This window comes from Polyodon spathula, chromosome 5 (genome assembly GCF_017654505.1).
Source record: "Polyodon spathula isolate WHYD16114869_AA chromosome 5, ASM1765450v1, whole genome shotgun sequence".
Taxonomy (NCBI): domain Eukaryota; kingdom Metazoa; phylum Chordata; class Actinopteri; order Acipenseriformes; family Polyodontidae; genus Polyodon; species Polyodon spathula.
This window is the reverse complement of record NC_054538.1, coordinates 73750205-74038562: the sequence shown is the minus strand read 5'-3', so window position 1 is coordinate 74038562 and position 288358 is coordinate 73750205. Positions and strand designations below refer to the sequence as shown.

Here is a 288358-nt window from a genome sequence, read left to right as displayed (position 1 = left end):
TGAAACTACCCCACACTATATCGTTCATGCATTCTTAAAGGAGTTATACAGTAGCTCCATAAATATGCATATTTGTCAAAACTGCACTGACCTTCATAGCAATGGGAATTACACAAGATGTATGTAATAATTGTATTATTGTAATGTTAACAACGGAACAATGATATGAGTATTTAAATAGTTTCCTGAATACTACTTGCATACAAACCTTGTAGTGCATGGCTGTTTAAACATACTATTCAGCAGTTTTGCATTATCAGTGGTGGCCCTCCGTTTTCCTCCACTTAGTTAGAAAGAATGGATTTTTCAGCATTTCACTCATCTCTTTTAACGAACAGCCCTAAGATTTAATAAACGCCGCCCTGTGAGCACTGTTGACAAAAAGACTAACAGAAAAAACTGTTTCCTTCTGATCAGCTACTGCCAAACACCGTTCATGGGTCACATGACCTAGTGGCTCAAATCAACCTGTGAAGCGTTGCTTCTTAACATTGTTTGCTTCAGTTGGTTCATGTGTGGGGTTGAATCAGCTGAGGCTTCAGTTCCATCATTACTTATAGTGGTACAGTTAGAACAGCTAGTTTAGTTAGAGCTCCTAGAACGAGTTAGGTTTGGTTTTGCTTGTTTCAGTTTGTGTATATAGAAATAAACACACAGGCACTGTCCTGTAAAAGGGTCAACTTCATCATGTTTATGGGTCAACTTCATCACCTCCTTTCCACTTAAAAGTTTCAGCTACAGCATACATGTATATCAGCCGGTATTTTAAAACGCATCTGTGGGCTTTTAGCTAAATAATACAGTACATATCAGGTAATGCACTCCTTTCAAACTGCCCATTCAGCATTCTGTTTGTATCTTGAATACAAGAGAGAGCTAGTAAAAGAAAACACTTTGATCTTTGAGCCAGCTCCTCCTTGAGCTATACAAGCTGACTGGATTGCAGTTCATCTTTCAGGCTTTATTAAGAGCCATGTAAAATAAGTAATTTCTAGTGCAGCTCTTTTGTCTCGTTTTGTCTTCACAGTTGAACTGAACACTTAAACCCAACAGGTCATCTCTAGCAGCATTCGATTGTCCCAGCAGATATCCGGCGTTCTGTTATAAAGAAATCCCTTCAATCCTCTATATGTTCAAGAGCAGAAATGGTAAATCAAACCGTGTACCAGTATGAATGATTAAATCATTATGATTATTTTTACTTTGCGAAATACTGAACAGTTCTTTGCTGTTCCTTTTTGCTTTCTTAGTTTTTTCTTATTATGCTTTGTACAAGAGGACTGAAAGAGAAAAGGTTCTGGATCATGACCTCCACATGAATATAACATTATTTATAAATCAATGCTCGTCCTAAGCATGTACTGCTTAAAATGTCTTGCAGAGACAACTGCATTGTCCTCCTGAAATGATGTCATGTTTTGGCAGTCAGATCTGGGAGAATGAAGTGTGTGTGTGTGTGTGTGTATATATATATATATATATATATATATATATATATATATATATATATATATATATATATATATAGTTGAAAATGTTGTAGTGTGTACAAATTTGTACAGGGATCCCTTTATATATTTATCTGACACTGAACTCCACATATCAGATTAGTAAAGAAGGATTTATACAGTTATGGCCAAAAGTTTTGCATCATCTAGAATTTTAGGATTGAGATATATGTGGCAGGGACAGGGTTAATGTGTCTGCCAGCAAGCACAGGTGTGGCCACTCTCCAGTTAGTGCAGACTGGTGCTAATTGGGGAGTGGCCACCTGCATAAACACAGCTAGAAATCCTGTGGTTTGGAGAGAGGAGTTTGGTGAGTGTCTGTGTCTGTGTCTGTGTCTGTGTCTGTGTCTGTGTCTGTGTCTGAATAGTAGATGTCTGTTGAGTGACGGTGAAGGCACAGTGTTTTGTTAATCCTTTATTTTGGCCTGTGTGCCTTTTTGTTTGTATTTTTGTGTTATTTGGTGTATTAAAAGTGCACTTTAGTTCTTAAACTGCAGCCTTCCTTGTCTCTGAGTCTCTGTCTTAATGATACCCTTGAACACATAAAAAAACCCCAAAAACTGTATGAATGTAATTTTTATCTTTTATTTAACATCATGTAATGAAAGAAACTACAACATGATATCGCAAAAGTGTACCGGAAACCATAACAGAAGGAGGCCTACAGTATTTCAGTACATTACAATAAATTTTTATTTTTCTCAGTTTTTCGTGAAGTTCAGTCATCACTCACATATCCGACCCTGTAAACTTAGATTCCAGTGACAGTTCAACGCGTCTGACCCATATCTGATTATTTCATTTTGGCCCGTTCCAACCCTTGTCTGTTTTTCAGGGAACACAAAAAAGATACAATGTCAAAAATACATATCTGAAAAGACTGTGTTTTAAAATAAGTAGGCTTTCATTTAGATGTACTGTATTGGTTTTGTTGGTACACTACTATATTTTCAACAGAAGAAATATTTTAATTCAGAAAGATATGATAATGAAAATATCACTTGCCAAAAGAGACAACACATGGATTGTTACACAGTACATACTTTTAAATTAGACACGTATTGTAGCAGTATGTAAAATTCCCCATTAACGACCCAACAACAAATTTAAATCAAAATGTTACCCATGCACAGAACTGATTACAATGTAAAAGGTAATGCAATTTAGCAAAAGATTTTTTTTTTTTTAAAAACAACAGTTTCCAGAATTACAAATATCAAAATTGCAGAATATAGTGCTCGATAAGGCCCTACTGCCACAGTTCACTTGCAAATGAAAATGCAAAAAAAAAAGATTTAAAATAAATATATCACAATATCTAATAATTAATAATTAACTGTTACATTACTGTAGCTTGTCTCTTCACTTTGTTTTGGTTGTATTTTCGTCAGGTGAAACTGGAGTAACTACATAGGGGTCTTACTATTTACCACAAAAAAACCCACACACAAAAAAACTCAAACAGTAAAATATAAAGCAAAATACAACAAAGAAATTGCCATTGTGATCCATATTCATGAGCAGTCAAGACTGGGCGTGGTTTGGTAGCGGATAGATTTATTTTATCTATTAATTAATAGCTGCTACTTCAGATTGATTTGGCATGCAGAGAGAAAAAAAAATGTGGGCTGCCACGGATATTTTAACATTGAAGAGATGTGCTTTGTATCACAAAACTGGTGACGGGCAAGTGCATTAATTCATTCATTTTATATATATATATATATATATATATATATATATATATATATATATATATATTCTTAATACAAGGGTGGTAAAGCACGACTGACATGTATCTGATTAACGGATATCCGAATGCTGACTGTATAAGGAAAACTACAAAGCTGTATGCAATTTAGCATATTAACGTAAAATTATTCATCATGTTTCATTTGACTTTATGAAGCACAATATGTTAATTCTATAGGGTGTTGCATAACTTTTGGCTAGGTTAGCCCCCATTATCGGTCAAACTTGTTCCGATCAGTGAAACCAATTATCGGGATCATCTGTTTGGTGTGCTGCAATCGAGATGGAATTAGTACAGATTTGCAGGCTTTTCTAAGTCTGCATTTTAGTCCTCTTGATGTCGTTGGAATCCCTGGTATGCTGCAATTGATTCTCATACTTTTCCTTACTTATATAAAAGATCAACGTGGTGCAAATTGCATTTTGGTGCAACCAAGCAAGACGTGATAAAATGCAAAAGGGAGATTCTGGCATTTCTGTTCATGTACCATTTCCTTGTATTACACCTGGAGTGTTTCCTACCAATAAAGTGGTCAAGCAGTTTAACAAACAGGAGAACTAGAAGTTATAGTAGTTTGGGGACTATTGTGCTGATGATAACCTCCTTTAATGTTATAATATTATATGAATATAATGGGTTATTGGATTTGAATCACCCAGATGATATAGACAGACACTACCACCACTGATATGGCCACTTTTAGTCATACACAATTACATAATTGCTTTAGAGGTAGATGTATAGCTTTTAAATAGCTGCCTTTGCATGTATTACCATATAGTTATTCAAATAAACCTGAGTAACATCTCATGGACTGAAGCAAAATGAATGCAGTGCTCTAATGCATTCCCCCAGATAACTTCATCCACTCAGCAAATGAATATTAAAGCTTTTCTGTTACAGTCCTCTTGATTGTTATATTGAAATAAGTATTATGTCGCCTCATTTTTTTTTTTTTTAAATTCTCACATTTTAGTCACAGCCTACCATTGGGTTCCTAATGATGCGTGTTTCAGAAGCAAGGCAGTGAGATGTAAATTGTAACCGTTGCTCATTTATTTCACACAGGCAGTGGAAAGACACATTTTGATCCACTGTGTGTCTCATTCCACTGGGAGCCATTTAGCATCTGAGTCATGGTGACACAACTTACTCACACCAAATAGCGCACCCTGTAAATATTTCCTCTCTGAAGCCCAGAAACCAGTATAAGTGGAGACAGTGTATTCCATTGACCAAGACTAAAGTAGAAATGCATTGTTGATATCTAGTGTTCCGCATTTCCGGTTTATTCCAAATTATACAGAAAAACTACAGGATTTGTTTTTTTAACAGAATATTGTTTTGTTTTTTTTTGTTTTTTTTTTAATTTACAGATTTTTTTTTTACCAATTTTTTGTCTACTATTCAATATTTTCTTTGTACTATTTGCTAAGAATTACAGACTGTTTTGATTAAAATGCTGTTTTATTTTGACTGATATTGTAAAAAGCAGCCCTACATGCATCCTAATATACAGCAGGCACGTTTAGACGTCAGAGGATCCAATAACGTTAAAGCACTTTCTGATGGTGGTTCACTATGAAAGGAGCTATATAAAAATAAAGATATTGAAGATTGCTCTCAGGTAAGGCTACGCAACATACATTGATGCGTGTCTGACATTGGAAATGTGTCACAAGCTGTGTCTAAGAGCTAAACTGAAGCAAATCTGGAGTTTTACTTTTTTACAGCAGTGAGGTGTCGCAGTCCTGAACTTGATGTCATGCATTTCAAGAAGGAGTACACTATGACTAAATTTATGTTCCTACTTTTGTGAATTTTGTGCATTAAGTTCGGAAACGTGGAACGTTCGGTAACAGAGAGACTGGAATGGAGGATTTCCTGCGAATGAAATTGCATAGCGTTTGTAAGATTGAAGTAATTTTGGGCGATTCCTGTCAGGATGTTTTACTGTCAAATTCTGGAACTGGGTCTACGACTGGATCTGGGTCTACGAAGGTAAGGGACAGCATTGACACCACCGGCGGAGATACATAAACAAACAAACGACGAAGGCACGTAAGAACTGTGTTAGGTCGATGAGAACTTGCCGGTAATTGGCTTGTAGAGATTAGAGATCCAAAGTGGAAAACAGCAGGGTCTGATTTGTCTCCTTTCTCTGCGAGCCATGACATTGAACAATTACATCTGTCCATCTATTGATCCTTCGACACCCAGGGTTAGGAAACACTGTATTTGTGTATATACAGTAACTGGGTGGGATTCATTTTGAAACAGTTCCAAAGACCTGTTTAGAAAATACATAAGAACATAAGAAAGTTTACAAACGAGAGGAGGCCATTCGGCCCATCTTGCTCGTTTGGTTGTTAGTAGCTTATTGATCCCAGAATCTCATCAAGCAGCTTCTTGAAGGATCCCAGGGTGTCGCTTCAGCAACATTACTGGGGAGTTGATTCCAGACCCTCATGCACTTTGTTTTCCATGTTTGAAAATGAACTAACTGTGACAGGAAAAGCAGTTGGAATTATTTTCAGACGATGTATATGAGTGATGTCAAACTCATCGCCCGCGGGCCGAATACGACCCTTGTAGGTACTTTATCCGCAAAGTTCATTCATTACAGTGTAATTTGGCCCGGCGCAGTTTGAGTCTATTAGGTTATTACTCGTAAGAACTCCAAATCCCATCAGCCATCAGAAAAGTAGTGGGAAGCTCAGAGCGGAAGAAACAGAAGACAGAGACAGCCAATCACATCTCTTGCTTGGTGCTTAAGGCGTGTTTTCAGTTAGGCATTGTAGCCTACTGGCCGTCAAAAACGATAATATAACTCTCAAAATGTCCAGGAAAAGAGAGATCGATAAGGAGTGCAGATTGTTTCAGGAAAGGTAGGTTTGAATATTTATTTGTAGAGCAGCAAGAAAACCCCATTTGCTTGGTATGTAAGGGAAGTATTGCGGTGATGAAATAATTCAGTTTAAGGCGCCACTGTGAAACGAAACAAAATAAAAATATGGAGATTTACAGCAGAACATGTTTAAAAAGGCAAAAAGTGAAAGTGACGCGGCAGTAAAGGCAAGTTACCTTGTGTCAGAGCTAATCGCAAAGTTGTCAAATCACTTTTTCCGAGGGTGCTTTTGTAAAAGACTGCATACTTAAAAAGTCACGGAAATAGTCTGTCCTGATCAAAAACGTGTGTTTTCCAATGCCAGTCTTTCAAGAAATACCGTGGCTGAAAGAATGGATGGCCCTGCTACTGATCTCCAAGAGAGCTCACTGAAAGCAAGAGATTTCGTAGCCTTTTCTCATGCTATTGACGAGGGCAGTTATTAGTGATCCCGCTGTGTCATCAATCACTATTACTGAAGAGCTTTTGGATGTTGCAGCTATACAAAACAAATACATTTTATAGGAGCAGGGCTCTGCCCTTCTCCCATCTCCTGCACAGGGCTCCCAGCCCTGTTACTCATGTGTTACATATATAACATACGTGTGTGTGTGTATTAAAAACTGTGAATATAAACATGCGTTTTCTATGTCACCTATTAAAATGCATGTGTGTATATGTAAAAGGTGTGCATTTTATGGCCCGCTAATCAAACGTTAAATTAATATGTGGCCCTTGGTAAAATTGACTTTGTCACCCCTCCTGTATATGAAACTGCATCACACACTCACACACACTACAGTCTTGTTGCACCACCTGCATTTCTCCTGTGCTTTATGAGTCCATTGGGTGCATGAAATACAGTAGTCATGAGGGTAATATGCCCCCTCTGCATCTGAAAATCAGGTTAATATGAGATTTATCACCTTTAAAATGCGTACATAAATCATGGATCTAATCTGTAATTGTCAGCATGCATTACGGCTGCACTGTGCTCAGTTTCTTGTCGACTCAGCAGAAAGGTTTTGTGAAGCATATCCAAGGCCGTAAAAGATTTAAAAAAAAATAAAAAATGATGGCTTACTTTTCTTACTACTATACCTTGAGCTATAACTTCTTATTTATCAATTTATTCAGCTGACCTTTCATGCCACTTGCAATCTCAGAACAGCAGAATTACATTAAAACAATCCTGTCTCAAATAAACAATTACTCATTTACATTGCCACACCAACTCTTTATATATTTTACTATATTTTCCGCTTTGAAGCGTCTCCAGTAAATCAATAAGCAGCCAGTTGTGTAAATGGTTAGTTCTCTGGGCATTACTAATCTGGAAAGTGTCTGCTGTGTACATATGGTAAATTATATAGATTGTAATACCTTCACCTTTTTTTTAAACTTTACAGAAAAGGGAAATTGAGGGTTGGAGAAAGGACAGTATTTGTGAATGCGAATGTTTGCCTTTAATGGAACTAACATAGGGTATCTTTGCAGAAATAAACTTGTTGATTCCTATATAGGACCACTTGTGCAATGCTGCTTATTTTAAGGGAATTTTTCTTACTTTACATACAGTTTTTAACATTTATCACATCTCGTAATGCTAAGCAACATATTGAAGAGTCCTGCACACTTAAAGCAGGTATCTGCCACAGTGCTACCCTGTTAGCAGCCTGTTCTGCATACTACTGTACTTTAATGACACAGGTTGTACAGTTACCATCCTGTGATTCGCTTGCCCCAGCAGGTTGGAGGGGTTATATCACTTACACATTAAAAAAAGAGTAAAGCATGTGCACCTCACGAGAAGGAAAGCTTTATCCATGTTATTTTATATCAGATTTCTGTTCTGGTTAGTGTTTATTGATTGCAGGATTTTAGATTGGGGATGACATTCACTCTGACAGCCACTTGCAAACGTATCAGAATTCTTTCTATAAATAGGAGTGCGCAGTGAAGGAAATTTTGACCAGGCAGCATCACTAGCAAGGCTCGTTGCCGGCAGGAGGAAGGCTGGTTTTTTGTGTGTGTGTGTGTGTGTGTATGTTTTTTTTTTTTAAAGTGGTTTCCCCATAATCACTGTACATGCACTCTTCAAAGCTCCACCCCCCCAAAAAAGGATTTATCTTCCCTTGTATAGCATGTGACTGGGCTTAACTGATCCTCAATTAATCAATTCAGCTCCAGTCACATTCTGCACAAGGATTTGGCAGAGATGAGATTTTAACCCCATCCCTGCCAAACTTAAGTAAAAACACACCCTCACACTATTCACCCCAGCACAGGAATGGAAATATTTTCATTTGCTTTCAAACACTACGTTTGCACAGCAGTTGCTGAATGTAGCTGCGAGGGGCAAAGGGACAGGAGTTCTCCTAACCTCTGTTGACCTCTTGATTTGGGTGCTCTTTCCAGCTAACCTTGAAGCCACTGGTAGGCCCACATGACTGAGAAAAACAAAACAAAACATAGGGATCATGTGATGAGTCAAAGGGATTTCGGTCTGTGATTCAGCCTCCCGACAGTAGATGGCATCAAACCAACTCAGGACTTCCCTTACCAAGATCTCGTGACCATGGCAAAAGTCATCTTTTTGAGGGGCGGCACCTTGGTGAGGGGCGGAAGTATGAGTATATAAATTCCAGCCACTGGAGTCAAGTGAAGTATAAGGACACTTGTCTGTTGGGGATTGGGGTTCCACTGACTACAGAGGCGGGACATTACATACAAAAGGGAACGTACTACTGTGTTCGGGGTTGGTCCGAAAGTAAAATAGGAGGAGTAACAGGTGGAGGGAGAGACTAGTTTGGTGCAGCGGGATTTTTTAAAAAAACACTAACATTTCTTTTGTCTTTTTTTGTTTATGTACGGTTCGCCACAAAGACGATTAAAGACGAGTTCTCACGATCTGTTTTGGATTTCACCCTTGCATTCCTTCCCTCACACCATTTTGTTTTCTTTTGTTATTTAATTATTTTGTTGTGTATAGATAATAAAAATAAATTATTTGATTTCTGTACACATAAATTACTGTCTGGACATTCCATTTAATACACTCTTGCCTCACAGATCATTTCATTGTACTACTATTGTATATATATATATATATATAGTGCCTGTAATATTTATGAGAGCATTTACAAAAAGGAAGAATTGACTTGACAGAATAATCAACAGCCACGTTCCATATATCACCCCTCTGTGGTGGAGTGAGTGTAGGACAGCTCTCATTAGAAATTAGATTTTCTTCCCCTGTCTATTCATTCCCACTCCTAGAAAAATGGTTGTCCTTGGAGTAGATTTTATTTTAAAATGATTACTGAAACCCTGGGTAATTTATCAGAAATTTAATAGGAACTGGGTTGTGGCAAGCAGGAATAGGAACATTTCAGAACAGACACTGTGCAAGGAGATGTTTAATTGTTGTTATTTTTACAGGAAGTAACAGGAACATACAGGCAGAAGTGAACATAAAATTGGATGGTCAACATTTTCCTCTGGGTTGACAAGTCCGTTGTTCGATAAATAGCTAAATTGATAGTGCCGTTTAATTCAAAACAGGTTCAGCTTTTTGGAGGTCACTGGTGCCTTGTTCTGTCTCATGTTGACTTACAGTTTTATTGCCTAGGCTGTCGAGCAACATGAGTTGTATAATAAACTACTAGCACGTGGAAACACACATACAATTATTTTTGTCCTTGGAAAAACAAGGATGAATTTGCCTTTGGAAACCTGTCTGAAGAGCAGGATAAATAAGTCGGGCAGTTGTCGTTAATGGGTCTGGGAAGACTGCACCAAACTATATTTCTGATTTTATTTGAATGAAAACTAATTATTGTGTTTGGAATCGTTAAAGAAAATTGTGACAGATAAAGGTGAAGGAATAGGCCAGAAAAATTGAATCAACCAACGTTGGTATATCTGTAGAAAATCAACATTAGTTGTCAAATATTCTCATAATGCTGTAAAAAAAAACACTTTACGTTGTGTCTCTAATTACTGTGTATTTACTTGTATTTACAATGTTATTATACTCCAATTAACCCTAATCCTAACCCTAACTCTAAACCTAACCCTTTTCTGATACAATTGCGTACTTGCATATATCGTGCAAAATTATTTACATGTTAAGTACATTGTCACAATGCATATTAACACTGTAATTAGATGTAAGCACACATGTATTTGCAATGTAACTACTGTGTAATTACATGGTAATTAGAAACATAGTATGAAGTGTTAACCACACTTTTTAAATACCCAGCAATGAAAATGATGCAATGGATAAAAACATCTGATCAGCTTTATTGAGTCAGTCTTTGCATGTTTCCCAAGACAGTATTGTAACATTCATTATGTTGGTTGAATGGAGATTTATAATGTGTGTATTGAAAAGCAGGTTAAAAGCAATTCAAAAGTTGTGATCGTTGTGCACGATGGATCTCATTTCAGTTGGAATAGAGAAGAGATTTGGGTGAAGTTTGGGTCTGAGTATCCCCATCTCCATTTCATGTTTCTGACAGACAGCAGAGTTTAAATGTGCTGTAGAAGCTACATTAAATGCCCATGGCTTCACTGACATATGAATATCAATTAGCATGTCCTCTACAAGTACAGCTTTGAGAGAGTTAAGGTCAGACCTTATGGCTCCTTAGAGGGCATGCAAATGAATTGCTCACCTGAAACAATTGAAAATAATTTGACCTGACAGTTGTGGATTTCAAATTCGGAGACCTCCAAGTAGGCAATACTTAGAGTGTGTGAGGTATTGTTATAAAAGTAGTGTTTTAATGAGAAGCTTTTCACCATTGAAACTACTTGAACCCAAATAAATTACAAGTACCTGATGTACTAATTGAACTCTTTGGGACTATTATACAAAGGCAATCAGGTGCATACATTTAGTCCAACAACAGCATGGCTGCAACAGAACAGATTTTAACATGCAGGGATCAGAGGTGAAAAACACACACAAATACTTTAAAACACACTTTTAATGCAGCAATACAATGCATGCAGCTTAACAGTGACCCTCACCAGTCAGTCTCTGTCTTAATCATGAAAATTGCCATTCACTGTACAAACTTAAATGTTCTAGTGAGCAGCTGTGGATGAGTTCATTAGAAGATACTTAGCAAGCTTCATTTGTAGCTGTAATTATCATACAATTCTACATTCAAGATCTGAAACAAACCTGTTGTCGCTATGCCTTTCATCAGTTCTAACACAGATAACGTCATTAACCTTCTGCCAGTTCTGTTGTCAGTTCAACACTTGTCTTCTTTCTGTTCCTGAAGGATATTATGTTCAAGTATTGCTCATCCTTGTTAGACAGCTTTTTGGGTCTTCCAGTCCTGGGTTTATCAATTACAGATGATGTTTCTCTGTACTTGTTGATTATGCTTCGGATACCACACCTTGAAAATGAAGTGATGCGAACTATTTCACTCAATGTTTTTCCTTCTCGTGCAAGTCAAGGTTTTTATGATGGTAGAAAACACTAATGGAGGCTTTGAGTAAATCGGTGATGCTCATAATGCATCACAGTATAAAAAATGCAACCTGTCTAAGACTTTTGCACAGCAGTATATATATATATATATATATATATATATATATATATATATATATATATATATATATATATATATATATATATATATATATATACAGTGCCTTGCAAAAGTATTCAGACCCCTGACCAATTCTCTCATATTACTGAATTACAAATGGTACATTGAAATTTCGCTCTGTTCGATATTTTATTTTAAAACACTTAAACTCAAAATCAATTATTGTAAGGTGACATTGGTTTTATGTTAGGAAATATTTTTAAGAATAATAAAAAACTGAAATATCTTTGTGTGTGTGTGTGTGTGTGTGTGTGTGTGTGTGTGTGTGACTTTACTACCAGCAGGGATATCCTAGAAAAGGAACAATTAGTTATAGGTAAATACATGATGCCAGCTCTATTGTGAACAGTGTAAAGACTTCAGCTCCCCGCTGAGATAGAATCAAGACATCAGACAGCGACAAAAATATCAGTTTTGCCAACTGTTTATGTGCTTCAGTGACATTTTCGCCGTTCCCATTATCACGGGGCAAAGATACTTTTAACGCGTTCGCTTCATACATTTGTGATACAGTTTGTAAATGCTCTCAAAGGTACACTAGATCCCTCAATCCTGGTCTACAGTATTACAGTTCCCTTATACTTTCTGTGCTGAACCCTTCACTAGTACAAACTGATCAGCCCATCAGGTGGCGTGCTTTACGAATATTCAGCTCTATTATAATACTTTAAACAATGGAGGGTCTACATAATTTGTATGTGGGAATGAGCTTATTGTGTATCTTTTTCGAGTTGATTTGTGTGATTAAATTATTGTTTACAGAGGGGCGCTCGATTGAGACTTGCTGCCTGCTATGTTTGGTTGAGGGGAAGGGCAGCAAGTGATTGGCTGTGCTGGTCCTCAATCAGCAGATGGGCGGGTCTTGACCGAGTGTTCATCAGTTTAAAATCATCTGGTGGAGATCGCTCAGGGCGACTGCAACACCATGCTTCAGAGGGGAGCTGCATATACTCAGGAGAGAGTCCGCTCTGCAGGAACAACAGCTACACAACCCTGAAACTGCAGGCGGTGCTTCTGAAGGCAATGCTCAGCCAAGGCCGTATGAAGCAGCAGGAGTTGTCGTATGAACACCGGCTCATCAGTAGGTTAGTTTAGGGGACAGTGATCCCATGTGATGTATAGTGAGGGTTCTGTAGTGTAGCCGGCTCCTGGAGCGGGACGCCTCGTTTATAAGGCTAGCGCTCGCTCTGTGTGGCAACTTTTATTTATAGTTTGCACTTGTTTTATTTTGCTTTTTCTACAGCTTGCTGGTAACATCACATGACCAGTTTTGTTTACTTTCTGTGTTTGTGAATAAATCCTGCGCGCCTGTGCCGGCGTTTCAACTCCACCTCCATGTCTCTCTGTATTGCTTAAGCAGTGGTTACCCACAGATGTGACACGAGCACCCTGTCACGGGGCCTATGGGGTGGTTTGTTGGAAATAGGTGGGGGTGCTTGGCGAGTCATGCAGGCCTGCCATCGGGTGGGGGGCTGGTGAATGTTTCAGTTAAGAACACAAAAAGGTCTATTTTGGTAAGGGTGTTTTCTTTTTTGTCTCCTCCAGAGATTTCCAGAGACCTGTTGTGACAGTACATAGCAATGGAACAGCTGCATTTAATCCAGTGGTGTGTTAAAGCAGTTCTGGTTCTCCCCTTGTCAGAGGGCAACTACTCTCTGTATTTAAGTGACACTGGTTGATTTTTATGAACAATGCTTTCATTGTATTCTATCACACAAAACCTTTCCCGTAAACCCCCCCCCAAAAAAAACTACTAATATGTGAGTGTGAGGAAGGGTGGGGAGTTTCCTTACGTTGGCTACACAGATTCAGGGTACGTTGCACATGTAACTAATTGGACGATTGGTACACAGTGCTGGAAGGGAGGCTGAATGCATGGCTACACAAGTCACAATTTTCAAGGTTTCCAAGGTTTTACACAATTTTCAAGGTTTCCAAACAAGACAAGTGTAAAAACCCATAGAGTCCAGGTGATCAATATGCAGTGAACATGGCCCACGGCATCCCTGTGAGTGACCCCTATCCATATTTATTTCAATTCCACTGAATGTATGTAGTTACAGACTTGCTTGCAAACACATACTGATTAAAATAAGGCGTAGATTTGATTAATTAAAACTGAAATGTATCTATCCATGTATCAATATTGTTAGGCACAATTAGGGCTTCTCATTTTTTGGTGCTTTTCTACAAAGAATTCAATTGATAGCTGTTAAGCCATTCGTGTATCTCAGTCACAACTGAGAAACGTGTTAATCGTAAAATTGATTTAATTTAGAGGTTTTTTCTGTCAAACAACTAAATTGGCTCATCAATAATTGAGGTCAAGCCTCAATTGTTGATGATCAAGCACAATGTATGAGATTGCGACATGTTAATAAGTGACTAGTCTTTATTAAAGCTACAATGAAAAATAGAGGATTTTATGCTGGACACGCTTACATACATTAATAAAGAGGAGTCGCTTCTGCTTTGAAATGAAAAAGTAAGACTTACGATTTAAAAGCCCATTTAGAAAAACCCAGTAAATTAAATACAGATTCCCATTAACACGTTTCTCAGTTGTGACTGAGATACATGGAAGGCTTAACAGGCATCAGTTGAATTTTTAAAGGAGAGTAGAAGTTGGTGGAAAACACTGAAAACCAGAAGCAGAAACTGTTCACTGTTTAAATCAACTGCTTCACCAGCCTACTGCTATTCCCCTTTGAGTTATCATAATTGAATGTCTTATTGATTCAGTTTGTGAGTCTTTCTTATGTAATTCAATTTATCACCCAACCCCATATGTTAATGAGAATTTGAATAAGTTTAATAATAAATGCTCAAAATATGACAGAAATGTGCAATTTCATAGTTAGGTGGCACTTTGCAATTGACAGTATGGAAGTTGCCAGAACAATGTGAACAAAGTGTTGTTAAGATTAGAAAATGCAGTTGCTGATTTTTATCTTTTACTGTTAATTTAAACACATCCATTACATAGTTCATAAACAAAGGACATTATATATATATATATATATATATATATATATATATATATATATATATATATATATATATATATATAGATGGGATAAATTAAGTGCTGTGATTGGCTGAACAATATCACATGACCGTGTGGTAATAATTGTCTTACCGCATGCCTATGACATCATAGACTAACTTACTTACCTGATCTATTAATATTACTATGCCTTAAAAGTAACAGTTATCTAAACAGTGTTTCTGTAGGTAAAAATGTCAACATACAACTGAAACAGCATTTAAATCACTCAACAGTCTGTTTTTTTTCACAAAAAAATTGGCAAATATACTGTGGTATTTATTTAGTCATAGAACAGAACAAAGAAAACTGAGGCAAGCAGTAGCAGTAACACTATTCAAAAGCTATCTGAGAAATCACAACGCAAGTCTCACTCAGCATGTATTAAAATGTATGTTCAGCAGCTGCATCTACTTATTAAACTAAATAGCTCCTTATAAAACTGACTAGCGAGTATGCAATATTTAAACTCGACACAACAGATACATCTCACCACTACCCTACGATTTCAGAAACATATTTAAAACAAAATTAAAATCTCTTCTGCTCTCTGCTGACACAACCGTTGGGCTTTAAACAAGATCGGGTTCAGTATAGAATTGTATTGTGCTCGCTGCGGACGGGAAGGACTGCAGCACTGTGCAAACTGACACGGGAGCTGTTTAGTCCACATATCATCTGCTGGTTTACAATCTAGGGAAATTATGCCGGTTACCGGCATCGGTGTGAAAACAGCCTCTTAAATTATTTGTCAGCTTCTCTTGGAGACTGCAAAGCCTAAATAGGATAATTTCTTCCAAAAAAATCCCCCAAAACTCGAAGCCCCTCCCTCGAGTGCCAGTGCAGTGTTTGGCTGTTTCTTGAATCTTCCCTCAGAAGTAGGAAATCAGTCTGCTTTTAATTCACAAATGACATTTCGTCTCGAAAAATGTTACTGTAAATGGCAATGTTCAATGTAATGTTTATGGCAAATAAAAAAAAGTACAAAATACATGTTACAATCAAACAGTCTTCAAGGACTATTTTTTCTCAGTAGAAGGATACATAATATATTTATATTTTTTTTCCTTAAAAAAGCCAGTTTGTGTAATTATTTTTAATTTTTTTGCCATTTTATATGCAAAGTAACCCACTCTAGGGTGTTTGGCAAGACAATTCTTACAGCACTTCAGAATTGTCTTACTGCACACCCTGTCGTGGGTTATTTCTTACATTATATATATATATTCTACAAATTCTACACATTTCTTCATGATCCCTTAACTGGGCTCAGGGCTGCTGCTTTGGTGTGCTTTGGGTATCTTTCTGAATTTGTCATTTTTACAACTACAAAGAAAGAAAGAAAGTAGCATGACAATAACCTCCATAAAGGCCATGCTGCTCCGTTAACCCAATATAACTTTATCTAGCCATTTGACTGCTGAGCAGATGAATGACTTTTATGAACACCCCTCAATTTTGTTCACTTACATCGTTTTTATGACTGTGATAAAGTGAGAAGTTTGTCCTCTGAGGAACTGCAGACCAAAGTGGAATCCTGTTTTTCCTTCCCAGGAACACAGCTTTACTTATAACCCGCTGAATTTCCAGATGCGTTCAAAATACATATTGTTTTAAATGCTTCAAGTACAGTATCTTGAAAACCATTCATTATGTTAAATCTCACTGAAAAAAATGGTTCATTATAGACAAGGCAATGCGATTCATCAAGGGGGTCACTATAGACACATAGTCCATCTTTACAGACTGTTTTTAAATTGTAAGTAGTTTTAAATGTCATTTTATATTTTATATTATGTTGACAATCTGACTTGGTAGTTCTTGTTCAGTTGCCTTGTTGCATGCTAATATCTGTCTTTACTGGCTTGTCTGGATAATCCTACCAGCACAGTATGGTAAGCCACTGTATAGTGACCCCTTCATTTTGCAAAACCTAGGATTGTTTTACCAAAACTGCACAACAGTTTGTTTCTCATAAAATAGAAATATAAGAAAACTGTTCCCTGAAAGGAAAAATACGTTGAATTACTTAGTTTAATGAATTAATTAAATCGCATTAATCAACCAATCAAATCTGCCTGTTTTGAGTTGAATTACATTTTAAAAAGTCAGCAGTATAATTAAAAAGTTTATATCAATTTGAAAATGTCAAATGCTTTTACTGGAATAGATTGTCTTGGTATTTTATTTTATTGCATGATTTGTAGGCAGAGTATTACTAGAACAATTTAATACCATATGCAACTAATAAGTCATGTCACATGTAAGACATTAATCAGTCACATGTTCTGGTTAATCAATTAACAGAGAAGTATTTTAAAAAACCACCAGACTGATCTATTAAACACTTAAATAAAGTAATATCTTGAAGGCAGTATGTTCTAGCACTCCAAGCTCTATCATTGTTATTGTCTGTCCATTGACTGAGTCCTCCAAATCCACCACATACCATGTGACTTTCAATTAAAAAATACATAACAAGAAATGAGTTAAAATAGCAAGGCAATACACAAGCACTGCATTTCGAAAAAGCTGTTATTATTAGAATTCATATTTCTACAATTGACATGTAAGAACATACCTGCCACTCACTATGACAAGGCCATAGCTTTTCTGCAGACTGACCCAGCTGAAACATTTTTTATTACCTGCTGATGTTTGGAAATTCAGTTTCTTCAGTTAAATTAAAGTAGCTCCCGGGTTTTAAATTAAATTGTATTCTCTGCCTTTGAAGTTGTTCAGTGCTAATTCTGCAAACTTTATACAAAAGTACTGTTGTGTGATTGTGTGCTAAAAATATAGATATAGAGATTAGATTTGATCTTTCCTCTAAATTATCTTCAACTTCAAGAACACAGGTTTTGCGATATGCCTTTACTATACCTCGTGAAGTGTTAACAATGTTATAAGAACTATTTGGATGTTTATTTTCTTCTTGTAAATTCCTTAATAACTGAATATCTTGTATGGGGTCATCTTTTAAAACTGTCCAGTTACCACTGTTTTTTTCCCCAATTTAGGATGTCAAATTATCCCCCCTCACCGCAGCAGCTCCTCTCAATAGCTCAGGATAGTTGAATGTTTGTGGTTGTCACCGATCCCACTGTCAAGCCAATCCTTTTACAACAAGACTCAAACTACTGCCCCAGGAGGACAAAGGCCCTGCAGGGCTGACATTAACCTTCCAGGAGCCGGGAGTGACTTCCACTCTCAAGGTTCTGGGTGTAAAGAGGCAATTGACAGTGGGATCAGGAGACACCACTGACCTTTAATGATCGTGAACTGTTGCGGGGAGGAAAGTGGCAGTGACGGTTGCTGTAGCGCAGTAAGTAAATGCCCCCCACTACCCCTTTCGATGTTTACTGACTTAAATAAATAGACAAACACTATTAGAAATGGCATTAACTCATCACATGTTCTATTTAAAAAGAAATAGCCAAAAGGAGTGCAGAAACCACAAAAGGCAAAAGAGTTCTTGTTCCCAGGAGGTGCGCAAGAGGTTTCCTCATTAGGTGTAACTGTGCTTCTATAGTCGGCTCTGATTCAGTGATGCAAGAGCTCAGGCCCTTATGTTCTCCGGTGCCTATCTCTTTTATATATTTATGTATGTATGTATTTATTATTATTATTGTTATTATTATTATTATTATTATTATTATTATTATTATTATTATTATAGTTGTGTGTATTTATTTGCATTATGTATTATTATTATTTAGAATTATGTATTGTGGCAAAGATGGGGTTAATTCCCCATCCACAAAAACCTTGGGAAGAATGTGACTGGAGCCTTAATGAGGTACTTGCCTGATTGACGGGTAGTTAAGGCTCCAGCCACAGTATAAAAGGACCCACTCTGGGCTCATTAAGGGAGTGGTTGGAGAAGAAGAGAAACTCACTGAGACAAAGCTCCAAACAGACTTGCTACTATTTGTGTGAAATTATTACAAAGGTAGTCGTTTGATCTTTTTGGATTTAGTTTTATGTGAAACTTTTGTTTTGGCTGCTTGCCCTTTTCTTTTTGTGTTTTTGTAAAGTTTTTTATTTATGAATAAATAGATATACGGCTGTAGCCGTTTTAACCCCATATCCCTGGTTGTTTGCGTGCTGTTTCCTGGATGTTGACGTCACCACCCACGCCACTCAAACAATCTTGATCACAGCCTTACACTATATTATTAGCCCATCAGTGAAGAAAGGCTGAGTGGAGTATCCTTCGTGGAGTTTGTTTAGAGAAAATGAGACTTGAAGTCTGTCAACTTGTTGCTATGTAGGAATATAAATTGCTTACCTGGTGTATTGGTTTGTGTTTGGGTTGGCTATTTCGTAGTTCAGAACATTCCCAAAACCATGCTCTGACAGATACCTTTGTTCATTTGAGGGTTTTTAATCAGGGTAGGTGGGAGGACGGTGGGGGTTATTTCTTGGCCTATCATAAAATAGACAGGAATAGTCCAAATCAAGCCTTACAAGAACATTTTCAAAAGCGAGGAATACGCTACTTTGATTTGAGTTATTTTCAAATTAGAGGTGATAAGAAAACTGCAATACAGCCAGATGAAGTCATTTCAATAGTCTGTGTGTGTCTAAAACTTCATGAAATATTATCAATAAGCTGAAGGGGGTCTGCACTCCCATGCGGTTGACATGGCAACATAAAGTAATGGGTTGTATCAGTCCTGTGGGGATCCATGGGAGACTCGTTGCGAAACTGCCAATATCACTTATTAGACTCAAGCATCGTGCTTGTCATAATGAATCTGAAGTCTGTTAAAATAAGCTCATGCTGTGCTATCATATTAATGTAATGATGCCATTATGATGGCTCCTACAACGATCATTATTTACTCATTGGAATAAAGGTTAAAAACAGTATTAAATTACATTCATGTTCTGTATATATATTGATTGACTGTAGTATGTTTACTTTTTATATACAGCTGTGCCCAAAAGTTTTGCATCACCTAGAATTTTAAGATTGAGGCATAGTTAAAAAAAACAAAAAACAAAAAACTATAAACATAATATCTGTATTTTATTTAACATCGTGTAATCAAAGAAACTACAAAGTGATTTCACAAAAGTCTACTGGAAGCCATACTAGTATTTCATGATAGATTTCGAAATGCCACATTTTTTTAAATTTTTGTCAGTTTTTCGTTAAGTATATTACATTATTCAGCCAGTTTCATTCGATTTTATGAAGCAAAATGTGTTAATTCTATGTAGAGAGTGATGCAAAACTTATGGCCATAGCTGTAGGGTCAGTGGAAGTGACTTTAGCATCCAAATGTCACAGTGACTGTGCAGTCAGAAAGCCCTGCATTCAGCCAATTTGAAACCAGAATGAAAAGCAGGTCACAGTCACTGTATAATCAGCAGGCCTTGTATACAGACAATCTGAAACCAGAATGAAAAGCAGGTGAAAAGGCCACTGCTCCTTCCAGAGACATTTCCACTGCAACACCCAGGCAGCCTCTTTCTAAACACATAGGGAGTCTGAAATTCAGGGAATTGGTATGCTGCTGCATTGCATATACAGGAGTCTAGTTACCAAAGTGCCATCCTATTAGTCAGAAGGCAAATATTTGTTGACAGCATATGGATAAGCTGGAGGGTCGCAGGGAATGGATCCGACTGGTTGATATGGGTGGTGGGCGGGGCCCCCTGAGGCTATATATAGGCCTCCGCATGGAGACACCACGTGAAGACTTGAACTTGAAGGGTTCCTGAGAGACTGTGAGGGACAGAGAGAGAGAGAGGCTGAAAGAAAGGGGCCTGAGCTGTGAGGCAGTGAAAGAATCCAGAAGCGAGTCTGAAGAGTGGGAAAGAGACAGAGTGTGTGTGTAAAGAAAGTGAGGCAGAGTGAGACGACAACAGTGAGTGAGGGAATAGGCTATTTTATTATTTAGGTTGAACCCCAGCCCAAACAGAGTTTTCATCGGTTTTCTAAAAAAATAAACCGGTCATATTTGGAATTCCAGCTAGTCTTGATTCGCTCATTAACGACAGAACGTTACAATATTTATTTTTGAGCTGTCACAATTCTTTATTTGAACATTGTGAAACCTGCTCATTGTCACAAACAGGTTGCACGGGCTTTACTCCTTTATGTGATCAATCAAACTATTCTTTGCTTCTGACCAGCAGCTGACCAAATGTGGGAGAGGCAGAGATTTCCAAGCTAAGTCATATCACAGCAAATTATTCTTTAAATGGTGGGTCCTTTGTTTAGCGATTTAGAAACAACACATTAGACTGAAAGTGGAGAAAACTGTTGTATAATAAGGCTTCAGTAACACTTTACTTTAACTAGGCAATTTTGAGTGTAAGTACTGAGTAATCTGAGTGATTACTGATGTACTTAAAGTGTAGTTACAGTGTAGTTACACATAGGTAAAATGTAGGTAATGTGTAAGGTGTGTAATAATTTAACGGCATAAATAGTTACACATTACCTACATTGTAACTATGTGTACCTACACTGTAAATACACTATATTTACCCAGGCTTCTCGGTGTTCTAGTGAAGAACCCCAGTGAAATACTTACCAGAAATAGGGATACATTTTTTAAGGCATTTTGTGAGCCCATAAAAAATAAATATTGAAGGACCAAGTCTAGCTATGATCAAGTGAAAGCACATATGAGAGTCAACAGATGTGCTGTAAAATGCTAAGGGATCACAAAATAAGTTGTCCCTTGAAGTACTTTACAGGGTTGTTGGGGGTTATTTTATTGGCTTATCAGTAAAAAAAAATGTATTTAAAATACCCTAGTTATACCCTATTTGACTATTTAGTTAATACTTTATCACTGCTTGCTATTTTTTCTCAACTGCATGCTGCATGTTCATCTTGCCAAGACCATGTTGGAAAAGAGATGTGCATCCCAGCGGTACACAAATAAAGAGTACGTGTAAAATGTCTGTTAAAACACTGCTGTTCCTGATTTGTAATTTACTTTCACATGTTACAGAAAAGCCTAACTCTGAACTGACATACTGTATATTTTATATTAATTCAGACGTAACTGCTTGTTCTGAAACGGTGTTACTGAGTGATTTGTTTATGTTGGGATATTTTTTGCATTTTGCCTCTGAAAGTAACTTCTCTCTTATCTCATGGATGGTGGCTGCTGCTGTTGCCACTGTTCCGATAAGCTTTGTACTTACACTATAGATAGTGGGAGAAGTCGGTAAAAGCTGTCAGAACTTAAGGTGCCACAGATTTGTCTTTGCTGTTTCCTATTACTTCCGAGGTCTGAGCTTGGCATAATCTTGCTTTCAACTACACTGGTGACGGTCTGCAGAAGGCCTGCTTGGAAGGTGAGCATTAGACTGGAAACTGGTTAACCATTCCCATTACCCACGATAGTTCCTGAAGGGTTATTGACTGTTGTTTTTCTTTATAGTTAAGCTCTGGGAATTGATTGAAAGCTCTGGTGTTGACCTTTTCTGCCTTAAACTGAATCTAATACTTTGATCACATGAGCGTGTGAGAGACGAATGGATAAAAATGTTTTTTTTTTTTTAATTTGTCAATTACTTTCTAGAATGAGTGAAAATGTAGTTATAGCTTAACGTTACCACTAATACTAATCTAATTAGTTTCGAAGTGCAGTGTTTAACAAAAGATGACAATTTTGAAAGGGGTTGTAGACTTTCTATAAGCACTGTGTGTATATATATATATATATATATATATATATATATATATATATATATATATATATATATATATATATATATATATATGCAACCTTTTGTTGCATTATGCCTGGAATTAAAATGCATTCAAATATTTTTTTTTTTTTTTTTCATTTATCTACACATCCTACTCCCCAACTTCCAAGTGAAAAAAATATTCTAGAAAGTTGTAGAAAATTAATTAAAAATAAAAACTGAAATAGCTTGGTTGGATAAGTATCCACCCCCCTTGTAATAGCAATCCTAAATTAGCTCAGGTGTAACCAATCGCCTTCAAAATCACACACGAAGTTAAGTGGTCTCCACCTCTGTTAAATTGTAGTGATTCACATGATTTCAGGATCAATTCAGAAGTTCCTGTAGGTTCCCTCTGCTGGATAGTGAATTTCAAAGCAAAGACTCAACCATGAGCACCAAGGTGCTTTCAAAAGAACTGGGACAAAGTTGTTGAAAGGCACAGATCAGGGGATGGGTAAAAAAAAATATCAAGGGCCTTGAATATCCCTTGGAGCATGGTCAAGACAATTATTCAGAAGTGAAAGGTGTATGGGACCATCAAGACCCTGCCTAAATCAGGCCGTCCCTCCAAACTGGATGACCGAGCAAGAAGGAAACTGATCAGAGAGGGTACCAAAAGGCCAATGGCAACTTTGCAAGAGCCACAGGCTTTTATGCCAAGACTGGTCAAAGTGTGCATGTGACAACAACATCCCAAGCACTCCACAAATCTGGCCTGTATGGTAGGGTGGCAAGAAGGAAGTCATTACTCAAGAAAGCCCACCTTGAAATATGAAAAGAAATATCCATAAAATATGCATGTGGCAAAAGGTTTTGTGATCTGACGAAACTAAAATTGAACTTTTTGGCCTACATGCAAAGTGTTATGTTTGGCGCAAACCCAACACAGCGCATCACCCAAAGAACACCATCCCTACTGTGAAGCATGGTGGTGAGCAATCTATCCATTAAAAAAAACAAAACAATAGGAATTGTATTTCAATCCCATTGCACTGAAGCAGGGATCCAATATACACTAAGCAAGCAGAGTCATTCATTGAAATTCATTCAAAATCAAAACAGCATTTGCTCTAGAGCAAAGTTTGCACCACTTGAATTAAAACAAAGAATTAGCATACTAATATAAGATGCAAGCAAACAAGCCATATTTTCCCCAAAAGGAATAAACAGCTAATGCTGAACAACGGTTTCATTCGACTCCCATTCCAGCCGACAGTTGCAAAATATGCACATCAATATTGCTATGATGACTGGCAAATTAATCATTTAGCTCGCTTTATTCATGCATATTATTACATTAGTGAAAAGAATGGTCACACCACCTTTTTTGCACACAGTATGGGTTTCTCTTACCACGCAGTGTTTCAGGTAATTTACCACTGTTTAGTGCATGAGGCCCTAAGTGTGTGTAATGTATGTGTGAAGCGTCCCAGACTTTTAAAATGTATTACGGGACTCACAATATAAGGCTTAATTTTAGTGTTCACATACGTTCATAGTAACATCTGTTTGAAGAGTAGAGTAGACATTACAATTTTCCCTTTCCAGTCCGATGTCGAACCCTGTCCGATTTCATCAAAAAGACTTCAAGCACAGGTCTCTAGTTGTTTTTTCACTGGAAAAAGCTGAGAAAACCTTTCAATGGCCACGTGAGACTGATAGGAGCCAAGAGAAGCCATAAAAAAAGTGGCAGATCTGAACAATACAAACAGTCCCTGCACCACAGCCCTAGCATGGACAGAAACAAACAAGAGAGCTGCTTCCGCATCCAGCGCTCAATGAATATCATTGACATTTGTCAAGCTTTTTGAGATGTTATAGTCATAAAATAATGACTTGGATCGCATTATTGAGGAGTTTGGTGATACAACGAGTGATCAGGAGATGATTTATCAGTATGCACGACTATGAAAAGATAAATGTATATATGTGATAAATACAGTGAACAAGGAATGGGGCGGGGCAGGAGATGCAGAATCGAGTGTTCTGTTGATATGCAGTGCCTTTTAAACCTGTTTTACTGCGAATAAAATTACTTTTAAACAGTGCATGTAAAATAAACAGCACGTGTGAAAATAAATTGGACCTGAGGCGCCTGACAGGTGCTGAATAAATAGACCGCTAAGGGTTAATTCCTCACCAGCACATCATGCACATTAGTTCAGCTTCATAAGGGCATGGCAAACGGCAATAAACTTGATTGATTGAGCATTGCATCAGCTCCACTTGTAGGTCATCCATTATATCAGGTATTGGGTTCAGTATGTCCTTAAGGTTCTGCGGGTTAAACCCTTTTCTGTATTGTCCAAGCAACTCACTCTCTACAAGGGTTCATTTCTTCATAACATGCCACTGTGAAACTGCCATAGTGGTGCACAACAGTGATCACCCCATCTTAAAAGATTCAAATCTTTCAGCTGGGCAGTGCAGACCTCATTTGATACCATTTGTAAAATTCAGCTTTTCATGTTCTTTAGTTATGCAGAGCAGAAATTATTCTGCAAACCTATCACCTTGTATTGAAGCATAATGGAAATCCAATATACTTCTTCAGCCAGAATGTTAACTGTGACGACATAAACTTGAACCTATATATATATATATCTATATATATAATATATATATATATATATATATATATATATATATATAGACACACCAGTCATTTCTCTCCAACAGTTCTCATTCAATTAGTACACATTACACATTGATATAATATCAGGCATAATATCAGACACAGCAGGCATCATATTAAATCAGAGGTTGCCTATTCTGGCTGTTGACAGATTAAGTGCTTCATGACCTGACTTTAATTTGTTCAGTTTAATAATTAAGGAATGTGGATGGTTGGAGTATTAAGGTAGCATACCTGTGCTCGATAGCTGACAACAGTGATCGTTCAGTTTCCCATGATGGCAGACAATGGGGTCCAATTTAATGACCTAAAGGTTTACTGTCACCATATTCCTTTTTGGGGAGATAGTGGGTTTCTTCTGAAGGTATTGTGAACCTTCCTTACAACCCACATGTGTTCTGTTTCAAAAACATTCTTCTGTTTGAGTGTAGCCTGTGGAATATCCCCTTTGGACAATGCCTGTCAATTATTTCAACTGTTCCCCAGTGTCTAGTTCATTAACGCTTGACCAAGGAAGAAAGGGGCTTGGGAAAGTGGACGAGATAGCGTGGAACTGAGGCTGCTACCAGGACGGTAGAGCAATGGAGCACAAGAACCGTCGGGTAAAGCAATTGTTCAAAGGATGTTGGACCTGCCCTTCTTTGTTAATGCAGATAGTGTAGCCAGCTGAGCGTGGCTAAGCCCTGGTGTAGTGGACCCTGGTGCACCTTCTCTCCCACTGTAATTTGTACTGACTATTTGTGGGCTGTTTTATGCTTTTAGGATTTTAATGACATTTTTAGCATACTGTTTAAGTCTCTGTTTTTAACCCTTTATCTACCACGATTTAGTTTAGCTGGGGTAAGCGTTTGACTAAGGGTATCGAAAGTGGTTACAGTCAACTGTTTAGTGCTGCTGCTGTTCTTGTATTTCCTTTAGGAGTGGACATATCTGAGGGGGGTTCCTGTGGTTGGAGCAAAGAGGGGACATCTGGGAACCAGTGTGTGGCACAGTTCTCCTGCTCCCAGGGACCCAAGTGGAGATAGGATGGACAGCCATCTTGCAGCCTTGCATCCTAGCTATGGCAGTGGGGGGTTTTATGTATATTTTGTAACTTTGCACCCCAGCCATTGTAGTGGGTGTTTCTTTTTGTTTTTGTTTGATACTTTACACCCTAGCTATTTTAGTGGGTGTCATTTTTTTTTTTTATTTAATGTATCAATTTTTTGCCCATATGTTTAATAAATTGCTGTTTTAAAAAGTGTCCTTCTGTGTTTGTCTTCCATTGTATGGTTAGTGACTATTGTGGTTCCCAACTAGTCACATCTGGTGAACCTGTGTAAGTCTGTTAGAATCTGGCTCCTGGTGCCCAACCTCCACCAGGTTTGATTATAAGTTCAGTGAAGTCAAATTTAGTGCCTTTATGACGTCACGTATATAAGGCAGACGCCCTTCAAACTCTCATCAATGCTAATGTCTTTATCTAGTACGTATACATCAGAAAACTTGCGTTGCAAATTTTCAATCAAGTCATGCACGATGATTGTTGTGGTAAACTTGCTTCCTATCTTCCACTATTTCAGGTACTGGTTTGTATCACTGTTATATGCATCCATTTTTTTTTCCCCAGCCATGCTATCTATGGATGGACCGGTCTTTCAAGCACATTTCTTAGGGACTGCGGCCATCTGTCAGAGAAAAGCAAAACTGCAGACTCTTATACCATATAGTCTGCTTATTTATTAACTGGAGCATGTTGAAAAGATGTGTTAAACATAGCAGATGCACATACAACCCCCTGCACACTATTCTTACGGGAGTGACACATTTGGACTCGCTTACGCTCCACCTGGAAATCGTCGGATAAGTAGCTGGGTGGTTAATGCAAAACAATGTCCAGGAGGTTTTGACATAAAGACCCTGATTTACAAATAAATTCTCTGTACACATCAAAGAGACTGCTGGATTCTCCTTTTGATATCACCTTTACCTTGGTGTTGCTGCACCAAGAGCGATCACTCTTGTATATTTCTATACCTAGATATGGACATTCTTAAGTACAGTAGTAATTTAATTTATAATACATAGCAGAGAATTTCCTCTTCTCCATTGCCCCTGTATTACTACTTGCACGATCACTGTTTTTGGATTGACCACCCTGTTTGTTTAAATCAGACAGCACAGGGTGTTCTGAAGGGAGAGGACAAGGAGAGAAACTGATGCTGATGTTTTCTCTACAGATGGATTTGCTTTTCACAGTGGTTGCTGGAACAACTTCCCTGTTTTGTTTAAATGAAGGGGAAGCTAATGGACTACATTCGAAGAAGAAAAAAAAAAAAACATAATACCATATCTATTGTATTGTTCCTTGATTTAGTAAATATGGTTTCTAACTGGCAAAGAATTGCCAAGATTAAATTGCTTCAACAATTCATAACAGCACGTATTGTGATTTGAAACATCCTCTGAAATATAACAGATCCAGTGGGAGCAGTTTGCTAGTTCATCAATCTTTGAGGTGTCTAATATTAAAGTGAGCATAAAAAAGTTTCAGACAGTACTACAATACAATCCACGAGGTGCTGTGAAGCAAATAATGTTGTCTCTGCAGCAATTCTCCATCTGGTTTTGTGCCAGATGTTATAAAGTAATAGAAGACACAAATGACATCTAGTATTATTTTCCACGTTTTGAATTGTGCCGTAGCACATTTTCCTGCAAAGAAGACATAAATGGATGTCATCACTTCCTGAGTGAATCAAAGGTTTCCAGTACTGCACACTGTGAAATTTTGCCACATGATCAGGGAGTCTTTGCTATGCTTGTAAATACATCCCGATTGTCCCAGCAGTTTTGTTGAATTAGTGTGATCATTTCAATGGAGTTAACCCCCAAGGGTTAGACAGAGAATTTAGTTCTGCTGTGTTACATCTCACTCAGAAATGATGGGCATGAAGTATTTGAATGCTTTCTTTATCTTTCAGCACTGCAGGCTAGTGTGGACCAGAAAACTCTCAGATCTTTCATTTGGTGAAAACATATGATTTTAAATACTTTACTGCTATGCGTAGCCATGTGAGATCACAATACAACTTGCAGACAGGTAACAGACTGCATGTCTAGAAAACTGTTTAGAATTTCAACCACTTTCCAAAAGAGGGTTGTTTGGGATCATGGGGTATTTTTAGAACTTAGCTCAAATGCCTTGTATAGTATTATTTTTAGACATTTCACAAGACATTTTTAATGATATGTTATGTACGCTGGTATTTTCACAGCCAAAGCAGTTGTGGCAGATGCATCCTATTTAAAACATCCTTCAGACATGTTCTTTGTAAGTGAATGAATTTTCAGTTCGTAGTTTTTTCTAGCCAATTTTTCAACCTTTCCAACAATTTCTGGGTAACACTTTACATTGGGTCTCTAACTACATAGTTGTTGCACAGTAAACACATACAGTACTTACACATAATCACAATGTTATTATGCATAGTTACAATGTACTTAATGTGTACATCTTTTTGCATGATATAAGTACACAGTTGAATCAGAAAAGGGTTAGGGTTAGGTTTAGGGTTAGTGGGGTTAGGGGTAGTTTTAGAGTTAGATTTAGAGTTAGGGTTAGGGTTAGGGCTAAGGTTTCACTGTACATTGTAACTGTGCATAATAACATTGTAATTAACACTGTAATTATGTGTAACTACACATACATAGCAAATATTGATTACAGGAGTTACAATTGAAATAAAAACAAAACAACAAAACCATCTATAAGAACTTCACAAGGACTGCTGTTCTGTACGTAGTTTATTTTGCATTTTCTTTCAGAACTGTACTACCATAAAATACAATGTGCTTACTGTGTGTGTGCATTAGTTTGTAATTTACTTACTAGATTGAGGTCTCTTCGGGGGCGTAATTTACATGTGCATCGTCAGTACATTTGTTTGTTTACTCTGTGTGTTTTTTTAGTAGGCGGAGAAAAAATACCTTAATGTTTCTTTATTGATAGCGCTGTTTATTCGAGGGCGGCCTCTGTTATAAAGCTGTCCAAATCCTGAGTGTCGAGTCAACACGGTCCGAGTCCGAGTCACTATGATTCGAATCCAAGTCCGAGTCATGAGTCCTTAACTTCGAGTCTTGAGTCTGAGTCTGAGTCCTTGAAACAAACTCAAATCAATATTCATTAAACTAGTGGTAGTAAAGGGGGAACAGTTTGCCTAATGGATGTTATCTGACATCCCTCAGGAAAAAAGCACAAATAATCAAAAGTAAAAGTACCAAAAAAATGATTTTTATTTATTTATTCTAGCTAAATTATTCTATTTGCATGCCTTTTTTCAACAGGTCTGTTACTATCTTCTTTTCTTTTGGAATTAGAAAACTGTTTCAATGTACATGAAGTTTATAGATAAGCTTTAAGTTCAAGTTTCCGGACGTTGTTTTTCACTTTGGTAGAAGCCATGATCTGGACTATAGAGCAGGTGTAGTGTTAGAAAGTGGTACATTGTCAAAATGTGGTACCTGTACCTAAATTTAACCCATGTATGGTCAGAAAGTGGTATGCTGTCAGTTTGCAACTGGTACACTGTCAGATTTGGGTACAGGTGCAATCAATTGTGATCTAGTGGATGTTTTTCTATTGTCAAAAAGAGGTACTTTTTCCATTAATTATACATAATTTTTTGTGCAAACTTAAACTAGAAATAGACAATCAATTTCTCTAAAAAGAAAAAAACAATTCACGAGAAGTCCATCGCAAAGTTTCACAGGTAAAATAAATGTACAAAACTCAATGTATTGCTTATGATAAATATAAGCATACTATTTTCTTAATGGTGGAAAAATATTATAAATTAAATAAAAAATGACATAATAGACTAGACTGGAAAACATGATACATTCCATTTAAAAAGATGTAAAAGACCGAAAGCAGCATAACGCCTCAGGTTTGAATGGGCGCTTCCCTGCTTTCTTAGTGGAAGTTGTTTAGGTAGTGTGAGCAAGCGTAGTGTGCTGAGTAGCACTTTGAAATGCATACCTGCTCAGACAGCATCTGCAAACCTCAACTCTCAACAACAATGGACTATATGGCACCCAATTGTACCAGCTATTGCATCAGTTTGTACTTGCACTGCACCGCTCCATACCTTTCCACATTCAGCTACTGCTGGTTCATAAAGGAATAAAAAAATGCAGTTTACACAGACAGATTTCTAGGTTGACGCTTCAAAGCGTATTGTTAATGTGTTTTTCCTGCATCCAAAATAAATTATTCTGTTGTTCAGTGTGATATATCTGCCTTGACTCTAGGCAATTTTCAATTTGAGACTTTAGTGCCTAGTTTTGTACTGTATTTGCCAGGTGAATTCATTGACATTGCTTGCAAACAGTGATGGCGTGTGCTGGGAATAAGTGGAGATTAGAAGCAAAGCACAGAATATTTAATCACACAATGACTTTCTGATCTGAATTAAAAGCTCTAAAAGTATAATTATAACTTATATAAACTCAAAATTATTAAGGTGACTAGTGTTCTATTGTTTTCAGTTCAAACAAATAAAATATATTCCACAGAGTCAGGGAGCTAGGCACAATCAAATTATGTATTTTTCAAGAATGCAGTTTTACAAATGTATTTCTACAGCGCTTAAAAAACTTAAACCATGGTTTATAGTAGTAAAGAGAGAGGCTTGTTAAAAGCCAAATAATTACTTACTTGTTTACCATGCTGACATTATTTATTCCTTATAAAACTTAATGCAAAAGCGAAAAAAAAAAACCTTGGTCTGCGATGATTGCAGTTTGATTTGTGGTTGCAGTTCCAATTTCTTATTCTTACTGTGATTGGCTGCAAAGACAACAAGGCTAGCCAGTGATTGGATAATGTTTTGTTGGGTGGGTTTTTATTGTGCAGTTTCCTAGTAAGTGTAATATTACATGTGTAATACAAAATAAAAAAGGACTCGTCGTTTGTATCTCTGAGTCATGGAGCCCGAATGTTCGAGTCCGAGTCCCAGTCACAAAAGGTCAAGTCCAAGTTCAAGTCACACAAGGTCGAGTCCCAATCACACAAGGTCGAGTCCCAGTCACAAAAGCTTGAGTCCGAGTCCCAGTCACACAAGGTCGAGTCCCAGTCACACAAGCTCGAGTCCCAGTCACAAAAGTTCGAGTCTGAGTCCCAGTCACACAAGGTCGAGTCCCAATCACACAAGCTCGAGTCCCAGTCACACAAGGTCGAGTTCCAGTCCCAGTCACACAAGGTTGAGTTCTAGTTCCAGTCACACAAGGTCGAGTTCGAGTCCCAGTCTCACAAGCTCGAGTCCCAGTCACACAAGCTCAAGTCCCAGTCACACAAGGTTGAGTCCCAGTCACACAAGGCTGAGTCCGAGTCCCAGTCACACAAGGTTGAGTCCGAATCAAGTCCGAAGAGACGGGAGCCTCAGTCTAGTACATAAATTGCAAACTAATGTACACACACATAGTAAGCACATTTTATTTCATGGTAGTACAGTTCAGAAAGAAAATGCTAAATACTACATACAGCAGTCCTTCTGAAGTTCTTATAGGTGGTTTTGTTGTTTTATTTTTAGTTAAATTGTAATTCCCATACAAATAAAGCAAGTTACAGTGAGAAATAACCGAGTAGGATACACTGTAGTTTTTACAGAAATCAAGCTGATAATCTGAGGTCATTTTTAGTGTAGAAAAACATCTACATCTCACTCTTGGACTTAACTACCACACCAGCATTGTCCCGCCCCTTATCAACAAGTACACACTCCCGATTCGGTGGTACAGTACTCCCCTACCTTCCAACCCCCACCTAATAGGCTCTAGGTAACTGTCACCGATAAATGTGCTGTAGTCAAAGTAGGTTAGCCACACACGCTGCTACATACAGGTAGGCTACAGTATTACACAAAATAAACAATCGTGATACTTCTGAAATGTCAAAAATCATGTAATAAAATACTGCAGCATTTGAAAATCGTAGTATTATTAATAAAGGCCGCCCTCATATAATTGATGCCCTCGTTTAAGAGCCGCAGTCATTTTGATCAATTTAAAATAAACGCCGTTGCGCCAAATTGAAGTAATACGGTATATATACAGTGGCTCTCAAAAGTATTCACCCCCCTTGGACTTTTCCACATTTTATTGTGTTACAACATGGAATCAAAATGGATTTAATTAGTTTTTGCCAATGATCAACACAAAAAAAAAGTCCATAATGTCAAAGTGAAAAATAAAATCTACAAATTGTCCTAAATTAATTACAAATACAAAACAGAAAATAATTGATTGCATAAGTATTCACCCCCTTGAGTCAATATTTACAATATTTGGTAGAGGCACCTGGCAGCAATTACAGCCATGAGTCTATTTAGATACATCTCTACCACCTTTGCACATCTGGACACTGCAGTTTTTGCCCATTCTTCTTTGCAAAATTGCTCAAGCTCCGTCAAGTTGGATGGGGACCTTTGGTGAACAGCAATTTACAACTCTTTCTACATATTCTCAATTGGATTGAGGTCCAGGCTTTGACTGGACCACTCCAGGGCATTGACCTTTTTGTTTTTAAGCCAAGTCAACATCCCGGTTTGAACAATCCTACAAATGTGGTTTTTCATGGTGAATTGCACACGGTAGCTTTAAAGTTTAATGTTTGTCTTTAAAATATATAAAAATATTTAATGACAAAACAGTTGATATACTGTAGCAACACTGAATTGTATTTCGCCAGTCAGTAAATATGTTAGCTGCACTTCTTGATTCTTTATCGTGACTGTGTGCTGTGCTCTGCCTTCGAATTTTAAGCTTGCCTAATTGTAAACATAATCTACCTACCTAATGTTAATAATACTCCCTGTTCAAAAATGGCTGTAATTTCACCCTTGCCTGAGTCTCACACACGTTTGCCTTAACGACAACTTTACATCCCCTGGGTGTTGACTTGGCAGAATCCTGTAGTATATTTAATCAATATCCATAGTGTGTGGGAACTTCATGAGCTGAAGAATTGTCTGCTGTGAATTGTCTAGTCTAATGAAACGAAAGCTGTCTAGCTCTGCTAACTTTGTAACAAAATGAATCTATTCTAAAATAAATCTATTGAAAACATATGTATAACATTTACTGAAATATATGATTGTTATTATAAAATGTTTTTGTCCTGTTTCAATGTTTTGTCTACTTTTGCCATCAATTTTGTAATGCTATTTATTGCCGGTTCCTCCTGCCAGGAACCCCTTCAAATGAGATATATCTCAAGAGTTATATCCTGGTTAAATAAATACATTTGAAGCTGAATATAATAAGGACAGCTGCATGATTCAAAATTATATTCCATGACTTATAAGAATATTGATCCTCTTGAGAAATGAGATTTAGTGCCTCAATTGGTTTTAATACTGGAAGAATGGTAACAATGCATTTCTGATACTGTTATTTCTGCATAATCTGATATAACATATATATTATATATATATATATATTATATATATATATATATATATGACTTACTAGTAAGCATGATCCATTCGTGGTATAAGGTTTTTATTCCCCACAGGAGGATGTCCCAGTAAATCGCAAGCGATTTATGTAATGATATACTCCTGTGGGGAATATAAACTATATACCACAAACAATCATTCAGTATTCTGTTTATACCACAAGCATATATTTCTTTCCAACATGATTCTTCATAACTTCACACTTTCAAATTGCTAAAGCAATGTTTTTGTTTTTGTTTTGTTTTTTTTTCCATTTTAACTTAAAGGGGAAAGGAAGCAGATGTGAACATGAACAATTGGCTGAGCCCTACTTGTTGAGTATTGAATTGACTGTTGCCTCACAGCATTTGCAAATTTACAAGAGTATAATACAAATATGACATTTACCAGTAAGCTTTGGTAAATCATAAAATTAACCGTTAAATGTCCGAAAAGCAATATATTTCTTCATAATTCCCGGCATTTACCACGTCTCATCATGACAGTTACCGGTAAAATTTAAGATATCCCAGATTCTGACTTTTACCGTAACATGTATTAAACAGTAAATTTATCAGTACAGCTATAGAGTCCCACCTGCAAGGCTTATAGTAATTTAAAGACTTTTTCTTGAAGCCCATTTTGATGATCTAAATAGTGACTGATAGTCATTTAACTGGTTTTGTTTTCTTTAACAACAAGGGATACTGTTAAGGCTAGAGTTAGGGACCATATCATTTTACTGTAATTAAATTATAATTGTAACCCTAAACTATACTCTAATAATAACTTGTACCCCTAACTAGGTCTAGTTAGCTTGGAGCACATATTAAACAGAGTATATTGATAGCAAGAGACATTACGGTAAAAGTTAGTTCCATTAAAGACTAGTTGTACGCCAGCTGCAGCACCAGGTTCAGTAGAGCCAAGCCTGTTTAAATGCATTCATGGACATCACCCTTTCACACATATCCAGTATCCCACAGAGCCACAGGCTCTTCACAGGCACATTTACAGGTTGTTGTTCACGTTGAACAAGTGGCACTTAGCATTCCCACGGCTCTTCAGCATGAACTATCAGGGCCTCTTGTATTTTTGCTAGAGGATTAAATCCTGGCCATGGATCCATCTGTAATACACAATCACTTAAAGACAAAGTAGCTCAAAATGTCATTTTGATTGGTTTTTTTCAAGATCATTACATTTTTTAACTAAAAGCTTTTTTTTTTTTTTTTTTTTTTTTAGACTACATATTTTGGTTTTGTTTGTCATTATTTCCAAGTGCTTCCAGAAAAGCACTGGGAATCTTAAGTGAAAACATTTAGTGTAACAAAGGAAACAGCTCTTTCCTGTCCATTCTTGTAAAGCTGGTGAACAAAACTGGTTTCAGATGAAACATGAAAAAAGAAACCAAGCAGAAGACGTGGGACGATGGATGCTTTAATTTGCAAACCTCGGTCAAAGAACAGAATCAGAGAACAATAACTGGTAGTAAAACTTTAGATATAAGCTTTCAAGAGCACATCCCTTCACCAGGTACAGTTGGATTTAAAGCTTCAACTATGAAGGATCATATGGGCGTAGCATTTTAGTTAGTCAATAAACTACTTTCTTGGATCCTTGTGATCATTGTATGTTAAGAATGTAACAAACCCCTTTTATAATCTGCATGACTTGTTATATTCGTTCGAAACGTCGTTGTTTTTCTGAAAGGAGAATCTGTCCCCTAATCAAATATGTAATCAATTCATATATATATATATATATTAGTATATTATAAATATATATATATATATATATATATATATATATATATATATATATATATAATATATATCTAGCTTAATTCACAAAGTAGTGTCCAGTCAGGACATAGTTTTGGCAGCTTAGGGCGGCCAAATTCAAATAACATAATTTCTGGGCATGATTACCTTTCAATTCATTGCATTCCATTGTTGGGTGTCTCCTTTCTGAATTGTATAACAAAAGTATAATTTGGCAGTTAAAGGAAAGTCATATTTCAGTGTTGAAGATAGTTGTGAAATGCATTTAAAATGTGTGAATTGTAAAATAAAAAGCTTATAAAAATGTGTTTTCACTGCTTCCATCAGTGTGCTACTGCTTCATTGTGCAGTACAGTGTAGCACAGTTGAGTTCACGCCACACTTCATGAATCCTGCGAAATACATTCTACAAAATAAATCTAGGGTTGTAAATAAAAATGCAGATTGTATTGATCATCTTTCATAATATGCATGTATGAAAATACCAGGGGATATCTGGAAAGCAATTGCAGGAACAGGTTTAACCTTTTTACAAGCCCATGATGATTTTTCTTGTGTTTCCCTCTCTCACAATGATGAAGAACCTAAATATTATAAACAGTATTAGTAAAATGAAAGAAGCCTTGTGTAAAGAACTATCAGGCACATACAATCCTATTTTTTCTGGTCTCATTAAGTCCCGTGTTGATCTTGTTGATCAAAGAAATATTGTGAAATGTCAGAAGCAAATTCAGATTAAAATTTCAATAGCAGTATAGATTGCGGGAAATACATATTGTTAAAAAAAAAAAAAAAAAAAGCTTGTTCATATGAAATTACATTAAAATTTCAAAAACAAAAAACATATTATAAAGTGTTCAATCAAGAGGTCACATTTAATTTCCTTGCTGGAGGTTTGCATACCATTAATTTGTAACCAGGATTTAACAACATGGAAAGGAAGAAGAAATTAGGGAAAAGACTCCAGAAGTTACTCTTTCTGATATACTATCAAAAATATAATTATTTTATTATTATTGTACAGAGGAGTATGACAGTGTATGGAAATGCTTCAACGGTTATTTAAATAGAACACTTCAGTATTGTTTGATTCCAAACTGGTACTGTGTGGTCCGGCAAAATGTTTATATTTATATATATATATATATATATATATATATATATATATATATATATATATATATATATATATATATATATATAGTGGCAGATTAGGGGGAGGAGCCAGAGAGGAATACTTGGTTCCAATGGAGTGTGAGTCCCAAAGAAAGGTACTGTGTGGTCCTGTGTTAATCCTGTGTGCACAGTCTAACTTCACTATAACCCTTCTTATAAGAAACTCCCTTTTTTAACAATCCAAACAGCAAGAACCTTTTTTTTTCAATGGAAATTAGCCATATTAGAACTATCACTTTTACAAAATCTACCCAGATAAAACGATCGCGGTAGAGACCGACACTGAACTTTCTCCAGTGTGAATGTCTTATTCTCTCAGTGAAAACAAAGACCTTGGCAGGCTAATCCGAAGATCAGGCTGATTCATAGATAACCTATTGTAGTTCCATCTTCACACAAACTGTAACCATGGCAACAGGCGTGAGGAGGTAACAAGAATGAAACAGAATGCATTAAGAAAAGCACAAAAAATATGAAGCAATCTACGCAGGATAGAACATGTAATTACTGTATTCAGAATGTAAGTGTAGTTTCTATTTTTTTCATTTGCCAGTTCTGTTTTCTTTTAAATACACAGTTTAAATGTTGATCAATGTGAAGTTGTCTTGAAAGAACTGTTGTATACTGTATAAAGATGTTCAATTGAATTTGGGTGTTTCTTCATTATTCTGATACAGCAAATTGCCAAACCCTATTATAGTGAACAACCTGCTATAACAAACATTTCCCAGGTCCCGGGGGGGGGGGGGGGGGGGGGGGGATTTGTTATAATGAAGTTAGTAATGAAACTATAGCTCTAGCTAGTCTCATCCAAGACAAGGAGCTTTTCTTTGGTGCAATACATAATGAAAAAATAAACATCTGTTACCTGCATACTGTCACTTGGCAAGGGGAGTATAGAACTGCATAAAACCACCAGCTAAGTGCACAACAACTGACCAAATATCCAACGCTACAAATTCACAAATGATAGATTCAAGATCAGGCACCTCCTGATGCATTATTAAAAGTGGCCTCCATTCTCTATTTGTAAAGGTCTACCTACTTTTAGAAAACATGATGCATGTCTACAAATAGACACAGCGGTCACACAACACTTCACCCGTGATCGTCCTACAGTTATTTACTAAATAATTATTCTCATAACCTTCGAGTTGACAGAGACCTTGTGTGAATTTATTGAGAGAAATAAATAGTGTGCTATTGTAGACCCTACCAGGAGATGTGCTGAGTATCCGAAAGACCCTGAAACACTTAGTTTATAGTATCAATTGTCTTTTAACCAGGGGATTACATCTACAGCATGCTGCAACTTTATTTTTGTGCATCTAATATATATATAGTGTGTATGTGGAATCAAGTATAATTAATTAATATCATTTTCCTCAACATACTTAAGGTTCCTATATATTGTACATTCCATTGGTTAATGTATAGGGAGACTGAAGACGGTATTTCTAAGTCCAAAGGTTTTATAACTGTGCATTTAATATTCTATATAAACAGTACAGTATATACGAGGAAACTATTATAAGCTGCAGTTTTTCCTGGCTTTGATCTTTATGTAGTCTTTTTTCCTATTAATTGTTTAATGCAGTAGTTTACAAAGCTGTGCCCATGAGATATCCACCTACCCTTACAGGACAGGACTGATTTCTTTATTGTACTAGATCTGAAATGTTTGCCAATATTGGGAGTATGTATCTTACTTCTCCTTTCCTGTGCTGTGCTCTCTTCATTGATATCTTTGGGTCAGACCCCTCACCAAATTCTCAGCTTCTAATTGCTTTGAGGTGCTTGTACAAAAAGGTAGGGCTACGAAAACCAATACTGTTCAGGGAAAACCAGCATCGATCATTTTCCAGAACATTTCGTGGTGGTTTATTTTCAACTTAAGGCAAAGTGAGCGAGGTGGCCGTCTAGGGCCCCCACTGCTTAGGGGCCCCGCACTCAACCAGACTGCCGTGACATTTAATGTGTTTTTTTTACATTTTTTTGGTTTACCACAGATAGCACCAGCAACATTAAAATCAGTGATAGCAAACATGTAGCAGCACACTTTTACACAGTCATCAATTATATCTTCAGCAAGTCAAAAATATATGTGGGAAAAGTACAATTAGCAGGTAACAATGCATTGTAAAATAATGCTTCGTGTTTAAAAATCTCTGATTAGCCGCAAAAGTTAAGCTTTGCTAGTTAAATACATGTTGTTGATTTAAAAAATCCTCCTGCTTTGGTTAGATGCATATAATCACGGATTTAAGTTAAAACCAAATCAGTTGTTGCAGCTAATGTAAATCGAATCCATTAATACAATTAAATGAATTTATGAGCTATTGTTTTCGTTACTATGTTGAAAGTTTGTGCTACTCAGATCTGCCGTATTAGGTTTCTTAATCCTATAACAATCTGGTGATAAGTAATTATATAAATATATGGCACAATTTCTACTACTGTTCATCATTTATTGAATTAAATTTTTTATTTTTTGTCCAGTAAAATACCCTATTTCTGAATGTAATAATAATAATAATAATAATAATAATAATAATAATACATAGCCTATTTTACATGTTTGATTACAAATAATTTTTCTTGTAAAAAAAATTGTAATAATATTACAGGCTGCTATGAATCTTGCCATGGATGAGAGATTTCCTTTTTACGAAAAATTACAAATATTAGTGTGATAAGATATTGTAAAAAATACTTACTGTATCATAAAACACTAAAAACTAATTGAGGGAGGGGGGTGACAATTTAGCACCAGTAGCCTCTCTGGAGCTAAACTTTCAAAACAGTTTAGCACCAATTTTGTAAATGATTTGCACCCCTGACGCTGTAGCTGCAGCTCATCATATCGGCACCTCGCAAGTAAGAGTCCTATGAAAATGCTGCAATACAGGCATGGAAATTGAGGAGCTGACAGATCATTCCAGTGAGGGTTGGTTCTGGTGAGCGCAGCGATTCTGGGATTAAATTGATCAAGACGTGTTTGTGCTCAACGATGACTCAAAAGTTTGTCAAATGTGGCCATATACTGTCAAATGAGAGAGAAGTTGCCAGGAATTTATAATACTCAGATTTGATGACTTTGCTGCTGAGCTAGGAAAATGTATTTGAAATCTATGTTCTTACGTAATTTAGAACATAAAATGTAAACAAAGCATTTGATAATGCCCTGATTTAATTTGTTAAAAAAAGGAAAAATGTGAAAGTAGCACTGCACATAGAGTGTCAAGTGCCAACAAGCAATTCTTTATTATTATTATTATTATTATTATTATTATTATTATTATTATTATTATTATTATTATTTATTTCTGCCTGGTTATTTTCTTATTCACTTATAGTCGGGCATTACAGTATTTTCAATAGGCCTATTGGGGCAAGGTCATTTTATTAAAAGCTAATACATGATATGTTTGAAGCAAACTAGAATTCTGAGTGTTTTAAAGTTGTGCATTATATAAAATGATAAAGTCTAAGAACCAAATGGAAACAAATATTCATTAACATTTTAACATCATTAATGTTATCCACTGTATCTTAACGTGCTGCTGTAGCATTCATTTGATGTTCTGGACCCCACACTTAATCATTACTGCCTCCGGCCTTGCACATTTGTAAAAGATTACAGGTGGAAATAGTGTCTAGTTTATCACCATTAAGCGCAGCGCTAATGAGAGGCGCTCTAGTGTAAAATATTCATTATGATAATACCATTTCTTTTTAGTTAAGTTACCTGTTGTGCCTCTTCTTTTGGTATGGCAACCTTCCATTCCAATTTCTTAGCTGTGCAGTGTTTCTATAATAATTTGTTATAGCTACTGATTAATTATTGAATAGTTTTTGTTTCAGATTATAATTGTTTCATAGATACTTATAAGCAACTACTTAAAAGTGAAAACCATGCACTAACCTCCTTGAATAATTCATATCCCTAGTCTCTAATGTTGCAGTGTAAGTACAGATGCATCTGTGGTATTATTTTCATTAACGACAGAACCAAATGCTTCCACTCTGGTTGTTTGTATGATCTGCATTAATTGTATTTGACGCTTACAGAATATGACTGCATTTTTTTTTGTAAGCATCCCTCACATCTCTTGTAGCATTATTGTTTGCCATGTGCAGAGTAATTGCAACAGAACTACAGAAATGTTTTGTTCTTCTATTTTACTGGTAAAAAAAAGGGTACATTTTGTCCCACTGTGTGACATTTATCCAGTTGCCTCTGCCTCTCACAGTTTGCATTCTTACTAATTTTGTAACTGAACCCCTATATTAGTGAATTGTCACAAAGACGGCTGGAGTGGGGGACGTCAGACCAGAAACAGGAACCAGGTGGAGCTGAGCGAATGGTCTCGCTCAGCATTTAATAGGGCATAGACAGACAGAAAATAAAAGGTTTTAAGATAAGGCAACTGGTAAACCAAAACAAAGAGATGAAACAAAGCGGACTAACACTAAACAAACACAGTGAGCTTCTATTTGAACTATTACTATTATTATTATTACAATTATTATTACCTCCGTCTCCAATCCCGTTCTCCACTCACAGAACACACAACCCCGAGTGAGTGAAAACATGCTGCTTTTATGCAGCTGTACCGAGACTCGATTGCTACTTAATCATTTAATTGGAGTCGTGGTACAACTGCATGTGAATTAATAAAGTGCAATTCCCCATGCTCACATATTATTAGATTTTACTTGCACGTGAAGTGCTGTGCAATCCTCGTGCCTAAATACACATATATATTTTAAACTCGTGTTACACAGACCCGTTTATATCCTGTGTACCAATAACTATACACCAACATTAACACACAACATACAACACAAAATACACACAGGTGTAGGCACTTTGCCACATGAATATATTATTATTATTATTATTATTATTATTATTATTATTATTATGTCTGTATAGTATTAATTGGTTAAATGGTATTACATTGGTTATTGGTAAAAATGTTCAGGACTTATCGACGTTATTGCAAGGATAAACACTTCAGAATAATATTTAAATGACTGTCTGATGTATCAGACTGTCATATACAATAGGCTTCAAAGTGACTCAGGAAGCCTTGGCCCCCTGGATTTTGTAAATCCTCGGATGGTATAAACTGTGCTGGACACAGACAAAGAATTTCATGAGGCTGTATCCATTACCTATAGGCTGATGGAATATTTCATGCACGTGCATTCTAGCAGTAAACAAAACATGCTACTAACGAACACTTTCTGTTTATGTTGTTATGGTTTATTATTCCTACAAACTGTTCTGCAGGAGATGTTGCTGTCATAAAATGTATTACAGTACTAGCACCTGGGCTCTGACTGCTAAACCTTGTTTCAATTAGACCTTAAAGATGAAGACGTAAACAGTTATTGTCACACCTGGGCCAGCTTCATTCAAGGATGCATTTCGACAAAGTGAAATCCAGCATATATTTCATGGTGAATAGCTTATGATTCAAGCTGCAGCTTTTGTCTTATAACTTGTAAAAGTTACGTTCAGCCTCATTACACCCGCTGTCTTTTGGTGGTTAGATGGCAGAGAACAGTAACTGGATACCAATGCTAGTTATTGAGCTATAATGGTAGTAGTGTATTTACAAGGTGATTCAGTTAGTACTGCAAACCCTGGATCACAGGCATATTAAATAACATGGCATTTGCTTTGTGGTCTCTTATCTATTCAGTCAAACTAACTTACCTAAATAACTTTAGCATAACTGAGGCAGAAGTGTTAAAGGGACTAGGAGCTCTTAAAATAAACAAATCCCCTGGGCCAGGTGAGATCCTCCCAGTAGTACTCAAAGAAATGAAAGAAGTAATTTACAAACTGCTAACCAAGATCCTGCAGCAGTCTCTTGACACAGGGGTGGTACTGACAGACTGGAAAATTGCAAACGTAATACCGATCCACAAAAAGGGAAACAAAACTGAACCAGGTAACTACAGACCAGTAAGCCTGACTTCTATTATATGCAAACTTATGGAAACTATAATAAGATCCAAAATGGAAAATTACCTATATGGTAACAGGGTCCTGGGAGACAGTCAACATGGTTTTAGGAAAGGGAGATCGTGTCTAACTAACTTGCTTGATTTTTTTGAGGATGCAACATCGATAATGGATAATTGCAAAGCATATGACATGGTTTATTTAGATTTCCAGAAAGCTTTTGACAAAGTCCCGCACAAAAGATTAATTCTCAAATTGAACGCAGTTGGGATTCAAGGAAACACATGTACATGGATTAGGTATCAGGGATCAGTAGGGATCAGTATTAGGTCCTCTGCTATTCCTAATCTACATTAATGATTTAGATTCTGGTATAGTAAGCAAACTTGTTAAATTTGCAGACGACACAAAAGTAGGAGGAGTGGCAAACACTGTTGCAGCAGCAAAGGTCATTCAAAATGATGTAGACAAGATTCAGAACTGGGCAGACACATGGCAAATGACATTTAATAGAGAAAAGTGTAAGGTACTGCACGCAGGAAATAAAAATGTACATTATAAATATCATATGGGAGATATTGAAATTGGAGAAGGAATCTATGAAAAAGACCTAGGAGTTTTTGTTGACTCAGAAATGTCTTCATCTAGACAATGTGGGGAAGCTATAATAATTGAATCTGTTCAGTCTTGAACAAAGAAGACTACGTGGCGACCTAATTCAAGCATTCAAAATTCTAAAGTATTGAAAGTGTCCACCCAAGGGACTTTTTCAGCCTGAAAAAAGAAACAAGGACCAGGGGTCACAAATGGAGATTAGACAAAGGGGCATTCAGAACAGAAAATAGGAGACACTTTTTTACACAGAGAATTGTGAGGGTCTGGAATCAACTCCCCGGTAATGTTGTTGAAGCTGACACCTTGGGATCCTTCAAGAAGCTGCTTGATGAGATTTTGGGATCAATAAGCTACTAACAACCAAACGAGCAAGATGGGCCGAATGGCCTCCTCTCGTTTGTAAACTTTCTTATGTTCTTATGTTCTAAACTAACCACTACTACCTCTGGCAAAGTGTTACCATTTAATAAATCCTACCTTGAATGCAGTGCTATTCTCTATACTTGTTTTAAATTCATCATGACAAGGGTTTATTTCACAGGTGGGCAAAGCTGGCCCATTATTCATTGAGTGAGCTGAAGACAACAGGCACCATACAAAGACGTTTGCTAAAAAATAAGACACCTCATGCCATGAAGCGTGTATGTGTGTGTGTGTGTGTGTGTGTGTGTGTGTGTGTGTGTGTGTGTGTGTGTGTGTGTGTGTGTGTGTGTGTGTGTGATTTAAAAAAAAAAAAACTGGAGACAAAATGAATAGCACTGCATTCAATGTAAAATGTACAAGGCACGTGTATTAGCTTTCAGCTGGTTTCAAAGACTGGGTAGTTTATCAGTATTCATGACACTATGAAATATTTAATAGAAAATATTACAGTAATGCTTTCCAGATACATTATTCAACAGACAGATTCAAATGATGGTAATTTATTTCATGTTTCCAATAAGCATCACACATTTTTTTGGAGTTAACTGCTATGACTTCCTCCAGCCTGTGTCTGTGTACTGCTCGGTTCAACGACACGTGCAAAGGCTGCTCTGAATGACAAGCAGCATACTGTAGCAGGGCTCAAACAGCCACTTCATAAAGACGTGTTATTAGAGATGTTTTGCGCATCGTTAAACAGCAGCTGATTAACCCCTTAGAGATACATCTCTATGTTAAATGACCCACCATAAACACCACGCTGAGATGGCTCCTTGGGTGGTTTTGATAAGCTGATAGGACTTTAGTATATTTCAAGCTTTCCTGAATTAAGTACTGGTATATGAAAAGTCTGTTTTTTTCCATAATAAAATAAATGTAATTTTGAATTTGTTTTACATGGCAAAGTCTGGATAATTTGTTTTATTGTGGATTATACGCATTGTGTCAGATGTATCAAGGTCCTGCAAATGCAAGTTGATATTTTTTTTAAAAAAAATTTTTTTAAGTAAAATAAAACTTTTACTTTTACAATACAGATAACAAAAAACTTGTCAGGTTCATTTAAAAACTCAAAGCAGCCAGCTAAATTTTGGTGAAAAAATTGTGGCCAGATCTCTTTTCATTATAAAAGCCTCATGTTGCACAAACAGAGCCTTATCAGTTTAAATTATTTGTGCTAGGTGCTGTACACCTGATGTAAGTAAATGTATTTTTGGTATGGAAAGTAATTTGCTGGAAATGTGTAAATATAGTGTATCGTAGGATTTTTCCAGCTTCGCTTTCAGTATGGAAGCAAGATGGCAGTTGACATTGAGCCTGACTACTATAATAGACAAGCCCCAAATAACAGACAACTGCACTGTACTTTTCAGGACCATAATCTTCCCACGATAAACCAGCAGCTGGCACTTTATGAATGTAGTATGGAGGTACATATATTATTATTATTAATGTATTATTTGACTAGAAACAGGAAGTAACTGTCCAGCTTTGCTACAGTATTACTATATTAGAGCAGAACTATATTGGACCCTGTCACACGGTGGCTTGTGTGGATGACGTCAGACCCGGAATAAATAACCAGCAAATGGCAATACTGCGGTGCGGGACACGAATGCACTCATATCTTCAAAAATAAAAGGCTTACACAAAACAGGAACAAACACTGAACTTCAAAACAAAACGGCACAGTGGCCAAAACAGACAAACAAAAGAAACGGACACAGCACAAGCAAGTATCGTGCTGGTGTTAAACCAGCACACACAGTAACTGTTATGATTTTTCAAACTTTCCCTCACTTTACCTTCCGACCCTCGTTCAGCCTCCGAACACACTAACCCCTTTCTCTCCCATGATCCCCCTATTTATACACCTGGAGTCTTAATTAATCATTTAATCATTTCTTCAATTCACAGCTCCAGCCTCATTTCCACGTGTTTTTACAGGGAGGATTTTAGCTGCCTCCCTGTCACCACTATTCCACACACACACACACACACACACACACACACACACACACACACACACACACACACACACACACACACACAACCCCACATCCCCGTGCTCACATATCAATATACATTAACTCCCCTCTGATACATAACCCAAACTATACAAAATAAACCAAAAATACCCCCAGGGGGGTACCCCGTCACAGACCCTCATCCCAGATAATACAACTGCTCGGTAGCTGTTTTGGTGTTGAAGTGCAACCAAGTTCATAATTGGAATTTAGTACTTCATAGAGTTTAAAAATTAACAAAAATAAGACATGAAGTAAATTATAGAGAAGTTGTACTGTACCGTCAATAGAACTATACTGCTACTGTGCTTCTAGCCTGTCTTCCTGATTAATAAGCAATAGTACAGTGCAAAGTTCATGGGTAAGGTGACCAGATTTTTAAGTCCGTAAACTGGAACAGTATGGACATATTGTGAATAACTTCCAACATCCAAGCTACAGAGAAGCTCTAGGGTTTTTATTTTCACTCTAGCCATGTTTGATCTAATATCATATTGAAAGTGAATGCAGACACTCATGATGTTATTCAGAGTGGAATCTTTTACTTTCAAAAAGTTTTTTGTGAATAAATTATCTTATTGCCTTTGTAATGTCATTTCTACACAACAATTATAGTTATTACATTACATAGTAGCAATTCTATAATATCAAATTTCGAGATTATATTTTATTGCTGATTACTGCTGCAAATCAAGTCCCTTTTTTCTGCCTAAGAAACTTCATCTAATCTCTTTGATTTTCACTTTCCATATTGCTCTGTCTCTGTCTCTATGCTATCCTCCAGAGTCTAATCTGTAAACTAGGCCCTTCCTGTATGAAAACATTACATGCCTCAATATTTCTATTTATTAAATGGTTACTTCATAGAATCAGTTTTAGTAATACTCAAAAAGATCTGCGGTATAAATAGAATATGTGATGGGAAAATGCTGAATGCAAAGCATGTTGTGTTTGCGGTGTTACGCTTGAATGCACTTTGTTTAGTACTGTTATTTGACCCTTTGCCTGAATGTATCTACCGCCTAACTATATGAACAGGCTGTAAAAAGAGCATATACCTTGATTACATATACTGTAGCATGATAATGCATGACTGTGAAAGCTGCTTCCAGGACTGGTGGCATTGTGTTGTCAGTCTATAGAAGTGATCCAGGGAGCAGTCATTCTGCTTGACTGCCCAAACGGAAGTCCCACACAAGCAGATGAATGGAAATGAGGCATAATAGGCTGTCAGTATTCCTAAATGAAAACAAAGCTTGCTGTCCTATATATGCTGTGATAGAAATGGCTGATGATAAATTAGGGGAGATGTTTTATTTTTCTGTAGAAAACCTCAGCTTTGGGCTCTGTTGGACACTATATTCTAGAATTAACCTTAAAGAGTGAGTAACAGGTTCCAAAAAAATATAGTGCTATACACGCCCACGTGCTGCTACAACTGTTGAAATAAAGTTACTGTCATTTTTCTTTTCATTGTTAACACCCTGACAACTATTTACACTTATAACTTTAAAGTCTGTTTCAAAGCTGCATTTAAAATGCCCACGATAATGCATTGGGGTTTGTGGTTTGTCCTCTAAATCACTGTAGAAAAAGCGATATTTCTGTCCGTACCACATCATGGATCGTTATTGTTGTGTTACCTGTTTGACAATGTGAGCAATAATCAGTTCACTAGAGTGGATATTTTGAAAAGAACTTTGAAACAGACTTTAAATTTATAAGTGTAAAATGTTAACAATGAAAAGAAAAAATACACATACGTTATTCAAACAGTTGTAGCAACACGTGGGGATGTATAGCGCTATATTTTTCGGAACCCGCTACTTACTCTTTAAGGTCTGCAGTGTGCCAAAATAAATTACTTTGTGCTATGCTATCTAATACTTTTATTAACATAAAATCCTTCAAGCCAAACCTACAGCAAGGATGACTAAACGCCTCGGTACAGGTCACATTCCCTTATTGTGAACAATAATGCAATGCCTCATTTATACAGCCATGTCTTGTTGAGGATTTTTTTACTTTTGGTGCAGCTGCAAAAATCGTGTGTTCTAATCTTTACTTTTGTAAGTAGCAATTGTGAAACAACTCTAACCAATGCATTATTTGTTATTCTCCCCCTACCCGAGTCCTGTGGATTACAATGGCACACTGTGTTTATTTGTTTCGCTCAACAATTCCTTCTTTATGCCAGTGCTGACTGGAGTGAGAGTCAGTGTCAAGACTCTGTTTGTGTGGACAGTAATAGCAGAATTTTAACATACAGTTCAGTAATTGCTACTCAGGGCTCACTATCCTTGTGGGTGATGTCATATGTTGCAACTGGGAGAACTTGAGAATTTACAAGTAATTGCACAAGCAAAATATATTGTTTGCTGTAGCCAGGGGACCTTATATATTAGATCGTCTCTACATGTTGGTCCTGTCAGTTGGTATAAAATCTTTTGGGGTATTATCCACACATTTTGTGGCTCTTCTAGCCAATGTACAGTGCTGAATTTGAGCTCTGGCACAAAGCCAGGGTAATACAGTGATTTAATAAAACAAATTCACAATAAAATGTAAGCAAAAAAGACAAACACCTGATATGTCCACCTTTCATTTTAGGAACAGTTTGTGATTTGTATTATTTGTATTGCATCATTGTTTTCCCCATGGATTGTTCTGTGCCAGTACCAAAGTCCAGCTCTCTGCTTGTCTACATAAAACATGACATGAATGATCACACCACAGATCATTTCTTGCTTGCCCTGTTTCTCATTTGAAGTTCATGTTCTACTTGCATCCACCGGAAAGTTTTAAACAAGATCATTTTATCCTGCAAGTTATGTTTGACCTTCACCTCTGTATGACAGCAGTTTTGAGAAGTGCGCTAATCCCACTGCCAGTTCCATAATGTTGCCAACATCTTCAAAGTCTGCAATGAGATGCAAAGAGCTTTCTGCCCTAGCACACCTGAATGATAGATTTCATCAACTGCAAGAATAGAAATTCTAAAACACCTGTGATGAAACTTAATATGGGTATTCTTTAGCATTCTTCATATAAGTTCCAATTACATCTGAATTGCACAGCTGTTCCAGCCTATACTGTATGTTGGAACCACTTCTCCTACTTGGATGAAACTATGCAAAGGCATTCATTATAACATGATATTCTATACATGATGTGTACAGTATTCTGTTGCTTGGTTATGACACTCCATGGATGTTTATGTCCTTGATTCCAAATTGGAAAATGCGAATGTTTCAAAACTAGAACTATACAACCCATTAGGATAATTTGACACTTATTCTTCTGTGTTAATTTAATCAGCTCAGGGGTCCGCAGTAAGGGGTTTATATCAGCTCATGAAAGCACTGAACTTAATTGTTCCTTGACAGTTATTAAACTTTTTACTTGTTTTTATGTGCTGTGGCAAAAGTTTTGGAAAGTGGTTCCTCTGCTGTGCTGGCCTCAGAATGGTCAAACCAGAAACGGCACATCACTTTGTTACAATGAATTATTACTATATGACAATAATGCTGCAGTTGTCGGCCAGATTCAGTCAGACTGTATGTAAAAACATTTCATCAGAAGCCCTAGGCAAAGGCCTGTCACAAAGCAGCATTTGTAAATTCAAGTTACTGATAATTCTTGCACAGTTGAGAGAGTCTTGAAGGTATTGTAAATTGGGCCAATGGATTTTTCTCTTGCAATTCCAAACATTTCAGGTTGTGCCAGATGCACAATAAACTTATTATACTATTGTGTGAGAGAAATCGTGAACTCTTCAAACAATACTGCAAGTAAATTAGTCCTGTGTTGCTTTCAGGGTGATTTTGTCTATTCTTTTTTCAGTAAATCTTTATTTTTAGGTTAGACTAAACACAGGGAGATTTGCTTTTTGAATATTTGGGACGTAAAGCAAAGTTGTAGACTATTAGATTGTTGTACTAATATTGTGAGTATATTTTTAATTAAAGTGAATAAACAGCAATTCTAAAACAGTAGTATTTTGTATTTTACTTTCATTTCATATCAGTGGAAAATAAAGTATTTTTCATTTACATATGGGTCGGTATCATATTTTGCATAAAAGCCAACACTGTTAGTTCAGTAGCTATGCTGATTAGATATAAAAGCGCTTTTAACTTTTTTTTTTTTTACAGTGTCTCGGGGCAAAGATCACAATGTCACTTATTTCACAGCTGGCGTCTAAATAAGATTCTACTTTTCTTGTCAAACAAGATCCTCGCCGGATAGATCTCTTTCCCAGCAGCCTTGAACAACAGATACGCTGTAAATATTGTTATTTAAGCACAGGTTCCATGAGCCCCTTGTTGTGGCTTGTTGGGCATTAGCCAGTAGTTACCAAATGCAGTGAATTCATCAGATAATGTCCTGATGAACTGCTTTCATCATTTAACAATGAGCATGTTTTCATCTTGTTTGTGGGTAATCAGCCTTGTCTCTCTTTTAAATAACAAACTGAGTGCACCTGATTACGAATTTAAAGAAACGACTGAGAAATATAATATTGGAACATATAGTTTGCACTAGGACTAGGTTGCTACCATATTTGCAGTTGGGGGGTCACTGGCTCCCTGCTAGGTGACAGAAACCAACGGAGCCACTATCTTTTAGTTCCTCTATGAATATGTAGAGGTTCAGTGAGACTTGTGGGTACTAATCTCTGCCAGCCAAATCAGTGCATGGCTACAAGGAACTGGGCTGGGTGAGGAAGAAAGCAACGACTGAAAGGTGATAGAGAATGGCAGATTATTTTCAGTAAGATCGCCTTTAATAAACAGCACCCTGACAAAGCATTCCCAACACTGTTTTTTATGTAACTATACTGGCATTTTGACTTTGCTTGAATTGGACAGACCACCATCTGTTTGTTTTACAAGACTATAACCAAAAGAAAAAAATAAATAACAGATTTCAGTTTTAAACATGAACATTTGAAAGGCCGTCCTTAGTGTCTCTTTATTACACTTTATTACACTGTAACAACCCAGTGATAGCACAGGTGGTTGTGTAATTACAATGCAACCAAGTGCCGGAACAAATCAAAGTTAGCACTTAGCGAATGAGGACGCGAAAACATTCGTGGTAACAAAACACAAGAAAAATTCCAAGTGAAATCAGGCCGAACCAAAACAAGCCCTTTTTCGCCCTTCAAAAAGCAGCTATTGCTTGTTGACTGCAAGTGGGTTGAGAAGGGGGAGTGGTTTCCTATCGCCCGACCAAATCTACTCAATCCCAGCTATAAACCACATCGCAAGACTTTTGCAGGACCGGATTTTATAGTCAACTTCGAAGTTGTCAAAAGCTATTGCGTATTAAGCAAATAGTAAAAAAAAAAAAAAATAACACTAAACATCCTGATATTTGCAACAAAAAAGAACAGTACATGCTTCACTGACCTCATATATTGAACACTTGCACACAACACTGAAAACTGAAAATTAATCATTTACAGTATCAAATATTATTATCTGTATTATTATGGAGGGGGGTGATGCTGGGACTCCAGAGTTACTGTTGAGCCCTCTTGAGGTGTCGTGGGCTAGTCAACGAAACACAGAGGATGGAAGGTGCCCACTTGAAGATCCCAGAGATGTACCCTACGCAGCTCAGTCCAGACGGTCGTCATGCTGATGCGCTGGGGAGACTGCACTGTGGTTGATCACTGGAGCCAGCATCGCAGCCGTCGTGTGTGCTGATGTGCTGGGGAGTCAAAATGAGCTGATCCCTGGAGCCAGCATTACACTTCAGCAATCAACACCAGACAGAAGGATATCTACATCATCAGATGGAAAACAACGCAAATGGATGGAAATGCAGATGGATCACATTAGTTTTCTGTAAAGCTACGTCTTAGTTGGTGCTTATCTTGGCGAGAGCCAAGTTCAAATCAGCATGAAGTTCAACATCTACTCTCATGTAATGGAAATCATAACATATGCTGTGTTTGTTGCAGTCTTAAACGAAAAACGCACAAGTCCGTTTTCTTCTTGACTTTAGCCTACTATTTTTTTTTTTTGCCAGTTCGATTTAAATGTTTAATAAAGAAATATGTTTTATTTCTTTAATGCATACAAACAATAAACTATTTTCTACTCACTGAGATCTTTGTGTGGAGTACTGTTTCTTTCAGTGATGGTAAAGCTTTTTAGATAACCCTCTTGGTATCCTGTCAATTTGTCATGCACTTTTCATCACCAACAATTCATCACGGACAATAACTCATTGATTAAGGCCACAATATATCATAAAAGCTATGCTAAATACAAATAGAGCTATAATAAATCATAAATAACAGATACAGTACGTAGTCACTTAAAAAATTACATAAATAAAACCCTTAATGTACAAGCTTGTACTATTTCATGACCACCCAACTAACAAACAAACAAGCAAAAAAACCAAAACAAAAATAACAAGTTTGCTTTTCAAACCTTTATTTTAACACTAGAAGCGCCAAAATTTCAAACTACCTACAAGTGCTGCACCGGTCATTTTCACCTGTAGCGTTTCAAATATCTGTGATATGATAATGTATAGTACATGATGAATTGTCACTGGTGATGAACTGCTGGTGATGAACTGCTGGTGATAATTTGTTTATGATGAAATGTTGGTGATAACTTGTCATAGACCCTATTTCCTTTTATTTCTTATCTTGAGAACTCAAGGCCAGCAAATGTAAACAAACTAGAACACTAATAAATAACGTATGAATGTTTTAACCAAGATATTCACATTTAGTTTTAAACTTTTGGTTACTCTCGTAAAGTACTTCAACATGTTGGCCTACACAAAAACATTACATAAAGGCCAAATTCTTGGCATGTAAAAACAAGCCCACTGCTCCAATTCAAGGGGGCACACAGGTAATATTGGCTATACCGAGTGAACATGCCAAGCGCTCCCCTCGAAACGTATAAATCTGTGTAGACAACACAATTATAATTGAAATGAAGTTTCTAAATTTGCTTTTTATTATGACTACTACGACTACTAGTGGTATGTAATAGCATTCATTCACTGATATTCAGATGAAACAGTAGTACAACACAGATTTTATTTATTTATTTTTGCCCTGGCTGTCTTTGCCTGCCTTTACGCATGTTACCGCCTTGTTTCCGCCCCCTTCAAAAAGTCACAAATACCGACTGGGGATTGGTCAACAAATTTTTCATGTTGCTTTCAGCTGCCCCTCCTACTTCTGCAAAACTTCTCTCCGCCCCTTTCGCAGATTGGAGATGCCTAGTTTTGGTTTCGGGATAAAGAAAATGCAATATGGGAAACTAGCGATATTATCGTATAACACTCTTTCGCAAGAGCGATCGGGGTTTGACTTGGTCCGGCCCTAAGCTTAATTACAAATGGAAGATGTAGGTACTTGGTACTTGCTGGCGTTCCTTGTAATTAACACATGTAGTTATACAATATAGTTAACACTTAACCACGTGTATTATTGCGATTAGAGACACAAATAAAAGTATTACAGCACAACCAGGCCTCTTTAGTGACGTATATACCTTTAAAGTCAAAGGGGAAGACCTGGACTGCATCATAGTCAAGAAATTTAAAGTGAAACGAATGGGCTTTTCTGTAGTTTTATATCCAGCTGACCTTACTAAGGGTCTTTTAGTAAAGTGGTACAAATGATTTTAACTGAACCTTTGGAGAGCGGTGGAAGAGGATTGTCAAATTCCGATGGCCTGGGAGTCCCCATCAGAAACATAGCTGCAGTTCTTTATATGTCATTGTGGCAGTGTCTCCCGCCCATGTGTGGATTTTGTGTTATGTGTTGCGTGTGGTGGATCTGTGTAGCACAAGTGATTTAAAATGTATAGTTGTATTTAGGCACTGGGATTGCACAAACACTTGATGTGAATTTAAAGTATGTAATAGTATGTGAGCACTGGGATTGCACAAATTAGTTCACATGCTGGGATTCAAGTGAATAATTAATTAGTAACTTAATCCCAGCACAACAATATATGTAGATGCACGTTTCACTCACTCAGGGTTCGGTGAGTGGAGAATGAAAATAACAATTGCTAAAATGTGCTGGCTTATAAAAATAGCACGATACTTGTTATTGTTTATTGTCTGTTTGTTTTGCGTTCATCTCCTGTTTGTTGGTGTCTGTTTCGTTTAGTGTTAGTATGTTTTGTTTGTCTATTTATTTTGGCCAAAAGTGCCGTGTGCTGTTTTTGTTTAAACCTTTTATTTTGTTCATTTATTAAATTCACATTTCACATGGCAGTTCTGTGTGTTTATTCAGGGTCTGACGCCACCACTACAGCCTGCTTGCCCACAATGATCACCAAAAGCAATGCATTTTAAACTGAGAACATAAGGAGGGAATCACAAATAGCAACGTTATTTCTCCAAAAGCATGTGACCCCTATGTGCAACACAGTTATTTTATTACTACTGCATTAATGAACAGTGCCTTAATTGTCTGATAATTCTTACAAATCTCATTATGCAATTATGGATGTAGTTCAGCTAGGCACAAACAGATCAAAGTCTTCTGAGACCAAATTCAGAACAATGTATACATCATGTGATCTTGAGATGCACATGTGATCTTGTGATGTGAGCATGTCAGATGCTGAACATGCCCAATAAAGCCTTGCTCTCCAGCACTGTCACTTCTAATAAAAATAAAATACTGCCACATCGGAACAGAAGAGATTAATGTTTTCAAGGCTTAAAAGCTAATATCAAAATGCCAAGAAAAAGGGCATGTCACCCGCTGGTTTATAAATACAAATACAATTTGTAGGGAAAAAAAGAATCAGCAATCATTGCATATATGTGGGATTTATTGCTTGATTATATGAATATGAATTGGGTATAAAATAAAGTGAATGAGAAAGAACAGCGGCACAATATCCGCTGTGGTTGAATATATAATACAATATGAAAGATTAATCAAAGATAGGGCGATGCAAAATTACTTTTTTTTTTTTTACTCTCTTGTTCTTTCACAGAGCTCTAATAAAACGATGTCATCTCGGCTGCTGTAGCCTCTGCTGTTAATTAGTTTTCTATTTATTTAGCAGATCTAGAAGTGGAGAGAAATCCGCAGCTCATGAATTGTTTGACTCCCATGTTAAATAGCCCGCATTCCAATCCTCTGATTCTGAAACTAACATGAGTCCCGCTTTCATCTCAATGCCGTGTCAAATTAGCACCCAGCAGATTCCTGATATACAAAGAACGTAGTTACCGAAACTCAGAGGCAGCCATGATTAAGATGACCACGGGTCATTTTCCTTGTTTCTTTAGCCGAAATGTTCATACACAGAAGTGTATGTTCTTTCCACTTGTGTAGTCTGTATAGTTTAAATACAAATAAATTCCAAGCTTTCATTCCAGGAAAACAAGTATTTCTTTATATTCTGTTCCTGGTAGTAGATGTAATGACAACAGTTTGCTTATTTATTAGTGTTCATAGTTCAGACTTGTAAATTGTGGGGTGTATTCAATCATAACATATATTATTGACCTGTTCCATGATGCTATTCAACCACACTTCCCTACAGAGAATACAACTCAAAAATAGCAAATTCCACTTTTTGACTATGGTTTATTTTTTAGAATGTTTACGTGAACTCTTTGAGGTGCTAGAAGGTAACTTGTCAAGACTTAAAAGAAAAACATGTATGCTTTCTTAAAAAACTAAAAAGTAATGCAGATATTTTAAATTAACTGCTTATCAAGTTTTAAAAACCAGGACCACAGAAATAAACCATACTGTAAGCAAATTAGTTTAACATTTAGCCAGCTTTTACTTAAATACATACTGTATGTCTACAAAGTGTATGCATGTGGTTAGATGTTAATTAAATTGGAAATACAACCACAGGTGTTAATTAAATGCAAGCAAGTACATACTACTGCCATTTTTCCATTGTAATTAAACTTGTAGTAGAATTGTAACTACACAACCATATGTGCTATGACTCTGTTGTTAGAGTCTAATTAAGTCTCTTAATATAAAGATAAGTAATTTTGCATAGTTTGAGCAGCTTTGCTTTACAAAACTCTGTAGGCATTGCAAAGCCCAGAGAAGTATTAGAAAGCAGATAGGTGAAGTAAGGAAATCCATAGTGTAACTATGGGATAAGAAATGGAAAAAGAAGTATCTCCTTTTTTTTGGACAATTCAAAACAAACTGGGCTGCTTGATTCCTTTAATGGCAAAGCTTCAGCAAGCAAGGAGAATCAAATACCTGCACGGTAATATATTTAAAAGAAAAATCTATTGTACTGTATTAGAAAGGGAAAAGCATGCTGTTGTAAATTGCAAAATGGCCATGCAGGGTTACCGCAGTAAACTTTCATAAGGGCTGATACATCTCAGATAATAAAGCTCTGCTGAAATACAAAAGCAAAGCAGATTAATACTTAAAATTCATAAGTGAGGAAATTCTCACTTATCAATTTGAAATCTTATGGAATATCAATTACTATATATAAAGCAATAACTCAATGTGAACAGGCACAATAGTCATAATCAGTAAATCTGTGTTTTTTTTCTTGAATATATAGGCATTGGCACCAAAAAAAATCATATAAGTTAAAATAATGTATACCTTTTATAAGTTAAAATAATGTATACCTTTTTTTGATTTTGTTAGAGGGAGAGAGACTGTGCTTTATTAAATAAAGGGCATGAATACAGAATAAATTTTGCATTTGATTGTCTGAACAATCAAACACCTTCCATCTAACAAAAACAGTCACTGACTATTGCCAAAATAAGGAGACTGTGCATGTCCAGAACTGCACTGAACCTGTTTTAATCCAGATTACATTTAAAAGCGTAATCAGACGGGAGCTACCTCAACTAGTAAATTAGCACTAGAGCACACAACACTGTTCTCCTCTATACTGTGTCACATAGGTGCTTAGCTATATCAGCCCAGAATAATTTATTCTTATAGTAAAAGTCCTACTTGTGAATGTGCCACCATCCATGAGTGCAAAACTATTGAGCAGCTAGAATCCCCCTCTACCTGCAGCTTGCCCTCCAGCAGCAGGGGGCGCTGCACTTGTGTTAACATTGTATCCAACGGGACAAGGCTGTCTTAAAACAGGGTTAAACACAAGCCTTTCCATCCCAGGTTGTGTGCTGTGCACATTTCTGGAAAAGTGTATTTAATTCTGTCTACTCCAGGCTTGTACTGTACTGTTTGAAATAATTGTTTTTCCGTTTGGAGAATTTGAAAACAGAATGCTACCCTTCTCATTTGAGTCTCTAAATTGGGTTATTCCTCAAAAGCTATACAGTTACTGTTTCTTTATTCCTCCCAAAAGATACAGTGCAATTAAACACAACAATCTATCACAGTTTAAAAAAAAAAAAAAAACTTTTAATAGCTTGTAATATAGTCATTGCCTGACTATACCTTGTGTTACTTATTATTATATTGATCAACCTGGCAAGACACCTCAGCTAAACTTCCTATGAATAATACGTCTTAGAGCAAAAAAATAAAAAATATCACAAATTTGAAAAACTCCACTTAAACAGGAAATAAGAAAATACCGGTGTTTATTTTACTTTGACCATTTAGTTCACACTTTTTAATGCCAAAATATTATTCCTTCACAGATAAACTACAGATAAACTACATTTAATTGGTGTGTTTATGGGGGTAATTCACGCTTGGTTTTCTAAGCGCTTTACACTCGTAATAGTCTGCTGGATGTTGTAAAAATACCTAGTAAACCATCAGAAACTGACAGGACTAAACTAGTGAGGTACTGTAGTACAGTTTCCTCAAAAACTCTACCATTCTCTCCTTGTTTGTGCTCAGCATGCTTAAATTGTGTGTCTAATAACTTTACTGTGCTTTTCTGTAAGAGACTGAGGGTCGAACTGCAAAAATAAACTACTATTAATAAAAACAGCCAGCTAATATAAATTGCTTCATTTCTCTTTGGGCATTGTTGGGAGATGCATCTGTACTGGAAATGTTGCAACATTTTGTTTTGTCCTTCCATATAATTTATTTTCTGCCTGGCAACCAATCCTGGGTTCCTTGCTTGCCATGTTTTCCATGGGAAATGCTTGGTGATAGCCGGCAGCTCTCTCTCCATATGTATGTGGGTTTTCTTTGCCTAGTTTCTGAGTCTGTGTGTGCAAGCATGCATTCATTAATGTAATTCCTCTACTTTAAATAAGAACAACATCACGAAGTAGGAAAAAAAGAGTTCTCATAAATATTTAGATCCTCCCTCCCTTCTACCTTCTGATTTGAAGTGAAAAGAGTGTTTAGCGGGGATTGTGTCCAAGTAAATCTGCATGTGAATGTCTAGGAGTTACAAAGGGATGAAAAGGTGCTGGAAAACAAACCCCCTAGTCTCCTGGGGGTCATTTATCTTGCTCTTGTCAATACAATATCAGTCTTGTTGCTTGGCTGGGCTTTTGCGCATGTTCCAACAGTTCGGTTTCACAACAGTTTGATTTGTTTGTTTGTTTGTCTTCTGCACATGCGTACTTCTCTTGATTTCGGATCATTACGTGTTTACCATTCAGGTCATCACTTTAAAGATCTGAAAGCAATGGTTAAACCCATGGCCGGGCAGGTATGTAAGAGAAAGCACAGGCGGGAGATACACAGGTGGAAGTGATTGTTGCAGTGATGTCATCAGAGGGGCCAAGGGAATCAACAAAGCTTTTAAAACATTCCTTATCTCTCCTTTAGCTCTAACATTCTAATAAGTGCCCCGTTGCTTTATTATTTTGATTTCCAGGCTTTATTTTTACTTTATTTTAGCGTTTTTAATTTCCTGCTGCAGCACTATCAGTTCATTCCAGAGCTTTGCAACCACTTTCAATGTCGCACGTATGAAACTGAAGTTTCTCTGGCCTGTTACATAAGAAGTGAATGGGGAGAGTTCTTTCATGGCAGCTTTACTGTAAACGGGCTTCAGTAAAGGTGAAAATCAAGCCTAAAAAAAACAAATAACATGTGACTTTTGAAAGCCTGCTATACAACATGTAATGCTGCCTATATAGAACAACTTTTCTCCACATGCATTACTATTGAAGGCTTGCAGTACTATAGGTTATACCAATATTAAAAAAAAAAAAAAAATGAAGATCAACGACTTGCTAACTGCATGCCAACTTCCTAATCAGCTGTGTCATTATAAAAGGTCTGGCATCAGACACTATCACTAAATCTATCACTTCCATTCCCTTTCAGTCCATATACCGGTATGTATACTTTGTTGTTTAAAGAAAACAGATAAAATACTGCTTTGTTTAGTACAATCAACACTAAAAAGTATTTCTGTACCTCTAGCTACAATACCTTCTAGACTTTCTCTGGGCGTTAATGGTGTTAACATCCTTATAGAAGCTTTTAAATTACCAAACAAACTGTGGCATTTTACGCAGCTCTAGCTATAAATACATAATTGCACTAGGGTATGATAGTTTTATTGCAGTGCCATAGCAGTGCCATAATTAAAAGGTAACCCTAGGGGTAGTTTCACATATGCTTTACCTTCCAACCTTACTGGCTATTATGAGTAAAATCTCCAGTCAAAACTTGTCTCCTACTCACAGGCCCATATGCATAAAACTTACCGTCTCCTTTATCGTGCCAGTAATAGTGTTTAACATGACTGTATTTGAGTGTGATGCATAAATATAATTTACCGTCAAAAAACATCATTCATTGCAACGTTAGAATAACGTGCCCTTAGAGCAGGGGTGGGCAATTCCAGTCCTGGGGGACCACTGTCCCTCCTGGTTTTTGTTCCAACTGTACCCTAAGTTAATTAATTGGACCAATTAAGCTTCTAATAAGCACTTAATTGGTCCAATTAAGTAATTTACGGTACAGTTAGAACAAAAACCAAGTGGGACACCAGGACCGGAATTGCCCACCACTAATTTTCTCATTAACATTTTATTCATCTGATTCATAAATCTGTATTGTGCCGTTAATTGACCCTTACCAGCATCAGAACTGGTGGAGACTGAAGTGCATCTTAACGGTTTCATTTCCTAGCATAATTTCTGTGTTTATGAATGTGTATTTAAGCCAATAACAATAATTAAAAAAATAAATGCATGTATAGTTATCCAATAATTAGATAATTTAAGTATTTTGTTGTTTGTAATGCATACATTAAATTGCATTGGTTTGTAGCCTATTCATTGCTATAAGTACGCGGTGAAGCAGCTGGTGAGAAGAGTGTTAACAAGGAGTTCCAGGTCTTTATCAGTAATGGGCAGTTTGGAGGATGGAGGACTGGGAACCGTGGCAGTATTTGAAACTGTGGGAAGGTTAGGGGGGGAGAAGAAGTAAGCGAAAGTAATATTGTAATCCTGATAAATAGCAAAGTATGGTAATGAGGGACAAGTTTCGTTTGGTGGAACAGAAAGTGATACATTCAGTAATGGAATGTTCACAGGGCGAGCTAAAACACAAATGGGATAGAGAACAGAATCTGATGATTAATTGCCAGGCTGAGTTATAGGTTGCTCGGGTACTTTAAGAAACAGAGTTTGCCATTAAATTGAGGATGCTGGTTTAACAGAGGATAAGATCCTTGAAGATTGGGTATGGCACTGGTAGAGGATCTCCTTCCAAGAACAGTGCATGGATCTTCTGAAAATTAAAACAACATAAAGCATCAGCTATTAGATTCTCTGAGCCTGGAATGTGAATGGCTTTAATTTTGAAATTACACAGCACAGAAACCAAGATGAGTTTCCACATGAATTTCATAATAGCAGGGGAACAGGATCTTTGTTAATGATTGCCACAGTATTCTAGCATAGTGTACAGAAGGACATGCAAACAACAGGGATGCCAGAACTAAAGTTTAGAGGAGTCAAATCCATAATAACAGGTAAAAAAAACCAAACAAAGAAACGACAAGGAGGTGTAGACGAGAGGTAAAGGAACAGCTTGATTACATATATGATTAGTGGGTGGATTCTCATTGCAAAAACACAGCATAGTTTCCAATGAAAGTTTCAAACTCACTGCATGATTTGAATTCTGAGGTTAGCGAGTTTTTGCAGGTAAAAACAAAACTCAAACGCTATTTTTCGTTCCTTTAATGATCACTGTCTAGTAACTAGAAACTTTACATATATTTCATATGATTCCATCTACCAATAGAGGCAGCTCAAGTCATTTAAAGGAAATTATATTTTGTTACGCCTCACCCCTCACACACGTACATGTTTACTATTTACAGCGATGGCCACAAGTTTTGCATCACCCTATAGAATGAACTAATTTTGTTAATAAAGTCGAATGAAATCTGCTGAATAATGTAAACATTGAATTACATATCACTTTGAAGTTTTCCAATGATGCTTAATGAAAATTTTGACATTTCGAAATCTAACATGAAACGCTGTATTATGGCTTCCCGAGACTTTTGCGATATCATTTTGTAGTTTCTTTGATTACTTGATGTTAAATAAAAGATCTAAACTATGTTCATGTTTTTTTTTTTTTTTTTTTTTATTATAATTATGTTTCAATCCTAAAATTCTAGGTGATGCAAAACCTTTAGCCATATCTGCTGAAAAATACATATTCGTGTCAAGCAGGATTGTTGGTTAGTTCAAGAAGTTATATTTTAGTAACTAAAAATAAATTGCAAGAAACATGTAAAGTTTTCTAATACAATTTCGCTATGAAACCGCTATTTAAATCAGATTGCCCCTAACCTGTCATTCACATCCAGCACTAGTGTGTGCAATTTATTATTATGTTTTTAAAACCTGACACATCGATGTTGCCTCCAGACATGCCCCCTAGCTATAACGTAAGGCGTATGCCACTGACGTCTTAAGTAGGGGACACAGTTCATTTGCATACCTCTGACAGTTGGTTTGATACAATCTATCAGTAACAATCCCATACCAGTAAAATAACCAAGCAAAACCAAGTTTTGGGCCATATGCATAAGAATTTTTTATGCATATGGCCCACGGTGCCTAATTTGAAGTGATTTGCCTTGTCGTACAGAGGGCATCGTCAATCGTTCATAAGGATCCCTTCAGCCTTGAAGTAAAATATAAAGTAGAGACAATTAGACAGTTTGTTCTGCAGTGATAGATACATCTTTTCTACAGTATCTGGGGGGAAGTAACAGTGATTAAAAACACAGACTAGTTTCATTATTGAATATAATACTGTAGAAAGCCTTGGGGGTTACTGTTTGGGTTTATCCAGGGTTATTGTTATCACAACCACTAACAACAAAGTAATGATGAGTTAGACTACTTTCTTAGGTTTATTGCACAATACTTTTTCAGATAGGGAATAAAAAAAAGTGAAGAACACCTTCGTTGAGTTAAATCTGCAACCTAAAACTGAAACAATAGATTGTCTGAATGCACTCACTTGATGCATTGCTTTAATGTTTATCATTAACATAATCCCATTGCACAGAACAGTATATTATTAACACACTGATTCCAGTGGCAGGGTACAGCGTGGCACAGTGGTATTTAACAAAGAGCACACTGACAGGGTCCGGGATAATAGGGGCTCCTTTCTGCACAATATTTCATTCATAAGAAAGGCCAATTGTAGGGTGCGAACCTGGTATGATGTGTAAATTGGTTTGGCTGCAGTAGGGCATGCTTCAAATATAGGATTTCAATGAGCAAGACGTCCTACAAATGTAAAGGGTACCCCAATGTAATCCCACCCAGTAGTAAATAGTAGTAAACTAGTGCTGTAAAGTCAGGGTCCAACTGCAGTTAAAACAGGAAACCAATGCCCCACTTCCCACCAGCTTCAAACCAGCATTTTTTTTGTTTTAAATATATATTACATATTTTTGTTAGGGTATTGTATATTTTAAAAAAAGCCTGTTATATTATACCAGAAGCTCAATAATTATTTTTCAGACTAGAGAATTAATACCAAGATAGTACAGGACAGAAGTTAGGAACATTTTGGTGTTTTAATGGTGCTGCTTTGCGTTGTTTTGCACCATTTCATCAAAGCCACCAGATGTCATCTGACAATGGTAGTTAGAAATGGGAAAATATTATTCCCTCAGAGGCACTTCCCTGATTTTAGAGATACTGATAGTATGAAACTAAGCAAGTCGAAGGTCACAACAATGCAAATGTTAATAGTCAATTTTTCAATTTGAGCAGTTCATTATTTTTCATTCTTAGATACAGCTTTCAATGTGAAGGGTGCATTACAAACAAGACTCAAACTACTGCAGACCAAAAGATCCATAACATTAGCACATCTACACAGTGCTGCAATTAAATAAGTGTTAACTGATAATCCATTTAAAACTCCCAGGGTTAAACAGTGAGTAGTTGGGTTCCGAAACATATAGCGTTATACGTCCCCACAATGTTGCTACAACTGTTTAAATAATGTACCTGTAATTTTAATTGTAATTGTTAACATCCTGACAACTTTTTACAAGTATAACTTTAAAGTCTGTTTTTCAAAATGGCCGCTCTAGTGCACTGGGGTTTGAAATCTGGCCCCTAAATTACTGCAGGAAGAGCAATAACATTTATTTTCAGTATTTCTGATTCGTACCACATCATAGATCATTATTGCTGTGTTACCTGTTGGACAATGTGGCCAATAATCCTCCTTACAATATCAGTGCCCTAGAGTGGTCATTTTGAAAAGAGCTTTAAAACAGATTTTAAAGTTATAAGTGTAAAAAGTTATCAGGATGTTACCAATGAAAATAAAAATGACAGGTCTGTTATTTAAACAGTTGTAGCAACACGTGGGGATGTGCAATGCTATATTTTTCGGAACCCTGCTCTTACTCTTTATCAGTACTTTGATGAACTATGCATCACTTGCATCAATCCTGTATTTTTTAATGAAAGATTAACTATGGAAATACTGCAGAGTTATTGCATATACGTAACATTATCCTTTGTCCTAAAAGTAATCTGCATAGACAATTAAATGCAGACACAAATATATGAAGAGTCTAAAAATCAATTATTAAAAACACATATTGCTACTATCTGTATAGTTGATGTAGCAAGGAAGTACTACCCCAGATATGTACAGCAACTATGCATTATTAGCTATACATCACCAGTAAAACAACTATAGTCATTGTCCTTTGATACACAAGTCATCCTGTTTTCAAATTGTACTGAGAAACTCTAACAAATTAAAACAGGCATTTCACTAACATACATTCACTAAGCATGAGCATGAAATGTGATAACTTTGCACATTTTTATAACGTTACAGAACCGGCATGTAACATGGAAGCTCTTTAATTACCACAACCGGTTTCTTTATTTAAAGTTAGATTTTTGTAATGGTTTATTCCGAATTCTAAATTGAGTTTTTAAAATAAATGCATCTGTGAAATATGAATGGGAGAATATCTTGTAAAATACTTGTGCCCTTTGATTTTAGGTACCATAATCCTAACAGTTTCTTGGCACACTGGTTTTCTGTCAACTGGAAAACACTTCCTAAATCTACCAGGCTACATGCTGCTGAAAAGAATGGGCAAGAACTAGGAGGACCTGGTGAGAACACAGGACCTGTAGATAAAAGGTACTGGTCAGTGCATTTAAAAGATGCTGGACAACAACAACAAAAAAAAATGTCATTGTTACTAATTAAGTGATGAGACAATATGCACCGTACCTAAGTAATGTCACTGAAGACCTAATTTGAGGGTTTGGAGAATGATAAGTACTGGTTGAAGGGCTCCCATTTGGAAAGAATATTTGGGCTGAAGTTGAACTAACCCCATTAGTGGACTGATCAGTTTAACAAAACACATTCTTCGAGGCCAGGAACTACAGAAAAGCAATTTTTAATTGGTACAGCCGCAAGTGGGGCATCCTGTTCCAGGCTCCCCTCTATTGAATCCCACGTTTTTAAAGCTGAAAATGTGGGGATTAACAGTGAATAATACTTCACATGCATTTAAAGTATCTTCTTAAACACACCGCCTGCTGTGGGATAATGTTATTGTTCTAAGTTTGTACTGTATCTAAATCTGCATATATATATATATATATATATATATATATATATATATATATATATATATATATATATATATATATAAAACTAGCGAGCCTGAAACAACTTAAAGCATAACCATTTATCAATAAAAGATTGAAAAATATGTTTTACACATTTAAAAAGGCAGCTGACCTTATAACCACATGTTGATCACCTGATACCTATACTTTGCACATAGTGACACGCAGGCTTCAAGGGGAAAGGACGCTTGTGTCCCTACAGATAAAAAGTAATATAAACAAACTGTCATCAAGATCTGCATTTTGGTAGTACACATAAAACTATACTTACAGTTGGGGATAACTAAAGTACAATGAAGGTGAATGATTGGGAGATTTCATTAGACATACACTACTGTAATATGAAATAGCTACTGTAGCTTGAAAAACTTAATCGTGTGCTGACTACTGTGTTACAAAGCTAGTGTTTATTCGATGTTTACTTTTTTTTTTTTTTTGATCAGCTTTAAACTGTCAAAATAAGCCTCTACGTTTAATAAGTTGTGTGGAGTCTGTAGCTTTGAAGAGTTCACTTCTAATAGTACTGTAGATCCTACCAATCAAACGATTTTAAAACACCTGCTGCAAACCGTGCTTATTTTGATTCAGGAAATAAGCGCATCGTTTTTGACGCTGAAGAACGACGTACTCGGATCCAACAACTGCTCCTGTGCTCTGACACCCTTTAAAGTTTAACAAAAAAAAATCGGCTTTCAGCATGTGCTGATGGACGTGCTAGTCTCTCCACGCTCACACAACTGTCAACCAAAAACAGCCCCTCTCCCTCGCCCTCCTCCCTCTTTCTCCCCTCTGTCTCAGACGGGAACGCGCATGCACTTGGTTGGTAGGGTCTGTGCTGTGCAGGGTTGTCATGTGACGGCTCTGCAAGCCCCAGGCAAAGCAAAGCAAGCCAGTTCTGGGAGAGAGCGACCTGCCAGCTTCCTAGGAAAAGAGAGCAGAGTTGAGAGCAAGCGAGAAGAGGGACAGTCGCTTTAGGAGAGATTAGAGAGTACTGTGCACAGAAACACCCTACACACAGCACGCTCTGGGACCGCTAAAGAGGACTTACATATTGTGACGTGTTTTATTTTAAAACTATCTGACATTGAAAAAAAACGGGAGCTTATTCTGAGTTAGTGGAAAGAGCAGCGTGCTAACAATTAAAAGAAACTACCTCCTTCCAATTTTCGGTTTTTTATTTTTATTTTGTATTTCACTGATATAAGTAGCGGCTGAAGAAGAACCGAATCACAGTAGCACTTGACAGAAAAAGAAACTGACGAGAAACGCAGGAGAGGCTGTTGGCTGGAGGGAGGTGTGATATATACCTCTTCGTTTTTGGACTTTTAAAGAAATCCGTTTCTTTTTGCTTGGGCTAAAGTGATTTTTATTTTTTTTTAATTTTTTTTTTTTTATTTTTTTTTTTGGAATATGGTTGGGGAAATGGAAACGAAGGAGAAGCCGAAGCCGACCCCAGACTATCTGATGCAGCTCATGAATGATAGGAAGCTGATGAGCAGTCTGCCTAACTTCTGTGGGATTTTCAATCACCTCGAAAGGCTTTTGGATGAAGGTAAAGCAAGCAAACAAACAAGCAAACATACAAACAAACAGTGATAAATACGCAGTACACTGACTTGAAAATAGGCAGGAAGGAAATGCTAGTTTAGGGACAAGCGGGGCATTACCCACAGCTCAGCAATTTGGAGAAGAGGGAGGGCTGCTGCTGCTAGTACATGTAGACATTTGCAAGCTTTTTGGTTATTTCTTTTTTATGTTTTCTCTCATTTTCTGTTTGAATTTTGAAGTTAAACGCAGTAGCCGATAGTTGGCAGAATCGGTGTTTGGTTTTCTACGATCTTAACTGACAGGTCAAATTTACATTAAGGCTGCTATTGAATTGTCCGCTGCTTACAGCGGATCGGCGCTGCGCTTCTTTTGATTAGGATGACAGCTATGTATAAGGAAATGCAATAAACAGCTGGATATAGAATATAATTAATTTGCTTTTAAATATAATATCCTGCATTTCGGTAAACTATTTGCATCCTGTGATTTATGCATTCTTGCATTTCGACGGTTCTGTTGTTCCAAAACGCATGCTCCGTGTAGAATGTTAATTTCCCTTTCCATCTCATAGCATTCCGATTGGGTATTTGCTTAGGGTATGTTTCGACAAAAATGCGATATAACGTTGTCTCATTTTGCAAAGTTCGCCTCCTTAAAAACGTGTTGTTTCATTACTAGGCAGAGGGAAAGTGAGGACACACTTAACTACAGACAACTCAGATAATGACAACTGTGCCAGGAAATGTGAGGTTACAACCAAGTAAAGTAGTCTACAGTTAACAAGTGAAACTCCTACAGTTAACAAGTGAAACTCCGCATTCCACTTGCCATCTGACTGTAGGCTGCTGTGTGTATACCAACAAATAAACCAGGGAAAGTAAAAGCTTACGCTGCAGGATTGGCGTTTTCAATTGAGATTTGTGCATTTACAAACTACTACTAACTTTTAGATATTCACCCGCATGTTTTCTTGATTTCTGGGCTACAGTGAGACAACATGGGTGGGTCTTCCCGTTAAATCATGTTGAAACACATCTTAAACAGATGTAAACATGCATGAATAACACACAGAAAAACAATCTGTGAGATTTCCAAGTGTTTACTGAAGATAAGGGCAACGTTTGTAAACTTTTTTTTTAAATAATCTGTTCAGTTATTTTTTACTTTTGTGTTTTACTATTGAAATATGTGCTATAGCACAACGCATCAATAAACACAATAACAATATGTTCGTCATGCTTTGTGTACTAAATAGTACTGTATGTATTTATTGCTGTGCGGTATTTTTAAATCAACACTATTGTGTTGGTTTCATTAATTGGCAGTCTTCTTACTTTCTAGACTATAAGTATTTAACTACTTGAAACATAGAGCTGACAGTAATAATTTATATAATAATACGATTAAGAATATCAATTTAAACTGGAATTATGTATACAAATGAACAGTACATGTGTGATTTTGGCATAATCGGCACTTTCCTTAAAACCTTGATCGGCCTCTCCTGAGTATGTAATGTGGGTGGGGAAAGATCACAACATTTCTGGAATTTATATCAGGCGCTATATATTGCCTAAACTTTCAAAGACAAAACAGTTTCGAGCACTAGGGGGCTCCCGATCTTTCGTTAAGAAAAAAAAAAAATATATATATAATAAACCCCCCCCCCCCGGGGGGGGGTAGGAATGCATCCTTACCACTGACTGTGATCAGTTTAGGTGTTCCGGTAACGGCCATTAGGGGTCTTCCCCAAAGCACCAAAGCATTAACTGCGACTAAAAGAAGGACGTGTTTGATTACACTATGTAACACAATTTTTGTTCCTGGGTAGTAAGTGTTATTTCCTAATTGCTTATGCCTCAAAAGTATAGAAAATGGCTATTATTCCCCACAAACTTTGCTTTTGTGACCAGGACAGTGATATTTCAAAATGTCACTATTTCCAATGGGAAAACGGGCAAATGTGTGTCTTTTCGTTCACATAAAGTCAGACAAAAACAACATATGAATCCAAATTAACATGTATTAAATACTAAAGTAATACAAAAATGACTAAAAAAAGATTTAGAAGTGAGTAGTTTTTCGAGATTTACGATTATACTGTAAATAGAAAGCCTAAAAGTAAATTAACCAAATTAGTGAACAATCAAAGAGTAAAAAACAAAGGAAGCATTGTGTGCTCCAGGGGTGAGCTGAAATGTAGGTCTAAGGTAATTTCTCTTTAGCACAAGTCTCAAGTAGCATCTTTAGCCACAATCCTTGACTAATGTACTGTAAAGTTGAAGGAATAATAATAATAAAAAAAAAAAAAACTGTGCTGTGAAAAACAAAATAACATTGTAAGCAGCACAATGGAAACACCAAGCAGGCTTGCAGAACACTGGATCTCAGTGCTAATTTGTCTTGTTTGCTGTTAACGAAATCCCGCTATAGTGATACTCTAAAATCATGCTGGTAAAAGGGCAACGAAAAGATCTGGAACCATGCTCAGCCACAGCCCCCAATAAAGCGAGTCGATGAAGAGGATCAATGCCTTGGCAAGACTTCAGGAAATCATTCCAGCACAAGAATGTTTGCACTGAATCGGTTCCTGTTGACCTTTAAGTAATCTAAGCTGTTTCCTTAACAAATTTGATGACAAAGCCATTTATAAATTAGGTTATTAAGGACAAATCAGCGTAGGGAGCTGAGATTATTCAAGCACATTATAAATGTAATTATTAATGTTTTATAAGGTTTACAAATAAACATTTTGTTAACCCTCATTTATAAATGGCTTTATAGATATTTATAGCTTGTTCTTTCACATTTATGTAGCATCTATTACTCGCTAATAAATAGTTAATAAAGTGTTTATAAGCAGACCTTATAAAGCATTAACAATGACACTAATAAGTGCTTTCTAAATATTTACACCCCGTTTGTTCATAGTGTATATATTATGTATTCATCATCTATAAAGGGCTAACAAAGTGTTTACTATTGGACCTTATTTTAACGTGCTACTGTTTTAGGTTGCTGACTGATTTGAGTTACACTTACGTATTTTACATTTACATCGAAAAACTACTCACTTCTAAATCTTTTGTAGTCATTTTGTATTACTTTAGTATAAATACATGTTAATTTGGATTCATATGTTGTTTTTTTCTGACTTTATGTGAACGAAAAGACACACATTTGCCCGTTTTCCCATTGGAAATAGTGATATTTTTAAATATCACTGTCCTGGTCACAAAAGCAAAGTTTGTGGGGAATAATAGCCATTTTCTATACTTTTGAGGCATAAGCAATTAGGAAATAACACTTACTACCCAGGAACCAAAAAAAAAAAAAATGCACGGTGTTATTCTATAGGGATTCAAGTTTACATTGAATGTATTTGTTCTTTAACACTTACATCAACTACTATACCCTGTTGACTTTGTGTCTATGGTCAGAACTGTAGTAACATTTTAAATACAGCCTGGCTGTGCAGTTTATTTTGTTATTTGCTCGTAGCCTTGTCAAACCCGTATTACAGTTGTTAACCTACACAATCAGACCAGGAAACATAATATTGCATTGCTAAGGACCACAGTTCTTCCCAAGGGTAACACGGTTCATTGTTTAAATAGAAAGGATGTTCAGCACGACTCGGAAGTATGCTTTTTTTTTGTTTTAGTCAGAGTAAATCAAACAAATAGGAAAGTGGTCTTTCCTGGCTGAGAATAAGTATTTTCCTGCTATTGTTTACGGGCAGGATTGTGCAGTAAATTTAAAATCCCAACACAGCACTAAACGGGCATACCGCGCTAACTTTGCAGTTTTTTTTAAAACTATAAATATACTATTTAGGGAACAGAACTATGAAAACACACACACACACACACACACACACACACACACAAAACCATTTAAGTGGTATGTAGGAAGTCTTAAATAAATTAACTTCCTTTTAAAATGTCATTTAAGGGTATTAAAATCCACAAGTAATTTTTTTATTTTTTGACATCACAAATTAAAAAATAATATATATATATCACATCAGATATATTTTGTGACATATTTTCAGTGTAGTTTTCAACCATGTGCACCAGTTTTTGCCTTCTGTTAATCTTTCTTTACACATAATCAGTCATCCAAGTTCTGAAGAACCTCTTTTTATAAATGCATTGCATTGTTACTGCGTAAAACTTTGGTGTGATGATATTGTAGCTGAGGCATGTCTGGTCCGCAGCGGAATAAAAGAAGACAACACAGGGTGCAGCTCAAAGCAGTTCAAACTGCTATTTTTATTGAAAATGGAATGGCTGGCAAAAGTAGCTCAGTAGGCAGTTCCAACGACACAAAACACAGCTCATAAATAGAGACCCCCCCCCCCCCCCCCCCCCCCCCCCAGCCCTATTGGCTCACACACACAAGGGTACATTTACATACACACTGACCAATCATTCAGACCCTCGATCCAGCGCAAGCAGCTGACACAGACCACTCTCTCATACAGCTGCACTGTGCACATGACACTGTAGGCAGCACGCCAGCACTGCCTAGACATGAAACACGCTTCCACTCACATACTCATGCAGGGTGACACACACACAAACGACGTGAAGACAAGACAGCTGGGGCAGCCTCTCTCAGGCGACATGAGGCACTCTCTCTGGTGGCGCAGGATACTCTTTCCCTGGCAGCGGTTGTGGAGCTGTGCTCTGTGGTAGCGACTTTGGGCTCTCCGGTAGCGGCTGTGGGCTCTCGGTCAATGGCTGTGGCAGCAGTACCGATGCTAGTGGTAGGTACTCAGGTGGCAGCTCTGGGCACTCTAGTGGCGATACTTGGCACTTTGGCGCTGGGCACACCAGCCATGGCCACCCTGGCAACGGTGCGGGGCACTCCAGTAGTGACCATGCTAGCAGTGGTGCTGGTACCAGCAGTATTAATGCTGGCAGTGGCAATGGGCACTCAGGCCGTGGCTATGGTGTTAGCTGCTCCTGGCGGTTGAGGTGGCGGCGGCAGTTCTCCCCATCTTGTGATTTTTTTTCCACCCAGTGCTTGAGCTTCAGCCGCCATTCCTCCAGCATGCTGGGGCAGTACACTACGTAGTGCCTATACTCTTTGTAGACACAGCACACAGTTTCCAAAATTTTCCCAGGTAGTTTTCCCAGCCTTCCTCCTCCTGTGTAGCGTGCAGGAGTGCAGTGGATTCCAGCGGCGGCAGCACCTCTCTCTCCGGCACTATAACAGGCAGGTCCTCTCTCTCTGGCACTCGTGCAGGCAGTATCTCTCTCTACGATACTGGAGCCGGCACCGGCTCCTTTGCCTGCCTCCGGGAACGGCCGCCCCTCCTCCGCTTTCTTTTTCAGGCACACGGCTTATCTTTCTCTTGGCTCAGGAGGGGACAGGGCACCTCTTTGTGTCTGAACTCCCCACAGACGACGCACCAATCTCGGTCCACTAGGTTCTCAAAGAGGTCCTTCCCACCGGATTTAGGGTGAGTCGGGGCTCCAATAGTTCCAGTGATACATCATCCGGACATCCCTTTTAGACTTCATATCCCGCTTAGTTCTGACACCAGTGTAGCGGAGGCATATCTGGTCCGCAGTGGAATAAAAGAAGACAACACAGGATGCAGCTCAAAGCAGTTCAAACTGCTATTTTTATTGACAATGGAAATGCATAAATAGGAAGGATAAGTAGCTCAGGAGCAGCGCCAACAACACAAAATAGAACACAACCCCTAGCTGCGTTCAGGTAGCTCATACCCCCCCCCAGACCCCCCCCCCCCCCCCCCCCCCAACCCTTCGAGCCCTATTGGCTCACACACACAAGGGCACATTTACATACACACTTACCAATCGCTCAGACTCCAGGTTCTGCGCAAGCAGCTGACTGGCGGAACCAAACACAAATCACAGTGCAGCCAACACAGACTCCTCTCTCATACAGCTGCACTGTGCACATGACCCCCTAGGCAGCACACTAGCACTGCCTAGACACGAAACACGCTTCCACTCATAGACTCACACAGGGTACACACACAAACAGCGGGGAAGACAGGACAGCATACACACACACACACACACACACACCAATACCTAACACTAACACTCCTGCTGTCCTCCCAGCATCCAGTCCGAAGCTGTCCAAACTGACCCATCGTGACAATATGTTAGGCTGTTTTGTTATTGTTCATACATTTTTATTCAACAGTGCTTTAAACAGGCAATTTTAGTTAAGATGTTCTAGTTTTCAAATTTTAATGACCGAAACAGCTTTAAATCCAGACTCTGACGTTCTTTAAATAGGTATGTCTGTATTAATCCTTAACATAGGTCACAGAAAACTCAGCAGGTAATTTAGCAATCCATAGGCAATTCAACAACAAAATAAGAATAAATAACTTCTGTTTCACTTCTGCATTTTGTGGTTTTTAACCTCCTGTGCATTTTCTTGGTCATGCAGCACATTAGAAATAGTGTCTCTTCAAAATAAAAGAAAGTCAAAAATAATGTTTTTGATAACAAGGGCTTGACTGAATGGAAACAGCTCATTTTACGAATATCATCATAACATGTTCACCTGCAAGGCCTATGAAGGACTTAGAATTCTTTTTTTTTTTATTGTCCAGTGTTTATTATTAATAGGGTTCTTTAAGTGCTCTAATGACATATTTGTTGAGCATGTTTTATTGTGGAATTCCATCGTAATTAGGCCTATCATTACCGCTGATTGGTGCATGCTTGACGGGTGACAGGAGAACTCTCCGTTATGATAACTAGCAGCCCAGCCTGCCTGCTCTGGCTGATTGAACTTCAGCAGGAGTGCTCCACTTTCACACAAAGCACTGGGCTCCATGCAGCATCACTGATTGGGAGTGTGGTAGCGGTAGGAACTCTAGTTCCAAGCGGAAGGTGTCATTGACTGACCTTTGTCATTGTTGAAACATACATACTTAAGAACATAAGAACATAAGAAAGTTTACAAACGAGAGGAGGCCATTCGGCCCATCTTGCTCGTTTGGTTGTTAGTAGCTTATTGATCCCAAAATCTCATCAAGCAGCTTCTTGAAGGATCCCAGGGTGTCAGCTTCAACAACATTACTGGGGAGTTGATTCCAGACCCTCACAATTCTCTGTGTAAAAAAGTGTCTCCTATTTTCTGTTCTGAATGCCCCTTTTTCTAAACTCCATTTGTGACCCCTGGTCCTTGTTTCTTTTTTCAGGCAGAAAAAGTCCCTTGGGTCGACACTGTCAATACCTTTTAGAATTTTGAATGCTTGAATTAGGTCGCCACGTAGTCTTCTTTGTTCAAGACTGAACAGATTCAATTCTTTTAGCCTGTCTGCATATGACATGCCTTTTAAGCCCGGAATAATTCTGGTCGCTCTTCTTTGCACTCTTTCTAGAGCAGCAATATCTTTTTTATAGCGAGGTGACCAGAACTGCACACAATATTCAAGATGAGGTCTTACAAGTGCATTGTACAGTTTTAACAATGTGCATAATTATTATGTATGTTTTGTTATCAGTAACTTCAGTAACTACTTTGCATGTTGGTGGATGGTATACAACAATGACGTGTGTGGGGTGAAGATACATACATGAGCCCCTCTCGTCTGGTTGTTCGTAAAGTACATTATTTTTATAATTTCAAGTTCACCTCTAAACAGTTTTAGTTCACATTTAAATATTGAATGGTATACCATGGATTCTTACTTAGGCAGTGAAAATGTTAAGCAGTTAAAAAATATATGCATATATTGGTCTGCTTGACTCGCAATCAGACACTTCAGCGTGAATTCTCTACTAGGACCGGATGATACAGTCGTGATCCATGCATGGCAGTGACCCTTTGCCTGGTCTTGCTTGAAGTGAATTAGATGTAGGAGCATTGAAGGTTTAATCATTTCAAATGTCCTGTACTTGACCCTTTTTCTTGACATTTACCAACAAAGACCCGCATCAGTGGAACAATTTATTTATTTTCCTTCCAGCAGGAAACAATGCAAAGCTATAGGCTTCTGTTAACCCTGGTATTATCCGGGCCTTCATTGAATCTTAATCGAGATAACATTCAGTCATACAATCATCCATTGTCGCATAGGCATTGCTGTAGTTTAGCAAATTATAATAGGACAAGAATGCTTTTCCAGTTATAATAAACATGTGAAAACATTGAATTAGTTCGCCATGGGCATATGCACATTTATAATGGTCTCTTACTATATTAGTTTAGACAGATTCCCTTAAAGTAACTTCTTAAGGGAATACTGAATGCCCTCTGAAATGTCTTAAGATTATTTTATTTATTAGTTCGCTGGAACTAAGGGTGTGGGGGTGCGGTGCTGTGCAGCTGCTTCCATCATATACAGGGGTAACAGTTTTGTTCAGTGGCTTTCAGCACCCTCACAGCGCCACTGTATTATAATCTAATTTAATATTTTCTTAGTCATAATTGTCTGTTTATGGCTATTATGAGAATCCCCAACAGGGGTGCAAATATTAGGTATTTACCATTGCAAAACATCTTTAACAAAGTCACTTTCAGGGGGAAAGAAATGAGTGGTGCACACCCCTTGTAGTCATTTTTATACTGGCATCACTACAGAATTTTAGGCTCGTTTAGTAAAGAATGCCCCTAAGGTCAAATATGATGGTGAATTTATTAAACATGCTGTTAAATGTCAATGAGTCATGAAAGTGTAATAAATGATGATTAAAACACACACCATGGACTAATAAAAGATACATCTTATGGAATATTATGCAGATTTAGAGGAAACGAAGTACGGTTTAAAGAGACTAACTTTAAGAAATGTGTTAATTTTAGTGAATTCTGTTTGTATTTGCTGATATAATCTCTTCTGCCATTTTGTATGTAATGAAAATGTGAAGAAACAACATGTTCTAGCTTTAGTTAGTCAAGTTTAATAATGCATGTGATTAAACAGCTACTGTACATAACATGAATTCACTTCTAGTACTGGGTTCTGAATCTGTATCACCCTGTCTTTGTTGAATGCTCTGTTTCTGCATCACTGGCTCCATTTACATATTCATCAGTATGTATATACTTTTAAGAAAAAAACTTTACAGTCCTTGCTTGGAATTTGTAAGGATTATCCATGTATTTTTGTTCTTCTGTAACATGCAGAATGGATACACCCACTATGCAAAATGAGGTGGCTATTTAGAATATACAGGTGCACATTTATTTAAAAGCAAATGATATAATTAAGGGGTCCTTACAGAGGGTTCATATCAATTATTATTATTATTATTATTATTATTATTATTATTATTATTATTATTATTATTATTATTATTATTATTATTATTTTTACAATTTTGATAATGAAAGCACTTGAGTTGTAAATTCCATTACTTTAATTCGATTGGAATGTGTTACTGATTTTAAGTGCATTGTATATTGTTCGGCAAGTGTTTGTTAGCACCAGAAACAGAGCATTTTTATGTAATTAAAAAAATAAATAAATACTAAAATAATTTCAAAAATTAGGTACTGCATGCACTAATGGTGCTGCTTTTCTGTGTCACAAATGATACAAGTATAGAGTAACTGAATACCATTGGGTTAAGGTTTGGGAAACATTTTCTTATACTGTACCAAGTTAATAAGAAGTTAGCAAACAAAAATGTCTAAATGTTGCAAAAACAATAAGAACAGTGGTTGAACCCCCATCTAGATTTCACCTCAATGTGCTTGAATGCACATATGAATACTACTGCTGTGCTTTAAGCATATCACATTGTAGTTAATTTTATTTTATTCTTCAAGTGTAGTCCCCAGTAAAGCAAAGGGCATAAGCTTAAGATATTTAGGTAATTGGATGCACAAACCTACTGTAGCTGGTATTGATTTACTAACTGTGTTTTCTTCATAACTATGCATGAGAAAGAAAAAAAAGAGACACGCTAGCCATTTACAATGTATAACTACGTGGTGGTGCAGACTTTTAATATTGCTAAGTGTCTGTAGTCTGTTAGATGGTATACTTGCGTCAGCCTCAGATTAACATTGGGTGAATACCAGAGCAATTCATCACCTAGGCATTCCTGAAGAGTGTCAGCAAGCAGGCTGACGATGATGAATTGGGCAGGAGCTGGTGCTGCAGTAGGTGGCTGCTGGAGCCCACTGCCAGGAACGCGGGGGTGTGTGAGTGCATGTGCGTGTGCAGGGGTGTGTGTGTGTGTGTGTGTGTGTGTGTGTGTGTGTGTGTGTGTGTGTGTGTGTGTGTGTGTGTGTGTGCTCTCTAGGGGAGCCAAACTGATACCCAGTACACTGCTGCTCAATTAGGCAAGCAGGAACTGCAGCCTCATGCTCGGCTAGCTGGAAGAAAAGCATATCCAGACCTTTTTATAGTGTGTCTGCAGCAGGCCCGCATAACAGATACATGAACCGTTTGTTTCAGCTCACATTTATTTATATAGCAAAGTCAGCAGTTACCATGGTATATATATATATATAATATATCATAGTATATATATCATATATATATATATATATATATATATATATATATATATATATATATATCACAAAAAATAAAAAATGTGATAATGTGATAAATATTAGGTATTCATAGTGTCTACATTGTAATATATTCTGTGTATTTTATTTTTTTAATTCCCTTTTGTCAGTTGTTTTATTATCTACAGTAATAAGTTGCTGTGTCAGTAATGTTTTAGAAGCAAGAGTTTTTTCATCAAAGGATCACAGTCAGTAATTGTTTAAAAACGAATGTATCAGTAAACTTGAATGCTTGGGGTTTTAATTATGATAATAAATTCTATGTAACACGTTTTATTATATAAAACAAAATTGCTTGAGGGTTGTGTTTATTTTTTAGACAATTTTAGCGAAGCTAAGGTATGTCTGTACTGAAAGACAAATTTGATTTTGGAGCAAATTAAAGGGTCAAAATATTATTCAATTAAAATACACTTACTGCTTACAGCATTTCTGTATCTGGATATTATCGTCCGCCTTTCAAATTAATACATAAAGATTTTTAATAATAATAATAATAATAATAATAATAATAATAATAATAATAATAATAGTGTTTTGTTACCATAGTTGGGTACTGAAGTAAAAACAATTGCACATTGCACCAAAATGTAGTTGCAAGAAGATTGCTGAATGCTGAATGCATTGAGCTGCAGAGGATCATGGTATAACAAATATGCAGTGTCAATCACAGGCTTTTATAAAGACACCAGGGTCAGCTGATGATTGTAAAAGAGTTCTGTGTGTTTTTTTTCTCTCATTACATTAAAAAGTGGAGGGTCTTTTTGAGTCACACAAGCATTTCTAGTTAAAAAATGGATACATGATCCAAAGCAGTTACAGGAAAGTATGCTAGATTATTGTCTAAACTATGTTTTTATAAATTACACAGATCAAAAGATATAACCTAGAAACACTTCCTTTTTAAATCACACAGTAAAGGTGTTTGCCAGCCTTTTATGGCAGGCTGTAGACTTGAAGCTACAGTATATTCAAGGCAGTTTAATTACTTAATGAAACGTAATGTTAGATTCAGAGAGAAGAATGAATACAACGAGTAATGACACTTGGAACCCTTCCAAAGCCCCTAAAGGCAACCAACTACTGTACTTCAAAACTGCTGTTCTCCGTACAGATAATATGACATTTTGTCCCCATGCACTAAAATGGTTTTTAAATTTACCAAAACAGTAAGCTGAGGTAATTGCAGGTCCTATAGTATCAGTCATGCAATGCTACAATCAGACAGTAACAAGTAAAATCAGCAATCAGCAATCAGACCCCCCCAAAAAATGTTTCTGTTTAACTGTTTGGCTAGGCTAGGTAAGAGTATGAGTTGTACAAGTTTTTTTTTTTTTCTTGTAGATATATAGCAGTCTGTTACAGTGGATTTAAGTGGAGAGTGGAGTTTTATAATGATTTTCCGCTTTATCTTTGTCAGGACATAATGAGTTAAAATATCCATCCATTCATCTTCGCTTGTTTATGTCAGCATACAGGTCTACTCTGAACTAAGGGAAGAAGTTAGTACAGCAGGATTCAATTGTTAAAGTTAGAGGTTTTCTATGGGCCTAAATCGCAGTTCCTAATACAGGCTTAAAGGCAAATTGATCTGTTAACATGCCTCAAGTGCTCAATCATAAATCCCGAGGTACATCTCTTAAATGGAAGCAGGTGCCATACATCAGCCTCAGCATTAATATTAAAAGGCTTCCATTAAGATCCCCTCCCACAAGGAAGCAGACTTACCTTTAATTTATTACGCTGTATAGACAGTGGATATTATAAACAGCAAACCAAAAACTTCAGCGAAAAGTCTTACTGACTGTTATAGTCACAATGCTACCGGATAATACAGTAACTAGAATGGTACAAAAAACCCATAAAACTAGACATCAGAACAGAATAATCACAACTAAATGGAAAACTAAACTAGAGTCTTACATTTAAAAACTGTCTTCATCTAGTCTGTTTAAAGAGTATAGTATATTACTATTGACAGCTGCAGAAGTACTGCAACATATCTCACCATGCTGCTGTCCTTGTCTCTTGGTTTTGGCTTGAGAAGTAATAATGCTCCTCACCTCTGTAATCCCTTCCTTTGAGTATTAGAGGCAGAGTATAAGCATATGACTTATTTTTGTACCTGGCCTTTGGTCACAAGATTGCATTTGGATAAAAGTCAACCGAAAAAAAAAACGGAATGATCAAGAAAAAAAAAATTGCAGGACAAGTGGCAAACCTAATGGGAATGTTTTCAAGACAAAATGCAACAGTGGAAATTACATTACATTAAAGAGCAATAAGAGCCTGGTTTTGTTAGCTGATTTTCATACTCCACAGAAGTCATTATTGGTTATGGGTTGAAATGTCGTGCTGCTGTGCTGTGCTGTGCAGTGGGTGTTTATGCTGACTCCGTGGCTGCAGCTCAATGCTCTGCAAATACAGCAATGAAACAAAACAAACAATAGCGCTTCGGCTCAGTTAATTCATCAGCAGTAAGGGGCCATACTCACGTAGCTGCGTCCCCTTTGCACTGCCAGAACACCTCCCCTCAATCAGCCCGTCGCCATGGTTGCTCCAATCGGTGTCTGTCTCGCAGCTGATTGCAGTGGAGTCGCTCAGGGCACTTGTAGCTACGCAGTTTAAATTCCTTTTCTCTCATAGTTCCCCATGATGTTAAATCAGTGGTAGGCTTGTCTGCTGTCGATTGGCAGGGTTGGAGGTTATACAGTTGAAATGTATGAGTAAAGGTGTGTGTCAATGTAATTCACGTTTTCACCAACAGTGTGTGAGAGCATTGAGTATTTTGAGTAATTTGAGAATTTGAGGTTTAAAATTACAGTATTTTATGCAAAGTGCAGAAAGCGCTGTAAATTAAATATAAAAGTTATAACTTATTTTAATGCAAAGCTAGTTTTTGTAATATAATATTAACTATTTTTTTTTTTTATCTTCAGTGTTTATTTGGCTGTATCCAATAAATACATTTTTCTAAGTATTATAATTTTTTACTGTTCTGGTCCTTGAAAGTATGATGATTGCTTTCTTATATGACTCCACCCATAAGATTACAATTACATCTTGCATTTATTTTCGTCAGCAATTGAGAAACAAACAAATGTATCTGCCACATAGTACTGAACTGTGTTTAGATAACACAGTTGAAACTTCCTAATCTTAATTGCAAAAGTAAGGGTATCCATTAATCTAGAGGGACTTTTTATGAGTAAGTCTACTAGTGCCAGACAATTGTTATAAGCAGGTGTTAGTTCTGTATTCATAAGTAAGACTCTAAAGGTTTTGCACAATAGCTTTACCCTTCAGTAATGCCCCACTGTAAATCATTTGATTTTGCAAACCTCAGCACTGTTACCCCAACGGGTAGGATAACATATTGTCAACAGCTTGTGGTGGAGCGTGACATTGATCATACTGTATGCGAAGCTGGAAGCTGGCATTTTCTGTTTACAATCTGTTATTTTTCCAACACATTCACAAAAAAATCACAATCAGTAATGCAAAACAAGATACATTCAGAAAGTAAAAGCTTTACAGTTGTATAAATGGCAGCCACTTATAATTTCACTGTTTAAAAAAATATATACCGGTACTTTGGGCTCAGGTTAATGACACATTTAAATGTAAGCTGCCGTATAGCATCAGGAAAAGAACAGGCTTCTGCAAAGTTAAAGCCTTGTTAATTTCATCCAAGATAGTACAGTTACATTTTTAAACTTGTGTAAACTACAGGAGGTATGTATGAGAGTCCAGACTCACCACTGTAGTGCCATGAATCAGTTACAGTATAGGGTGATATGGTCATGTGCCACATAATGCCACTTTAGTACCAGTTGCATCCTCATTTCAGTAAAAGGCAGAACACAAACAGCGCCATCTCTTTACTGTTGCTCCTCAATACAGACTGGCTGTCCATTTTATGTTATTATCTGTGTACTTGTTCAGTTTATCAATACATACATCTACTGAGATTAGGAGGAGGATGCTGGGGCGAGAAAGTGTTTACCAGTAAATGTTAATGAAGTGTTTTATTGCAGAGAGCTGAGTTTATGAATCTGAAATCTGCCTCACATGTGGGTGTTGTTGAAGTGGTTTATGCAGATGCAAAGAATGGGCTTTTTTTTGCTGAAACAAACATTAATTTGTCTGCATAATCTACACTGTAAAATTAATAAGAAAAAGAAAAAGACCTGATGGGAAATTATATTGGATTGTATCTTGTAGACGAAGGTCAAATATGATAGCAGTTGTTTGTTAGCTTTTAACAATCAAAAATATATCTAATGTTTTTAAGTTGATGAAAGGTATTGCTTAGCAGTGTACAAAGTAACCTTGCAATTGCAATCTAGAATTCACAGTGATTTGAAACATACATTTTCTTATGGAAATATACCTCTTGTACACAACTGGCGGAGGACAAATATTCTGCTTTCTGTTCCTGGTATTAGGTTTCAATGAAGGCGGTATTAGGCTTCAGTGAATTATAACAGTGTGAAATGAATAAGCTGTTATTACAGTGTCACCAGTTTAGGAGAACTAAAACGTAAAGGCTGAGGAGTTGAGTTTCTTTAACACAGAAGATTGGCAGCTGTGTCTATCAGTGTCTGTAACAGGGGGAGATCTGTGCTGACTCTGATGGCGTGTTCACGGGCTGCAGGAAGAGGGCGGCAGTCGTCCAACAACAGCCTGTGAGTCATGGCAGTGACACGGGGAGGTGGGAAAGTGGGTGTGTGGACTTTCTCCTTCTCTGAATGACTGAGAGGCACGTCTTGGGAGATTGTTAGCCCTATAAATTAACGCTCTGTTGTTTTCTCAGATCTGCCCTTTTAAACACGTAGAGTGCGCGGAAACGCTGGTCCACGACCAAACGGAACGAAACAGTGGTTCAGAGCGAGACAGTGAGGGAGGGGAACCCTTGGGCAGATCCCTGAATAAGGACAGCTGAGCAGGCTAGGTAGCCGGCAGCGTAGGGCGGTGATCCGGGTCGCACGGGCAGCGGCGACCGGGATATTGTTGCAGAGTGCAGCACCTTTTCTTTGTAGTTTTGTTACTGTTTTATTTTTCCGGTTTCTTTGTGCCTTCGATTTTTGTAGTATTGTTTTGAAGCACCTGCGAGTGCGCCTGAACTGTTTACCCTTGCTTGGTATTCCCGTGGTTTTGTTTACCATAGTTGGTAAGCAGACCACGGACCAACAGCGCCCTCTGCGGGCTAAAGAAACCCAACGCGCCCCTGAAATAAAACTGGGCACCTGTGTGGTGTTTTCAATTACACCTGTCTGTCTCCTGGTCAGTGAATTACCCACACCCCTTCCAGAGTGTCAATTAAGATTATTTTCATCTTGTCTCTTGCCCAAAAGATTCTTAGGAGCAGCTGTTCTGTTGCCAATAGTAAAACCCCCAAGTTCAAGTGAATATAAAGAAATGAATATGAGAGACGTGTGGGTGTAGTGGATTAATCATTTAAATAGATTGAGAGCATGGTCCAGTAATAGCCTGACAGGTAAAAGAAAAAAAAAAAAAACTTTGATCTGTAAAAATACACTTAAACTCACTCACTCACAAGGAGAAGAAATGTGTACATTTTAAATTGTTGCATATTCTAGGGGTATATAATACACAGTGCACAAAGTGCTGGAACAGTGTTGGCTCTGTGTCTGGAAAGTAAGATTTAAAACCAAATTTAATCAAGACTGGTGGTCTCAGAGAAATGCTACTGCAGAGAGTGATCACTTCTGCCGCAGCTTTCTTCCCACGCTCAGATCTAACACCCAGAGTTATGGACATATACTGCTTGAAAAAAAAAAAGGAGCCTAAAACTTATTCATGGTTAGCGTGTTGCAGTGGGGAGTATGACAGCTCCCCCTTTGTAGCTCATTAGAAGATTTAAAGCAAGGAGGCAGGCTAAAGAGTGAATCGTATGCAAGCACATGCTCTGTCTTAATGTGCCCTTTCCCCCCTAGACGTTTGTCTGGCAACCCTAACCCTAACCCTAACCCTAACCCTTTCCCCCCTAGACGTTTGTCTGGCAACCCTAACCCTAACCCTAACCCTAACCCTAACCCTAACCCTAACCCTAACCCTTTCCCCCCTAGACGTTTGTCTGGCATTACTAACCCTAACCCTAACCCTTTCCCCCCTAGACGTTTGTCTGGCAACCCTAACCCTAACCCTAACCCTTTCCCCCCTAGACGTTTGTCTGGCAACCCTAACCCTAACCCTAACCCTTTCCCCCCTAGACGTTTGTCTGGCATGTTAAACGGTAAAACTAACACAGAGTGTTGATATCTGAATCTATGGAGGAAGATCAGTCATAAGGTTGCTTGGGGAGGGTTAATTCACCCACTTGTGAGTGGCATTTCTGGGATGCATTAAGCTGAATTGGTTTGGCAGAAGCATACAGCTTATTCTCTGGGTAGCTGTAGCCTTTTTTATTTTAATTAATTTACAATGTCCATGGACAACTTTGGCATGGAAAATCTTTTAATACATAATGTAAGCCGGGCGGTTCTCCAAGACACTGGGCTGCCAGATTCGGCTCTAAGCAGAGTTTTGCCGTGTCTGTGGTATAAGATTGTTAAGGTTTTGTCTCCTATGAGTGATAGGTCTCTGCATTGGGCTGGAGAAGCTAATATGTGAATGGATGTGGTAGCTGGATGGTAATGGTACTGCCGTTAGCAGTGAAAAATGTTTTCCCAGAGTCACTTGTGCACTGGGCCGTGGAATGCAGCACCTTTTCATAATAAAGGTGATACATTTAATCGTGAACCGGCAGCCAAATAGAAATTGCAGACCTTGATATGGTTTGGGGATGGGAGGGGGGAGGCAGAGAGTGCAATATTGCTTATGAAGCTACTCTTGAGAGAACAGGCTTTTCATTTACCCACCCATTTCAGCATTGAGAGGGAAATTGAAATTGCTGGGTGTTTTGCTCTGACCTGTTTAATTCTGATAAATAGCACTTCCACGATTCCATTTCTTACACGCTGCAGAAACTGTGTTTTTTTTTTTGTTTGTTTTGTTTAAATGGTAAGATAATAACCCCAACACATTTAACAGGTGCAAAAAAAAACAAAAAACATTGAAAGTATTCAATTAGTACTGTCTAGTGAAGCGGCTAATGATACATTACATTCTGAATCTGATCCAATGTGCAAGATACAAAAAATGGTAAATGACCAGCTGTCAATGGTAAAATTCTGGACTGTCTGGTACAGTACATCTTAAAAGTCAATAAATAGTTGGCCGGAACAGCAGTTCTGGATTCACAAGGCTTGTTGTACTGTTGTATTTTTTAGTATTCATTTTAATTCGCTCTATTTATATAGTGACTGGAAGCTGGGCCTCAGTACTTTTTGCCAGTACAGATTCTGGTTGAAGGACTGGCTGTTTGTTGGATTGTTGCAGACCTTTAATAGATCAGTTATCATGTTAGAAAGTGAATGATACAGACACACCATAATGTATGTTGTTTATATACATATGCATCCCTACTGATGGCTTGTTGGTCAAGGAACTCATTTCACCCTCGGCTTCCATCATTGAAAGCTAAAATATATATTTAGTTTTGCTGAAGACTATGTACATCAGTGAAGATGACTACTACCATACTCAGCTTGTGTGGTAAACACTGACAACATATGACACGCACTGAAATGGCAGACAGGTAGCGATGCATCAGGTACAGAGCTCAGATCAGCAGACTGATTACCCTCCTCTGAGACAAGCACTGTGCAATTTGCACACACTGATCTCTTCTCAAGTGACTTATGTGCATGAGAGAACTTGCCTGGAAATCTCACATGGGCCATTGTGGATGTCTGTACTCATCAATTATTAGCCCTGTTATTTTGGATTCATATAATGAATTGTGTCATCACAACACTAATAATTCAGTCTGCAACGTATGCACTACTTAATCCAAGATTTCTGTTTGTTACACAAAAATAAATTTATTTGCAAAATTATTGCCTTTAATAAGTTAGAAAACACACACACACCACACACACACACACACACACACAAAAACAAATCTTTTTTTTTTTTTTTATAAGGCTTAATTACAGCATAATATTTCATATTTTAATTGTTTATGTTATTTTAATAATAGCGTTCTGATAAAAAAAAAAAAAAAAGCGTTGTTTGACTATTCATTACATAAAGCTTTGTGTTAGATTTAAAAAGGGCATAACAGTTTTGATTAGCAACCTGATCTCAGCAGTTTCATTAGTAGTTATGAATTATAGCAGCACATATTTGATGAGATCCTTTTTGTACAGTAAGTTGTACAGGTGGAGGAAACAAAGCAGGCTGTTAAGTAGATATGTCTCTAGTAAGGCTTTGATTACAGTATATTAACATTAATTCGTTTTGCCTCTTCAAGGTTGTCCTATTTTTACATTATCTCAGACTGATGTTTGATGGTTACTGAAAAGCTTTATTTCGAACGGCAATGAAGGGACAGTCATTACAAACAACAACATTTGCTCTGACAACCTTAATGCTGCTAACAATCAATTTTATGGTTTCAAAAACCGTATAATACGATTGGTAATTAGATGTTTTTGTTTTTAAGAATCTAACAGCAATATGGAAGTCTCTTTTATTTGTTTCTTATGCATACAGTCTTTAGGTTGTATGAAGAGGACATACAGGACCGTAGTACCCCAGAAGGCCTTGATAGAGGTGGAAACTTCAAAACACAAAGTAAAGGAACAGCTGAGGCTCACCTCCCCTTGTTTGTGTTCCTAGTAACCCTGTCTAATTACCCACTGAATCGTTAGCCTTCCCCCTCAGCCACTGACAAGCGTAGTTAGCAGTGCACACTGTGGAGGAAACAGTACTTTTTTCTTTTGTTCTTGAATTGTTTCCAACCTCGCTTTAATCCTCTAATTGATTTGTTTTACTGTATTTTATAAATCAGTTTGTTTATGAATATATATATATATATATATATATATATATATATATATATATATATAAGAAAATATTGTTGGTTTAATTTATTCTGAACAACATGCGGTATATTATGTACTAATTCGATTATTGGCTAGTGCAGTGTTAGCAGAATTATTAAGATAATAAATTACTCTTGTCTGTAAGGCAGACTCAGACTGCACGTTGATTCCCAATACAAACACTCAGGCTTCATGCAAAAGGATTGTGGGTCATCACCATTCATGTACCATTTATTTAGCTTCTTCTGATCTACACATAGTCCCTAAACCTCACAAGGCTTGCTACAGTCATCTCAGTTTACCCTTCCTCTCTGTCCTCACAGGAGCGGTATCATAGTGGATGTTAATCTTAGCGCTCGGTCTCTCCAAATGAGCCCCATTGTAGCAACCGGTTCAGAACAATAAGGGGCAGAGGGGTTTCCTATGTGAAATTTATTAAAGGCAAGTGCCCTGGACAGCTCTGAAAGGGAACATTAGACTCTCTTGTAGAAGAATTTGTCCTGGATTGTCCTCTCCTGTAAAAAAAAAAAAGTTAGATGGAATGCAAAAATCTTTGTTTCCCAATCATAAAACACTATTGAAGGAAGACCTTTATTTACTCTATATGAATGAACCAACGAACAGTTACTCACTGTATTTCAGCTCTCGCAAATCATCAAACGCTGCAAGCTCAATAACTAAACTCTCCAGGAACTATGTTCAGTCTAGTTGTATAAGTTGTAAAATACATTTTTGCACTCATGCACTGCTCACAAAAAGTATACAGTAAGTTTTAAATACGCAGATGGGATGTCATGCATTACAAGAAGATATTTTATCGAGGGATTCTGTGACATCATAAACCGCGACTGCGAGAGAGAAGCTTGAGTGGTTTGTAAAACCAGAGATTAAATATTTTCTCTTAATGCACTGCAGACCATATGCTATTTTTTGTATTACATGGACTTTAAAAATATGATAAAATATGTTGTTGTTCAAGATATATATCAATCCTACTCAGAACAGAAGGTACTTTCTGAGTTCATAGGGTACTCAGTCACTGATGTCTTTTCGTAATGCAGAAACACAAATCCAGTTTTGAACTCACTGCCTTTTTTTTTCAGTTACCGATAAGATTTAGAGAAGAGTTTACCAGAGCCAAGTCAAATTTGGCTTTCTTGGACGTGTTAGGATTTCCTTGTTGACAAATAAAAGTTTTTGGAGCATGAAACAGGGCAGTGTGTTGAGTTTGTGACCAAGGTTTTTTTGCTTGAGCTAATTAGGATTGACAGGGTTACACAGGCAGTATTACTTTTTGATGTCACAATGGTGCAATACAAGTTTTTTTTTTTTTTTTTTTAAGTGGGCCAAAGCGTATATGTAGCTATTGTCCATGTAATATAAATATATACATATGTTAGTGAATGTTTTTTTCTAGCTGTGTTCCATGCTAGCCAGAAAATGTTACTTGTTTACATTAGACCAGGCAACAGGAATTGTCTACAAATTGGGGCCAACCTATTGTAAGCTCTGAGAGACACAGCAGGCAGACACAGCATGGACAGCATATACTTTAGCAACAAGCCTCTTATTGCAGAAAGTTGAAATTGGAAGCTGTTTCCTTGCACTGAGATTTGAGAAAAGTGTTTTCCTAACCCAGCCAGTTGCTCTTAGAAAACACCCCTACCTCTTATTAAACACAGTCCATCCTGAGGAACAGAGTCCAGGCTGCAGGAACAGGAACAGTCTGAAGCCAGAAGATGGGAGGTCCGCTTACATCCTGAATGACATACTGCTATACTGTTCTCTATGAAAGACAAACAGGAAAACAATGTCAAAAATGTCCATCTCTGAAAGTAAAGATTTGTAGAGCTCTGGAGAGAACAGTTCACATTTGGAAACATTTAAGAAGTGCAGCGTTACTGTCAGTTAGATGTATGAAAAAAAGCTGCATTTTAAAGTTGAGTTTTGAAAAAAGAGTGCTGTGGTACAAATAGAATGGAATATTTTCCTGAGACCTCTCTCTCTGTCTGCACTCTCTCTCATCTCCACTGTGATCCATTGTAAACGATTCCCTCATTTGCAAGCTTTCTGAAATCACAGAAGCCTGCAAGATGAGTCAGATCTCTATACATACTTTGTGCAGCTCATCAAAAGACGACATTCATGGAAACCGACAACCAGGCCAGCGCGTTGTAACCAAGAGAGTAGGCTTTTAACCAGTTATCATGTTATTACCATTTCCTGAAAAACACAGTACTTTGGCAGACATATAGTTTTATTGAAAAGTTTCTATTTTATTGAATGCACTTTGTTTTAAAATTGCGCTTGATAAGTTTAGGGAATGCAATTGAATTGAAACCCTCTGCATGATAGTATTTTGGTTGTTTTGAATTTGAAGACATCCCTCTTTCTGAGCTTAATAGTGAAGCGGACCTAATTGAAGAAGAGCTATTTATTATCTCCAGATTGAAAGGGACAAGTGGCTTCATTGATGAACTGGTCTTTATATTGAACTGGCCACTAGGAGGAAGTGTAGTGTAAAAAAAATCCCCCAAAAAACATATATATATATATATATATATATATATATATATATATATATATATATATATATATATATATAATATATATATATGAATAAGACATTACACTTCCACATTTTAGTTCTACTTCTGTACATCAATCCCAGGCCCAATAAGCAGATCTGCAATCCAATGTTGTAATGTTAAGGTCTCTGAATTGCATTGAACCCAGAATGCTAATATAGTAAAATCAGATCAAGTTTAAGGTCTTGAATTGTTTCTGAGAATAAAAGGGTTAGGTTTGAAGGTGATATGTCGAGAGCGGTGCAGTGAAACAGTAACACTATATGTACATTATAAAGTATGGAAGTAAAATGTCACAAGTGGTAATGCGCTCCGGGAAAGGTATTTTTGCTTAAGTAATGAATTAAGTCCCACCCAGTGTTGTCATTATTTTTAAGATGGATTGCATTGTTGCTTTGAGCTTGCATGTTTGCAACTACATAAGGCAGAGAAGTGAAACCCTAGGTAGGATTGTTTTGTTGGCACCAGTACAGGAGCTTTCTTTGACTTCTGTAAATATTTTTAGGCGTTTTAGGGCCTTTACTTCAGTTTGCATCAATGTATTGTGCAATTTGCAGCTGGAGCAATACGTGCAATTCAAACCAAAAGAAAAAAAAAAAGAAAGAACCAAGGATGTTGTCAGTTCCTTTTTGTTAAAGTATCATTTTCAGTTTAAAGTACTTTAAAACATTCTAGAGTATTCTAATGATATTATTAGCAGCACAATCTTTAAGGCTTTGTGTAGAAAAAAACAACTGATATTACATTTTTTGTTCTATATTGTCTCTCATTAGGTCTAAGCCTATGTTATATCTAACTGCTTCTCACTGGTAGACCAAGTAGAAGTGAAGTCCCCTGACCCTGTGTGGATAAACAGGATTAAATGTTCATGTACAGTATAGCTTAAACATACCAATGTACTGGGGGGGGGGGGCGCTGATCAACTAGAAAAAAACAAACAAAAAAAAAACCATTAAAACATCAAAAGTCCCGGTACGTGAAAACTAGTTATTTGATTTTATTATTACTCTCAATTGTTTAATCCTCATTTCGCGCATAATTAATTGTACATGCCCCCACCTTCCTCTGAAGAAAGTCCTAGCTAATTGAATTGGTTCTTTTCTTTCTTCCTGTCCTTGGTGAGAAATGTTATGTACAGTAAATCACTGTGTTTATTTCAATCTATATAACTTTCCTTTGGGTGATGCCTGCGTTTCCAGCAATGTAGTGTGCCTTGAAAATACTCCAGGAGGTTTAAAGTTGGTCATGAAAAATTATAATTTAATTAGTGTCAATGGCACTTGAGAAAACCCTGATTCATAGCCACCAGCATTATTAAACCAAAGCACTCAAAGCAGTGCAGCTCAAAATAATGTGAACTTGTGTGTGTTGAGCTGTCATATACGTTCCTGTCATTGAAAAGGTATAAGTTGCTTCTTCAAATTACCCAAAGATGGACGTTCTTGTGATTGCCCGACTTAAAAATGTCAGTGATATTGAAAATAACTCAAGATCCATCTGATCAAATACTCTTTTGAATGCTTAAATTCCCAAATTGTCTGTTTTGTTGGTGTATCATCTTGTACATACTACCATGGGTTTCAAGCAAAATTCCTTCATTAAAAAACTCCATTATTAGTTCCATAATTTTGCTGCAAAGGGATCAACTAATGTTAATGTCCTGTAAGTAATGGACTAAAGAAAACCAAATGGTGGAGCGCCGCACTTCTGTTCTTTATACTTATTGAGAATTACCACTTCACAATTTTTATTTGCAACCATTGGCAACCAGCTGCCACCCTTAACTTACGTGGCATGCTGTAACTTTCAGATACTCTACAGTATAAGAAATCTCTTTAATGAAAATCTGCCCATTTTTCAGGAGGTTTAGATTATTTTGCCCAGGTTTCAACGCGGTGCTTCAGGTTACAATTTAAACCTGTTAGTCCTGAGGATTCTTTACCTCATGCATATCCCCAGTGTTAAAACATTCACGTTCAGCTCCAGCATAGTACTGTACAGAGGAGGCAGGGCGGGGCTAGCCTGGGGCTCCACCGTGATCATTGCGTTTCAGTGCCAGCTCCTGATTAGCAGCCAGCCATGAGCTTGGAAGTAAAGGATCCCTGGGGACCATGAAGATGTGTCCTGATTCACTCCCCCCTGAAGGTAAGCTGGCCCTCCTGCCTCCCTCGATTGAGATCTGGAAACTCTTTACAAGACCTTTATCTGATTCCGTGCTATCAATGGACTGAAGTCTTCGTATAAAATATAATAATAATAATAATAATAATAATAATAATAATAATAATTTAATCAAATTGTATCACTACTGCATTTATTTCTGTTTACATTCTGTTTACAGCAAATCACTGTAATCATGAGGGAAATATAAAAACTGCAGTTGACCACTCTCGGTTATAAAGCCTGGAGCAGTATTGCAATTGGTCAGCCCGGTTCCCAAAGGGGAAACAGCTTTTCACTTTAACCTGAAGAATCACCATTCACATCTGTATTGTTATATACCCCATTTACTGTATATCCTACCTGCTGTTTTAATTTAAAACCAGTTGAGTACTTGGAGTACTTTTTAGCATTTGCAGAAGGAACAGCACCCATCCACAGTTAAAGTGGGACAGTGTATTGTAAAGTAACTGGAACAATCTTACAAAACCCTAACAGGTGCTTTCCCTTTCCCTGGACTGAAGGAAAATAACTTGCTGTTTTGCTGATTTGCTATCGATTCGACTCTGTAGGTGTTTTTTTTTTTTTTTTTTTTTTTTTTTTCCCGGTAATTCCCTTTTTCCTTTTTTCCTTTGTTTATCTTTTTTATTTTGTTTCCCTGAGCTCCTGCAGAGTTTTCAAATAAGGTGATTTAACCTCCTACAGCTGCAGATACTGTGGAAAATTACAGTGCAACCTGCATTACACTAAGGCTTTTGAGAGTGTAGGAAACCTCTATACCTACATCCGAAACTATTGTCATGTACGATCAGATCAGTCCTAGGGGTTATCCTGAAAACATGATGCATCCTCTCAGTGAGGCAACACTCTCAAAACACATACCACAGACACAACAGTGAGGCAACTTTTTATTAAGATTATTATCATTTTTTAAAATGTAAATTAAAAAAAAAAAATAGCATTTTACTAAATCTAATTGTTACAGTTGGCTAGTTTAAAGACTCTTCTTGGCTAGCATTTCAGCATTAAAGATTTAGTACAAGCAAAACCATGTTGAAACATGGCAATTAGAGTTAAATCTGATTCTATTAATGGTAATTGCATATTCATTAAGGAGCTATTAATGCAATCTTAAAAATGTCTATTGGGAAAAAATGTCAAAGATAATGAAGAAAAGAAAAAGAAAGACAAATATTAACAAAGCTCTCTTGTGTCTGAAGACAGTAAATAAACAGTAGGCACCAAGGATGAAATCATCACAAACTAGGTGTTTGACTCGGCACATCAGTTCCAGTTTTGGCAGATGTCAGGCACAGGGACAGAAGTGCTGATTGGGACACATTTTCTGTGCTTAATAGTTCAGTTACAGCAGTTTTTATTTATTTGTTTATTTATTTATTTTAACCGTTTTTTTTTTTTAGATACATGTTAAAAAGGGGAAGTGGGAATGTGCCATTGTCAGTCAGTAAATTGTCTGAGTTTATTATAAACTGAATTGGGGATGTGAGAGGAGTCAGCAGATCTTGTCCAAACAGATTAGGCAGCAGATGAAATGATGAGAGCTGTCAGCTCTGGGTCCCTTATAAAATCCCACAACATACACAGCAAGCAGCATGCATGTTACGATAAATATTTGTTCACCAACTGCTCGGTGTAGCAAATAGCAGTTTCTTTCTTTCTTTCTTTCTTTCTTTCTTTCTTTCTTTCTTTCTTTCTTTCTTTCTTTCTTTCTTTCTTTCTTTCTTTCTTTCAAGGGTTCCTTGTTCATGGTTTGGTGACTGATTTAAAGCACACATTTTGGTATTTAGTGATGCACAGTACAAAGGAGATATCCCAATTCTTTTGTCCCACATACAATAGATTTAAAGTATTAGTAAAGCCAATTAACTGATCATGATGTCACTTCTAAATCTGCTTTATAAAACTTCTGAATGCCTTTTTTTTTTAATGTAGTTGTCGCCAATGTTTTTTTTACGCTAGTTTTCTCCTGGAATGCCTAATTTTCATTTGGAATGCCTAATTATTGTTTTTTATCCTGGTTCACTGCTGCAACCGCCCTGGTGACTTGGGAAACAGAGGCTGAAACACGCGTCCTCCAAAATGTGTTCCTGCCAATCTGTCATTTTTCACACTGCGGCTCCACAGCGAAGCAACCAGGCCTATAGTGCCGGAGGAAAATGCAGATCTGAATGGCTGCAGACCCACAGACACAGCAGTTGGTGGTGCGTGGTGATCCGTGGGTTTCTCTGCTGACCTAGTCCCTCCCTACCCGGGCAGTGCTCGGCCAATTGTGCGCCACCCCCTAGGAACCCCTGGTCACGGTCAGCAATGGCATAGCTTGGATTTGAACCTGCGATCTCCAGGCTTTAGGACACATCCTGCACTCTACGAGAAGCACTTTTATTAGATGCACCACTTGGGAGCCCCTAAATCAGCTTTTTAAAAAGATTGCATTAAACAAATGTCATTGGAGAATTTAACACACTGGCCTCAAATGGTAGCAAAGTGGCCAAGGGTTGATTTCAAAGTACTGTTGACAGAATGAAGGCTAAGGGTATGTAACTTTTAACCCCACAATCTCTAAAAGGTTGAACTAATCAGAGCGTAGCCATCAAACTGTACATTGCCTGATTAAACCGAGCAGATGCATAATGACTATTATGTTCAAAGTAGGCTTTTTATTGTGTTTTCCTTCAGCTGCTTGGCATGTAATTTTTAAAAAACTGGTTGAAATACATTCCCTGCATCCAAATAACTGAGCTTGTGGGTATTATTCAAAACTGGCATCTCCTTTTTTCTTCCTCAGTCCTCATTGCTAACTGCTCGAGCTCATACAGTAGCCTTCAGGTGCTTACTGAAATTACAAAATTCTTATATGCAACCAAATTAAACTTTCCCCTTATTATATTTCATAAGAACAGTCCAACCATACCATCCACCAGGCCATTTAAAAGGCATTAATTGTGCCTGTGTACTTACTTGCTTACTGTGTGATTGTCCAACTCAAAAAATGTGATTATTATCACACTGTACTTGGAGGGTTAATGTTAATGTACACTATATAGGTAATACCTCAGCCCATATCCAGGTTTCTGAGCAATACCAATTATTTAAAAAAACAGCTGTGTTTGTATCCTAACTCGACTATACATCTTGGGATACAGGGTTGTTCCGAGACAGTACAGTATTTTTAACATGGTTGATGGCCTAGTTCTGTTATAAAGAGTATCAACAGGGATCTCAACCAGACACCGCAATATTTACTTAAGTGTTATAAACTCATTGTGCAGATTTTGTTGCACTTGCTAATTATTTTTTCTTATGTCTAGCATTTGTATGTGTCGGGAAATATTTAGACAATATTTTCAGTTCAGCAGGTAATCTCCAATAGCTTTTAATTTTGGATTAAAAAAGAAGGTATAAAGGATTACTTATGTGTTCACTAACAGCTGCGGCTGTAGCGTTCAGGTGACTGTTGCCTTGCAATTAATTAAGTAGATGTTAATAAAGCAAACAAAAGAGCCTTGTATCCATATTACTGTTATGTTTCAATAAATATAAATTAATTCCACTCCTCACCCAAAATAGATTTAACTCTTTCAGCAGTGCAGATCTGTAAACATCATCTTTATTTTTGTTTACCTTTTTTTTTCATTTGCTGTAATAAACATCAAATGAAATACAATATGTACCTGTTTTGTCATTCAGGTCTTGAACACTAAAGGTATAAAATGCTTCCTTGCATTTATCACATTCATTAGAAGCCATAGCAAACCTATTATTCTATAGGTTGACACACATTACTCAGTATATCTTCCAGGAAAATAATCAAAACAAAGCAAACAAACAAAAAATAGGTAACTAATTGTGCTCATGTAGAGCATTGAATGATTTTCTTTAGTAACGAATCGAAGCGTTTACAGCATTTGACATGCATCTGCAGGGTGGAAGTTGCTTGTTCTCAGCTAGAACTGCTTTTGTCTTTTGAAAACCTTGCTATGCAAATATTTTTATTGTCTGACCTCTTTCAGACAGGGGGAGGTTTCAGTTTATTGTAAAACAGTCCAATAAGTATTAGAAATAGTCAAGCTTAAAGGAATACTTTATACCTCCTGAGGTTGCATAATATGTCTTTTATTGGTTAATTTTCCTGTTACAGTATATTTGTTCTTAATCATTATTTATTCAAGTTTTTTTTTTTTTTTTTTTTTCTGGGTATTTGGCATTTTTATTTGTCAACAGCAGCCTATATTTTACTTATATTTTTTTCTCTGAGCAAGTGTGGGGAATACATTTTTAGCGCACACTTTTTATTACGGAAATTCCACCTTGCTCTAGCTTGCTTAGTGACAGCTACAGCAATAATAAATGATTAAGGACACATCTAATATGAAACTAAATAGATAAAATAGATTTTATGCAAATTAACTGGGTCGGGGGGGGGGGGGGTTAATAAATAATTATTTTAAGGTAAATGTGCACCAGCTAAGTGTATTCCTACTCCCTTTAGGAATCAATTAACTGCAGAGGAAATGTGCAGAAAGGTACAGTAATTGTAAAACATGCTCTTATTTAATTATTTCAAATCTTTACTGGTGTGACTAAAACGATCAATGTATGTATTGGGACATTCATGCAGAGGTGAGAAACTGACCCTAGGCTACTTTCTTTAAGTATGCAATTGTCACATCACCAGGGACATCAACTATCCAGTTGTAAGAATGCCAGATAAAGGGCTGCTAGTCAATGAGGTCACACCTCAGTTAGCTGGCTGGAGCACAGTACAGTACACAGTACCTGGAAACTGAACTCGAGTGCTATCAACAGTGGCACAGATCATGAATTATAAATGTCAAGTTAATGTGGTTTTGTAGTTTAAAAAAGAAAAAGAATGAAAGGTTTTTTTTTCTCATCTGCAAAGCTACCTAGCTAGCCTGTTACCTGTTATTGTCATTGTCTTCTTTCATTTCGATCACGCTTGTGTACATTAAGAAAACAAAAGCAGAGTTGTTTGTTTTCGGGGGGGGGGGGGGGGGCGGACAAGTCAATACATGTACCCTTTACAACAGGAATGGTGTAATTTTATTATTTCAAAAGACATGTACACTTTACCAAAGGGATGGTGTAATTTTATTATTTTGAAGCGATTAAGTTTTACTTATCAGGTCTGAATAAACTAAGGTAAAATTTAACCAGGCCCCAAGACATTGCAGCCCTCTGCAGCCCTCTTCTCTCAGGACTATAGACCCTTTGACTTCAGGCCAGCCGATCGAAGAACCAGGCGCAGCCTTTTAATTAAGTCAGTCTGATTCCTGCAGTGCGTTCTAACGATTGCATCCTGCAAAGAATCCTCCATAAAGAGACACAGAGTGGAGGAGAGGTACAGGGGAGGGGAGGAGGAACATAAATATTCTCTGTTTGTGCAGACACCAGCACCCCAGCCGAATCTCTCTCTCTCTCTCTCTCTCTCTCTCTCTCTCTCTCTCTCAGCTGCAAGTAAATGCTGAGCTGCATCACTGTCACCTTGTGTTTGTGGTAATCTGGGTGAGGATCCTATTAAAATTCTTCTCACTTTTACCCTTTCTGTTATAGAATTCATTTTATTTACGGTCATATACTTGCTCACTTTTTAGATTGCTTTCAACCTGTGGAGGCTTTGAAATGATTGTGGCACATTTCTATGCCTGATATCATGCATAACAGAATATAGCCTAGATATTTACATTTGATTTGTTAACATGCAAGAAAAAAGGATAAGCATAAATTTGAAGAAGGTAACAACAAAAGCTAAATGTCTTATCCACATTTTTTGGGTCAAATGGGATTTCAGCGTAATTTCAGCGATTCGGAGGTTAAAAATCAGGCTTTATCAGAACTGTTACATATAGGACAGGACTGTAAGGCTCAGTGACAATAGGAGTACCCTGCAGTGTTGGAAAATACATATTTTCTGAAAACAAAAAAACAATATGGGTCTTTGAGTTGTAATGTTGTTTTTACTAATGTCAGACAATGTGTTAAAAGTCTTGGCTACAAGACCCTTTAGGTTATTAAAAAAAAAAAAAAAAAGCAAAACAGCAAGTGATGTTCAAAAATAGAAGTTTAGACAAATTTTGTGCTGAAATTATTATTAGTTATTTTTTTTAAAGGTGATTTATGTTTTATTCTTGCTTATCCATGCTTGTACGTTGGAGGATCCCATTTATCAGCATATCTGTCAGACAACCAATGTTATTTATGAACATAAAGCGAAACAGTGAAATTAAGTGTTTCAAGAATACTGCGTTTACACGAAAACTATTTGAATTTGATAACTTATCAGTATGCTGCTTTTGAAGACCATAATTAACAGAATTGTTTCAGCCTAGGGACTTGCTGTCAATTGGAAATTAGAATGCTACAAATAACTCAGGTTAAGAAATAGACAACCTCCCATTGGTTAGTGTATGAACTTAGCAGCTAGCATTACAATTCAAATCACCATCATAGTATTGGTGTCCCGTGCTCTGAAATGAGTTTGAATACTAATAACAGTGAGGATCAGGACTTTTAAAATTAATATTGCATGTTAATCTGATGCAAAAAACGTGTTTCACAAAATAAGCTTTTTTCTATTGTAATTACTTTTGCAAGCAAAGCAGAAGAATGTGGATAATATTAACAGTCAGTGCTTGTTTGTACTGGGTAAAAAACACTACTCTATGCTATGCTACGTTTTTTCCTGTTATGTGTGGTTCCTATGAAGCAGGGTTTGAGACTTGTAACAGTCCTGCACCAAGTCCTGAGTTCCAGAGGTTCCCTGGTTTAGGTATATTATTTCACTAGTAGTTTGAACAGGCAGGCCCCTGGTCTCACTTATCACAGCATGAATAAGTTACAACTGAGTCTGTAAGTTTACTAATTTAAGTAAATACGTAAACATTAGTAACCACTGCATACAGTGGCTGCTCTTACTTATGAATGCACCCTGTGGTTATAAAAAGGGCCTTAAACTCCAGACAGATTTCTGAGCTGTGCGTTTGACATGTCATGACCTAAAACGCAAAGAAGACCATCTTCTTATTTTGACTGCAGATGCAGCTGATCTCACTGTACTTTAAGTGCAATATATACAGTTCCTATAGAAAGTCTACACCCCTTTCAAAATTTTCACCTTTCGTTGCATTATAGCCTGGAATTAAAATGCAGTAAAATATTTTTTTCATTTATTTACACATCCTACCCCACAACTTCCAAGTGAAAAAAAATATTCTAGAAATATGTAGAAAATTAATTAAAAAGAAAAACTGAAATAGCTTGGTTGGATAAATGTCCACTCCCCTTGTAACAGCAATCCTGAATTAGTTCACGTGTAACCAATCACCTTCAAAATCACACACAAGTTAAGTGGCCTCCACCTGTGTTAAATTGTAGTGATTCACATGATTTCAGGATAAATTCTGCAGTTCCTGTAGGTTCCCTCTGCTGTGTAGTGCATTTCAAAGCAAAGACTCAACCATGAGCACCAAGGTGCTTTGAAAGACACTGCGGTACAAAGTTGTTTAAAGGCACAGATCAGGGGATGGGTATAAAGAAAATTTTAAAGGCCTTGAATATCCCTTGGAGTGTGGTCAAGACGATTATTCAGAAGTGGAAGGTGTATGACACCACCAAGGCGCTGGCTAGATCAGGCCGTCCCTCCAAACTGGATGACTGTGCAAGGAGGAGACTGACCAGAGAGGCTACCAAGAGGCCAATGGCAACTTTGCAAGAGCTACAGGCTTTTATGGCCAAGACTGGTCAAAGTGTGCATGTGACAACAATATCCCAAGCACTCCACAAATCTGGCCTGTATGGTAGGGTGGCAAGAAGGAAGCCATTACTCAAGAAAGCCTACCTTGAATCCCATTTGAAGTATGTAAAAAAACACTCAGGAGATTCTGTAGCCATGTGGCAAAAAGTTTTGTGGTCTGACAAAACTAAAATGGAACTTTTTGGCCTAAATGCAAAGCGTTATGTTTGGCGCAAACCCATTACAGCACATCACCCAAAGAACACCATCCCTATTGTGAAGCATGGTGGTGGCAGCATCATGTTGTGGGGATGTTTCTCATTGGCAGAGACTGGGGCACTTGTCAGGATAGAAGGGAAAATGAATGGAGCAAAGTACAGAGAAGTCCTTGAGGAAAACCTGCTACCCTCTGCAAGAAAATAGAAAACTGGGACAGAAGTTCACCTTTCAGCATGACAACGACCCAAAGCACACAGCCAAAGCTACACTGGAGTGGCTAAGGAACAAAAAGGTAAATGTCCTTGGGTGGCCCCGTCAGAGCCCTGGCCTAAATCCAATCGAAAATTTGTGGCGTGACTTGAAGAATGCTGTCCATCAACACTCCCTAAGGAACTTGACAAAGCTTGAACAGTTTTGTAAAGAACAATGGTCAAATATTGTCAAATCTAGGTGTGCAAAATTGGTAGCGACCTCACGGCTGTAATTGCTGCCAAAGGTGCTTCCTCAGGGGGGTGGAGACTTAACCAATTATGATCTTTCAGCTTTGTATTTTTAATATATATTTTTTTTCTCAATAAAAACTTTTTTCCCCTTAACAGTGTGGAATATGGTGTGTAGATAAGTGGAAAAAAAATCCTCATTTAAATGCATAAAACTCTGAGGCACTGACACAACAAAATGTGTTACTGATTGTGCTGAAGGGGGATTGGTTTGGGTCGCAACACCAAATGATTGGCCTGATAATTTTGAATGATACCCCTGACGGTCGTATAGTTTATGTTCTGTCAGTTTCAGAGCGTGCTCCGATAATAGAAGTTTCAGATCTTGTTAAGAAAACTGGACCCCAGTGTCATTTAAATGATTTTATGTAGATGTTTAGTAGAAGGGCGAAAAGAGTGAGGAGGGAAATAAGCCTTAAGTCTGAAATGCAGCATTAACAAGCTTCTCACTTTGAAGGAGAAAGAAAACCTACCTTGAAATTAGCCTAGGGAGTATTCTCCATTTATCGTTCTGTAAAGCTTGGGAGTTCATAGAACAGAATTAATTTTTACTGAAACACTGTTCATATTTTACACTTCCTGAAGAGCCCATGAGAGAAAATCTTAGAGATTCAAAAGAAGAGAAACATTGGTTTTACCATGTTCTGTGGGATTTTTTTTGTAAATTAAATAACAGTCTAAATTGAATTCTGCATACGGTGGATAGAAAATTAGATGGATTAATGTATTAATAAGATTGCATTCATTTTTGTTTTGTGAACTGCAGGGTTGCATTCAAATTTTGAAATTTAGCTTTTGCAAACTTGTGTAAGCGTGTTAGCATTTTAACTGCCCTTTCGTTCTTTTTTTTTATTAATTGAGGGAATGTGTTTGTGTGTTTGAACTGATAAAACTTGGTTAATGTCATGTTATTGTGGTTATCATAAAAAATGACTGTATCTGTGGTATCACAATAAGTAACTGATCTTAGTGCAATTATCCCATGCCCTGTTTTAACCATATGGTATTTCAAATGACCTTTTCAATATTATCTGCAAGTGCATGCTACTGTATGTTGGTACGAAAGTGCGTTTTGGGTGCAAGCAACACCATTCTAGCCTCGAAAGTTTAATATAGTACCAACAGGCTTGGAAAACCTTACATCCTAGTATATAATTAGCAGACTGGTGCTCAATGTAACTTGTAAGTTCATTGCTAAGATCTCCAGATTGACACTTTATATATAGCCTCAAAAAGACAGGGCTTGCATCATTACCACACTGCCCTAATCTATCATACTGTAGGTTTGCCTGTCTGTTTCGTTGATAGAGAACAACTATTCATGTTTATGATCATATACAGTATTGCTAATAGTAGATTGCTTCCTGAGAGACCTACCGGCAGTTTTGAGTTACAAAACTCATGTTTAGTTTAAAGTGCAGAACATTGTTTTGTTACTGTCATTTTCCTCTCCTGTAAATATGTGTTGGTCGATTATATTAATGTTGCTATTCAGTGTGTTTATCTAACAACATCCATCAAATGGGACATCAAAAATAGTTAAGGTTGAAATCCATCTTCATTTTGAGTAGCAAATGTTACATATATTTATACAAATTTAACATTTTTAATCTAGGGATAGTGTTTAGTGTTTAGTCATACACCGTAAACTTACTTTCTTCTTCTTCTTCTTCTTCTTCTTCTTCTTCTTCTTCTTCTTCTTCTTCTTCTTCTTCTTCTTCTTAATTGGCTGTTGGCTTTTTCTTCTTCTGCTAAGTATATATATATATATATATATATATATATATATATATATATATATATATATATATATATATATATATATATATATATATATATATAGACGATCATGAAATCTTTTCCTAAAATAGGTTTGGATGTGATGGTGTGACTAAAAGGTCTCTGATGATCTAACGAGGGGTGCGATGTAGACAAAATACAGGCTGTATCTCCATCTTTCCCTCCCTTGAAAAGCTGGGAGTCAGCTGTTTAAAAATCAGCTCATGCTTATCAAATAAATCTGTTGCATGCGCCATTAGTATGGGGATAATGCCAAGGGCGATTTATGTGATGGAGGAGAAGAAAGAAAATGCTCTGGGAGCCACACATCCAGTGCTTTTACTGGAATTTACCATGCTGCAATAAGTTGACCCTGTTAATGAGATCACCTGTAAATGACCCAGCTTACACACAACAACTGGAACACTTAAGAGTCAGCTGCTTTTCCCAGTGAACACGCTTGACAAGGAAACTGGTGGCAAATCTGGAAATCCTTCAGGCTACTAATAAATTGGCATTTAATTCATATGACATTTAACTATTATCAATGACACGTTCCCTGCAGTTTATATCAGTTGCCTGGCAATTTAACAAAGAAGACAGGCTTGTTTTTGTTTATAAGTTAATACATTGTGTATTTTGAAAGAAAACTCTGTCATAATGGATTTCAACCAATTGACACTGATGTTTTGACTGGCATCAAAAAGACAGTGATACTTTTTAATACTTATTTTAAACCAAATATAGTTAAACTAAGAGGATGTATCTTTGCTTTCTTGATTCTGATGATCCATATAGCAGCTGTAAGTCAATTTCCATTAACTAGTCCTACTTGGATATCAGTACAGAAGTCTTCATCTAACAGAACACCCCTCGGGAAGCAAGTAAAGTGTTCTCTTAGGAGGTGTTCCTATATGCGGAGACTACTGTATTTGAAATAACATAAAAGTGTCTGCAAAAAAAGACACTTTGAAGGATGAAATAAACTCACTTTGAAGGATGAAATACAGTAACACTGTGCAGCCAAAGCTTGATATAATCCTCTGAAGGTGTTGGATTAAAGGTAAAGGTGTGAATTATTGTGCTTTGCCAATAACATTGAATGCTTCAAAATGTCAACTGAAGGATCTTAGGAGAACAGCTCTTGGGTGTTTCAGTCCAGCTGCAGCGTGACTAGCTGATACAAGCCATGCTGTTGTGCTCTGCTGTATAACATGTGGAACAGAAAATGATTGAATTCTGAATGTCCATAAAGCTGACAAATCACTAAAAGTGCTGTCCATTAATCACAGCTCTGACAGTTTAATCATCCTAAGTACTGGTTTTGAATTGGATTTGGAAAAAGCCATATTAAGAAAAAAAACAACAAAAAAAAACAGCTAAAGTTAGAAGTAATAAAGGTTATGAAATAATATTTCATAAGTGCTTAAGACGAATCTATGTTTCCCATAGTAAAAGCACAGTGTAATAAAGCAAAGTGAAAGCATAGCACATTTAAAAAAAAAGAAAACATTGGTTAACTGGTACATAAGGCCCGGAGGTACACAATTACACTTTACACTTCACAGTAACGACAAATAAAAAAAATGAACACTATTACCACGTGATACTATGAAACACCCACACAGTACCTCTAAGGCGCTCACACAGATCTGCATCATCTAAAATTTTAAGATTGAGGCATGATTTAAAATTAAACATAATTTAGATCTTTTATTTAACATTGTGTAATCAAAGAAACTACAAAATAATATCGCAAAAGTCTACTGGAAGCCGTAATAGTAGTACAGTATTTCATGTTATATTTCGAAATGTCAATTTTTTGTTTTCATTACTACAAAGAGGTATGTAATTCAATATGTTAACATAACATTATTCACCAAGTTTCATTCGACTTTATGAAGCAAAATTAGTTCATTCTATAGGGGGATGCAAAACTTTTGGCCCTAGAGGTATACTGAAGGCTATGTTTGTTTCTGGAATTGTTTTTTCTTTTCTTATTATTATAGTATGAGCAACTTTTACTTGTGAGTTGAAATTAATACAGTGCACAGGCACAAATATCAACACATACCAAACTAATGTAATGAATGTACACATAATGCTTACTTTCAACTGACTGGACAGTCTTGCACATAGAATAATATAGGCTCTCATAAATATGTCTGATTCCCTAGACACCATGTTTTGGGTTTTTTTTTTTTATCATATGACTTTAGTTTAGGTATCCGTTACAAGTGAGTATAACCCATCTATAGACACGTCTGTTTGTGTGTCTCACCAACTGCATGGGCTGCTTTGCTTTTGCAATACAGTTAGTATACTTTGGCAATTGTTTTTGTTTTGCCATTGCTTATAATCCCTTAGGGGCATATTCTCAAAGGATTTACGCGCCTCGTAAGCGTATTTACGCATGTGAAGAGGGTTGTATGCGGGGTCGGCGCTGCGATTCGCATTCTGGAGCGAGAGTGGAAAAAGCGCGCTCATATCTGGAACACAGATCACGCTAGAGGGTGTGTAGGATTAAAAGTAGGCTTGATTTAGCTAAAAAAAAAAAAAAAAAAAAAAAAGCTTTCCCACAGATACGCGGAAGATATGTGCATTCTGAAACGGCATAAGACGAGGAGACATCACTGGTGAACTACTCGAGTGTCAGCCTAGCGGCCATGAGCTGTAAACACAGACACAAACTCAAACGCTCAAACCCACAGCCAGCTACGCGGCAGAGATTTCTGTATGACAATGCGCGTATTGTAGGGGTATGTGTATCACGCGCAGCTCCAGGCTACGCGGGGTTTTACGCGCTTTTTTTGAGAATGGACCTGTTAGTTATAACTGATACTTAAGCAAAAGTGTTATTAATATTTGTCATCAGGTGATTTTCTGCAGTATGTGCAGTGGACTGTGGTCGTGGTGACCTATGTATTCCTGGTAGTGACAGTTAAACGGTGTTATTTATATTAAATTATAAATTAGACCCTGATGTTGATGTGGAATAGCTATCTACAATCATCTAAAAGGGTTATGCATGTTACAAAGTAGTTATACTTTGTAGGCTTAGTGTTTTATTTGTCTAACTCTCTGTCCTGTTCTGCGGCTTGAGATTTAGCTCCCACACAAACACACACATTGCTCACTAAATTATGCTGGCAAGGAGTGAAAAAACGTGAGCTCCAGCAGTGCTAAGCAAAGTCTTAATCGATAAGCAACGTGCATTCTCCCTTTCTTTAAATCTAGTACATGAAACAAAGAAAATAGTGCACAAGATGAAGACATCTTTCTGAATGTAGTGTTGTAGGCAGTGTAGAATGCCGAAATTGCCCCAGGACCCAAGAAAAATAATGTAGCATTCATAAATAAACAATGTACCACCCTCCTCTTTCACTGTGCGATACCAGATATAATATTAAACTGCGAGTCTACTGTAATAGTTTTAACAAAACGTACAGGTAGAGTGCATGGCACAGACAAGCAATAGTGTACACTGAACTATTAGCTCAGCTAATTTTAATAACAGAAGAATAGAGCCACAGTTATTCAAGGTAATTCCTCACCTCGTAACAGCTCCTGTCTATTGCTTTTCAGAACGAGAGGGTCTTAACAAGAACTGCCACTCCACTAGGGAACCTGTGCATATATTATGAATACAGGCTACAGGACAACATGTTTTGGTAAAAAAATCATGGCAAACCAGCACAATTGTCCCTGCAAAAATACTATAATAGACTTTTGTAAGGATGGGTCCATACAATATTAATGTACATATTTACAAACTCATACACATATGCGTTTATATGCTGATACAGTGTAAAAGCAACACCATTTATTCCATGCAGTGTGTGGTCTGAAGTAATTAGTCTATCTTGTTATACTGAGTGTCAGTCAGAATGACTACACTCTTAATTCTGCTCGGCTGTAATTAAATGTTTCACACCTCCAATGTTTGCCCCTGTGAATTGCTTGAGAGGATTGTTTTTTTAAACCATAGCATTGTACAGTGCACCATAGCTGTGGACTTAGATATTTAATGTCTTTTATGAAATATTAACCAAGTTGATGGTTTTAATTATCATTCCTGCCTTACTAAAGCCTCCTCACTCTTCCTCAGGGAATGGACGCTGTTGATTTAAGAAATGGAAGTTATTACTCTTCCCGTAAATCAAAGAAAGAAATAGATTATCTGAATAAAAGCAAATTAAAAAATGTGGACCTTGTACCCCATACCTATAAAATGGACAGTGTAGATTTAGATTAAAGTATCCTATGTCCTTCAGGCCTTCAAAGGTAAGTGCTAGTGAATATTGCATGAGAGTTATATTTCACTTTTTATTATGTAGGGATACTGGAGCACTTTATTTTATATAACTCTTTTGGCAATTTATATTTTAAACATGCTTTTCTATATATCAAAATGTAATTTGCAGATAGCGAGCCCTAATCAGAGAGCTTTACTGGAGCTCATGATTCATTAAAAAGATTACATAAAGCCTGTAATGTGTTGTTTTTATTTTATTTCAATTTTGTATACGGATGTAACTGTTCTAGACTATAAGAAGCCAACAGACGTCAGTTTCACGAATATCAAACTTTATTTAGTATATTAATAAAGTTATATCGGAAACACTAGGACCTCCATTTCTGGCATGGAAGTGCATATTATTTTACTGGAATTACCTGTTAACAGATTTCTTCCGAACTCTGTGTTTTCTGTTAAGTGCAGTTTGTGATAGTTTGAGATTAATAACAGTGGTTCTCTGTATACATTATTCAATTATTATTCTGAATTATTCACAATACTGTATAACACAACAACAAATAGATTGGAGAAAAAAATGCTGCAGTATTGAACATCTGAATGTGTGGTTTATGAGCCCAGGGTAACCATTTCTGAGATCATGCTACCCAGATCTACTCCATAGCTAAATGAACATTGACTTGTCGTGTATGCTGTGAAATTCTATAATGCATTCAAAGTAGTGCTGCATCACCTTGATACACAGTATTCTACTATCACTTAAGTTGTGAACCAGAACATTTTCTTTTTACCTTTTAGTAATGTGAGCAATCATTCATGTTCATTTTGGTTCCTATATTCCTGGAATACTGTGTTTAAGGTGCTTTGACCTGGGTTCAAACCTGAAGTTCAGAAATTGGTAATTAGTTCTAGTTGCCAGCCGTAGACATGTGTAGCCATAGGCTAGATCAGCCTAAATGTCATTATGTCAGTAAGTGCCAAAGCCAGCTAGTGAACTCCTGCTCTGTATTCCCAGCAATACAAAAGGAAGCTCTTTCCACAGTTGGTGTTCAATAGAAGGTGCTGGCTCTTAGTGACATTAAGAAACTGTTTTTGGTAAAACAAACATACAGGTATGCACACTTAGGCGTACAATATGTGTGCTCCGGATGGTGCTGCTGTGTACTCTAACACAGGCTGCTCACGACAACCCCTGACCACTCATGAAATGAAGCAGAAGCTAAAAAGCTAATTACAGTAGGCCAAAATACCTTGGATTTTGGGAAAGAGTCCCCTGGATCTTGCAGGAAGGTGGAACGGTAGTGGCTCAATGGGCCATGTACTGTATTTTTATTTTATTTTTTACAATACAGCATGAACATCATTGTCTATCTCTTGATCGTCTATCACATGTGGTTGTCTTGTTTCTGAATATCCAGCCCCTGTGCAGCTGTGGGACAGTCAGAGAGACAGGGTGTCCTAAACTGTTACTGTAATGTTTTTGTGTGGTGCTGGTCACTGCATGGGGCATCCTTTTCCTTCCCATCATTCTGCCTCACTTATTTGGGACGCTTCCAGCTCCAGGCAGCAGCAAGATGCATGAAAGAACTAGAGAGTAAGGGGAATGTGTGCATTCTGCAATGCATTTCGCTGATCAACTGAGTTGTCTGCTTTTGGTTGTGTAGTTAGTGCACAAGCAAAGTTGTCTTTGGCATCTTCTTGGCTTAAATCAGAGAGCAGTTTTGAGTTATATATGTCTTTGGAGCTTTTATATCTCTGGTAAAGCAAAATAGAAAAGCAAGGACCGATTTACTATTCGCTGACTTAATAAAAGGGTTTTCTGAAATGGAAATGTTATAGTTTGAGTATACCTCTGAAAATTCTATTGCACCCTGCATTGCTTCTACATATTTCTGTAAAATGTTGTTGAATTTATTGTGTTCGAAATACAGATGGTAGATTAAACAATATTGATTCAGAGGGGCACTGAGGCATAACCAGATTAATCTCCATTGTCATTAGTGCAGGTAACACATTGACATCTTTGTTCTGTACACATCTCCATGGGCAATCACCCTTGGTTTGACCTCCTTGGCTTTAAACAATGTGGTAGTGTGAAGTCACAGCATGCAACTTCCTTAACTGGATATCTGAAGTTGTTTATCTAATAAGAACAGTGTATATTTAAACAGAAGCAATATGTAAACAAAATATGATGAGACTACAGAAAACTGCATTATTTGTTAGAGCAGTCTTCACACAGATGATGTAATATTTTATAAGTGGTCATATTGGTCCTTTCTGTATAGTTCTCCACAGCTGCAATACTTAATTGTATCAGTGTTGTCCAGTGGTTAAAGTCCAGTTTTTGGTTTTAGGCAACTGCTCAGACAACATATGTAAAGTACATACAACACATTGCTTTGAGAAGTTACGTTTTTAAGATTTAATTTTCAAAAAAATGTGACACTGCTAAGTCTTTAGATTGACTTTAGAAGCACAGTAGCAGTATATTAGTTGTAATTTTAGCTACTGTATTTAATCAGATATTATATAATAGTACAAGACTTGCTCATGATGTATTTTTTTCTGTTCTCTTTCAGAAATAAGCAGAGTGCGGAAGGACATGTACAACGACACATTAAATGGCAGCACAGAGAAGAGAAGCTCAGAATTACCTGACGCTGTGGGGGCCACTGTACAGTTACAAGAAAAACTTTATGTGCCTGTAAAAGAATTTCCAGATGTAAGTATGCAAGTCTGTTCACTAGTTGCAGGCATGGAGAAAAATGCTGCTAAAATACATGTTGCTATTAGATATCAATTATACCAAATAATAATAACAAACAAAAAAACATTGTATATTTCAAAAGTTTTTTTTTTTTTTTTTTTTTTCTCCTACGTTAGGCTCACGTATTCATCTTCTTTCTTCTCAGTAGTATAATCACAGTATCTTACGGCTGCCAGTGGGATGCTGTATTAGTATAGTTTGTGAAAAACAAAGATCCTTCATACCTCACTCATTACTCCAGAACTTTACTGCATGCTGTATGCACTATACAGTAGTGTCCTGCTGAGAGCTTTTAGGGATGTTTGAAGTGACACTTTAAAAAAAATGTGCTCACTCCTGGCAAGGGGGCTTTTGTAAGAGGAAACCTTCACAGAGTACCTCTGTCTATTAGAAGTTGCAATATTTGGTTGGTGGGAATATTTTTTTGAGTGCTGCTGTTGCTGTGATATACAGTGCTGTAGTGATGTATGTGCTAAAAGAGAGATATTCAACACATGGTTTAATATGGGGACTTGCTAACTGAAAGGCTTTGTTAATATGTTTTTTAATGGGACCAGTCAATTAATTGTACGTAATAAAAGGAGACGTTCTAAGTAATACACAGTTTTGGGGTGAGATAATAGAGCCGCATTGATTACAGGTTTTACATTATGCACCGTGGTTTGCTTTCCCTTTGATCATACTGAACAAAAGCTGTCTTGGCATTTTGAAAATTGGATTGTTTGGACTGTAATCTCAGAATGCACTGTGAGGGTGTTTTCTGCTCAGATATACAGTATATCATGCCATCCTTAATTTGCTGTTATACATTGAACAGAGGGCTTCAACAGAAAAATATAGATTGCCGATTTGATGCAAATTCTTGTCTTGATAGTTTTGTAATGTGCACATTGATCATTGCTAAGATGTGTTCAGAAAGGGCTGCCTGTTTCTTTAATCTCTATAATAATCAACCCCATCCCATCCTTACTTAAGCCTCTTTTACACAAGGGAGCAGAGGAGGATCAGGTCAGATTGATCCCAATTAACTTGTGCCATTACTATCATTCCTCCTAAAACAGCAGTAATCTTGACTTTACAAGGACATAGACATTGATTAGGATTATAGACTTATGCTTTGGGAGGGCCTTCAAAGAATCTCTACTGCTGGATCCTGAGATAAGCTTTACGACGTATATATATATATATGTGCGTGCGTGCGTGTGTGTGTAGATATGTGTATATATATGTGTAGATATATACACACACACACACACACACATATATATATATATATATTTTTTTTTAAAAGTCAGTAGGCATTCATCTTAACTGCACAATTGAGTAACATTAGCAAGAGAGTTGCAGCATCAATACAAAATCCATATTGGTGAGTCATGTTAGAGTGCATTGCAATTTGGTTTGTAAGTGTCTATTGTTTGCACTGATTAGTCATGGATGAAATGTCAAAAAGCACAGTATCATCCTGTGAAGATATCCAGTGTTGTACTGTACTGTTGTACATTTGCAAGAAGGACCATTTCTTCTTTCCTGTCAGAGAACAGCATTAGACAACTGTTTCCTCTCAGCTGGTGGTCTCTATTTGCCAGCTCCTTCAGTACTTTTAATGAAAACCGAATTTAAAAACCATACAGTACAGTATACATTAAAATCGGACCTTATACAGTTGTTTACATGTTGTTTATTGAGGTTAATTTAAAATTGGATAAAGTATAGGCTGTAGACCTATTGAACAGTTTACTTCTTTTTTCTTCATATTGTGCTGTACAGTACCAGGAATGCCATTCTTTTCTTGCTCAGCAAGTTCGTCACTACATGTTTGTTAGCAAACAGACTTGTCAAAGAGCTATCAAGGCAAATGTTATGTAAATTGAATTAAGTTCATTAGATTTCTTGAAAGCCTAACACAAATATGTTGGTTACTTAAGGTAGCTTTCCCCCAGAAATTTCCATTTGTTTTGCAATGTAGTTTGCCATAAAGACATAGCAAATTGCCTAAGCTTATGGGTAACCCTTGCTGTACATAAGGGAAAATCCTTATGCTGCTTTTAGCTCCAGCCTTTCTGGGGTGCTGTTTCTGTTTGTGTTTCAGTTTCTTTGCAAACTACTGATTATGGTGCTTCATTCCAGTTTAGGCAGCTCTTCATCAAGATGGATTCATACATTCAATGACACTTTTAACCACTGTTTTCCTTTGAGCACACACACACATAGTCATCAGCCTTTAACTAAAGACATTGCCATTAAGGAATCAAATAGCGATTTTCATTCAAAATTTTTATTTTTATTAAGACTTAAGACATTTCCTTACTGCCTTGTTCCCTGATGAACTATGTGTTTGTGCTTTCTTAACTTAATTCCATCAGACTGTCACTATAACTATTCCATTAGATTTCCCAATTAATTGAAATGTATAGAGAAACCTAGCAAATGGGACATGGTTCAGATCCTTAAAGATGTGTTGCTGGTACAGTTCCCAAAATGAAATGCTGTGTTTTCTTTCAATGTGAAATAATGCGTCTCATGTAAAGCTACCTTTTAAATAAGGCCTATTTTTTCTAACCAATGGCAAACTGACGTGTCATGTAGCATGTTATCAATATTTTAGGCATATCTTAAACCTGTTAATGTTTAATGCCTTAAAGACAGTGAGTCCTAATCCATAGAGCTTAGCAATTGTTAGCAAATGCATTGGATTCTTACGTTTTTATAATTCCAGCCCAGTCTCTGTAAATAGTCTTTTTTAATTGGAATTTGACTATCTTGCTCTATCATGACAGACTCAGAATTGGAGGCTATCTGTAGTTCAAGGGAAAAGGATACAGCCCCCAGCAACTAATTCCTATGCATTGTACCCAATTCTGACTCATGCTTGTGTTCGCACCTCCACTAATGGCAACTCCCCCCAGACATGAAGGCTAAATTGTACACACTATTCCTTCTGTCACGATTCGCTATGCAAGGCTCACATATTCAGTTTTGAATGAACAACATGACAGTTGTTGTGCCTTGCTTTCCTGTAGTCTACTGCTGATTAAATTCCAGGTTCATTTCACCTTTGGGGTCAAAGCATGTCGCTAACTGGCATTGCAAAGCATGTCAGTCATTAGGGGAAGCAGCTGATTAGCATGCCAGGTCCATGTAAGCAGAGATTTATTTTGTCTGACGTTTGTAAAATGTTTCTTTAATAACTGCACACGTCAAACCTACATAAACCACGGATCTGCATGACAGGTAAAATTAATATTTTTTTTTTTCATTAGCTAGAGCCACTTAAAACATACTTAGAGATATTGCTTCAATCAATAAACAGTGGATTTATTTTAAGAATCTAAATATCGGTAAATAAAGAAAAAAAAAGTACTGTATACATTTTAGGCCACGGGTATTTAGATCTGACACTGTTAAGATGATTAAAGTAAGCCCTAGCTTCCTATACAAATACCAAGCATTTAACATTTATCTGCTCCATCTTCCAGGGTAGAACTTATAACATAATTGAAAAGCAAGTCCCCATTAAGAGCCTCTGTATTGTGAAGTTGCAGTTTCCGGTTGAATTTTGTGAATATACAGATACCATATGACTCCATGTACACTAGGATAGTTAGGTACAGTTCAGGCTTTTCAAGGGTAGTCCTGCTGTGAAAGGTACCTGAGACAGGTGAAACATACCAGAATGCATTGTGGTGTTTGTTAAAAAGCCTGATTTGTCCCAAAATGTTCCAGTGTTTAGTCATATGGTAATCCTGAATGGTACAGTAAATGGCAACCTATAGGTGGGACTGGTACACAGTTTATCAGCAGTAATGCAGAAACTTGTATAGCACAAGGCACAGATCAGTGACACTGACCACTGACATGAAACATGCCATTTCCAACCCCAGCCCAGTGGCTTGGCAGTGACAGATAGTACTTGAGAACCACGGAGGACACAGCCAGAGAGCTTGTGCACTGTCGCCAGATAATGCAGTCAATAAAAAGTCAGAGGCAACACAGCAGGAGTCAGGAATGGAAGTGCCAAGCATGAAATATGTATTGTTGTAGATTTGTTTATTTATGTTGTTTATTATAATTTTTTTGTTGTTGTGCAGAAATCAAAGTAATCTAGCAGTAAGGGCAGTCAGTAAAGCTAATATCAGAATAGACTATATCTTGATTCAAAATGTAGGAGATACGTTATACTGTATTAGCATGTAGACCCATTTGAAAGCGATCTGTAGAGGGGAAATACCTCCAATAAAAAATAAAATAAAAAATAAAGTTAAGCAATAATGATGTTAAAAGCAGTATAAAGCAAGGGTGATATCTTTGTATATTTTTGCTGCCCTGGCAAAGCATATGGAAGTGTAATAAACATTTGGTAAAGCATAAGTATTATGAAGAGCAGAGAAACATGGTAACATGATGGTCATTGGCCAGGTGTTCAGTGTTATCATGGCACAGTTTAGATACCTAATTTAAAACCAGTTGTTTCATATTTATCATTGCTATTATTCTAGCATTGCTTTTATCTTGAAGACTTTTTCATGTAACCATGGTAACTGTTACCTTCTACATCACAAACATGTCCCCTCATATTTGAATGGATTTTATGATATTAAGGGAGTACAATAAGTGAGCCCCTCAAAGGAAAAAACAAGTGGTATTGATACAGTTCAAGGGTAGTGGATTTAAACCCAGTGCTGTTTAGATCATTATAACAGACCTCAACAACAAATACATTACCAGGATTGTGTCTTATACTTCTATCTTTAAATGGCCCTCGGCGTATACAGCTATAGCCAAAAGTTTTGCTTCACCTACAATTTTAATAAAAAATAAACTATATGAACATAATTTAGATACTTTTATTTGACATCATGTAATCAAAGAAACTACAAAAAGATATCGCAAAAGTCTACCAGAAACAATAACAGCAGTACAGTATTTAGATTTTGAATTGCCATTTTTCAGTTGTTGTCAGTTTTTCGTTAAGTATATGCAAAAACTACAAAGCGGTATGACATTTCAATATGTTAAGGTAACATTAGTCAACAGGTTTCATTTGACTTTATAAAGCAATATTAGTTAATCCTATAAGGTGATGCAAAACTTTTGGCCATAGCTGTAGTCAATTCCTCTGAGAACACATAGCGGTGCTCATTGTACTGTCATTTCTTTTTAGAATAAATGGCCGGAATGGAATTACTTTACTGACTCCTCCACAAGATCTTCAATGAGAGGGTAGGGTTAAGGAGAATCAGCCATCTGGTTGTAACCAGTCTCTGTTTTGGTTCCACCTGTATGAACAGGTTGCAGCCCTTGTCTCTGGTATCCATTGGGTTCTGTGCACAGCAACTCTCCCAAATGGGGCATTTCAAACACAAACCCAAAGATAAGGCCATGCATATTCCCATGAGTACTCCACGTTTGAAAAGAGGATGAACTTGCATTGGCATTAGCAGGTCAACATGCATGAGCAAGCATTCCAATCTTGAAATCTTCCAGTCTTTGAGCAACCTCGAAGTTATGTTTATGTTATGTTTATTTTTTAAGCCACAGAAAATATATATATATATATATATATATATATATATATATATATATATATATATATATATATATATATATATATATATATAATTTTATAAGTTAATCTCAGAGTCTTCAGAGTTAATCCGGAAGAGCGATCAACCTCAGGCTGTCCCTTTGCAATTACAAGTTGCGTACATTCTGGACAGCTTGTTTGAAAAGCGTTAGTTAATCTAACTCGTTGATTAACTCAGGAATTACCTTTGCAATGTGAAGTTGCTCGATAAACTATGATCACTATAAATAATAGCCAACAAAGTATTTTGTAGAAGAGACTCTTAGCAGCCGTGGAAAAACATGAATATAAATGAATGAACTCATACTGTACACGTCACAGTGTAAACATTTTATATAATATATATATATATATATATATATATATATATATATATAATATATATAATATATATATATATATATATTATATATGATAAAAGACAATATTCGTGTTCAAAGGATTATAAATAATACGACATAGTCCGATACAAATTTGTTTATAGGTCACTTTTCAACTATTACTATCCACTCTTGCCTCACTTATTTTCTTGACTGATTCTTATATTAAATATGTACTACAGACTCAGCCATAGTGGAAAATTAAATGCCCCTCGGGAAGACTAGTGTTACCTCCAGCCTGCAGCTTTGGGTATTATAGCCCCCTGTCAGTAACAATGGTCTTCCCACTGGTCAACAATTTTCTACTATAGCCCTCCTCTCCAGTCCATGTTTTCTATATAAACTGAGTGTACAAAACATTAGGAACACGTTCTTAATATTGAGTTGCAACCCCTTGTGCCCTCAGAACAGCCTCGTCAGGGCATGGACTCTACAAGGTGTCGAAAGCGTTCCACAGGGATGCTGGCCCATGTTGACTCCAGTGCTTCAAACAGTTGTGTCAAGTCGGCTGGTAGTGGATCTGTACTCCGAATAGCTCATTCCATCTCATCCCACAGATGCTCAATTGGATTGAGATCTGGTGACTGGGCAGGCCACTGCAGTAAGCTGAATTCACTATCATATTCGTGGAACCATTCCTGGACAATCCTAGCCTTGTGGCATGGGGCATTATCCTGCTGAAAAAATCCATTAGCAGATGGATACACTACTGTCATGAAGGGATGCACCTGATTGGCAATGATGTTCAGATATCCTGTGGCATTCAAACATTGCTCCACTTTTATCAAGACAACACACCCGACACCATCACACTACCACCACCAGCCTGCAATGTTGACACGTTGTGCATTCTTTTGTGGGTCTTTCTGCACCAATGTTGTACTGGACTGTCAGTTGACTAACTGTAGCCTGTCTGTTGCGCTGCAGAATTCGTGTCAGCCTCCTTTGGCCTCATTCATCAATGAGCCGTTTTCAACCACTGGCCTGCCGTTGGCTGGATGTCCTTTGGGTGGTGGACCATCCTTGATACACACGGGAAACTGATGAGCGTGAAAAACCCAGCAGCATTGCATTTATTGACACACTCAAACCGGCGCTCCTGGCACTTACTACCATACCCCGTTCAAAGGCACTTAAATCTTTTGTCTTGCCCATTTACCCTCTGAATGGCACACATACACAATCCATGTCTCAATTGTGTCAAGGCTTAAAAACCTGTCTCCCCTTTACCTGTCTCCCCTTCATCTACACTGATTGAAGTGGATTTAACAGGTTACATCAATACGAGGTCATAGCTTTCACCTGGATTCACCTCGTCAGTCTATTTCAGGGAAAAAACAGGTGTTCCTAATGTTTTATACACTCAGTATATATATATATATATATATATATATATATATATATATATATATATATATATATGTGTGTGTGTGTGTGTGTGTGTGTGTGTGTGTGTGTGGCAGAGCAAAGCTCTGCCATTTAGAAATTGGCAGGGATGGGGTTAATTTCCCCTACCTGCCTGGGTTTATTATGTTCAGGTGGCTGGGGTTGATTAGTTGATTAAATGATTAACTTAATTAACGATCAATCAGCGCCCAGCCACCTGACATAAAAGGAGGCCTCTGATTCTCATTTGGGAGGAGGGAGCTGAGGAAACAGTCTGTCTCTGGGCCTCTATCCACTCACCAGCCTGCTACATTTGGTGTCAGAGGTGGGATATAGCACCTCCAGGAGGCTCGGAGCAGTACTGCAGCGTTTTTGTTTTTTTGGGGGGGACAATTTTTTTTTTGATTATGGTAAAAAAGAGCAGACAGCAACAAAGACAGGAAAAGCAGCAGCTGAAGAAATGTAAGCTGCTGCAGCCACCGCTGGAGGACCCAGCCAGCCTCTTCCCCTGGTGTTCCTGGTGCGGGAAGGAGGACTATCGTTGGCGGTTTCTAGGGTTGCCGAGGGTCCGCTGTCGCCTCCCGAGGGTCCGCTGCCGCCGTTGCCGCCTCCGCCACTAGAGAGAGCCGGGCCAGCGTCGCTGCCTCCGCCACTAGAGGGAGCCGGGCCGGCGTCGCTGCCTCCGCCACTAGAGGGAGCCGGGCCGGCGTCGCTGCCTCCGCCACTAGAGGGAGCTGGACTGCCGTACTACCTTGGAGATCCGGGTCCCCCTCAACCAAAGAAGGCTTGGGGGCTCCGACATCAACCCCGCCCACCACCACCCACCAAAACAGCCCACCCAAGGGATATAATTGGACTCTTAGGGGGTCTTGGTAGTTTTTCAAGATTTACGATTATACTGTATTTACAGTATAATCGTAAATCTCGAAAAACTACTCACTTCTAAATCTTTTGTAGTCATTTTTGTATTACTTTAGTATAAATACATGTTAATTTGGATTCATATGTTGTTTTTTTCTGACTTTATGTGAACAAAAAGACACAAAAGTGCCCGTTTTCTCATTGGAAATAGTGATATTTTGAAATTTACCTGTCCTGGTCACAAAAGCAAAGTTTGTGGGGAATAATAGCCGTTTTCTATACTTTTGAGGCATAAGCAATTAGAAAATAACACTTACTATCCAGGAACAAAAAAAAAAAAAAATTGTTACACGATGTAATTAAACAAACTATATGAACATAATTTACTTTTATTTAACATCATGTAATCAAAGAAACTACAAAATGATATCGCAAAAGTCTACTGGAAGCCATAATAGTAATACAGTATTTGATGTTAGATTTTGAGCTGTCACATTTTTCAGTTTTTGTCAGTTTTTGTAATTTTAATATGTTAAACAGGTTTCATAAAGAGTTAATTATTAGCTTATTTAGCAGACACCTTTATCCAAGGCTACTTACAGAGACTCTGTTGTGTGAACTATGCATCAGCTGGAGAGTTGCAACAATGACTCACCTGAAAGACGAAGCACAAGGAGGTTAATTGACTTGCTTAAGGTCACACAGTGACTCGGTGGCTGAGCCGGGGACCTCCTGGTTATAAGTCTGTTTCTTTAACCACTGGACCACACAGCCTCCTTTCTGTAGGGTGATTCAAAACTTTTGACTAGTGCAGTATACTGTGGCTATACCACTAATTAGCTTTGTCTCTCTAAATACTTCTTAATGTCCGCTGGGTAGACAGGGCTTCAATTTAATGTCTGTCTGGAGCATTGGTTTAGTTTAATGGCTGCCCCTGGTTTTCCTTGGAGGTCATTAGGTCCAAGTTGCTTAGCTTCATGTGTTGAAACAGAACCACATCACACTAGAAACACAGCAAAGAAGAGGCTGCAACTCAGTAGACGGTAATTAATGCGTTGGATGCATCCTTAATTTATGAGTGTAGCATATCATGTTGCTTGGTCATTGTCAGATGGGAAGCAGATACTTTGAGAAAACAACTGATGAGGTGTATTTATTTTAAAATGGTGATTGCAGTAATTTGAAATAAGCGAATGTCTCATTGTGCAGCTGTTATGAAGACACTGAAATACTGGTGTTGGATTTGTATTAATATGGTATTTCTTATTTTCTGTAATTGTATTTAAAGTTGATATGTAACACATATGGTAAACAGCAATTCAACATCCATCAAATTATGTTCTGCCATGACCCAGGTTACAGTTACAACATTATACCAAACACTCACTCAGTGTACCCTTTTACCAACAATGTTGATATTAATCATCATTTTAGGACCAGAATATCAAATGCAAAATGTTACAGTAGAAATGATAACATACATAAAAGCTAATTTATACAAAATGAAAATACTATGTACGGTTCTTTCTTTCTGGGTTATACAGTATGACAGCAGTAAAAATGTGTCTTTTAAATGGCTCACATGAGTATCATATTAAACATGTACAGTAACACAGTATTTGCAATGTAATGTTTGGATGATTAAACATTGTGCTGAATAAGGGTGGTGCAGTGCACTTTGCTGTTGTCTGCAGGAATCAGAGATTGTACTGGTTGGCTGTCCCAGGACTAGTATGCAAACATGCAGGGGAAACTTGTTTGTAGCCACTGGCTGTCAGTGTCTTTCTTACTGCATGGGGACTGCCCCTGGAGCTGTCTTTCTGGGAGCAAGTTTTGTGTTGAGCACCCTTAATAAACTACACCCTCCATTCAGGATATGCAAGTATTTCAAATAATAAAATGTTTTAAAAACTTAGTTTAGCCCCCCCACCCCTTTTTTAAATTTGGGAATACTTTGTTTTTTCAATTTGGCGGCAAAACGTCCAAGCCCTTTCCTCCTTTTCTACCCTGCATTCAAAATGAACATGCTACTTGGCAGCTTCAGATTCACCATGCCACATTGAAGGTTCTGTGCTGGAGCACCAGGGTTAATGAATGTTGTGATTCCTTTCCTTTGGCCTTATAGCGCAGGCTGTTTTAAATGATTTCCTCTCCAAGTGTTGTGACATTGTTTTAATTGAATGAATCTGCAGAACTGGCCAGATAAATCAACAGAGAATGAAATTGTAATGAAATGCAAACAATATTAACTTAGAAATTGGTTGCAGTAGACAAAACAGCTGGCTGTGATTAATTATTTTTTCATTTCCCTGTGTAATCGGCGTAAGAGAGGAATGACCTTGGTTCAGCATGAGAAATGCATGATAGTTGTGTCTGTTCTGCAAGATATGTTTGTGATGAAAGGGGATGACAGATACCTATATATTTTTTTTTTTTTTCTTGAGACTTTGAGTTCATTATTGTCAAATTCACTGGACAGATTTGAACAATTAACACCTACCCTTAAGTAAATCAGAAAACCAAGTACCTTAACAAATGTTAATAATCAAAAATGTTCTCTAGTTGTCAGTGTCAGTGAAATATAATACATCATCATGCATACATTTCAACTAAGTGTACGTATAAATTAGCACCATTGTAATGCATTGTGCAATCATACTAACACTATCCAAAGGAGTAGCATTTGAATAAATAACTCTTTTTGTTATTTAAGAATTACATTGTATACAGAAAAAAAATAATTCTATGCATTCTCAATCCTGTATTACGTTTGTATTATTTTGTTTTATACAGTATATTCCTGCTATGATTTATAATCATTGAGCGCATGTTATATACCCTACATGACATAATTATCTGTCCTTGTTATGCAAGATTTGTCGTGATATCCTTTTCTTTCCCAAAACAATACAATCTGAAGGCATCCAGTAAAGGAATTAGAACCCTGTGTTATTAAAACCCATGAAATAATTAGCTTGCCTATTACTCGCTCTTGCTCATTTATCTTCATAATAAGACCATTCAGTTTAATTTAAAATCCATAGTGCCTACATTTTAAACAAATTAGTTTTGGTCCATTTTATTATAGATGGAGAAATATGCTAAAGAGGCTTGAAAATGTATTCAAGAGGATTGGAAAGCGTTTATGTTTACGTTTGTAGATTAATATAGGTATCATTTGTTTTGGTTTGTGTGACCTATACCCTTTGAGAGAGAGAGAGGCAACATGTCACCTGCAGAACTTGATCTATAGCCATTGATCGAAATACATCCACCTTGTAAACACATGCTGATGTTGGCCTTTTTTCACTGTGTCCCCAATCAGTTTGGGGGAAAATGCAATCTGGATCTTTATAGAGGTAAAGGGCACACCCAACAGTGAAACCTGAAATGTTAATATGAATCTGTAGTCTCCTCTAAATGTCCAGCCCCAGTTAAATGGTCTATATTGGACGTTTATGCTTATCTAATTTAAATAACTGTTTTAACTGCATGAAAAAATAAGATAAAACATTCTGTTATTCGAAAACAGAAAATGAAATACTACTAATGTAGTGTGTGCCACCTGTACAAACATACTATTCTCAAGTACTCTATAATATATTTCCATATTGTGTAGATAATTTGTTTCCAAATGTGTATGTCACTTTTCCCACTGTAAATGTGTAAGCATGTGCAAGTTAATGCTATAGCTGCTCAAAAGCTGCTACCTAGTTACCTGTCATCTGCCTTGCTGTGCATGTGCCTATAACGTTTAAGATATTTCAAACATAAAAATGCAGCATTATTTCCTTTCGGCCCTATAACTATAATTTTTGTATTATTGTGTTGACCTCCCCCAGGCCACTCTGGACTTTAAGATAAGACTTCTACAGTGTATAGGAGTCAATGCAAAGTCCTCATAAACACTGTGTGTGCGTGTGCGTGTGTGTGCGTGTGCGTGTGCGTGCGCGTGCGTGTGTGTACGTACGTACGTATATGAGATCCTGTACTTCCCTGCCTCTGCTGAGATTAATGGTGTTGTCAACATGTTCAGGAATGTTGACAGACTGCGGCAGACAGGACACATGAGGCCTACATACAGAGATAGGAATAAATGAGATCAGGGCTAAATATACAGTGCAAGGTTTGTAATGTTCTAGCAACTGGCTTAAACCCTGCTGTTTGACAATAAGAGAGCTGTGGCCTTAAAAATTAAGAGAATGCATGGTGACTGTGAAAGAATCAACTGATGTACATATCAGTCTGCCCGATGACAGTTAAGGTCGAAACCCTTTTTTTTTGGAAGGACAAGTGCTCGGACCCAGAAGACAATGCTTCTGTTTCCATCGCATTTTCATAGCCTTTCTGTTTAGTTACACTAGACAGCTCCCTGTCACTGCGCATGAAACAATTGAAAGACAGACACAAACAAAATCACAATCCCACACTCATACCAAAACATGTCAACTATCAGACTGGAGTCTGTTTTAGTGATCTAACTAGCAATGGATCTTGATGTAACTACAGTCCTTGGTCAAGCACCAATGGTATTCTGTATTTTAACCTTGGGAAGTCCAGTTCATTGTGTCATTATCGACAATATCAATAGTCAGTGAGTCCCTATGAAGCCTACAGAAATTATCCATTTATACGAAATATTTGGGGAACATTGAGTATATATTGTCTTCTTTCAGGCAATTTAAAGTCAGATGAATGGAAATGAGAAATTTAAAGATCACTGTGAAGTAAAAAGGGTAAAGCATCAATTTCCCTAGAGAGTCAAACAGTCTATTTCAATTGAATTAAAACTGTCAGTACACTAGACCCAGAGGAGCTGGTAAATTACTACCCATTGCTGATAATTGTTAGGCTGGTCTTTGCATATTTAAAATTACATGCAAGTGGCTTGCAATGTAACATTTCTCCAAATAGCTCTTTACTGTGTGATAGCATGGTAAAGCATAGTAAAAGCATAAAAACATATGCAAGTATGATAGAGCATGGTTAACCATGGTAAAGCTCAGTAAATGCATCATGTCCATATACAGAATGAGTGCACCCTGTTCTTGTTCAGTGTACAGCACATGAATTGCTTGACTAGAAATGGGTTTTCGATTAATACACTTGGATGTTGTTATTATTATAGAGACCTGACAGGTTTCCTGCCTTTATGAAAGTACATGTATTGAATCTGGCACTGGGCCACATGCGTGAGACTTAACATAATTGTCCCCTATTCTGAGAAAGTACTGTTACTGTATTGATTTGCCAAAGACTGTTATGATATTATATATAGATATATATATATATATATATATATATATATATATATATATATATATATATATATATATATATATATATATATAAGTGTTATGCTCCTACAGTATAGTGTATGTGTTTTGTATGAGGAAGGGGGAAGTGCTGCTTGCTCTGTGGCAGTGTCACATATTTAATTACGTGCAGACACAGGCAGGTTTTAGGGATTACAGTAATTAACAGCACAACTTCTTTTCATCAGCTTTAATGAGACTGTAGAAAGCAGTTTTTTTCCTCACACCTGTGAATGTTTATTTGCTTTTCCTGTTTCGTTCTTGAGATACGCTACACGTCCTCACTTGTTTTTTTGTCTTGTTTTAAAGTGCTTTTCCAATAGTAAGGCACAAGGGTTGAACTATTTCTATTAATAATGTTCATGCAGCCAAATGTGCCCTTTTCAACTCAGCCGGGTGACAAATGATTTATGTGACAGCTGACAAATTACTAAAACAACTCTGCGTCCTGTGTAAAAAAAAAGACACAACGTGATTTCAGCCAAACCTCTCTCGCATCACATGCCTTCGACGGGGTGAAATCCTGCTTTTATCCAGGTTGCCTGCTCACCCCATTCTTTTGGTAATCACACACAGAGGATATTAGAACTGCGATTTTAATCGTACACCTCATTAATTTGTGGGACCATGAGATCTTCCTTTGAGCTCTAATATCCTCTGACAAAAGGGAGTGCTTTTGTTACTGCAGTATGTTTTTCTGGATAATGGAAATATTAGACCTGGTTATTATATTTGTGAAAGTGTTTTTCTGCTGTATGTGATTAGTGTTTGTCCTGCTGAGCCAGTGAAAGCCAGCAATTAAATGTCGTTACCATAGGAGAGATGAAAAAAAAGGAAAGCTGTATAAAAGGTTTTGTGTTTTTTTTTTTTTAATGTATTAATCTTTATTGATGTTTATAATTGCATGCTGTAAACAAGACTAGGTTTTCCAAAATGTTTGACACTTTCTCATAAGAGTCAGATTAAGGTGAAGAAACTGAGAAAAACTAAATAATAATAATACGTAAATAGAGGTTGCGTTAATGCAAAATAAATCCATTGGATGGAAAAATATTTTGTCTTGCGTTCACAAGACGCACAGAATGTGAAAAGGATGCAGACATGCATATTTGTGGTAATCTATTACACTGCAGCAAACTGACTGTAAAATACTTGCCTGTTAAAAAAAAAAAAAAGGTTCTCTAATATAATAACATTGATTATTGTGCACTCCAGTCCTGTAGGTGGCAGCAACAAGCCTCATATTTGGTTTACACAGCAATATTAAGAAGGATATTTAGGCCCTGTCCACACTACAAAACCGATCTCGAGAACCGTACTCGAAACCGTTCTAATTAATCCAGCTCAAAGCATTCACACTGAAGTACCATTTCATGTTTAATCAGGCTAATGCATACACACACTATTACTATTTAAATAGTTCAAGTATAGTTCCTAGCAGTGCAGTGAACAATAGAAATTCATACGATTGTATCCCACCATGCACTTTGTTTTATTTTAAGATAATGTGTTATGCCTCACATTAACAGAGGTCCAGATTGCTAAGAAATAAAACAAATATTTTGGAAAAAGTAAATGCGAATACACACACACACACGTGAATTGTTCATCCCCAATCCTACTTTTACAGTCGGCACCGATTTATTGGGATGCCTTGGGAGAAGAAAAAATATCCCTGTTACAAGGTAGCTGAGTGGATACAGGTCCAGAGGTGATGCAGTGCAGGAATTAAACAAACAAAGACTGTAATCCGGTTTGGAAAAGGTTTTATTTTTATTCCAGGTCTGGTGACCAACAACAATAATGGCAAACAATAAACGGGTTTGCAGACCGAAACAATAATAACCAAAAACACATATCCACCCAACAATACTACATACATGGTCACCAGTCCTGGGTGAGTGCAGTAGTGCTTGTAGTGATACAGGTTATTTGTGACAGTTGTGCATTGCTGGCCCTTGGCGACAGCTCTGGAATCGTGTTAGCCATCTAGTGTGGTACAAACAAGACACTCACAAAACTGCTCTTTTTAATCATGGGGTCTCTCATAGTCCTTCTTAGTTTTCAAACACAAACCAGATGCGACGGAACAGACTACGATTCTCAGTCCCCTTTTACGCTGTCACACATGACCCCTTGGTGAACGAGTGCAGCTGCTTCTACAATCTGCGGCTGCCATGTCGTTTCCCTTCCGGGTCAATATGTTCTTGCAACCGAGTCTCACCTTCTTCCAAACTGACTGACTTCCCGACCCGGGGAAAGAACTGTCAGGCCAGCTCATCCAAAGAACTCTGTTCTCGCTGCTTAGCGCCCTCACAGGTCGGGAGGGAGATTAAAAACCAAGATTCATTGGATTTCTGTCATAATCCCTTAGAAGCGGCTGTCCCAATTAATTGAGAGGCAATTGAGATGACCATATACACACTTTTTGTGATTCTTAATGAAAAGAAAGATAATGAAATCACATCACATTATGATTAAATGTTAAATGCATCATTTAAAATATGAGTCCATGTTGTTTTTTTTTTTTATTCCTAAACAAAATGAATCACACCTGCAATGTTGACACGCCAGCTTTCTTTGCACCAGCAGCCTGAGAAACCACAGGCAACTCCTTCTTCACAAGAGTTCAGTCACAGCGCAAACTCACTGCACTGTGCTACACGACCTGTCTTGTTTTGAAAAGCGATCCCCATTCATTATTTGAAAATACTGTATCCCAATTAAACGACGTGATGTCCCAATTAAACAACATAAATAGCATTGGGAAGAACTGTCACCCAGAGTTGCAGGCACAGCAGTCCCGATTATTAGGTGGTGCCGACTGTAACTCGCATTTCATTTTTGCCGTCGCCTAATTTAACTTTGTGCTTTTTTTTATTTTCCCCACTTGTTTAAGTTTAAGACACGCATGAGTGGCACGTCACCACTTGGGGGAGCGGTGAGGGACAATACTGCAAAATTGGTCGACATGCAACAGTGTATGCGACGGCGGTTTCCAAAGTAAGTCATTGCCCTACCAATACTGCCAAATTGGCTACAAATTCTTGTGTGATGAAATAGTATAAGATATTAATCACACAAATCATGTTGATGGACATTCTGAAGTTTTCATCCATGATGTATCTTGCAACCCCAAACCATCCATCTGATTGGTTAGAGCTAGATTTGCCACTTTGGGAAAATGTCTCAGCTACAAAATATCACTCGCATAGTGATATTTTGCCTTAGTAAAATGTTGCGGCTGAGAAACTTATTTGCTACTGTATTTTTACGTCAATTTGAGTTCAGTCTCATTGAAATAAATGGGGAGCGATATCTATGGCAAAATGCTTCTTTTATCGTGCAATTCCGCACCACTCGTGTGGTTTAAAATGAATGCGGAGTGTATACTGACAGCAAGTCAGTTGACAATCAGAATTTTGTTTTTGCTAAGCAGTCAGCATCTTCAGGGGATTCTCATGAAGAAGATCACCCATCTACATATCAGCCATCTGCTTCTAAATGTACTACAGTAACCGAAGCAGTTGCAAGGAGTAGTAATGCAGAAAAACGCAAACGAAAAATATGTTATTATAATATTGAGTGAGAGTGTGTAGTGCAATCTTTGTTTAAAAGACACAGACATGGCGATGCTGTTGCTGTTATTGGAATGCAGAAAAAGATGAAAACACACGTAGATGAAAGCAACAAACAGTGCTTAGAATCCCATCTCATCGTGCGAATGGTCTACTGTTAGTATATAGCATAAGAAAGTGTGTCTGTGTTCATATGTGTTATCTATACACAGACAGAGATTGTTTAAACTATGATATAGCTTAGAGTTTAAACGTTCATAAAAATTTACCAAAATGCACATCCCTGGAGTTTATTAGACTTTGTGTCAACAACTAATCGTTTAGTATCTGACAGATGGGACGCAACATTTAGGGCTTGTGTGTTTCAGGAACGCATGAACAGAAAAGCTAGCGCATAAAAAAAATAGACTGCTGTCCTACAATTCTGCACCAGTATGTCTCCCCCCACCTCCCCTTTTTTTTTTACATTTCTTTTTTATGCAAGGTAAAGTTGAATCAGCTGCAGTGTTAACTTGAATGTTTATATCTGGTAGTTTATTAACCCAAAGCTTTTCGCTGCACACTGGTTTGCTTCATCTGTTATAGATATAGTAAAACCTAAAAGAAAAGCAAACATTTCAAAATTTAGAAATATATTTGTACAGTAATAAAGAATTTCAATTAATAAATAATAATAAAAAATAATACCAGGAGCGTCGTTCAAACAATTTCAAGACATGTGTCATCTAAATCTGGAATCATTGTCATTTGTAGCACCACTGTTTATTACAGCAGGATTTACAAAAGTAAAATTCGCAGCAGGAATATGTAGCCTAATAATAAAGTCTATTTCCAAATCAGACAAGCCGCTGGTGGGGATTTTTTTTTATTATTATCTATAAATAAGAAAATGATATTTTACCCTTTTCAAGTGAACTGAATGTTTTTTTAGTTTCTCGGTGGAATCCTGATTATTTCAGCTATGGTGCTTGACTGAGTGACTAGAACACAGTTGCAGAATTTGAATCTGACATTCAGCCCCTGCATTGTGGCTCATCTCTGATGGAGTGACTGATGGAGGGTTCCGTGTGACTGACTGGTAATTGAAAGGTGGAGACATGTGTTTCCCTCTACTAGATTGATTCCAATCTCTGCTGATTTACGCATTCGCTCACCTTGCTGTTGAATGCTTTCTATCAGATCCTCTACCTGGATTTATCCTCCGCTCTCAGTGGCTTATCCAGTTCTGGATTCCTGTCACTTTAAGGAAAGTATTATATGAGAATACCCCAAAATCAAGTATGGTTCTTTCTGTAACAGCGTCTTAGCAGGTGTTTGAAGCCCCAAAAGAATGTAATAATAATATAATATTTTTATATAGTGCCTTTTCATAATGAACCACCATCACAAAACACTTTATAGAGGTAGGCTGTGAACTGTGCATTATATGCAGAGTCACTTACAATAGGACATTGATTTAACATCTCCTCCACAGGATGGAGCACAAGGAGGTTAAGTGACTTGTTCAGGGTCACACAATGAGTCAGTCAGTGACATGGGTGGGATTTGAACCAATGACCTTCTGGTTACAAGCCCTAGACTTTAACCATTGGCCCACACTACCTTGAGGAGAGACAGTGTAATTAGCATTTTTTTTAATGGTCAGTGGTCAACTAGCCTTGAATCGGTATGCAGTATCTTGACGTACCACAGTATTATAAAGGCAGACTGACAAGCAGGCTATTTATACTGTATTGCAGCTGTGCACACTTAATAATTAGCGGATCTCCTATTGGGCCAACACAATGGCCCAACACATTGGACTGAGCCTACCATAGCTTAGATTAAGAGCTGTGTTGCCTCTGCTGGAAGCCAGGCTAGCCTGAGTTTGCCTTTGTATTCAGGGCATTTCACAATTTCAGTAGCAAGCACCAGGGCACCACTGTCCTCTTTAATGAAATGAGCAACTGCTCTGTGGGGGGTGAATCTGGTTTGGCCAATCACTTTCTCGTCTGCACAGCTGACTGCTGTGTAGATTAAGAGCAGAGTGTAATAAGTGTTGGCTACGTGATTGTTATTTGTGCACAGATGTGGTTCGTCTTGACAGAAATGAACTTTGCATATGTACACATACTACATGCACTGCCTGTGCTTGGCACCCTTAAATGGTTCTGTATTCGTGTACAAAACTAAAATGATATACTGGACAGGCTGACTATGCTTTATAGGTGAACCCTTGCATGTAACCCCGCTGCTATTGGTTAGCAGTTGAGCTTCCCATCCTTGCACACCTTCCTCAGTTTCAGCATGCCCCATATTTCTGTCTGAATCTTTGTTTCACTTACAGTAAAGGTAGAGGTCATGTGGATGTTCTCTAAATGTACCTGTTTTCACAAATCCTAATATTAAAAAGAGTGTTGCTAATTGAAATTTGACCATGTATATCTTTTAGCAGAATGAATATTTAAAAGCCTTCAAGAGGAAGCCAGAATTCAGGCAAACAAGAAAGCTTAAGAGATTTAAAACATCTGCCTCAAGGACTGTTTTTAAATCACCTGCTTTTAAATCACATTTGCAAGTGTTACACATTCCCACGTGTTGCTACAGCTATACCTGTAATTTATCTTTTCATTGTTAACATCCTGCCAACACTTTACACTTAGAACTTTAAGGTCTGTTTCAAAACTCTTTTCAAAATGGTTGCTCTAACACTGTCATGCAGGTAACACAGCAGTAACAATCCATGATGTGGTACGGAACAGAAAAGCCAGAGCCCTTCTTGTTATATTTTATTTATTTATTTTTATCGCTCTTCCTGCACTGATTTAGAGGACAGATCTCAAACCCCAGTGCACTAGAGCGGCCATTTTGAAATGAGCATTCAAACAAACTTTAAAGTTAAAGTGTAAAAGTTAAAGCTGTCATGATGTTAACATTAAAAAGACAAATTACAGGTTTGTTATTTAAACAGTTGTAGCAACACGTGTAACTATATTTTTCAGAACCCCACTACTTACTCTTTAAGGTAATATCAATTACAGTAAATTACAGTTCTGCATTTTCATTTCACAGGGCTACAGTGTTAGTGTCTCTGACTACAGAATCCGACGTTTATCTCAGGAATTACTTTCTCTGTTTATCTCAGGAATAATTTGAGCTACCAAGAGTTATCTTAGACAACAAAGGTTAAAATTAACTTATTCTATAGAACACCACCAAAATGCAATACCTTACTATTCCTGTATTGTACCTGAAAAAAAAAAAATCAATAAATGTAAGAGATTTTTAATAAAACTAGAATCAAAGAAACATGCTCAGACTTACAAGAGAAGATACATGTAGGTTTTTGTAATCAGGATATAACAAGTGAAAAATACTAACCATGTAACCATGTGAAATTAAAATACAGAACTCTAATTTACTAGGTTCTAGTACAGAAGTGGGCACTGTCTGCTTTCAGATTGTTTGTTTCTGATATTTAAATAGCATTAGCCAGAAAAGGGTAAGTACTATAATACTTGTTGTAATTCACGTTCTTTGTAAGCATCTTCTTTAAATGTTTACCAAACCCTGTTTCCCTTTTTATAACAGTAGTCAGCAGTATAATAAGAGCTATGACTAATAATTCTGTATTTACATACTGTACAGTATGTTTTTGAACAGAAATTAGAAGTCTGTTTTTAGTTCCAGACTGTGACTACCACAGGTCTTTTAATAAACTGGCTCGGCACTGTGTCCACAGGTTATTGCAATTATGTGACAGGTGTTTGCAGCTTTATTTTTTAAATCAAACATTATTTATGTGCTTTTTCCATTCGGAGTAAGGCTTCAGGGGAATTGGTCATTAGTGATATTCAGAGGGTGAAATAGGGACTAAGTAAAGCAGAAACCAGCATTAGAGATATGTGCATATACCAGTTCAGGTACTGGAATTGTGTTAGTTCTGGTTTGTGTTCATAACACTGTGGTTGTTATGCAATAACAGCTTCCCTGTCATTTTAAATATCTGCAGTCTTGAATTTATGATAAGAACAGTATTTTCTTCTTTTAATTGTTGTGGTTTGCTGAAGAGATACTGAATTTAATTTCAGTGTGTGCCACCACAGACAGAAAAAGTGTCAAAGAGTTTACTCAGATACTGTATAGTTTGTATCAGTTTGAGAAATTCAGCATAGACAAATGTCCTCGTCACGTAAGATAATGAAAGACACATGTTTCAAGACAAGTAGTGGGTACATTAGTTAGCTAATGACAAACCCCATGCAGATTTTCTTGTTTGGTTTTGATAGAAATATTATTTATTTATATTGTGTCCCTCTTGGTAAAGGGCAATATTGTACTAACACACACATTATTTAAATGACTTAGTTACTATACCATTTACAATAGAATATTAATACATTTTCATTAGATTTCATTAGGGTATTGCCAATAGTGCTGTGTTTATCAGTTTATATTTCCAATACAGTTTTATCTAACAGTAAACACAGCCTTTAGATATGAACGTCCTTTTATATATTTCTACAGTATTACTCCACAGAGATTCGCTTACTTCAAAAGGATATGAAAGTAATTGAAATGATGGTGCAACTAAACATTATAAACCACTGTGCCAAATGCACAGAATTCGTAATCCTCACTATGCCAAAATCTGCCAACAACCTGTTACACTAGCTAGCACAATCTATACATTTGTGTATACACGTTCCTCTATCTGCTGAATCTTCAGGATATGCTACTCAATACGTTTGCTGAAGAATGTCCAAAACAGTAATTGTTTTATGTACAAAATGTCATGCATATGAACACTTTGACTATATTCCTGTCGTTAGAATGTGCAAACACAGCAAGAGATACCTGGCCCCATTTATAACTGTGCTGTAATGACTTATATAATGTATTATGTTCAAATGCTATATTAACACTTTCCACTAATTATGTCTGCTTAAATTACAATTACTTCCATATTACTTGCCCCTTAAACAGACTTAATAAGGAAAAGTGGAAAACCCAATCCAATGAGACCTGAATTGAATGATCAGCCAGCAAACACTAGGGTTAGTCCTGAACCTGTGTCCCGTCAAGGATTTGGCCTAAACTCTAGTACTTGCAGGCCTCTGGAAGCATAAAAAACTCTGTAGCCAGTCAGGATTCAATTAATGTAGATACTGTTTAGAAGATGCAGTCTGTGTCTCTCACCACGTAAACTGAATATTAATGAGCTGTAGTTCCTTCCTTTAAATTGTTAAATGTTTCCATTTGAATCCTTTTGGTAACACTTCACAATGCTGTCACAGACAGTAGCCTTCCATCAGGGTTTAAATTGGTTTCCTCTTCTGTTTGCCATTGACAAGAAGCATGGCTGTCATTCTTTTGACTGACAGTTCTCAGATATGCCAATAAAATAAATCCTGTACTCAGTGTTCAGCTAATAGGCTGGCCTTATCTGGAACCCCCAATATCAAGAATGGATCTAAAGTGCCCATGATGTGGTTCACCATTTTAAGCGTTTACGGGCATTGTAGTTGAGGAACATGATTAGGGTGTGAGATTGAGTTGAGGTTAGGGGTTATCTGAAGTGTTTTCATTTACTGCCTCGTTCATTCAGTGGCGAGTATTCCAATCTACCCCAAGGGAAATGTATAAAAATGCTCTACCCAATGTTGTACGCTGCTCTGTTGGGTACTAAAAGTAACAAGAATCCATCCAGTTTTGGCTTAATTGGATTTTATTTCACATCTCAAAGCATGTGTTGAATTAATGCTTAGAAAAAGGAAGAACATTTAAAACTGCCTTTATATTTAACACTTACTCCCCACCACCATAGAAAATGCTAAGTAATTGTTAATTTGTAAATATTCAACATGCACAGCATTCTAATTTATTAGACGGCAGTCCCTACTGTAAAGTCATTCATCATTTATAGAGAATTTTAAAAAATCGTGATATCCACTTAATGAATCTCATTAGAATCTGTATGTAGCTCAGACCTACTATAGCAGCAAGAAGTCAATAGAAGTTACTTTAAATCCAGTAAATATTTGTCTTTTGTGGACCAACATGATAGTATTTATTTTTTTTTAATTCAGTAAAATATAGGGTAGTTGGCCTAGCGCAATATACGGCTGAAAAAACAAAAGTTGTCTTGGTTCACAATCAACGCTATTCCAAGAGTTTAATTAAGAAATGGAGATGGCTCAATAACTTTATGGGACATCACATGACCAAGAATAAAAACTGAAGAGCCCTATCCATGCCATACAAACTTGCTTGAGTCATTGTATCACCTTCTTTACTGAACGCCAAAAGGAGCATGTGCTGATTGATGAGGCGTGCTTTTAAAGAGGCCAATTCATTTCTCCTCAAGTCTGATCCAGGAGGATATTCAGATAAAAATAAGTTATGATAATTATTTTTGAGGTTGCTTGCCTTGTACAGACTACAGTGTGTAAGTGATTTGTTCACCAGGTTCACCACTGGTTTTCAGTGAAAGCAAACTCTTCCTCCCATTCTGGCTTAAGCCTCATACTTTTGTTTATTACTCGTGGTGGGTTTGCTCAATGCCATTGTCTCCAAGAAAAAAAAAAAAAAAACTTAATTCACAATCATGAAATTCACTTTCAACTACACATCCGTCTTTCACTTGAGGTGATCAAAATATGCATGCACCAGCGCCCGGTGTCGAAGGTCATCAAGTGACGAAATGTCCTTGCAGTGAACATGCAGGCACAAAGAAACTAAAGACAGAAGCGAGAGAAGAAAGAATAATAAACACAAATCAATACAGAGAACACAAATAATTAAAACTTGTGTTTATTTTTACTTTTTTTCTCTGTTCGTTTTTGTTTATTTTCCTTTCTTCAGTTCATTCCAATCGCAAAGTGTGATTCATCAATCATTTCAATTGAAGCAGCATTTGAACTGCCCGGGAACCTCTGACCTAAAGTGTTACTAAAATCTCAATGTCAATGGGAGAATTGTTAATTTCTAAAGTTTAACCACCATATGTGTGTGTGTGTGTGTGTGTGTGTGTGTGTGTGTGTGTGTGTGTGTGTGTGTATATATATATATATATATATATATATATATATATATATATATATATATATATATATATATATAATTAGCTTGGTGAGTGAGGATAGGGCAGCCAGCTTCTAACCATAAAGAATTGCCTGTTTATCTCACTAGCTTGCATCCTTGTGATGGTGCTCAAGTTGCTTGGCAATTGTGACAGGATGGCTTTGCAGGGGTGACGTCAGACCAGAAACACAGAGTCAAAACAAGGAATGGTGGGGCAAAACTGAAGCAACGGCACTCAGCGAGTTTATTAAATAATAAACAAAATAAAGATTTATACAAAACAAAACACCAAACAAAAAGGGCACAAGGGCCAAACAGACAAACAGAAGCAAGTAGTATGCTGGTTGCGAGACCAGCACACGTAACAATTGTTTACTTCGCTTCAAGGTTTACTTTCCTTTACCACCCGACTCATTCCGCCTCTCGAACACACTTCACTGTGCAGTCAAAGCTGCAGGTCTTTTATATTCTGGCAGAGGGGTTAACTAGCTAGTAATAATGTTATTACCCCTCAGACATAGTCTGCACGGGTTTAATAAGGCTGCGTGACTGTCACCTAGTTAAATAATCAGTAGCTGATCAGTCACGCATCCTCACAAGATTTTTTAAATAGAAATAATACAAAACAATAACAAATAATATTGGCTTTGACCGTCATCTATACATATAAATCATAATATAAATAAACACAGGGACGGGCCATAGGATGTATCCAAAATAAATGCACTGCATTGTGGTTCTTGTTTAGTTCCCAGGAGAGATGCATGGCTAAAAGAGACCTAGTAAAAAAGTAAAAAGAGCATGCAGTCATGCCTTGACTCTTATTTAAATGTAATAATATTACTGATAAACTTTATTAAAGATAGCCAGTTTTAAACCTCTCAGGTCTCCTGGGCTTGCTTTCTTTCTTTTTTTTTAAATTGAATTTTTTATGTTTACAATCTTAAGGTAGACAAAGAAGGAGACAGAAAATGTACAGACCTAAGTTAATGTGATTTCTGTTGCATCAGTTAAAAAAAATATTTATCTAAAGGCATTGATTAGAACAGTCAATTGATTTTTTCTCAGCGTACGGTAGCAACTACAAAAAAACAAACAAAAAAAAAAAACTGCACAGCTAACCACTATTGAAAACACAGTAAAACTGTACCCTGAAGCTGTATTCTTTCTCTGATAGACACTTTTTTATTATTATCTTTCCTTTCTATAGTTCAATTTTGTTGGAAGAATCCTTGGGCCCAGAGGACTAACAGCAAAGCAGCTGGAAGCAGAGACGGGGTGTAAGATCATGGTCCGAGGCAAGGGCTCAATGAGGGACAAAAAAAAGGTATGTTTCAAGAATGCAGGAGTGTTGGAATTTACTCTGCTAAGCGTAGCACTTTAGCATATAATCATGGAGTTACAGTATTTCAAATTGATTTTCTGTGTGAAATGTAAATAATGCTCTGAAATATGAAAAATACCTGGTGCTGAATATTTGGCCAGAAAGACTAAATCTATAGTGGCAGGCTGTTCTATATATATATATATATATATATATATATATATATATATATATATATATATACACACACACACACTTTCGATACACCAGACGTTAATGTGGTCTCGAATTATTGGTTATTAATCTATTGGTAATTGAATGGCCGTTATACCCTGAGGTGCATAATGTGAATCGTATTGTGTTCAGCTAGTCCCTAAGTCTTTCTTTTATACTCCAAAAATCAGCAATATTACTTTAATTTCATTTCAGGTGGTTTTGCTGAGTCATGCAAAAAAAAGAAAAAGATGGAGTGTGCGGTCTGGGTCCCCTTGCAATTAGATTAATGCATTTTTGACATTTTTAAGACATTTGTACCTAGTTAACCTTCTGTGCCAATTTGAAAAGGCTATAGGTTAGTTAGATTACATGATGGAGTTCCCGGGGTAGAAATGAAGTAGATTTTACAGCATTCAAACCACAAATCGAATCTATGGTACGATAGTGTTTGCCCAAGGATGGAGAAACTAAAGATGCATTTAATCACTGAACGTCAGGTTGACTATCCCAATGGCGGTCTGGTGTAGAAAGAGATTTAATGTATTCAAATTAAATTGAGCAGCATTAGATTAAATATGCAGACCAGACTGATACAGTACATACATTCTACAGCTTCAGTGTAACAATAGGCTCTTAACTCAAAGAGAATGTCTGCTGTTACACAGTGTACAAAGCTTAGCATTATAGTAGAAAAACTGTTATCCAGTGGGCTGAAAAAGTGAGACAGTGGGCAATGATCACCAAAGCCACAGGCCGAGGGAACAATTTTGCAATTTAAGGTGAAACTGCCGTCAATATCTGTTTTATTAAACTCTAACGGCAGTTTTATACAAAATATATTTGAGAATATATATATATCTATATATATAGATATATATATATATATATATATATCTATATATATATATGTAACACAATGTGTATACACAACACATCACACACACACACACACACACACACACACACACACACACACACACACACACACACACACACACACAGATGAACCTGCTTTATATCATGATTGTCGTGCATGTATAATTTGCTATATAAAGTGACTCATGATATAAACCATGTTTCACGTTTGCCTATGACAGCACATTACGAGTGCGAGCAAAAAAGAAAGAAAACTAATGGTGAATTAAAGAGCAGTGTTTTTATACTGTACATGTAGTTGTTCTTTACAGTTAAACAAATCTATATAGTTTATTACAGGACAAATAGCTTTTGTATCATTAACTGGAATGAAACAGTTTGTGTCATTATCTAAAAAAACTTGAATTGTCAACTGCTAAGAGCTATTAATTAGGTGTTGCACTTGGTGCTTTTTTTGTGTGAATAAGACTGTTAAAAAAAAATAAAATAAAATGGTGAGGTTGGTGTTCTGTAACTGAACAGTATCGCATTAAGACCGCCCACGCAACGTTTGACAGACTGCACAAAATATCAGTTTATCAGCCAAGATGATTATTGGTTGTTAGTTACATTGGAAATTAATTCTGTCCTGTGATTACTTAGTAAAGCCCAACCATGCAGCATTTGACAGTCTGCACAAAATGTGACAGTAAGCGGGGTTGTGAGATGATATAGAGATAATTTCTCAAAGAACCTATGATGCATGGCGAGTGGTTTTTGAAAAATCATGATAACAAACAGAGCATGATATTAAGCAAGGTGATATCAAATCACAAGAGGAATCTGTGATGCTTTTCTGGTCTTACATTTTGTTTATAGTGGTGTGGCACTTGTCTGTAAAAATAGTTTTCACTTTTTGCCAAATTGGGGTTTTATGAACGTAATCCATAAAGGTTTCTACACATATGTTTCTTTGTGGAATCACCTTTTAACTACATTACAAATGCCTTCATCTCATTTCTGTTTCAGTCTTTATGAAGCATTAATTACTGTTCATGTGAAAATGTGTTCTTTATAGAAGGTGTATGCTGTTTAGCCCAGCCATGCATTTTATCAGATAAACAGATCCTTAGCAGACAGGACAGCTAACTAATTTGAAATTAGGTTTACTTTGCAAAAAGGCATTCATTAAAAGAAAAAAAGAATGAAAGATTTGTAAAGAAATAAATAATTTGTCTATTCTGAGATTTCAGGCATTTTTATTGCCATAACGAAGACCAAAATCTCATAGCGCTGTTATCTGTTTCGTGTATCAGACTGGTCCTATAGCAAAGTGTTTGTCTTTATAATTGCCAGGGACTTGACAAGGACTTAAATTACAGTATGTGCACTCCCTGTCATCGACTTCCGTTCATCGTATTGGGCCCCTGTCACTGACTTCTTTCCCGCAGCACTTGTATGCAAGAACAGGCAATCTACTTTGGATTAATCCCTACAGAGGCACAGACAAGTGACCTGATGTGCATACACTGCATCCTGCACAGACGTGGCATTTTCAGGAGATTGACTACTAAAATCTAAATCTTAAGATGTCTGAGTCCCCACAAGTTGCCCAGGGATTAATGCTGGGCTGCCCAATCTTTTTCTTTTCTTCTGTGGGCTGTGTAACACACTGTACCTGCATTGTGTTTTCCTTACAGAAGCTGAAAATAGGGTGATACAGTGATGCCCTTGTGGAGCTGTCTCGCTCACTCAGTGCTTCACTTGTAAAATACCATATTATAATTCAAAGTGTTACATTTATGTCCATTATTTAAATTAAAATAGATTTTCCAGGGAGAGGATGTGTGCCCAGAAAGCATAATGCAGCAGCTTTGGCATTTACACTGTCTTTTGATTCAGTGCCAGCTGCCCTTATGATCTAGAGCAGCATCACTTCTGACCCTGGCACTTTGTGCTGTCCTGTGCATGCAATGCCTCTACCTTCAGTTTAGAAATGACACATGCTTACTTCTTAGTAATGAGCAGAACAGCAAATATAGATCTATGCAGGACAGATTTCTGTCAAGGTCAAGGGTAGAAGGAGTAGCATACAGACAGCTCTGCTTGTCCCTCCAAAACTAGAGTACAATAAAATATCAAAATGGTCACAATATCTATCACTATACATTCGGTGGTCTCAATATTGTATGATGGGTAAATTGGATTTTAAGTTGGTTTTAAGCAAATTAGGTATGATGGAAGATGAGCCATTTGGAGGAGATTCCTTGATATTTTTGATGTTCAGTAAACAGAATATTTATATTGTGTAAGAGAATGTGTTATTTACCAACACACAATATACCGTTTTACCTCAAAACTAGAGCTTCCTCTGTCGATCAGATTTAGACCTGATATCTGAACCAAGGCTGCTGGTTTGTCGTATTGTCCTGCCACTTTCTCTTAAATGAGTAATATAGAGATATACAAAAGGAACCAAACAGAAACTTTGAGTCAGTTCTGTATTATGTAAACCATAAATTAATGCTTACAGTCATGAAAACAAGAAATAGCTATACCACCAGCTGCAGACTAGTTACAGCATGATGCATCTGTGGAAGTAAGTTATACTTACAAGAAAATATTTGTAGCAGCTTGGACAAAGTGATGCAGGCAGATTTAGAGTTATTCTACCATATAATGCTTTTTGGCTCTGTATTTTTGTGGTTATTCAGATTTCATCAGTGGTGGAAACTGATCTGTTATCTCAAAAATGTTATTAAAAAAACATGTTTTTTTTCCATTAAATAAAAAACATACATCATACTTCATTATATATTGTGTACTGATTGCACTGGTTAATTCCATCAGTGCTTGCCAAGGATGAATGATCACAGGTGATAGATGTGTGTTTTTAATTTAACAAGTGACATCTTAACACCTGGCAAATGGCAAATTGTACTATTAATTAATATCTACAGTTATGGCCAAAAGTTTTGCATGACATTTTAGAATTGAGACATAATTAAAAAAAAAAAAAAAAAAAAAAAAAACAAACAACTGTATTACATTAAAATGCAGATCTTTTTTTTTTAACATGATGTACTCAAAGAAACTACACAATGATATCACAAAAGTGTACCGGAAGACAGACTAGAACTACAGTATTTGTTGTTAGATTTTGAAACTGCAAAGCGGTATGTAATTCAATATGTTAATGCAACATTAATCAGCAGGTTTCATTTGACTTTTAGATCATTCTGTAGTGTGATGCAAAATATTTGGCCATAGTTGTAATTGCCATCAACAATCATATTTATAACGTTAACTTTAAATTGTCCTGCAGGGAGTCTCGATATCATTAATCTGTTATACATCTGTTTAACCTAGCAACAAGATCATGCAAAATTAATGCTGCATTCTATGCCTTTGTTTTCTTGCACAGAAGTTTACCAGCACTGTGCTGGAATACACAGCACTCTGTTGACGACCTTGCCCCTTACATCGACTAGAAGAAATAGCTGTTTCAGTGCCATCATTATATAATTTTGGTTATATGTTATTTTCATTGATTTCTGTTAAGATGCATTATCAAAAAGAAAGAAAGAAAGAAAGAAAGAACATTCAAGACATAGGGAACTGCAATGAAAAACTTGGCAAAGCTGCCAAATTAGCTGTACAACTGGAATGTTTATTACCCTTTTTTTTTCAAACTCGGTGTGAGAATACAAAACATTTGAAAGTACGTCACATAGTTTGTAACAGACAAAAAAAAATGCTACAGGCTTGCTCTGCATAATGATTTGGAAAGTGCAATTGCAAAACACATTTCTACGGTAGTTTCTTCTTTTAATAATTCTTTAGACTGTAAGGTGTACAAATTGATTGATGTAAAGAGCCTGTACCTTTCCCAAACATGTACAGCAGAACCTGGCCAACAAAGGGAGCTACTAAAAATAGTATTGCGATACTGAACAGCACTTCATGGGAAAACTGTTGGATATCAGAAAGTGTTTAAGCTTGTAGTTTAATTCCTGGTTGCTTGGAATTCTAGCTAAGTCAAGTGATTGTCAGAGGAGCCAATGATTGTCTTTTTACTCACAAGGGTGCGGGGGAGAAAATAATTCCCAAGAACTCCATGTCCAACTCCACATACTTACTTCAAACAAAGTTACATATAAGGATTTGAGATAGAGCAGATTGTTTCATGATAAGATTTACTATATTAATTTCTATTTATTTATTTTGGTCATTCAGCATGGTAGAGATATACACTATTTACCTCCAATAAATTTAAGGGGTGTTCAGTGTTACATTTAAGGGAGGTTAATTTGGGATTTCCTCTCATTAGGATACATCCAAATTCTGCGTTTTGAATAAAAACAAAATTTTTATCAATGTCTGTGCTTGCTTCAGTGATTTCTAGGTAGCATGTTTGCTGTTTGGACAGCCTGCCTGTCAGGCAATCCATTCAGAACACAATGCCCACTGAGGGTGCTTACCTGTCAGCATAGCTCCAGGAGTGGAACGGAAATAAGTGCCATGTTCCTCAGTGATGTACACACTTTGCAGAGCTGTAAATAACTATGAAGTTGTGCGAGGCACGAGTTCACCGAAACAGAGATGATAAAACATATGCAGCCTGAATGAGGAGAAAATAATCAATTGAAGCTTATTTTTAAAAAATACATTACTGTCTCAAGTGTGTGTGTGTGTGTGTGTGTGTGTGTGTGTGTGTGTGTGTGTGTGTGTGTGTGTGTGTGTGTGTGTTGGGGGACGTTGGGTAGGTAAGATATCTTTTAAATCATCTAGCTGTGGTGCTTTGTAAATAATATAAACTATGAACACTTACAGCTGGCAAATAAAATTTATTGAAACATCTGAATAGCTAACTAAATATATAACTAAAACTAAAGTAAAGTTTTATGACTGACAATAGATCCTGATTGACTATAGTATAACCACCTGGCAAAGAAACTGACAAAGCCGTAAATAGTGCTGGGCTGTGTAAATACGGTACACACAATACTGTAGTTTTTAATGTGGGTTATAAAGAAAATGAAAGAGTACATAAGGACCTTTTTATTTTATTGTATTACATGCTCCCATGTGTTGCTACAACTGTTTATGTATGGTGTGTGTATAGTTTTAATTTTTCTTTTTTCTTCTTTTTTTTTTAACATGTTGACTACTTTTTTTAAGTTTTAAATTACATAGCCTGCCTTCAAATGTACCTGCATGGACTTCTCAGTACTACATTTCCCATCATCCTCCTGCTCACATATGTAACTGAGATGGATTTACCAATGAGCAGGAGGCTGCTGGGAAATGTAGTACTGAGAGGTCCATGCAGGTACATGTGAAGCCAGGATGTAATTAACATTGACTTCCCCTATAAACAACATTTGGATTCAAACTGCTGAAAAGCATTAATTCTATATATATATTATATATATATATATATATCGATATATATATAGATATCATATATAATGAGAATATTATATTATATATATATATAATATATATATATATATATATATATATATATATTACAGTGGCTCTCAAAAGTATTCACCCCCCATGGACTTTTCCACATTTTATTGTGTTACAACATGGAATCAAAATGGATTTAATTAGGAGTTTTTGCCACTGATCAATATATATATATATATATATATATATATATATATATATATATATATATATATATATATATATATATATATGTATAGTTCAGTATTACAAGTGTAAATGGTTACCCTAATTTACAACTATCCTTCTGTTATAGTACTGTAGATGAACTTCACATTTAAAGGTACAAAAACAAGTGCAGAATAACCACCTTCCCAAATTATTCAGCAAATGGTTTATGTCCTTCCTCTCTGAATAATAAAGCAGCATATGTATACTACCCTTAAGTTATACTGGGCAAGTTGATGTTATTAAAATGTATGGGATGCAACCTTCCAAATGGCTATAAAGACCCTCCGATAAAGGCACAACTCCCTCTAACGCGATCACAGTTCATAAAGAAAAGGGCAGCCTGTCACATTTATATATTGGTCCTAACTAATCTGCCTACCGCAGCCCAAGTGTGACCTTTCTCATTGAAATAGCAACTAGAAGAAATTGTCTTGTTATCTGGCCTCAGATTTATATAGCTGCCTGCCTCTAGTTATATTCAGAACCCGAGCTGCAGCAACACTACATTTTTAATAAAGTTACCTTGCCCCCCCTAAAAAAAAAAGAAATAATAATTAAATAAAAACAACAAAAAAAACCCAGACAGAATACATTGTCATTTGTAGGTCAGACATCATGCTGTCAAGAGACAACAGAAAACTCATAGAGACAAGCTGCAAGCAAAAAAAAAAAACATTTCTATGTGTAGTGTGAGCTTATGAAGTGTGTTTTATTCCTATTGCTGAATGGAAAAATCATTCAGATAGAAGCCGTTCAGCGGGGCTGTGAATATACCTAAAGGACAGAGGAAGGTAGACGAGGAGAAGCTTGAAAGGTTGCTGTTCCTGGAGTCAGTGCAAAACTGACAGGAATGGCCAGCTGTGCTTGTGGTTACAAGTGAAAGTGCAGAATAATCTTTCAAACTCAGCTTCAATCAAGCTTTCTTTTTTCTTTTTTTTCTTTTTTTTATTGTAACATTGTGTTTTGTTACTGTATATAAAGTGCAGTAGAGGTTCCTTAGACGAGGTAAAGGAAGCAGTGCCTCCTCAAAATTTCAAAGTGATTTTTTTGTAATACATGGTTCAAATTACAACTGAATTTAATGAATAATAATAATGTATATTAGGTCAATATCAAAGAATCTTAAATATAGTTTTCTTTTTGATAATTGAGACAGATTTGTTAAAATTGCCTAAAAACCGTGTATTGTGGGTGTTGTCGAGAGATAAAAAATTAGACATTTTGTGTTTGAAAGTGGTCTTGGGGTGCACAGGAGTCCAAATTGGGTCAAAGGTCAAGTATAATCTTCTAGAAGAATATGCCATTTGACGTCACTACTGTGGTATTATGCCTTTTTTTTCAAATGGCTCAGGATGCAAATATAGCCTTCATCCATGTATTATATATATTAGAGGTTGGCACGGGTACTCAGGTATCAATTATTAATTTAAAAATTTAAAGAAAATGTAAAAAAATATGACAATGCAGTTGTAAGCGCGGGTCTCAGGTAATAAAGCGGCAAGTACAGCTCAATAGTAATAACTGTGGTGACTGTTCTTCTCAGGAACTACATCGGAAAGAAAACAACATAACAACATCCTATTGGGTTTATGTCAGTGATAATTCTGTGATCCACTAATAATAATCGTGTGGCTTCCAATACGCAATACTTTATCTACAGTTATTGAGCAGATACAGTTTCTTACCGAAAAGATCAAATATGTAGCCTTTATTTAAAAATAAATAAGCAAATAAATCAAATAAAAAATAAGATAATGTGGCGAACATTAAGTAAGTGTGCTTCCTCCTTTGAATGGAATATTCCCTTGGCAGAGTTTGCAAATTCCGCTTTCTCCTGCTTGGTAAAAAAATTCCACCCAATGCTTTGCTTGGATGCCATTGTTATGTATTCACAAGACAGAATTTAGTGATCAGGAACGCCACTTTATTGTTACAATGACACATGTCCCACTAACTCTTTTACGACTGCCGTCAAAACCCAACTGGCTCAATTTATCGTAGCTATTGCGACAGTCCATAGCGTAATAGCGGTGCTGTATGACTGCATTAACATAACAACAACAGCAGAATATGGCCAATATATGTTGGAAAGAATCCCGCAGCATAAAGCTCATTTAACATCAATAACTGTATTTAAACATGTTTATTATTATTATTATTATTATTATTATTATTATTATTATTATTATTATTATTATTATTATTATTTTGTACTTAAAAAGGTCATGAATTTTTCACTAACTTCCGTGATTTGTGTACACATAGTATATTAATAAATTTATACATGCACTTAAAATTATGTGATTTTTTTTTTTTTCAGTCATTACCAGAAAACGATCCGGTACCCGCCATATATATGTGTGTGTGTGTGTGTGTGTGTGTGTGTGTGTGTGTATATATATATATATATATATATATATATATATATATATATATATATATATATATGTTGTGTGTAGCATTATAATAATGTTCAATAAATCAAAAACACAAATATTGTCTAAAATGCAAGAAAGAAATTCAATTATAACTTAAACCCAATATTTAACATGCCTATATTAACAGCAGCACTGGCTACTCAGAGGAGGCAAGCCTCTATGTAAACTCTATGCAAGCCCTGCTATCTTAACTATCTGCAGTTAACCACAGTACTAGCAGTAGCAGATCACGTGACCTGAACACACCTTTTAATTGGAGGAGCCCAGAGGTTATTTCATCAGATACAAGCCTTCGTTACAACCTCCTATTTGCTATACCACAGCACGAGCAATGACAGGTGATGTTGTCTGATCCCTGATTTTAATTGGAAGAGCAGCTCAAACCCTCCTGACCACTGCTGAAGTGACCAGAAAAAAAAAAAAATCCATCATAACGGTCGGTAGGAACATTTTAAAAACACAATATATGTAAACACATCTGTTTTTATCATAGTATTAGCCCTAATTGGTTATTGTCTTCTGCAGGAATTTTTAAAGATGCAATACAGTAAATGTATTGTGTTCAGCAATTGGGCTTTCAAAAAAAAAAAAAATTACAGTACGTAATTAAAAAATATTACATAGAAATAAAATGACCTATGAATACTGATATTGTACTCATATTACTGTACTATTAGGCATACATGTAGTGTATGGAAAACATTAAGAATTTGTATTGTAGCATGCACGGGGGAAGGCAGCAGCAGGGCTGGTAAGTGACATCACATACAAAGACATAAGCCTGATATATGCTCCTTGCAAAGCAGCCGGCTCTTTTGTACAGCGGTATCGGCGCTATGCTTCAGTGCGAGAGGTCCCAAGTTCGCTCCCGCCCTCCGCCTGTGTGTGAATTGCCTCGCCCTGTGTGATGTGCCTGCCTGTGGGAACCGAGATCGCTACAGTATGTTAGCAAGGTCCCTGGGTCTGCGCTTTAGATTTTATACTGATAATGTCTTTCTGTTGGAAAATGTAATTTATACTGATGATTTTCAAACATTTTGCATATAGTATGTCAGTTCTGTGTACGTTTTGTTTGGCACATTTTGTTTGTAGCGTACGTCGGTATTGCCATTTAGTTATTGATGGTAATATTATTAATAATAATAATAATAATAATAATAATAATAAAATGTGCTACAAGACAATAACATTTGCATAGTGGTAGATGTTAGCATATTAGTGGTGTAGCAACATGATGTATCGATAGGCTTTCCTACTGTTTTGTAGATTGTATTTTAATCAAAGTATATGGTGTTTTCCGAAATCGGATCAGTACTGGTATTTTATATATCTTGAGCTATGTTCTTCTTACTGTCCTATCCAGTGACTAATTGTCATCGGGCCAGATGACCGTACCGATGTTACAAGATCCGCAGTGCAATTTGCTGGGATGTCAGACAGCTGGCTCATGATTTCTCATCCCTCCAGTGGTTCTTTTAACAGACAATGAAAGCTACTTGGAAACTGCTATGAACTGTTGTATTTACATTTCAATCTTAATTTAAAAACAAAAGGGTCCAAGTGCAGTATTTCACTGGTGGAATGCAATAGGATGGCATATCCTATGGAACTACTATTAAATTAATGAAGCCAATTCATGGGTTCTGCTTCAGTTCAAAAGCGTAAAATAACACTATTTACGTAATGAAATTGATATCATGCTGATTATGCTATGTAGTGATGAATAGATGAAGACTACCATCCCCCTGTCATATTAGTGTCAGTGGCTAGGTTAGATCATTTAGTTAGTTCATTTCTTTAATAATACAGTAAGAACATTTCAACAGTACAGAAATGTTTTATAAATACAATGTGACTGAAAACGGATTGTGGTCCACTAAATCAAGTTGATGGCTCACTCAGCAATTTTCTGGCCCACTAATTCCATTCACTAGTTAACGCTTTTGAAGTTAACTCTTTGAAGTGACATCATGGCACATCGTTATAATATTACATATACAAAAAGATACAACTTTTGTATAGTGAAGCATCATTCAGTGTCCCGGGTCTGTGTTTCAGTTAAAGCTGACCTGTCTGACAGCAGCATGCATTATGAAATGATGTTATGAAAAGCTATTTTACCCAGTTATTTTAATTAATTCTGCATCCATGACTGCTATTAATAAAAAGGCCTGGGCTGTCAGCCAAGCAGCAGTTGAAGTATTGTCGCGCCGGTGTGGCTGATGAGGAATCCTCCTCGCACTGACATGTTGATACTGTGTGCCGCGCTCTCTGTAATTCACTTAGGCAGCATAATGCATGGACCCCCTTCTCTCGAATTCCACTGGGCATTATAATGCATTGGCCAGTCTGAGTAATTCTGCTGGGTGTATATGAGCCAGTCTCATTTGGCAGTAACAGGTAGAAACAATTCCTTTATGCGGCTGTGTATTATAAATCGGACAACCTTTTCTGTTTCCGGGAGAAATTAAGCAGTGCAACGTCAAATTGAGAGGGCATACAGTAATTTACAGCCGCTTTTTATTGCACTGTAGCAAATCCAGTCTGTTGATAATTTACTGAAGGGATTTGTTTAAACGCTGTTGATAACTGAACCAGCAATGTGCTTTTAAATTGGTATTGTTAAGCCTTCTTGCATTTGGCAGATCTCAGCTACTGTGCTCTGGGGACACTGTGATCTAGGGTAGCGCTTTGTTTGAAAATATACTTTGAGTAATGGAAGGGGATTGAGAATGACAAGCAATCTGGATGATATTAGTTAATCTTTAATAAAAAAAAAATTTAAAAATGCACAAAATCCCCAAACCATGTCTATTAATTTTGATTATATTTAATATAACTATTTTTATAAAGTGCAATTCCTAATTAACTAAACTAATTGGTGATTGGGGGTAGGGAAATGAACCCCTGTTGCACCCATGCGTCTCTGCAGCATTCTACATAATACCTCAAAATGACCACCAGACAATACCCTTTGATTCAGATGATCGTGATACCAAGATGAACCCCTGCTGATTTTTTTTTACAGCACAGGGAATCCACCTGGATTGCACAAACCTCCAGGGTGATTCCCCAGGACTGTAAAACGTTCCAGTAAAATCCAGCTGTGACTTAACCACAGCCTCCTTCAACAGCTGGCCTGTCAGCAATCTACACTATGATTATGTCAAAGAAAACTGTGTCAATGGCAGGCATACCTCAGAAAGTTAAATAAAACTAATGCAAATCCACAGCTGTCTTAGAAATACATTCAAGATCTTTTCAAGTGAATATTTAGACCTAAACCCAGAAGGAATATATTCATAATGTAATTCATATTGACTGTATAAATCACAACATCTGTATCTCTGTCACTGTATTCCACTGTTCCTCTTAGGTAATGAGATGCGCTTCTCAGTGGGTTCCTTCCTGCTTTTTGTCTTTCTTTTAATTAAAATGTGGTTGTCACATTGCAAATGGGAAAAACTGATTTACACATGAAACTTATCACACAGGCAATGAAATCACAAAATCCCACGGGCTGCTAGTCTCCTGACTGCATTTCCTTCTTGTTACCCCCAAACCAACCCCCTAAAGTAAAGGTGCATGACCCAGAAAGCATGTTCTCTCAATGAAGTGCATGCCCTTGTTGTCACTCAGTGTGCGGAATCATTAACAGCTGAAAAACACAATCAGATCAGAATGTGACTCTAGATCCATACAGCATACAAATAATTCATAAAATACTCTATGGGGCAAATTTGATTAATAGAATAAATGTGTTGCTGTATTTATTTCAATTTCATTAGCACATTTTGTTAAAATATTATAATGCCCTATTTACTGCATACATTTTAAGCACCCTTTAATTCCTGTAATTTCAAACTAGCAATATACGTGCTACTTCAATCAGGTAAGAGATGCTTTGCGCAATGGGCATATTGGTTTTGCTCTATTGTACTGTATTTGCTTCTACAGAATTAGATATCTGAGGAACTTCGAGTGGTTTTCTAATTCAATCCATAACATACTCCTACTCCTGCATTATGAAATGAATGCAGCAGTGATTCATGCTGACAGAATGTCATGAAGACATTCACAATCAAATGCTTGTCACAGACTGCGACGTGCCACTGCAAAAGTGCTAGAAACAGCAAAGCAGAAACAATGGCAACATGATTTATACTATAAAATAAAAAAAGCCTTTTGTCGTGAGAAAACAAAGCAACAACTGTGAGCCACACTGTCCTCTGTAATGTAAGATGTAGACACACACTATCTGCTTTCCCATACTTGACATAATCATTTTCTGACAAAAGCTGTCAGGGAAATTCTAGTCGCTTCAGATGCCTACTTTTGCAAGTTATTATAACTGTCAGAATCACTTCACAAATATCTATTATCGGATGCACTCGCCATTGCTTTCAGCTTACCCCTCTCCGCACCGGTGCGAGATCACTGGGGCGGTAGGGAGTGAATATGTTGAATTTCACGGGTCGAGCCTGGTACAGTGGTTATTGCAGATGGGTCCATGTAAAGAGGAGATGCGCTGCTGGTGGCATTCACATGTCATTACTGTCAAATCTCATAACCATGGTTACCAGGCTCCCAGAAGAGTAAAGGAAAGCAAAGCAAAGCAAAGTTGTGTCAAGCAGCTTAAGAAGCCTGGCTTTTTGTAGCATTTGGAGACTGTGTGTTTTTATCTGCACAGAACTGAATGGGAAAGCAAGTAAAATAGAGGGGAGGTGTATGTGTAGGGGTTGTAGGATGAAGATCTCAGGCAATCACAATAAGCTTTTGATTGTACAACTAGAAATTAATTAGCCTTTAACACCTGGCAACTCCTGTTTCACTCAATCATTTCTCTGTACACTTTCCAAATTGCTGTGTTATTTTGGACCCCTTTAAATTCTGAGATGGTCACAGAAGTTAAATCAAACAATTAATCAACTATTTTGTTTTTGCTTTTGCTTTTTCAATAAAAAAGCTCCCTTTATTTACAATAAGCCTAATATCCCAGTTTAAGGTTGCAAGCAATATGCATATTTTATAGACCCATCAGGTTTTCTTTTTTAGTTTCAGTTAAATTAGACTGCAGCCTCACAATATTAAACATGTTCTTTCATATGTCATTACAACATTAAAGCATACAGCTTTAGTGTTTTATTATGTAGATCAATTACTGTTCATGTGCTGCACCTTTAAAGAGAGACAGTGCTTCCAGACAAATGCCTGCTTTTAACCATTAGGAGAGTAAGTCATATTCTCATAGCATCAGTCTCAGCTAGCAGGACTTGGTTTTTCTTCCTTTTTTATTTATTTATTTTTTTTACATATTTGTACAGCACAAATCAGTGTGTTATCCTGTAAAGGATTACTTTCACCAGTGCATGACAGACAAGAGACCCTTGGAGAACTACAACTAGCAGCCTGCTTCATAAACAGCAGTGGCAACACAATTATACAAATCCTGTAGCAAACTGGTTGTTTCATGGTACCTTGGTACTTCACTGCATTACCAGTGTGTAATCGGTTAATATCATTTTGATACCAAAAATACTGTGTGTCACAACATTGAAAATATTACCGCTGTGGTATTGTTTCTATCTGTCTTCTACTCATATATAACCATTGCATTCATACTGTTAATGACGCTTTATTTCCATTGAAGATCAGCAGACCTACTAGCTTTGTTATTTTCATTTGCATCCCGTTTAGTATGTAGAATAAACATAACAAACAGCATGGGAAACAGAAGAAGAAGGAGGTTTCTTATTATACAGGATGAGCGCAGATAAACCCAGACCAACACATTGTAAGACTTATTCAGAATGCCGGTCGTCAGAGAATGGAAAAATCAAGAAGTAATAAAAGCCTGAAGTTCTACTAATTGATGAGCAAATGTAAATGCTTTTGACAACTCCAAGGTATCCACGGTAGCTCAAGTTTCTCGAGGAAAAGACAAACTGTATTGTATCCAGTGCTGTAGCTAGTGTGCATTTATTTTGAGCTCAGATACCCTTACCACCTCCACCAGGAGTAGCATCATCATATAACCAATGACCTGCCATATTTCTCTAGGAACAAAGTAGACGTGCGTGTGCTGATTCTGTCGGCTTCCACTCAGCGCTCAGACTCTCCCTTGGTGTTGTTATGATCTGTGTCACATGTAGTCGTCGCTTTGTCTAGCACGCTAATAGCCCTAAAGTGTTTGAATATACAGTAGCTATAAAGCAGTAGGGAGATTAATGCATCCTTATTTAGTTGCTGTTTTCAATGGAAGGTTACAAGGCTTTCTGTAAAGACAACCTTCACAGTCCCTTTTTTTGTCCTTGCTGGAGCTTGGAAAGTTCTTCGTGGACATGCTAACAATAAACAGGTGTCTGAACAAGAGGGTATATTGTGCTTTTTTAAATAGCCTAAAACATTCTGCATTGTGTTTTAGAAAGCATGCAGTGTATCTATCTACCCATATGAAATTCTACAATCTGGTTCTAGAGAGCTCCTTTTCATGTAATTTGGTAAATAGCTGCTCCTACTGCACCTGCAGAAAGGGTAAGTAAATATGATTCATGTAAGGTACTTTGGGACACTGTTTCAAGCAATACCATATTGAAATTAAATTAGATATCCAAAAATGGATGGATAGTACATATATGACACTACGTAACACAGTTTTTGTTCCTGAGTAGTAAGTGTTATTTCCTAATTGCTTATGCCTCAAAAGTATAGAAAATGCCTATCATTCCCCACAGACTTCACTTTTGTGACCAGGACAGCGATATTTTGAAATTTACCTATTTCCAATGAGAAAACGGGCGAATTTGTGTCTTTTCGTTCACATAAAGTCAGAAAAAAGCAACATATGAATCAAAATTAACATGTATTTATACTAAAGTAATACAAAAATGACTACAAAAGATTTAGAAGTGAGTAGTTTTTTGAGATTTACGATTATACTGTAAATCACTTTCACGAATCAGCCCCCAAATGTAGTCTCCCATCATGTTCTCGTTATACTGTCCTTGGTAGTGGCGTTCAAAGTCCAGTATATCCTGTTGGAAGCGCTCGCCTTGCTCCTCCGAGTACGCTCCCATGTTCTCCTTGAATTTATCAAGATGAGCATCAAGGATATGGACTTTGAGGGACATCCTACAGCCCATTGTGCCATAGTTCTTCACCAGAGTCTCAACCAGCTCCACATAGTTTTCGGCGTTGTGATTGCCCAGGAAGCCCCGAACCACTGCAACAAAGCTGTTCCAAGCCGCTTTCTCCTTACTAGTGAGCTTCTTGGGGAATTCATTGCACTCCAGGATCTTCTCTATCTGTGGTCCGACGAAGACACCGGCTTTGTCCTTTGCCTCAGACAGCTTAGGGACGAAGTCTTGAAGGTACTTGAAGGCTGCCGACTCCTTATCTAGAGCTCTGACAAATTGTTTCATAAGGCCCACTTTGATGTGCAGTGGTGACATCAGCACCTTCCGGGGGTCCACCAGTGGCTCCCACTTGACGTTGTTCCTCCCCACAGAGAACTCGGTCCACTGTGGCCAGTCCCGCCTGTGCACCTTGGTGTCCCTGCTGTCCCAAAGGCAAAGATAGCAGGGAAACTTGGTAAAACCACCTTGGAGACCCATCAGGAATGCCACCATTGCAGCCTCTTGATGCCATCTCAGAAAAATGCAGATATGTATCCACTTAGGCAGCTGGAACTAAACTGAACTGGTGGGCTTAAGGCCCCTGTATTTATACTACTATTTATATTACTGGAAAGTTCTAGAAAGTTCTAGAAGTTACTCCAAGTTTACTCAGCACTGAATCTATCTGGAATGTTCTGAAAAATAGGTACATTTCAAAATATCACTGTCCTGGTCACAAAAGCAAAGTTTGTGGGGAATAATAGCCATTTTCTATACTTTTGAGGCATAAGCAATTAGGAAATAACACTACCTAGGAACCAAAAAAAAAAAAAAAAAAAATTGTTACACAGTGTGATCCTTCAAATGAATGCATCAAACGTGGAAAAGATTTCCCTGTCATTTCATAAAGGCTTTCCCAGCACTTTTCCTTTCCCTGCAAAGTCCTTCTTGGACTAAAAGCAAAGGATTGCTGATCAAGAGGGAGAACCAGGATCAGCATAGCCATTTGTTCCTCGTACACGGGACATTGGAAATCCCAAGACATCAGACAAATTGTTTCCATAATAAAAGTTTGCATAATTACAACATTTGCTCTTCAAGCCACAACATTTTATTAATTATTTGTGAGGGCATCTGCTTAAAATACAGTACAAACGCACTCCCACGCGTTATTAACAAACATAGTGCTCCATTTATAGCTAATAATGTATAAGAGAAGACAAGCAGATAGTGCACCAGGTTTATAGAGTCCTCTGCCTTTATAATATTGTATTTGGGAGCCATGGAATAGAGACGATGCTATTTGTGGTCAGCCTAATAAAGAGATTGGAAGTGCTAGTGGAATGGCATTATAGGGCAAATGGGAACCATGACGATGCCACCTTATAACCAGTGGTGCAGTAGAAACGGCAGAGGGAGCATGGTTTTCTGGTTAGAAACTTGCATGATTGCAGGGCTTCTGTCATCTATTGGATTACTGGGGTTTCTGATAACAATAAAAATATGGTATGAGGTCACCAAGTAATGTATAAAGTGAAGCTGCATTGCTATTTGAACATTTAGACAGAAAAGGTATTTGACAATAGGGGCGACCCAAATACATTTAGTTTTTATTTATTTATTTATTTTCTGTTGTTGTTTTTTTGACGTAGTATTAATTATAAAAAGGCATAATATCAGTGATAAGCAACTCATCCCCAGTGTAATTCCAACCCTAGCTAATTACCCTGTGTCTGATGGAGCAGACCTTGAAAAAGGTTAAAAAGGAGAGTCCATTTTATCAGTAGCTGCTGTTAATGAGCCTTTATTAAGCCTTGATTAGATTACACTCAATTCAGCTGAAGAAATTGAACCACTCTCTCAGACTGCATTGTTTGATGCAACAGCTTTCCCTTTGAAAGTCTTTAATCCTCTGAACACAGCATTTAACGCTGGAATGCTGCTGTTATATAACAAAGAAAATGTTGATTGATTTTTTTTTTTTCATTTTACAAATCCTTTAACTAGGGGCTTTGATTTGGAGGAGACTTTTTCTATGTCATGAAGTGAAGTCAAGAAAACTCAGTGCAGTTCAAACTCCAAAAAATCCTAACTCGCACGCAGCTAATGAAACTTTACAAATACTGTAAATTCTTTCTTCTAAAACACTTGGGTAGTTTAGAAATGGACTATTGAGCAATAGAACATAGTTAGAATGGCATTTACTAATTATTGTGGGACAATGTGTCCGATTGTAATATAATGCTCTTTACTTTAATTCAAGGTGGTGGTTTTTTTCTGTATAAGTGCCTTCCATCATATGTATTAAATAGTGAGGCAGTGGACAATGGGCTTTGTGCTCAGTAGACTGGACTTTAGCTACTGGTCAGAAGGCAGTGAAGTCAGCAAACGGAAAGTCTGTCTTTCACAGAAACCAAGATCTACAAGTCAAGAAAGGAAAAATAAGTAATTATTTTTATAACCATAAGAGAATAATAGCAAATGCTGCCATTGTTGAAGATTGCAGAAGTGAAAGTGCAGAGTTTGCGAAGTATGTCATGGCTAAAACTGAAGTTATGACATTCAACACATGGTCTGTGCAGATTTTCCACTGAGCTGTGGTGAAATTAAAGAGCAAACTCAGCAAACGAAAAGCTTGCACTGACTCCCTGCTACATCTGGTGTTACGCTTTTTAATTGAGCCACGGTAATGCTTTAGCAGGTTTCAGACATGGAGAGACAAAAGAGAACGTGTGTACTTTGAAGAAGTCAAAACTGGGTTATGTTTTCAAGAGCAATTGAATTCTTGAACTGTATATCACATTAAATAGAAATGAGTGCATACATACATACATACATACATACATACATTATTATTATTATTATTATTATTATTATTATTATTATTATTATTATTATTATTGTTATTATTGTTGTTATTGTTGTTGTTGTTGTTGTTTATTTATTTATTTCTTAGCAGAGACCCTTATCCAGGGCGGCTTACAATTGTTACAAAGTATCACATTACAAAATATCACATTACAGAATATCACAATATGACTAATATATTTTTTAAAAAGTTGTTTCGTAATATCCATACTCCTTGCTTTAAAACAGTATCTGTTAATAAAGAACATGTAATCAGAAGTAAAAGACACCTAAGTAAATGTCTGAAACCAGTATAAACATGATGGTTAGAAATGTAGGCAAACTACAAAACATGGTTATTTAGAAGCTTAAAAAGTTACTGCTGAAAGTTTTAACTTAAGTTTAGTTTTTGTAGCAGCTATGGGATTTAGACATCAGCTTTGCTTTTATTAGATTGCAAAAAAGAGTTACAGATTTATAGTAATTAAATATATTTTATACCACAGATACAGTGTAGCCATAAAATGGGGAAAGTATGGACTTCTACTTAAGTGGTTCAGCAGGCAACAAATCTTTTAAAGGCGGGGTTTTGTCATTCAAAAGAAAGTTGTCTAGGCAACCAGTTTACCATTTAAAGTTAGGGTCATTGCATGTGGCTGCCATAAAATGATTTGACTGCTACTTGACCCTTGATGTAAATGCAACCTTAACTGTTGTCAAGGTGATTCTTCCTTGGATGCCACATAATTTTCTGGAGGATTATTGATTTAGTGCCCTCTTACTTTAGCCCCTTGTACTTTGCATTGCCACTATCTTGTGGGACCCACGAAAAAAAAAAAAAAAGCATGGTCATTGATTCAGCATTTCCTAAAATCTCTCTTGTGAAGCCAATAGAGTGTGAACTACTCACATCAGCTGTTTCAAATTATTGGGATTTAAGAATTAAAAAAAAAAAAAATAATTAAAAAAAATAAAGATTTAATGCCAAATATTTGAACCCAACATTAGAGTTTCCATTGTTAATTTTCTTCTTTAATCATCTCTATATAACCTTGTAACCTCCTGCTGATCTGGATCATGAGTTCACCTTTATTACCACAAATCAAAGTTGGAACCTTATAAAAGCAATTGCAATTGGAAGTTCATTAACAGTATAATGCAAAAATCAAACCATTGACAAACTTGGCATAGCATTCAATGTTGTAGGAGGTCGTAGACAGAGATGTCTGTCTCAGTAGCGCAATTTTATGTTAATTATAATGGCTTATTCAGCAGAGGTTAACAATGATAATCTTTATTGTATAATGCATTATTCATTTGTTTCAGCTGATCCATTTCCAATCCCTTCACACTGATAGAACTTGCTCTTTCTTCAAATCTGTCAATGCACTTACAAAAATGCTCAGCATGGATTGTTTAAATAATATGCCCCTTTTAAAAGTTTACCTCGGTAAGTTTGCAGTTTTCTCATGCTTTTCCAAGGGTTATACTGCACATCAGCTATATGTTACCCTGGTTTTACGTGTTTTAAAATGTGTTTTGCCATACATTTGTGGGTTTTATGCTTTACCATGCTTTCAGTATGCTTTATTATGCTATACAGGATGTGCTGTTATTTCAGATATTTTATAGGAAAAAGATATGGGGGGGGGGCAAAAATAAAATACACTGAAAAATCTCAGTGGAACAAAAGATTCTGTATGTGTACAGTATTGTGTTTCGACAGGACACGCAGTGGTATGATTACAATCAGACAGATGAGTTAGAAAATATTGTCTTGCATTACATCCAGTGCCCAACAGCAGGTGGTTTGACAGTCTTGGGCGGATGTGATAATAGTGGAGTTTGAAAAGCAGAAAGAAACTACAGCACAATATAATATTAACTCCTGCTGCAAAGCCCATTCATAAGTGCCATTAGAAATAAGTACACCTTAATTTTAAAGACCTTGGAGCACACATTTTACACAGGGCAATATTATTCAAGGTTGACATTAAGATTTAGCTTGAATTAATTAGCTGTAGATTAATGAAGCTTGTTTTAGTCAACCAGTAGAGTTTATAAACCAAACAAACCTTTACACACACTGGATTTCAGTTGTCTCTTCAGCTAATCAGAGATTCCCTCACTTTAGTGGTGTCCAATACAATATGTTTCCAGACGCATGCTTTAAACCTACAGCCAATCACAAGTGTACCACAATTTACAACATATTTGGAATCTCATCAGTGGCGGAACTATCCAATCACAGCATTTGTTTTGAAGGCGGTTTCACCCACATTCCTGCACACAATCCTGCAACGAGTTGAGGTTGGAATATAACATGCCAGCATGAGCTGAGTAAACAGTAAAGGACGCTACACACCAGACGCGATGCGATTTTTCATCGGGCGACAAGATAGTTTCACAGTAACATGATCATACACACCTGAAGCGACACAGACACAATGCTACAGATTTGAAAACTGCCAGATCTATAAAACTGTAAAAAAATTCTGTTGACTAAACAAGTGTCTCCTGTGACAATATTTCAACAGATATGGCAATTAATCATATGTACCAGGCTTATCCAGTTACTTTGAAATTGACTCCCATCTATTATCTTTCATCTCTGTATCTTTATAATTGTGGTGATCTTTGTCATAAAGCTCTGGGTATTTTTCCACGACAAATATTATTTTTTCCTCCTCCAATTTTTATACTGCTTCACCCTGCTGGACCAGGTGCAATGAAGCTTTTCTTTGATTGCTCAATTCCCTAGTTGTCATGCGAAGAAATTGCAAAAAGTAGGATTCATTCCTATTTATTTTGCATCGCTCCAGTGTCGCTCCCCGCGTCACCTGTAATCTTCACTGCACATTTTTTCTTGTCGCATCGCGTCTCATGTGAAGTCAGGCGACTGTGCATCTAAAGCCTTCTTAGCCTGGAAATAAAGCATTGTCTGTCAAAGAGCAGGATGCTTGTTACCTGAAGCACGAGATCAAACAACAGAAGACCACACTTACAGAACAAGATCACCCAGGATTCGGTAGCATTTAAGCTGCATGATTGTGTAATTTTCATCTAACGTCGGTGTTAAATTATGAGACTGATTCCATTTAGTTTCATAGTGCAAAACAATTAGTTTGGAAGCTTTCATCCAAAACTTAAGAAACTTTGCAAATTCAATGACAGATGTTTTGACTAAAAGTCTTTGCATTGCAGACAATGAAAATGTCTTTGTTTCTTTTAGTATTTCTAAGCCTGGAAGCTTTATACTGAGTGAGTTTTTCATTAAACGCTTGAGCCCATGTTTTCAAACACAGACTTAAAAAAAGCTTAAATATGCATATATGTTGTGTTCTATTTTTCGCGCAATACATCACATTGTTTGTCCTCTGACAGCTTATTAATGCTACTCTGGGATTTGTAATATTAAATTACACAGCATTTTCTTATTAAGTAAATAATTTCATATTCTCCAACAAAAGCATAGAAAAAAAAATTGTCTTGTGCCTCCCTGTGTGAGGGATAACCCTGAAAAGCTCTAATACTACAAACACAACCACGATGCACACATTATGCAGTCTGATGAGTTTCTTGCAAACACATTTATTATACCTGTATGTTGGAATAATCAGGAGGAGAGAGGGTCATGTTTAGACAGTGGCTCTATAATGAGCTTGTGTCTGTACGGTGGAGACAAATAGACAGATTGCTTTCAATTTACTGTTTCAATAGAATAAAAGGTTTTCAGTACATCAGCATTTGCATATCTGATTACTGTCTAATCAAAAATAAGTGAACTGTGCTGGCTTGAAAAAATGTTGAATGAAAGGCAATCATCTTTTTTTGTTAAAAAAAATAAATACTGAAGCATGCTGGAATATTAGTAATATACTGTTATTTTGTTTAATTAGAGGTTTCTCACTGAGCAGTAAATGAATGCCTGTGTATTAATAGAATGAATGCGACCCTGAAACGTCAGTTCTGCTTAGCTCTAGCAGCGCTCCGGTTCTGAGGGAACTTTATAGTGCTGTGTATAGCAGCGATAAGGGATTGTACCAGAAAAGCTGTTAATTACCAGCTTTGTTTGATATGCAAAGTAACAGTAATAGCACTTTTCTTCTCACCAGTGGCAGTACTCAATTAAAACTCTTATAAAAATAGCGATAATACACCCATTTATCATTTAGGCTGGGGAGAAGTGCGGTGAACTGGAATAGGGTTTTTGTTTTTCCGCGGCCATGAGCCAATTCAAATATGTTTCCTTTTGATCCATAGTGGGACAAGAGGCTGTTACTAGAAGAAGCAGTCTGTGGTGCTGAAAGTAGCTAATTTGTTTATCACTCCCAGATTCAATGAAACAGTCTCAAATGGGGTATGGAGTTGCCGAATGTCAGTTTCAGAAAGTCAATTGCTAATGTTCACTAGCTCTTAACAAGATGAAAATGCTTGAAAATGTATTGCTGGAAACAGTGCATGTAATCATTTTCAGTCAGGAGTGAGAAAAAAGATACTTTGACACGGCACATGTAGCGAGAGTTATTGTCCTTGATCTGACTTTGTCAACTTCACCATGCTGTACACAAAAATTTATTTAATGAGGAATCAATAAAGGAAATGAAGGTGATAGGACACACGTTTTGGGTGTTATTAGTGTACTAGCATGTAGACTTGCCTAGTAGGAGACACACGCACACACACAGACACACACACAATATTGATTTAAAAAGTCTATCTAAAGTCTATCTAAATGGCATCCATGTAGCAATACTAGTATTAATCCAATGTGTTGTTCAACTGGATGACAGTACCTAGTAAAAGACTGCCATAATTGCCTTTCATGAAGTGTTAAAAGTGCTGCACTTACAGTGGCTTGCGAAAGTATTGACCCCCCCTGGGGCATTTTTCCTATTTTGTTGCCTTACAACCTGGAATTAAAATAGATTTTTATTTGGATTTCATGTAATGGACGTACACAAAATAGTCCAAATTGGTGAAGTGAAATGAAAAAAATAACTTTCAAAAAATAACTTTTCAAAAAATTCTAAAAAATAAATAACGGAAAAGTGGTGCGTGCATATGTATTCACCCCCTTTGCTATTAAGCCTCTAAATAAGATCTGGTGCAACCAATTACTTTCAGAAGTCACATAATTAGTTAAATAAAGTCCACCTGTGTGCAATCTAAGTGTCACGTGATCTGTCACATGATCTCAGTATATATACACCTGTTCTGAAAGGCCCCAGAGTCTGCAACACCACTAAGCAAGGGGCACCACCAAGCAAGCGGCACCATGAAGACCAAGGAGCTCTCCAAACAGGTCAGGGACAAAGTTGTGGAGAAGTACAGATCAGGGTTGGGTTATAAAAAAATATCCGAAACTTTGAACATCCCACGGAGCACCATTAAAACCATTATTAAAAAATGGAAAGAATATGGCACCACAACAAACCTGGCAAGAGAGGGCCGCCCACCAAAACTCACGTACCAGGCAAGGAGGGCATTAATCAGAGAGGCAACAAAGAGACCAAAGATAACCCTGAAGGAGCTGCAAAGCTCCACAGCAGAGATTGGAGTATCTGTCCATAGGACCACTTTAAGCTGTACACTCCACAGAGCTGGGCTTTACGGAAGAGTGGCCAGAAAAAAGCCATTGCTTAAAGAAAAAAATAAGCAAACACGTTTGTTGTTCTCCAAAAGGCATGTGGGAGACTCCCCAAACATATGGAAGAAGGTACTCTGGTCAGATGAGACTCAAATTGAGCTTTTTGGCCATCAAGTTAAACGTTATGTCTGGCACAAACCCAACACCTCTCATCACCCCGAGAATACCATCCCCACAGTGAAGCATGGTGGTGGCATCATCATGCTGTGGGGTGTTTTTCATTGGCAGGGACTGGGAAACTGGTCAGAATTGAAGGAATGATGGATGGCGCTAAATACAGGGGAATTCTTGAGGGAAACCTGTTTCAGTCTTCCAGAGATTTGAGACTGGGACGGAGGTTCACCTTCCAGCAGGACAATGACCCTAAGTATACTGCTAAAGCAACACTCAAGTGGTTTAAGGGGAAACATTTAAATGTCTTGGAATGGCCTAGTCAAAGCCCAGACCTCAATCCAATTGAGAATCTATGGTATGACTTAAACATTGCTGTACACGAGCGGAACCCATCCAACTTGAAGGAGCTGGAGCAGTTTTGCCTTGAAGAATGGCAAAAATCCCAGTGGCTAGATGTGCCAAGCTTATAGATACATACCCCAAGAGACTTGCAGCTGTAATTGCTGCAAAAGGTGGCTCTACAAAGTATTGACTTTGGGGGGGTGAATACTTATGCATGCTCAAGTTTTCAATTTTTTTGTCTTGTTTCTTGTTTGTTTCACAATAAAAAATATTTTGCACCTTCAAAGTGGTAGGCATGTTGTATAAATTAAATGATACAAACCCCCAAAAAATCCATTTTAATTCCAGGTTGTAAGGCAACAAAATAGGAAAAATGCCAAGGGGGGGTCAATACTTTCGCAAGACACTGTATCCATAAAAAGGGCAGAAAATCCATTTTTGTTAAAAGGGAAAATTGTGATTTTATTGTGAGTTCAGTGAATGTGCTGGAATCATCAGGGGAATACTGGGTATGATGCTCATCAGAAATGTATTTCAGGGGCTCCCGAGTGGTGCATCCGGTAAAGGCACTACTCATGGAGTGCAGGATGCACCCTATAACCTGGACGTCTCTGGTTTGAATCCAGGCTATTCCACTGCTGATCGTGGACGGGAGCTCCCAGGGGGCTGCGCCCAATTGGCCAAGCGCCACCTGAGGGTGACTACTAAATTTATTTAAAAAAAAATAATATATATTTCAACATTGAAGGGAAGACTATCCTTTATACAGTACAATAGATAGCAGAGGAGCAGAATCGGGCTGTGTGAATGTTGTTCTCTTGTGGTTAAATACATTTACGTATTGTGTTTGTATTTTAACAATATTACATTTCAGTATTGTAAGATTGATTACCAGTAACATTTTGGATTTTGCCTTCCTCGTTCGTTAACAGATGATATACAGTAGTATAGTTTCTCTTATACATGATTCATGTTGCTACATTTTTCAGAAAGAAATGTAGACAGATAAGTAGATGTAAATACATGCTTCCTTACTTTATGGCCTGTTGGATAATGATTGATTATTTCCATAAGCTCTATCCCTTTATAGCAGGAGAACCTATTGTGCTGTCTGTCAGGCTAAATACAGCAGTTAGCAGCGTCGTGAAGAGCAAAGGGAGGGAAGTAGCAGTCAGTTGACAAGAGTTTATTTCTGGAAAAACATAGAGTTCTGTTCTGTATCTGAAGCCGCCTTGCTTGTAGCAGCAAGCTTGCTTTGAAGACGAGCCTGGCAGTGGCTGACAGACTTGTTAATGTAAAGTGATCTCCGGTTGCTTTGTACAGTAGACCTTCCTAACTTCCTTAGTGTTAAATATCATTTGCAGTATAAGGAGGTTGAAATTCAGCTGAATTGTAAGGAGGCAGGCCGGGTCTTTTAATTACAGATGAACAGGTTTTGTGAAAAGCAGCTCCAGCAGCCTGCTGTGGTTTTCGTGTCTCATCCTGGGGACATAATGAAGTCTGTCCCTGTGGCTCAGACACAGAGATACCCACTATTAGGGGGAGAGAGTCGATCCTGATAGTGTACATGCATTGTGGAAGCAAAGAATAATAGACATAAGGACCTACAACCGAGGAAGGTTAATTACCTTTTCATGAAACCTAATGTGATAGGAGAGCAAAAATAATCATTTCATATCTGATTTAAATGCTCTGCTAATGTGCTCTTCTGGAAACATTTTTAGTAATCTCTTCAGGTGGTTGGGTTATTATATGCTAGGCAGGATTGCTGCTCTCTGCAGCTCTGGAGACCACAGTGCACAAAGACTTTGCATATAAAATGTGCATGGTGATGCAGTGTTGTGTGAATCCTGAATGATGATATCATATTGTGATTTGTCACTTACTGTGGTATTGTTGAAGCTGCAACAGCAGTATGCAGAGCTCTTATTTTGTGATACACTTTGACAGAGGTTGTCATATCACATTTACTAAATAGTCAATAACAATAATAAAACCAACACAATAGGCAAACACTTCTTAAATTTGAATATCAATTACTGCTATATGACCCAAAGCTGTAATAGTACACCTGGGCATGGAGTCTAAATGCTAGCAGAACGAACGCTGTGTGGAATAAAGAATGTGTTAAATGAATGGTTTCATGACACAGTCTCCCTTGAGCAACCAGTTTATTCCAAAACAGCTAAGTACAAACAAATAAAAAGTGACCACTGTTAATATTTACCTATTCTCCCCCATCTGGATCATCTGGCATATGCACATACTCTGCTGTTTTCTCTAGGCAAATCAGCTGACAAGCATTCCTTATTGTAACGGTCTTGTCACTGTTGGAACAATGCAGGGTCCCCAGGGTTAAAAGGTACCTCGGGGTTAACTTCTTTCAATATGTGAGATGCTAATGCTCTTTTTTTTAAAATTTGCTTAGCAGCCCATATGGCTTGTGGGCAAGAGGGGAACACTGCACATTCTCATTTCCTATTTATCTGAGTTGCGTGTAACAGTTTTGCACCAATTTTAATGAAAAATAAATGTTGTTTAAGAGCGAGTGGGTGGGTACTGCTGAAGTGAGTACAACTTCCCATTTCAAAATAGTTTGAATTTCACTTATGGGCACAGTATGTTTTGGAGGAAACCTGCAGAGCAAAGTTAAATTTAGCAATGTGAATGGTAGTAGTTTAGTTTTAAATGTTTACATACGTTCTACCATTGTCAAAAATATTATTATCAAATGTAGGTTTCACCTTTAGTGTCTATACAGTAGGTTGTGTATAGGTAATGTATTCAATATTTCCAATTTTTTTTTTCCATGTATACATAATTGTATGCATGTAGTCTCAATATAGAATATTGTGCCATATGATAAAGAAATTTCCAATGTATATTTTAAATTCATTCAAAATGTAACCTACCAGTGAAGCGGCTGGGTTATTTTAAGTATCAGCTACAAAGACCGCCACACTTTTACATTTCTCATGCCATATCTGCAAAAAGCAAGCCTCCTTTTAATCCTTTATTTTAACTCCTTTATTGAATACTGAAATTAGTTGCCCTAGTTGTATAAAGTATGTCTGTTATTTAATTTCCTAAGAAACTGTAAAAGTTGTAATGAGATGGTGATACATGACCTTTGAGGAAGTGTAGGACAAGAAGCAGTTTCTAGATTGAATCTAGAATAAGCATGTTTATTGTTAGTGTCAAAGGGTCATCATGTCAACCCTAGCCAAGCAACGGTTACCAACAGTGCCAGGAGAAGCCATGCATTGCTTTACATTGGTTATCCTTAAAGGACATAGCAGTATGACATTGATGCATTAGTTAGTTCAAGTAGTTCAGTGGACTGCAATCCTTAAAGCTCCTAGGATTGCCACCTTGCAAAATAACATCATACCATTCCAGCATTGGATTACATTTGTGTTGTTGTTGTTATAGCTATACCTGTAAGAAATTGTACCCTGTGCAACTGTGCACCCTTCTTATGGTATATTAATGTACACATTTAGCTGTTTTTTTTTAGATGCTGTTTTATGGTTGAGTAATCCTTGTGGGTTTTTGTTTACGTTTTTGCAAATTATTATTATTTTTTTTAAATAAATGCTGTTGTTAAAAGCAAACTATATACATCACGTTTACTACTGTTGTCAGCGATTACATAAACAAAATAATAATAAAAAAAAAGTTTCTCGGCCTCCATTTACTGTAATTTTATTCTACAGAGGCAGGGAGAATGGAGGCAGCAGAGATGATGGAAAAAAAACTTGAGTTAATTCCAGTGTACCAGATTTAGTTCACTTAATAGGTGAATTGCAAGTTAAACTGGTTTAATTGAGGTTTAAAACCTGAAAATGAAAAGATGTGTCTAAAGGGTTTTTCAATTTCAACGTGCCGGCAGTGGCTTCATTTAACCCATGTTGCAGTCTATTGTAGGCCATCCAGCAGTAGGTTTAACTGCAGTTTGTCCAACCTGGGAGTAACACTGTATGAATATATTGCAGTGTCAGGTAACGTTATTAAAATGAAGCTTATAAATACATTAATAATGCCTGAGATTGTGTACCCCCTTTCTTAATGGCCTGCGCGTATGCAGAAGTGAGACATTTTGACTTTTAACTTTTTGGGAGAGAGAGCTAATAAAAAGAGTGGTTTTAACCTCTATTAAAACTGCATTGCCACTGGAAACCCAGCACACAGTCACAACATTGTTGTCAGAAGTGGAGGCGAGGCAGATACCCCGGCCCGCACTTGGAAGCCGGCAGGGGAAAGTGTAGAAATGCAAAACTAGACTCGCCCAAATAATTGGCTTAAGCAAAACTGGATTGGTCCAGCATCGATGTTGAAACTTTGGACGAAACTAGACTCGCCCCAAATTAATTGCATGGGCAAACCAGATTTGCCCAGCATCGATTCTGAAGCGTTGGACAAAACTAGACTCACCCGGGCTAGCCACGAAATTCAGTGAAAACTGTTCTAAAAACAAGTTTCGCCCTGTCGTCTATTAGTGCCGAAAAAAAGTGGTTCAGGATTAGTTCAGAAGCCCTTGGCGAAACTAGATTAACCCGGGCAAAACTAGACTTGCCAGACCACTGGGTTTCGCCCTTAACATATACATTTTATTTGCCATCAAACAAGGGATAGACTGTCTCATAGGCATGTAAAAGTTCTATGGTTTACAATAGCAAAAGTAATTAAAATCCAAGGCATAACATGGTATATCACTGTATGATGCAGTGTACCACGGTGCCCCACATACAAGAACCACAGTACAGTTACAATAGTGCCGTTGTACAAAAGAACATACACTGCCTGTAAGCTGCCCAAGGCTGCGTTGTCCTCCGACACTGTAGCTTTTCGGATGGCTGCATGGTGAATCTGAACTGTGTAAAGAAGCTTCGGTGGACAGTGTGTGTTCGTCATTGCCCCTCCTGAGTCAGCGCAGGGGTGGTAGCAGTGAGCTGAGCCCAAAAATAATTGGACAGTACTAAATTGAGGAGAAAACAGTAACTACTAACAACAAAAAAAAGGGATTTATATTGTATTATATTAATACAGGGATAAGACGTTCAAGCATTATCCACTAAATAACTTGTTCATAAAATACAGTGTGACCAAAAGTATTGACATTGAAATGAAATACCGCTGTTAGTTCAGAATAAGCTTTACAGTTTGTATGTCTTGAGTAGTGAGTAATGATTACCTACCTCAGTCTCCATTAAATGTAATTAGTTCAGAAAAATACAAGTTTGTTTGTTATGAATAGCATTACATAATGCATAAGATTATACAGCAAACATACAGGTTAGTAACATGTGATGTAATTGATGACATGACTGGCAGAGGATACACTCTCTCACGGGGTGCACTTTCGCATGCTACACCAGCACAGAAACCCTGAAAGAGTGTGTCCTGCACTCGTCTCTGCTGCAGATACTGGAATTTCATTTTGACAGATGCTGTTGAATTCTCAGGTCACAGCACTACATTATAAAAATGTAAAATGCAATTGATAGCATACAAAGCAAACATTAATCTAAGTATGTAGCATGCTGTGCAGCATATGGGAATGCTAATGAAGAGTGACACAGGGTAATATTTACTCAGACAAGCTGTATATTTTAAATGCCTTTTTCTTTGCCAAAAATATAGCACCATTAATATTCAATGAAATCATGAAAATCATGAATCATGAAAATCATAAAAAAGTGAAAAACAGTCCCTAAACATGAAAAAGTGAAAACAAATTATGAAATATTGTATATTAATCGTCATCTTATGTGACCTCCAAATGTTCTCCAAGGAAAGGAATTCAACCTGTCTTACTGCTTTATTACTGACTGATACAGCATTAGCAGGCTGAAGGTTGCAGATATTTTATGCATAATTTATTTATAAAAGTTATTTCCATTAACACTTCACAACAGTTAATGAAGATTTTAAGTCACTGGATAATGATTTTACTTGTTGTAATCTTTAGGGCAGCATCAGTTTCCTCTATTAATTAAATTCCATTGAGGGGACTTTAATAAATGTACTTGTTGAAGGCTTTGTTGTGTTGAAAACATGAACAGAAGCAAGGTTGCAGAATGTAAAATGAGGTGCAACAAGCTGAAAAACAAGGTGGCATCCACAGTGTCTTTGCAGCACTGAAACTTGGACACCAGATTATTAAATTTGAAGTCAGGCATTTATGAATACTGAATGGGCTCGTAAGGCTTACTGAACATTGAGTATTGTGCTGTTTGTGCCAATTTACTGTACTATTGCTGTTATAATTCATAACATGTATTTTTTATAGGAAAACACAATTCTAAAATTGGTATGGCATTTTCAGAAGCACACTGTCACAGGAACATGTTTTTTAAAAGGGGTTCAGAAGGTCATCTCTCCACATCCCATGTGTCCCATCAGCTCAGTAGAATCCTTGTGTTGCCTGTACCCTGCACTGTAGTAATTGGGTACGATGGGACCAGAAAGAAAAGACAAACCAATTCTAACCTTAATATGCAGTGACTGGAAAATAAGCAGAAAGATCTGATGGGATTTACGCTGCTTATTCTATTAACCAGTAAGTGTGCCTACCAACTGAAATTTAAGTACAGGCACACCTCACTAACAGCACCCCAAATTTATGAGGGAGAAAATGCAACAGATTGAAAAAACAAAGATTTGATCTGTTGCTAACAGATAGAGGTTGAGTGTGATCCAGCAGCCTTGCAGCTTCCAAGCAAGCATCTTAAACTCTTAAAACTATTTTCACCCATAGATGTCTTTCCCATAGGGATCAGCAATATCCATAACAGCAGGTCATCGAGCAGTGCTGCCCATTACACTCTTTCACTTGTGAGACCTCAGCGATCAGAAGCCTACAATCTGAGAATGTGAGTCACAGCACCAGTGTAACTAGCAGAGACAGGCCAAGTGAGTGTCAACCAACTTTACCAAAGGAACACCCACAACCGCATTCACATTTCCTGTGTCAGGCACTTGCTTCACCGATAAGAAAAAAGACACAAACTAAACTTTTTTTTTCAGGAATTAAATGCTGTTTTACTTTTTTCCTCTACCTGTCATCATTAGTGCCACCATTTGACAGTTTCAGCAATGATCCCAAACTACATAATCACTTGCAATGAAATGAACCAATTTACTACACACACAACTCACTGTGTAGCTTTAGTTTAGTTAATTTCCTTGTGTTCTAAGTTCTCTTTCAAGTATGAAATGTAACCATTACCACCAAATGGGTATTTACCTCCTAAAGACCCCAAAACCTGAATAAGAAATATCAAAGCTTCTCGCAGAGCCTGTGATGCAGTCCTGCCCCGCCCCTGAGGGCATAAAGGTATTGTGCTCACTATTTTTCCTTCAAGACTGACCTGACGAACGAGCCTTGTTTAGATAAGTACTTGTTACCTCTATGTGCCACCGCTTAGAACGGGCGCGTTTGTGTTTATGTGATTTGCCCACAGTAAGCGGTATAAACTCCCACACAATAACCTGACATTCAAAATGTCCCCCAATCATCAGCACAGTAATCAAAACAAACAAGCGTGTATGCAATTATAAATCTTTACAAAGACACGCATTGCACTAATGTTTTTATTAAAACCTATGAATGTGCAAAAAAGTAATGCAAGTGCAGAAATGTACAGTACAGGTAGGATACATTACTGCAAATTGTTTCCAGTGAAAAACTCTGTGATACGCATCTGGATGGTCTTTTTTGTAAATATGGATGACAAACTTTGTCAGCGTTTTCTAAAAAATCCCAATTGGGCTGTATATCCTGATGCTGCTCTATAGTGCCACAGTGTTAAAAGCATAGCACATACATAGCCAGTCAGAAAAAAAAAAAACTATGGTGAACTCCTCCAAAACAATGTGGGGTTTTCGATTTGACAGTCACTAGCAGGTCACATTTATCACTGCTATTCATATTACAGCACAGCAGGACTGAAATTATTTCCTTTTCTCTTTCCAGCCATGCTTGCTGTTGCAGTCAGTGCTGTTTTTTCAAACTGTAAACCCGACACTGCGTACAGGGATTAAATAGCCAAGGTACAGTACAGGGGTAATCGATCAGTAACGAGGTGCAAACAGCTGATTGATCGATCTGTCAAGCTTTTAGTGCTACCTTTTTTTTATTGAAATCTATGTGAATGGCAAGGTAATGAGGTGAAAACAGCTGCTTGGTGGATTAGTAAGAGCGATTCCTACATTAATAAGCAGTGTATTTGTTATCTAAATCTATGTAAATGGAACATAACAAGATCCAAACAGATGATATAAACGGCTGCCCGAAATAACCCTGGGCAGTGTAAGTGGTGCATACTGTATTTTATACAAAATGTATGTGATATTAAAATAATAGCTGTAATAGTTTTCACCAGTTACGAGTAATTTGTGCTCTACAGCCTGTTATTGTTACCTCCTACTGCGGCCCTGTGCCCCATATGAAGCTAGTGCCTCAGTTGCTTCTTCCCAGGCTCTCCCTTCAGGCTGGAGTTATTATTTCTCGTTTTTTGTTACAGGACATTTTATTCTTGTTTTATTACGAGACATTTTATTACAGTTTGTAGAGAAGTTTCTCTTGCCTTTTCTGTTTCTTTTAAAGAGACTACACACAGGCCGATCTGCAACGTGATGGTGCTTTCCACACGTACAGTGAGAGCAGCTGCTGGGATCAGCAGCACTGTTGATTGCTCTAATTCACAGTATCTTAATGCCATTTGGTTGACTGTTTTTAGCATCACCATTGCAAAGGCTGTTAGTACCATCTAACAATCAGGTTTCCCTCAACCCGGTACCGTACCTGTACCATACTGTACCTGTACTGTACTGACCCGGTGCTAAAGTCATTGAACCAGAACCAAACTGACACAGTACCGTCCCGGTTACAATCTGGTACCGTACCATACTGACCGAATGCTAAAGTCATTAAACTGCCCCAGTTTCTACACGGTTCTACATGCTCATGCCCCTGGTCCGGCACCAAATCCGTTTTGTTCGAGTCTTGACCCACCCGGTTGCTATCAATATCAGATTGAGGCAGCACCTGTACATTTGTTACTGTACACTGCATTGCTTCTTCTTGCATCATGTCTGGGTTTTATCCCTGTGAAACATGCAAGGCAAGTCTGCCTGTTGAGGACAAGCTCAGCAGATGCTCTCCCTGCCTGGGGCCAGAGCACACCAAGGAGGCACAGATGAACTGCAGCTACTGTGATTTTTGTGCACATTTCTCAAAGCGCAGCTCTAAAGAGCGCTCTGCGTCCGTCACTCCTGCACAGAGCTCTTCCCTAGCACCCTCTGTTAGAGAAGGGGTTGCATCTTCACACCATGACTCTGTGCCAGTGGAGACCGGATGACGGACCCGAGAAAGAGCCCATGCAGGAAACTGTCTTCATGGTCTTCCTCATCTTCCTCTGCTTTTCCTTCTGCTCCCCTGAGGAAGAAGACAAGTCGCTGTTCCAAACAATTGGCAGACTCAGAGCAGATGGAAATACTCTGGGCAGGAACAGTTCTAGCGGAATTACTGTGTGAACATTTGGTGCTGCCTGCCCCGGCTGTCCCCATGGGGCCCCAGGGGGCTATGGACGCTGGCGTTCCCATTTGAGGACCTGGACGTGGAGTCTGACAGCACGGACCCTGTGGATAAGCTCTCCCTATCAGCAGAGCTTCTACTGCTGATCAAGAAGGCCACTGCAATTTTGCAAGTGCCCTGGCCTACAGAAGGAGAAATAAGACAGTCCATCTTAGAATATGAGCCTACCATCTCTCCTGTGAACCCCCTGAGCACCCCTAACCCCCCCCCCCCCCCCCCCCCCATGTACCCGGATTTTCTTTTTGAAGTCCAGTAGTCCTAGGATCCGTGGAGTACAGCACGGATCCTGTGACCCCCTAGTCGGCCCCCCCCCCCCCCCCCCCCCCCCCCCCCCCATGTACCCGGATTTTCTTTTTGAAGTCCAGTCGTCCTAGGATCATCCAGCTACAACTCCTGCTGTTTTACTGATCGATGGACACCCTATACAGGATGCATGGTGCTCTCACCGCGCATGGGAATCCACGAGAGATCTGCTTCCCAAGTGACCATCCCCAAACAGCGGCAAACTGTAATATAACAAGACCATCTCCTTTTAAATCTCATGAGTGTGTGACAATCCTTGAATAGAAGTATAGGAATTTGCTGCCACTCAGTAGTTAGGGTGGGTTTAAAATATTCAGAAGGAATCAATGCAAAATTCAAATCAGGAAGGAGGGGCATTGCTAACCGCAGTGGGGAAGCTTTTCTTTTTTGTAGGTATTTTATTCATTTTTTTTCACGGGGAAAGGGGTCAACTCAATGTGATTGAGTAAGCATTTACATTGTTTTTCTGTTTTTTGTCGGTTAAAACCAAAAATCAGAAGCCCCAATTATAATAGTATGGGATAAATATCCTTAGTATTCATCAACAAAGTGAATTATTAACTCTTTGTTTGAGTAAAGAGTATGTATGTAAAATGTGCATGCTGTACAATATTAAGATGATATTAGCATTATTTAAATAACATTTACCATAATTTATTCTCTCCGTGGAATGTGAATTGTTCATTGTTATTACTGCAGGCAAAAAAGTTGTTTCAGGTGCAAACAAAAAACTTGATGAAGGTTGCTATACATATGAGCTTTATGAGTCTGGTTTATTTAGTGATGTAAGCTGAGGTATCTGTTTATTATTTAGCTTGTACTGTATTTATCCTAAATCTTGCTGCTAAGCCTTTAGCATGCCTCTTAAAATACTACCTCTATAGTGTTGTTAAAACATTAAAAGTTCAGAGATGATTTTAAGAAATGTGTAAATGTGATTAGCATGGTGTGTTTGTTTGGTTTGTTAGACAGCAACAGTCTTGATTAAAGATGTTCATATATAATGAGGGTGCATTATGGCACAGTCAGTAAGAGTTATATTGTTGCAGTGAAATGCAAATGCTATTCATCACTCAAGAAAACCGTGTAAGTGTGATCATTTGATAGATTCTGATCTCTGGCAGTGGGTCATTTAAGTGCTGACTTTTAGAAAAGCTATCTCAACCATTTTCTTTCTTTCTTTCTTTCTTTCTTTCTTTCTTTCTTTCTTTCTTTCTTTCTTTCTTTCTTTCTTTCTTTCTTTCTTTTTCCACTTGTTCTGCACCCAAACAATTCACTCAATCAGGTACACAGTAGGAGGAAAACCTGCAGCTAATTTGCTCGATGAGCAATACACAATTAAAGCAGTTTATCAGCAGGGGTTTGGATAATCAATGTGTCTTGATGCTTCATGTTACAGAATTACTTGTGTTGTTCAAACATATAATTAGTGCATCATTGCAAAATTGCTTTCTTAACAGGGCATTGACTCGTCATTTTTAGTGGTTTTAGTTATTTATTGCCTTAAAATACAACTATCATTAAAACAACTGCTGTTGTTTCAATGGTACAATTTGTAGTCACTGTTGTCGGATCATGCTTGAATCGTAACTTGTGAGTTTCTATTAGAAGCTGCTCCACAGCTAAACTCACTGGTGCAGTACATCATGCAAATGTGAAACATTCAAGCCAATCAGCACATTACCGAAGACGCCTTTTAACAGCATCACAAGAGCCGCTATCATGGGAAAGACTTCCAGCGAGACTCTCGCCTAACAACTACTCCAAAGCCTTTATTGGGTCTGAGCGAGTAACTTCCCAGCCATTGACTTATCTCTTGAGCTGGGCCTTTGAGTATACAACATTAAAAAAAAAAAAAAAAAAAAAACAGCAAGATAAGACCGATGGCCCGTAGAAAGGACCTTGTAAGCATTATCAAGAACATTCAATTGAATTCTCACAATGCAACACAACATTGCCGATGCATGCACAGTTCTCAGTGGGACAGTAATGAGTTGAGATGACTTCCTGTGGTTATTTTTTCTTGTGCCTGTGATCTTGTGCCTGGAAAACATCAAGATTTAATGACTGACACCTGGTGAATTTAATACATAGTAATATCAGAAGGTCACACGTTCAAACCAGATGCTGCTATGCTGAATACAAGTAAAAAATTGAGATCAATAAATGTCTATAAATGTCATTGATAGTGATTTACAAATACCCATTTCTTATTGTTTTGAAATACAGTATATTTAATTTTCTGCTGCATCGCAAAGTGTTTATCAGACCTTCATGCTCTGCATCTCAGAAAGTAAGTTAGTCATTGTCACACAGCTAAAGGGGCTTACCCATGTTTTGGCATAGGTCGAAGTCATGGAGGCCAGTGTAGTTATAACAATATTTTAATAAGGTTTTTTTTTTTTTATTTATCCTGGTATTAAGTTCAGTCATTTGGCATGTACTGTAGAACTCAAAACTGTTAAGTGAAGGAGTTTCATACTCAGGTACTCAAAAACAAACCTCTGGCCTAAAAACAAATAGCCAAAAAATAAACCCAAGACCACAGTATTTAGCTTTTGAACAACTCCAGGGTCTACCACAAAGCTGAGTATAACCAGAAGGGCCACTGGGACACATACTGTAAGTCAGGCATGAATACTAATCTTTTCAAAGTTAGAGGTCCCATGGTTTCCCAGGGACCAAAAGAAGTGTTTAAGTTGCTGCTGTAGATTCCACTGTAAAGTGGAGAGGCAGGGCAAAGGTCTTCTAAAAGGGTGGGTATTTATAATAGAATAAAAAACTAAAAGAAAAAAAAAGAAGGGAAGTGAAAAGAAATTGATGGGAGATCCCTAGAGGGAAACTGGCCTGGAGTTTTCAACTATACCTACTAATCGTCCATTTCATTTTTCCACTTGAATTACTTTGAATGTCTCTAGCATGTAAATTTGATTCTTTGCAGATGCAACCACTTTCTAGCTAGTGTTTCAGTGATCTTGAGCAGCTTTTCTGGTTAAGCAATTCAAAATGGAAAAAAAAAACCTCTAATGGAAGATATACCGTTTGATATAGCAGGATTAGAGAGGTGAATATGGGGCAGCACCTTACATAGTTCAGTTTGGTTGTACGTACATATAGCTCTTTTAGTTAACATTGTGTAATCAAAGAAACTACAAAATGATATTGCAGAAGTCTACGGAAGCCATAATTGTAATACAGTATTTCATGCTAGATGTCACATTTTTCAATTTGTCAGTTTTTCATGAAGTATATGTAAAACTACAATTATGCAATTCAATATGTTAACGTAACTTTCCGAAGCAAAAAATGTTAATTCTATAGTGTGAGGCAAAACTATATTTTTATATATATATATTTCTCTAGATAATATTTACTCAGATCCATTTTAAAACAGGAAAATCACATGTGTAATGTTTTGAAATCAGCAATAACGGTTCAGTGCGAAAGATCAGTGGGAAATAATAAGGCACTTTATCAGTAAACGGTAGCCGTTAATGAGATTTAAACACACTGTTGCAAGAGGTGCATTGAAAGAAAACACTCTAGTAGACAGACCTGTATAATCCAGGAGTACAACTCATTTCGATTTCAGCAAACAAAGGTGATGGTTGGCATTGTGTAGAAATTATAATTATTGCAGGGGTGTGATGGAGCCACAACTGGAGCAGTTTCCAGTTTGACAAGCTGAGTGTACCAAGTATTACAGCAAATGTCTTTTGGCAGATACTTTTGTACTAGATTAAATGGTAGCAAAGTGCACACCATAATTCCTTTCAGCTTGAGCAGAAAGAGAAACTAAAACAGTAATTTATAAAAAAAAAAAAAATAAAAAAAAAAACCTCTGACTCTTACAATACAGTGACCTTCAGACTTTGAAATGGAAATAAATGTGTGAGGGGTTTAGAGGCTCCTGATATGTTCTGAGTGTAAAAAGAGCAAACAATTTGAGCGATGAAACAAATGTTGTGCATTCTTAGAACTTTCTGTGAAGCGTTTAAAACTAGTTTGCTAAAACCTCCTTGGTGTGGGGGGCTGAGCAGCATTTAGTTCAGTCACTTTTTTTTTTTGATGAATTTACTGAATGTGCATCAGTTCTAAATACTTTCCTATTTAATACCCTGGGGCATTTATCAAGTGTGTTTGCTTGAATAAAATCAACTATATAGTAGCTATATAGTAGCTGATGATATGTTATTCTGAGGTGTTACTTGTTGGCAGTGGTTAATGCCTGCAGTATTTATGATTGCCTCTCTTTTTTATTCCTTAAGGAAGAACAAAACAGAGGCAAGCCCAACTGGGAGCATCTGAACGAAGACCTGCATGTATTAATCACCGTGGAAGATGCTCAGAACAGAGCAGAAATCAAACTGAAACGGGCTGTCGAGGAAGTCAAAAAGTTATTGGTGCCAGCAGTAAGTATTTGGGTTTTGTTGTTTCTCTTAAGCTATATACAGTATTCTTCTAGCGCTACCTCTTTTTTTGTTTTAAATGTGCATGACATAATAATGAAATACTGTTGTACCAGGTGCAGAAGTCTTAATCTCCTGTATTGTTAGCTGTTGTATTACAGCTGTCATGAAATGCAGATTGTACAGTATACAGGTTGGCTTTAAATACACTGTAGAGACTGTAACACTTAATTGAACCATAATTATGATTATTAGAGCTGCCGTGATATCCCCAGCTTGTGAGTGATGTGATTAAGTAAAGTTCTGTTTTTTTCAATGTTAGATTATGGTGTCTTAATAAAATAAACCCTAAAGCGCACTTACTGTAACTCTACTTATAATGAAACACATAAAGGAATGGTAGAGTAGCTGAATAGAATAAACATGCAGAATTCTTTGGCAGTCATTTCCACTGGCCAGTGACCACATGTATTGAGACACCAGCTGATTCCCCTGCATCTTACAGGCAAGACGTGAGCTTTTGAATTTACAGAAGTTGATGGTCTTGCCCTTAAGGGGGAAATTTTTTTTTTATTTGTGAGCATCTAAAGAACTTGCCTGTCCCCTGCAGAAAAACTTTCAGTGTCTGTGGAAGAAACTAAAAAAAAAAACAACTTGCAGCTGAAAAAAATAAAAATAAAAATAAATAAATAAATACACAGGAACAATCACATGCATTTACTTCCAGTGGATGTGTTATTCATCAAAAGGATGCAAGTACATCGAGTACTGTTTAGAAGAGAGACAAGGTGCATCCTCGGTCAATACTGATGTGTTGTCTTATTTGCCGAGGGATTGGAAAGGTGGCAGCCGAGCTCTTCTGGAAGGTTGCAACCGTTATCCCTCTAAAAGAAACCAGATTTGATAGAAACCCCATTGTAAGAACCTCGGAAATGCATCTTCCTGTGGAAACTGGTTTGTCTGTTGAGGAATTCGATTACACACTGATAGCAATGTACCACAGAAGCACAGTAAGATAGTACAGTTCAGTCTCTGATAAGAAAATACCAGCTATACAGTACATTCAACCTCTTTGGAGGAACAGGAGCATGTTGAATGAAATAAGTCTATTTTTAATTGAGTCTGTCCTACTAATGTAAGGTGGTCATAAACAGGAAGGCGCATATTAAAAAGTGTAACCCTATACCTCAACCAGAGATATTATTTTTAGAAAGAAAGAAAGGCTATTCTTATTTATTGTCATTCAAGTACAGTAGCTGTTGAATAGTAAAATGTCAGTTTTAAATGCAAGCAGGACCCTTTTTTTTTAATTAAGAATGATCTCATACCATATGCACAGTAAGTAAGGCCTGAGTATTTTTTTATGCTTCCTTCACAAACAAGAAAGTGATATCCTACCTCCCGACAAGTCTTTGCTTCCTCTTTGATGTGCAAGGCCCACCAAGCCTTAAAAAGAGGGTCTGTGTTCAAGAAAGAACAAAATAAAATGTGATAAGATAGATTTTGGAAATACAGTATGGCATTGAGCAAAATACAAGTAAAAGACCTAAACAAGAATGTTGTGTTCTTTCATTTATTAAATAGGCTTTAATACTCAATTGAAACGAAACATAAAGGATATACACATACTGGTGGTGCACCTGCTCCTAATGATATATTTCAGTGTAGGAAATCATGTTGTTGCAAAGACAAAAGAGTGGTAGCCAGTTTTCTGCTTGTGTGAAATATGGTTCATGTCACAAGTTGCAGATTGAGCATTGTGTCACCGCCCTGTTAAATGACAGTGTTTAATCTTTCCTTGAAACCTAGCTACAGAAAGCATTGTTTTCCCTATCCAGCACAGTTTCCAATCTTGTGTGTTCTAAACATTCATATTTATTTATTTATTTGTTTGTTTGTTATTTAGTAGTCTGCTTGCTATTCTGTTTCATTCATTAGATTGAATCATGCACCGTTCTGGATTACTGCCTGAAATGGCTGATTGAAAACATTATTATTTCATTTTACAAAAGGATAATTGGTATGGATCATGGGAGCAGACTATTTGTTTCTAAATTTATAAAAAACCTTTATCTATTTTTAAAATGCCACTAATTGTAAAATCAATGTGAGAGAAACATTACTATAACATTACTATTCTCAACAGTGTTCCTAATTGTATTAATTTCATGTTAGCCTCCTTTCATTTGATAAACAGATATCATAATTGCTATAGGGCTTCATTGACTGTAATCAAATGGTATTAAAAATATTCATAATGCCACAGACTGTAACATTTTAAACTACTGATTTACCATCAGAGCCCTATAGATAAAGTTAGTATCTAATTTTAATTTACTAAGGAATGTTGGGAATTGCAGTACTGGAGGGCTCAGAAATCCTGACACTTTCAATTTAAAGTAGTTGACAATTGAGCTTTTAAGAGGTTGTTGCATTTAGGAACCCAGGAGAGCACAGCCAACAGTCATCAGTGTCTGAAAAGGTTCTTAATGGCCTTTTAGAAGATTTCAGCAGAGAAGTGAAAGTGCAGCAATTATAAGTCCAGTTAACTTCAGCATAATCATTTTGCAGTTTTCCCATGCTTTTCCTTCATTTACCTTCGTTTACCATCTTTTACCGTGTTTAATATGCATAACCACACCTCTGTATGGCATTACAATACCCAGTTATGGTTTACCATATTTCCACTATTCTTTAGTACACTTTGCTTTTATGATGGCAACATTTTATAAGGGTTTAAGTACAAATGAGAAGATAGCTAACAGATCTGACATTTCAGTTACCAGACCACTCACTTTTCTGTTCCTTAAAATTGTTTGAAACTGGATCCATGCAATATTTATTTTTAGGTTGGCCCTTTCTCTGCAAAAAAATCAGCACAGTTTTAATGGCTGAAATGTAATGCAAGAAACTGTCATGCATGAATTGTGGGATACAGACTAATATAGAATGCATGACCAGCATGACTGCCTTAATTAATTTAATTACTGGTTATAAATTAATGTAGAACACAAGACTGTAAGGTCAGGCCACAGGAACCTGACTAGATTCTTAAGTCTTGATGTCTTCAGTAAGCAAGTCATAAATGGTCATTAAGCAGACAAGGCTAATTAAATGGAAGTGGGAGAGAAAACTTAAAGCATAGGATTTAAGTTTTTAGCAGGTCATTTGCTGTTAATTATCTAGGCATAAGTACATTGTAATGCCTTCATTTTCTACGTGATTGCCGTTTGCATCAAATGACAGTTGCAGTTGTGAAAAGCTGTAGCATGCTAAACTTGAAGAGGCTGGACATTTCTAGCCCATCCCTGATCACTGACCATGCATTAGCATTTCACTGGACTGACATTTTATGTTTTGTTTTTATACTTGTAACAAGCAAGTTATTGACTTTGTGAATTTGAAGCTACGTTTTCACTATGTCTACGTAATGATACAGATAGGACCTTCAGATTAAATTCAGCCGCGAAGGATTTGAGTGCTTACCTGCAGCAATATTTATAGCTTTTGATTTTTTCATTTTATAAAGCAAAGCAGATAAAGCAGATATTGTTCATTGGAGACAGACAGATCATCGTAGATCTTTGCATATATATATATATATATATATATATATATATATATATATATATATTTTAAGCATCTTTTCCTGGATATCATGCTAGCCACAATGCTACCCCAGGGGGGGAGGGGGGCTACCGCAGTAAAAGCACTCCAGGGATTTTCCATTCAAGTCTTAGCAGTCTCTGAGTGACAGCCTTGCCCCTTTTTTTTAACGATGGCAGTCAGAGATGTGGCTGAATGTTTAAGCTGGTTTAATGCAATGTGTATTTTGTGTGTTTACAGTTTTCATGCCAGAAAAAAAAAAACACATCACTGTTGTCATGTTTGCCTCCAAGGCCTGCAGCAGGTAAATAAACTGGGATGTATTAACATCATTATTTGTGCTACGATAAAAGGAATGACATCACCATTGTTAACACCAATATGGTCCGTAACTGCCCTCAGTAAAATGTACATACAGATAGAAAGCATACAATGACATTTGAGTGGCCTGGATATTAATAAATATCATAGATTAGGAGGAGAACATGTGTTACAGTAACCTGCCCAACATAAACTGTAGCATACATACTGTAAAAAAATGTTTTCTACTGTTTAATATCAGCCAGTACTTAAAACGGTTTTCTGTTTATAAACACATTTCTGTTCAAATGCCTGTTTATGTACAATGTTTCGCTTGTGTAGATGCTTTATATTACGTTCCTGAATAAAACTATAACTTATGTTCAATTGTTTGTCCTTTTATTATAATATTTAGGTTGTTTTTAATATGGCGGTCAAATTGACCGGTCATGGTTGTTCTAGTTATGCCTATAAACGCGGCCGTTTTAGTGTTAAATGCGTTTGAGAAGGACAACATGTTGTCTTTGGTAGAAGCAAGTACAGTCAAAGTACAAAGTAATGATGTTGTGTTTTAACATGCAACATGATGACATGTATCATCATTTAACATGCAGTGGTCAGAAAAATACTAAAGCAGTGTCTTGATGTACTTACTTTTAACAACTAACTTCTCAGCTATTTAGTAAACTGTTTTTTTTTTTTTTTTGTTATATATAGAGAGAGAGGGAGAGAGCTTGCTGCATGTGGGCATTGAAATACATTATAAATATGTATTTTACAATGGAAGATGAATGCAGATAATGTTTATGTTGATGTGCTGGAATCATCTTTCAGCTCCTTTTCCTGCATAAACAATGACTGCTGACATAGGGGATGTGTCTCCTGGGTCAGTGTTGTGCACAGCAAGCCTGTCCATCAGCAGAGACTGAGGTAGGAACTATGGGAGTGAAATGCAGTTAACCATTGAAATGAGCTTTATAGACAGAATTGATTTTTGACACAGTATTTATTGCAAGCAATCTGGATAATTTATGACCAGATTGATAAAACGTTTAATTCTGTGCTACCCACCCTCCACCTCTCACATCCCAGCCAATTCTGTTCCATCTATGAATAATAAAATGTCTGTATGCTTTATATTCCTTTATATCTTTCATTCTGCACAGAACGTGTTGTGCAATCTGTCCAGTTCTACCTTTCACATTAGTTTAATTGCTTTTCTGAATTAGAAGTACTTACATTGTAAAAAAAAAAAAATTAAAATAAAGCGACTTTAATGGTGCTGGCATAACTGTCTCCAATCTATAATCATTACATCACAGTTCAGCCAGCACATGGGGCGGGGGAAGGTAGCCCAGAGTGCCACTTGTCCTGCCCGCTGGCTATAACTGTCATCTATCAATGGTCATTACATCAGTTCAGCCAGCACATGGGACGACAACAGAGCTCCAATGGACAAGGCCATGGGCCAGCATGTATTATGTTCCTCATGGGAATGGCCATCTGTCAATAAAGAATTGTTCAATTCAAATCTTTTGTGGTTAGCTCCTTTCTGAAAATGTAGTTAAAGCAGCCCTTCTCTAATATTAAGAAAAATTGTATAACATTCACTAGATTTTTATTTTCACAGGCAAGGGTAGGTCTCCGTGTCATTGTCACAATGTATTCATGGGCACATATACAGCAGTCCTCCTCGTTAATGCTACTGGGTAAATGTAGGAGTAGCAGGAAGCTAATTCTGTCAAGTTAGTGCATACTATCAGCTCCTCTCCTTTTCTCCACTGACCCCCTGGTCATGTAAGCAGCACATGGTGTGTCCCAGCGCGCCGAGGCTCAGAATAGCCCAATCAGGCTGGAAGATGATTGCAAAATGGCACCATGTGAGGTTAATTTTGCAAATTGCATGACCTTACATAAAAGAGAATGCCAGGAACATATAAGGATACAAATTACAGCATATATGAAGTAGCAAATAGTTACATTCATATGAATTTACAGATATAGTGCAGGACCCTATTTAAAAAAAAAATTTAAAAAACTGTTTTTTTTGTTTTTTTGTTCTGTAGTGTGTTTTTAGAAGCAGAGAATTATTACCAGTATGCAACATAATGCGGAACATGTTTTGCTAAAAAGGCAGCATTCGTTGTGAAAACATAAATCATTGTAATTAGAGTAAATGTGTTTCTCTAAAATGATGACATGAAGCCTGAGTCAGTGTAAGTAATCTCTTAAAAGACATAAGTTAGTCTGGCAATGTCTGGCAAATCATTTTGACAGGCCTGCCTCATCGAAGACAATGGGCAGAATTTGCCTCTATAGATCAGCTGTGATAAATATATGGTGATCAATAGAAATATAAACCTACTGTACCATGTACCATTGTTTTCTTTGTAATTGCACTGCTTATCACCAGAGATACAAATATGATTAACAGCAAGGGTGATGAAAGAATTGTTCTTGTTGTCAAAATCTTCAACATATGCAAATCTGATTATAGTATATGACAATACAGTATAGCAACGCTAGCAATGGCAAATTACTGTTCTTTATTGTATTGTCTTACATCAGTTCTCTCCGAAAAATAATTACATATGAAGACAGGATCTACAGTAATATTAGATCTAGACAACTGCATTTTCTTATTGATTGACCACAAAACAAAAGTTCTTCAAGCCAACAAGCTTTTTTCACCAGACAAACCTAAGAATGTTGCTAAGCTAATAGAGGGTTAAGAGTTGGCCGGTCTCATCTCATGCTTGACCAGTAGGTTCACTGTGCCATTGTGACACAAACCAACCCCAGCCAATTCTTCTCCCTCGATAAACTGTGGCCTTGCAGTGCTCCCTATGGGGTCCCTGGTTACATCAGCAATTCAGCACGCATTGCCTCTGCATTTAGTATGAAGTATGAAATACAATATAGAGGGTTATAAATACACATAATAAATGACAAATATGTTAATATCTAATAAGGGTTCAACAATAATAGAATGCAGTAACGTCAACACATAATACTTTAATATAAAATATGGAAAGAAATAATAATAATTTAACATTCAGTAATAATTTAATTTAATATGATGCATATGATTTAGTTTTGTTTTGGGGGTTTTCTCTGAATTGCAGTGCCTACTATGAGCTCAAATCTTCAATATGATTGTATGCTGCTGTATTCCCTGCAAAGATATCAGCTGGAGCTAATATCTTTTCAAGGGAATACAGCAGAATATCCCAGCCAGCTTCCTGCTGTGAAATTCTACTCTAATTAATCACAAGTGTCCTAGACGAAAATGAATATGATTGTCAGTGACATAAGAAACTATCTGTGTCCTTTTCCTTTTATATGTTTGTTAAATGTAAAATTTAAATTTTTTTGAGGAACTGGAAGTCTTGAGTTTGCGTAAAAAAAGGAGACTGTCAGTAGAAGAATCAGTCACATGCCAAGCAAGCTTTAGGAGCTTCTGTAAACATTACTGTTGGTAGCAATAAACATTCAGAGTAGCCATCTACACCCCTCCCAGGGGAGGTTAAGAATAGGTTTGACCTGTAAAAATAAATAGAGGGTTGATTATCTGCCCTTAAGGACATTGCATTTAATCCACCATCGACAGAGCTCCATGGGGCTCATTTGTAGGAGGGGTAGTAACACCACCTCCTTCTGCATCGCCAGCCTGTCCTTCAGTTTGCTGTGAGAAATCTAATAATTGCTACTGTGGGGGAAAGCTTCAGGTGATTTTAATGCTTCTGTTCAGCAACTTAAAGAATACCAATCAAAATGTACAAGTTGCAAAATAATGTCATTCTCACAGAAATGTATTTAAGCTAGCCCGCCAGTGCAGTATTTATGTATGTAACAAAGTAGTTAAATTAAGCCAAAGGTGGGAAGACAACTTGGAGCGTTATAATATTCTCATTACAGTATTGACAATCAGCTACTGTAGACCGGACTACTGTAGCAACTGCCATACAACTGTTTTTTTTTTTTGGGGTGGAGGGGGAGGGGGGGGTTGTCATTTTTTTCGTTACTATATTTTGCTTAAGAACTATGTTGTATAATAACACTCCACAATTAGAAAATACTAGCTGAAAATAAGCTAAAGTAGTTCTGAGTGCTAAATCTCACACTTAAGTGGTTTTGCAATGATCTCAGAATAAAAGAATATGTACCTTTAAGTAATGTTGCCGTTCTTTAACTCTTTAAAGCCACCTACTGTTGAAAATTTCCCAGTTTCCCGTAGCGAATGTAGGGATCAGGGCAAACACAGAATACAGTACCTGAATGTAGTGTGCTTCTTATAGATCAGAACAATAGGACTTACTTACTTTTGTGGGTGTTTAGTGCCATCAATCACAATCCAATTACATCAAGATTTTCTAAATGTTCACTCAATATAGTATGATAATTTTATTGTAAAATTAGCATTTTTGTTTTATTCTATAAACTACTGACAACATTTCGCCCAAATTCCAAATAAAAATATTGTCATTTAGAGCATTTATTTGCAGAAAATGACAAGTGGTCAAAATAACAAAAAAGATGCAGTGTTGTCAGACCTCAAATAATGCAAAGAAAATAAGTTCATATTCATTTTTAAACAACATAATACTAATGTTTTAACTTAGGAAGAGTTCAGAAATCAATATTTGGTGGAATAACCCTGATTTTCAATCACAGCTTTCATGCGTCTTGGCATGCTCTCCACCAGTCTTTCACATTGATGTTGGGTGACTTTATGCCACTCCTGGCGCAAAAATTCAAGCAGCTCGGCTTTGTTTGATGGCTTGTAACCATCCATCTTGTGACCATCCCTGCCCCTAGGAGCCTGTTTTGAACCGTCCTCGCCGTTCACTTAACCCCAGCTGCCGTTTGCCATTCTTTTTGTAGGTCATCCTACGGTTGCTGAGTGACATTCAAATGAGTTGGCTGTCATCCCGGTCAGTGGAGAGTCGTTTTCGCCCTCTGCCGGTCTGTAGCTTTGTTGTCCCGAGTGTGTGCTGCCTGACCTTGTTCTTATGAACCGCCGTATTTGAAATTTTAAGGATGGAAGCAACCCGACACTCACTGTATCGCTCTGCCAGTAAAGCCAGAATTGAACCCTTCTTTTCCTCACTCAAAACTTTCCTTTTCAACTCTTGAATGGTCAATAGTTATCTTTTGATTCCAATTACTTTTGAGGTACTGCTAGCACTGCTTTACCATCCAGCTGGTCCTATTGCAAGAGGATAGTGATGACCATAGGAGTTGTTTTTATACTTTTCCTCGTTAAATAAGATTTGGTTCAGGTGATCCCCTAATCAGTACCTCATTCAGTAGAATGAGGTGTGCCTGTGTTGGAATTCAACAGACACTGGAATGGAATGGCTGCCATACATGTAGAGATGCTGATTTAAGAAAAATTTGCAGTGGTCTCTTAATTTTTTCCAGAGCTGTATATATATATATATATATATATATATATATATATATATATATATATATATATATATATATATATATATATACACACAGTGAAAAAAAACTATGAATATTAGCAACCACTACTAATTTATGATTTATTTGAATTTGAATTTTTTTTAAAGGAAACCACCAATATGTAATACATAACCTTATTAGACCTTATATAGGGGTTTAGTAGAGCACAGAGAAGTGATTTAGAGGTACAGTATGGCATATGGCTGAAATTCCATATGTGGTAGATAGCTGTCTGCAGTGGAATGTCTTAGCCCTGTAATGTAAAATAAAAAGCATGAATAATTAAAATGTAGCTCTATATTGGAGATCTATTTGAATAGTTTTGAGGGTTGTGCCACTGAAAACCACAGGGTTCAGGGTTATGCCACTGTCTGTAGTTCCAGTAGCACTGTTTGCCTCAGCTGCTGCTGTCCTAGTGCTGTGTTTCAGATTTAGGGGTTATTTCCCCCTCTTATCCACCTTGTACGGGAAAGCTTCACCGCAGGCACAGAGCATTTTAATCTGAATGGAAATCTGTCTGGGGACCGAAGAAACAGTAATTAGCAGTCTCTTTGGCGTGTCAGAGCGGAATTACTGTTGTAATGGTTTTGCTGAAGGATAAAAGGATTGAGTTGGGCTCTGCCTGCCTGCCAAACTAAACGAGTTTCCATGGGAATTATAATTTTTTTTTGTAAAAGAGCCATTGACTAAAGGCAGTTCGGCAGGTTTTGAATGAACCAATAAATTATGGTTTTACTGGAGAGATCCCCTGGTTTCTCCAGGAGAGACTTTATCTCTCTTTCTGTGTGCGTGTGTGTGTGTGTGCTAATGAGAATGAGCTGATCCAAGCTCCCGCGCCGATGATCAGCTTATTAAAGGCTAAACTGTTTCAGCTAAATACAGTACAGTAAGCACATTTTCAAGTAAGTGAGACATTTTGTTTCAAATCCCTGGAGCAAAAGGCAAAATCTGATTGCGCAAAATGAAAATGAAATTCTCCTAGGCAAGATTAGATTAATTGTCAAGTAATGTTATTAAAAAAAAAAAGGTTATATGTGTTGTTTCAATAAAACATTAACCAGTTATTGATTTTTAACTATCCACTCTTTATGTAATATTTATTGAAACACTTGTCACACAAAACTTTGATTTCTTTCTTTTTTTGATGCTACAATTATGTGTGTCAATGTATTTTCCCTTTTTCTTCTGAACTGGCACTTGCAGGCCAAGTTTAGGTCCCTATACATATTGAATGCTGCTGGTATTCAGCCCGCAAAGGGAGTTAGGCTTTGACCCACTGACTTGTTTGTCAGCGCCAGTGTTTTTGAGACGTGAGAAGATGAACTTAGTACTTTCACAAAACGCCTCAAGTGATGAACATCAGTTATGTTATTTTAACCTTCAGCCTTGTTTTTGAATCCAGCTGGAACAATAGAAACTAAAATGTGAGGTTTTGGTGGATGATGTCAGAAAAAAATATATCTTTGGTTATCATCAAATGATGCAAAACCTTACTCACCCATGTGTCCAAAAGTCTCTTTTCAGAGTGTGTTTGAGGTAATGTGCAACATGAGATATTTTTAAGTAGCCATCAGTGTACATTACCGTCCAAATTACCTGCCTTGGCATCAATTGAGAAACCTCTTTCAGTTTTGTCCATACACATCTTGCAGAACATTTAGAAGCCTCACCATTCCCCTAAATAAAATTTTAAGCTAGCGTTGCATATGCTGTCCCGGACTGGTCACTTCAGCATTCTGCTGCAGCCTATTATAAACTGGTTCAATGCTGCAGGGATCGTTTCATTGTGTTAGCTTGGAGGCACACCGTGTATTTCACTAACCACTTGTACATATTGCTCTGGGGTGTGCAAAACACAGACTAAAAAGTAGAATATAACTTGTAGGATTTTGGTTTTATTTAACAATTAACACTTTGTGATTAATCAATCAATTAGTGATTAACATGGACGGAACTACCCTTGTAGCTTGACGGGTTCACCAAATTCTTCAAGATTCCCTGTGACCCACCTCACCTCAACAAATGCATAACATACTTTAAGGAAATGATCCTTTCAATGCAGTTTAGAACACATTACAACTATAATAAGCAGTACTTGGGAGTCATTCAAATATAAAAATAGCTTCTGTCTGTTTTATTTCCCACTCTTTCTCCATAAGCTGAATTCAACTCCTGATGTACAGGTGTTTTAGTTTGTTGCATCACAGATGCAAAATAATTGCCAACTATTGCTGTTGCTTTGTGCAATTCTGATTTAATTTTGGCACACATCACAAATCTCCACCCATTTCTCTTTGTTTTCAATGCTTATTTGTTGATCAACGAGAGAAGACCTTAGCGGTGTGGAGTAATTATCATTATTATGAAGCAATAATTATTTTCATTAGTGCGGTGGAGAAACTATCAGAATATTCGAATGGCCATTGCTGCATATAAATTTGAAGGTAAAAATCCATGTCAGTGTTCGCCAAATATTACAAATAATTCTCATAATGCGTTTTGCCTTGCACCAATTTACCACATTACCAGAATTTGAAAACATGATCAACAAAGTGCTGATTCAGATTTGTTAAGCAAGTCACGCTTTTCAAACACTGGTCCAACTTGCAAGGTACATGTTAAGCATAATGATCTAAGTTTTGTTTTGTTGTGATCCTAGTATTTTCTGTTATGAAGACTATAATAAACAAAAACCAAAACGGTGAGGTGTTTTTTTCTTTGTATAATGCCCTCTTTTCCAAAATATTTTGAAGAGTTTATTAAAGTTAAATGTGAGCTTTCACTTGCGTGTACATCTAAAAATAAGGCAGAAGTAAACCACTATAATGATATTACTTAATAAAAATGTGTCGTTTGCCACTTTTGTTTATTGTGCAGAAACTTCAATATCAGGGAATAAAATAAAGTCTACTTTTATACTGTTTCTGCCTGAAATCTTTTTTTCTGGCATAGTTCATGGTAATTAATCTACACAAAAACACAACAGAGAAGCACACAGAACATATTATTGTAAGACAAGTAATAAGTACAAAATCAATAAAAGAAACAGGGATATATGTTCTAATCCAAGGCTATTATTGTAGCATGGCCAGGTCCTGTTGTAGGTGAGTAATCAGGGTCTGGAAAGTATGGGGATGATTTCAGAGAATACTATGGAGATTAAAATGGCCAAGTACATCATTAGTAGTAGTAGTGCCTGTTACACCAAAAATGTGAGAGGCCTAACATAATGGAACTTCTTAGCCCCTCCATCCCTGGGAGGTAGCTTAGATCCTCTAACTCTGGACTGTTAAAATGCATGCTTCCAAAACATGCTATGCCCGGAGGGTGTAATTTTAGCTCCTTTTCTCTGAAACTCACTACCAACCTTTTTTAGAGAATCCACAACAGTAGCAAATTTAAACAAAAAAAAAAAACCTTAATACGCACTTATTTTCAGCTGCTTTTTCTTAACTCTTTCTCTACTGCAGCCTGCAATGGGTTTCTTTTTTTTTATAATATATTGTACTTTTAATATTGATTTTATTTTTATATGTATCTCTTTTATTGTATTTTATTTATTATGTATTTATTTTTGTTGAGCTTAAATGAATTAATACATAAACACATTACCATGAGATTTACAGTATTTATTTTATTTTAAAATAATAATAAAATATTGCACAGATAACCTCATATATAAGCATTTCATTTCTGTAAGTATAAACATATTTGTCAATCATCATGTTTTATTAGGTTCACAAATTGATGGATTGTGCATGTCCAATAAATAACTAATATTGCTTCTGTTCAAATCTAGTAAAAAAAAAAAAAAGTGTATTTTTTTTTTTTAATATAGCGTTTTAAAGCTAAAAAAAAATGTAAATATGGTAAATTGCAAACTAGGTTGGCAACACTAAAATCAGAAGAAAAAAAAAAACATTACATTTTTTACCAGGGAAAGTTTGTCTTGAAATGCTTCTAAGCAGTAAACTTAACTGTGAAGTACAAGCTTCACCACAAAGTGTTAGAACTTACACAACAATTTTTTTCTAATCCACTAATACCTTACAGACTATGGTTATATTTATTTTTTTGTTGCAACTTTAATAGATTGCTGCATTTCAATGTCAGGTTCATGTATTCAGAAAGCAGTATCACTTATTTACTAATTTACAAAAAACATAAATACTGGCAATACCTTAAATTTCAAAGATTAGTCTGTGTGTTGCCAGAAGCTCTCAGTCAGCCATTTCTGGGTTTCTTTGTAACTAATAGCAACCACAACAAGACAATCAGAAGTGATAGGGCGTGACTGTCTATAAATATACCCAGAGTGTCTTTCTAGCAACAACAAACATAGAAAAATAAAAAATAAAAAAAATACTCGTCCAACGGACAAAGTATAATGGCAAAACTTGTTGTCTGGGGCGTCGGGCAATATGAATTGCACACCCCTGCCTTACTGCAAATGAGTTTGTAAGGCGCATGGCAAAGTAAAATTTCCTGAGGAATTTAAAGATGGAAATACAACAAACAGTGACGAAACTATAGAGGCTAAAATGAAAAAAGCAATGCCCCCTTTTTCATATTTGTTTTTCTATAAGTTTTATTCAACCATTTGTAGCAGGATCATACCTACTTCGCTTACAGAATGTCAAGATATTCCAATAAAGGGCACTTCAACACGAAACAATGTGCAAGCATAGAAAATAGACATTAAGAAATGATAATTTAGTGTGAAAAAAAAAGAATCAGTACAGCTTCATTATTACCGATACGGACAATTACTTACTTTGTCTTGCCTTGTGATTTCACAGGGTTCTCTCCTTGTCCCACAGGAGTGTTACCAACTAAACATAGGACATTATTGGCTAATAAAACTGTTGCTGCAAGGCAGTTTCTTCTTTCTGTTTATTCTGCCAATTGTTTTCATTAAAGAATGATGAGCAAAGTATGAAGGAAGCAATTAAACACGTCTATGGATCGGTGACTTTGTTTTTTATCTTTTATACTGAAAGGCTCGGCTAGGCTACTTAAAAATGTTTTAAAGCAGGAATTAAAGTACTACTTTATAGGACCTACGTTGCCGACAATTTTAAATTATATTCTGACCTTGGGTGTGTTATACTTGTGTCTTTGCTGCCACCTTTTCTCATGTAGAAGTACTCATTCTGGGTGCTTCTTACAGTATGCAATTGCAAGGTTGATATTGTTAAGACTGTCATAAACAGCTGCACGTCTCTCATGTAAATTCCTTACTAATTATACAGCTGGGAGCTGCGGGATTCCTTTAGGATCGTTTTTTCTGGAACTAGAAGTAGCTCAGAAAAGGGCAAGTAGGCAAGAGTATTAGGTGTTCCTTGCTGTGAGTGTCATAAGGATTGGTGTAAATATCACGTTAGTTTTTTTTTACACACCATTTCAAATCTTGGAATGGAACCTCCATTATCCAAACTGGTGATTTATGTAATTGATTTGTTTGGATCATCAAATTACAAAAAGGTAAAAGTATTGCAGTAATAATAATAATAATAATAATAATAATAATAATAATAATAATAATAATAATAATAATAATAAAGCAAAGCATAAGGGTGTAAATATATATCTCCAACTCTTTCAAGTCTTAAACAAGGTATGACTTTATTTCAGTCAGTGAGTGTAAAATGCAGTAACCCATTGTGTGTGTGTTTATTAGGCCAACAGTTTATAATAAAATCCATCTGATATATTTAATTATATTTATATAAATAAGAAGTAAAGTAGGGTGAAACTCAAGTTTTCTGTTACAGTATTTCTATTTTCTACTATGTTTTAAGATACTAGTTTTGTATTGCTTGATGAGAAATGTTAAAGTCTGCAGCATTCGAGATAGCTATCCTGTTTTTTTCCATACACACATTTTAAGTTATTAATAGCGGTGCTTAAGACAAAGGATCAAGTGTACAGTATCTGTAGTGTCAGAATCAGCCCTAACACAATGTAAAAAATACTTTTTGCTGACTCAGTCACACTGACACTTTCTGTATGAGAATACTGTACCTGCTTGTCTGACGCCCGTTTCATTGCCTCAGGTGGTATTGACCTGGCCAGCACAGGTCTAAGATGGCATGCTCTGCAACTAAATTAGACGTGTCTACAGGGACATTTTATTTGTGTGCTCTGCTATAAAAATACATTTTTATTTAAAAAAAAAAAGAAAAACTTTACTAAAGCAAAAAAAAAATACCTTGAGTGCAGAAGTACTTTAATGACTAGCATCATTTGTGTGGGGTTTGCAACAGTCTATGACATGTGCATGTCTCAACAGCCAGGCAGGAGCTGGCATGTATTTGGTGGAGCTATTCAAAGTAAGTAACCAAAAAGTAGTCCAGCATTCATCTTCTAATATCTCTACTTGCTTAACATTGGAGGCGTCTTCGCTTTGATTACGCTGTAATGAATTAAATGTATAACACTGTTCCAGTTAAAAAACAATAATAATCTGTTTAATATTTAATATCTGTTTAACGTTTAATATTTAATTGTGAACGTGATTGCCCCATTAATGTTTAGGCCTGTGATTTTCAGCTCTCTCCGGGGCTTCCTAATAGTTTTGTCCTAATGCACACTGCTCTATAGTCTGCTTAAAAGGGGACTGTACAGTAAGCACAGGGTTTTACTTGGTGACTATTAGGTCTCAAGTGAACAACCCTTATATCTGGTATTTTTCAGCCACTTCATTTCCACCCATTTTCCTTAGTAATGTAAATCCCTTTTGGATGCAGTGCTTTGCTGCACTTGCTGCAAAATTAATTTGCCTCCAGTAGAAGACCCGCTAGGTTATCTTTGTTCTACTGTAAGACATGGTTGGTAAATAAGCTGAATATTTCAGCTTGACACTATAGAGCACATATGAATAGTGTGAGGTGTGAGAATAAAAGCTTCACTCTTATGTCTATGCATGCTTGACTTTGTGATTTGCTTGCTGGATGAACTGAAACAACGTCTTGCTATAAAGTCCCTGGCAGTATACCTGTGAGCTGTGGGGATGGTTGACATAGTTCACCCTATATTATAAGGTCCTATTTACAATATAGTAGGATTATAGCACAAGATTATAGCGTGTCCCTGCTTGTTACTAAGCAACAGTTCTTTGGAAACCGAGAATACATGTCTAACCCTTTCTAACACATCTGAAAAAGGTTACATAAACTGTAAACATGATTTATTTAATCAAAATGGGACTAAAACCAGCCTTAGCAAAACATTCCTTAAAACAATTTTGTGTATATGGTTCATTATGGCAAAAACAGCAAGAGATGGATAAACTTTGTAATGTTTACTTGCTACTTAAGCTAGATGTCTGCTGGCCACAACATTTTGTGAACATTTCAGAAATCATTCGAGGAGGCAGTACATGTAAGCCAATAATTCAGTTTATGAAAGCAAGCTTGATTCTTTTCTACGGTGGTTAAGGTGCTGGACTTGGAATCATATGGTCCCAGGTTTGCACCCACTCTCCTGTGATCTTGTTGTCTCCACCTTTCTGTGAATGGAACTTAAAGAGCCTCTAAAAAAGATCTTCTTGTTTGCAGGTAATAAGATCAGTTACAGCAGTCTACATGCACAATTTTATTGCTTCTAAAGTTTCAGGGTCACTTTCATCAATAACATACACAGTGCATTGGTGGGGTATCGGGGCAGATGACATTAAAAATATGTGGTTTTTAGATCTATAATAGGAAGATCACACACACACACCCAATTAGAAATGCATTTTGGAAAACCCTAATTGTATAATGGTAACTGAAGTCTTCAGGGCATAATGCAAATAATCTAAAGAATCCAAGGTACCTTAACAATCTGATTCTATGGAATTAAATATAATTAAAGATATATATTTTTTTTTTTCCATGGTGATGTGTGAAAGTTTACTGAATACTGTGAAGGCTGCAAAGTTCAAAAAATGAGTACACTGAACTGCATCTGTAATAGACTGTGCACTCAGCTGACCCGATCCTGGGTGTCTGAGTTCCCCTGGTTCTTGTGGTTTTGTTTGCATGCCGGTAGATACCACAAGAAATACAGCTTTATTGCACTGCATTGACGTATATAAACATCCCCGTGTTTCAGTACCACATTGTTTTAAACACTAACCATATTACCATCCAGTATAGGAGGCTGAGTGGTCAAGTAGTTAAAGAAACAGGCTTGTAACCCCGAGGTCTCCTGTTTAAATCCTGGCTTAGCCACTGACTCACTGTGTGACCCTGAACAAATCACTTAACTGTCTTTTGGGTGAGACATTGTTGTAAGTGACTCTGCAGCTGATGCATAGTTCACACACCCAAGTCTTGTATCTTGTAAAGCACCTTGTGATGGTGGTCCACTATGAAAGACGCGTTATAAAAATAAAGATTATTATTACTGATATAGACCATTCGCTTTCGGACAGTGTCTATGGTACGCTGCAGTATTATATGATTCTCTCAATATTCTGATATGACATTCCCATTTTATTTCACTCACAGGGAAGCTTTGTTTTTAATCACAAATCTCCCATCTCTTGTTTTAAACTGTTTACACCTGCATTCTCAAAATCATCAAGGACTTGCGCACTAGTGTTATGGCTGATCAAAGGCCGGTAGAATAGCACCAGCTATAAAATAAACTGTCCTCATTGAAATGTGGAGGGGTAAAGTAATCCTGAGGGATTGGTCTTCTTCGCACTTGATTTGTGTCACTGCTTTCTTTATTTGAATTCCTATTAGGAAAGCTCCAATATTAATTCAGTTGCCAGCTGATTTGGTGCAAAGCATATATATATATATATATATATATATATATATATATATATATATATATATATATATATATATATATATATATATATATATATATATATATAAGCAATAACTAAGCACACACGGTCCCCACCATAAACACTTATTGCCTTACACTTGCTGATTCACATGAGTCACCCAGCTCTTTCAGACAAAGGGTCTTTGTTTACAATCTCAGTCTGGAAATCCTGAGCCGTGGGTTTTGTCCCAGGCTCTGTAAAATAATAAGCCACCAGTGTGGTACAGGCTGAAAAGGAAAGCTCAGTAAATAGGAAAGAAAGCCTTCACCCTGGCAACACACTGTCTTGAGCTGCTTGGGCCTTCAATGAGAAGGTCATATGACTGACATGCTTGGCAGCTGAAAAAAAAAAAAAAAAAAAAAAAAGCAGCAATAATACTTCATCTTGATTTCCTGTGATTTCAAAATACTGAATGAGCGCAAGCCCCAGACAGCTGTGAAACAAGCTGGGACAAGCCACCCATCTTCACTTTTATTTTATACAACCCTTATTCTCAGCTTTAATTGTAATTTACTCAAACGATATTTACTTAAGCAGCTGCTGTAGAAACTACCTTTTGACAATGTAAACAAACTGCACAGCCAAGTATTGCTTTCTAAAACACTTAAACAATGTTGTTGACAGACACTACACCATTGTATTGCATTATAAACTTTATTGCTGTTGTGGGAACACAGTTGTAGGTTCCCTATCCAGGATGAGCTAAAAACAGATAAAGAAAGCAAAGTGCTTATGAATTGCAAGTAGTGAGCTTTTTGCTTTTGTGCTTGTTTGCACGCCACCTAGCTTTCCTTGGTACAGTTAAAAACTAAAAAACCCACTGAGGTTTTTGTTTCTCCAAAATAAGCTTCCCCCCTAAAAGCTGCCCTCCAGAAAATGTGCTTGCAATGCATTACATACTGCACTGTAATGGACAACGGCATGTTTTTCTTTTTCAATTTTGTATAAATTATTTAGTTTTGTATTAATTATTACTACTCAACAAAGTCTTAACAGGATTCAGAATTGCTAACTTCTTCCAAGAAGACAAACACTAAATATTGTCACTAGTAAATTAAATAGTTTTGAGGCACAATATACAATATCTCCTGTTAATGAATTGTGTCAGTTATCCCAACTCTAGCCCAAACCCTAACCCTAGCACTAACCCTAACCTTAACCTTAACCCTAACCCCAGCCCCAGCCCTAACCCAAACATAAACCTAAACCTCACCCTAACCCAATGATGCAGCTGAATTAACCTGCAACATTTTAAATACAAACATAAACTTTGTTAATATGTAAGGCAGAAGTTGAATAATAATGTACATTTTTAATTGTGAGAAAATGTGGAAAAATAACACTGTAGAAAAATGGTCTTCAATGGTAGCAAAACAAAATGATTTAAAGCCATTGGGTCTGATTGGAAGATTAGAAAAATGTACAAAAATGTTGGCAAGATCCCTTTTCCCCAATGCATCTTTAACATTATGACCCACATATTTATCAAGCAAACCAGCACAGTTGTCTATGCATATCTTCTGAGCTGAAGGCTTGCTTTGCAGAAGATAAGCAGGTTGTACAACCCAGAAGAAATAATGATGCTAATTCATCTTCCCTGTCTACCAAGGTATACATTTTACCCCTGTAAACAGTTCTCTAAATAGACTGGAAAAGCAGCCTTTTGCAGATACTGCTCATCCACAGTGTGCTTTCTGAGGCAGTTCTGTAGACCAGGTTATTGAACATCCACCTAGTTGCCAATATTGTAGAAACCAGTGAATTGCCATGAAACTGACTGAATCCCAAACCTGTGCCGAATACTGCATGCTGTACTTTTCCATCAGTAACTGGTTTGAATTGAGAGTTTGTCAGCTCCACTTAGGATTACAAACTTGTTGAAGTAGGTCTCTCCAAATCAAAGTGATGTAAAAAGCTGCCTATTGTAATACATGTCCAGTGCAAGGAATATGTAAATATGTAGTCCAGTTACTGATATTGGTGTGATTGAGTGTTTTGGTGCCGGTGGAAATGTGGCATTACCATGCAACTATGCTTTGATAGTATGTCCTAAGCAAACCTGAAGTGGCTCTTAATGCTGCAAGAAACTAATCAGTGCAACTAATCTGCTTTTGTGTTTGTCATGGATGAATAACACTGATGGAAATGCTTTCATGCTGTGCTTCATGCTGGCATTCTGTGCTCAATTGGCTATTTGTGTGTGTTCAGGGAAAAAATAGAAACGGCAACACAAAACTGTCTCAGTAGAGACTTCCATTGCAGTGGTTTGAAATCGAATGTCACAAAATCTGAGCAAGGTTGAGGAATGCTCTTGACTGGATGCATTGACAGACAGTATAACATGTTTTTTTTTGGTACCTCTTCTTGAAAATACAAAACCACTGTACAATATAAATAATCAGTTACTGTTTTATAAAAAAAAAAAAATTAAAAAATACAGTGCTGTACATCTATCAAAGGATACGGTTAAGTATCACAGCTTTGGATCACAAAAAGCCTTGAGCAAAAAGACAGAATGAAACAGCGGTATTGTAAAGTGCACACAAGAATACCCTAAGGCTTTTTCATGATCAGATACACTGGTTGAAATTAATTTATTCAAGAATTGCAGCATTAAAAAAATAAAAATTAAAAAGAGTCAAAATGAGTTTTATTTGTCAGTCAAAATCAGTGGCTGTCAATTATGACTTGTATTCAGTTGATAACACAGGGGTTAGTAGATTTATCGTGAAGCAGATTTAAAATTACTGTTTAATTCCTGGTTTCAGTGTTTTGATAATATACATAGTATGCGCTAGATGCCATTAGCAGTGCTGTAGTAATCAAGAAAAATGCCTTTCTGTTACTTTTTTGGTGTTTCACAAGAAACAGGGATTCTATTGTATTGGTTGAATTGCACAGTTTCAGTGCATGTGATTAACTGGCACCTGGAGATCACCAAAATACCAGCGCTATTTATAAAGAGCATGTTGTGAAATCATTTCCCCTGTGTGGAAGGGGTGTCTGCTGGAAGTAGTGTGTTCCAAATGCCTGCTGATCTCTTGACTGAATAGAAGTGGAATTATTTTTCTTTATGCAAAATAGATAAAAGCATTCCATGAAACCCGATGTGAATGAGCACTTGAACAGGTCAGCCAATGAGACGGCAGCTGCTACAGGCCACTGTAGTGATGAGTGCAAGTAGAGGCTGCACAGAGGAAGGGGTGTAGGCTAATAAACAGGCTCCCTCTGGAGCCAACTATAGACAAGAGATAAGCACACCCCATCTGCACAAGTGCTTTAACAGTGCACTTTTACAATGTGTTTACCGAATACGAAAGTGTTGTCTCTTACAAACATGTCCCTCGTTATGTTACTTCTGCTTCCCTTGAATTTTCACCTGCTTTATTATTCACTAGCTACGGAAACACCCTGTACTAATATTTGGTTGTATAAAATACTTTCATACATAATAATTGCTATGCTAATTGGCAAAGTAAATATGTCTTACTTTTAAGTACCATAAGTTTCCTGGGATTACATTAACATATAAAAAACATTGTTTATCAGTTCCAATTCTGAGTTTGTTTTGATTTATTTCAATTGAAATTCAGCTTCTGGGCAAACTTTATTTACGTGAACTTGTGCATGAGGCAGTATACAGACTGAATCATAATAACAGAGCTGTAATCGGCAGCAGTAGTAAGACTGTGCTGTTTGTGATCTGCCTTATAACAAGCAAGCAAGTGGTACTGAAATAGTATTATGGAGCAAAAGTGAAGAATGATCACTATCTAGTGTATGCCATTTTCAGAATATCTGTGACATGGTCAGGTTAGAAGTTAGATTTAATAGCACTGTAGAGGTTGACTCACTCTGTGATTTACTAGAAAAGATGCCTTCCAGGTGTTCGTTGATATATTATATAATTGTTATCTGAGTTGCTACACTAGCTGAACACTCTCTTGTACTGTGCAAAATCATTAGAATAATCGAATAGTTTCAATTCATAAATATAAATGAAAGATCATATAAATGTAATAATTCATTTACCAAGAACCGTGCAACCTTACATGGAATATAAATGTCAAGATCAACATGAAAGGCTTACATTAAACCATGCCTTTCTGGGTCTTAGTCCCTTTGCATTAAAAAGAAGAAAACATTTATTAAAAGGGTGTATCATGGGTGTTTACTGAGCAATGTAAATTGTACTTTTAATTACCTAACTGATGTATACTTAAAGCATTCTCTCTGTACAAGTGGCCTGCCTTTGCTGCGGTTCGAGAACAGGTACCCAGCTTTCCCTTTTGAGTGGGCCTTTGTGTCTTTGGCACAACCTTCCTGTGCCTGAACAGAGACTGCCGGCAGCAACGCCTGTAGCAAAGATAAAGTGCATCGGCATTCTTCATTTGATCTGCTGTCAGCTGTGTGTGTGTGTGTGTGTGTGTGTGTGTCTGAAAAGAGAGAGAGAGAGAGAGAGAGAGAGAGAGAGAGAGAGAGAGAGAGAGAGAGAGAGAGAGAGAGAGAGAGAGAGAGGGTGGGGGAGGTCAGGGGAAGGTATATGTTTCTGTCTCTGTGACTGCGCAGTCCAAGGGCCTGTGACAGTGGCCATTGTCTAATATGGGTTGCTGTAGCTGGCAGACACAGAAGCTCCTGAACACCTTTGCAGCTGACAGCTAAAAAGAGAATGAGACAGGCGATTGTGACAAGATATGCAATAGGCTATCAGGCTGTGTGCCTGCAGACCACTATCGAAGCCCATTGTGTAACAAACAGTGCCATCCACTGGCACTGACCTGGTATTTCCGATGCCAGTCTTTAGTTAGAAGAGAAGAAAGAACCGACTTAATTCTGCAGACCGACTGTACCTGTTCTCATTAGCTGTGTTTACGTGAACAAGGCTGTGCATCTGGTGCTGTGCTTTAGTCAACAACAAAGTTAAATGGTAAATGCTTACAACTGTGGGTTCATAGTCATATATGACATATTTAAATCCCTTGCATATGCAAATCAATTACATTAAATGAATATACCTAAATTAGACTTTATAGTGCCAAATCCTATGCCATGGGGGGAAGAAGCATAACAAGAAATGCAAACATTGATAAAGCAAGGTTTTGATTTAACTGTAGTAGTTTTTAAATTAATGTGAAAAACTGGACAGGTCTGTGGCAAGTCTGGTTTGTGTTTGTCACTTTTTTATTGAATCTGTGTTTATTTGTATTTTTTATTTGGCAACAGGTGCATCTTTTATTTCTTACACTGAACTAGAGCTGTTTCAATATTGAATAAAATAAGCTTTCCACCAGTAAATAATCAGAGTCATATAGTTATGGCACACTGTGTGCACACAGCACATCTGATTTCTAAATCATAAACTCTGATTGTCTGATGTAAAGCATATCCTAACATGTGGGTGGTATGCTTTCCAGATACCGCAAGGTGCCATGTTTAAAATATTTGAAATGCATGTAGTGATCATAATCTTGTACTGCGCACAAACTGTGCTAGTAGTGCCAAATTATAGCCAAACTATACCCCCCTTGCTTTGTACATTCTTTTTGCAAACCACCTGGAGAAGGTTGATACAAATGTAGCACAAATATGAATGTAGCCCTTTGTTTTTATACAACTTTGAACACTTGATTTTTTACTTTTAAAATGGTTTAATATTGATGGTTGTGCAAACTCTCAACAAACACATATAAATAGCTATTACTGTAGCAATAAAAAAGTACTTCTGCACTGTCCACCTACTACTTATAGTTATTAAATAGTTCAATATGTTGCCTAAGATTCTTTGTGCTCAGTTTGGCTGCTTATACACAGCGTTGGCTTGGTCATGTCTGTGAAAAATATCTGTTTATGCAAAAATAGCATAAGTATGAAAGTAGATTATTATATGCCACTGGCAGTGTCGTCGGAAGAGCTGTGAAGATGATACAACCACTTGTACAGCTTCCAGAATTCCATTGAGTTCTCAGAACTAGTCAGGAAAGATAGCCATAAATGTGTGGCAGCAAACATTCAGTTGTTTCTGTGTGTAGTGAAACTCAGTGTAGAAAATATGAACTTTGTCGAAGACGGGCAACAAAACTACCCCCACCCCCAGTTATGAGTGTTTTCGTCAATGTATATAATAGAAAAAAAACCTTATGAATGTCATGGACCCAGACATGGGATAAATATAGTTATAAATATGGTTTGTGAAAAGTAGCTATTATTTGATAATAGTTAAATACATATCATAGAAAGTAGCTATTATTTGAAAATAATTAAATATATATCACAGTAAATAGCTATTATTAGATATTTAAATATTTAAATATGGTTTATGGAAAGCAATTATTATTTGAAAATATTGAAATATGAGTAAAGTAGTTGAAATACACTGAAATACTTTAAAGTCTTCACACATGTATAAAACACAGCTATATTTCTACCAGGTCTGCTTGGACCGATATGTGTTTTAGGTGAAGCAGGAAAACAAAATGGTAGAAACTACAAATGTTGTGTGTTAAAATTTATATTGCTTTTAGGTATGACAGTGGATGTCAGCTTGCATTAAACATTTAAACGTAACCAGTAGATTTGTTACAGCAAATGGTTGTACAGCTTATATCACGTTTTTGTTGCCAGAACATATTTTACAGGATTTGCTTGGAGTGTCATGTTCATGCTTCCTTTAAATTGAGAAGGAATTTTTTTTTCCACATCTGTGTTCAATTATTTCCACTTGATAAAGAGTACAACTCATTGGATGCCCTTGCTCATAAAATGTCAGGAGTCTTCTCACTTTTTTTCTGTCTTGCAGGCGGAGGGTGAAGACAGCCTTAAAAAGATGCAGCTGATGGAGCTTGCAATTCTCAACGGCACTTACAGAGACGCCAACCTCAAATCACGTAAGGATGACTTTGTGCTCTGAGCATGGGGTGGCAAAACCTGTAATCACATGTATCTCTAGAATTCAAATCAGCAAGATCTCACCTTTGAGAGTAAAATTTAAAGTATCTTAATCCTCCCAATATTCAGCCACCATTGGCTCAAAAGTAAATAGTAACTGAAAGAATCAGTAGTCTTCATGGCTTTGAAATTAGCATTCATTAACATCTCGAGTTGAGACCAACAGCAGTACACTCTGAATCTGAGTTTATGTATAAGGGACATTAGTTGTTAACCAGGCAATGTGTGTTTTTTTTGTTTTTTTTTCTTAATGTAAAATCATGTTTTGTGTTGAAAGAGACAGACCCCTCTTCACTTGTGTTCCAGAGATGCCAGGTCTCAGCATTGTTCAGACTGTTTCCTTCCTCTGAGGGAGCTCCCTGAGTGTTTTTATTTTACTGAAAAGTGGCTGATATAAATGCCCACGGAAAGGGCTGTAACACAATTTTTCAGCAGCTAGTTTACAAAGTCAGATATTGACTACAAACCTTAAATGTGCACCATATAAACTTGAGGTTCTAGTGAAATCAGAAACAGTAGCTATATTCCATCATTTTACCAAATAATTCCTGCAGACTTTAAATAAGTAAATATTGGTCTTGCCATTTTTTCTAGGTATACATGTTTATACACCATTGCCCTGAACCCGTGGCTAATAGATCACACTGTTTTATCACAATTCCCTATATGTGTGCTGTATCCAAGAACCTGTATCCATTTTATTGTTTATAGAATGTCTTTGAGATGGCCTGAGATTTTGCAGAATATTTTAAACTAAATGCACATTAATTCAAACTTTAAAGACTGTTTTAACACAGGTTTAATATTGAAACTAACAACATACTTGTATAGTACTGTATACTGCACAACTGTGTCTCAATATTATAAATGAAGAAGGTTAACTTATTAATATTTAGTCAAAGAACTCAATATAAATCTGATCAACACTTTCATATACTGTAGTGCATGGAAATATTGGGAGATTCAGTTGATTAGGTTGGAAATCTGACTTTCTTTACTGTAGTTTAGTGCCTATTGACTTTTTGTTTGCTACATGTAAAATATAAGTTGAATCTAGGAAAGCCAGTGATGATCTGTTTTAATGCCAATGTGTGTCTTTTTATATGATGTGATTTGAATGCAATCCTTTGCAAAATGTAGCATACAGAATAAAAGCCACCAGTGCCATCAAAGCAATTACAAATACAAGATCCTTAATGGATAACAACGCCCAGCATTAGCCAGTAATAAAGTGTAGTCAAGATATTTTGCAATACTGTCATTTGTAGCCTGTTCTGCTGTGATTGAGATTATTATCTAACTAGATCTACGCTTCATTTTCTTTTTAATAGGTCATAATGTTATATAGTAGTCTATTTAAATTGTTTTCATATTTTAATGTGCAACTCTGCCCTTTAGTGCTGCACTTAGCTTCCTCTGCTGCGAATCACTTTGGAGGCATTTAAATGGTCAGTAGCTACATTATGCTGCAAACTTCTCTTGTATGCTGTATTTGTGTTCAGCATCTGTGCGGGGTTATGTTTTTTTTAGTTGACACATCTATATGAACGTGTGTGTGTGTATTGAGCGGGGAGGAGAGGGGGCGCTGCTTTCTGCAAATGAATGATTTGCTTTGGCACTCAATATGATCGTTGCACATCACTAATGACTCTTTTTTTTCTTTCTCTGCCTTTTCCTCGCTTTATATTTATTTTCTTTTCCTCCCCTTCCCTCTTCTTAACTGCACACACTGCTGATGCTGCTGCCTTTGAACCCCCTTCTTGGGTTTCTTGCTTACTGTAGCTGCCCTTGCCTTTTCTCTTGCAGCAACGACCCAGGCTCCTCGGATCATTACAGGGCCCACGCAGGTTCTCCCTCCCACAGCCCTGCGCACCCCCACACCAGCCGGCCCGACCATAATGCCTTTGATTAGACAGATTCAGACAGCTGTCATGCCAAACGGAAGCCCTCATCCTACCATAGTCCCTCAGGGACCAGAGGCTGGACTAATCTACACACCCTACGAATACCCATACACACTGGCACCAGGGACATCCATCCTGGAGTACCCCATTGACCATAGTGGAGTATTAGGTAAGCATCCTTTATTCAGCCACGTACAAGCAGTGCGGTCATACTGAGGGATTAGGGGTATCATCAACGGTTGCCTTACAGTAAACAGTATCATGTCCTTTTTATTATTAGTTTACAATATGAAAAAAAAGCTCCAACTTGGGCTCACTAAAGCGTAATACTTTTTTCCCTGCTTAAGCTCACCAGAAATCCCAAATCTTCCAGTTTCACTTTTTCCGTGCCTCTGTGTGATTTGAAATCATATTATTTGTAACCCATTAATTTGGTTCCAGATCCATATATATTTTATTATTATAACTATATCACAAACTACCCCATGCATTATTCTCTGTGTTGTTGTTATTAGTAGTAGGAGTATTTGAAACCTGAAGCAAAGTATACAAGACCAATTACTAGCTGACCTGCTTATGGCAAAGGGATCCAGTGAGATAACGACCATCCCTACAGCAGCAGATGCGCTGTAAGCCCTACACTATGTGCACACTATTTACTCCACCTTCAGTACCAGTTTAAATAAAGCTCCTGTCTAAACACAGGATAGTAACATTTGAAACTGTCTGCCTTAAAAAGAGCAGTCACATACTATTGTATGCATCCCCGATAAAGCATTAGTTTTATGCATAACTAAACTGACACAGCGGACTGTCACATGTTACACTGTACACTTCACAATGCACTTAATGACAAAGACATTTTTACGTCAGGCTGCCACAAAGAAACCCCCGCAAAGAAGCTTATAAATATAAGAAATTCTGTATGAATAGAACATTTTCAGTATGCATGTTGATATGACAGCAGGGGCTGAAAATACCCATCAGTGCATTCACTGAGACTGAGAGCCGAACTGAACTAGCGAAATGGCTCGAATTCACATGACAACAACAATGTGCTGCTGTTTATGCTAAGAAAACCTTCTGTACGTTATGCAATCTCTGGGGACTGTTTACACAAATGCACAAAATACTTGAAAATGATTATAAAAATATGAATAATTACTGTAAGCCTGAATTGTTATCAAAAGTCATTATAATACCTTAAGGGAGTGAAAGTGTCTGTAATAACTGATATTTAGAGGCATTCATGCTAATATGAAAGAGGCATACTTTATTGTAATTGTGTCATTCTGTAGCTCTGAAATGTAACTTAAAAGTATTATACAATTTTCAGTGAAATATTTGTGAGAATAATAAAATTTCACGTTTACATTTCACAAGGGAACTGATGGTTAGGATAAAATGTTTTGTAAAAACCAAGTTAATGTAGCATTTTCATGCTTGAGGTCTAACTACTGTGAAATGTTGAATTTACATTACTAATATGTACACAGTAATGTATGCTGTATTCAGAAATATAGATAGATTTTCCCTCCATAGATATATGTTGTTCCTCAATTATTCTGCATTATTAGTTAATTTCTTACCATTTATAGACTAGTAAGCAATGTTGTTGATAACTTTTGCTAATTGACATAAATGTTTTTGTTCTTTTCAGAACAGTAGTGTCTAATCTAAAAGCATTTATATATTCCAATCACAGCTGTTTAAAAATCAAGTCTCTCTTTTATCTTCATGCAAATAATTTATCAGCTGTGCAAACTGTCATCATGTCAAGGTTTGTGCATAACACACTTTGAAGCAAAATCAAATTTCAGTTGCTGTATTGGTCATAATAACTGTTTTTATTTCAAGTTGCTGACAAAAATAAATAAATATAAATGAGAAATTTTTCAAATGAGAACAATTAGGGGGACGGGGGGCAAATGACTCACATAAACAATTGAGCTCTTTTTATTCCACAAAAATAATATTATATATATAGCTATATATATACTATATATATATATAATATTTGGAACAACCTATATATATATATATATAGTATATATATATATATATATATATATATATATATATATATATAATGGAACTAGATTGGAAAATAGATTTAACATCGTGGTAACCCTGTTTTGTGTTGAACTGTGTATATGCAGCTGTGGTTAAAAGTTTAGCATTACCTAGAATTTTAGGACTGAATTAAAAAGAAAAAAGAAAACTGAAGAAAAGAAACTACAAAATCATATTGCAAAAGTCTACTGGTAGCCATAATTGTAGTACAGTATTTCATGCTGATTACTAAAATGTCACATTTTTCACTTTTCAGTTTTCCGTTAAGGATATGGAAAAGCAGTGTGCAATTCAATATGTTAACATAATATTATTCAGCATGTTTCATTCAACTTCATGAAGCAAAATTAGTTCATTTTGTAGGGTGATGCAAAACGTTTGGCCAGAGCTTTACATATACAAGATAATGATTATCATTAAACCTGGGTCGTGTTATATCAGTTATGTGGGTTAACAGTATAAGAGTCTATGTTGAGGCCACTGGCTTATAGAAACAGCCTGCCTCTATAAGATAGACTTCACTTTTTTTCTTAATGCAATATTCTTTCTTGTGTAACCTATACAGCTTCCTCAAAGGCTGAAGAGCTGCCACTGTACTTTGGGTTCCATACCTGTCACATTCCAGTCACATTCCACCGAGGAGACTCCTCCTCCAGGGTTTCCTTTTAAAGAACAAGGCTGCACTGTACACCCCACTTAAACTATCCAAACTTTCCACAGTAGGGTCGTTTCGGAGAGCTGCCAGCTTCAACCTAACACCGTTGATGCTCTTACATCGTTGCAATTTGTTGAATGTTTACACACAAAAAAGGCAGCTTTTCCAATGCCCACAGCGTTAAATGCATTTTTATTTGTGTGCATGTCAGATTTAAAAAAGCAAACAAAAACAAAACAAGAAATAAACAACACCGCATGGCATTGAGCCACATGGCAGCACAAACTCCTGGATGATATCCTTCTGTAACAGATGCAACCATGGATGAGCTTTAGATGTGCTCGGGGGATCTTTTTTTTTTTTTTTTTTTTGCTTTGGGTTAAACGTTCGGACAAATTGAATGTTACTACACAGAGGATGGACTTCTCCAGAGACTAATTGACATTCCCTTCCTTTATTCTTTAGGTATGGCTTTCCCAACGAAAGGCTAAGCATTCAAGAATGGTCTTACTGAATCCTCATCAGATCTGTGTTTAACAAATGCTTAGTTTCACAGCTGCCTTGAACAAAATGAGCTCAGCCTGGTGGTCAGTCAGACACATGCACGAGATTAAAAAAAAGGTTACTACTGAAACTTACACTGGCAATAGCTTTTGCAGAAAAAAAATGCAACATGAAAATAAAAATAAAATATCTGTGCATAGTGTTTCATTGACTACTGAGTTTAAAAAAAAAAAAAAAAAAAACTTTGTTGCTTTACTAATCACTTAATTAATTGCAAATTCTACTTATTGGCTTTTAACCTCAATGTCAAGTTGTGGGCTAAAGAAACTACTGCAAAAGTTCTTAAAAACTGGATTGAGTCTCAGACCATTTCAGAGAATAATCAGTATTATTATTATTATTATTATTATTATTATTATTATATTATTATTATTATTATTATTATTATTATTAATTAAAAAAAATCGATAACTGGAAATCGTGGATCTATTCCTGTTGCACTCCATTAATTTTGTGACTAGTAAAGCATAAATTTGCCTTGGACCATTCATTGTCATTAATACTGTACTTTGGGATAATACAACAATGGATCTTACAGGTTAAGGCAACCTTTTTGGAAGTGACTGCTACTGTGTTATAAACTACCATAGATATTCTCATATAAACTATTGTGCCTTAACTTGTTAATCTTGTTTGTTTTTTTAATTGCATACTTTGTAGTTATTGTTGATTGTTAAATCCTTTGTGATAAACCTGCTGTTATTTGATGAAATGCTAATGGACAATTTGTAGGTTGAATTATTATCTAACCTTGTCTTGGTAATGTTGCAATTTAACCAGGTGCAGTGGCTACTAAAATTCGAAGGCACGATATGCGGGTCCATCCTTACCAAAGGGTTGTGACCGCAGACAGAGGTTAGTTTAGTTCTGCTGTTGGTGTTTATGAGAAATGCTGTTGTTGGTTGTGATCCACTTTGCAACACTATATCTAACCGGTCCATTTTTAAATGAAAGAAGAACAAAATGACATGAATTAATAATGGCAAATGTGGATCATTCTACTGCCATTTGTCCATTATTTTGATGACTGTGTGACTAGTGATCTGTTGATGAAAAATAATGGATACCGTAAAACAGACGTTTCAGTTTCCCCCACTGCTTTACCAAGAGAAACGCTTCAAGTTATGGTGAATTAAAAGTAGTTCTAGATCTCAACAGATTGGTTAAACTGTAACAAACCTGTATAATTTTTTTTAAAAGAAAAGGCGTATTCTTCTGACACATTGCTTTATCAACATGCGGCATGATTAAGTTGGTAATATCTGTTCTGGAATTCATTTGTGAAATAAAGTGCATGCTAAAGGAAATTCATGCCATTTGCAAAGTGTTTAATTAACCATATTGAGAGGATAGTATATTGAAACAAACTTGCTTCTGTCTTAACAACGGCATTAGAATTACATTGCCCTTTGAAGAGCATGTTTTTTTGTTGTTTGATAATACACCATAAATTAAAGAGAACAAGTTACAGTATTTTGCTGATGCCTTACTCAGATGGGGAAACTGAATCAATGGGGTATTTGAACCCCCACAGCAACATGCTGTCCATTCACTCACCAGATTTGTGTTGCAAACAGCTGCAAGGGCTTTTCGTATTGAGAGCTCTTTGTACAAAAACAAAACAAAGCATTAAATGTCACCTGTACTAGGCGGGATAAAAAAACTGAAGATTTGGTTTTCTGCTCATCCTTTGTAAAATAGCCTAACCATATATAAAGCTTGTTTGATACTGGAATTAATGGTTTGCATTGCCCTATTTCAACATTGTTCTTTACTGTGAGAATGGGGGAGGAAGGTATATAGACCCAGTGTCATCCTTTTTGCCTACCCTGTTCTTCATATACAATATATCTTTTTTTAAACGTTCCTCCCTTGCCTTTTAATTTAGTACAAGAGACGAATATATTTCAGCAGCTATGTGCGTCCAACCCCCAAATCTCTGGATATCCAGTGACTGGGAACTAAATCTTCGTTTTTGTTGCCCTGCCAAACTGATGTAAGTCTCCCCTATATGTACCCTTAGACCCAGCTGTAAACTGTTAGTTGGAAAAAGTGACTCAAGCGCCTCCCTTAAAACCTTCAGAGAGCCGTCTTACTTATTTAACCCTACTGGTATACTGTATCTGCTATGAAGAATGGCAATCACCAAGCAGAATGTGTAAACTATTCACTGAAACATTAACAGATTTTATTTTTACCGTATCGTGATTTGTTTCTGTTACTGTCAAAAGATTTGTAAAAAAAAAAAAAGAAAGAAATATTCCAACACTGAAGTTTTACAAAGGGTTATTATGTTTGTGTTACATTCTGTTTTAAGTGCACTTTATATTTTTATGAAGATTAAGTGAGTCTTACATTGTCACGGTCTTGCACTTGACTTTTTTTATTGTACAATTATACAAGTTTTTAAAACTTGGTGAACGTAATGCCATTTGAAACAAAAAACAAACAAAAAAACTGAAAAAAACTATTTTTCTTGTTATTGGATTATTGTGGAATTTTTTGTCATTAACAGCTAGCAAGTTTTACCAAACTGGGTCTAAGGGAAATTATTTAAACTGGCATTTAGAAGTAATACAGTACCATTAATAGGCTTGTTTGCATATTTGTATTCTTAAATTAGACATATCATACATAAGCATGTCATTACAATGAGAAAATTTAAATCCCCATTCATGACGTTTACTTTTTACTAAGCATTTAAGATTCATGGAGGGTTGCCAATTGAAATAGCTGTGTATTACTAAGAAAACAAGACTTTAATACATAATAAAACAAAACTAAAGTATGGTACCTATAACAACAGACAGACAGACTGGCAAAGTTAATTGAAACAAAATGTACATTCAATTGCACAATTGCTAAACCTGTGTGTATTGAAAACATGCATAAAGACATTGCAGGTTTATTGGTTATGTGAACAAGTACATGCACACTTTATTGTCTTCTGTAGACTGTAAAAGCAAAAGCTGCATCACACATCAAACTATAAGACATAAAAGGCACATTTTATGAGTGGAATAAAATAATTGTAACTATATAAAACAAACCAGAAACAAATTGGCTACAGAATGAGCAGTTTAAAATTCCTTTACCTTCACATGTGCTTAAAACAGGGGCCTATTAGTTATGTTTTTACTATATTTTGAAAGTTAATTAAAATAATTGATCTGTATCATAAACTGTGAAAAATACTTACTAGGTTACTGATGAAGCCATTCATCATAATCTGTAATCTCTAAAATGGGTACAGAACTATCGGCTTCCGGGAAACTTATTTAACTGCAGTGGTTTTGCATCCTATACAAGCCAATAAAAGTGCACCATCTTTCTGCATTACACCTACTGGATTTCACTTTACATAAAATGGCACAAATCTGACTTTGCACTGAATAAATAAACCCTGCTTCAGTCAGACTGGCATCAGTTCAAATAAAAATGCAACGAACCTCAGATGAAAGTGAATATAATTAAGCTGTTGAACATGAGTCTTAGAATTACTACTGTTAAGTGGACCAAGATGAGTAAAGAGGACAACAGATGAAATTAGATTAGACCAGGCCATAAATGGACTGAAAACAAAACTTTCCACTTGAGAACTTTTTTTTATGTTTTACTGTAAGCATGTTTGTTGTTGTTGTTGTTGCAAAGAAAATAGTAATTACAGGTGGCTTCTTAAAAAAAAATATATAAAAAATATAAAGCAGGAATGTATATGAAATGTCAGATTTTATTGTATTTGCAGAGTAATAGCGTTGAAATTCAAGAGGGCTATTTGTAGTAAAAACAAAAAATAGCATTATAGCTTCATTTAGAAATTTCCTCTATTTTTGGATGTACTTTAGGGCTTTGTAAAAGTAGACTATGAAACAGCAGGACGTTACAGTGTTTATATGCAAGTGCATTTTATATAAGATTGTCCTGTAATAGGATTTGCAGTGGGATGTTTTGGCTCAAGCATTAGGCTTGGCCTTCTCCCAGCTCCCACACTGATGCCTACACTGCTAGATCTACAGTTTAGTATTGCTTTGTATCATGAGGCCAAGATTTTCATGTTGTTGTAAATAGAACAAAAAATACCTGAAAGGCAATAAAATTTTATTGAACAAAAACACAAAATACTTGTTCGCCCCATACATTTTTGTTGATTCAAAATTGTCTTCCAGAAGTTCTGATCTCTTCTAAATTCATTTCTTTTCAAGATTTTTTTTTTTTTTTTATAATCACATCCATCACCATCATTAGTTGCTTTAATGCTTGCATCTAGGAACCGGACTAATGCTTAATAGCAGTCAGATAGTGATAACTCTGCACTGACTGTTGTCATTCTTCAGTATTCAAAAACTTTCTTCACAGATTTCGACTGCTACTAACCATTAGTCCTGTTAATTATTTGCTTTCATTTTATTTCCTCTTCTTAACGTTTGCTGTGAGAGTGGACTCTCCTCATGTCTGAAATCATGATACAAAGCGGTCATGATTTTACTGCATTGTGTAGGTCAGGAAGCCAGAATTAAACATGCTTGTTTTATTAGTTGTGATTAGTTTTTCATGTTGTCATCCAGCCGTCACTAGCTGAAACTAATCTCTTCTCTATCTTTTTCTTTTTTTTCCTGTTTGTTTTGTTTTTTGTTTTGTTTTCTAACCACCCAGCCGCCACCGGCAACTAACCTATGACCTTCTGACCTCTGAACTCTTCACCCAATGATGACCTGACCTTTGCTGCCTGCTGATCAGTTAACTGGTAAACAAATGCCTTTGCTTGAGAAAAAAAACAAAAACAGACAGACAGACTTTCAAAACAAGTCCAACTTGTCTGCTTTTTTTCTGGTTGGGTGAAAGTGGTTCTGGACCCTGCACTGAATAGAAGTAAAGCAATAAGGTCTAATTCATTGCCACTGCTCATCATTGGCCTACCCGCCCCCTCTCTGCCTCCCTCCCCTGCCCCAGAAACATGTAGAAGAATGGAAGACACTGATCATTTTTCTCTCAGAGGCAGTTACCTTGAGACAACTACGGAACACTTCAGCTCATGGAGATGTCATAATCTCTGAATGTATCGTGTTGCAATGATGCATCATGCATGAACCTTTTAGTCAGTAATTCCATTGGTGGAAACTTTATTTTTTCAAGTATTCAAAATTTGGGGATTCAGTATTGCTGCCCTCACAGGCAAAACAAAAAAGAAAGAAGAAATATTTGGATGTGGCCTGCCTCTGTATTGAAATGTATTGAGTGCCATTACTGAACAAAACTTATAACATAAGTGTGCCGATATTGTAATGAGGGGAAAGGAGCTTTAAAACACAGAGGTGTTGTGACAGCGAAGGTACATGCATTATGTGTTCCACTACTGGGCAAAAAAAGTTTTTAAAAAAATTCCTTGTATAGATTTGATTTCTTTAAGGATGTAAAAGCCATGCTTGCCTATTTGCTGTACACATGTATTGAAATTGTAGATAAATGTATTGCATTGAGAAACAAAAACAAAAAAACAAAAAAAAGAAAAATAGAAACTTTTATTATACAAGGGTGCTGGTGAAGAAAAAATATATATTTTTCAAAACATGTAGCCTTTTATACTTTCAAGTATTATAAAAAAAAAAAATCAACAAAGAAACCCTTTATTTCATTAAAATGTTGTTTTTTCATGGTTGGGGAGATACAAAAGACCAAAACAGCCTTTTTTCTTTTTCTTTCTTTCTTTCTTTCTTTCTTTCTTTCTTTCTTTTTTCTTTCTTTCTTTCTTTCTTTCTTTCTTTCTTTTTTGTTACGCATCAGAATAAAGAATGAAAAGTGCCTTATTGTTTCATGCTCGTTGAATCTGAATGTCTCATGGATCAGTTTCTAGCTATATACCAAGTTAAAACATGCCACTTGCCACCCTGTATGTTTCAAGGAGCTGGGTGTGAATACAAATGAGCTTGCAGCAATGAAGCCTGTTTTTTGCCTTGCCACTGCATTGTAGCTTTACCAGCTGTGAGACGCTTTGCAGCTTTTAACCTCCAAACTTTTATTAACATTTTAAAAGGATAATTGGCATGTTATTTTAACATTTTATTTAAAACAAAACTTACATAAAGCCGTAAACTAATTGTTGGATGGTTTTATCAAAGACAGGTCTTGTCTTAAGTCTTAGATACAGTACTATGGGCCTGATTTTCACTCTTCAAGGAATTCTGGCACTGAAAAAGCAAATCACATGTTTGCATATTTACAAAAAAACTTCACTGAGCGAAACAGAATATTTCATTTAAATTGAAATGAACAAGCAAATCAGATTTATACATTTGAAATTGATAAAAGCGAGAACATTTACTCAAAATCCACAAACAGTTTTGAAAGACCCTGATGACAAGCTGACATCAGTTACACTGAAATCTTCTAGATTTGTTAACTTTCCTGAGTTGCCTTGTTTGTTTTGCTCTGGCATGCTTTTCAGAATAAAAAAAAAAAACATTCTTTAATAAAATCTGTCTGACTTCAGGCTCCCTGAAATAAAGCAGTGAAGCTTACAAGTTAAGGCATAGGGCTGGAAGCCAGGTGACATTAATTCTGCACCCCTCAGAAACAACCACAGAATTGTATTTTTAAATTAGAACATTAAGTACATTTTCATTCTCGTGTAAGACATCATCGCATGCCCACCAGGCCTCCCCACGTAATTTGTAGAGATTTCTCTTTATGGTGTTTTATTGACTTTGACGTAGTATAGCCAGATCGAGATGTTTTCTTTGAATACTGCTTTACCAGGTTGTTATCGGTCAGACAGAGCTGAAGCAGCACAACACTTAGTTACTGCTTATCTTATACCAGTGGTAAGCAATATTGGTCTGGACAGTCAAAGTCTGCTCTAACCAATTAGACATCCATCCAGGTCCTAGAGTAGTTAGTTGCTTGAACGCACCTATTAAAAAGGGGAATGGTCCACCAGGACTGGGATTGGACCCCCTGTGTTTTATACAAGCGTCTATGTAGTATCGCCCAACATGAATGGAGAGTGCAGTCCTTCAGACACGGTATGGCAAGCATCAGGTTATAATTGTTGGCTCATTTTGTTGGCTCATTCTGCTGCTGTTCACCCTTTTTGTAGCTTTCAAGTAACAGGCCCTTCTATTGTGTTAGCCAGTTGGCCAGGTTTTGAGGACTTATTGTACAGTAAAATACAGTAACAACACAGCTACACGTTATCCTTATCCATAGTCTCAGTCAGCATTGATTTCTTTACTATGCAACAGATGTTTATCCACATAATAGTCTATGTTACCGATTTTGTTTGTTATGTCCCCAGATATGTCTTCCTGTCTTGAATTTTTTTTTTTGTTTGTTAATTTTAACTTAGACACATATAAGCAGTGTCTATATTATTATTATATTATTATTATTATTATTATTATTATTATTATTATTAACTAAAAATAACCCCTTGTGACGGAATTTGAGGAAAGGCTCTTCTGAAGTGGAAATAAAAAGTTTCTAAATTAATATTATTTCAAGTTTTGGGTAAAAACTGGAATAAGTATTTGAGTATGAAGGTCATTGGGAAGGGAACATATGAAGAGTTCATACAAGATGCAGTATGAAGTGATATCTTTAGAAAGAAAACGTATTTAGTGGTTGAGACGATCATGTCCAATAAGCATGACTATGTTAGAAACTCAATATGCATTTGTTTTCGGTGTTATTTTATTCTTGAGTTTATAAAAGATTTTATTGGAAGGATTTTAAGATACAGTATTACGCTTTTTTAACAGTATTATGTACCACACGGATGAAATACAGTGTGTCTGTTTCTATAGCTATTAGACCCATGCTATGTATGTACCATAACCCACTTATTGCCTACAAAAAAAAACTGTAAGATAATGTATTTACAGCCATTGTTACAAGTTTATAATGTATTTTTCTATCTTGTTTTATATATGTATATATATATATATATATATATATATATATATATATATATGTGTGTGTGTGTGTGTGTCGTGTATATATATATGTGTGTGTGTGTGTGTATATAATATATATATATATATATATATATATATATATATATATATATATATATATATATATATATTATATATATAATATATAATGATTTTACTAAAAAAAAGGGACTAAACAAAAAAAAATTCAAAGCGCACACTTGCGTATTTGATAACTGAGAAATACTAATTTGTTCTGCAGTAACTTGTTGCTGAGAGTATTGTCTTTTTTGAGGTGATTAGCAACTGGATGACTTCATTAATCACTTTAAGCTTTTTTGTTGAGTTTTTACATTGCTTGCATTTTACTCCTTTTGGTTCTTTGCTCTTATTATTAACCCATAACATTATTTTAATAAATGTTACTGTACCAATCTACTAACTGTTGACTGGATCTGTTTTCTTAACCAATAAACGTTTTTTAGAAAACTTAAAAAAAAAAAAAAAAATGACAAATGTTTTTTTATTTATTTATTTTAAATATTGATTATTATATTAACCCTAAAGAACACAGCCACAGATAACACAGTTTGATTTACAAGATATACATCTCATTTTGGTGTTCTTCCTGTACAGTCTCATCACTTGCCTTCCAGCTAAATGTATGCATACTAATTCCAAACATTGTTTCTTTTTCTTAATGTATAGCTCATAGTAAAAAAAAAAAAAAAAAAAAAAAAAAAAAAAAAAAAACGGGATAGCATTTGGGTAAATTAAATAACTGTGTTCCCTGACATGATTTAAGTGCATTTCAATTAAACACAAGCAGCAGAGGAAACAACAGACACACTGTACAGGATCAGATTTAATAAGACACAATGCAGAGTTTACAACCCATTCTTCACAAGAGGAATCTGGTGTTGCTTCAGCGATAGCGGCAGAGAACTTGGATTGTGAAGTTCATTAGGTGCATGTTGTTTTTTGTTGCAGTATATATTAATTTAACATTAGAGAAATTGCAAACTATGTTACTTGAGATGATGTCCTACTCCTTGTGCCCAAATCTTCACCAGTAAATAATAAAAACATGGACACTGAGAAGTTTTGAAACATTGAAGTAAAGGGCATTTTACTGAGATTCAATGCAATGGTAACAGTGTATTTTGTGGGCATCAGATTCATGTGCACAACAATGTAATCAGATTAAAAGAGCAGAAGTACTGAATCAGGGTTAAATTAAAAGACTGGTGATAAAGTATGTGATCATACTGTAATTAGCGGGGCCTTCTATTTGATATATTTACAGAATTTAGTATGTAGTTTCTTTTTGCAATTTAATCCAGCATGTACTGTAAGTGCTTTCCATTCGCTGAATGATTGTTAAAATATTGGGTTTACACAAAATACACCAACATAACCCTTTAAATCCCATCATACTGATGTATTAATTTATGGCATACAACATTTAAGAATACAATTACAATAATCTGTTTAATTTGCAATGTTCTTTTCCATAACACCCCTATATGCAGGAATTTCAGGGAGCTTTACAAAGCAACAAAGCTAGGCACAGCTGGTAGAAAAAGCTAAATCTGAGATTTTGTTTTTTTTTCGCATGGCTTTTTAAACTGTTGACCATGCTTGCAAGAGTCATATTTGCTGCCACTGCCAGCTGCATCCTAAATAAACTATTAGCTACAACATACAAAAACCATTCATGTACAGTATTTTAAGAGAAATACCCAATTAATAAGAGAAAAAAGAAAAGAAGAACTCAGGTTTGAAAAACTATGTTAAGATGAATTGTCTTGTTTCCTCCAGTGCCTCAATAATTTAATTAACTCTCCTGAAAAAAAAAAAAAAAAAAAAAAAAACACATGCATTAAGGTGCACAGAAAGAACTGGAACAAAAACTTCATTATAGTCTTGAACACCAAGGTCAGAGACTTGCACATTCTGTCGGTTCTGAGAAACGAGTGGGTGTGCAGCTGGTGGTACGACATATTGCCATTGTTCCTGCTAAAGTAGTATCACAGCTGATAAATCCTTTGTATAACAATAAACATTCCTGAAACAGCCAAAAAAAATGAATAAGAAACCCTCCCCTATGGAGCTGAAACAAGAGTCGAGCTGAAATAATAACAGAAAATGGAATTGCACTCTGCGTGTTAGGTTCATTGTTACTGAATGTTTGAACTTTAGAGAGCTTTAACACATTTCTGCCATGCTTTTTTATATGTGTTTTATAAAGTGTGCAGTATGAGGTATATCACTTAGTTAAACAAAACATTTCAGTAAATGACATCATAGCAGTAAATGACATCATTTATCAAACGTTGGAAGAATAAAGTCAGGTAGCACTTGATATTATGGGTCTTACAGTACCATGTAATAACTGGTTAATTACCAACGGTTCCTAGTATTACAGGGTAACTACAGGTGAAATTAAAGTGTAATTAAATTTAAATGCCATGCTATTACGATGTAATTACATCAGGTAACAAGATGTTAATGTGATATTACACACTCAAGCAAGAGAGATGGGGTTTAATGTTTCCAACTTCAAGTTAGAATGAATAAGCCCAAGCCTCTCTCTTGGTTCAAGTTCAGTTTAACGAGCCATAGTCTGCAGTGGTAGTAGTCTTGCCCTATCATCAGCCTCCACCTGACCGGTTTTATTGATCTGCTGTTCAGAGTGGCCAAGTTACTTCAGGAATGCTGTGCTACACCAGTACTGCTGAGTTAATGAACCAGGAACATACATACAGTGTCTGTGGATATGACCATCATCACTACTCCAAGAAAATGGTGCTGCTGTGAGGGCACTGGAAATAGTACAGAAATATAAAACATCATTAACAAATATGGTTGGTTATGAAGGAAATCAGGTATCCTTACAAAGGACAGTTGTGAGAATCTCATCTTCTCTTGGAATAGTTCATCCTAAATGCACATGGAGGTAAGTGCTACTTAATTTCTTAATAATAAGTTGTTTTGATTACAAATTATTTAAAAAAAAACACACACACATATAATTAATGAATAATGATTGTTGCAAACAAGGATGCTAGTGTGGTCAAAGTCTACAGTTCTTAAAGTGTACTGAATGCTTGAATAATTAAATATTCCAGGCCATGATTCTGAAAATGGAAATGTTAAAGAGCACTATGGTTCTATCATTTTCACCACAGGGGTCTCTGAACTGCATTATGGGTTAAAAGGACATAGTGTTTCTCATGTTTACTACACCTATAAATAAGGAAGTTATTATTAAGTTATAGCAGGGAGCGGAATTTATATTTCACAGAAATGATACATACACTGTAGACCATGGAAAATTGCAAAATTGCAAAATTTATATATAGGCAGTTAAATCCATCCACATGAGAGACGAGAATAGAGAAAAAACACCATTAACCCAAATAATTAACAGGAACATGCTTATAGGTGAGAGGCGGTATTTATAAAGGTATCATTGTGGGAAGCGCACCGCTAGAAGGGTAGGTCAAAGTCTGGGCGTAAATAATTAAACAAAACAATGGTGTATCAGGCTACAATTTTGAGTGGTGATTTTAAAAACAGTATAAAACTATATATACTGTATATAACTGTATATTGTGCTGATAGAAATCTCAGGAAACATTGTCACCCCAACACCCAAAAAGCTAGAAAACAGCATTCCTTCCCCAAAACACGCACACATCAATATCTGAATATACTCTGAGGGCCTCTTTATTGTTTTGACAGAAATTAAAATGTAGTAACTGCAAATATGAATTATGAATGGTATAAATACAATAGATAGTGACAGCTTGATAGTTCACCTATACCACTAAATCAGCCCATACCTGTTAATAAGCAATGTTCTTGTGTACATCAGGTTATTGTTCTGCAATTGTTTTGGCTTTTTACTCATTTGTCTACAGCACTTACAACAAAGCAACAGTTACTGTAGACATTCCATTACTTACAGGATTTTAAAAAGATAGCAGTTTAAGATTAGCTTGCAAACACATGCATATTGGTGTTTGGAATACCTATAATTAAAAGCCAGTAGGTAGGTAAGTATTTTTTACGTAACTCCCCAGTATGCACTTCAGGTGAGTCACCAACTAATGTGGCAAGTAGGTCCCAGAACACAGTCAAATGCAAAATTGTATGTTACATTGTGAATTTACAAAACAACCATGCAAAACAATTTCACTCCTTCCATTAATAGTTCCATTAGCATACAAATGTGTTTGAAACCATTTCAAAACATAATCTTAGTCCTGGCAGTGTTTTTATTTTTAGTCCCATTTACCATCTTCCAACCTCATCCTGTGGAATAAGCCTTCTTCATGTTTTTGTTAGGTGTGCTAGAAAGGCAGTACCATCTCCGGGAACATGACCATTATCCTGATGATAAAAGGCCATTATTGCTGCAGTGCAGCTTTATAAATTAGATCATGAATATTATAATTAAGCAAACAATGGTAAAAATGCTCAAAATACATTGCAAATAAATACTTGCCCTCAGTAGTCAGGGGGGTTATGAATAAAGAAGTACAAATGATCTACTACCATCTACTGTTTTACCATGATAAGGTTTGCAATAGACAAATTACTTACCATAGCTGGCCACTTGAATATCTGGTTTAAAATAACAACCACTGCTTGGATTTTTTTAATGCTGAGATATATATTTAATTGTTATGTTGGGTGTATATTTAATTGTAGAATGTAGCCCTCTGCAAAGATCCACAACAATGTACCGTAGACACATGTTTCAGCTAAGGCTGTCATCACTGTTATATTGTGATAAAATGTTCTAATCAGACAAGCTGCCATGTTGATTATGTGAAGCTTGCTGGAGATAACTTTCAGTGGTAAATCTCAGATTTGACTGGCTGATCAGATCTTATGAGATATATCCAGCAGTAATTGGAGTGCAAAAGTAATTTTTTCCACAAGAACTGTTTTCCAAAGTATTTTCCACTGTTGGGTAATCCTGCATGAAGAGTCAGATTTCCACTTAAGGAGAATTGATTTGCAAGCAGCTAACAATAAGGGGCAGCGCAGACAGTATGGTGAATTGCTTAATGATATTCTTGGCAAAGGAACAACAATGCTTGTACTTGACTTATTGGCAGCCTAGAGCCAGCGATGCAAGTTGTAGGTTTGAATATTTTCCCAAAAGGAGCAATACCAACACAAGCTAGCTAAGGTGCTCACACACTCCCATCATTCTTCAGTACTGATGAGTAATAAAATCCATTGCATGCTTATTATATAGTGTTCCTCAAGTACAGGAGTATCGTGTGAAAAGATTCTGCAAACTGCAGTGCTGCCCAAACATCTACTTCAGTTCAGGAGCAATCTGCAGTGGTCATGGAGGCTGTATGGTCCAATGTTTAATGAAAGGGGCTTTTAACCAGGAGGTCCCCGGGGTTCAAATACTGGCTCACTAAACTGACTCAGTGTGTGACCCTGAGCAAGTCACTGAACCTCCTTGTGCTCTGTCTTTCGGGAGAGATGTTGTCATAAGTAACTCTGCAGCTGATGCATAGTTCACACACCCTAGTCTCTGTAAGCCACCTTTGATAAAGGCGTCTGCTAATTATACAAATAATAATGAGAATAACTTGATTCAACACCATGTGTAGAACACATGTACTCACAATGACACAGTTAAATGATACTTGAAAACCAAACGATGCACGGGATTATGCCGAGGGGTTTTGGGACACTCAAGTCAAGGATAGTTGTTACTGGGGAAGAGCCCCCTGGTGGAGACCGGAACTGGTTTATATTAGGCAGGGCAAACGCTAAACTTCATGTCAAAATCTTAATCTAGTCACAAGACAAATGGCTCTTTATTCTTCAAAACATGACCTTCATATAAACTATCCCAGGAATGAAATCCTGCATTGTACTCTATAATGAATGCAATATTACACACTGGTTATCTCTTTTACAAAAACAGTTTTGTCAATGTGTTTTAAATCCAGAGAAATTGCTTGAGACAATGGTAATAGTAGCCTATATAACTAGTTGCTGGAAAGAGCGTCATTAGCAAATAGCTGGTGCATTTGTTTATTTTAACAGGTAGATATCAAAAATAGTATTTCACAAAATATTCTCTATAAGGCACATTACATTACAGACAGTGTTTTATAATCTTCTATAAATGGTACAATAACCAGACTGTCCTTGAGAATTCCAGTTATGAGTTGATTATGGTGACATGGAACATAAACATACACCTGAGGCTCAGTGTTAAATAAGGTTCTCATACTACCAATTCAAATTATTAGCATGTGTTGTTTTCAAATATTGTAACATTATGTGTCACATTGTAGCTACACTGTAGTACTGTAATAATTACAGAAATTACTGTGTAGTTCCAAATGCAGCAACATGTTACAAAATGAAAAATGTTGTCAGTTGCCAGTGTCTTCTGTATTATTATTATTATTATTATTATTATTATTATTATTAAAATAACACACTGTACATACATTATACCCTTAATAAATAATCATTCTTTTGATAAATATATTGCTTTCAGTTTATTTCTTGTAAAAAAATAAATAAAAAAAAACAGTTCCTGGAAGTTCTCTATGATAAAAAATAAATAATAAATAAATTCTGCCCCTTTCATCTAACAATCCAGCCTGCTTCACACCATGTATTTTTTACACAGCATCTTCTGTGACTTGCTTCCAATATATGGAAAACTTAATTAATTTCTTTTTGGTTTCCCAATGACTTAATATGTTTTGATTTTCGCACAGGACTGACAATACACATATGTCCAGATGGGATTGATGCAGTTTTAGATTACATCAGGAGCCTGTCCCTTGAAAACATGCTGTGGTTACCTTATACAAGATTCACTGATGGGGCAAACAATTAGGACTGCACAATGATCCAGCAACGAGAGTAGAAATTCTATACCCTTGTGCAAGCGACTGGGTGGGTGGGTGGAGGAAGAACTTTTCTGCTAGATAAATCTGAAAAAACAGGGATAAATTAAAGTTAAAGCTTTATAAAATCCTTCCATTTAAGGAAAACCTTATTTTTGTTAATAAATACAACATCATTTCATAACAGAATTCTGGTCATTAACCAGTAGTCCTGTTAATTATCCTGTCCATTCAGAATATCTCAGGGAATCCGAGTGTGTGAACATGGTAAGCAGTGATTTCTGATGGGTTCAAACATAACGTAACATTATAATGCAGGGAAAATGTTTGCTGCTTCTAAGACAACTGTTGCAGGGGTAAACATAAGAACCCTAGGATTTTAATTGGCATAGATTCCATGATTAATTGACTAAGGGGAAGGTCATGTGATTTAGTTTTCCTTTCCATGAACCAGTCACTCAAAAGTGAGGGAAAGATAATATCAGACTCTGCTTGATCTTAAAAAACAAAAAGGTCACTTTCTCATCAGCATCAATCTGTACCTAATAATCCTGGGAAATGGGGTGATTTATATCTCACCTAATTATTTCCAAGCCACCTCTTTGTTATTTATGCCACCATGAAATATTTGGGCTAAAATCATTTTAGAGATACAGGGTGGAATGTTTAGAGTTAATGTCCATTCTGTTTTTATTTTAGTCACCAGCAGAACAGGAATTTCCCTCCACAACATTAACGACACCAACCCAACCACTGTAAAATCAAACATGGAGTCAACTTTGCAAGATTCACTTTAGAAAAGTGGACTGATAACCGGGGAATGGATTAAAGCAGCTTTCAATAAAATGCTGATCTGGTTGAACTACTATAGATAATAAAATAGTGGGATATTGCAATTCCCAGTGATTGAGACACTGTGACTTCAAAAAGAAATATTGTCCTCAAACACAATAATTATCTACTTTTATTTTTCTCTGGAGAGTTCCTGGACAAAAATGACTAATTTTAACTCTTTAATAAACACATTGTGAATATCACCAGTGGCATTATGTAACAAAGCTGTGCCACCGAGTTGCATCCTATCTTGTGTACATTTTCAATGCATCCTAACTCTGCTAGCTTCGAGGATGCTGGCCAATCAGCTGGCATGCTTTTTGAAATGAGCATCCAATGGCTGCTTGGGTACAGTTTCTACTTATCTTGCCAGCACAGAACCTGCTCAGACTGACACAAAACGTTTCCCTTCACAGCAATGTCTTGTCAGCTATAACCGGCTTGTAATGAAATTTCTATCAGACACTGACAAATATGCTGAAAGTTCACTTTGAAAAACGAACTTTCAAGTGATAATAAGTAATAAATATAATATATATCTATATATATATTATATATATATATATATATATATATATATATATATATATATATATATATAAATATTTTATATATATATATATACTAAAAGATATAGACACTATAAAGAATATTAGAGATCTCTGTCATTTCTTATCTGAGTAGTATCTCTATTTGAGTCCACTTTTAGAATCATTGCTTTTCTGAATACTGAATGACTCTTAAGAACCCCCACTCCATTTTCAGGTATTTTTCTAATAGCTCATTGATCCCAGATTGCACCCAGACTATTAATGGCCCTAATTCACAGACATTCGATACACCCACGTCTCTCAGTGTAAAAAAGGGTCTGAATCGGTCTCGTCAACTTCCAAATGTGTCAATTAGAACTGATCTGCTTATTAAGTTTGGAATAGTGGCGATGGTTGACTTTGCTAACCCTATCCCTATACCTAACCGTATCCTTATTCTTATCCCTAAACCTAACCATAACCCCTACCCTAACTCTAACCCTATCCCAACCCTAACCATAACCCTAACCCTATTCCTAACTTAACATTATTCCTAACTTTAACTCTAACCTTCATCCTTTTCCTAACCCTAACGCTAACCCTAGTCCTAACCATATCCCAACCGTAACCCTAACCCTAACCCTAAATATTGTAGGTTCAGTCCCTTCAGTTTATGCATATTACTCAAACCCATTACCTGTGTTATTGCTCTATCTGCTCTTCTCTGAACTCTCTCCAGACTGCAGTGTCCCTTTATATACATTACAAGAACCCTGCTCTTTGAAAACTTTTGCATTTCTCTTCAATGCCAAAATAAAAAAAAAACTCATTTTTTTCTTTTCCTGTGCCTTTTATTTAAAAACCTTCTTCATAAGGTCTATCTGCACGACAAAGCAGTAAAGCTTACTTTCTGACTCTCATATCTGACTGATAGGAAAACGAGGGAAAGAAATCCAAGAGCACTGTGTCAGATTCTCTTTCTTTTGTACAGTACTTTCATGAAAGAATGTCAGTTCTGTACAGTTCCTATTCAGGGGTACACAGGGGGTGTATGTTTGGGGTACATGTTTAGAACAGATCACCCACTGGTCTTTTTCTGTCCTATTTAAAACTCTGTTACCTTTACACTTTTATATTTTCTTCCTTTAAAAAAATCATAAAAATTGCCATTCTTTTTTAATATTTTGGTGACTCTGCGGGACATTCAGAAGCAGATATTAATACTAATGTCTTTACACTGTACTTTATAACGTGAGTTCTACGTTATTGTTGCCCACTCCACAGAAAGTTCAAGTGTGCATTTTTTTTGTTAATTGGTCTAACTGAAATGAACTGTTAAAAGGTTCAGTTCAATTAACCTTTAGCTGAGAGAAAAAAGTATATTCCATGTTAATGCAATAAACACAGCAGCATAGCTTCCTGTGTTAAAGGTCAATATCCAGGTTCAAAGGGCTTCACTCTGATTGTCCATGTGCGTGACGCAGTAAGAGACAAGCAACAAAAATATCTGCAGCACAGAGAAGAGGTAATACAATAGATGTGAAAGCCTTGGTATTAAGCCTTCGGTAACACTTTACATTGTGTCTCTAATTACTGTGTATTTATTTGTAGTACAGTAGTTATTTAGTAAAGACCTCTGTACTTATACATAATTACAATGCTACTATGCATAGTTACAATGTACTTAATGTGTAAATCTTTTTGCACGATATATGGAAGTACACAATGGTTAGGTGGGTTAGGGTTTGGAATAGGGTTATATCATGCAAGTACATTGTAACTATGCACAGTGGCATTGTAAGTATGTATAAGTACACATGTATTTACTAAGTAACTACTGTTCTACAAGTAAATACACAGTAATTAGAGACACTCATTGTAAAGTGTTACCATGCCTTCCTGTAGAAATGAATGTGCTATATGGTTGAAGATGCATCCTTCCTTTTTATTACCAATTTTTTCTTTGCATAGACAGAGGCTGAAAATTCAACTAATCCTGCAAACATATCTAAACATCTGCCCTGAAGTCTCCAAAAATAAACAAATGTACAGCTGTGCTGACAGAAAAGGGCCTGACAGTTCTTAGTGGGACAGCCAGTGTTGCTGTATTGCTGTTAATAAGCAGCTGCAAACCTCTATTGATTTACAGTGGCAGCCCTTGTGCATGTCTACAAATCCATTCAGTGGAATCCCACTGCTAGCCAATGATGGGTAATGACACTTGATGATACTTTGTCATGCAACGAATGGTAATGAATCTCTTTGATGATCGGTGAATGGTTCTTTAATGGTGTGAGCAGAACATTTCAAAAAGATACTGATGATGATTCTAGTTCCAATACTACTGTATATTTTGAACATCTGCCTTCATTGCATAACCCTAGTGTGTGCACAATTTCAAATGTGCTTTTGCTTCTTATTGTATGTACAGTGAACAAAGATAGGTACACAAATGAATTATGGGAGACAGCATGGAAGCAATTGATGTTCTGGTTCAAGAGGCTGTTTTTCCTATTGCAAAGATAATAGATACGCTATGTGAAATAAAAAAAATAAAAAAATGACCCAAAGTTACCTGTGGCAGGCAATTGCCCTGCACGGGTGGGAATTAGTGCTGGTGTAATTTGTATGTGGGAATGGGTTTATTGTGTGTCATTTTGGAGTTGATTTATGTAATTGAATTATTGTTTACAAATGGGCGCTCGATCGAGACTTGCTCTCTGCTAGGTTTGGTTGAGGGGAAGGGCAGCAAGTGATCCTCAATCAGCAGGTGGGTGAGTCTTGACCGAGTGTCTGTCAGTATAAAAACACCCAGTGGAGAAGGCTCTGGGCAACTTCAACAACATGCTAGAGAGCTGCATATATTTGGGAGGACAAAGTTCGCTATGCAGGAACAACAGCTACGCAACCTTGAAACTACAGGCAGGGCTTCTGAAGGCAATGCTCAGCCAAGGCCGTATGAAGCAGCAAGAGTCGTTGTATGAATACCGGCTGATCAGTAGGTTAGTTTAGGGGACAGTGATCCCATGTAACGTATAGTGAGGGTTCTGTAGTGTAGCCGGCTCCTGGAGTGGGACGCCTCGTTTATAAGGCTAGCGCTTGCCCTGTGTGGCAACTTTTATTTGTAGTTTTTGTACTGTTTTTTATCGTTGTACAGCTTGCTGTATGTGCAAAACTCCTCTTTTATTTAACTCCAAATAAACTTGATAGATTTACATCTCTAAACTTCTACAATTGCTTTCAGAAAATGGGGAGCAAATTTTGAAAAGTTTTGAAAATCACATTAATCTTTTCTAAAGAAAGCCAATTAGCCCAAGACATACTTTAACCCTTTTTATTGTTTCTTTTCTAATTTTCTTGTACACAAGATAATACGAAAAACAATACCGAATAGATAATTCATTCTTGTACACTAGATAATACGAAAAACAATACCGAATAGATAATTCATTTCCTTCTTATGATTACAACACAAACATGGTTTTCCATTCCCTTTTTTCAAATGTTATCTAATCTAGCAAACAAGACTGCCTCTTGTCAAGCCATAAAACTGATCTGATTTATTTTTCCATTACATTGCCTATGGCACCAGACAAATAAGTAAGTGTTTATTGTGCCAAAACAATAATCTCTTCTCCCATTGAGCCTTCCAGGCAATGTATTGAATGCAGTTTTAAGTATCTGTCAAAGGATGCCTGCAATCTTAAAGGTTTTCCAGTCAAATGTATCTGACAGAAACTGAAAAAAAATCAACTTCTTAAAATCAATATCAAATCACCCCTTCTACAACCACTTTGAAGAAACTGTGAACTTGATTAAAACAGAAACGGGCATGATTGAGTAGGGAATGCTGAGATGGCTTTGGAATCCATGAAAGTGAATATAATCGGTGATCAAAATCTCACATGGCACCTCAGTGCCAGCTTGTCTTCTTCTAATCTAAAATTAGGAACACAACTTTTAATTATTGTTATAAAACAGATGGTCTTAAAAGTATAGACAAAAATGATCTTTACAGTTTAAAAAAATTGTAATCCTATATAAAATACACAGTGTTACAGAGTTCCATTGAAAGCTCAGTCGCATATGTTTCTTGTTCAATAGGTACTTTGTTCTCTGTTACTTTGCAATCCTTAAAAAAAGTTAAAATCAATGTTTAGGGTTTTTGAAAAGGAGACATGTTGTTTGATTTTTTTAAGGTGTGGGTATACTGTCTGTGTATGACAAAGTCGTAAATATACAGTTTAAGGTTGAACTAAAACCCACTAATTGTGCTTCATGTGTTTCTGTTGGTAGTACAGTCTGTATACCATGATCCCAGATCTGGCCTGGACACTGCTGTTCAATCATCTGTGTCTGTAAATCACTGTCCTGCAAGATCATTTCATGCATACATTTATCTTCTAGCAAGAAGACTTTTGCTAAGATTGATCTTGTTAAAAATTGATTTGGAACAAGATGGTATACTTACTGAACTAGTATATAAAAACATTTAAAAAAAGAAGAAAAAGTTCTCCATGCAGAGGAGTCCCTCTTGAGTACTAGTGTAGGCAGGTTCATTCTGAACCCCAAGTCTGGAAACTATCGCGTTTCTTTAAAAGGTTATCATGTGTAATTTCAATCTATTTTGGAGCTGAAGTCCAAACAAAAGCAACAGACAAAAAAAAATAAATCTGAAGCATCGTTAAAGATTATTTCGTATTTTTCACTTTGGTCTGTTTAATACGGCCCTTATTATGGATTTCAATCTTCCTTTAAGGATAAGGAACTTCACTGAACCTAAACTGAAAAGGTTGTTATGAAATCGTTTTACCCATATCACTGTTCCCTTTTTTCCCTAAATGAAGTAAGTACTAAGGCGTAAAGTCAGGAACTTATTTCAACAACGGCAAGTGTTCTGATAATACAACCCGGGTTTAACGCTCATTCTTGGTGTGCTATTGTGCGACTGGATGTTGACAAACACCCTTTTGGAGTCGCATAATGCACTACTACACAATGAGCACTGGCAGCAAGATTATCCCAGTCAGAGGCTTTTCCTATAGGAAGGGGGGAGGGGGGAGGAAAAGTGTGAGAAGAAAGAAGGTTAAGAAAGGCGGGGGGGAAATCGATGATGCTCTTTGTGTTATTTGACATTTGAGGGACTTGTTATCAGCGATTGTTGGATTGCTATCTAAATTTATCTCACCAGCTGCCAGCCCCAGAGCCGATAGGAAGAATGAACGTGCTGATAGTTTATGAGATAGAAATCAGGACATAATTTGCCACCGCTGCCTTGTCAGGGCCTAGATGGCTTCTGTCAATACAGCTTTGACATTTTGCTAGGCTCTGATGTAGAGGGAAGCACTTTTTTTTAACCTCAGTTGAAACTTTGTCGCAAGAAAAGGTTTGATAGCTTGAGGCTGAATGAAAGTCTTTTTTTTTATTTATTTATTTTTAGTCCAAAGCTTAGAAAATTGCTATGTCTATCATTCCAGCAGAAATTTCCTTGGTCTCTCCTGTTTTCTGCAAACCCCTGATAAGCCTAATCATGCAGTGGCGGCTAGTTTTGTGTCACTGCAGTTTCAGGAGAAATCTTTTCTCTGTTGCCACAGAGTGCTCCAGCATCAATGTTTATTTGAAAGCACATCTTGGTCCCTTGAATGGGTAAAAGATACAGGTGATACCAAAAAAAAAGGGGGGGGGGGACTAATCTGTATATCTCAAATAAATAATCTGCGTTTTGGAATTGAAAGAAGAAAAAATAATAATGTTTGTTTGGCAGTGGAATACACAACAAGAACGAAAGTTCAGTCTTTTTTTCAAGTTGGGCCTCATCTGGAAATTGGTTGAGCAATCATCATAACCCATAAACTACTGCTTAAACTTCCTTTCTAGTTTTTTTCTTTTTTACTGCAGTCAGACTACATTAGGAAGCCGATGCCTCCTCCCAAGAGAAAGTTTATATCATAATTTGAGATGAAATATTTATGATTTTTTTCTTTTTTTTTTTTTTTTGCATCTGAGTCAAAGTTGGTGAGATCGTATTCTCTTACAGCAGTAACAAGGCTGACTTTCCTCTTCAATTACCTTTCTTTTTCTAGCTACCAACCCCTCCTTTCTAAATGTTGTAACACAACTCATTATGGCAGCTTAATGAGCTAATAATTGGTCCGGTAGGGTGTATAAAGGCTCAGGAACTGCAGGCAGTGTGAAAAACAAGAGTAGACTAGAATCTTTCAAGGAATCCTGAGAGAGTGTTTTGTCAATACAATCAGATCACCTTACAAGGACCCGAACTTCTCTGTGACCTTCAAGTCAAAATACTAGGTTGCCAACCAACTGGAAGTGACATTCCCCAGCATACCAGCCTTCATGTGGAGGCTCTCATTCATCTCTGCATCTCATGGCTATTGCAATGTGTTTATTGTTGATGCCCCTGTTTAAACAAGTGGAACTGTCCAATGACACAGCCAACCCTGCCAAAAAACGGCAAAGTTGTTGCTTAGTATGCTGTTTTATTATAGCCTGTACTATGACTCTATATATTTTATGAATGATTGCCCTTAAATTCAATAACTACTGATAGAAAGTAGTAACAAAGTACACAGAGCAGTAGAACTCATTTCAGTATTGTATTCCCATATTTGTTCAGAGCCTAAATGTGCCTCACACATTTTGGCTCTAATTTTAGCCGCCTCGCTCCAAAAAAAAAAAAAAAAAAAGGAAACGAAAAAGTTATTGTAATGAAATATTCCCAATATTTCACTTCTAATGGAATGATCTGACCTCAGCATCTTTGGACACAATGTTGTTAATATGAGAAATCCACTTTCTCATTTCGAGAAGCTCCTGAGTGAAGGTTGAGATTTTATTTTCTTCGTTTGTATTGCCCAGCTGATTAACCCACCGTGTTTGAATACAAATATAAAAGCAATTGTAGTTATGTTGGAAAATGTATTGCTATGGTACATACTGTACAGCAGAGCATATAACAAATGTAAAGAACTGTATTTGTCTGTAAACACTTTAGGGTGTTTTGTAAACCTCTGCCTCCTGTATGGAATATTGAGCATCAACGTAGCCTGTCTAGATGGCACAAAGGGAGCTGTACTGCTCATTATTTGAATGTCTAAAACTCTAAAGCATTCCATTTTTCTTGTTGTTAAAAGCTGATGTCAGCAATATAGAGCCAAGAAACCTGCAGACCAGAAATACAAAACGATTCTTCCAGTACAGTTGTATGTCTTATCTAGGGCAGCCATGACTTGTAATTTGTTTATAAGTTGCTGTGTTGGATGGAAAGTAACAGTGATGTTACAATATATCTCTCAGGGTCCTTCTGGTTCCATATTTCTTGGCTTGAAAATTTTGAGAGACATTATTTACAAATACAGGAACAAATCTGGCAGTCCCATCATGTTTCCTCCCCTGCAACCTCTCTCATTCATAGTCACTGTAGGTAGGAGTCTCTGACATGGCTCTGATCAATTAGGACCACTTGTGGAAAATGGCCAGATGCCTAAACTATTTTTTAACATTTTAACCACAGGTCCTTGAGGACACTGTTCTCCTCCTAATATCCTGCCTACTTGTTCATCAATAAGACATTTAAAAAACAACCTCTGCCTTTTAGTTCCCTTCAAATCACCGACTAACTTTTGTTATATGAAGCAGTTTATTATAATGAATTTCCTGTTACAATCGAAAGAAGAAAAATACATCACAAGCTTGAGCCAGACACATAGATTTGTGTTTCAAAAGGCCATTTCAATTCAAATCAGTCTTGTGCATCAACAAGTCTTGTTGGCACAACAGAGGACTTATCAGTTTTAAAACGTTGTATTAATAAACAGGATAGTAGGGAAAACATACAAAGGAATTGTTCTGTGTTAGTAACACAATAACAATAAACTTGTAAATGTCTTCTGGCACAATGTACCTCATTTGTAAATTGTTTTGCACCATATAACCCTCACCCTAACTCTAAACCTAACTGTAAACCTAACCCTAACCCTTTGTGATACAATTGTGCACTTACATATATCATGCAAAAATATTTACACATTAAGTACATTGTAACTATAAATAATAACACTGTAATTATTTGTAAGTACACATGCATTTACTAAGTAACTGCTGTGTAAATACATAGTAATTCGAGGCACAATGTAAAGTGTTACCTTGTTTATGTTGTCATTATCTTGAATCATCATCTTTCTTACCATGGGTCTTTATTTACATTATTAAGTCCTACCAAACAACATCCCTTTTTAACCAATCGTTTGTAATGTTAAAAATGTGATTTGTTGTAAAGGTTTACCATGCTAAAAGCATAATGTAAGCATGGTAAAGACAGGTAAGCATTGTAAAACACAGAGAGGTGTGGTAAAGTATAAAACACTTAGCAACCCATGGTAAATTATGGTAAACTTGAAGTATGGTTACCATGGAAAAATTTCAAAATAACTGCACTTAATTTCCTTGGTAAACTGTTCTATGGATCATAGCACTAACATTTGATTCTTATTAGCTCTTAGTCTATTAAAACCATCATATTACCATGCATGCCACAATATAATACTGACCCTACGAGTCATAGTTACTTAAATTATGAATCAAATAAAGTTTTATGTTCTGTATGCGATATCTTTTTTTGTTTTTTTTTTTTTTTTTTTTAAACAACAGATTGCTTTCATAAATAATATATTGTACCATATGGGAGATACAGAAATTGAAAGAAGATCTAGGAGTTTATGTTGACTTAGAAATGTGTTCATCTAACAATATGGGGAAGGTATAAAAAAAGCCAACTAAAAGCTCAGATATATAGTGCAAAGTGTTGAATTTAAATCAAGGGAAGTAATGCTAAAACTTTACTATGCATTAGTAAGACCTCATCTAAAATATTGTAAGAACATAAGAACATAAGAAAGTTTACAAAAGAGAGGAGGCCATTTGGCCCATCTTGCTTGTTTGGTTGTTAGCAGCTTATTGATCCCAGAATCTCATCAAGCAGCTTCTTGAAGGATCCCAGGGTGTCAGCTTCAACAACATTACTGGGGAGTTGGTTCCAAACCCTCACTTTTCTCTGTATAAAAAAGTGCCTCCTATTTTCTGATCTGAATGCCCCTTTGTCTAATCTCCATTTGTGACGCCTGGTCCTTGTTTCTTTTTTCAGGTCGAAAAAGTACCTTGGGTCAACATTGTCAATACCTTTTAGAATTTTGAATGCTTGAATTAGGTCGCCGCATAGTCTTCTTTGTTCAAGACTGAATAGATTCTGGTTGCTCTTCTTTGCACTCTTTCTAGAGCAGCAATATCCTTTTTGTAGTGAGGTGACCAGAACTGAACACAATATTCAAGATGAGGTCTTCTAATGCATTGTACAGGTTTAACATTACTTCTCTTGATTTAAATTCAACACTTTTCACAATATATCCGAGCATCTTGTTGGCCTTTGTTATAGCTTCCCCACATTGTCTAGATGAAGACATTTCTGAGTCAACAAAAACTCCTAGGTCTTTTTCATAGATTCCTTCTTCAATTTCAGTATCTCCCATATGATATTTATAATGTACATTTTTATTTCCTGTGTGCAGTACCTTACATTTTTCCCTATTAAATGTAATTTGCCATGTGGCTGCCCAGTTCAGTTCTTGGTCACCTCCCTACAAAAAGAATATTGCTGCTCTAAAAAGAGTGCAAAGAAGAGCGACCATAATTATTCCTGGTTTAAAAGACATGTCCTATGCAGACAGGCTAAAAAATTTGAATCTATTCAGTCTTGAACAAAGAAGACTATGCCGCGATGTGATTCAAGCATTCAAAATTCTAAAGGGTATTCACAAAGTCGACCCAAGGGACTTTTTCAACCTGAAAAAAGAAACAAGGACCAGGGGTCACAAATGGAGATTTGATAAAGGAGCATTCAAAACAGAAAATAGGAGGCACTTTTTTACACAGAGAATTGTGGGATTGTGGAACCAACTCCCCAGTAATGTTGTTGAAGCTGACACCCTGAGATCCTTCAAGAAGCTGCTTGATGAGATTCTGTGATCAATAAGCTGCTAACAACCAAAGTCTTATGTATTGACACATATAGAAAACAGAATTCCATTGAATGTGGTTAACTTTGTGTTTTGCATACACGTCTACACAATAGCAAAACTTCCATGGTTTATGTTTAACATCTGTAATAAAAAGAGAGAAAAAAGACATCTTAAGTTACGCAGTAGCTGGGAGACATATGTGGGAAAAAAGCAATCTATTCAAACATTCTCAGTGTGACTGGATAACACAGTGGATTGCAATTTACTTCAGCAGTCAACTTGGAAGAAACTGTTCCTTCTGCAGGAATCTTGCTGTCCAGGGTCACTCCAACAACACAAACACAATGCCTGGAGCAGCAGCAGCCACTGGCAAGTCCTGGAGCTTCATAGACAAGCCCTGCAATGGGATACTGTTTGTGGGGAACGGAATGTTTTTTAACTGAATTAGCAGCAAATCAGGGGAAAAAAGCCCATTTGGCGGCACATTACTTAAGTGAAAGCCTTTAAGTCGAGTAGCAGGGCTGCAGCTCTGAATTGGCTGAAACGCATCCATGAGCTTCTAGAAGAACACAACTGGCCGCATCCAAGCAAAAGCCAAGATCAGAATTGTAACATTCCAATGGAATAAGGTGTGGAACTCCAGCGCAATGTACAGCACATAAAACTAAAAGCACATAAAACTAAAAGCACAGACCCAGCTCTTTGTTTCTAGACCTGCATTGAATGTACTGACCTTGATTTACAGTAGCTCCCTATGGCAGAGCACAGCTCTGCCCTTTAGAAATTGGCAGCGATGGGGTTAAATTCCCCTACCTGCCTGGGTTTATTATGTTCAGGTGGCTGGAGTTGATTAGCTTAATTAACGATCAATCAGCGCCCAGCCACCTGACATAAAAGGAGGCCTCTGCTTCCCATTAAGAGGAGGGAACTGAGGAAGCAGGTTGGTGTTGGTGTTGGTGTTGGTGTTGGTGTTGGTGTTGGTGTTGGTGTTGGTGTTGGTGTTGGTGTTGGTGTTGGTGTTGGTGTTGGTGTTGGTGTTGGTGTTGGTGTTGGTGTTGGTGTCGGGGTCGGGGTCGGTATCCAGTGAAGGCATTGCCCAGCCTGGAAACCTTTATTTTTGTTAGTTTTGCTTTTTGTTTTATTTGTTTAAATATCTGTTATTTTGCCCTTGTGCACTTTTATTTTGTGTTAATTTATAATAAAAACATTATTTTTTTGAACTGCAGTCTGTCTCTGGGCCTCTATCCACTCGCCAGCCTGCCACACTCCCATATATACTTCAAGTTCTTATTTGCTTAGGGATCGGGGTTTCGTGCCTTATTGTTTGAACCAGAAAATCTGAGGAACAGGAGCGATGACACTGTTGTTAAGAGCGCTCACTTTTTTGACGTCTTGCCATTTTCTTACTCATCGCATCCTAACATATTTTGTTACAGTACACTTTTGTCATTCAATTCAAGGAACAGGAAAGCGTTTATTATTATTATTATTATTATTATTATTATTATTATTATTATTATTATTATTATTATTATATAGAATGCCTTTTTGCAACAATTTGCTTTGTTTTTCATACTGCTCATCATTTGAAAATTGTTTAATTGTCGCCTGTCAGGCATAAAACAACACAAGATTTCAATTCTGATAACAACAGTTAGAATTTTGTTATGGCAATTGTATAGTTTCTTGTTTGAATGCTAGCTAGTTTACTAGAAAAAGATGCCAAAAAACTGTTTTCTAATGTTTAAGATTGGATAATGAGACAGGGAGTTAACCCTGGCTGTGCAGACCACTCATGGTGTCAGGGTTTTGTGGACAGGTGGTAGTAATAGTCTAGATATTCTATAATACAATGCTTGGAGAGTTTAGTGATTCCCACAGAGTCAACAACTCATCAGAGGTATCCATTACACCCAATTTGTTTGTATGAAATGGACTGAATTTTTTAGCCTGTTTCTGTTGCGGTATTCCACAAAGCTGAATGATTTTGGATGTTGCGTGCCTTATTTTGAAGACAGTAAAAATTTGTCTCAATTTTTTTTTTTTTTATATCTAAAAGGAACATTAAAAACAATCATTAAACAGCTTATACTTGTAGCATGTTTCCATCTGCCTGTAAAACGTAATCTCATCTTGTATCAGCTGCAGAACAAAATTAAGTCTGCTACCATATGTTCCTCAAATGTCAAAGATCGGCTTCTACGTATAACGTTTATAAAATGTGTTTAATAATCTCTTCTTGATATTATAACTAAATGACAGCCCTCTATTCTGTCTAAATGTATTTTTTTCTCCAGTTTTAAACACCTTAGCATCCTTCACTTTGGACTCGTTAGGTAGCTTCCTCCATCAGACAGCCTCTGTCGAAGTGAATTCTCTCAATACCTATTTGAAATCTGCTCTGTCAGAGTCCCAGTCCACATTGATAGTGATCTGCTGTCAATGGAAACAAACAGGACCGATTTGAAAGAGCCAGATAGAAGCAGGGTTGTTTTTTGCTGCCCAAAAAGGTTGAAGAATAAGATACGATATCTTGTATCTAAGATATATATTTGACCAGTTGAGAAACAGCAATGTCCTTTGGACTAAGCTATTCTGTAATGGAGACATCCTAGTAACCTGAAAACAAGTGAAGTTAATATTAGCTTTTTTGTTTCTGACACATAATCCACCTGGTTTATATTGGATTATTTTAGATATATATATATATATATATATATATATATATATATATATATATATATATATATATATAATATATATATATATATATATATATGTATATGTGTGTGTGTATATATATATATATATATATATATATATATATATATATATATATATATATATATATATATTAAAAAATGGCCATTCCAAAGGATCCTACTGCCTTCACAGAGAATTTGAAAAACAAGCTCTCATCGGTTATTCCACAAAGGAATTCAATCTTCATCTGAAAACATGAGTAATGTGCCAGTAAAGGGGGGTGGGAATTAATCCCTGAGAAATTCTTAAAAACAAGTGCAAACACAATGCCAGATTATTAGATTTCAAGCCAGTTGTCGTTTGTTCAAATTATTTTATCCCTGTATAAAAATGTGCACTTGCTTCAAAATGTGACCTGTGTGTTTGATGCAAATTTAAAGTATTTACAATATTTACCTCGAAAATAGTATGTTTCAGCATTTACTTCAAAGTAATATTTACTTCAAACCTAAAGAGACCACTGGAAGAATTCCAGGAAGTTAAATTAGGCAAATGAGGCCCTTCAAATTGTTTCAGAGCCCCCTCTGTGGTGAGATGTGACAATTGTGGTTTGAAGAATGGGACCCATTGAAAAGCATTCGATCCTCACAGAGCTGAGAAAAATAACAAAATCAGATTCGGGGCACGGGCTGAATTCATGAGCAGAGAACTAAATTCGATGAAAAGGGGTGGTTTGGTTACAGTTCAAGCCTCCACAAGCCTTCCAAATTTTTAGGAATTTAAAACTCTTAAAAGCATGTAATGGGACTTTCACCATGAAACTACAGGTGCTGTATATAAAGCATAACATTACATACAAATAAAAATAATAAAAGAACAGTTAAAAATGAGGTTAAACGTTACAAAGTTGCCAATAAAATGGCTTACCTTCAATAACTGTGAATTGTCTTCTTTTAACAGTTTAACAGACAAACAGGAGTATACTGCAAAAAAAACTTTACAGTACGTGTCTCTAATTACTGTGTATTTACAAAGTAGTTACTTAGTATTTAGTAAATAATGGTATTATGCATAGATACAATGTACTTAATGTGTAAATCTTTTTGCATAAAACAACCCTACTCCTTTTTTGATACAATTGTGTATTTCCAAATATTGTGCACAAAACCCAAACCATTTGTTTTTAATCAAGCACACAGCAAATGAAAAGAAAAAAAAAAAATCTTCTCAATAAAATATTGTAGGCTGGGTATCTGAAAGGACTCAATTAAATTGTATCTGTCAGTGTCTTATAAGAAACAAACTACCGAGGGTTGGAAGTTCTTCACAAAGGTCATATTTTCCATGTCATTGCCCTCACTGCCAATTAAAGGTTAATATGGATTTTAAACAATTATTTAATAATTCTAAACAGTAACTAACCATAACACATTTATGACAGCTTAATGAAATGATAATTAAGGGCCTTTTATTGAATGTGTTAACTGGGGCTGTTAAGAGCCAGCAGACACTAAGGTCAGGTAAATGTCAAATCCTGTTTGCGTTATAATTCCACCTTCACATTCCACTATCTATTCCTTCAGAGCCAATATGCACAAGTATAAACAAATGTTATTTCTCCTGTCCAATGGAGCAAGTTAAGCAAATGTACAGAAAAACATTGTATCCCCTATCACTATCCAACCAGCAAGATCAATGCACAAAATAACTGCTTAATCTATGATACGGTGTTATGTTACATGTTGTTTACTGTACCGAACACGCTACTGTCCTTGTTGTGTTGTAAAGAAATCATGTTTTGATTACCAACATCCAGTTTTTGTAGTATATTGGATTTTTAATGACTCTGTTCTACTGCCACGCTGCCCCATAGCTGTCGGTACGAGAAAGCACTGTACAGCATATTAATGATCATACCCATGATCTCATTTTGGGATGGGGGGAGATTAAAGCTGGGCACTCTGCTGTTGCTCTTGGTGATAATCTACCCTGAGTAAAAATGGATAACAGATAGTCTACAGTTTGAGGCCTTTCATGATGAAGTGATCTTTTGTCCTTTAAAAAGCCAAGAATGCATATTTATGACACAACCTGACCTTTGCATTCATCCCCTAAGTCAAATCAATCAAATTTATGGTAATAATTATTGATAAAAAAAGGAGAGCCTTCACTGTAATTGTCAGCATCATTATCATCAAAACCAGAGTTTAGGAAATACCAAACTTTTACATATTGGTAAAATAAACTATAGCAAATACAGTATGATGGTCCAAGTGGCTCAAATGTATAGGGTTTTGGTGCTGCCCTGGGCTCATTTCCAGGGGTTGCAAGTGAGTTTTCTAGAATTAATGAAGTCAAGGTGGCAAGTCCTTAATCCGTTTTTAAAACTGTATAATAAAAATCTTCCACATAAATCTTCAGCATCAATAAAGTGCCAATAAAGAAAGTTTAAGAGACACCAGGCACCTTGCATTTTCATGAAAAACATAAAAGCAGAAGCAAAAGTGTTTATTGTAGCTGTTACATGTTGATTTTACTGCACTGAAACTTTTGTGTTAAAAGCGGAGCAATGGCTTTTATAATTTGCCTACGGTACCCTCACTCACTAGCTGGGACTTGTTTTTCCAGGACAGTCCCCAATGGTTCCTCCACAATGTTAACCCTCCATCTCCCTCTTGTGGCCTGCAATGACTGTGCTCAGGTGAATGGGCTTCTTGTTTAAGCCATCGTTATGAGGGGTTCTGGGCTTTGTTCTTCCATCTGTCTTTAACAGGCTTTCTTTGCACTTGCCTGGAGATTCTTAATTGCCTCTAATAGAACATTCCACTGAAGTCATGTGACAGTGACAAATGCCCACTCTGCTTTCCCCACCAAATCTACATGTATTGAGCAACCAAACCCAGAAACACTCAACGTGATTTATGCACATCACAGAAACAGGAATGTCAGAAAAATCCATTCATATGATTCCCAGATCCACAACAGTCATACATTAGGGTAGGACAGAAAAAGAAAACAAGCATGCATGCCTTTCCTTACAAATCCAAATGCTAAGTATACTACAACAAAGTATAATATTTCATTAAATGGCAATATGATGATATTATTATAAGGGTACCATGCCAAGGGTGTATTATTTCTATTTTGTTTTTCTTTTTTTTCTTTAGTGAGATGCTGAAAAGCAGCTGTTATTATTCTCATCTTTTATTGAAAGCGGAACACATTTGGAATCTTTGGAATTGTTTGATTTGGAAGGAGAAACCAAAGAAAACAATTCCGATTTGGAGTTCAGATGTTCACTGGAAGAATTAATATAAATATATGTGCCTCTATTTTATTATCATTAAAAACCCTAACTGACAAAATAGATAACCACTGACCTGTGCTTTGAATGATTTTTCTCTAAAGTATCATGGCATTACATAGCCAGATGGACACGTGTTGGACAACTAATGAAGCACTGGGACCTCTGACCTCTTCAGCCTTGGCTAACTTTCATTCAGACCACACCCCAGCAACTTCGCTCTGTTTCACATAGATGGGTTTAGCAGCTGCCTTGACATTGGTCTCAAAATGGAAGGAATGTAGTTTAATATACTGCTACTGGCAGTGCGTTTATGTATGGGTGTGTAATGGGGCAATCATTGTTGTTTCTGTGATAATGAAAGGTCATTGTTGGGCCAGTCAAGATAGTACTTAATAAGCACTAATGTGTGTAGATTTTGTAACAGCCCCGAATGAAAGACAGAATTTTCTTTAAGGTTTTTTTTTTTTTTAGAATCAGATGAATGGGAATAGAACTTAAAGGGCAGCCGTGGTATATATCCTTTTCAGCAAGAAGCTAGAAATTAAATTATAAAGGAGAAAAATGTCATTGACTGTCTGCAAATGTATGGTTTGGATGGGTTAAATGATTCCCCATCATGCCCTGTAACAGTTTAAATGCTGCTGGCAGATATTGAAACAGTTGTAATAATAGTGGGTTTGTTAAAAGGAAATCACTTTTTAAAACGTATTTATGTATTTATTTATTTTCATTACATTGCAATTGGCAGCAGAAGCCTCTAGCTGTACTTTCTAGCCTATCTTTCCTGGTAGGAATTTCAGGAAATCAAGGATTAGGGAAAGGAAAAAGGAGCAGCTTATCGTACCCCTAACTTTGAAATACATTTCAAACAAGCCACTGCCACAACTTAACAAGCCTAAATCATTTATAATTGTTATTGTAAAAAAAAAAAAAAAAAAAAGCACAACAAGCACTTTCTTTACAGATCGAAAAACACAGTGAAGGCTGTAAAGTTTCCAATTGCCTTTTCAGTTTGGGAAGCATTCAAAAGCCTTACTGAATGGCTCTTCAGTTCCAGCTAACAATATTATTCTTCAGGCTCTGGACTAAATCAGAGCTGCAAATCTTTTGTTGGAACAAAAAAGCCTAAGTGTGAAGGATTACAAATTTGTTTTTCAAGGTGTCCAAAAATCCTGCTGATTCCCTCGCCCCCCCCCCCCCCCCCCCCACCCCCCTTTGGAGAAGCCTAGATTGCTTTTCCAAAACACAAACCATACAACACTGCATTCCCATTTCCATGGCAACTGTGTCACACTGGGGTCTTAGTTTTTGTTTTGTTTTGCATTCTGAATTTTCTAATAATGGGCCTAAATAAAACAGGAAGAAAACAGGGGAGAAAAAAGCAAGGGAAAAAAATTAGAAATGCATTCAGAATGACATCACTACTATTTCCCACAGTGTTCATTTTCTTAGGAAGCTTCCAGCATTCATTCATTGGCTTACAGTTAGGTTTCTAGAGCCTAGGGAGGCCATCTTCGCTCATGCTTGAATACCCTTTTTGTTGTGAAACAGTGGACTGCTTCTGAGTCCACATAAAGGCTGAGTAATTTAGTGCTGTTGCCAGCGAGTCTGAGCCACTAATGACAACAATGGCTAACTTTATTGCTTCACTCCGAAGTCCAAACCCTTGCTGCAGAGCCTGAATTCTAATAAGATCTTCTTTTTCATATATCCAGATTCCTTCATTTGCCTTATCATTGCTGAGTTGCCCAATCTTTTCTGCGCTATAGAGAAAGCAACAGGGATCTATGAGAAATGGATAAACCTCAGGAGGGTTAAGACATGGCAAATCAGTGTTTGGCTTTAATTTATGGTTGTTTGATTGGATAAGCTATTCATTGATAAGCAGGTCTTGGAAGGCCACTGTAAAAAGAAGAGAGTAAGTAAACCAGAACAAATTCAGTTCATACCTCTTACTTGATAGCTGGTAAGATTCAGATCTAACTGGAATTGAACTGAACCAGAACTTGAGTTTATTTTACTTAATGCCGTGAATTTGACGGCTACCCAGTGTCACACCAGCTGACCATGTTGTTTGTGAGGTTCACTGAGGAAAGCTCCAGCATCTTCCTATCTTTGAATGTTGAACAAAGAGGGTACATTGTGCATATAGCCACTGTACAAAAGAATCAGTACCATTGTTGCATAACTGATGAACAATCAACTTAATAGTGTTTAAGAGGACCTTGAATGTATTAACCTCAGCAGTGATTTGGTCCGGGTTTTATAAAATTGAATTAAAATGAGGTGTTAAAGACCCCAAAGTCTTGCCAGTGATTCTAATGCCACATTCCCACCTGCCATTGGCACTGACTTGAAAGCAATATAAAATCAGAAGATTGAGATTCTTTCATCCCCAGTTAGGATTGTAGGCTGGCAGAACTCAATTTCTCCAGCTTGCACTGAAATCGAAAGTTCCCAAATGAGTTTCCGAAGCACTAGACACAAGAGAGCTGTGAATATATTATACAGTATGTATTCCTAAATATTGATCTAGTATATTATACAGTATGTATTCCTAAATATTGATCTAGTATGTTATACAGTAAGTATTCCTAAATATTGATCTAGTATATTATACAGTATGTATTCCTAAATATTGATCTAGTATGTTATACAGTAAGTATTCCTAAATATTGATCTAGTATATTATACAGTATGTATTCCTAAATATTGATCTAGTATATTATACAGTATTCCAAAATATTGATCTAGTATGTTACAGTAAGTATTCCTAAATATTGATCTAGTATATTATACAGTATGTATTCCTAAATATTGATCTAGTATATTATACAGTATGTATTCCTAAATATTGATCTAGTATATTATACAGTAAGTATTCCAAAATATTGATCTAGTATGTTACAGTAAGTATTCCTAAATATTGATCTAGTATATTATACAGTACGTATTCCTAAATATTGATCTAGTATGTTATACAGTAAGTATTCCTAAATATTGATCTAGTATATTATACAGTAAGTATTCCTAAATATTGATCTAGTATATTATACAGTATGTATTCCTAAATATTGATCTAGTATATTATACAGTACGTATTCCTAAATATTGATCTAGTATGTTATACAGTAAGTATTCCTAAATATTGATCTAGTATATTATACAGTAAGTATTCCTAAATATTGATCTAGTATATTATACAGTATGTATTCCTAAATATTGATCTAGTATATTATACAGTACGTATTCCTAAATATTGATCTAGTATGTTATACAGTAAGTATTCCTAAATATTGATCTAGTATATTATACAGTAAGTATTCCAAAATATTGATCTAGTATATTATACAGTACGTATTCCTAAATATTGATCTAGTATATTAATATTTGCTGCATATTGTTTTTCTTTTTCGTCCAGTCACATGACAATACTGTATTGGTTTTATCCAATAGGGATTTTGTCTGTCAGCTAATGAACAAACAAAGCAGAATAAACCTTTTCTGTTCTGATTTTGAAGGCTCACTTGTATTTTCGATTATTAGGAGAATATACACAAGGATGTCTAACATGCTTTTACCTGTAAACAATGGGACAGTTTAATATGTATCACTTGCTCATGATTCAGCTACATTATATAGCCAGATATCTGGTACCCTGTGTATTGCTTGTATTAGATACGTTGTAGAGAAAGCAGATTTTAGATGTGCATGTAGGACACAATTAAGCAAGCTATAAAGGGCAACCTTTAGTACCAGAATGCAGTTGCTAAAAATCTATTAAAGATTTTCACTGTGCAGTGAAGAATAGAAGAATTAAGGTAAGGTAAAGAAGAGCTTTCACTGGGAATAGCATATTGTATAATTCACCGTGTTTCCGTTTCATGTCCCTGCAGTGAGGGTGAGATTGCTGGAAATGCAGACTGGCATCTGCTTGCCTCACCAAGGACTTGTGACTAAATAATGAAATCCAGCCTCAGGCTGGTTGGTGGTTAATGCAGTTTCAACATCGATATATATATATATGAAGAAGGATATGGCATGTTTTATTAAGACAGATAGTCCTTTGTTATAATACTGATCTAAATGAGCAGTATATATGTAGAATATACAAGCTTAAATACCATGGCCCAGATATTTGAAAGGTTTGTGCACCACGCAAAGGCTTATGAGCATCGCAAATGGCTGTTATGTATGAAATTGCAAAATGTGCCATATTCAAAACTTCTTTTTGCGTGCCACAATCCGTTTTGCGCTGTACACAAATATAATGTCAGCACAGCGCAATTTGGCGGGAGTGGATGACAATTTGTGAGATCCTGCCATGTTTGAAATTATGCGCCAAGCACAAGACCAGTTTTGCGGGACACAAAATAACGTTTTTAAAAAGCAAACCTTAACTCCGTGCACATCACTCCAGCACTCACTCATCCAATCACCGAAGTGAAATGCAGGCACATACTGCGGTACTACAGCAATGGAAAACACCCAGCGATCATAAAAGGTTCTGTCCACATCTATATAATGATTATATTCAAAAGAACGATTGTGATAGCAGCATCGCTAGTTTTAATATATGTTTACAAAATAAACAGGGAAGCTACAATCAAGATCGTTCTTTCGGACGGAAAGAAAACTAATCACTTTCCCAAGCACGTTTTCTTAAGCTGAAAGAATAACTCCCAAAACAGAATCAAGAGTACAGCACAGAATCATAGTGCATACTGTTGGTATGTAACATAGACCGAGCCAGCAGATACTAAACTACCTGTATAATGCAGGAACACTTTACTTTAATAGACACACACAACAGTATATCAACCCTAGATTGATCAAGCAACAGTTTGCACCTCCTTACCTTGCATTCACATAGATTTAAATATAAAAGACACTGCTTCTACAGTGGTAGGCTAGGCTACTGATTACTGTATTGATAAATTTTGTCAGTGTTTTGAATGTAAAGTTAATGTACGAAAGGTGCTCCTTTCTTATTCCACAGCCCGTTCAGCCCATTTTATTTAAGTTGAACTAATTGCCCCCCAGGTTTGTCAAGTTTTTTTTTTTTTTTTTAGCATATATATATACTGTGCTTATAGAAATTCTATATCCCCCTTTAAAATGTTCACCTTTTGTTGCCTTATAGCTTGGAATTAAAATGCATTAAAATAGGTTTTTTGCACATCCTACCCCCCAACTTCCAAGTGAAAAAAATATTCTAGATATTTGTAGAAAATTAATTAGAAATAAAAACTAAAATAGCTTGGTTGGCTAAGTGTCCACTCCCCTTGTAACAGTAATCCTAATTAGCTCAGATGTAACCAATCGCCTTCAAAATCACTTACCAAGTTAAGATCAGGAGATCCATCCAAACTGGATGACTGATCAGAGAGGCTACCAAGAGGCCAATGGCAACTTTGCAAGAGCTACAGGCTTTTATGGCCAAGACTGGTCAAAGTATGCATGTGACAACAATATCCCAAGTACTCCACAAATCTGGCCTGTATGGTAGGATGGCAAGAAGGAAGCCATTACTCAAGAAAACCCACCTTGAATCCCGTTTGAAGTATGCAAAAAAACACTCAGGAGATTCTGTAACCATGTGGCAAAAAGTTTTGTGGTCTGACGAATCTAAAATGGAACTTTTTGGCCTAAATGCAAAGCATTATGTTTGGCGCAAACCCAACGAAGAGCACCATCCCTACTGTGAAGCATGGTGGTGGCAGCATCATGTTATGGGGATGTTTCCCATCGGCAGAAACTGGGGCACCTGTCAGGATAGAAGGGAAAACGAATGGAACAAATTACAGAGAAGTCCTTGAGGAAAACCCTGCAAGAAAGCTGAAACTGGGACGGAAGTTCACCTTTCAGCATGACAACTACTCAAAGCACACAGCCAAAGCTACACTGGAGTGGCTAAGGAACAAAAAGGTAAATGTCCTTGAGTGGTCCAGTCTTGAATCCAATTGAAAATTTGTGGCATGACTTGAAGATTGCTGTCCATCAACGCTCCCCAAGGAATCTGACAGAGCTTGAACAGTTTTGTAAAGAAGTAGGGTGAAATATTGCCAAATCTAGGTGTGCAAAGTTGGTAGAGACCTATCCCAACAGACTCACAGCTGTAATTGCTGCCAAAGGTGCTTCCACCAAGTATTAACTCAGGGGGGTGGAGACTTATCCAATTATGATCTTTCAGTTTTGTATTTTTAATATAAGGGGGTGTAGACTAGATATCACGTGATTATATATATATATATATATATATATATATATATATAGAATATATCATATATATGATATATATAAATATTTAGCAGGGAGAGGGACAGATTCCTCCCTGTCTAAAGGGACAGGTGGAAATGTACGTTTGTCCACGTCCCTGTCTAAAACAGGTGGAAATGTAGTTTTGTTTAAAGTTTTCTGTTGATTGTTAATTGATAATTGTTTAATTGTTAATTATCCCCTGCACCTGGCTATCATTGTAAATTAGAGCCAAGTGCAGGGTATTTAAAGAAAGCAGCCAGTCTGTTCAGGGCTGCTGGTGTGTGAGGAACCCGGTTGAGGGTGATTTTTTTGGGGGGTGTACTGTTTTGTCAGTGTGTGTTACAGGTAAACAGCTTAGCTGTCCTGTGCTAGTGAGGTTCCTGTGTGTAGTAGTTTTAGCTCAAGAAAGAGCTAGGTGTTTGTTTTGTTTATTTTGGTTTTGTTTATTAAAAGTGCACGTAAGCGCTAGAAAAATAAATTCTGGGTCCTGGGTCCTGAATTTAAGGGGCAACGAACCTTGAGAATTACAGAATTCATCACATAATATATATATATATATCTATATATATATATATATATATATATATATATGTGTGTGTGTGTGTGTAGGCTATTAAAAAGCAAGTGATTACAGCTGGATTATTAATATTATTAATTATTGTTGTTGTTAGTGTATGTGTGTATTTTCTTATAACAGATGTCCTTACGACTTACAGTTCTTACAAAAAAACACATTACAAAAATCAGATCAGTCCAGACATGGAGCAATAGCGGTTTGATAAGTATTGACAGCTAATACTGAGAAAACGTGCTGGAAAATATAACTTTTTGTGCACAAGCACTCATTTTTTTGCAAAGCACAAATTTTGCAAGGGGATTTCGCATCGCTTCGAATATCTGGACCAGTAGCTATTTATGTCACCTAGAGTGTCCATCAGTCATTACAATGAAACAGTTAATTCTGACCTGGTGGTGTATATTTCCCTATGAAAACCTTCAGAGGTAAAAGGTGTTTTTCTACTTTCCACGCTGCTCTGAACTAGAAAACAGGAGATTGTAAAAAAAAAAAAAAAAGCAACTAAATTTCCACCCTATCTCTTGTGAACTCTGTGTGTTATAGATAAGAAAGGTTCCAAATAAAGTTCCACAAACCCACAAATGAAAGTGTTCTGTGCTGTTTTGTCGAGTTATGAATAAAATTGTCACACAGAGGCAGAGATCTGAGTGCAGTTAAAACTTATTGCTTCCGAGGTGTCAAACTGTCTTTTTTTATATATCTGGGAGATTAAATAAATATCTAAGCTGTTATATATATATATATATATATATATATATATATATATATATATATATATATATATATATATATATATATATATATATATATATATCCAATGTGTTAATGATTCTCTGTGTTCACACTACAATAATGTCTGACAAAAACTTATGATGTCATATATAAGACGTCGCACCTTAGAAAGATTGTTGTAATGTTATTAAGACTGTTTTGAATATATATTTCCAACGTTTTGCAGAGATTGTTTTGTTGTTAGGCTGTTTTAAAGACGCCTTTGGAGAGAGGTTTTTATATGGAAACATTTGCACCAATAGGGATGGGCTCAGTATACTCTACCCTGAATTTCATTTAAGCCAACAGTTACAATGCTTTTCACAGGAGACCATCAAACTGTGCAGCTCTGGCCACAGCTGAAACCTGGAGGAAATCCTTCTATTGAATATTTATGCTACACTGAAGTGACTGATTATCCAGTGCAAAGCAACAGCACTTTCTGTTTAATTAATGACTAGATATAATCATACCGTCTAATTATTTACTGAGGTACAACAGCTTTGAGCAACTGATATGCAAACAAAGGGGCACAAGGAATGCTCCCATATCCCGGTTCCTGTAATGAATAGTTCCAAATTGCCATTGAAAAATAGCGGCTCTCAGATTTTTAATAGCGCCTTCATTTTGGTTCACATCATCATGATGCAGATGAAAGTCCCTTTGTGGAGTACAGTTTTGTTAAAATGCAAGCATGTCTATGAGGTTGAGGAATGAATATGCAGCTATGCCGTTGCTGTAGGTCTAGGTCATGTGGAGTTAGGAATGTGTATGAATGGAATGTGATTGCTAAAGACTAATGACAGCCTCTTTAACTTAATATACATATCTTAAAACCGTGCAGAGCAGTGAAACTATTATCTAAGTTTATACCAGTATACTTTATACCACAATACTTAGACACAATGTAAAGTGTTGGTGAATTTATTAAGCTGGCTTAACTTTTGAGATTTGACAAGATCAGAAAGATAATACGACTGCACTACACCTATGTCACAATTGCTTCTGATTTCCAATATAATGGAACTCTTTCTTGACTGCCACCTTAGCTTTACCATGCAGAGAGTAAGACAACCTGGCCTTGGGAACTTGTTCTTTTATCTGGTATCTGTCTCCAACAAAACAAGAAGTAAAGTAACAAATAACATTTAAAATGAAATCAGGTTTCTTGCCAAGCAAGTTTATTTCATTGAGTTTTTTTCTACATAACAGAATATAGAGACATATAGAGGGATATGTGTATCATACAGAAAGCTGGTCTAGAACACACAGTGTGTGTAATGCTATGCAGTCAATCTTTCATACATGTTTTTGTTCTTTAGTATATTTAAATTATGTTTCCTTCCAGTGACAAGAATGTCTTTACAGAAGCTTTAGATGAGAAATACAAAGAAACAGGAGCACCATAGCTTCCATTTGCACGACTCTAAAGCCAAGGGATTTCTACAATAAAATCACACTAAATGTCTGACTAACAGCTGTGTTGCAATAGAAGATGTTTTAGGAAAGGAGAAAAAAGACTTTCCCCTTTTTGTTTGATTTAATCTGCTTAAGAATCAATGGTTTTCAATATAATAGGTGCACCATCTCAGTAGAGGTTCTTTTGTGGACTAAAGATACGTAGGGCAGGGAGTTTAATTTCCAACCAAAAGTTTCCTACCCTTTATTTTTGGTTTTAAAATCCACTCTTTTATCAAACCAAAATTCCTATTGTCAGAATGTCCCTGTATCCTAACTATGAATATTGTACCTTAACTGTAAAGTGTACTTGTAATCTAATATGGTTAAGGGAATTTTCTTATTTTAATATATTGTCTGACCTGGAACTTTCGTTTATGAAACCGGCATGCTTGATCTCTCCATGCAGACTCAGGGCATGTTCAATTAGCATGTTCAAAATGAAGGAAAAAAAGAATACAAAATTCACTGCAGTAACATATTGGGGAAATGAGACAGCGAGCTTCACTGTACAGCAAGTTTATTACAATTCTGTTCCTTATTGACATGACTCAGATGCAAGCCACCCAATACTGTCATTGTGTGTGGCATACATGGAGGAGATGGTAATACTTCACATTGTTACTCTAATTACTATGTAATTGCATAGCAGTTACTTAGCAAATCAATGTGTAATTAAACATAATTACAATGTTATTATGCCTAGTTACAGTGTACTTAATATGTAAGTCTTTTTGCACGATATATTTGTGATATATTAATGTATCAGAAAAGGGTTAGGGTTGGGGGGGTAGTTTTAGAGTTCAGGTTGGGGTTAGGTTTAGAGTTTACTTTAGGGTTAGGGTTATAGTTCAGGTTAGGGATATGGGGGTTACGTTTAGAGTTCAGGTTATGGTTAGGGTTAGGTTTATGATGTACATTGTAACTATGGTCAAGCAAGTGTTCTTAGTAGGGTAAAATTGGCAACTGGCAGCTTGTTCAATATACAAACATTCTGTTATATAATAATTATTATATTGTTTAAAAATGTGCAGAGTAAAATACTTCTGGCCCGCCTGCTCCTAACATTTTTCCCAATCTGGCTCCATTTAAACTGCTATACAGTGTGCGGTACTATGAAAGAAGCAGACAAGCATTTCAGCTATTGCCTTCAGTCTAATGCGATGTGCAAAACCCTTTTAAAAAAGGTTTTCTGTTTATTTATTACAACAACAATAAAACATACTGGGCACCATTGTTAATAATTGCCTGCTTTTATCCCGTATCAAGATTTACCACGGTAGTTTCACCATGCTTTCCACGGTTATACAATGCATTTACCACAGTATTTTTGCATGGTTACATTATGCATTTACCACAGTATTTTTGCATGATTATATAATGCATTTACTACAGTTTACACTGGTTTGACTGTTTATTAATATGCTTTACCGTACCTAGCTATTCTTTACAATACTTATTTATACTGTATTATGCTTTCCCTATATTTTATTACACTGTGGCAGAGCACAGCTCTGCTCTTTAGAAATTGGCAGGGATGGGGTTAAAAGGGCACAAGGGCCAAAACAAAGCAATTTAAACACAAAATAAAGCAAAAATACACTCACAAAAATAAAGGTTTCCAGGCTGGGCAATGCCTTCACTGGATTCAAAAACATTCAAAAATCACAAACACCAAAACACCAACCTGCTTCCTCAGCTCCCTCCTCCCAAATGAAAAGCAGAGGCCTCCTTTTATGTCAGGTGGCTGGGCGCTGATTGATCGTTAATTAAACTAATCATCTAATCAACCCCAGCCACCTGAACACAATGAACCAAGGCAGGTAGGGGAATTTAACCCCATCCCTGCCAATTTCTAAAGAGCAGAGCTGTGCTCTGCCACATACACCTTGCTTTGTTTTTACTATGGCAAACTTTCATAAGGCATGCATCTAAGTACACCACTTTCAAACAGCCGGAAAGGAGTAGGAGGTCCTGCATATATGAACGTCTTAAAGGTTAGTCTGTTTGTCATAGCAGTATCTAATGATAACCTTTATAATGGTAATCTCAATGATTAAGTATCAATTCCACTTAGAAAAATATAATCAACACTTGTTTGCTAAATTAATTAAGGGTCTTTTCAACAAAGTGAATCATGTAGCCATTAATTGTCATTTTGAAATGCTTCAATGTCTCTCTCAAGGGTCGAAGGACATTGCATTTAGTTTTCAATGTGGCTTCTACTCACCAGAAGAAGACAGCCTAAACCTTTCACACCAATAATGTTATCATTTGGACACTCAGAGGCATGCTGGACCCTTGCCTTCTGGGTTAGGAAAAACACACAGTATCTGCATCAATAATTTGCATATGATGAACAGGGTAGGTGCTGGTTTTTCCTTGCTTAAAGATTTTTGATATCAGGGTAAAAAAAAACTGACAATACTTGAATAACCCTCAAAAATTAGTTTTTAAAAAAGCTTGTGAGCATCTAATAAAGTGAATTCAAATGCCCCCTGCCATTCCCCACCCATATCACAAACACATGTTGGTATTCACTGCAGGAAACAAAAATACTCATTTAGTGTTTTGCACTGCATTGTTTTGCACAGAATTTAGGAGACTAAACTCTGAAACACTGTTGAAATAATAGATAATGAAATGAACAGGGCAAAGATCTACCTGCAGTATTTACCCAATAGCCAATATGATGGAATTTATCTCAGTGCACGCTTCACCTATATCTTTTATCACTTGTAAACGAGTGCCAGCTACAGGCACCATCAATAAATCTGGCTGGCAACAAAATCTCACAAGATTTAAACTTCCCAATGAGATCCGAACAGGACCGCACATGAACAGACACAGGAAGTATGTTTTTTTTAAAGAGCCCACACTTATGTTTTTGTAGGTTACACAATCTTTATATTTAACAATATATTTTTTGACAAGACATCTTATCATTGGCACATTATGAGAGGCATTAAAGCACTGAAAAAATTAAGGAGTGACAGAGAAAGAATGAATCTTGGTTATAAATCTCCCTCTCGACCTGTGAGGGCACTGTGTAAAGGGAACAGTGTGCCCTGGACTGGATGATCTGACAATTCATTCCAGGGAAAGTAGGCCATCTAGAAAGGGGGCGAAGCCACAGTATACCAAGTCATCACTCTAGACAGGAAGCGATCTGGCAATCGTGGATAGGAGGACTGGAGGAAAGCGATTGCACTCGCTAACCAAGGGGGTGTGGCCAAGCAAACTGCTCCTTTGTTATGGTTGCAAGAGAACCGCTGAAGGAGTTTAATAAAAGATCTGTGAGTGTTTAGTGTTCGTTTTACTAAAAGTATTTATGTAAGACTCCCCTTCCCTTTACACTGAAGACAGACATTAATGCAGGGGATTTACTTTTAACCTTAGATCAAATCACGTAAAGATCAAGCTTATTTCCTAATAATACTCTGAACAATTGTTCAGTCAAATAGCTAGTTTCTTATTCGCCAATCAATAAATGATACACCCAATGATCGTGAAGGAGGGGATATACTGTATATCTTACCTCAATCCATTCATCCCTGCTGTGCGCCAGAGTTCGCCTCCTCAACCCCAGCCACCTGCTTTTTGGCTTTGTCTAACAGGGTAGGGCAGCTAACTTGTCCCCCTGCCCATAGTTTCTTTACGGTCAGCTACTCCGCTTCTCTGCAAGCTAATTTATGAGGTACCTTGAAAGGCAAGGCTGAAAGGTCAAAGACTGTATATGATGCAGTAGTGTTGTCTAATCTAAATAATCTATCACATGAATTTTCTGACTGAAACTTAGTCACAGGTTCCAGATGTTTCTACAAGTACAGTAACTGTGCTGTAGCTGAAGCCGGTAGGTTCTAGTAGGTGCTTGATATGACCACTAATCAACGACAGGAGAACTTCTATTAAAGGGGTAACGTAATAGACGCCGCCTTCAATTCAGACAGACGCTTTTCCCTGGCTTTTTATTACAGCTTTCTGTGGGCTGTGATTGAAAGTATTGTAGAGCGCTTTGGGGTCTTGGTATGATAATTGTTAAATTGAATTAGTTTTGAATGTTTTCCACAGTAGCAGTGGAGAATATACAAGCGGTGTTGCGTCAAAACCATGTATTTAATAACATTCAAATTTGAAGGCAAAGTAGAAAAACACTAACTCATTACCGCAGCCACTGTAATGAAAGTAGCATCCTAATGAGGAATAAAATGAGCTACAATCCAGAGTTTAAAATGTAGATAACTAGGGTTCAAATGTTAAGTGTATTAATGATTGTGTGTTCACAATGATGAGATGTCTCTGCCTAATTATTTATTTAGGATCTTAATTTAATACCCTCGTTGTTTGTTTCAGTATATTTGTAATATTTAAATACTTTGGTTTTAATTAGAATATGAATATCCCATTTAATGTTTACCATCTCAGATAATAATCATGTACAAAGTACATGGGTTATAATGGTAATTTAACACAACAGACATTAGGGATGGATTTTCAAGGAGGTATATTATAAATATGAAGTAATTATAGAAGATGATAATTGCAGTAATCAGACGGATGACTGTAAACAACTGAAAAAGTATTTAATAAAATAAAGTAGCTTTCATTATAGGTTTTTATTTATTTATTTATTTATTTTGCACATGAAAGGTAAAGGGACCTGACCATGAATATAGTCAGGCAGGGTGACTTCAAACCCACTCCAATCTTCAGATAACAGTGGAACTGTGTGTGCAATTCTTCAGTTTTGTGATGTTGATTTATGTCCACAAGGGTGTGATAATAACCAAGGACATGGTCTAAAGGCCTCTGAAAGTGAAATGCATGAAGTGCAGTTGAATTTGACCTCATCCCTGTTAACGGGAAATATCTATGGGCTACATTCTCAAAGCTATTTATCCCAAATCATCATTAGAGCCAATTTTTTGTCTGAATGGAAACAAAAACACAGAAATCGATTCTAAAACAAATAAGAAACAACTTTAGATTACACACAACCACCTAAATTAAATGTCTGGGTTGTTTATTCTTTGTTTGATAACCTCATTGAGTGCACTTGGTCTACCTGAAAGTATTGTGGTCATGATTATTTGGAATAGGTAGCTCTGAGAATCTGACCCTGTCTGGGTTGTATAATTCCCTATTCTGTAGTTGTAATGCTTGTTATTCTCCCATGTAGTGTATAAAGCATCATGCAATTCTCATTACTATTCAAGAATAATGTTGTCTTCTTCTTCTTCGAGCAGCTATCACACGATAAATAATTACCAGTTTCTGCAACTAATTTCAAAGCCTTACTGTTATCTATGTGGTGTGGAACAAAGCGGCTGCTGTGATCATTTCTTTTTAATTATACTGTGCATCCACCAGCTTGTTAACTGAACAGACACAGCTTTCTCCTGGGTCACTCTCAAGGTCAGGTGCGTCACCTAATATGACAAATGGTGACTCGTTCCCCACACCTTCTCTCCAAGTATGCTAATTTCAGCCTAGTAAAGAACACTCACAGATATTTGTATGCAGCTGGGGATATAAAAATGCACGTGCAACATACACAAGCTCCTAAAATGTAAGACATGTCTGGTTTCAAATATGAAGATATTAAACCTGATAGTCTAGGTTTTCTTGCAGGAGATACAATAACAACAACAACAATTCACATTTCTATAGTGCCTTTCAGCACAAGGATCCCAAAGAACAATTAAACCCTTCAATTAAAAACAATCCAATATGTAATTTGATAAAACAGAAATTAAAAAAAGAGATTTAAAAAATGTGTTTTCAATTATAAAATTGGAAAGACAAACATAAAAAGCTAGTTTGTAGAAACAAAACAATTAAAGTCTAAAACAAACATTTTAAACATTTTTATGGTTCTCCATAAAAAGAGAAAAGAAGAGAAAGGAAAATCCCAGCATGCAAACTCTTTCAGGTAAGGACTGTGACAGGACTGGAAGGAGTCCCTGTCGTAATTTGCCCTCCCGACCACCGGCAGCGCTGTGTAGGGTTGACCGTGATTGGATCAGGAAGCTGAACTCTGACCATGCAGGAAGTTCCGGGTCAGGCAGCCATCTTGGCCCAAGGTAGAACCATGCGGCCGTCAGGTCCCATAATTGCAATCAGCTGTGCTGTTCTCGTTGATTGGCTGACGTGGGGCAGCGTGCTGATTGCAGGGGTGGGACTTGGCAGTATTTAAGCAGTATGGTTTTGCCATTCGCTCTCCCAGGGCTGAACTGAAAACACATGCTGTGCTTGTTGTGTTGCTTTCATTCACTGCTGTTATTCACAGAAGCTTGAAAACCTTGGACACTGTTGGATTACCGGAGTGAGGAACCGAGGACTGGCCATTAATCTGTGAAAGGGAGCTAAGAAGCGGTGAGAGAAAACCCACCGCAGTACCACAACGAAACCCTGTGCTTCCTTTGTTGTTATTTATTTTGTAACCGTGACATTTTTGTTTACTCTTTTTATTTCAAACCTGAGTTTACCATTGCTGGTATTCCAGGTGGTTTTCTTGTTTATTTTTTGCAATACTGGACTGTTCTATTTTTATTGTTTTTGTAAAATAAAACCCTGCCCTGATACCATTGAGGGTACAGGGCTCTAAGGACTGATCTCCATTTCCGGCTCCTGTGTGCTGTCATTTCTGGTCCTTCCCAAAAGCTCCACCCACTACCCTCCCACAGGACACATGATTTATTAATGAAAAAGAAAGAGCATTGCACAGTTTCAACTGCTATACTAGCTCCTAAAACTGTAACTGTCTAATTAATTTGTATAAAAAAGATAAGATACAGTTTCATATCTATGGTAACTCATAGAGGATGTAGAAAATCAAACTGATTTTTTGTCATTCCAAGCTTACTTTAGTCCTTACATTTTACTATATTATTCTTCTTTGTACTTGTCCCTGTATTTCCTAAAAGTTCAGGGTCATACCCTGTGGAAGCTCCAACTCGTGCAGTCGGTTTTACGGTCTTGCTGTGCTGAGTAAAGCCTGTTTTCACTTCAGGTACTTGCTGAAGAGAACTGAACTGTTCCCTGGTGGAAAGCTTTGAGCTCTGCAGGTATTTCCAAGTAAACTCCAAGAAAAGGAAAACATTTTATTTATTTATTTTTTTCTTAGTTTTTGGCAGAATAAAGCTGTGTTTTCAACATGAGTGAACACATCACAGCTTCAAAAGTAAACATGGCAGTGCATCAAGACTGCTCAAACAGTCACTTGAAAGATAGGCAGTACCAGCACAGTAGGAATTGAATTGTTAAAACATGAGTTAGCAGAGATTGTTAGAACCTAGCTAGAATAAAAAGAGCGAGGGGGGAAAAACATTATAGTCCCTAATTTACTTATGAACAGTTTGAGGTAAGATATACTAATTTACCTCCAAAAAACAGGCATGGTATGAACAAGCATACTGAATATTTTTCATGCACTGAGATTAATCCCTGGCTCATTCCTGCATTAATTCTCACTACACAAGGACGATTCGCATAGCCTCCGACTCCAGCTCACAGCTCTAAACTTAAATTCCTTTCCTTAACGCACAGATGATGTGTTCTATAATCACACCTCATTACAAACACGGCAGTTCTATTATGTGGAGCTGTCAATGGTTTCTTGTTTTATAATAATTATTCTGCAATCTTTTGAAATAAATATTGGCAACTTTTCCGAGGAGAAGCTGCTCATGTACCGTGCAGCAATAAGGTATTTATTTTAATCTTTGAACAGTGGAGATTACTTATCTCAACAACAGTGCTACTCTGATGGAGACAAGAGTTCACATTGTTAAAATACAGACCCTTCAAAAAAGACAACTAATTTAATACAATATGTACATGTGATTTCATTAAGTCAAACACTTAGTTGGCTGCTAAAAGCAAAGCTAACACTGCTATTCAGTCCACTGCAGAACAATTGAAATACCAGCTTTTAATGCCGGATAAAGTGACCCCCTGCAGTGAGTTTGTGTCCCACAGCAAATGTACTTTTATCAAACATCAGACACTTTGGAAAATAACAAGTCATCATACAATTTTTTTTTTTTTTTTTTTTTAGGACAGTTTGATCAGGAACATTTTATTGCCTTGTTTTTAATCTGCAACCCTGAGCCAAAATCATCAAGATAAACTTAACATGCTTGCGTGCTTCAAAGATTCCCATTTTACTGCTGTTGCCTAAGAAGAAGCCTGAAGATACTCTAAATATCTTACCACCTCGTTATAGAGGGCTCAAAGGAAAATATTTTGTTTTGAGTTCAAAATCAAAAGCAGTGATGCTATATGCTGGGAACATAACATTAAGGTAATTTTGCATTAATGTTGTCCTTAATTCCTCTGATCTTTTTATGACTGGTATTTTTTCTGCCCTCTGCTAAGGTTTTTTTTTTTTTTTTTTTCTCAAACCAGTGATTGCATTTCAGATTTTAATAGCCATTAAGCCCTGCCAGTATGCAGATAAGATTTGTAATGAATTCATGAATCACAGGGATGCCAGATTCTTGTTTTTTGAAATTACTGCACCGCCCACTTTTCAGCATAGTTGTCTCGTTAATCACGAGTATGGGCCCATAAGAGACAGTTTGTAACACAGCAGTAATCAGCCATGCTATTGCTAAATAATGCTGAAAATGATTAGGTTTGTTCCCAGATGCAAGTCATCAAGTAAACAGAAAACACTGTTATAAACGAAATGCAAAGTTTGACCCCCTTTTTCTCTTAAAAAATACAAGCAAGAAAAAACTAGAACAATAACAAATTAACCCTCTCAAGCTATACCAGCAGCTGTACCAAATGTGTCCCTGAGGTACTGCAGATCTGCTTATAAGGCAGTTTTGGGGCACATTTGATAACATAGCACCCAGACTAATGACATCACACAGGGGTGACCTTTGCTTTTTAAACACATCATCCTCCAAGGCAGTGAATTTCACACAAGAGAGCTTGTAAGATTTCCCATTGGTTAACAGCGTTGTGACGTGTGGGATGAACATACTTTGTTGCTATGGGGCACCAAGGACTTAGAAAAGTGGAGACATACAAGCTGAGAGATGCATAGATCTTAAATGTCTCAACTAAAAGAAGCAGGGTTCTTTTATGACTGCTCCAAGTCATCTATTTGGAGATGCCATCTCAGATCAGGAAATATCGATGCATCATTTCCTTGTCAGCTTTATGCTGTATAAGGTCACCAATTCCTAATCAAACAATAACAAATCAAGCATATCTAAATATTTTACTAATCCAGTTGTTAAAGAATTGTGTTTACATTTTGTTTCACTGGTTACATACCAAAAAAAACAAAAACAAAAACAAAAAAAAAAACAGATCAAATATAACAGGAAAGATGTTATGCATATTTGGTGAATGTGTTCAGTTAGGAGCTAAAAAAAAAAAAGTTATTTCTACGATATTTTGTGCTTGCACTCTTAGCTGTAAAATGTTGGCAGGGATTTTACATTGCACTGAAAATTAACAATTGCTACCAACATCACAGTCAGTGTGAGTCTGTCATTGTTATCTCCAGATCAGCTATTCCAGCAAATAACCACTGCAGCAAAAATTGCCTCTCAAGTGAGGTGGGAAACATTTTAGCATGTCGATGTGTGCTCAAGCCCATAGTGAAGCACTGAGTACTGAAGCCTGTGTAACGTTTCTATGCTTCCCTTATCTGACTGCTTCACAATTAGTCTCCAGCAGTGTTTTGAGAAGGTTTTTCTTTTTTTTGCTGGAAAAGTTAGTAAGCATGACTCAAATAATGAGAAAGAAAAATAGCGAATCATTACAGTGTGAATTCTTCTCCCAAACTGAATAGGAACACTAATGAGCTTGAGGGTGCATTAAAGGGAAGCAATGCCCGAGGGATGACACAAGACAGCAGTTCTGATGTGAGTAAAACAACGGTACACTAGCACTGTTATATTGGGCTGCCAAAGTAAAAAAATAAAAAAAGAGAAAATAATTGTATTTTACCTTGAGCAATTGGTCTTGTGTCAGATGCCAAAGCACCTTCTTGGACGACAACAGACTACTACAGCCTTGTATGAGGTTGTTAGTCAATTTGTTAGTTCTTTGTTGAAATAGGTAAGCGTTTGTAAAGAGGTCTGCTCTTTTTTTTACTGTTGGTTAGTTTTCAGTAGAAAGCAGCAAAAAACTTGTAATAACAGGATGGTTTTAGCAAAACATGTAAACTCAGTAACCTGACTGCTGGAAAAGTTTTCACCATGATATAGCTGGAAATGCTGCTCTGCAAGATAATGAAATCTGAAATACACCGTATATCAAGGGACACTGCTGGAACTCTCAATCCTAGTGCATGTCGTTGCTCCATTACGTGGCCTTCTTTAGTTCTATTTAATTGACCCTTGTTTCCTTTTTACCTGTTAATTCAGCCTCAATATGTACTTAAGAAAACAATGTGGGTAAGGGACAGAGTAAAGACAATTTATCTTCGCACAATCCACATCACTCTCACTACCTCCTGCTCCTGTGACACTAAATTAACAGACAGCTGCAGGCTGATTAAAAGGAGGGAAAAAAAATGATAAGTCTTTCATTTGGAGAAGGTCATCATGACGAGAAGTGGCTGTGTGGAAAATCAATGACTGGAGGATCTGTGGCCAGACAATCCATTACCCGGAGTGAAGGCAGTCCATCAGACAATTACACCCGCCACCTTCCCACAGCATAAACGGTCAGTCCTGAATGAATTAACATGAATAGACAGTTCTTGTTTGGAAGGACATAACTGAGGGTTTTCATTTTGCTCTTAAGTAAATGTTCTTTCCTTATTACAATCATCCCCTAATTCTCAGCATAGTTTTGTGGCAGAACAGGTGCTGTTTTAATGAAATTGTTTCCATGGGGGCTTTAGTATTGGGGGAATTTTTTAGGTCCAAATGCAATTCCTAGGTCAAATGTGCACATACACATTTTGACCAACTGCCTAAAGGTTGTAGTCATTAAGATTGATTTTTTTCTGTATATCGATTACTTCTAATCATAACGATTATTCCCCATCCTTTAAACAGACTGCATCTACTTTTGGATCCAACACTTGAAATCTAAGGGCAGCACAACAGATAAAGAGAGGTTTGTCTTAAATACATGTTCTTTCATTCTTATCAATTTCTTACCTCCCAATATTAGTATTATCAATTTTGGATCAGTTTTAAAAGAGAAGGTTTGAAAGTAATTTTGTCCATATACTGTGGGTATTTCATGCCCCACAATTCCACATTGATGACACCCAGACTGTTTACAGAACTGTGTTTATTATAATAAAATAAGTTAATCATCATACAAACCATGGTTTTACACACTCGCAGGATGAATAGCGATGAAGTAGAAAGACTGAGCAGGAATACGAAATGTTCTCGTCAAATATTGGCTGTTTTCCCCCACCTTACACATTCCTTCCACTAGTACCTCATCAGATATTGGTGGCAGACTAGCTTTGAAGAGGCATTTCTCTATGTCTGGTGTGTAAACCAATTTACTCTGAAATCATTTGAGGTTTCTAGTGCCCCGAAAGCACTTCAAAATGACCCCAGGCAGAATATATGAAGTCTGTTTCTGTGCAGAGACAGCTGCATGTTTCATGGTAATTTTAATATCAGCAGAATACTGTGCATTTAAATATATATTTCTCAAACTTATTAAAGAAAAGTGGTAACCAATGAAGAGCACATGAACACAGTCATTATTTTGGCCCTGTAAATGATTACATCAAGGTGCAATAATGTATATAGTGTGCTATGGTTATACAGTATATACATTTGTAACAATACAAATGGAACTAGATAGTGAAACATGTTTTTAAATATCCCCTGGTAATTGAAAAACTACACTGACTGGACAAAAAATGTTATACTGTACTAGCGGCATAGTTCCCGGCACATTGTTAGAGTACAAAAGTGTGTCTTATCCAGTGCTGAGGGTTTCTGTGGTTTGGGACTCAGTAGTATGTATGCTGCTTGTTGCAATTTGTTGCATAGACCTGTGGTTTGCAAGAGGAGTTTTAGGTAGTGGTTTTCTGCAATGCCATCCCAGGAACACCCAGGAGACTTGACTGGCATGTTGGTAAATGCAGCCATTGCAGTGAAGAATGAGCCAGTTGTAAAGGCAACTTCTATCGTGTGTCATTGACATCCCTCCGCTTTCCTGCTATTGCTGTTGGACAGTAGCACACAAAGCTTATTTAGGTCCAGTGGATCACATGACAAGTCCCATGACCACATCCACTGCAGAATAGGGTTATTTGCTATTTTTCTTAAACATTTAAATAAATAATTTGATATGTAATTTGATACTCCTAGTGGGGGAGTAAGGACATTGTATGTTGCAATTCTACAAAGGGAAATACTAAAGGACCAAAAATACTTCTAATTAAAGCAACAAGCAGGTTTCCAAATAAATATGTCGAAACAGCAATACGATCCTCTGATGACCTACTTGGCCCATTAAGTACCCTTGGCCTTGCATCAAGGCATTTAACTACCAAAGAGCAGTCATTACCAGACACCAGCCGCCATTTCATCTGATGTTATTGCATGGGCAGTTAAAGGTATACTCTACACCACGTCTCAAGAGTATGAAGTCGCCTTTCACAAAATAAATTGTATATGTTGAGAACCGCCTTGCTAAGACATTCATCTGAACAGTTTGTGTCTGTGAAGTGAATTTGTGCTGTGTACTTCATCCAATAAATTTTTCAATAGATAAACCGTTGACAATCATTACAATTTTCTAAGGAGCCAGCAAATTAGGAGAACAAATTACTGTAGTTAACCTGGTTCTCTCCTCCCTGTGTCAGTCCCTATTCTCTCTCTCTTTCTCTCTCTCTCTCTCTCTCTCTCTATGTATTGTGTTCAGCATTCACTGTGTACTGTGCCTTTTGTGCATGTCTGAATTTTATGAATAACTTCTTTTTTTTCAGATTAGCCTAAAGCTATAACAAGCCAAAGTGTAGCTGAATTAATGCAGCAGATAAGCAATAAAAAGGAGAAATGTTGGCAATATGTGATTATAGATTAAATGATGCAATTTCAGGGTCAGTGCTACACTAGGCACTTAGGGAGAGGATGACAAGTGAAGATGAATGCTAAACTAAAGTGGGCATTTATTTCCAAAAAGGATGCTGGCTTGGAGACCTGCAGTCTCTTCTGCCATCTTCTGGGTGGTTTGTGAAGTTAAACAGCTGTAATACATTCATATCTATTTACATCTAACAATTCTGAACACATATTCAGCCAGTTTAAAGGGATGCTGCATCATCTTGTCATGGAGTTGATCAAAACCCTTGTGCCTGGCAAGGTGTGGACAATACATTAAATAAATACTGGTGTTCAGGCAGGCTCCTTGTCTAATCTGTTGTTGCAAATACTCACTGAGTGTGACTACAGCACAGAGGAGTGGAAAGTGGCAGATATGGAGGCAAGTCCATATTATATTAAAATGACCCATGGTGTGCTCAGATTAGTATATCTATGTGAGCAGACTGAGATGGACAAGTACGGGACTTTCCATAACTATCCAGCAGGGGATTCCACAAGATCTGGTTTGAGAGTGATAAATTCCAGGAATAAATGAGTGTCTCCGAGACACACAGATTATAGTTGTGACAAGTGCCAGCAAAGACAGGGCCCATTTAAAAAGAGTTTGTACAATTTGCTCCCCTGGAAGATGTTGTGTTTATACTGAGGTTAGTTCTAGAGAGCCAGTGGTTAATTTCAATGGAAAGGAAATAATAAGAGCAATCTGCCTTAAGTGTAAACAGACAATAGACTGGGGGGGCATGGGAAGCATGGTATGCCTGCAGTGTAGGGAGCTTACTGAGGGAGCTGCAGTACATTACAGGTGCCCGCCAGAGAGAGATCACCAAACCTGTGATGCAAGTTACTGGATGCCCAGGACCAGCTGTATTATTTTGACCTGAAGAGGACAGCTAGCTTGCTTGCTTGCTGCTAAATAGTTTTTCTTATAAAGTATAGTTGCACACTGCATTTTCGACAATTAAAAATAACCCTATGCTTTCTGTTCACTAGCACCAGTTTCTCTAAAATATGAACTATAGCTGTTTTTATCTTTTAACATCTTTTTGGCGAAGCAGCAACACTTCAAATTTTTATAAACTAGGCAAGAGCTGGGGACTTTTTCTAACTAACCATTTTCTCTGAAAAATAATCTTATACCAGTAACGGCCATCTAGGCAGTGTATTTTTATCAATCAGAAGGTCAGGGTGTGTGTTTGGTCATGCAATATCACTCGCTAGAAGTGGGTTTCTGAGGATATAGGCTGAAGTCTATTTTTTGTGTGAAGGTGTTAAGACAAGATATATAATTAAAATGCTAAACTGACTGATTAAATGTGATAAGCTTAGGATTTATATATACTCAAACTAATGCATTATAATTATATTTACTTAGCATAGTATGTGCAATTTTGCTTGCACGTGCTAAATATTTTGTAGCATGAATTTAAACATTTAGGGCAGCTTGACACAATGTGCAGACACATTGTAACCACATACTGCATGAGCAGGGGGGTTGTGTGACGTCATGAAAGGTACGTAGGTACTGAAAAATTGGACATAAAAACTTCAATCAAACGATACCAAAGCGTTCTTTTTCTGACTTCCAATCCTCAACTGAGCTTGTGAGAATTTGAACCCAGCCTCTGCAGTTGAATCCTGATTTGAGCCTGAAAAGCCCTTACCTAATGACTGACAAACCAATCCGCTCTGAATCAATTACATCTCAAAGAGGAGGGTAAGCACATATTCATTGCCTGAACTATAGATGTCTTAAAAATGAGTAGAATTAATACATGCATTGTACAGAGTGGTTTAGTTAGATGGCATGCCTGATTGAAAGCAGTAACTGGTTTTAATTAAGAACATAAGAACATAAGAAAGTTTACAAACGAGAGGAGGCCATTCGGCCCATCTTGCTCGTTTGGTTGTTAGTAGCTTATTGATCCCAAAAATCTCATCAAGCAGCTTCTTGAAGGATCCCAGGGTGTCAGCTTCAACAACATTACTGGGGAGTTGATTCCAGACCCTCACAATTCTCTGTGTAAAAAAGTGTCTCCTATTTTCTGTTCTGAATGCCCCTTTTTCTAAACTCCATTTGTGACCCCTGGTCCTTGTTTCTTTTTTCAGGCTGAAAAAGTCCCTTGGGTCGACACTGTCAATACCTTTTAGAATTTTGAATGCTTGAATTAGGTCGCCACGTAGTCTTCTTTGTTCAAGACTGAACAGATTCAATTCTTTTAGCCTGTCTGCATATGACATGCCTTTTAAGCCCGGAATAATTCTGGTCGCTCTTCTTTGCACTCTTTCTAGAGCACCAATATCTTTTTTATAGCGAGGTGACCAGAACTGAACACAATATTCAAGATGAGGTCTTACTAGTGCATTGTACAGTTTTAACATTACTTCCCTTGATTTAAATTCAACACTTTTCACAATGTATCCGAGCATCTTGTTGGCCTTTTTTATAGTTTGATTCTCATTCGATTGTTCTTTAATACTTGTATCACATTTTTCAAATAAAACATTGTTAGAAACCTTGTTAGAAATCTTGCATTATCTTTGCAGTAATATTCCTAATTAGGAACGGTTTTGGATAAAACATTGTAATACTATCATTCTTGTCCTTGATTAAACATAGTCTCTCTGAAGGAGACTGTTATCCTAATACAAGTATCATGTCTGTTTTTGTCTCTCATAAAGTTTAGTGGATTCAATGTGTTAATTTCACTCTGGCACACTGCATGAAAATTAACCACTAGGAGTATGCTCTCTCCTGAGTTTTACCTTTGTAAGACTCGAACGTGACAATCTGCATTTAATCGGTCTTACCTGTCTATACCTGAATGCCACCTAATATCATTAAAACTTCACTGCTGCTACGGGTCAATTGAGGTCGAAGGACCCATATTTTTAACGATTAAAAATGCCTGACTTGACTTTGTACAGTAAATCCTGAATTCCGAAAGTAGCTTAACAAAATGTAAAAATTTGCGGTTTAGGGGTGAGGTGACAAGCCTGGCCCTCCTGTGATTGTGGAGCCAGGTGACAGCCCTAACACAAGGTGTCTCACAAGTCTGGCATCGTAGGCACATGTTGTTAACGTTGGGGGTCTCTCTATTTCGTTTAGGTTGTGAAATGTCTTTAACCAAAGCATAATCACAGCACACTGGGTTTCTTTCTAAAATGAGGAGATCAGTTCCTTATTTGTGGCTCTTTCAAGCCATTCCAGTCCATGACCTTGTCCCAGACAGCCTCTAATGATTAAACTGAGCCGTGCATAGCCTTGTCCCACCCAGGTCTTTATATTTGTTTAATTGAACCCAGGTGTTTGAAAAAGAATAGACTTAAAAGAGTCACAGGTGGGTATAACTGGTCTAGATGAAACATGGCTGGCATTTGATATAAAGTAATAATAACACTTTGTATTCACAGCAATCTTCAGATCAGCTAAAAGGTTGTTTGTAAAGTGTATACAGTGCCTATAGAAAACACACCATCCTCCACACTCAAGGGGAAAAATGCTTTTATTGAGAAAAAATATATATATTAAAATACAAAACATAATTGGATAAGTCTCTAGCCCCCTGAGTTAATACTTGGTGGAAGCACGTTTGGCAGCAATTACAGCTGTGAGTCTGTTGGGATAGGTCTCTACCAACTTTGCACACCTAGATTTGGCAAATATATGACCATTCATCTTTACAAAACTGTCCAAGCTCTGCCATGCATTGATGGACATCAATCTTCAAGTCATGCCACAAATTGACAATTGGATTCAGGTCAGGGCTCTGACTGGGCCACTCAAGGACATTTACCTTTTTGTTCCTTAGTCACTCCAGTGTAGCTTTGGCTGTGTGCTTTGGATAGTTGTCATGCTGAAAGGTGAACTTCTGTCCCTGTTTCAACTTTCTTGCAGAAGGCAGTTTTCCGGCAGGCTTTTCCTCAAGGACTTCTCTGTACTTTGCTCCCTTTATTTTTCCTTCTATCCTGACAAGTGCCCCAGTCCCTGCCAATGAGAAACATCCCCATAACATGATGCTGCCACCACCATGCTTCACAGTAGGGATGATGTTCTTGATTTGATGCACTGTGTTGGGTTTGCACCAAACATAATACTTTGCATTTAGGCCAAAAAGTTCAATTTTAGTTTTGTCAGACCACAAAACTTTTTTGCCACATGGCTACAGAATCTCCTAAGTGTTTTTTTACATACTTCAAATGGGATTCAAGGTGGGCTTTCTTGAGTAATGGCTTCCTTCTTGCCACCCTACCATACAGGTCAGATTTGTGGAGTGCTTGGGATATTGTTGTCACATGCATACTTTGACCAGTCTTGGCCATAAAAGTCTGTAGCTCTTGCAAATTTGCCACTGGCCTCTTGGTAGCCTCTCTGATCAGTCTCCTCCTTGCTCGGTCATCCAGTTTGGAGGGATGGTCTGATCTAGGCAGGGTCTTGGTGGTGCCATACACCTTTCACTTCTTAATAATCGTCTTGACCGTGCCCCAAGGGATATTCAAGGCCTCGGATATTTTGTTATACTCATCCCCTGATCTGTGCCTTTCAACAACTTTGTCCCGGAGTTCTTTTGAAAGCGCCTTGGTGCTCATGGTTGAGTCTTTGCTTTGAAATGCACTACCCAGCAGAGGGAACCTAGAGGAACGGCTTAATTTATCCAGAAATCATGTGAATCACTACAATTTAACACAGGTGGAGGCCACTTAACTTGGTGTGTGACTGATGGCGATTGGTTACACCTGAGCTAATTTAGGATTGCTATTACAAGGAGGGTGGATACTTATCCAACCACGCTATTTCAGTTTTTATTTTTTAATTAATTTTCTACAAAATTCTACAATATTTTTTATCACTTGGAAGTTGTGGGGTAGGATAGATAAATGGAAAATAAATAAATAAATAAATCCCCTTCCTGAGATATTTAAAGTTATGGATGAAATCTGCAAAAGATTGAGCAAAGTTGTGGTAAAAGGAATGGACACATGACTTTACTCTCTTTAGAATGGACCTGTGGATAACACTCACTAAGGGACAACTCAAACACCTGGCCTGTACTATTGAGCAGCATCAAGTCAGAAGAAAATCACAATGATATTTAATCTTAGCTTAGCAGCAATAACTGTCTGGGTAATAGTGTGTCTTGGTTCTACTGTTTCTTCTGCAGCTCAGCCTTTGTAAACATGATATATTCCACATGGATAAGGTCCACTTCAGAGAAGATTTAAATAGTTTCAAATAATCTGTAAATGTATTTATTTATGTGGAACCCCCAGCTAAGATTGCAAACTTTGCACAGAACTCAAACATACACTCCCGTCTGTAACGACTCACCCTGTATGCCACATAGTCATGCCATTACCAGGGGAACATAGAAAACTGATTTTTTTTTAGTACTTGCAAGAAATATAAACTACTGCTTTACACTTTAGGCTAGCCATAGTTTATCAGATAGTGGTGGAATGGGTTGACAAGATTCAGTGCTGATTCACTGAGATCCTTCAAGAGCCATTTGGACATGATTCTTGAAAAAAAATAGTATTAGGAACCATACCACCATTGAAGAGCCAAATGGTCTACTCTTGTTTGTAACTTTTCTTATACTATGTTCTTAAATTGAATGTAAATATCAACAACGATACATTCAACATGTACTGTAAAGGGTGGCCAAAGAAATCTCCATATTGAAAAAAAGAACTTTTTTCAATAAGACAACCAGTACTCCCCATACTCCTTACTTGTTGAGAACAGCTGTCTGCTTCCTACTAAGTGTAATGATAATTACAAAACTTTGACAAACTGGAACAGCGGCACAGGATTCAAATTAGAAGGAATTTATGCCAATGAGGTACATTTACAAAACAGTGAGACCATTTTTAGAATTCTATATCAAAAGTTTTTGCCAAACTGTTCTGCATACCCAAACCGTTCTGTATGCTTTTTCTCAAGGAATTGTTTTTCTTTTAGGTGTAGTTTTAACAAGCTTTCTTAGAGCCAGGACAAAAGCATCTGTCTCTGCAGCAACATCCTTTCAGATATCACTCCTGCTGGTAGCCTGTTATTAAACTCTGTTCTACAACATCGCAGAATCACAGTCTTAGGACTTTACTGTGCCACATGTGACACCTTCTTTATTATCAGTATAATTATTCTGTTCGCAAAGGAACTGCTGCAATTAACAAATACTAGCATGCTGTCTGTGTGATACTTGAAAAGGATGATCTGAAGCTTGGTTTATGTATTTGTTATGAAAGACATGGTGCACGAATGGCTGTAGGTTGGAGTTTTGCCATTTGGGTAAATCTGTGCCTGCCTTTACACATGCTATACAGACATGACTACAACACGCCCACACACAGGAAACAATGAATGCAGAGGTTTAACCTGCATGTTGTAATGAGACTCTTTAATAAACTGCCTAAGAGATTCTAAAGAGCATACACATAAACTGGAGTTAAATTATTATTGAAAAGGAATTGGGAGGTAAAAAGCATTTCACACAGATGCCCTTTTATTCTAAAAGCCACACTGAAAGTAAATAGAAAGCCAAGGTATTGCTTCTGAAAAGTTCATTGTTTCTCTGAAGTTTACTTTTAGCAAGTAAATGTATGCATGGATCAAGGGCTCATTAGTCTTTTAAATTAAGTAAAACTCACTAAGCGGGCAAGAAAAAAACAAGCTTAGAATCAGCTTCAAGGTTAGTGGCAAGGTGGATAATGCCACAATAAACTGGCTTAAAATTTACTTATTCGTTGCCTTGAGTCCATTTTTGTTAAAGATTTAAATGGATAGCCTGCAGCTTTGTTTCCCCTTAAAGTCCAATTATCAAGAGTATACGACTTGAAATCCAAAATAAAGAAGCCAGCTCAGGCAATCTACTTGAGGCTTAATGGGAGTTAACGATTCATTGATCAAACTAATTTGTGTCTCATTAAACCTTTCCTGCTTTGAAGAAGACTAAAGTTTGCAAATGTACTTTCAGCATTTGAACTGAACGGTGGTTCACAAACCTTGTTCATCTTCTCACAACTCCTTCATTGTAAAACATGCAATTTCTTTTCAATGGCTGATTTTTTCTTTTTCAAAATGCCAGATAAACAACATACACATCTGCCGAAAGTATTTATGTGGGTGGGAAGTACATAATGTTCTGAGAAATCTTTTTTTTTCTTTCCATTATTATGCAGAAACAGATGGAGAGCATGGGAATGTAGCCTGGCTGGTAAAGAAATAAACAGGGTGGAGTTCACGGATATGGAAGGGGAAAGTACAAACTAAGTGGAGAAATACAGTAGTTGCTACATTGGATTTCCTCCATTGAAGACTGACTAGGATGCTATTCAGTTGGCAAAAAAATCCTGCTGTCATTTACAGTGCGCTTGCAATTCCTTTGCTACAAATAACGGTTACACCGAGCAGCTATAGACATGTGCTATGTAGAGATATGAATTACAAGGTTAGAATTCGGAGACACAAAGTCTTTAGCAAATATTTATGATTTTTTGACATAGCATTTCTTCCGTATGGGTGGATTCCTTTATAGTAAACTACATTAAGATAATTTCAGCTAATTGTTCTTACATTTCATAAACCGCTCCCTTGGTAAAGAGTTAAGAGTGAGCATTCTCATTTTTTACTGTAGCGCTACAAAATAAAAACCCATATTTACCAAAGAACACCTGGGACCTTTCCAAAACGAAGTGCTGATATTAATCAAAAAAGCTTGGTACCTTCCGCTCAGGGAACTACAATTATGCAAGCATGGAAATTAAATGGCTATTAAGGCTCCCAGCTGATGGTGTTAACAATTAAAGTAATATTTACCGACTCTGTAAATACATGCAGAGTTTCACAAACGCGTTAATTAGCGAGGTTTTTTTTTCATCATGAAAAAGATGAAAGGACATAAACTCTAGCAACAAATGCTACAAGTGGCAATTGCAGTTTTTCTTTACTGTTCCCTCAGCTTTTTTACAAATATTCAGAATTGTAGCCATGGGCTTTTATTCTAAATTGACTTGGAAACATTTTCTTGCATGGCTAAAAAAGAAACAATAATTCTGATAGTCCTGAGCTTGCTGGCCTGCCACTCTAGACTATTTGGAGATATAGCGAAGGCTTAGCTCTCAGAAATAGACAGGCAACTACATTAAACAGATCCATTTGAGCTGAAAATGACACAGATTGCCACTAAATATAACAATAGTTCTAGAGTCTAAGTTTGAAGGGAAGCTTCAGACCAAAATTAGCCTGTCAGGGTTTTTTTCTTTTTTTTGTGAACCCTGACATAGGTTTGTGAGACTACACAATTAGCTCAAAGAACTGAGAACAGGTTTGTCAGTCTTTATAGTTTACTAGTATGACTCATTTTTCCCAATGATATTATTTAAAATAAAAAGATAAATATTATATTGCTAACAACACTAGTGACTTGCTGCATATAACTTCTTTAAAAGTATAATGGTAAAAACATTTTCTCAATTCAGCCATTTATTCCTTCTGTTATATTTCGTAAAATTGTAAGCTGCAAACTGCTACTGGAAATGCTTCAGTATACAGCTGTGTGAATTCAGCAAGCATTAACAAATAGATAATAACATGTATCAACAAATAATATCCTTAATAATACTCTTTAGATTCATTAGGGACCCATCAAAGTAGCACAGGGATTGGACAAACAGCTAGAAATGTATGCCATATTTAGCACACACTTTTACGTAAACATTGCTTTGTCATCCAAATGGAATCCCTGAAGCTGTGATATTAAGAAGATGTATCTCCTTACTGCAAGTTAATTTGGTCACGGTGGGCTGACAGCTCGATAAGTGCACAAATTACAATAGTGATGACAAATGACGGTTTTCCATTATGAAGAACAAACTTCACTGCAGATTTACACCTTTACCTTACCCAAAGAATTCTGCACAGTAATCGCTGAATAAGGGGCAACGTAAACACCTTGGAGACTTCTCATGCCACAGTGATGTTCTCACTGCCTACTGTGGCCTTACACCCTACTGAGCCACCCAGTCAAGACTGGCAATTCAGCACGACCAAGATTCAAACAGCGATCTCCTGAGTTTGTGCGTCACTGTGAGCTCCACGGCTGCACCACATAGAACCCCCAGTGTTAGGTGTTTCAATTTACATATCCAACCCTTGTATTCTGTACAACCTGGGACACAACCTTTTTTTTTCTTGAATAGATCATGCCAGGCAGAAATCTCAGTGCTTTATAAACAGTATCAGGGCTTTACATTAGATTTGTTAAGGCAAGAACTGTCATAACCCCTGAGAGCCTGATTCCTTTTTCAATTCCCTTTCAAGTGAACTGAAAATGAAGCATTAGCTGCAGTCTCAATGACAACCTTGTCACTTCGTACCTGCATATACAACTAAACACCTTAAAGGAGAAACGTCAAATAACAGGGAGCTTCATCACTGCCTCCTTTGTGACCGGATTGTTTTTTTTTCTATTGGCCAATTTGCTTCCTTCTTTTTTAGCTCCTGCCATCCAAATCCCCTGACTGATATTGGCAGACTGTCACAGCATTCGCAAAGGGCTCCTGCATGTACATTGTAACCTGCCAAAATCCCCCCAGGACGTGCTTGTATAAGAGCTGTCCATCTCTGATCTGCTGTATTTAGATGTAGTATGAAGGTGCATTTTAGGATGGTTAAGCTTGTTGTCCAAATAAGGTTATTAAAATGAGTGTGAACCATTCTCATTAATTAGCATTAGAAGTATTATCCACGGACCAGCTTTGCTAGTGCTGAAGATCTATGAAAAGTACAGCTCTTTAGATAAAAACCCAACCTGTTTCTTCCAGGCATCTAATCGCTTCCTATGCAGATGGCCACATCATGGCCTGATTGCAGCCAGACCTTTGGAGTGAAACTAAGTTAATACTGTCCTCTAGTGGTCAGCACCAAAATTGCCTGTTACTGGAAGGTGCAGTTTAATTGCAGACACTCTGTAATTCAAGGGGTAAAGTCTGCTATGCTAATACAAGTGGCTCACTAATCCTATAAAGACCAAACCCACCTTTCACAAAAAGTCCCGAAAGTCTTTCTCCCCCACCTCCCTACAACTACCTCCTTTGCAACTGTATCTCCCTTTTGAGGGATCGGTGGTCCTCCATCACCTGCCCTTGGCTGGGGAGGAGGGGGTGTCCCAACTTTCCTGCTGGACAAGAAAGCAAGATCCTGGTCCAAACAGCCTAATCATTCTGTATTATATACTTCTACCTCTATTAATGCTATGCCTCGCTTAGTACAATCAATCTCAATGTCATCATTACAATAAAACCTTCTTTCGTGGAAGCTGGAATCTTGCAAAGTTGCATGATAAGTGAACTTATCATGAGAAGTTCAATGCTCTCTCCAGACAGGACCTTTTTGGAAACATGTTTCTCGAACTAGAACCCTGGTCAACCATAAGACATATTTTGCCTTGTTTCCGGAAGCACAAGAACACCCAGCATACACCAGATTGAAACATACACCTACTGACAAAATGTCTTACTGGGAGAAGGAGGTGCACAGCAGTGCAATCATGCAAATGCATTGTGCCTTTCAATTGTATTTGATTCACTTTCAATAAAAAGTGATAGAACATTCTAAATATGTTCTTTGTTTCAATGGTGTGAACAGACTCAATGTTACAATTGAGAAACCAAGTGAAGCAGTAATTAGCTACACATTGCACTGAACTTGTGTATCTGTTCAGCTGGGATTTTTTTGCCAAAAATATACAGTACAAATAACCAGTAACTTTAATTACAAGACGATACATTTGAAATCCCTATGAAAGTGAATGGTGAAAGATTCCACCTGTCATATAACACATTATTTCATGCTCAGTACTGTATTACTATCACTTAGTTTATGCCGGCTGTTGTATACTGTACATTACTTTTCTGATCAAAATGAGTCATATATACATGTACACGTACATATAGACCTACTGTCCTGTTATGGGCATGACCTCACACCGGTGTAATGTTATTTACAGGTACAGGGATACAAAGTGGTACACAGCGCACTGCGCTTCCTCACGCATGCCTAAACAACGTCCTGTGCTTAGAAAACACGGACGTGCCCATTCAAATCTGGTACGTTATCCTGTTTTCGGTCTTTTATCATATTTATCAATTTATCATATTTCTCCACCATTAAGAAAATAGTATGTGAATATGTATCATATGCAGTGCATTGGGTCTTGTATATTTTTTCACATCTGCAACTTTGTGGTGGACTTCTCATTTTGTCTTGTTTGTCGTGAATTGTTTTTTTAGTTTTAGAGAAACTGATTGTTTCCAGTTTAAGTTTGCAAAAAATAATGTAAAATTAATGGTTTGCAAAAAAATAATGTATAATTAATGGTAAATGTACCTGTTTGACAATAGAAAAACACATCACATCGCAATTGATTGCACCTGTACCAAAATCTCACAGCGTACCACTTTTTAACATTCCACCAATCAAGTTTTGGTACGCATGCCACATTGTGACAATATACCACTACATCGGTCCCGAGCCCAAGCAATTATGCAGAGTTGACTGTATACAGAAAATGTTTTTCAATTAAACTGATAAAAAAAAAAAGCGGTACTTGCTAATCAATGAAATTTCACAATTGGTGATGTCAGTATAGTATCCAGAAATGACACGTTCCCATAACCGCACATCATAAAAGCTGTCCATAAATGTTGCAACAATTAAGTCAATACATGATTTAAGTGACAGTACATCTGTACAAATTTGGCTACCGGTATTTTGTGTATTAACTTTTTATGACTTTGTGGAATGACAGCGATAACTTAAATCAATTTTTCAACTTGCGAAACCATTTAGAGAATGTTTCAATGTTTGTGTATTGCAGGGGTACTCAAGAAATTTTCAGAATTCACTGAACGTCCAGTCACTGCAAAATGTGCGTATGGTTACCTCAAATACGAATTCTGAGAAAGCACAGAGATTGAGGTGCACTTACCTTTGAAATAAGACCCCTCACACTGCTGCCAGCCTCTTCAGAGGAACTGAAGCAATGCCCTCCATCATTGGACTACCCCGATTGTGCTGGTGGGCCAGCTGCTCTGCAGGTGTGAAGTCAGGAGCCGCAGGTCCCCCTCCAGTCTTCTGCTGTTCCACCCTCTTCTTGTTTGCTGATATTAGAAAACACATAAATCTCACTGACAAGTCATTCTACACAATGACATGCCATAATTAGTATAAATACTTACCACTTTGAATAATGATTTTATACTTTTCTTTAACCCACTGCCAAGATCGTTTAAAGCCCAAGGGATTGTTACTACATGTATGGGAAAGAGAAATACCTCATCATTTCCTGTTAATTTGGCTACAAAGTTAAAGAAACACCAATTATATCAGACAGATTAATTCGTACAAATACTACTACAGTATTATATATTAAAAAAAAGAACAAGGGCAAATTATGACAAAACAATAGAGAACCAACCATTCTCATGCAGCAAACTCTCAGTCCATATTACATTCCATTACTACAAAATAAACTGAACAAAAAAAAAACTTAGGCATTTAGCTCCTCTGAAATTGTTTTCCATGCTTCCTCTCTGGACTTGGCAGCAGCAGTGTTGCATTTAGTTGTGATAATGCTTTTATATTCCTCAAAACGTTCCATGATAAGCTCTTGCTCAGTTGGGCTAGAAAAAGTTGCTCTGTCTTTCGACGCCATCATTGTTTTAGCTCTCTGCGATTCTCCCTTTTGAGGTAGCACGAGCAAGCCCAATTATCCGGATTTCTTAAATCGGAGTCAGGTTTACGAGACACTTTTAGCCTGTATTCGCCGTCGAGGAAAGGTGGTAACCTTACTTTAATTATCGGGTTAATTGAATCATGGCTAATATCTGATTAGCCGAATTAGTTCAACCAGCTACGAGGTACAGTGCCCAGGTCAGACAAACAAACAGAATACACAGAGTCAAAACAAGCAACGGCAGAATACATCGGGGAGAGAATAACACACACAGCATGCAAATACAGACAGACAGCTGGGAATACGGGGCATGAAATGAACGGATCGCTACAATGTCTTATTTCAGAACCGATCGTGCGCTGGGTTGCTCTACAGGTGATAAAGTTAACAAAAAAAAAAAAGTGTGAACCTAGCACTATGTTAAATAATACAGTCGTGTATCCGTCCGTCACATATCCGCACTAACAAATCACGATTAACAGGTGTTCCAGATCATTAGCCATTTTTTATTTAAAGACACCTACAAAACATGCAGAATTGGGGCTCTAGGACCAGGGTTGGAGATCCCTGGACTGTATACCACACCAATTACCTGTCATTGATACTTCTGGCCACAAGGAGGTGCAAGGGGGTTACACTTGAATCTCGTTGCCTGTTGAAGCGCAGAACTAACAATGTGTGCACACTTCAATAATGGTTATTCACAGAACCCGCTTCAACATCTTCAAATATCTGTTTAATATCCACTGTTTCAATAGCCAGCTACTGTACATTCAGGTTTTAAATTACTAAAATAACACCACAACAACCAAGGTGACTTTTAAAGTGAGCACCCTGTGTATTGTAGAATGTGTATGCAGCTGTTTAAAGCTCGGCTCAAGTGTGGTGAGTGTTAATGGTGGTATAATTACATTTTCTAGGCAAGGTTAAACTTTCACATGTATGACCCAGTTTTAAACAGGAAAGATGTCAAAGGCATAGGGATGCACACCACATCTTTGGTATTTAAATTTAAAACTGTTCACTGAACTGTTCCAGAGAGATCAGTAAAAAGCTCAGTATGCAGTTTTTGATGCTAATAAATTAACAATGTTGTTTTTGAAAGTTGAAGTCAACAGAACACTGTGAATGTTTTTGTCAAACCCAGAAGCACCCTGTTAGTTTTTTAAAAGCTTGTTGGATGCTGTTAAATGCTGGGTTGGTTATATATAGTAAATAGATCATGCTATATTTTCCGGGTTTACTCAAGTCTCTAATTATCTTTTTTTTTTTTTTTTTTTAAGGTGGCAAATTCCATACACGTTAAAATTTGAAAAGTCCACAGCTTGAGAGAATGCTTAAGCAATCTATTTAATTGATGTAAATATTGGAGAGACTTGTGTGTGTTTGATTTTCATAACCGTGGTACACATAGGGACCAATCTGGTTGTAATAAAGTTGTCAGACAGAAACTCTGCCTGTGTAGATAACGACAAAGATGTTTGAATTTTTTCACAATCCAGTATTATTGCACTGTTTAGGTTTGAAATATTGAATGAAAGACCATCTTACATACAATTTTTTTAATTTCACTTGTTGTGGATCTTTAATACATGCACCCTTGTACAATTTTCAAGTTTTCCTTCCACTTGTATACACTATACACCAATGAGCCACTGATTTATGTACATTCATTTTACAGTCCACATATTATTAATAATGTTCCTTAATAAGCTTCTTCTATTTCACAAAACCTGAAATATTTCCATCTGCACTGCATTAACAATATATTGTACTGATTATTGTTGTCCATAATATATTATGTAATCTCCTACAGTTCATGTACTATATGAAGTATTATCTTCAGCAGGAAGATTACATAATATACTGTAAAAACACAATATAATTAACAAAGCACGAATGAAGGGTTTTGTTATAGAGTCAGCAATCAATGGAAATGTTGCTTTAGTGCACTTTGCGTGTTGTTATGATGGAGCTGTGAGAGGCTCCAGGAAAGTGTCGTGCTTCTGGATCCTATTCATTAGCTGCTGTGCCACAGGTATAAATTCCATCTCCCAGCAGACTTTATGGAATTCTCTAAGGTCTTCGCTCGAGCTGTAGTCTAAAGCTTGATCTTCTTCTGGCAAGAGATAGCAAGTACATTACATGAGCTACATTTAAAACACTTATTTTACAACAAATAACAACAGAATACATTCAATTAGAACTGTAATATTTGTATATACCAATTCATTAGGCACACAGAGGAGTCAATTAAATTATTGTTTTCTATATTTTCTATACAACTGAAAATTGAAAGAGGCAGACTGCTTAGAATGTTATTAAAATGGTCATTCTTCTGACTATGAATTTGAATAATTTCTATAATGTAATGTAATACATTTTAATTAACTTAACCACAGCTTATTTGATCTTGAAAGTAGGTTTTTGTGCACCATTCAGTACTGACTTCAGTTTATCCATTCTTGTTCTACCTGTCCTAGCTGGAACAGCATTTGTAGCACAGTGCAGTACTTAATGCATTACAATATCAAAATGCAGACATGACATTTTATGATCGAATCACTAAAGAATGCAATAAACAGATTAGTTGAACAAGGGCTTTTTAAAACAGTCAGGTGTTATTCTGGTTTCTATAACAAGCTGAATCTGCTTTGCCCTTGGAAGGAGGTTGGACTTCAGAGAACAAAAATAATTACATCATACTTGGGACAGCTCCCACTAACAACACTGCTGCCTGAATTCATTTGTGACTTTTCTGCTTTCTATTTTATGGAAGAGCCCTAGGGCCATGCGAGAAAAATAAAAACTCAATTAAAACTTTAAAACTCAAAATCTCTCATTTAAAAACTATAAATTTCAACTTTAAAAACTAAAAAATTTGACATTCTACATATCAGCTGGGTATGGGAAAAGCCAGAGGAGGTGGAACTCGGACTGCTACCTCAAATTCACTAATGACAGGTTTTAATAAAGTCTAAAAAAACAGATTTTCTTGTATAAATTCATTTCCCCACTTATATTATAGAAGCACATCTGAAAAAGCAGCTAAAATTTTCAACAAACATGTTTTATATGGAATTGATCAATAATTAATCTACGTTTCTCTTTAGGCAATACACAGTTTTTAATTAAGGCTGTTTTATCAATAAAGAGTGCATAGACAAATGTCTCTTTGAAAAAAAATACGTAACAGTTTGGAGCAATGCAAATGACATATCTATTAAGTTTTAAATTTAATTAGATTTTTAAAAGACGAAATTTAAAAGTTTTATTATTTTGTCACATGGCCCTAGGGCTCTTCAGTACTTTTTAATGCATAGTTACATGTCTGTAGAAACTAAAGACAGTATAAAACTTAAAAAAAAAAAAAAAAAAACTTTGTGACTCTTTTCCCATGTTAAAAAAAGGCATGAAATAAGCATGCATTCATACCTAAATAGGTCGAAAGGACTTGCAGCAGTGCTTTTGTCTCTTCCTTTCCAAAGCTCAAGACAGCACATGTCATTTTCTCGCTGTAGTTCCACAGGGTTTTACACACCAGGCTGGCCAGCTGCCAGTCCATAGGTCCAAAGTCCCGTAAACAATCGATCAGCCTGTAAATCAGTTTGGGATGCAATGAAAGGTTGTACCTACTCATATACAGGTTAGATGATCTCAATAGGTTGCAGGGCCACCATCAACATGGTTGATCTTTACAGTACCACCTACCTTACGGAAGTCTATATGCAAAACTAAAAGAAAATCTGTGTCTCTGAAATATCCATTATTTGTGCAGTCTTGGCCATGGAAGCATCAGCCCATTTACTGAACAGGTGCCAGTCCACCTCTGTACTCTATATCACTTACTTCACATTTTAAGAGCTAGGGACATTCAGTGTTCAAACTGAGTGGTTTAGCTTCAGCCCTTGCTCCAATACACAAGTACAGACATGTTTATTGGGTGGTAGGAATGTACTGCTTTAGTTCAGGCCTTCTTGCATACAGCAATTAAACTATAGATCCGTGACCCACATAGACATGCAGACCTACAGTGTTGGCAAATGTTCAAGTGTGTTGGAAGAGTGTTTATACAATCATTTCAAGATGAAACATGTTTATATGTAATTTAGGAATTTCTTTCCCTGCTACAACAATTTGAATAGCTTTGAAAATCTGTCCCTCTCTGTGAAAGCTTAAAATAATTAAAACTCTGTTGTTATTTAGATAAAGGAAATGTTTCTTAAACTTACTTTTTAATTCCTCCTTCCTCTCTGAGTATTACTCGCTTGTTTTTGTCCACTGTGAGGTTTATGAGGACCCCGCAAGCAGAGAAACACACATCCTGATTCTTTGCATCCAGTAGTGCAACCATGAACTTGTAAACTGGGTTGAAAACAACTTTGTGTCAAGAAAGACGGAAGCAAAACATTTTATGCATGCCAGGCACATTATAAGCAGTAAACATGTTTAACATAGGGTTAGGCTTTTTATTAAAGAGATCACCTTGACATAATACTTTGTTAAGTTTAACGTAAAGCAGCAGTGTTCCACAGTCATGTTTAGTTTTATATATGATACATGGATGACTGCTACATTTACACTTTTTTGCACTGTACATCATTAGTGTCTGTCAGCTTTCCAGTTTGCGTGCAATTAATTGAAAGCACCATGAAGACTAAACATACCATCTTTCTGCACAATAAAGTCCCGGACTTCTTTAGATTGTGAAAGATTTCCAAACACTCGAGCAGCTTCCAATATTCCTTCCATGTTATTACTCAGCAACAACTTCACCAGCACTGCAGGATTTCATTAGAGAGTATGTTAGTACTCAAGTAATGCATTACCCTGATGCAATATCACTAGGCTTTATCCATAAATATAGCCATGGCAATATAGCCATATGCACACTCACAATGCGGCAATAAAAAAGCAATGGACCAAAGAGCAATGCAACATGGCAGTTTGCAGGAAAACAAGATGCTAGGACCACCACTGTGAGCCATTTTTTAAAGGTACAATTTGTCTCCAAGGGTATTATCGTTAATGTTATTAAAAGTGTTTAGTAGCTATAATGCTTTGTGAGTTGATTGCATTAAAATATTTGACCTTTTTATAGAAATTTTAAAATACAGTAGTCTCAGCGTATAGGAACATCTCTTAAGAGAACACTTTGCTTCAGGGAACACCCTTGATGGTTAAACAGATTTTTACCATTGTAAAAGTTCCAGCTAAAGGAACAGGAACTTCGCTTAAAAGAACACCTTCTAGGCACCGATAGCGATTTGTTATGTATTGTAAATTACATGTTTTGTAAAAAACCGACTTGTCATCGCAAGCGTGCCTTGAAAGACACTGACTGGCTTATTAAATCTTAAACCGTCATTCAATTGTTTTTTTGTTTTTTTGTTTTTTTTTTTAATTTAGTCGTTGCCAATTATTTTTATTTTCTCCCAATTTGAAAATGGCCAATTATTATTTAGGCTCGGCTCACCGCTACCACCCCTGCGCTGACTCGGGAGCGGTGAAGACGAACACACGCTCTCCTCCTAAGCATGTGCCATCAGCCGACCGCTTCTTTACACACTGCAGATTCACCATGCAGCCACCCAGGAGCTACAGCATAGTAGGACAACGCAGCTCCCGGGCAGCTAACAGGCAAGCCCACAGGCGCCTGGCCAGACTACAGGGGTTGCTGGTGCGCGGTGAGCCGAGGACACCCTGGCCAACCTAGACCCCTCCCTCCCCGGCAATGCTCAGCCAATTGATCGCCGCCTCCTGGGAACTCCCATAGTTCAGCCCAGACTCGAACCGGCGACGTCCAGGCTATAGGGCGCATCCTGCACTCGCGCAGAGCGCCTTTACTGGATGCGCCACTTGGGAGCCCATTGAATTGTTTTTTATTCTGATTTCCACGAGTACACCTCATCTCTACAAAATGGCATGTAAACAAACAGCAAACAGTGCCGCTGTTTCTCTTGCTAAACAAATTTGGAAATTGTTCGAGCTCTTGAAAAAAACCTGAATCAGACACAAGTCGCCAAGCAATTTGGTGTTTCCCGTTCCTTAAATAATGTGCATGTCTTGTATACTGCTGCTGCATTTTGTAACATGTGTCGGGGTTGCTAGTTAATTTAGTTTGACAGTTAGTTTATTAATGGTAAGTTAACCGTAAGTAACTTCCATTATTTTTGCCTCTACCATTGCCTGGAACAAACCCTTCAGCTAATTTCACAGTACTGTACATAGCGATTTAAGCTTTTTGACGGTGTTGTTTTGCTTTAGTTTTATTAACGTTAGTTTATTTGTTACTTTATTAGTACAGTTTAGTAACATACATTTGTCTATTGTTTTCCTTTTACTTATTCAGTTCATTTCATATGTTGATGCACGTGCGTCATGACAAGTAATGCATATGTATTTATTAATTTATTTATCGATTCATATTGTGTCTGGTGGCTAACTCCATCTTAGAGAACATTTCAGCTATATATACTTTCTCCTATTTCATGCTGGAAAGTTATTTCAAATGATTACTTTTATTTTGGGATCCAGTTATATCCATGGTAAAAACAAGAGATTATATAATTATTTTGAAACATGAACATCCCATTATACAAGTGACAGACATTAGTGTCTTTAAAAATAAATACAGCTCCCAGTCCTGCTGGTTCATTGTTTGCTCAGTCATAAGCCTGTGCAGAAATACACATTTTAGTGAACTCTGAGTTGGAATGGTGCCTCACTGCATTGTTGAGCGCCATGGTTTTCAAGACATGAAGATCAACAGAAGTAAGGAAAACTTCAAATTGCAAACACTACACAGACAATGGGAAAGAGAGCAGGCAACTAGCTGTGAGAGATTAGGGTTACCAAAGCGCTTTGGTTACTGCGTGGACCAAAGTTAAATGATTTGCACAAAAGAAAAAAAAAAAAAATGGTAATGTGTTTTATTATTGGCTTTCAAACCTTTCTTCACATGATTGTCTTTATCTGTGAAAAGAAAGCCTTATCTGGTGACTCGTGATTGTTTAAAAACAGAACATCAAATGCTGACAACATTGTAACATAAGGAAATATGCTCACAATGTATACATTTGACAAAATAAATGTACTTTCTTTAACAAATAAGTGCAAACTGGAAACCAAAGAGCAGTGGTGTAATGTAGACACATGAAAGATAGGCTTACACTCAGCAAGATGCAGCTGCTCGGCTCTCACCACCGAGTTTCTTACTGGGTAGAAGGACAGGTTGTTGATGGTCGCTGCAGCATTGATCACCAGCTCCTGGCATTCATCAATTGATTTGTACTCTGAGTCAAAACAATGCAACAAACAAGTTAACTTATTACACTTATTAGTGGTTCATATAGTCTAGGAGACAAGTAACCAATGCATCTCCAGGAAATGCATGAAGTATTAATATTATACTGTACTGAAGATCACAATTGTTTTGGGATAGTTACATATTGATAAAAGGCAAAGTTCTCAATATATCCAGCCATGTAATATTAACCTCCTAGTGGATGCTACTGCTCCCTTTTTAGATTAATAAGAGTTACCCCACCTTGATTCTGTATAATAATCCAATTGAATAATTGTTTACCACTTTACAATAATTGGCAGATACTGTAATATTAATAAGGGTAAAATATGGCTTTTGCATGAATAAATTAGTAATATAAACATTATTGTGAATGTTGGAATTCAATATGTTTTTAACCAAACAAGATTTTTTTTTACTTAATCTATTCCAGGTGTAACTTGCAAAACATGCATAACATTTAGAATTTTTTTTATTTTTTATATGAAATGAAAAAAATAGTTAGTTTTTGAAGACTCCATCTGCATACAATTGTGGCCATTTGGTAAAATGCTGCATATAATTATGCAACATCAGGTACTCAACTCTCACTTTACACTTGTGTTGCAATGTTTCCAAACATCTGTTACAGATATGTTCAAAAAAGGATATCACTTTGCAGGGTAATATTAATTCAAATTGAAATACATAACAACTGAATTATGCTAAATTCATGCAAATTTATTTTTCTGAACCCAAGCCTTGCATAAATTGGCAACAATTACTGTCAGTTACCCGATATAGGGGTATAAAGAATTCCAGTGCCTTGTACATTTTGAAAGTGGTGTGTTGTATCTAGATAAATGCTAAAAGAAAACTTATTAACAATTACTTAATCTATGCATGTGTTTTTTTTTTGTTTTTTTGGGGTTTTTTTTTCTGTTTAATCCAAAATTAGGTTGCTAATTAAAACTAGTTTTCTTAATAAAAAATCTGCATGGTACTTTGGACACTTGCTCACATGTGTAGTTCCACTGTAGCGGATAATTACTTGTATCAAATTCACTATTAAAACAGGAACTTTAATTGTGACAGCAATGATGCGCTATAGAAACATTTAGTAAGAACAAAACTATTCCCCCCCCCCCCCCCCCCCCCCCAAATACAGTTTTGCATTAAAAAAAAAAAAAAAACATTGTAAAAGAGTATGCACAATTTAAACCAAATTACACAAGCTACATACCAAGCACTTTGACAAGCAGTCCTACGCATATTGAGTTAGTTGCCAGTGCGGTACCTACAGTCGGGTGAATTGATAAATTTGCTAACACTCTGATCAGCTTTATGAGGACATCTTCCACCTCAGAGGGGTGTGTTTGGACACATTCCTGTTCTTCCTCCACCCTCAGATGAGTTTTGGAGGCTTTTGAGGTCATATCCAGCTCATAGTAAATGCGGAACAACTCCAGGACATTGTCGATGCTACCCTCTTCCTTAAAGAACTGTTCTCGAGCGTTATTGTTTTTGGCGGTCAAATTCCCCAGAGTGAAAAAAATACGGACCACGAAGTCCTGAGAACAATAAATAACACTTTATTAAGCATGTTTTTCATAATTTGAATTTAATACAGAACCCTGTGCAGAAAATTGGTTAGTTAGAAATGTAGGTCACTTGCATTATGTGTATTTCATATTCTATTGGCGTCAATCTTGTATGTTTCATGCATATGCAATGATATGCAGTGTAGTATGTTATATAGTACTTGTATATAGATTGGTTTGATCATATCCATTAATATGACTATTCAATGTCAAAAATTCAATTTTGAGAAACCATTGAATAACATGGTTTTCTGCAAAACTAGTATACAGTATTTAAAATAAATACAAATAAAATCTCTCTGTGTAAAACTCATACAGGTATATACAGGTCTGTCAGATCATCAGACCTGTGTTTGACAATTTAACTATCATTTTATTATTATAGAAATTGTCCTGACTTCCCCTGGTGACAGCAACTTTTAACAATGCATGACTTTAGCTGTTACACAATAATGCATAATGTATAATGTTATGATGTAACTATGTTAATTTAACATTAGTTTTATTTTGTCAACAGTAGGTTCAAGAAGTCAAAACAGTACACTGACTTCGTATGACCCATTGGCACTTTGACTGTAATCACATTTTTAAACAGGGACACTGTTGCTGGATGAGGATAATGTACCCTTTAATAAACTCATATCTCAAAATAATGGGAGGAAATCCCTCCTCTTGTCAAGGATGCACCTGGACTGGCACTGGCAGATAAGGAAGCCTTTTTAATTTATTATTGTGGAGACTGGAATACGTACAGTACGATTACATTTTCAAAGGTTCAGGAATAACAACTGCCCCAACAAAAACCTCAATCTTAGGGAATAGGGAGGCTTTTGGATGTCACACTTATATATTGGTACAGTCTAGACAATATGAATAAAACCTGAAAAGGGCATATTAGAATCTGTGGGTAAATGGAGGCTGGGTTATGGAAATACACTTTGTCATGTTTCAAACAGCATTCATTTTGAAATGATTGTTTGTATCGTATTTCACTATATTACTGCTAACACACTTATAAAAGAAAGCACTAAGGTATAGCTTACAAAATATTCTAAAGCCTAGTCAGGTGCGTCAATCCTGAACAGTATGTAACATAAAATAAGAAAATCAAAAAATTCCTCAGTGTTTTATTAAAAAGTGGTTAAAGTTTACTAAATGCTTGTCCTTAATCTGTTGCCTTAATGGTATAATAAGCATAGGGTGCCAATATTTGTGTCTGCGACTGTACCAATCTCAGCTCCACCTCTTTCAAAAAATGTAGCAGGATACTTAAATGAAAAGTTTATGCAGGAGTAGATTTCAAAATGTATTTTGTAGCTGCTTGGGAATTTTTCAAATGCCAGTATGTTCACTTTTCTACAGCAGGGTGCTATAACCCTGATCTAAGGTAGCATCTTGATTTGAAGATATACTGAGCTTTCTTCAAGAACCCTGACGAAATCCTTAGCAAAATAAGCACCTGTGCTACAAATCCAAATCACCACATGCATTTTTATTTCAAAACAAAAACAGGTAGACAACCTAGCTATTATTTCATCCATCCCATATTCAGTGGAAGCCGAAACTTTGTTGCTAATTATTAGAAAAATGTGAGTTAATCAATTATCCTTCATCTTCAATAAGTAATTCTAGTGATGAGTATCTCTCTCAATAACAGTTATCACAAGGAAGTAAATAATGAATTTGATAAATAATCATATTACGAAGTGATGCAATATAAAGAGTGCATGGTGCAAATAATACTTTTTACTTTCAGAATGAGTGTCACTAGAAATCTGAAGTCTTGAGAAGCAGGAGGTCAAACCCTCATACTTTCAATAAAACCTTAAGATGTCTGAATAAGAAGTCAAGACTATATTACTACAAAGAGGGAGGCAAAACATACCTGCTTTTTCTGGTGTTTTTTGAGTAATGCCAAGAATAACTGATAGCAGCCTGAGCAGTTAGCCAGTGCGGCACAACAATCATTGTAGGAAGACAGCTTACTGCAGAACAAGTAATCAACCAAAAGCATATTAACAAACTGTACAGATTTCAAATGTTTCTTCTGCTTCATGTTACATGTCAAATTGAGCAGTCCCCAATAAGCATCAAATTGCAGTACAAAAGTTAATGTACAGCAAATAGAAAATGACTCATTAACTGCATTGACACTGACATAAATGGTTAATTTAATGGAAAAGCACAGGCAATAATACCATATTTGCTCGAAATAGCGGCAGGGACTTATTTTCTTAATCTTCTCTTTACACACAGGTTTCGCATTTGATCTCAAAACCATCAAATGCTGTGAATGATTAATTTTAAACAGGCATCAACAGGCTATATATAGACTTATAAAATAGATTTAAAATATGGTAACTGACTTACCACAACAGGGATACACTGACATAATGAGCTTAGGGAATAACCTATTGGCTGATCAGTAGAATTTGTTGTCAGGGCTGATCAGTAGAATTTGTTGTCAGTAGAATTTGTTTTTCACCGGAGTAAAAAAGATAAATAAATAAACGTATTGATTTAAATAAACTAATGCACAATGTATGCAAAGCGAACAATGTAGAATCTTGATTCTGTATATAGGCTTTCGTTTTCTTCGTTCAGTTCGTGGCTGGTGTGTATTGCCCCTAAAGTCTTCACTACTCACACTATTGTCATGCTTTACCAAATTGAATAGGTATCTTAATTGTGCATTTGAAAGAACGATCAACCAAATTCAATCATAATGTGTTCCAAAAATCTAGAAGCATAACTTGCCTGCTAAATAAATGTCATGTATTATATTAAGTTGTGCACAGTGCTTGTCCTTTCTGTTCTTGCTTAACATTGCTTAATATAGCTTAGCATTTATTATGTTTAATGTCGTGATTATAGCAGTCCTGCTGTGGAAAGAACACATTACCGATGTGTTGAAGAGTAATAGTGGGCGGGAGTGACTGGACATGAAAACATTGTTGTGGTTGATTTGAGTACCTGAATATTCTGGCTATATTGGTGCAGATATCCTTATCACTCCCATGCTGCTCCAATACCACACAGAGCTCTGGAAGTGCTCCGCTACAAAGAAACCTCTGCCTCGACTGTGGCAGGTCCACCGAGTTTCTCAGGGTAGCTGTTAGCTAAAGGGAAAATAATAGCAGAATATCAGTTTAGTATGATGGTGAAAAAAAAAAAAAAATATGGAAAAGCAAGTTTATTAAAATCCACATGAGATTAGTCTACAGTACTGTCTTTCTAAAATTAAAAACAGATGCCGGCCCGAGTACCGAAGAAATAGAGAGGTAGCAGTTCCCGAAGGTAAGCAGGGAAGCTGTCTCCAGCGCCCAAGAAGTGGGAGCCATCTCCATCTGCACGTCCGGAGGGGCTAGTGTTGCTGCCAGCATTGCAGCTACTGGAGTGCCCCGCACTGCTGGTAGCACTGCCCCTGTCAGCGTTGCCAGGACTCGAGTGTTCCACACTGCTGCCAGCATCGCTGAGAAGGGGAGTGGGGAGGGGGGATTCTGCATTCCAGTATGCTGTGAACAGGGGGGCAAGGCGTAAGGTGTGTGTGTGTGTGTGTGTGTGTGTGTGTGTGTGTGTGTGTGTGTGAGAGAGGAGAAAACACGTGGGAATGTGTTGAATAAATGATTAATGAGTAATTAGGCTCCAGCCACAGGTGTACAAAAGGTGTTTTGTTTCGTCCACTTGTTTATTAAACGTGCGCGATAGTACTTCACTAAGATTTTTTGTGTTCCGAGTCTCCCTTCTTGCTGGTAACAGCTTGGCTGCGATTCTACCCTGTCGCACACAGATTTAAAAAAGGCTTTTGAAATCTTGACTTAGAAGTTACTCACTTGACCTAATTTTTTAAATGAAACATAAACCAGTCACAATCATATTCCCGATTAATCTAGTGCGTCCGATGCATGTACGCATCAAGAATATTCCCTTTAAAGTGCTTGTACTGTAGTTACCAAAATAATTCTGTACATTTATTTGACCTATTGTGCACTTCTAGTTTTGTGACATATGTCTCAAACGTCCAGTTTTCAAAATGGCACAAAAAGGGTGGTTAAATTGCCTGACGCACGAGTGCAAGTGTAACTCATTTCCTCAGAATAAGGCAAAGAATTTTTTTTTTAAACCTAATGTAGTACCAGATAGCGTGTATAAAAATGTAAATACATGTTTTCTGTAACATGTTTTATTTCAAAACTGCACATTTGAGACCGATCTCTTCCACCCCCTGTAACGTGTTCTTGTAGATTGGTTCTGGGCATATAAATATGACTAAATGGTTAGAAGTTAGTGATTAGTGATCTAATGCTGTAAAATTATTCACAAATTAGTATTTTTTGTTTGTCTGTTTTCCTAGTTACACATTTACATGTTTACTGATCAACCACTTTGTGCAAAACAGGTAATGTGTCTTTATTCTCTTCCACTGGGATGAAAATAACCAGATAGTATAGCTAGCTTGGAGCAAATATCTGTTGTTGCTCAGTTTTCACAACAACAGTGTAATGAATTTAAGAACATCATGCTCCTGAAGCTTGAAATACAATAAGCTTCTAGGTATCATAAATAGTTTGCTTCTCCTCCATATCTAGAGCATGCCTGACAACGCACCACCCCCACAGAATACATCTTTCATATAACTACCTATACAAAAGCGTTTTTTTGCGATGAGTCATGAACACATCACTAGCCTGTGATATTTACATTGCTAATTAATACATTTGAGCACATATACTGTAATAACTCCATTCATTGTATGTTTCTATTGAGCATGTTTACTAATCAGGTACAGTAAACACCCCTCCTTGAACCTTATAGTCTATTAAAAAAGAAAACTTCTGTCAGTCCCTTTCAATTTGGAGACAATCTATTAAGACCATTAAGTCTTATTACTAACTATTTCTACTATTTTTTGGCACTCACAGAAGCAATTTTCACTTTTTAACATGACATTTCACAGTATTCATTTTTAATATCAAAGTGGATTCCAGACATACTGATAATTATACTGGACATTCCTGGATATGTTTTTCTTATTATATCAAACATGAAGTTGTAATATTTTTTAAAACTTCATATACATATCTTTATTACCCAATTATATATTGTTGGTATTTTTAGGAGTAAACATACTAATGAAAACCACTGAGCAAATTGAAAAATCAGTTGTCCACTCACTTGTTAGATCGTCTAATCTTTTTTTCAGCGGAACAATGTGATAAAAAGGGATATCTGGTACTGACCTGAACAAGTAGATGTCCTGAGATGGAGAAGTGTGTTTTATTTAACTTGTTGGAATCATTTATTTTCTTCATTAACTGCAACAGAATCTCGACTAGACCTTTGTTAAGTAGATCTTTAAGGATCGTTGAGTTCCCAGAAAGGAATTTTAGAGCACCCATGCAATATAGAAGGGCTTCGCTGATTGAAAAGACATCTTCAGTGCAGACAACGGACAGCAATGAATCTGTAAATGACAGCTAAGCATAAGAAAATATGTACACTCACATAAAGCTCTATGAAAACAAAAACAATACTAAAGTTACTGCTGCTTTCTGATACAACTCCCATCCTTTGTTGTAACTCAGTTTCACTCCAGTGATGTCACAGGACATACGATGCAACATATGACTGCAAGTGATTGTATACCAGGAAGAAACAGCATGATTTGTTTTGATTTACACAGCACTGTGCTGGAAAACATCTGTATATAATGATTTAAGTAACCAACATCACAAAGTGTGTCGATATTATGACATATCTGCTCAGCTCAGTAAACAATACCACAATTGGATGACAGTTTCTCCAGATATATCTAAAATGTACATATGAAATACTGTATGTACAGAATCCCTGTCTCTTGCAATAAGAACATAAGAACATAAGAAAGTTTACAAACGAGAGGAGGCCATTCGGCCCATCTTGCTCGTTTGGTTGTTAGTAGCTTATTGATCCCAAAATCTCATCAAGCAGCTTCTTGAAGGATCCTAGGGTGTCAGCTTCAACAACATTACTGGGGCGTTGATTCCAGACCCTCACAATTCTCTGTGTAAAAAAGTGCCTCCTATTTTCTGTTCTGAATGCCCCTTTTTCTAAACTCCATTTGTGACCCCTGGTCCTCGTTTCTTTTTTCAGGCTGAAAAAGTCCCTTGGGTCGACACTGTCAATACCTTTTAGAATTTTGAATGCTTGAATTAGGTCGCCACGTAGTCTTCTTTGTTCAAGACTGAACAGATTCAATTCTTTTAGCCTGTCTGCATATGACATGCCTTTTAAGCCCGGAATAATTCTGGTCGCTCTTCTTTGCACTCTTTCTAGAGCAGCAATATCTTTTTTATAGCGAGGTGACCAGAACTGAACACAATATTCAAGATGAGGTCTTACTAGTGCATTGTACAGTTTTAACATTACTTCCCTTGATTTAAATTCAACACTTTTCACAATGTATCCGAGCATCTTGTTAGCCTTTTTTATAGCTTCCCCACATTGTCTAGATGAAGACATTTCTGAGTCAACAAAAACTCCTAGGTCTTTTTCATAGATTCCTTCTCCAATTTCAGTATCTCCCATATGATATTTATAATGTACATTTTTATTTCCTGCGTGCAGTACCTTACACTTTTCTCTATTAAATGTCATTTGCCATGTGTCTGCCCAGTTCTGAATCTTGTCTAGATCATTTTGAATGACCTTTGCTGCTGCAACAGTGTTTGCCACTCCTCCTACTTTTTTGTGTCGTCTGCAAATTTAACAAGTTTGCTTACTATACCAGAATCTAAATCATTAATGTAGATTAGGAATAGCAGAGGACCTAATACTGATCCCTGTGGTACACCGCTGGTTACCACACTCCATTCTGAGGTTTTTCCTCTAATCAGTACTTTCTGTTTTCTACATGTTAACCACTCCCTAATCCATGTACATGTGTTTCCTTGAATCCCAACTGCGTTCAGTTTGAGAATTAATCTTTTGTGTGGGACTTTGTCAAAAGCTTTCTGGAAATCTAAATAAACCATGTCATATGCTTTGCAATTATCCATTATGGATGTTGCATCCTCAAAAAAATCAAGCAAGTTAGTTAGACACGATCTCCCTTTCCTAAAACCATGTTGACTGTCTCCCAGTACCCTGTTACCATATAGGTAATTTTCCATTTTGGATCTTATTATAGTTTCCATAAGTTTGCATATAATAGAAGTCAGGCTTACTGGTCTGTAGTTACCTGGTTCAGTTTTGTTTCCCTTTTTGTGGATCGGTATTACGTTTGCAATTTTCCAGTCTGTCGGTACCACCCCTGTGTCAAGAGACTGCTGCATGATCTTGGTTAGCGGTTTGTAAATTACTTCTTTCATTTCTTTGAGTACTACTGGGAGGATCTCATCCGGCCCAGGGGATTTGTTTATTTTAAGAGCTCCTAGTCCCTTTAACACTTCTGCCTCAGTTATGCTAAAGTTATTTAAAACTGGACAGGAACTGGATGACATGTGGGGCATGTTGTCAGTATCTTCCTTTGTAAAAACTTGTGAAAAGTAATCATTTAACATATTTGCTATTTTTTTTTCTTCATCTACGATTTTGCCATTTGTATCTCTTAAACATTTAATCTCCTCTTTGAATGTTCTCTTGCTGTTGTAATATTGGAAAAACATTTTGGAATTGGTTTTAGCTCCCTTAGCAATGTTCATTTCTATTTCTCTCTTGGCCTTTCTAACTTCCTTTTTGACTTGCGTTTGCAGTTCTGTGTACTCTTTCTGCGTACTTTCTTTTTGGTCCTTTTTTAATGCTCTGTAAAGTGCCTTTTTTCGCTGAATATTTTTTTTAATTGATCTATTAAACCATTTTGGCAATTTAGTTTTACATTTAGATTTGTCTACTTTAGGGATATAATTGTTTTGTGCCTCTAGTACTACATTTTTGAAGAACAACCATCCTTCTTCTGTGGGTGTTTTCTCTATTTTACTCCAATCTACTTCTGTTAGTCTCTGTTTCATACCTTCATAGTTTGCTTTTCTAAAATTGTAAACCTTAGCTTTAGTCATTTCTTTTGGGGATTTAAAAAACACTTCAAATGAGACCATGTTGTGGTCTGAGTTTGCCAGTGGTTCTCTGACCTCTGTTTAAGTTATTCTATCTTCGTTATTTGAAAAGACTAAATCAAGGCATGCCTCCCCTCTAGTCGGTGCCTTCACAAATTGTGTTAGGAAGCAGTCATTTGTCATTTCCACCATTTCTATTTCATCCTTCGCGCTACCCACCGGGTTTTCCCATTTTATTTGGGGGAAGTTGAAATCCCCCATTAGTATGGCTTCTCCTTTGCGTCCTCTACAGCAGGGGTGGGCCACCCTGGTCCTGGAGGGCCGGCGTCCCTCCTGGTGTTTGTTCCAATTGAACAACTAAGCTTCTAATAGGCACTTAATTGGTCCAATTAAGTAATCTAGGGTATGAAAATCAGGCAGGACCCCAGCCCTCTAGGACCAGGGTTGTCCACCCCTGCACTATGGTGTAAAAAATTAAACCTTTCTTGTTTTTTCAAAACACTCTCCAAATCAATGAGCTATGACAACCTTTCTATACCGCCATCAAAACAGCAGCAGAAGCTTTTATGGTGTTGAAATTATTCTTTGTAAAATATTACAGTTCCTGTCCTGTCTTCCTGTCAATGATTTAATCCTAATTAGGATATGGTATCCTTACCTGTATAATACACCTATATGCCAATGTATCTTACCTGTAATGGAATTATTTTCAAAGAGAAAATCATTGTTCTCACTTCTGCTGATTTTAAATATAAGCTTGCATACATTGAGAAGATTTTTTCCAGTTACACTGAGCTGTGAATCAAGAAAAAAAAAATGGTAAAAACAATACTTTTTTCTTTTTTCTTCTGAATAATGGCATATGATACAGTCCCTCAGATATGGATAAATAGAATTAGCCTCTCTGGTGCAGGTATATTTTATCCTGTTAGAAAAACAAAGAGCATCATAGGCACTGATAAAATGCTTAACACATCATCAAAACTAGAATGAAACATTAATTCATTTTTGGATTGTAAAACCCTTCCTGAAACAGATTTATTTCAAAAACCTTCTGATGTAGAGATTTATGTGAAATTAGACTTACTGCCAGAATAAGTTTGGC

At 36.8% G+C, this 288358-nt stretch overlaps 2 protein-coding genes across 10 annotated transcripts in view; one reads left to right on the top strand and one right to left on the bottom strand.

The window, feature by feature from the left end:
* The first annotated feature begins 65611 nt into the window (after positions 1-65611).
* LOC121316300 (protein quaking-like) lies at positions 65612-209035 on the top strand. Of its 8 annotated transcripts, XM_041251290.1 has the most exons (9): positions 65614-66301; positions 107636-107778; positions 133203-133319; positions 172751-172894; positions 197893-197980; positions 199824-200114; positions 204018-204092; positions 205126-205233; positions 207891-209035. In XM_041251290.1, the coding sequence occupies exons 1-8, from the start codon at positions 66160-66162 to the stop codon at positions 205200-205202; spliced, it is 1077 nt and encodes a 358-aa protein (XP_041107224.1). In that variant the 5' UTR covers positions 65614-66159; the 3' UTR covers positions 205203-205233; positions 207891-209035. The 8 variants fall into 8 exon arrangements, with proteins under 8 accessions (XP_041107226.1, XP_041107224.1, XP_041107228.1 ...); XM_041251292.1 differs by lacking the exon at positions 207891-209035 and having other exon boundaries at positions 65612-66301; positions 199848-200114; positions 205126-207356; XM_041251294.1 differs by lacking the exon at positions 205126-205233 and having other exon boundaries at positions 65616-66301.
* A 62497-nt stretch (positions 209036-271532) lies between these two features.
* Positions 271533-288358, bottom strand: part of armc2 (armadillo repeat containing 2) — a 45278-nt gene continuing 28452 nt past the window's right edge. Inside the window, exons 8-18 of one of the 2 annotated variants that reach the window (XM_041251288.1) lie at positions 288341-288358; positions 287946-288048; positions 284461-284684; positions 282194-282339; positions 281106-281205; positions 278863-279190; positions 277507-277629; positions 275002-275115; positions 274567-274699; positions 273770-273930; positions 271533-272453 (exon numbers count right to left, since the gene is read on the bottom strand). The exon at positions 288341-288358 is cut by the window's right edge and continues 158 nt beyond it. In XM_041251288.1, coding sequence (XP_041107222.1) covers positions 272299-272453; positions 273770-273930; positions 274567-274699; positions 275002-275115; positions 277507-277629; positions 278863-279190; positions 281106-281205; positions 282194-282339; positions 284461-284684; positions 287946-288048; positions 288341-288358 — 1605 coding nt within the window. In that variant the 3' untranslated portion in view covers positions 271533-272298. The remainder of the gene's footprint in view (positions 272454-273769; positions 273931-274566; positions 274700-275001; positions 275116-277506; positions 277630-278862; positions 279191-281105; positions 281206-282193; positions 282340-284460; positions 284685-287945; positions 288049-288340) is intronic. The other variant, XM_041251287.1, reaches the window with a different exon arrangement.

Bases quoted from the DNA above. Each gene is read 5' to 3' on its own strand.
- LOC121316300 (XM_041251290.1), top strand. From the start codon at position 66,160: ATGGTTGGGGAAATGGAAACGAAGGAGAAGCCGAAGCCGACCCCAGAC. The intron at 107,779-133,202 runs GTAAGTATGCAA...TCCTTTCTATAG, and splicing joins CTGTAAAAGAATTTCCAGAT to TTCAATTTTGTTGGAAGAAT. The intron at 172,895-197,892 runs GTAAGTATTTGG...TCTGTCTTGCAG, and splicing joins AAAAGTTATTGGTGCCAGCA to GCGGAGGGTGAAGACAGCCT.